The sequence below is a fragment of the Chlorocebus sabaeus genome, chromosome X (assembly GCF_047675955.1).
Source record: "Chlorocebus sabaeus isolate Y175 chromosome X, mChlSab1.0.hap1, whole genome shotgun sequence".
Taxonomy (NCBI): Eukaryota; Metazoa; Chordata; class Mammalia; order Primates; family Cercopithecidae; genus Chlorocebus; species Chlorocebus sabaeus.
This window is the reverse complement of record NC_132933.1, coordinates 69,008,501-69,296,858: the sequence shown is the minus strand read 5'-3', so window position 1 is coordinate 69,296,858 and position 288,358 is coordinate 69,008,501. Positions and strand designations below refer to the sequence as shown.

General features: G+C 36.0%; 2 protein-coding genes across 3 annotated transcripts; one reads left to right on the top strand and one right to left on the bottom strand.

Annotated features, from left to right (window-relative positions):
- Positions 1-83,451: 83,451 nt before the first annotated feature.
- On the bottom strand, positions 83,452-212,944 carry LOC103232276 (uncharacterized). The gene is given in 5 exon segments (XM_073013104.1): positions 83,452-83,636; positions 83,639-83,825; positions 83,872-84,063; positions 211,649-211,891; positions 212,840-212,944. Coding segments are annotated over 5 exon segments (912 nt in total).
- A 17,705-nt stretch (positions 212,945-230,649) lies between these two features.
- Positions 230,650-272,698, top strand: CYLC1 (cylicin 1). Of its 2 annotated transcripts, XM_037989455.2 has the most exons (5): positions 230,650-230,703; positions 256,410-256,450; positions 257,984-258,102; positions 259,427-261,157; positions 272,552-272,698. In XM_037989455.2, exons 1-5 carry the CDS (start codon positions 230,687-230,689, stop codon positions 272,582-272,584), a joined length of 1,941 nt encoding a protein of 646 aa, XP_037845383.2. In that variant the 5' UTR covers positions 230,650-230,686; the 3' UTR covers positions 272,585-272,698. The 2 variants fall into 2 exon arrangements, with proteins under 2 accessions (XP_037845383.2, XP_037845384.1); XM_037989456.2 differs by lacking the exon at positions 259,427-261,157 and having other exon boundaries at positions 230,650-230,700.
- Positions 272,699-288,358: the final 15,660 nt, after the last annotated feature.

The window sequence follows — 288,358 nt, the reverse complement described above, 5'->3', positions numbered from 1 at the left end:
ATGTTGACCACCTTTTCATATGCCTATTTGTCTTTGTATGTCTTTATTTGAAAAATGTCTATTCAGATATTTTGCCCATTTTTAAATTGAATTATTAGAGTTTTTCCTAGAGTTGTTTGAACTCCTTATATGTTCTGGTTATTAATCCTTTGTCAGATAGGTAGTTTGTAAATATTTTGTCCCATTCTGTGGGTTCTCTTTTCACTTTGTTGATTGTTTCCTTTGCTAGGCAGAAGCTTTTTATCTAGATGTGATCCCATTTGTCCATTGTTTGTTTTGTATCTCTCTGCTTGTGGGAAACTACCCGAAAAATCCTGGTTCAGTCTAATGTCCTGGAGAGTTTTCTAAAAGATTTCTCTTAGTAGTTTCATAGCTTGTGGTCTTAGATTTAAGTCTTTAATTCATTTTGATTTGATTTTTGTATATGGCAAAAAATAGTGTAGTTTCATTCTTCTGAGTATGGATATCCAATTTTTCTGGAGACTATCCTTTATTGACGGATAATTATTTAAGAGACTATCCTTTCCCCATTGTATGTTTTTGGCACTTTTGTCAAAAATGAATTTGCTCTATATGAATGGATTTGTTATTTCAAGTTCTCTATTCCGTTCCATTTGTCTATGTGTCTGTTTTTATGCCAGTACCCTGCCATTTTTTTTTTTTTTTTTTTTTTTTTTTGTAGTATAATTTGAAGTCCGGTAATGTGATTCTTTGTATTTTGTTCTTTTACTCAAGAGAGTTTTATCTCTTCTCGGTCTTTTTTGGTATTATGTAAATGTTAGGATCTTTTTCTATTTCTGCGAAGAATGTCATTGGTATTTTAATCAAGATTGCATTAAATCAGTAGATTTCTTTGGGAAATATTGAAATTTTAGCAATACTGATTATTCCAATTCATGAACATAGAATATCTTTTGATTTTCTGTGTCCTCTTTAATTTCTGTCATCAAAGTTTTATAGTTTTCATTGTAGAGATGTTTCACTTCTTTGGTTAATTCTTAGATATTTTATTTTATTTGTAGCTATTGTAAATGTGATTACCCACTTGATTTCTTTTTCAGATCATTTGCTGTTGGAATATAGAAATGTTACTGATTTTTGTATGTTGACTCTGTATCCTTTAATTTTATTGAATTTCTTTATCAGTTCTACTACCTAGTTGGTGGAGCCTTTAGGTTTTTTCATATATAATATCAAAGATCAGATAAGATCATCTGCAAATAAGGATAACTTGACTTCTTTCTTTCCAATTATAATGCCTTTTATTTCTTCCTCTTGTCTGACTGCTCTAGCTAGAAAGTTCAGTAGTATGCAGAATAACAATGGTGAGAGTGGATATCCTTGTCATGTTCCAGATCTTAAAGGAAAGGCTTTCAGTTGTTATCCATTCAGTATAGTATTAGCTGTAGATCTATCAAATATAGCTTTTATTGTGCTGAGGTATGTTTCTTCTATACCCAGGTTTTTAAGTGTTTTCATCATGAAGGGATGCTGAAATCTATCAAATGTTTTTTCATCCTCAAATGTGTAAATACATGGTTATTTCACTTCATTCTGTTGATACGATGTATCACATTGATTAACTTGCACATACTGGACCATGCTTGCATTCCAGGGATAAATCCCACTTGGTCATGATAAACAAGTTTGTAAAAGTATTGTTAAATTTAGTTTGCTAGTATTTAGTTGAAGAATTTTGTATCATTGTTCATCAGATATATTGGCCTGTACATACTCTTTTACTGATGTGTGTTTGCCTGGTTTTGGTATCAGGGTATTACTGGCCTTGTAGAATGGATTTGGCAGTTTCTCTCCTCCCCTGTTTTTTTGTAATAGTTTGAATAGGCTTGGTATTAGTTCTTTAAATGTTTGGTAGAATTCAGCAGTGAAGTCTTGGGGTCCTTGTTTTCTTTGCTGAGATAATTTTTATTAAAGCTTCAATCTCATTATTTGTTATTAATCAGTTAAGATTTTGGATTTCTTCATGATTCAATCTTGGTAGTTTTATGTGTCTAGGAATTTATCCATTTCTTCTACGTTTTCCAATTTATTGGCCCTTAGTAGCCTCTACTGATCCTTTGAATTTCTGCAGTATCAGTTCTAATGTCTTCCTTTTCATTACTGATTCAATTTATTTGGGTCTTCTCTCTGTATTTCTTAGTCTGACTATAGGTTTGTCAATTTTGTTTATATTTTCAAAAATACAACTTTTTATTTTGTTGATCTTTGTTTTGTTTTCTTCATTTCATTTTTATTTATTTCAGGTGTGATCTTCATTCTTTCTTTTCTTCTACTAATTTTGACTTTCGTGTGCCCTTTTCTACTTCTTTAAGATGCATCATTAAGTTTTTTATTTGAAATTTCTTACTTGTTTGATGTAGGCATTTATAGTTATAAACTTTTTTCTTAGTATTGCTTTCACTGTATTCCAAAGGTTTAGGTATGCTGTCTCCAGTGTCATTTGTTTTAGAAAATTTAAAAATTTTATTTTTAATTTCTTCATTGGCCTAGTGGGCATTCAGGAGCATATTATTTAATTCTCATGTTTTTGTATAGTTTTCCAAATTCCCTTTATTATTGATTTCTAGCTCTATTCCTTTGTGTCATAGAAGATACTTGACATAACTTCAATGGTTTTGAATTCTCTGAGAATTGTTTTGTGGCCTAACATGTGGTCTGTTTTTGAGAATAATTCACTTGCTAAGGAGAAGATTGTGTATTCTGCAGTCGTTGAATGAAATGTTCTTTAAATATTTATTAGGTCCATTCTGTCTATAGTGCAGATTAAATGCTATGTTTCTTTGTTAGTTTTTTCTCTGGATGATCTGTCCAATGTTGAAAGTGCAGTATTTGTGTCTCCAGCTATTAGTATATTTGGATTGATCTCTCTCTTTAGCTCTGATAATATTTGCTTTATAAATTTGGGTGCTCAAGTATTGGATGCATATATATTTACAATTGTTATATTTTGTTGCTAAATTAACCCATTTACCATTATTAATGACATTCTTTGTCACTTTTTATCTTTTTTTGTCTTGAATATATGTTCTCTGATATAAGTATAGCTATGCCTGCTCTTTTTTTTTCCATTTACATGGAATACATTTTTTTTATACCTTTAGTTTCAGTCTACACGTGTCTTTATAGGAGAAGTGTGTTTCTTATAGGTAACAGATTGTTAGGGCTTGTTTTTTAGTCTCTTTAGCCACCCTGTATCTTTTGGTTGGGGAGTTTATTCCATTTGCATTCAATATTAATATTGGTAAGGAATTACTCTTGCCATTTTGTGATTTGTTTTCTGTTGGTTTTGTGGTCTTGTATTTCTTCCTTCTTTCCTTTTTAGCTTCTTTGTAGCGAAGGTGATTTTTTCCGGTGCTGTGTTGTAATTTCTGGCTTTTTATTTTTTGTATGTCTGTTGTATGTTTTTAGATTTGAAGTTGCCATGAAGCTTGCAAAGAGTATGTTTTAACCAACTATTTTAAACTGATTACAACTTAACATGGACTGCATAAACAAAGAAATTAACAAACAAGCAAAGAGAAAACTAAAACAAAAACCGCTACACTTCAACTTTGTTTCTGTGCTTTTAAACCTTTTGTTATTTTTACTTATATCTTATTGCACTGTGTCTTGAGGAGATGTTGTAGTTGTTGCTTTTTATCAGCTAATCTTTTAGTTTTTCTACTCAAGATATGAGTAGTTTGCACATGACAATTATAATGTTTTAATACTCCATGTTTTTCTATGTACTTACTATTACTAGTAACTATTATACCTTCAGATGACTCCTTATTGCTCACCGACATCCTTTTTTTTCAGATTGAAAACATCAAGGAGATTTTTTCAATCAAGTGATGACAAAATCCCTCAGCTTTTGTTAGTCTGGGAGTGTCTTTATTTCTCCTCCATGTATTAAAGATATTTCCACCAGATATACTATAATAGAATATATTGGCCTGTACATACTCTTTTATTTTTCCTTCTGCACTTTAAATATGTCATACTCTTCTCTCCTGGCCTGTACGGTTACCACTGAAAAGTCTATTGCCAGATATTTTGGAGTTTCATTGTGTATTATTTGTTCATTTTTTTCTTGCTGCTTTTAGAATCCTTTATCTTTTTAGAGTTTGATCACTAAATATCTTGAGGTAGTCTTCTTTGGATTAAATCAACTTCATGTTCTATAACCTTCTTGTACTTGAATATTAATATCTTTCCCTAGGTTTGGGAATTTCATTGTTATTATCTTTTTGAATAAATTTTCTACACCATGTCCCTCTTTATCTCCTCTTTAAGGCCAATGACTCTTAGATTTGCTCCTTTGAAGTTATTTTCTAGTTCTTGTAGGTGTACTTTATTATTTATTGTTTTTAATTTTTTTTCTGTCTCCTCTGACTGTGTATTTTCAAGTATCTATCTTCAGGCTCACTAATTATTCTGCAAGATAAAGTCTTCTCTTAAGATATTGTGATGCATATTTCGGTATGTTAATTGCCGTTTGAAACTCCAGCATTTCTGCTTGATTATTTTTAATTATTTCAATATCTTAAAATTTATTTGAGAGGATTCTGAATTCCTTTATGTGCTATCTTGAATTTTATTTAGTTTCTTGAAAACAGCTATTTTGAATCTTCTATCTGAAAGGTCACATATCCCTGTTTCTCCAGTTTTGGTCCCTGGTGCCTTATTAGGTTCTTTTGGTGAGGTTGTTTTCTTGGATGGTCTTTTTTTTTTTTTTTTTTTTTTTTTTTTTTTTTTTTTTAAACAAAATATTTCTTGGCTGCTTTATTTTCATATATTAAACCAGAGTTTTCAGCATTTTAAATGAAATGTTCTCTCAACTGTACTTATAAAAACCACTCATTCTCATTTCTAACATCAGCATATTTAAGTTGACTATGTATTCAGATGCAAAGCAGATCCCTCTTTTTATTTTTTTATTTTTATTTTTTTAATTTTAGATTTATTTTATTTAAATTAATTCACCATTAATTAAAACATTTGAGACAGTAGCCCTGTATAATTTTAAATTACAGAATGTATATGTTAAAAACTAAACGGGAGAGAAATATTTTTCTGATTAGAGCAAAAATGGGAACAACTTAAGAGTATAATATAAAAGGCAAATATGCTTTAAAGATGACATCGAATGAGGAATTGGCTGAATAAATTAAACATGTATGGATTTCATGATGCACATGAGATTATTCTTATGCTTTCCCTCATTCTTTATGCTTTATCTTTTTTTTTTTTTGGATGGTCTTAATGCTTGTGGATGTTCACCCTAGTCTGGGTATTGAGGTGTTACATTTTTACTGTAGTTTTCCCAGTCTGGGCTTATTTGTACCTTCCTGGGAAGGCTTTTCAGGTATTCAATGGGACTTGGGTGCTGAGATCAAAGTTTACAGTCACTACAGCCATATCTGCATTAGGGGGCATTTAAAGTTCAGTAACACTGTGGCTCTTGCAAACTCATAGAGGTACCATCTTGGTGGTCTTGCCTAAGTTTCAGAAGAATTATCTGGATTACCACATAGAAACTCTTGTTTACTTCTCTTACTTTCTCCCAAAAAAATGGAGTACCTCTCTCTGTGCTCAATTGTCTGAAGTTGGGGGATGTGTGACCACCACCACTGAGATAACGCTGGGTCAGACCCGATCCCAGCATAGTACTGAGTCTTGCCCAAGTACCACTTTAACCACTACTTGAATGCTGCCTATACTCACTGTAGTCCCTGGCACTCTATAATCAGAAGATGGTGAAGCCAGTCTGGCTTTTGTTCTTCCTTTTAGGGTGGTGAGTTCCTCCTGGCCCTGGGGTTTATCCAGAGATGTCATAAGGGAGGAAGGGCCTGGAGTAAGAAATATGAGCAATCTACCTGGTTTTCTATTATATTGTGGATGAGCTGACACTAAAGCCACAAGACAAAAGCCCTTTCTTCTCTTTCTTTCCCTTTCCACAAGGTTCCACAAGTTATGTTTTTATGACCACCACCACCCCAGGCCCACAGTGATTTCTACCTGGCTACTGCTAATGTTCACTCAATGCCCAAGGCTCTTCATTCAACTTTTGGTGAATATTTCCAGGCCTTGAACTCTCCCTTCATGTTAGTGGTCTCCCCTCTGTCTCACGGCAGGTCCAGGAATGGCATTCAGGAGCCAAGGCCTGAAATCAGGGACCTCAAGATTCCACTTGGTGTTCCACCCCACTGTGGCCAATCTGGTACCTAAGCTGCAAGACGCAGTCTCATTTACTCTTTACTCTTTTTGTTTTTTCAAGTAGATTGTGCCTTTCCCTGTAGCCCCACAGCTAGAAATGTGCTGGATCTCACCTAAAGCCAGCAAATCTTACAATCTCATCAGAAGCCTATGGTGTATATGCTGATTATTCAGGGCCCAGGGCCTCTTTAGTCAGCAGACGTTGAAGCCAGACAGGACTGGGTCCTTCCCTTCAGGGCAGTGGTTTCCCTTCTGGCCCTGGGTATGTCTATAACTGTCATCTGGAAGCTATGGTCTGGAATGGAAGCCTCAGAACTCAGCCCAGTGCCCTATCTTACAGTTGCTGTGCTGGTATTAAAATCACAAGATAAAATTCTCTTTACTTTCTTATCTTCTCTTTTCAAGCAGAATGGAGTTTCTCCCAGAGCTGCAAGCTGTGTTTCTAGGGTTGCGAGAAGGGTGGCACAAGCATTCAGTTGACCCCCCCAGCTCGTGTCCCAGTAGGTGACATGCTCCTCAAGTCCACTGCTTCCAAGCCCAGTGCAACACCAGCACTTGTCCAGACACTGCAGTCCTTGAGGTCTAGACTGCCTTTCAAGTTTATTTAGATCCTTAGGGCACTTTTAGCCCACAGTGGTGAGGCTTGCCTGAACTCAGGTTTTGACCATTTGGATGGGTTATTTTCCTCTGACTAGGGTTCATCTATGTCCTTCCTTGATGGGTGCAAACTGTGTTCTGTCTGTACTACTTTCAGCTGTGACAGGGCAGCACTGAGTTCCAATGCAAAGTCCCATAATCACTGTGCACACTTCCAAATGCACAAATTTCCTCTCTCCATGCCACATAGCCACTGCTGGATGATGGGGGAGGATGGCATTGGGAATTCAAGACTGTTTTTCCTACTCTCTATAATGCCTTATTTTAGTGATATGAAGTTAAAAGTAGGTAACGTCATTGCTCACTTGACTTCTTGTTCTTGTGATGTTTCTAAATAGTTGTTAAATTTGATGTTCTTGTTGTGGAGGATGATCAACAGAGGTCTCTTTTCATCCATCTTGCTCCAATCCTCCTGAGTGAAAATTATAAGCAGATATATCACCAAAGAAAATATGTGAAAGTGAAATTAGTACAATAAAAAATTCAAAACCATTTATTATTGGAGAAATGCAAATTAAAATCACAAAATATATCTTTATCCACCTATTAGAATAGCTAAGATAGTAAACATTAAAAAGAAATAGCTGACAATGCCAAGTACTTGTGAGAATGCAGAGCAAGTGCTAGTGGGAATGCAAAATAATACTGCCACTCCATAAAACAGTTTAGTAATTTCTTATAAAGTTAGACTACTCCTACCATATGACCCATAAACTCTATGCCTGGCTATATACTCTAAAGAATGAAAATTTATGTTCACACAAAAACCTGTACATGAATGCTTACAGCAGCTCTAGTCATACTTGCCCAAAACACTAGAGAAAACTCCAGTGTCCCAGTGGGTAAACAGAAAACCCAATTAAAAGGCATGCACTAATGGGACGATTAGAAGCCAAAACCTTAGCCTCACAAAATATACCCATGTAGCAAGCCTTCACAAGTACCCACTAAATCTAAAATTTTAAAAAAGCATGCACTATGGACACTAAAAAATATGGATAAATTTTGAAGACATTGGGAGAAATGAAAGAAAACAGACTCAAAAAGCTATATTCTCCACTTCCATATTCATGAATAACCATTCCCAATAGCCAAGATGTGACAACCACCTAAATTTCCACTGGTGGATAAATAGAAAATATGGTATATACATGTGATGGAATATTAGTCTTGAAAAAGAATGATATGTTACAAATATATGACAACATGCATTGATGACCCTTCAGAACATCATGTTAAGTAAAATAGGCTAGCCACAGAAAGACAAATACTGCACGATTCCACTTATATGAAGTATCTAAAATAGTCAAACTCGTACAAGCAGAGAGCAGAATTAGAGAGTAAATATTTTAGGTTCTTTGGTCCACACTGTTTTTTTTTATTATTTATTTATTTATTTACCATTAAAATCGGCCACTGTATCACAAAAGCAGACATAAACATGTAAACAAATAAGCATCGTTATGTTTCAGTAAAACTTTATTTATAAAAAGAGGCAGGGTGCTGCATTTGGCCCAAGGAGTATAGTTTGCCAACACCTGTTCCACATAATCAGTGTAATGGTGGTTATGTGACTGTATATATTTTTAAAAATACATCAACTTACACACTCATAATTGGTGAATTGAGTGCATGTAAATTAAACCCAATAAAGCTGATTTTAAATAAAAAATATTAAATCTGAGGGAACATCATGATCGTCCACTTTGCCTGCGCAATACTTTTGTAGTTTATAGAGCACTTTCATGTGCAAGATCTCACTTTGCACTAAGCAAACAAGCTCTGACAAGCATAATATTTAGAAAAAAATGTGAAACTTGTTCAGGGCTTTTGAAATGTTTTGTCATTTTCTTTTTTAATAATTTCAACTTTTATTATAGATTCAGTGAGTACACGTGCAGGTTTGTTACATGGGTATATTGTGTGACACTGAGGTTTCGGGTACAAATGATCTCATCACCCAGGTGGTGAGCATAGTACCCAAGAGGTAGTTTTTCAGCCCTTGTCCCCGCTAGTAGTCCCTGGTGTCTGCTGTTCCCATCTGTACAACCATGTATACTCAGTGTTTAGCTCCCACTTATATGTGAGAACATACACTACTTGTTTTTTTTTTTGTTTGTTTCTGTGTAAATTTGCTTAGGATGATGGCCTATAGCTTCTTTTTTTTTTTTTTTTACTGTGTAGTATTCCATGATGTACATGCACCACATTTTCTTTATCCAATCAACCATGGATGGGCATCTAGGTTGATGCCCTGTCTTTGCTATTGTGAATAGTGCAGCAATGAACAAACATGTGCATGTGTATTTTTTGAACAATGATTTATTTTTCTTTGGGCATATACCAGTGATGGAACCATTGGGTCAAATGGTAGTTCTGCTCTTAGTTCTTTGAGAAATCTCCAAGTTGCTTTCCAGGTAAGCAGAACTATTTATATTCCCACCAACAGTGTATAATCATTCTCTTTTCTCTAAAGCCTCATCGGCATCTCTTATTATTTTTTCCTTCTAATAATAGTCATTTTGATAGGCATGAGATGGTATCTCATTGTGATTTTGATTTTTCATTTCTCGGATTATTAGTGATGTTGAATATTTTCTCAGATGTTTGTGGGCCGCTTATATGTTTTCTTTTGAGAATTGTCTGTTCATGTACATTGCCCACTACTTAATGGAGTTGCTTGTTTACTGTTTGTTAATTTGTTTAAGTTCCTTATAGATTCTGCATATTATACCTTTGTCAGATGCATAGTTTGCAAATACTTTCTTCAGTTCTGTAGGTTTTCTGTTTACTATGTTGATAGTTTCCTTTTCTATGCAGAAGCTCTTTAGTTTAATTAGTTCACACTTGCCAGTTTTTGTTTTTGTTACAATTGTTTTGAGAACCTAGACATAAATTCTTTTCCACAGCCGATGTCCAGAACGCTGTTTTCTAGGTTTCTTCCATAATTTGAATAGTGTGAAGTCTTACATTCAAGGCTTTAACCTACCTTGGATTAATTTTTGTATATGGTAAAAGTAGGGATCCAATTTCATTCATCTGCATATAGTTAACCAGTTATCCCAAAACTATTTATTAAATATGGAGTCCTTTCCCCACTGCTTATTTTTTTCACTTTGTCGATGGTCAGATGATTGTAGATGTGTGGCTTTATCTCCAGGTTCTCTATTCTGTTCCATTGGCTTCTGGTCTGTTTTTGTACCAATACCATGCTGTTTTAGTTATTGCAGTATTATAGTATAGTTTGAAGTCAGATAATGTGATGCCTGTATCTTTATTTTCTTCGTTTAGGATTGCTTCAGCTATTTGGGCTTTTTTTTTTTTTTTTTTTTTTTTTTTGGTCTTATATAAAATTCAGAATATATTTTTTTAATCCTGTGAAAATGACATTGGTAGTTTGACAGGAAGAGGGTTCAATCTGTAGATTGATTTGGGCAGTATGTCCATTTCATAAAAGAAAAAATCTACCAACCAAAGAAAGCCCTGGAATAGAAGAATTAACAGTCAAATTTTACCAGATGTACAGAAAAAAGCTGATAACAATTCTGTTGAAACTATTCCAAAAAATCAAGGAGGGGGGATTCTAACTCATTGTACAAAGCCAGTATCACCCTGATATCAAAACCTGGCAGAAACAGCACCGAAAAGAAAACTACTAGCCAATATGCATAATAGACGTAGATGCAAAATTCCACAACCAAACTAGCAAACCTAATCCAGCAGCACATCAAAAGGCATCTACATAATGATCAAGTAGACTTTATCCCTAGCATGCAAGGTTTGTTCAACATATGCAAATCAATAATTGTGATTTACCACATAAACAGAATTGAAAACAAAACAAAAAAAAATATGATGTCCTCCAGGAAAGGGAGAGATATCTTGAAACAAGATGTAAGAGGATTAAAGAGATGAATTTTGCCTATAACCCACTGCTGCCAAGATCTGAAGCTAGTTGTCCATGAGTGCTGGCCCATGTCCATAAGGATAGGCTGGTTAAGTCCTAGTTAGTTTAATAAAAATACAGAATTTTGCTCATAACCCTCATGCTATTTATGATACACAGCTTTTCTCTATGACATTTTGGAAGAACTGGTGAAATATTTGCATGCCAGATGGAAGGTATTGAAAGTCAAAATCTCACGTCAACGTTCTTGCCTGAAATTTGAAATATTCTGCAGCAGTTTCTAACACACAAGATCTTTTGATTACAAAATAATAAGCAATAATTTGTTGCTCTCCAATGCTTAAGGTAGACTTAAGAACTCTTTCTTTGTGTCTGACACCTTATTACTAACTATCCTGGAGAAAACAGTTTATCCCTTAGCCTAGACTCTGAAGTTCAGTGTGTACTAAGAATGCAATTAATGTTAGGGTAGATGACAAATTATAAATAACTTATAAGACCTTATAAGAATTTATGGCCGGGCGCGGTGGCTCAAGCCTGTAATCCCAGCACTTTGGGAGGCCGAGACGGGTGGATCACGAGGTCAGGAGATCGAGACCATCCTGGCTAACACGGTGAAACCCCGTCTCTACTAAGAAATACAAAAAACTAGCCGGGCGAGGTGGCAGGCGCCTGTAGTCCCAGCTACTCGGGAGGCTGAGGCCGGAGAATGGCGTGAACCCGGGAGGCGGAGCTTGCAGTGAGCTGAGATCTGGCCACTGCACTCCAGCCTGGGCTACAGAGCGAGACTCTGTCTCAACAACAACAACAACAACAACAAAAAAAAAAAAAAAAAAGAATTTATATATATAGCATTATCTTCTCTATCCCTTTAAGCCTATTCTGCAAGCAAATTAAAATACATATTATTCTGTAAATATACCTGATGTTTAGTAATGAACTAGTTGGAATTTTGATTTTGTTTATTTTATCTTGTTGCTTTTGTCTGTTTATTTCCTTATTTATTTAGAAATTACCAGCTGCCCAACGCCATAATGGGTGTTTCAATGGCATGATCAAATTCATTTATATAATGAACTTATAAACCAGCAATTGTTATACTAATTTTAATTATGAGAAAAATAAAGTGTAAACAAGTTAAGTAAGTATCCATGGATTACGTAGCTAGTCACTGCCAAAACCAGGATGTTAATTTATGTTTAATCTGACTCAAGAGTTCCTGAGGGATTAGTTATTATACTATCCCACCTTCTTATTTTCCAATTTTTGTAATTTTCCCAAGACTTTTCTTGTTACTTGGGTTGTCCATTCTTCAACATCTTACTGGAGCTCTGTCTCCAAAACCATGTACATCACCTGAAAACGTAACTCCCTTTTCTAAACAATGCTCAAGGTACACAAAATTGTATAAATTGCATAATTTCCCACAAAAGTGATTATGAACCTGCTTTCTAAGACCCCTTTTTTGTATGCATCCTCCCAAAGATGAACTAACCCACAGATATGTTTATCATTGGTCTTGAGGAGCAGCCAAGATGCGAAATTTTGTAAGTTTTGGTGGGGTCAAGCTTGACTATATGAAGAGGGTGTACACACAGATCTCCAAGAGGCCTTTTTGGTGCAGCACAGAGGAGGAGGATGGAAAGTGAAGGTTGATTAACCGTGTGCTTGAAGTTACCTCCATTTATACTTTCTCTGTACCTGTGATCTTGTTTGGATAATTGTTTCCTCAAAATCTCATGTTTAAATGTGATCTCCAAAAATTGGAAGTAGGGCCTGGTGGGAGGTGTTTGAGTCATGAGGGTAGATGCCTCATGAAATGCCCTCCCCATGGTAATGAGTTCTTGCTCTATTAATACATATGACAGCTGCTTGTTTAAAAGAGTCTGGCATCGCACTTGCTCCCTCTCTCACCATGTGACAGGCCTGCTTCCCCTTTGCCTTTCATCGTGACTGTAAGTATCCTGAGTTCTCACCAGAAGCAAATGCCAGCACCACGCTTCTTGTACAGTCTGCAGACGTATGAGCCCAAATAAACCTTATTTATTTATAAATTACCAGCCTCAGGTATTCTTTTATAGCAATGCAAAATGGACTAACACAGCCTGGAAAATGTTAAAGGTACACCTACATGAACCAGTGTAGTTCAGCTAGCCAATCACAGGACAGAAAATGAAACTGGTTTAACTGCAAAACATTTTTAACCTTGCCATCTTCTCAGGGTACCTTACCTGGGTTCTCTGTGCTCACCCTTGGCTGCCCAGTGCCCAGGGCTTTCTTCCAGGGCTGATGTATATAGGCATTTTCTGGATCTTCAAGTTATATTCCCACCTTCCTTCACCTCTACAAGTCAAATTTTACATTCCCTATGGTTCTTCATTCTGTTGAGTAGGCAAAAAGGATTTAAGTTAGAACAGTATTTGAATCCAGATAAGTAGTTAGTTTTAACCTTGAATAGGACACTTTATCTCTAAATAATAAACTACTATTTGCAAAGTGTTTTCAGATATATTATCATATATGTCATCTGTCAAATGAAAATAATACTACTATCTTCCTTACAAGGATCTTATTAAGCAAAAAATAAAATAACTACATCAGAACTAATATTTACTGAGCCATATACTGTGCAAAATACCTTGGGTTCACAACATTTTTTTTATTCCTTTGAGAAAAATCAACACAATTGATATCATTAGTGTCCCATTTTACAGATGAACAAACTAAGGTATAAAGAGATTTAGTGGAATCTGTCCCAAGTCAGTTAAGAAAGAGATAGTTCCCATACAAGAATTCAGTTTGTCTGATCCTAGAACTCAATCTCTTAGTCATATATGATAATATATATGGGAAGACGTCAGTTAATACAATCATTATATATGGATCTTTACTAAATGCTAATGACCACGTTGAGCCTGATTTGCTGATCCTCTTAAATGAGTCCATATTTTCAAAGAGAACTCCCTTATTTTATTCTGAAATAAAAAAACAAATCTTTGGCAGTTGAAATTCTGAATGTGAGACAGTGAATTAGAGAAGCTAGAACGTCTTATTCACACTGTATAGATTAGTAGTTCTAAATCTGTAGTAATTTTGTCCTCTGAGGGAACATTTGGCAGGTCTGGAAACATTTTTGGTTGTTACAAATAAAGTGCTACAAGCCTCTAGTGGGAAGAGGCTAGGGAGATACTACTAAAGACACTACAGAGGACAGCCCCCTACAATAATGAATTATGCAGCCCAAGATGTTTGTAGTCCTGCAGTTGAGAAACCCTGTTGTAGATGATCTCCTGCTCCTACAACTGCTAGCTGGGAATAATCCATTTAGGCTTTCATCCCCATAATGTTTACTCATAGTTCATCTTTCTGTAGACATTTATCAATATTTATATTTGCATTTAAGTTGCAAATTCATGTGTATTTTTACCAGTGGGTTAGACTTAGGTCGATTTAGGTGACTAACTTAGAGAAGTTTTTTGTTTGTTTGTTTTATTTCTAAAGATTAGTATCATATTTGTTTCAGTAAAAAGCTAAGAAGCCTCACCAGGATTCCCAGACTTTTAAAAAATTTCCCTCTAAGAACTTCAGAACAGCATGAAGCTAGGAGAATTGGGGGCCTCATGATCTTAGTCTCATGACACATTACCGCAACCAAAGCTTCAGCCACAGGTAAGTTATAAGGTTGTTCAAGATAAAATGTTTGGGTTTCAAATACAATGTATCTGTGGCTTGGGTTCCTTCTATTAGCCCATTTAAAAATACTTCACACATAGAACATTCTTAACAATGTAGAGTTTCAGCGCACTTTATAAAAAATGTGCTAACATCCTCAAAATATTCCTGACAAAATAGGTATATAACAATTATTGTCAATTTTGAGAAATAAGAAGCAAGGCTATAATTAAGAAGCAAACTTTGCTCCTACCAATAAGGGCTACAGATTTTAGTTTGAATTGGATTGCTCAGTGAATCCTCTAAGTGTTCAATTAACCTTTTTTGCTTAGCTGAAACTGGCTACTGATTTACAGAGAAATTAGTGTTAAAAAGACCAACATCTAAACCTACAAGCAGAAGTAGTTTAATTAATAGGCCTTGGGACTTTCAAAGGAGATAAATATTAAAGGCAAAATGTTGAGGAGGCTTACCGAGCAGATGGAGAAATAAAGAATCTCACCTTTATATTTCTTTCTCATTAAAATACAATGGTGACAAACCACAAATAACTGCCTTTTGAATTATACTAAACTCATTGCCTAACACATCACAATGCTGAGTGATGAATGAGATCATTAACAATAGTAAGTTTTCAGACTACAGTTTAAAATATGTTATTACTTAAGTCTCTGGGAAGCGGCATGTTATTAATTGAATGTTTAAACAACCAACATTTCAGAAGAAGAGGAAGGCAGGGATGACAGCCCTTGCCACAAATTTCATCACACAAGGATGATTGTGGTTGAGGCCTAGGTATTTTTATATTACATTTTAAAAAACAGTAATTTATCTTAAAAAAGGTACTGCTGTAAAACCTGGCCAGATCATATTAAATTTATCTAGCAACACTGAGCCATTCCAGAGTGCACAAACAGAAGTGTAAAGGCAATTGCTCCTGAGGGAAACAGTCATTACTTAAAAGCTAGGATTCCATTATTCCCTGTTTGTGCTAAAAGTTTGCAGGCCAAGTAAGTATTCAAATTAAAAGCTAATTGCTCCTTCTTTAGAGGATTGAAAGTGCTGAGGAGATGAGTATAACTAAGACATGTTTAGGTTTGCTTTGCAACAAAAGATGAGTCCAGTAATCTTCCTTCCTTCTTCAAGGCTCAGGATGTAGACAAAAGGGAGTGGATTGAATGGGGTGTAGCTAGAGTAGACCAGTGCTCAGGTCAGGCCAAAGGGCTAATTCCCTCCCCACTGTGGAAGGGGTGGTCTAGGCACAGTTTACACTTACAGAAATCTCAGAGCTTTTCAGGGATATTCACAATTTTTTTTTCATTATCTTTTTCTTACAACGTGTTTTGCTGAAAGGGAGAATAGATAGTCCAAAACACGAACTGATGAAAAGAATTTGAACTGTTTCTGTCAATTAGAAAACAACAACAACAACAACAAAAGAATATGAGCTTTTTAAAAACTTTTATTTTAGGTTCAGTGGTACAAGGGCAGGTTTGCTACATAGGTTAATTACATATCATGGGGGTTTGGTGTACAGATTATTTTTTCACCCAGGTAATAAATACAGTACCCCACAGGTAGTTTTTCAGTCCTCATTCTCCTCCCACCCTCCACTCTCAAGTAGCACCTGGTGTCTGTTGTTCCTATTTTTCCTTATGTAATCCATGTTTTACTCCCACTTATAAGTGAGAATATGCAATATTTGGTTCTCTGTTCCTGTGTTTAATGGCCTCCAGCTCCATCCATGTTGCTGCAAATGACAACATCTCATTCACTTTTATGACTGCATAGTATTCCCTGATGTATAAGTACCACATTTTCTTTATCCAGCCTACCATTGATGGGCATTTAGGTTGATCTCATGTCTTTGCTATTATGAATAGTGCTACAATGAACATATGCATGCATGTGTCTTCATAGTAGGTCAATTTATATTCCTTTGGGTATACCCAATAATGGGATTGCTGAGTTAAACGGCAGTTCTGTTTTAAGTTTCTTAAGAAATTCCCAAAATGCTTTTCACAATGGCTGCATTAATTTACATTCCCACCAGCAATGTATAAGCATTTCCTTTTCTCCAAAACCTTGCCAACATCTGTTAGTTTTTGATTTTTTAACAATATCCATTTAAAGGTATGAGTTGTATCTCATTGTGGTCTTGATTTGCATGTCTCCAATGATTACTCATGTTGAGCATTTTTTCATATGCTTATTGGCCATGTTACCAGTGGAAGGTATCTGAGTTACTGGACACAAATCCATATGGGTCTGCAGCAGCCTCAATTATTGCCTTCTGAGAAGAAAGAATTTGACTGAAGTGAATAAGGCAGAAAAGACCTAGGCAGATTTCAGAGCAGGAGTGTAAGTTGATTAAAAAGCTTTAGAGCATGAAAGAAAGGAAAGTACACTTGGAAGAGACCCAAGTGGGCACCGTGAAGGTCAAGTGCAGTGTTTAACCATGATCCTAGGGCTTTGGTGGCTGGCCCACCTCCGGCGACTTGTACCCTTTTCCCATGATTCTTTCCTTAGGGTGGGTTGCCCGCATGTGCAGTGCCCTCTTTACACATGGCAAGTGAGCACACGCAGTGTGCTTAGGAAGTTGTATTCATGTCCGTCTGAGGCTCTCTTCCCTTTTTCAGTGGACTGCTCCCAGAAGGTTATACATCACCATTTTGTCTCTTAATGAGCATGCCCAGGCTTATTCGCCCAATACCTGAGATTTTATTGGAAACCTCTTTTGCTTCTCCCTGGTGCCTGCTGCCAAATTATCATTTTTAAAGAGGCAATGTGATAACTAGTGAAACCATCACCTGATTCCCTGTCATTCCTGATGAGTGGGGAGAGAGCTCTCTTCTACCCTGCCCATTCCTGTCTAACTACCTGTAACAACCACTGTATGTCTCTTTTTGAAAAGTGTCTTTATAGCAGCATGATTTATAATCCTTTGGATATATACCCAGTAAGGGGATGGCTGGAATACTATGTAGCCATAAAAAAAAAGATGAGTTCATGTCCTTTGTAGGGACATGGATGCAGCTGGAAACCATCATTCTCAGCAAACTATCTCAAGAACAGAAAACCAAACACTGAGTGTTCTCACTCATAGGTGGGAATTAACAATGAGATCACTTGGACACAGGAAGGGAAACACCACACACCAGGGCCTGTTGTGGGGTGGATGGAGGGGAGAGGGATAGCATTAGGAGGTATACCTAATGTAAATGATGAGTTGATGGGTGCAGCACACCAACATGGCACGTGTATACATATGTAACAAACCTGCAGGTTGTGCACATGTACCCTACAACTTAAAGTATAATGAAAAAAAGAAAAGTTTCTATGTCTTTTGCCCAGTTTTTAATGGGGTTGTTTGCTTTTCATTGTTAATTTATTTAAGTGTTTTTATGATTTTGGATATTTGATCTTTGTTAGAGAAATAGTTTGAAAATACTCTCTTCCATTCTGTAGGTTGTCTGTTTACTCTGTTAAAAGTTTCTTTCACTGTGAAGAAGTTTTTACATTTAATTATGTACCATTTGTCAATTTTTGTTTTTGTTACAATTGCTTTTGGTGTCTTCATCAGGAGACCTTTGTCATGTCCTGCATTGAGAATGGTATTTCCTAGGTTATCTTTAAGAGTATTTACAGTTTTAGGTTTTATATTTAAGTATTTATCCATCTTGAGTTGATTTTTCTGTATCAGGTAAGAAAGGGGCGGAGTTTCTATTTTGTGTCAGGAAGAGGTGCAGTCTCAATCTTCCACACGGGGCCTCGTCAGTTATCCTGGCACCATATGTTGAATACGGAGTCTTTTCCTCATTGCTTGTTTGATTTTTATCAATGAACAGATGGTTTCATGTGTGTGGCTTTATTTCTGTGCTCTCTATTCTGTTTCACTGGCCTATGTGACTGTTTCTGTAGCAGCATCATCCTGTTGTTACTGTGTAGCCTTGTGGTAGTTTGAAGTCCAGTAACGTGATGCCTCCAGCTTTGTTCTTTTTGCCTAGTATTGTTTGGTTATTCAGGATCTTATATGGTTCCATATAAATTTTAAAATGTTTTTTTTCTAATTCTGTGAAGAATGTCATTGGCAGTTTGTTAGTCATAGCATTGAATCTATAATTACTTTGGGCAGTATGGCCATTTTAACAATATCGATTCCTCCTATCCATGAGCATGAAATATTTTTCTATTTTTTTGTATTATCTCTGATTTCTTTCAGCAGTGTTTTGTAATTTTCATTATAGAGAACTCTAATCTCCCTCATTAGCTGTATTTCTTGGCACTTTATCTTTTTGGTGGCTATTGTGAATGGGAGTGTATTGATGATTTCCTTCTCAGCTTGGATGTTGTTGGTGTATGGAAATGCTACTGACTTTTGTACATTGATTTTGTATCCTGAAACTTTGTTGAAGTTCCTTATTAGATCAAAGAGCTTTTGGGCTGGGTCTATGGGGTTTTCTAGGTATAGAATCATATTGTCTGCAAGCAGGGAAAGTTTGACTTCTTGTTTTACTATGTGGATGTGTTTTATGTCTTTCTCTTGCCTGATTGCTTTGACAAGGGCTTCCAGTACTATGTTAGATTGGAGTGGTGAGAGGGGGTATTCTCGTCTTGTTCTGATTTTCATAAGGAATGCTTTCAGCTTTTGCCCATTGAGTATGATGTTGGCTGTGAGTTTGTCATTGATTGTTCTTATTATTTTGAGGTATATTCCTTCAGTGCCTAGTTTGTTGAGGGTTTTTCACGTGAAGAGACATCGAACTTTATCAATCAGTGCTTGACAAGATGACTGACTAGACACAGCCAAGTGGAATAGCTGCCATCGAGGGAGCTAGATGACTGGCGCATATATATATATATGTGTGTGTGTGTGTGTGTGTGTGTGTGTGTATATGTGTGTGTGTGTATACATATGTATATGTGTGTGTGTATATATATACACACACACACACACAAACATACACACACACACATATACTTTAAGTTCTAGGGTACAAGTGCACAATGTGCAGGTTTGTCACATATGTATACATGTGCCGTGTTGTTGTGCTTCACCCATTAACTCATCATTTACATGAGGTATTTCTCCTAATGGTATCCCTCCCCCCTCCCTCAACCCCATGACAGAACCCAGTGTGTGATGTTCCCCACCCTGTGTCCAAGTGTTTTCAGTGTTCAATTCCCACCTATGAGTGAGAACAAGTAGTGTTTGGTTTTCTGTCCTTGCCATAGTTTACTGAGAATGATGGTTTCCAACTGCATCCATGTCCCCACAAAGGACATGAACTCATCCTTTTTTATGGCTGCATAGTATTCCATGGTGTATATGTGCCACATTTTCTTAATCCAGTCTATCATTGATGGACATTTGGTTTGGTTCCAAGTCTTTGCTATTGTGAATAATGCCACAGTAAACATATGTGTACATGTGTCTTTAGAGCAGCATGATTTATAATGTTTGGGTATATACCCAGTAATGGGATAGCTGGCTCAAATGGCATTTTTACTTCTAGATCCTTGAGGAATCGCCACACTGTTTTCCACAATGGTTGTACTAGTTTACAGTCCCACCAACAATGTAAAAGTGTTCCTATTTCTCCACATCCTCTCCAGCACTTGTTGCTTCCTGACTTTTTAGGGATCGCCATTCTAACTGGTGTGGATGGTATCTCATTGTGGTTTTGATTTACATTTCTCTGATGATCAGTGTTGATGAGCATCTTTTCACGTGTCTGTTGGCTGCATAAATGTCTTCTTTTGAGAAGTGTCTGCTTATATCCTTTTCCCATTTTTTGATGGGGTTGTTTGATTTTTTTCTTGTAAATTTGTTTAAATTCTTTGTAGGTTCTGGATATTAGCCCTTTGTCACATGGGTAGATTGCAAAAATTTTCTTCCATTATGTAGGTTGCCTGTCCACTCTGATAGTAGTTTCTTTTGCTGCAGAAGCTCTTTAGTTTAATTAGATCCCATTTGTCTATTTTGGCTTTTGATGCCACTGCAGTCCTTATCCATGCCTGTGTCCTGAATGATATTGCCTAGGTTTTCATCTAGGGTTTTTTTGTTTTGTTTTGTTTTGTTTTGTTTTGTTTTGTTTTAGGTCTAACATTTAAGTCTTTAATTCATCTTGAATTAATTTTTGTTTAAGGTGTAAGGAAGGAATTCAGTTTCAGCTTTCTACATATGGCTAGCCAGTTTTCCCAGCACCATTTATTAAATAGGGAATACTTTCCCCATTTCTTGTTTTTTTCAGATTTGTCAAAGATCAGATGGCTGTGGATGTGTGGAATCATTTCTGAGGACTCTGTTCTGTTCCATTGGTCTATATCTCTGTTTTGGTACCAGCACCATGCTGTTTTGGTTACTGTAGCCTTGTAGTATAGTTTGAAGTCAGGTAGCGTGATGCCTCCAGCTTTGTTCTTTTTGCTTAGGATTGTCTTGGCAATGTGGGTTCTTTTTTGGTTCCATATGAACTTTAAAGTATCTTTTTCCAGTTCTCTGAAGAAAGTCATTGGCAGCTTGATGGGGATGGCATTGAATCTATAAATTACCTCCGGCAGTATGGTCATTTTCATGATATTGATTCTTCCTATCCACGAGCATGGAATATTCTTCCATTTGTTTGTGTCCTCTTTTGTTTTGTTGAGCAGTGCTTTGTAGTTCTCCTTGAAGAGGTCCTTCACATTCCTTGTAAGTTGGATTCCTAGGTATTTTATTCTATTTGAAGCAATTGTGAATGGGAGTTCACTCATGATTTGGCTCTCTGTTTGTCTGTTATTGATGTATAGGAATGCTTATGATGTTTGCACATCGATTTTGTATCCTGAGACTTTGCTGAAGTTGCTTATCAGCTTAAGGAGATTTTGGGCTGAGATGATGGGATTATCTAAATATACAATCATGTCATTGGCAAACAGGGACAATTTGACTTCATCTTTTCTGAAATTGAATATCCTTTATTTCTTTCTCCTGCCTGATTGCCCTGGTCAGAACTTCCAACACTACTTTGAATAAGAGTGGTGAGAGAGGGCATCCCTGTCTTGTGCCAGTTTTCAAAGAGAATGCTTCCAGTTTTTGCTCATTCAGTATGATATTGGCTGTGGGTTTGTCACAAATAGCTCTTATTATTTTGAGACGTGTCCCATCAATATTTAGTTTATTGAGAGTTTTTAGCATGAAGGCTATTGAATTTTATCGAAGGCCTTTTCTGCATCTCTTGAGATAATCATGTGGCTTTTCTTTTTGGTTCTGTTTATATGATGGATTATGTTTATTGATTTGTGTGTGTTGAACCATCCTTGCATCCCAGGGATGAAGCCAACTTGATTATGGTGGATAAGCTTTTTGATGTGCTGCTGGATTCAGTTTGCCAATATTTTATTGAATATTTTTACAAAGATGTGCTTCTTGGATATTGGTCTAAAATTCTCTTTATTTGGTGTGTCTCTGTCAGGCTTTGGTATCAAGATGATGCTGGCCTCATAAAATGAATTAGGGAGGATTCCCCCTTTTTCTATTGATTGGAATAGTTTCAGAAGTATGGTACCAGCTCCTCTCAGTACTCTGGTAGAATTCAGCTGTGAATCCCTCTGATCAGCTGTGAATCCCTTTTTGATCAGTAGGCTATTAATTATTGCCTCAATTTCATAGTTTGTTATTGGTCTATCCAGGATTCCACTTCTTCCTGGTTTAGTCTTGGGAGGGTGTATGTGTTCAGGAATTTATCCATTTCTTCTAGACTTTCTAGTTTATTTTTGTAGAGGTGTTTATAGTATTCCCTGATGGTAGTTGTATTTCTGTGGGATCAGTGGTGATATCCCCTTTATCATATTTTATTGTGTCTATTTGGTTCTTCTCTCTTTTCTTCTTTATTAGTCTTACTAGCGATCTATCGATTTTGTTGATCTTTTCAAAAAACCAGCTGCTGGATTCATTGATTTTTGAAGGGTTTTTTGTGTCTCTATCTCCTTCAGTTCTGCTCTCATCTTAGTTATTTCTTGCTTTCTGCTAGCTCTTGAATGTGTTTGCTCTTGCTTCTCTAGTTCTTTTAGTTGTGATGTTAGGGTGTTGATTTTAGATCGTTCCTACTTTCTCTTGTGCTATAAATTTAGTGCTATAAATTTAGTTCTATAAATATAGAATTTAGTGCTATAAATTTCCCTCTACACACTGCTTTAAATGTACCCAGTAGTCATTCAGGAGCAGGTAGCTCAGTTTCCATGTAGTTGTGAGGTTTTGAGTGAGTTTCTTCATCCTGAGTTGTAATTTGATTGCAGTATGGTCTGAGAGACAGTTTGTTATAATTTTTGTTCTTATACATTTGCTGAGGAGTGCTTTACTCCCAACTACGTGGTCAATTTTGGAATAAGTGTGATGTGGTGCTGAGAAGAATGCATATTCTGTTGATTTGGGGTGGAGAGTTCTGTAGATGTCTATTAGATCTGCTTGGTGCAGAGCTGATTTCAATTCCTGCATATCCTTGTTAACTTTCTGTCCCGTGGATCTGTCTAATGTTGACAGTGGGGTGTTAAAGTCTCCCATTATTATTGTGTTGGAGTTTAAGTCTCTTTGTAGGTCTCTAAGGACTTGCTTTATGAATCTGGGTGCACCTGTATTGGGTCCATATATATTTAAGATAATTAACTCTTCTCGTTGAATTGATCCCTTTACCATTATGTAATGGCCTTCTTTGTATCTTTTGATCTTTGTTGGTTTAAAGTCTGCTTTAACAGAGATTAGGATTGCAACCACTGCTTTTTTCTTGTTTTGTTTTCCGTTTGCTTGGTAAATGTTCCTCCATCCCTTTATTTTGAGCCTATGTTTGTCTCTGCACCTGAGATGGGTCTCCTGAATACAGCACACTGATGGTTGTTGACTCTTTATCCAATTTTCCAGTCTGTGTCTTTTAAAGGGGGCATTTAGCCCATTTACATTTAAGGTTAATATTATTATGTGTGAATCTGATCCTGTCGTTATGATGTTAGCTGGTTATTTTGCTCATTAGTTGATGCAGTTTCTTCCTAGCATCAATGGTCTTTACAATTTGACATGTTTTTGCAGTGGCTGGTACCAGTTGTTCCCTTTCATGTGTAGTGCTTCCTTCAGGAGCTCTTGTAAGGCAGGCCTAGTGGTGACAAAATTTCTCAGCATTTGCTTGTCTGTAAAGGATTTTAGTTCTCCTTCACTTATGAAGCTCAGTTTGTCTGGATATGAAATTCTGGGTTGAAAATTCTTTTCTTTAAGAATGTTGCATATTGGTCCCCACTCTCTTCTGGCTTGTAGAGTTTCTTCTGAGAGATCAGCTGTTAGTCTGATGGGTTTCCCTTTGTGGGTAACCCGACCTTCCTCTCTGGCTGCCCTTAACATTTTTTCCTTCATTTAAACTTTGGTGAATCTGACAATTATGTGTTTTGGGGTTGCCCTTCTCAAGGAGTATCTTTGTGGCATTCTCTGTATTTCCTGAATTTGAATGTTGGCTTGCCTTGCTATGTTGGGGAAGTTCTCCTGGATAATATCCTGCAGGGTGTTTTCCAACTTGGTTCCATTCTCCCCATGACTTTCAGGTACACCAATCAGTCTTTTCACATAGTTCCATATTTCTTGGAGGCTTTGTTCTTTCTTTTTACTCTTTTTTTCTCTAAACTTCTCTTCTTGCTTCATTTCATTCCTTTGATCTTCAATCACTGATACCCTTTCTTCCACTTGATCGAGTTGGCTACTGAAGCTTGTCACGCATCACATAGTTCTTGCACCATTGTTTTCAGCTTCATCAGTTCATTTAATGTCTTCTCTATGCTGCTTATTCTACTTAGCCATGCCTCTAGTTTTTACCTTCTTTGTGATGGGTTCAAACATCCTCCTTTAGCTCAGCAAAGTTTGTTATTACCGATCTTCTGAAGCTTACTTCTGTCAACTTGTCAAAGTCATTCTCCATCCAGCTTTGTTCCATTGCTGGCGAGGAGCTGCATTCCTTTGGAGGAGAAGAGGAGCTCTGATTTTTAGAATGTTCAGCTTTTCTGATCTGATTTCTCCCTGTCTTTGTGGTTTTATCTACCTTTGGTCTTTGATGATGGTGACCTACAGATGGGGTTTTGGTGTGGATGTCCTTTTTGTTGATGTTGATGCTACTCCTTTCTGTTTGTTAGTTTTCCTTCTAACAGTCAGGACCCTCACCTGCAGATCTGTTGGAGTTTGCTGGAGGTCCACTTCAGACCCTGTTTGCTTGGGTATCACCAACAGAGGCTACAGAACAGCAAATATTGCAGAACGGAAAATGTTGCTGCCTGCCCCTTCCTCTGGAAGCTTCATCTCAGAGGGGCACGGGTTATATGAGGTGTCAGCCGACCCCTACTTGGAGAAGTCTCCCAGTTAGGCTAAACAGGGGTCAGGGGCCCACTTGAGGAGACAGTCTGTCTGTTCTCAGAGCTCAAACATGGTGCTGGGAGAACCACTACTCTCTTCAAAGCTGTCAGATAGGGACATTTAAGTCTATAGAAGTTTCTGCTGCCTTTTGTTCAGCTATGCCCTGGCCCCAGAGGTGGAGTCTATAGAGGCTGGCAGGCCTTGTTGAGTTAATGGGCTCCACCTGGTTCGAGCTTCCCAGCCATTTGTTTACCTACTCAAGCCTCAGCAACGGTGGACTCACCTCCCTGAGCCTTGCTGCTGCCTTGCAGTTCTATCTTGGACTGAGGTGCTAGCAGTGAGCAAGGCTCTGTGGGCATGGGACCTTCTGAGCCAGGTGCGGGATATAATTCCTGGTGTGCCATTTGCTAAGACCATTGGAAAAGCATAGTATTAGGGTGGGAGTGTCCCAATTTTCCATATACCATCTATCACGGCTTCCGTTGGCTAGGATAGGTAATTCCCCAACCCCTTGTGCTTCCCAGGTGAGGTGATGCCCCACCCTGCCTTGGCTCACAGTCCATGGGCTGCACCCACTGTCCAACAAGTCCTAGTGAGATGTAGTTGGTACCTCAGTTGTAAATGCAGAAATCACTCGTCTTCTGTGCCACTCACACTGGGAGCTATAGACTGGAACTGTTCCTATTCCGCCATGTTGAACCCCCTGACTGGTGCACTTCTAACAGATCCTTAGAGAGAAGGCACTGAGAGTGAAGACCAAGAAATGAGGCCAAAGGGAGAGGAAACTGGGAACCCTGCACATGGCTACTGCACACTGGGACTAGTTCATGGCCCCCAACAACTCCAGGAGAATGGGTGAGTTGAACTGGTAAGGAACAACCCATTCTCACCACAGGCCTCTGGAATCCTGGCAAGAGAAGACTCTTCAATCACCATGGCCAATAGAGTTGGCAGGGAGAACTGCTTAGAGAAGTGATGAGGCAGCAAGCCACCTGATGTGGCACCCAGAGGGTTTGGTGTGGAAGCGTCTGTAGTGGAGCATTGGTAGCGATGCCATCCCCTGAGGCTTGACTTACTCCCATAAAAGACTTGAGCCCTAGTGGAACTGTCAGACCTAAACTCTGCAAAGCAATCTTACCCATCAGGCTAGACCATTCAGACTTTAGCACTCATTGGTCTGTTGGCCTCCCCAGGGACCCTAACCTTGCAATGTCTGCCTGCAGGGCAGCCTCAGGTGCCCTGGGGACCCAAATAATGGCTTCTGCTCTTGACCTGCAGGAAGCTCCAGTGTGGCAGCCCCCCATGGACACACACCAACCTGCCTGCTCCCTCCCCTCATTAAAACTTCTCCTGCAAGAAGGACAACCCTCCACATTGCTTTGTCAGCACATATGTGTGCACATTGGTTTTGCCTTCACTGCCCCACCAGCATGTGTGTTGTGAGTACATTCTGCCCCCTCACTGCCTGGCCACTAAAGTGTTGTGAGTACACTCTTCCCCCTCACACTGCCATACAACCATTGCATTTGGAACCTCAGTGGGCACAAAATCAGAAAGCCCCACCATGCTAGCACTCGGCCCCTGTGCCCACAATCCATGGGAGTGAAACTAGGCACAGAGAAGAGCTGACCCTCTGATACCCTGAGTGGCCACCCCTGTCTGCGGAGCACAGAGAGCACACACAGTCCTATGCCTACTAGTGATCAACCCCCGTTCTAACACTACCACCAGCACAACCACATGCACAGTCACCAGGAGTTAGCCCTTGCCTCCTAAGCTGTGCTACTTTTGCCACTGTTGTGAATGTCTGCATGGAGAAAGGCACCCCGGAACCCACTAGCACCCTGCCACTGCAGATGAGTGGGCACCTCACTATGCTGCTGCCACTACTGGCACATGCAAAGGAGAATAGATTCTGTTGTCACCACATTACAAAACACTTTGGCCTATACCACTTATCAAAGGTTAGTGATCAGTGGCCCAGTAGCAACTTTGCTCAGTCCCCAACACAATGGATTCCTAACCTTGAGGAGTCAGAGAACATAGTTGGAACCCAATACCAGTCCCCGAGTTAGGCCACATAATCCAGAAGTTGGGAACTGTGTGTTGGCCCCATAAAATATTCCAGAAATGAAGCCAGTCGGCAGAATACACCTTCCATCATAATCAAAACACCAAGGTCATCAAATAGGATAAAAACTCTCAATAAACTAAGTATCAATGGAATGTACCTCAAAAGAATAAAAGCCATTGATGACAAACCCACAGTCAACATCATATCAGATGGCAAAATGCCACTTTGGACATAGGAATGAAGAAAGATTTCCTGACAAAGATGTCAAAGGCAATTGCAACAAAAGCAAAAATTGACAAAAGGGATCTAACTAAACTAAAGAACTTCTTCATAGGAAAATGAACTATCAACATGGTATAAAGACAACCTACAAAACTGAAGAAATATTCCTCATAAATCATGGATCTGACAAAGGTCTAATATGCAGCATCTATAAAGAACTTAAGCAAATATACGAAGAAGAAAACAACTACATTAAAAAGGGGGCAAAGGTCATGAACAGATACTTTTCAGAAAATACACATGCAGCCAACAAGCATATGAGAAAAAGCTCAACATCACTGATCTTTACAGAAATACAAACCAAAACCATAGTGAGATACCATCTCACACCACTCAGAATGGCTATTATTAAAAAGACAAAAATAACAGATGCTGGCAAGGTTGAGGAGAAAAGAGAAGGCTTACACGGTATTGGTGAGAGTGTAAATTAGTTCAACCATAGTGCAAAACAGTGTGGTGATTCCTCAAAGTCCTAAAAACAAAACTACCATTTGACCCAGCAATTCCATTACTGAGTATGTATTTGAAACTGTTCTACCATAAAGACACATGCACCCATATGTTCATTGCAGCACTGTTCACAGTACTGAAGACATGGAATCAACCTATTATGCCCATCAATCGTAGCATGGATAAAGAAAATGTGGTACCTACACACCATGGAATACTATGCATCCATAAAAATAATGATATTATGTCCTTTGCAGGAACATGGATGGAGCTAGAAGCCATTATCTTTAGCAAAATAACACAAAAAGAGAAAACCAAATTTCACATGTTCTCACTTATAAGTGGGAGCTAAATGGTGAGGACACATGGTCACATAGAGGAGAACGAAACACAGTGAGACTTATCAGAGAGTGGCAATTGGGAGAAGGGACAGGTGTCAGGAAAAATAACTAATGGGTATTAGGCTTAATACCTGGGTGATAACAATCTGTACAGTAAACCCCCATGACACAAGTTTACCTACATAACCAACCTGCCTGTGTACCCCTGAACTTAAAATAAAGTTTAAAAAGATTATTTTTTTTTTTCATCAAAGGCCTTTTCTGCATCTATTGAGATGATGGTGTGATTTTTGTTTTTAGTTCTATTTATGTGATGAATCCCATTTATTGATTTGTGCATGTTGAACCAACCTTGCATCCTAGATATAAAGCCTCCTTGATCACAGTGGATAAGCTTTTGATGTGCTGCTGGGTTCGGTTTGCTAGTATTTTGTTGAGCATTTTTGCACCGAGGTTCATCAAGGATATTGGCCTGAAGTTCACTTTTGTGTGTGACTCTGCCAGATTTTAGTATCAGTATGATTCTGGCCTCATATCATTAGTTAGAAAGGGGTCCCTCCTCTTAAAGTTTTTTGAATAGTTTCTGTAGGAATGGTACTAGTTCTTCCTTATACATCTGGTTAAACTTAACTGTAAATCCATCTGGTTCTGGGAAATCCCTGATTTGTAGGCTTTTTATTACTGATTCAATTTCAGAACTTGTTACTGGTCTAGAACATGAGCTTTGGAGTTAAATAGACCTAACTTTGAAACCTGGTTCTTACATTTTGCTAATTGATTGATAGTAAGCCAGATTTTTATTTGTCTAACCTTTAAATTGGAATATTAGTTTTGCTTCTCTAAAGAAAATGTGCAAAAATTACCTGGCACTTAAAAAAACTGCAAAAAGTACCTGGCATTTAGTGGGCCTTCAAAAAATACACCCTTCAGAAGCAAGGTTCTGCTGTACTTAGCCTTATTATCTACATTTTATAGATAAATACATTGATGTTTAAAGTGGCAGTACATTCCTATACAGTATTGTTTTAAACTTGACAGAAGCCTTGTGTCAGCGAATCATTCATCCGGGACAGAGAGGATATCTGAAATTTTCCAGATATTGCATCTGTAGACCATCCAGTATTTGATAGATTCTTCCTGAAAAAAGGAGGCCACAAAGTTTGCTAGGCTTCACTGTCACAAATAAAAGCCAAAGAAAAAATTCTCATCCAAGTATCACTTAACCTATCAGAAGAAGCAGGTGATTGAGATAATAGCCTCTAGAGTCAGAATTTCTGGGTTCAAATCTGAGTTCTGCCACTTACTAGCTATGTGACCTAGGTTCCGGGTCACATTACTTGACTAATCTGGTTCTTGATTCCTTTATTTGTAAAATAAAAATATTGAAATCTACCTGATATTGTGCTAGAGCTGGATCATAGCAACTCACAAAAAGCTTTTTACTAAATTTTAAAAAAAATTTTGGGATACATAATAGATGTATGTTTTTTGGAGTACATGAGATGTTTTGGTACAAGCAAGCAATGTGAAATAAGCACATCCTGAAGAATGGGATGGGTATTCATTCACTCAAGCATTTATCCATTGAGTTGCAAAAAACCAAATTACAAATTTTAAGTTTTAATAAAAGTGAAGTTATTAACTATAGTCACCCTATTGTGTTATCAAATAGTAGGTCTTATTCACTCTTTCTAACTATTTTTATACCCATTAAACATCTACCCTACCCCCAGATCTCTACTACCCTTTCCAGCCTCTGGTAATCATTCTTCTACTCACTAAGTCCATGAGTTCAATTATTTTGATTTTTAGATCCCACAGACAAGTGGAGAACATGCAATATTTGTCTTTCTGTACCTGGCTTAATGCAATTAACATAGCAATCTCCAATTCCATTTATGTTGTTGCAAATAATTGAATCTATTTTATGGCTGAATACTACTCTTTTGTGTATATGAACCACATTTTCTTTATCCATTTGTCTGTTAATGGACAGTTAGGTTGCTTCCAAATATTAACTATTGTAAACAGTGCTGCAACAAACATAGGAGTGCTGATATCTCTTCAATATACTAATTTCCTTTCTTTGGGGTACATACCATGCAGTGGGATTGCTAGATAAATCCTATGGCATCTAAATTTTTAGTTTTTTTTCTTTTCTTGAGGAACCTCTAAACTGTTATACATAGTGGTAGTACTAATTTACATTCCCACTAACAGTGTGCAAGGGTTCAGTTTTCTCCACATTCTTGCCAGCATTTGTTATTGCCTGTTATTTGGATACAAGCCATTTTAACTGAAGTGAGATGATATATCATTGTTGTTTTGATTTGCATTTCTCTGATGATCAATGACATTGAGCATATTTTTGTGTGATTGTTTGTCATTTCTATGTCTTCTTTTGAGAAATGTCTATGCAGACCGTTGGCTCATTTTTTGATCAGATTATTAGATTTTTTTCTATAGAGTTGTTTGAACTCTTTTTATATTGTGGTTATGAATCCTTTGTCAGATGTGTAGTTTGCAAATATTTTCTCCCATTTAGTGAATTGCCTCTTCACTTAGTTAATTGTATCCTTTGCTGTTAATAAGCTTTTTAACATTATGTGATATCATTTGTCCATCTTTGCTTGGGTTGCTTGCGCTTGTGGGGTATTGGTCAACAATTTCTTTGCCAAGACCAGTGTCCTGGAGATTTTCCCCAATGTTTCCTTACAGTAGTTTCATAGTATGAGGTCTTGGATTTAAGTCTTTTTATTCATTTTGTTTTTATTTTTGTATATTGTGAGAGATAGGGATTTAGTTATTCTTCTTCATATGGATATCTAGTTTTCCCAGGATCATTTATTTATTTATTTATTTATTATTTATTTTTAATTACAATTTCAATCTTTTTTTTATTGTTATACTTTAAGTTCTAGGATACATGTGCACAACTTGAAGGTTTGTTACATACGTATACATATACCATGTTGGTTTGCTGTACCCATCAACTCATCATTTACATTAGGTATTTCTCCTAATGCTACCCCTCCCCCAGACCCCACTCCATGACAGGTCCCAGTGTGTGATGTTCCCCACCCTGTGTCCGAGTGTTCTCATTGTTCAATTCCCACCTATGAGTGAGAACATGCAGTGTTTGGTTTTCTGTCCTTGTGATAGTTTGCTGAGAATGATGGTTTCCAGCTGCATCCATGTCCCCACAAAGGACATGAACTTATCCTTTTTTATGGCTGCACAGTATTCCATGGTGTATATGTGCCACATTTTCTTAATCCAGTCTATCATTGATGAACATTTTGGTTGGTTCTAAGTCTTTGCTATTGTGAATAGTGCCACAATAAAATATGTGTGCATGTGTCTTTATAGCAGCATGATTTATAATCCTTTGGGCATATACACAGTAATGGGATGGCTGGATCAAATGGCATTTCTAGTTCTAGATCCTTGAGGAATCACCACAATGTCTTCCACAATGGTTGAACTAATTTACACTCCCACAAACAGTGTAAAAGTGTTCCTATTTCTCCACATCCTCTCCAGCACCTGTTGTTTCCTGACTTTTTAATGATCACCATTCTAACTGTTGTGGATGACATCTCATCGTGGTTTTGATTTGCATTTATCTGAAGACCAGTGATAATGAGCATTTTTTCATGTGTCTGTTGGCTGCATAAATGTCTTCTTTTGAGATGTGTCTGTTCTTATCCTTTTCCCACTTTTTGATGCAGTTGTTTGTTTTTTTCTTGTAAATTTGTTTAAGTTCTTTGTAGATTCTGGATATTAGCCCTTTGTCACATGGGTAGATTGCAAAAATTTTCTTCCATCCTGTAGTTTGCCTGTTCACTCTGATGGTAGTTTATTTTGCTGTACAGAAGCTCTTTAGTTTAATTAGATCCCATTTGTCTATTTTGGCTTTTGTTGCCATTGCTTTTGGTGTTTTAGACATGAAGTCCTTGCCCATGCCTATGTCCTGAATGGTATTGCCTAGGTTTTTTTTTTTTTTTTTTTTTTTTTTTTTTTTTTTTTTTTTTTAATAGGGTTTTTATGGTATTAGGTCTAACATTTAAGTCTTTAATCCATCTTGAATTAATTTTTGTATAAGGTGTAAGAAAAGGATCTAGTTTCAACTTTCTACATATGGCTAGCCAGTTTTCCCAGCACCATTTATTAAATAGGGAATCCTTTCCCCATTTCTTGCTTTTGTCAAGTTTGTCAAAGATCAGATGGTTGCAGATGTGTGGTGTTATTTCTGAGGCGTCTGTTCTGTTCCATTGATCTATATATCTGTTTTGGTACCAGTGCCACCCAGCATCATGTATTGAGAAGACTGTCTTTTCCTCAACATATGTACTGGCCCCTTCATTGAAAATGAGTTCACTGTAGCTGTGTGGATTTGTTTCTGTGTCTTCTATTCTGTCCCATTTGTCTATGTTTCAGTTTTTGAGAGAGTACCATGCTGTTTTCATTATTATAGCTCTGTAGTGTAATTTGAAGTCAGGTAATGTGCTTCCTCCAGCTTTTTTCTGTTTGTTTAGGATAACTTTGGCTATTTTGAGTCTTTTCTGGTTTCATATAAAATTTAGAATAGTTTTTTTCCTATTTATGTGAAGAATGCCATTGGTGTTTTGATAGGTATTGCACTGAATTTGTAGATTGCTTTGGGGAGTATGGGTGTTTTAATAATATGGATTCTTTCAATACATGAATACAAAATATTTTTCATTTTTTGGTGTATTCCTCCATTTTTTTCCATAAGGATTCTATAGTTTTTATTACAGAGATCTTCCACTTCTTTGGTCAAGTTAATTTCTAGGTATTTAACTTTACATGTGGCTTTTGTAAGTGGGATTACTTTTTTATTTCGTTTGCACATTCCTCACTGTTGCCATATAGAAATGCTACTATTTTTTTTTCTGTGTTGATTTTGTATCCTGCAACATTACTGAATTTGTGTATCAGTTCTAATATTTTTTTTTTTTTTGTGGAATCTTCAGGTTTTTTTAAAATGTAAGATTATATCATCTTTATACAAGGATAACTTGACTTCTTCCTTTCTTATCTGGATGCCCTTTATTTCATTCTCTTGTCTAATTGCTCTAACTAGGACTTGCATTACTATGCTGAATAACAGTGGTGAAAGAGGACATCCTTGTAGTGCTCCAGATCTTAGAGGAAAGTCTTCCTGAATTTTTCCCCATTAAAGATACTAGCTGTGGGTCTGTTACATATGGCCTTTATTTTGTTGAGGTTTATTTCTTTTATACCCAATTTTTTGACAGTTTTGTTTTTATCATAAAGGAATGTCAAATTTTATTAAATGCTTTTCCAACATCAATCGAAATGATCATATGGCCTTTGTCGTTCATTCTCTTGATGAATGTATCACAGTGATTGATTTGTGTATGTAGAACCATTGTTGCATCCCAAGGATAAATCCCATTTCGTCACGATGAAAAATTTTTTTAATATATTGCTGAATAAGATTTGCTAGTACTTTGTTGAAGATTTTTATGTCACTATTCATCAGAGATACTGGCCTGTAGTTTTCTTTTCTTTCTTTTTTTTTTTTTTTTTTTTTTTTTTTTGGTGGTGTGTCTTTTTATTATTTGGGCATGAGGGTAATAGTGGCCTTGCAGATTGAGTTTGGAAGTATTCCCTCCTCCTCTATTTTTCAGAATAGTTTGAGTAGAATCAGTAGTAGTTCTTCTTTAAATGTTTGGTAGTATTCAGCAGTGATTCCAAAGGATCCCAAGCTTTGATATACAGACTTTTTCTTATGGCTTTGATCTCGTTACTTGTTATTAGTCTGTTCAGATTTTCAATTTCTTTCTGATTCAACGTTGGTAGGTTGTATGTGTCTAGGAATTTGCCCAATTTCTTCTAGATTTTCCAATTTATTGGTAGTTTTATAGGAATAGCATTTAATCTATAAATTGCTTTGGGCAGTACAGCAATTTAAAAAATATTTATTCTTTCTAGTAATGAGCAAGATATATTTTCCCATTTGTGTCATCTCTGATTTATTTGAGCAGAGTTTGATAATTCCCATTTTACAGTTATTTCACCTTCCTGGTTAATTGTATTCCTAGGTATTTTATGTTTTGTTGTTGTTGTTGTTTTGGTTGGGGGGTGCAGTTGAGAATGGGATTGCATTCTTGATTTGGCTCTCAGCTTGCCTGTTGTTTGTGTATAGAAATGCTAGTAACTTTTGTACATTGATTTTGTGTCCTGAGACTTTGCTAAAGTTATCACCTCAAGGAGATTTTGGGTAGGGACCATGGAGCTTTCTAAATATAGATTCATGTTGTCTGCAAACAGGGATAAATTGGCTTTCTCTCTTCCTATTTGGATGCCCTTTATTTCTTTCTCTTGCCTGATGGTTCTGGCCAGGACTTCCAGTAATGTATTAAATAGGTGTAGTGACAGAGGATATACCTGTCTTGTGCCAGTTTTCAAGGGCAGTGCTTCCAGCTTTTGCCCATTCAGTATGGTGTTGGCTGTGGGCTTGTCATTGATGATTGTTATTATTTTCAGGTATATTCCTTCAATTCCTATTTTATTGAGAGTTTTTAACATGGGGGAGTGTTGAATTTTATCAAAAGCCTTTCTGCATTTATTAAGATAATCATGTGGTTTTTGTCTTTAGTTCTGTTTATATGATGAATCAGATTTACTGATTTGTGTATGTTGAACCAATCTTGCATTACACGATAAAGTCTGTTTGATTGTGCTAGATAAGTTTCTGAAGTGCTGCTGGATTCAGTTTATCGGTATTTTGTTGAGAATTTTTGCATCATTGTTTATTAAGGATATTGGAATGAAGTTTTTGTTGTTGGGTATCTCTCAGGTTTTGTTAACAGGATGATGCTGGCCTCATATATTAGGGAGGAGTTCCCCCTCCTCAACTGTCTGGTCCTGGGATTTTCTTGGTTAGTAGGCTATTTATTACTGACTCAATTTTAGAGCTCATTATTAGTCTCTTCAGAAATTCAATTTCTTCCTTGTTCAGTCTTGAGAGGGTTTGTGTGTTCAGGAATTCATCCATTTCTTCTAGACTTTTTAGTATATGTGCATAGGTTTTTTTCATAATATTTTCTGATGGTTGTTTGTATTTCTGTGCCATCAGTGATAATGTCTTTTTTGTCATTTCTAGCTGAGTTTATTTGGATTTTTTTCTACTTTATTAGTCTAGCTAGTGGTCTATTTATCATATTAACTTTTTCAAAATACCATCTACTGAAATTGCTGATCTTTGGAATAGTTTTTCATGTCTCAATCTCCTTCAATTCAGGTTTGATTTTGGTCCTTTCTTGTCTTCTGCTAGCTTTTGGGTTAGTTTTCTTTTGGTTCTCTAGATCTTTTAATTATGATGTTAGGTTGTTAAATCACAATCTTTCTAACTTTTTGATGAGGGCATTTAGTGCTATGAATTTTCGTCTTAACACTGACTTAGCTGTGTCCCCCAAATTTTGATAAGCTGTGTTTTTCTTCTTATTAATTTAAAAGAATATCTTAATTTCTGCTTCAATTTCATTATTTATCCTAAAGTCATTCAGGAGCAGGTTATTCAATTTCCATGTAATTTTATGGTTTTGAACTTTCTTTTTTTTTTTTTTTTTTTTGACTTTTTTTATTATTATACTTTAGGTTCTAGGGTACATGTGCACAACGTGCAGGTTTGTTTCATAGGTATACATGTGCCGTGTTGGTTTGCTGCACTCATCAACTTGTCATTTACATTAGATATTTCTCCTAACTCTATCCCTCCCCCAGGTCCCCACCCCCAAACAGGCCCGGTGTGTGATGTTCCCCTCCCTGTGTCCATGTGTTCTCATTGGGTTTTGAACTATTTTCTTAGTCTTGAATTCTTTTTTAATTGTGCTGTGGTTCAAGACAGTGGTTTGTATTATTTCAATTTTTTGCAATTGCTGAGTTGTGCTTTATGTCCGAGTATGTGATTGATTTCACATTACATACCATGACGCCATGAGAAGAATGTATATTCTGTTGTTTTGGGGTGCAGAGTTCTGTAGATGTCTATTAGGACCATTTGATCCCTTGCTGAGCTTAGGTACTGAATATCATTGTTAACTTTTTGCCTCAGTGATCTGTCTAATACTGTCAGTGTGGTGTTGAATTCTCTCTCTATTATTGTGTAGGAGTCTTAAATCTCTTCAATGGTCTCTAATAACTTGCTATATGAATCAGGGTGCTTCCGTGTTGGGTGCACATATATTTAAGATAGTTAGGTTTTCTTGTTGAATTAAACCCTTTATCAATATGTAATGCCCTTCTTTGTCTTTTTCATCTTTGTTGATGTAAGTCTGTTTTGTCTGAAATTAGGATTGCAACTCCTTCTTTTTTCTGTTTTCCATTGCTTGGTAGATTCCCCTCCCCCCCTTTTTTTTTTTTTTTAAATTTTGAGTCTATGTGTGTCACTGCATATGAGATGGGTCTCTTGAAGATAGTGTACCATTGGGTCTTGGTTGTTTACCCAACTTGACACTCTATGCCTTTTAATTGAGTCTTTTATTCCATTCACATTCAAGGTTAGTGTTGAAATGTGTGGACTTGATTCTGTCATCATGTTACCGGTTACTATGCAGACTCGTTTGTGTGTTTTCTTTATAGAATCTGCGTAGTAACCTAAATGTGTACCTAAATGTGTTATTGCATTGGCCAGTCATGGTCTTTTCTTTCCATGTTTAGTGCATCTCTCAGGAACTCTCATAAGGCAGGTCTGCTGGTAGTAAATTCCCTCAGCATTTGCTTGTCTTAAAAGGATCTTATTTTTCTTATTTCTTCCCTTGTGAAGCTTACTTTGGCCATATACGAAATCCTGGGTTGGAATTTCTTTTCTCTAAGAATGCTGAATATTGGTCCCCAATCTCTTCTGGCTTGTAGGGTTTCTGCTGGGATGTCCACTCTTAGTCTGATGGGCTTCCCTTTGTAGGTGATATGACATTCCTTTCTAGTTGCCTTTAACATTTTTTCTTTCATTTCAACCTTGGAGAATCTTATGATTATGTGTATTAGGGATGATCTTTTGGTGAAATATCTTGATGAGGTTCTCTGCATTTTCTGAACATTTAGCTGGCCTCTCCTTTTTATCTTGGTTGGGTAAATTCTCATAAATGATATCCAGAAATATAATTTTTAAGTTATTTACACTCTCCTCATCTGTTTCAGGAACACCAATGAGTCATAGATTTTATGTCTTTACATAATCCCTTATTTCTCAGAGGTTTTGTTTGTTCCTTTTTATTGTTTTACTCTATTCTTATCTGCCTGTCTTATTTCAGAAAGTCAGTCTTCAAACTCAGAGATTCTTCTTTAAGCTTGGTTTATTCTGCTATAACACTTGAGATTGCATTATAAAATTTGCGTAGTATGTTTAGCAGCTCTATCAGGTTTGTTATGTTCTTTTCTATACTGGCTATTTTTGTCTGTCAGCTCCTGTATTATTTCAACATGATTCTTAGCTTCCTGAAATTCCTGCATCTCAATTATCTTTGTGACTATTCATATTTGTGAGTTCTATTTCTATCATTTCTGCCATCTCAACCCTGTTCAGAACTCTCACTAGAAAGGTAGTGCAGTAGTTTGGAGGAAAGTATGCACTCTGGCTTTTTGAGTTGCCAGAGTTTTCGTGCTGTATATGTATATTTTTTCTCATCTTTGTGGGTTGATATCACTTCAACCTTTGAAGTTGCTGACCTTTGGATGGTTGTTTCTTTCTTTTATTCTATTCGAAGATCTTGATGTGTTGACTTTGGTATAAACTGTATTCGGCCGACTGGCTTCATTTCTGGATTGTTTTATGGGGCTAACACTAAACTCCTAACTCCTGGATTGTGTGCTCTAACTCTGAGGGACTTGTATTAGGCCTGACTTTTTTCTCCTGGCTCCTTGTGGTTAGAAACCCACTGTGCTGAGTTAAGGGAAACCAAGTTGCTCCCAGATGCCCTGGCCACTACCCTTTGATGAGTCACGTCAGCCAAAGCATTTCATAGTGCTGTGAACAGTGGGATATATCCTCATTCACACGTGCCAGCAGTATGGTGTGGTGCACACTCACTAATTGCTGCAGGGTGCTAGTGGGTGTTTGGGTGCTTGCTTGCATGCAGACATTCGCCACAGTCGTGGAGGCAATGCATCTCATGGGTGGGAGTATGGGGGAGGGTCCCTGCTGATGACTGTGCAGTCCCGCTGGTGGTGGCCTTTTCTCAGGGGCTTGGTGTTAGCAGGTCCAGGTCTGTGTGCCTTCTCTGTGTGTCACAAAATGGAGTAGTCACTCAGGACAGGGGAGTATCTGCTGTTTTCTGCATCTTATCTCACTTCCAAGGCAGTGTTAGTGCAAGGATGGGGTGCTGGTGTAGGTGGCGCTGGCTGGCTCTTTTCCTGCCAAGTCTCCATTTGCAATGGCAGTTAGCAGGGGTAGAAGAGGTGTCTGCACTCCCACCACAGTAGTAGCAGGGAAGGGTGCATGCACCCTAGTACACTGGTGGGGCAAAAAAAGCAAAATCCACCTATGCAGACATGAACCTGAAAAGTAATGTGAGTAGTTGCCATGGGTCTAGGGGAAGCTGTAGTGTGTGGAAGGGAGCATGCAGGCTGGTGCATGACCATGGAGGCCACCTTGCTGGAGCTCTTCACTGGAGAAGCACAGTCCACCAGTACAGAAGCTATGATGTGACTCCCCAGGGCACCCAAGGCTGCCCTGCAAGCAGGTGTAGCCAGCCAGCAACCCCTGTAGAGGCCAGCAGACCAAGTGGTGCTCAGGTCTGATTGGCCATGTCTGATGGGTAAGACCACCCTGCAGAATTCAGGATTGACAGTTCCCCTAGGGCTAAAGTCTCCTATAGGGACAAGTCAAACCTAAGAGGATGGCCGTCTCTGGATGTGCTCTGCTACAAATGCTCTCACACTAATCTCTCTGCGCTCCACATCAGCTGGCATGCTGCCCCTACCGTTTCTCTAAGCAGCAGTCTCTGCCACCTGAGTGTCCATAGTGGTCGAAGTATCTCCGCCTGTTGGAGTTCCAGAGGCCCATGGTGAGAATGCATTGCTCCTTATTAACTCACCTATTTCCCTGAATCCAATGTGGGGGCAGGAAATCAATCCAACTGCACAATAGTCCCAGGTAGAGTGCCCAGATTCCTGCCCATTCAGCCCAGCTTCTGTGACTTCCCTCCATCCATCTTGGTGCCTTCCCTCTGAAGATTTGTTAGAAGTACGTTAGTAGTCTGCATCCCTTGGTGGCAGCTGTTCCACCTTGCTGAGTCTAGTTAGCCATCTTGGCAAAATCTGAGGCAAGTAGTTTAAGACCAACCGGGGAACCATAGTGAGACTCCATCTCTACAAAAATAAAATAAAGTAAAATAAAATAAAATAAAATAATAAATAGCCAGGGATGGTGACATGCAACTGTAGTTTTAGTTACTCAGGATGCTGAGGTGGGAGTATGACATGAGCCCAGGTGTTTGAAGTTTTAGTGAGCTATGGTTACACTGCCCTCCAGTCTGGGTGAGAGAGTGAGACCTTCAGGAAAAGAGATAGAGAAAGAAAAAAGAAAGAAAGAAAAATAAATGAAGAAAGAAAGAAAGAAAGAAAGAAAGAAAGAAAGAAAGAAAGAAAGAAGAAAGAGAGAGAGAGAAAGAAAGAGAGAGAGAGAGAAAGAAAGAAAGAAAGAAAGAAAGAAAGAAAGAAAGAAAGAAAGAAAGAAAGAAAGAAAGAAAGAAAGAAAGAAAGAAAGAGCCCTTAAACAAGTTGCTGTGTTTATTGTCAAGGTCCTGTTGATACTGCTCACAATGTCTTCTTGAAAAGGTCTCATGAGAGACTAGTTATCTGACGTTAGTAACAATATTTGTTGTTAAGATATTACAGCTCATACAGTTGATAGGTTTTCCCTCTGCACTGACAGCTCAAAAGTTCAGAATCAAAGGTGTGGCTCAGGTTTAGCAAATGTGAAAAAAGCATTGGCATACATTTTACCTCCTAATTTCATTCAGATGCTCTTCACCCAACCACTGCTGTCTCTTCATTTCTAAATCCATAAACACTTTTCTAGTTTTGTAGAGACAGTATGTGTAGTGGTTATGATCATGGCCTCTACATTTAAATTGGCTATATTTAAATCTACTTTTTGTCACTTGCTATGTAACCTTGACCTAGTTACTTATATTCTCCATACCTCAGCTCCTTCATCAGTCCAGTGGATATAATAATGGTACATACCTCCTAGGGTTGTTATAAGTATTATATTGGGGTAGTATATGTAAAGTGTTTAGAACAGTGCCTGACATCCAGTACTACTAATTACCCAATTTCAGGGGATGCCATTTACATAGAATAGAGCGTGAATTATGCTTTTTAGATTTGGACAATGTGATGATTCTGCTGATACATAGTGAGTACTCTATAGATGTTAGCCAATGTTATTGCTGTCACATGTTCATAAAATGTGCAGTTTTAATGGAAGAAATAAATCTATTTCCCTGTCTGTCTCCACAAAAGACGGTGGGCCCACAAAAACCCAGGTTTTAAGATAACTTTCTAACACTTACTTCTAAGGCTACCTCATCTCTAAATTCAGCCAGCTTCAATCCCATTTCGTTACACTTTGTTTTCTACCATGCCGTTGATTTGGAAACAGTATGTGACACCAAGTATTATATTTAAACATAATGCTAAGTAGATCATCCTGTTGAACATACGTGTTCATGTGTTGTTATGGTAGAATGATTTATATTCCTTTAGGTGTATATTCAATAATGGCATTGCCGGGTTGAATGGTAGTTCTGTTTTAGGTTCTTTGAGAAATTGCCAAATTGCTTTTCCCAATGACTGGACTAATTTACATTCCCATCAGCAGTGTATAAACGTTCTCTTTTCTCCAAAACCATGCCAGCATCTGTTATTTTTGACTCTTTAATAATAGCCATTCTTACTGGTGTGAAATGGTGTCTCATTGTGGTTTTGATTTGCATTTCTCTAGTAATTAGTGATGTTGGGCATTTTTTCATATGCTTGTTGGCTGTGTGTGTGTGCCTTCTTTTGGGAAATGTCTGTTAATTTCCTTTGTCCTGTTTTTAATGGGTTTGCGTGGTTTTTGCTTGCTAATCTGTTTAAGTTCCTTATAGATTCTGCATATTAGACTTTTGTCAGAGGAATAGTATGCAAGTATTTTCTCCCATTCTGCATGTTGTCTGTTTACTCTGTTGATGATTTTTTTTTTTTCCTGTGTAGAAGCCATTTAATTTAATTATGTCCCATTTGTCAATTTTTTTTTTTTGCAATTGCTTTTAGCATCTTCATCATGAAATCTTTACCAGGTCCTATGTCCAGAATAGTAAACCATAGATTTTCTTCAAGGGTTTTTATAATTTTAGATTTTGCATTAAAGTATTGCATACATCTTGAGTTAAATTCTTAAATGGTGTAAGAAAGTAGTCCTGTTTCAGTCTTCTGCATATGGCTAGCCGGTTATCCCAGCATTATTTATTTAATAGGAATGTCTTTCTCCATTGCTTGTTTTTGTTGACTTTGTTGAACATCTGATGGTTGCAGTTGTGTGGCTTTATTTCTGGCCTCTCTTTTCTGTTCCATTGGTTTATGTGTTTGTTTGTGTATGAGTATCATGCTATTTTCATTACTGTAGCCTTGTAACATGGTTTGAAGTCAGGTAACATAATGTTTCAGGTCTGTTCTTTTTTCTTAGGAATGCTTTGGCTTTTCAAGCTCTTTTTGGGTTCTGTACGAATTTTAGCATAGGTTTCTCTAGTTCTGTGAAGAAAGTCATTGGGGGTTTGATAGGAATAGCATTGAATCTGTAAATTTCTTTGGGCAGTATGGCAATTTTAACAATATTAATTCTTCCTATCCATGAAGATGGACTATTTTTCCACTTCTTTGTGTCATCTTCAATTTCTTTCAACAATATTCTGTAATTATTTTCATGGAGATCTTTCATCTCCCTGGTTAACTGTATTGAGTAGGAGTGGCTAGAGTGGGTATCCTTGTCTTCTTCCATAAATTCTCAATGTTTTTGTAAAATGAAAATAATAACACCTATCTCATAAAGGTGTTTTGAAGGTTAAATATAAAGTCCCTACAATAGTGCCTAATACACAATGTATGACCATTGTTAATGTTACCGGGAGAGGAAATGATTAACAGTTTACAGCAACCAGGCAAGATACAAATGATTCCATATTCAGATAAACACATCCATAATTATTAAATAAAGTTTCTGGTCTAGAGTAGAGTTTATATGTTGGAAATCTTCTCAGGGGCATTATTACAATGAGTATCTGAAGAATACATTCCAGAAAATTCTAAAAAACTCTAAACCACTTCAACTCTTTACGATTCTCCCAACCGCAAGGATCGAGGCAAACCAACTCCTGGCGACCCAATGTTCATATTGTACTTTCTGCAGGAAGTAACTGAACAGAAGTAAAAAATGTCAGTGTGTTGCAAGATTACCTGGGGCTCACCAAGTTGCTTAGTATTCTCTCACTTATATTATCTCTTTCAGGAATGGTCTTAGATAAAGATGTAACCAATTTTTTCCTATCTTTGTAGCCTGTCTTCAACCTACTCCCAAATGTTGCCTCCCTCATCCCTTCAGCTGAAAGATGCACTACTAATTTGGGTAGTTGCTAATTAAGATCTTAAACTATGATCCCCTCTCCTGGAGTATGTGAGTTTTCACAGTGTGCAAAAGAAGATATATACATACATACACACGTACCCATACACACACCACTCAAAACTTTTAACATGTAACAGAATGACATTATAATGATGAAATGCATACAATATTGCATATAAGCATATATAAGTAAATGTAATTCTGCAAATATGTCTGCTTGCACTGCTGTTATATAAATGTGTCTGACTTTGAACAGAAATAAAATAATTTCTAATTGAATGCTATCTGGAAGAATCTCCCACTGAATAATTGAGAAGTCATTTAATCTACAGTTACTTCAATGTTTCACTGTCAAATGAATCCCCCCTCTTTAGGTGGATACAAAAGTAATTGTGTTTTTTTTTTTTTTTTTTTGCCATTAAAACCACATATGTTCTGTATCAGGTACTATTACAGGCACTTTATATTTAACCTTCAGAACTTATTTATGAGATAGTTGTTATTAAAAGTAATGACAAGAACTGCAATCACTTTTGCACCAACCTAATACGTGTTCCTAAGAAGCTTCTGGGGCTCAAATTGCACACTTGCTGGCACACTGGAATTTTGCTGTCAACGTATTTTATGCCTTCATGCATGGATTACATATGAGCCAAGTAAGAATGTCTAAATATGTTAGGCTATTTCATTGCTCTGCAAACATCACAGAGTTTTACTTCTACAAGCCTAGATGGTATAGCTTAATACATACCTAGGCTAATATGATATAGCTTGTTGCTCCTAGGCTACACACCTGTATAACTTAAAGAGCATGCTACTATACTGAATACCGGAGGCAATTTTAACACAAAGGTATGTATTTGTGTATCTAAATATAAACAAACAAAAAGTACTATAAATATGTGGTATAGAAGATTAAAAATGGCACACCTGTCTAGGGCACTTACCATGAATGGAGCTTACAGGACTGGATGTTGCTATGGGTGAGTCAGTGAGTGAGTGATGAATTAATGTGAAGTTGTAGGACAATACTGTTCACTAATGTAGACTTTATAAACACTGTACACTTGGGCTACACTACACTTACGTTAACAACTTTCTTTATTAATAAATTATCTTTGCTTACTGCAACTTTTTAACTTTATAAACATTTTAACTTTCTGACTCTTTTGCAATAGCATTTACCATAAAACACACATTGTGCAACTGCATAAAAATATTTTCTTTGTTTATATCTTTATTCTATAAGCTTTTTTCTATTTTTAATTTTTAAAATTTTTAAATTTTTTGTTAAATGTTAATACACAAACACACACATGAACCGAGGCCTGCACAATATCAAGATCATAAATAACCAATATCACTGTCCCCTACCTCCACATCTCATCCCACTGGAAGGTCTTTAGGGGTAATAACGCACATGGAGCTATCATCTACTATGATAACAATGACTTTTTCTGGAATATCTCCTGCATGCCATGCCTGAGGCTGCTTTACAGTTAACTTTTCATAATAAATAGAAAAAGTACACTCTAAAATAACAATACAATGTATAGTATAATAAATACAAAACCAGTAACAGTTGTTTATCATTATCAAGTATTACAACTGTACATAATTGTATGTTCTATATTGTACTTTTATAATGCCTGTCAGTGCAGTAGGTTTTTTTTCTGCCAGCATCACTACAAACACATGAGTAATGTGCTACACTGTGGTGTTACAATTGCTACCATGTCACTAGGTGACAAAAATTTTTCAGCTCCATTATAACCTTCTGAAACCACTGTTGTATATGTGGTCCGTCATTGAGTGAAATATCGTTGTACAGAACATAACTGTAATTATGAAATGTTAAATTTATTGTATTAGTTTTCTAGAGTAATCATAATGAAGTATCACAAACTGGATGGCTTAAACAACGAGGAAAAACCTAGGTAGTACCATTCAGGACATAGGCATGGGCAAAGACTTCATGTCTAAAACACCAAAAGCAACGGCAGCAAAAGCCAACATTGACAAATGGGATCTCATTAAACTAAAGAGCTTCTGCACAGCAAAAGAAACTACCATCAGAGTGAACAGGCAACCTACAGAATGGGAGAAAATTTTTGCAATCTACTCATCTGACAAAGGGCTAATATCCAGAACCTACAAAGAACTCAAACAAATTTACAAGAACAAAACAAACAACCCCATCAAAAAGTGGGCAAAGGATATGAACAGACATTTCTCAAAAGAAGACATTCATACAGCCAACAGACACATGAAAAAATGCTCATCATCACTGGCCATCAGAGAAATGCAAATCAAAACCACAATGAGATACCATCTCACACCAGTTAGAATGGCGATCATTAAAACGTCAGGAAACAACAGGTGCTGGAGAGGATGTGGAGAAATAGGAACACTTTTACACTGTTGGTGGGATTGTAAACTAGTTCAACCATTATGGAAAACAGTATGGCGATTCCTCAAGGATCTAGAACTGGATGTACCATATGACCCAGCCATCCCATTACTGGGTATATACCCAAAGGATTATAAATTATGCTGCTATAAAGACACATGCACACGTATGTTTATTGCAGCACTATTCACAATAGCAAAGACTTGGAATCAACCCAAATGTCCATCAGTGACAGATTGGATTAAGAAAATGTGGCACATATACACCATGGAATACTATGCAGCCATAAAAAAGGATGAGTTTGTGTCCTTTGTAGGGACATGGATGCAGCTGGAAACCATCATTCTCAGCAAACTATCACAAGAACAGAAAACCAAACACCGCATGTTCTCACTCATAGGCGGGAACTGAACAATGAGATCACTTGGACTCGGGAAGGGGAACATCACACATCGGGGCCTATCATGGGGAGGGGGTAGGGGGGAGGGATTGCATTGGGAGTTATACCTGATGTAAATGACGAGTTGATGGGTGCAGCACACCAACATGGCACAAGTATACATATGTAGCAAACCTGCACGTTGTGCACATGTACCCTACAACTTGAAGTTTAATAATAATAAATAAATTTAAAAAAAAAAAAAAAAACAGAAATTTATTGTCTCACAGTTTTCTGTCTCACAGGCCAGAAGTCTGAATTCTAAGTGTCTGCAGGTTATTTTGAATTTAGGATCGATTTTTTTTTAATTATTTCTGTTTACTTTTAAAAATTTAAATATTTTCCTTTTATCAGTCTGCATTACAGTAGACTTCACTAACAGTTTTTAAAATAAAGTACAGGAAATGTCAACATAAGTTAGTGTCATTTATTTTGAAAACTCAAGCCTCAGTGGTATCTTTTTTACCTTATCAGCTGTGCAGAGACCCCCTTAGGATTAGCTTTCCACAAAGCTCCCATTCCAGGCCCAGAAGAAACCTTTGATATTAATGCCAGCCCACTGGAAAAGGCTATCAGCATTCCACTAAAAGTTACAAAGCTGAGTAATTCAGGAGAATAACGGGTCAAATCTGTTTGCAAATAGACTACTAAGTCTTCCTTAGTGACAGCTTTGGAGAAGTGCTGGGACAACGTGGTCACCTCTGTTTTTAGGTACCAGTCACTGGAAAAGAACATCTGTGTCTGACTTCAATTTTATCCAACAGCCGGATATCAGCCAGAAGAAGAGATAGCCCACCTGGTTGCAGGAGATAAAAGTCAGTGTCAGGTCTGCCCCTGGAGGGGTCCTTCAGTGGCAAATTAGTCTAACGTTAGGGAAGAATCAAAGTAAATTGGATCAACTAACTCTCCTTTCTCCATGGTAAAATTCCGAAGGACTCAGGTTTCCTTACAGGCAGGCCTTCCTAGCACTCTTCCTTTTATAGTCAGGAAGACCTCCAGGGTTTCTGGGAGAGAAGTTGTCACCTCATATTTTTATGGCAAACTTGGAGCTTGTGACTGATGCCACTCAAAGGCAAGGGACTTGCTTTGCTGAAAGCTTTACTTTCCCTGACATACTCCTTATGCCACAGACAAATAGAAGGCCAATGTACCAAGGCTCCAATGGGCCCAGCAAAACAAACTGACCAGCATTTCCAACCTAGGCCCCAGCCATATTCACATATTCACCTAACCTGGCTCTTTCTGCACAAACTGAGCTTCCCAACTCAACTGGTTTTCTGCCTAATACTCGCTTATATGCTTACCTGATGTCATTCATCAAGAGTGCCCTTCTCAAGAATCAATGTGAGAAAACAGTTGAAACATTCATCAACTTGAGTGAAAAGTACTGTTATATAAATTGTCTAACACTTATAACTTTATGTTATCCTAACTTAGAGATCTATTATTCTTCTTAGGAGGACACAAGAAAATTTTCTAACTCCCAATGAGTAGTATGCTTTCTCTTATTGGATTATGACTTAATACAGTTTATTATTTCATTTTTTGTCTTGGTTGCCAGAAATCTCAGAACTATATCTGATTCTCAATTGCCAAAACTCCCCTTTCTTTTTTATATTTTGCAAGTTTTTAATTTTAATTTTAAATATGTAGTATCCATCATTAATGTAAATCCTTTCAAATCTTTTATGAAATATAAAAGTAGATAAGGATATTAATTACAAATATACAAATATTTATGAAAGAGGCAATGAAATCTTTCTTGAGTATAGACTAATAAGGGTTTGTAACTTGTGCTGACACTATCTCTTCCCAATGCATTTTAAAAATTGAGATATGATTCACATAGCATAAAACCAACCCCTTTACAGTGTACAACTTACAAAGCTGTGCAACAATCACCACTATCTAATTCCAGAACATTTTGATCACTCTTGTACCCATTAGCATTACTCCCAATTTCCCTTTTCCAGTCCACTGGCAGCCACTAATATTTCTGTGTCAATGAATTTGCCTGTTCTGCACATTTTATATAAATGGAATCATAAAATATGTGGCCTTTTGTGTCTGACTTCTTAGCATGATATTTTCAAATTTTATCTATGTTGTAACATGCATCGATACAGAATTTGATACAAATAACTTGATTTGTTAGCACTGAATAAAATTCCATTGTATGAATATATCACAATTTATTTATCCATTTCATCTGTTGATGTACATCTGGGTTGTTTCATTGTCAGCTAATAGAAATAATGATGCTACAAGCATTCATGAACAAGTTTTTTTGTGGATGTATGTTTTCAATTCTTCCATACATATTCCTACAAGTAAAATTACTGAGTAATTTGGTAACTATGTTTAACTATTTGAGGAACCACTAAACTGTTTTACACAGTGACTATATCACTTTATATTCCACCAATGTATGAGGGTTCCTATCTCTCTGTATCCTTTCTGACATTTGTTACTTTCTGTGGTATTTCTGTTGTTGTTACAGACATTCTAGTGGGTTAGAAGTAGTTTTTATTGCAGTTTTACTTTGTATTTCTCTAATGACTACTGATGTTGAGCATTTTTTCATGTGCCTATTGATCATTTGTACATTTTATTTGAAAAAATGTTTATTCTGACCCTTCATTTTTAAGTTATATGATTTGTCTTTTGTTTAGCTTGTTACATATTCCGTATACTAGACCCTTATCAGATATGTGATTTGCAAATATTTTCTTCTGCATTGAGGTTTGTCCTTTCACTTTCATCCTAATGTCTATTTAATGAACACATATTTAAACTTTATTCAGTCCTATTTAACTTTTTCTTTTGTTGCTTGAACTGTTGCTGTCATATCTAAGAAACCATGGCCTAATCCAATGCCACAAATAATTTTGCCACTTTTTTCCTAAGAATTTTATAGTTTTAGCTCTTACCTTTTGGTCTGTACTCAATTTTGAGCTAATTTTTAAAATATGATATGTGGTAAGAGTTTAATTTTATTATTTTGCATATGGATATCTAGTTAACACAGAGCTATTTCTTGAATAAACTATCCTTCCTCCATTAAATTATCTTGATACACTTGTTGAAAATTAAGTGACTATAAATATGACAACTTACTTCTGGACTTTGATCTATGTTTTTCCATTGATCTATGTTTTTCCTTCTGCCGGCACCACACTGTCTCGACTACTGTTATTTGTACTAAGTTTTAAAATCTGGAAATGTAAGTCCTCCAAATTTGTTATTATTACTCAGAATTTTTTGGCTTTTCTGGGTCCCTTGAACTTACATACGAATTTTAGAATCAGTTTGTAAATTTCTATGAAAACGGTGAGCTGGAATTTGTTTAAGAATTGCTGGGGGCGGAGTAAGATGGCCGAATAGGAACAGCTCCAGTCTCCAACTCCCAGTGCGAGCGACACAGAAGACCAGTGATTTCTGCACTTTCAACTGAGGTACTGGGTTCATCTCACTAGGGAGTGCCAGACAATCGGTGCTGGTCAGCTGCTGCAGCCCGACTAGCGACAGCTGAAGCAGGGAGAGGCATTACCTCACCTGGGAAGTGCAAGGGAGAAGGGACTCCCTTTTCCTAGCCAGGGGAACTGAGACACACAACACCTGGAAAATTGGGTAACTCCCACTCCAATACTGCGCTTTAAGCAAACAGGCACACCAGGAGATTATATCCCACACCTGGCCAGGAGGGTCCCACGCCCACGGAGCCTCCCTCATTGCTAGCACAGAAGTCTGTGATTTAACAGCAAGGCAGCAGCCAGGCTGGGGGAGGGGCGCCTGCCATTGCTGAGGCTTAAGTAGGTAAACAGAGCCACTGGGAAGGTCGAACTGGGTGGAGCTCACAGCAGCTCAAGGAAACCTGCCTGTCTCTGTAGACTCTGCCTCTGGGGACAGGGCACAGCTAAACAACTACAAAAGCAGCAGAAACCTCTGCAGATGCAAACGACTCTGTCTGACAGCTTTGAAGAGAGCAGTGGATCTCCCAACACAGAGGTTGAGATCTGAGAACGGACAGACTGCCTGCTCAAGTGGGTCCCTGACCCCTGAGTAGCCTAACTGGGAGACATCCCCCACTAGGGGCAGTCTGACACCCCACACCTCAGCGGGTGGAGTACACCCCAGAGAGGAAACCTCCAAAGCAAGAATCAGACAGGTACACTTGCTGTTCAGCAATATTCTATCTTCTGCAGCCTCTGCTGCTGACACCCAGGCAAACAGGGTCTGGAGTGGACCTCAAGCAATCTCCAACAGACCTACAGCTGAGGGTTCAAAGCAATTATTTTTATTTATTTATTTATTTATTATTATTATTATACTTTAAGTTCTAGGGTACATGTGCATAACGTGCAGGTATGTTACATATGTATACTTGTGCCATGTTGGTGTGCTGCACCCATCAACTCGTCAGCACCCATCAACTCGTCATTTACATCAGGTATAACTCCCAATGCAATCCCTCCCCCCTACCCCCTCCCCATGATAGGCCCTGGTGTGTGATGTTCCCCTTCCTGAGTCTAAGTGGTCTCATTGTTCGGTTCCCACCTATGAATGAGAACATGTGGTGTTTGGTTTTCTGCTCTTGCGATAGTGTGCTGAGAATGATGGTTTCCAGCTGCAACCATGTCCTTACAAAGGACACAAACTCATCCTTTTTTATGGCTGCATAGTATTCCATGGTGTATATGTGCCACATTTTCTTAATCCAGTCTGTCACTGATGGATATTTGGGTTGATTCCAAGTCTTTGCTATTGTGAATAGTGCCACAATAAACATACGTGTGCATGTGTCTTTATAGCAGCATGACTTATAATCCTTTATGTATATATACCCAGTAATGGGATGGCTGGTTCGAATGGTATATCTACTTCTATATCCTTGAGGAATCGCCATACTGTTTTCCATAATGGTTGAACTAGTTTACAATCCCACCAACGTGTAAAAGTGTTCCTATTTCTCCACATCTTCTCCAGCACCTGTTGTTTCCTGACTTTTTAATGATCGCCATTCTAACTGGTGTGAGATGGTATCTCATTGTAGCTTTGACTTGCATTTCTCTGATGGCCAGTGATGATGAGCATTTTTTCATGTGTCTGTTGGCTGTATGAATGTCTTCTTTTGAGAAATGTCTGTTCATACCTTTTGCCCACTTTTCGATGGGGTTGTTTGTTTTTTTCTTGTTAATTAGTTTGAGTTCTTTGTAGGTTCTGGATATTAGCCCTTTGTCAGATGAGTAGATTGCAAAAATTTTCTCCCATTCTGTAGGTTGCCTGTTCACTTTTATGGTAGTTTCTTTTGCTGTGCAGAAACTCTTTAGTTTAATGAGATCCCATTTGTCAATTTTGGCTTTTGTTGCCATTGCTTTTGGTGTTTTAGATATGAAGTCCTTGCCCATGCCTATGTCCTGAATGGTATTCCCTAGGTTTTCTTCTAGGGTTTTTATGGTATTAGGTCTAACATTTAAGTCTCTAATCCATCTTGAATTAATTTTCATATAAGGATTAAGGAAAGGATCCAGTTTCAGCTTTCTACTTATGGCTAGCCAATTTTCCCAGCACCATTTATTAAAGAAGGAATCCTTTCCCTATTTCTTGTTTTTCTCAGGTTTCTCAAAGATCAGATGGCTGTAGATGTGTGGTATTATTTCGGAGGACTCTGTTCTGTTCCATTGGTCTATATCTCTGTTTTGGTACCAGTACCAAGCTGTTTTGGTTACTGTAGCCTTGTAGTATAGTTTGAAGTCAGGTAGCATGATGCCTCCAGCTTTGTTCTTTTGACATAGGATTGTCTTGGAGATGCGGGCTCTTTTTTGGTTCCATATGAACTTTAAAGCAGTTTTTTCCAATTCTGTGAAGAAAATCATTGGTAGCTTGATGGGGATGGCATTGAATCTATAAATTACCTTGGGCAATATGGCCATTTTCACGATATTGATTCTTCCTATCCATGAGCATGGTATGTTCTTCCATTTGTGTGTGTCCTCTTTTATTTCACTGAGCAGTGGTTTGTAGTTCTCCTTGAAGAGGTCCTTTACATCCCTTGTAAGTTGGATTCCTAGGTATTTTATTCTCTTTGAAGCAATTGTGAATGGAAGTTCATTCATGTTTTGGCTCTCTGCTTGTCCGTCACTGGTGTATAAGAATGCTTGTGGTTTTTGCACATTAATTTTGTATCCTGAGACTTTGCTGAAGTTTCTTATCAGCTTAAGGAGACTTTTGGCTGAGATTATGGGGTTTTCTAAATATACAATCATGTCATCTGCAAAGAGGGACAATTTGACTTCTTCTTTTCCTAACTGAATACTCTTGATTTCTTTCTCTTGCCTGATTGCGGTAGCCAGAACTTCCAACACTATGTTGAATAGGAGTGGTGAGAGAGGGCATCCCTGTCTTGTGCCAGTTTTCAAAGGGAATTGTTCCAGGTTTGCCCATTCAGTATGATGTTGGCTGTGGGTTTGTCATAAATAGCTCTTATTATTTTGAGATACGTTCCATCAATTACCGAATTTATTGAGCGTTTTTAGCATGAAGGGCTGTTGAATTTTGTCAGAGGCCTTTTTTGCATCTATTGAGATAATCAGATGGTTTTTGTCTTTGGTTCTGTTTATATGCTGGATTACGTTTATTGATTTGTTTATGTTGAATCAGCCTTGCATCCCAGGGATGAAGCACACTTGATCATGGTGGATAAGCTTTTTGATGTGCTGCTGGATCCGGTTTTCCAGTATTTCACTGAGGATTTTTGCATCGATGTTTATCAGGGATACTGGTCTAAAATTCTCTTTTTTTGTTGTGTCTCTGCCAGGCTTTGATATCAGGATGATGTTGGCCTCATAGAGTTAGGGAGAATTCCCTCTTTTTCTATTGATTGGAATAGTTTCAGAAGTAATGGTACCAGCTCCTCCTTGTACCTCTGGTAGTATTCAGCTGTGAATCCATCTGGTCCTGGACTTTTTTTGGTTGGTAGGCTATTAATTATTGCCTTAATTTCAGAGCCTGCTATTGGTCTATTCAGGGATTCAGCTTCTTCCTTGTTTAGTCTTGGGAGAGCGTATGTGTCCAGGAAATTATCCATTTCTTCTAGATTTTCTAGTTTATTTGCGTAGAGGTGTTTATAGTATTCTCTGATGGTAGTTTGTATTTCTGTGGGGTCAGGGGTGATATCCCCTTTATCATTTTTTATTGTGTTCATTTGATTCTTCTCTCTTTTCTTCTTTATTAGTCTTGCTAGTGGTCTATCAATTTTGTTGATCTTTTCAAAAAACCAACTTCTGGATTCATTGATTTTTTGTAGGGTTTTTTGTGTCTCTATCTCCTTCAGTTCTGCTCTGATCTTAGTTATTTCTTGCCTTCTGCTAGCTTTTGAATGTATTTGTTCTTGCTTCTCTAGTTCTTTTAATTGTGATGTTAGAGTGTCCATTTTAGATCTTTCTAGCTTTCTCTTGTGGGCATTTAGTGCTATAAATTTCCCTCTACACACTGCTTTAAATGTGTCCCAGAGATTCTGGTATGTTGTATCTTTGTTCTCATTGGTTTCAAAGAACATCTTTTTTTCTGCCTTCATTTTGTTATGTAGCCAGTAGTCATTCAGGAGCAGGTTGTTCAGTTTCCGTGTAGTTGAGCAGTTTTGATTGAGTTTCTTAGTCCTGAGTTCTAGTTTGATTGCACTGTGGTCTGAGAGACAGTTTGTTATAATTTCTGTTCTTGTACATTTGCTGAGGAGTGCTTCACTTCCAACTATGTGATCAATTTTGGAATAAGTGTGATGTGGTGCTGAGAAGAATGTATATTCTGTTGATTTGGGGTAGAGAGTTCTATAGATGTCTATTAGGTCTGCTTGCTGCAGAGATGAGTTCAATTCCTGGATATCCTTGTTAACTTTCTGTCTCGTTGATCTGTCTAATGTTGACAGTGGGGTGTTGAAGTCTCCCATTATTATTGTGTGGGAGCCTAAGTCTCTTTGTAAGTCTCTAAGGACTTGCTTTGTGAATCTAGGTGCTCCTGTATTGGGTGCATATATATTTAGGATAGTTATCTCTTCCTGTTGAATTGATCCCTTTACCATTATGTAATGGCCTTCTTTGTCTCTTTTGATCTTTGATGGTTTAAAGTCTGTTTTATCAGAGACTAGTATTGCAACCCCTGCTTTTTTGTTGTTCTCCATTTGCAGGGTAGATCTTTCTCCATCCTTTTATTTTGAGCCTATGTATGTCTCTGCATGTGAGATGGGTCTCCTGAATACAGCACACTGATGCGTCTTCACTCTATCCAGTTTGCCAATCTGTGTCTTTTAATTGGACCATTTAGTCCATTTACATTTAAGATTAATATTGTTATGTATAAACTTGATCCTGCCATTATGATATTAACTGGTTATTTTGCTTGTTAGTTGATGCAGTTTCTTCCTAGCCTTGATGGTCTTTACATTTTCGCATGTTTTTGCAATGGCTGGTACTGGTTGTTCCTTTCCATGTTTAGTGCTTCCTTCAGGGTCTCTTGTAAGGCTGGCCTGATGGAGACAAAATCTCTAAGCATTCGCTTATCTGTAAAGGATTTTATTTCTCCTTCACTTGTGAAACTTAGTTTGGCTGGATATGAAATTCTGGGTTGAAAATTCTTTTCTTTAAGAATGTTGAATACTGGCCCCCACTCTCTTCTGGCTTGTAGAGTTTCTGCCGACAGATCTGCTGTTAGTCTGATGGGATTCCCTTTGTTGGTAACCCGACCTTTCTCTCTGGCTGCCCCTAAGATTTTTTCCTTCATTTCAACTTTGGTGAATCTGGCAATTATGTGTCTTGGAGTTGCTCTTCTCGAGGAATATCTTTGTAGCGTTCTCTGTATTTACTGAATTTGAACATTAGCCTGCCCTACTAGGTTAGGGAAGTTCTCCTGGATGATATCCTGAAGAGTGTTTTCCAACTTGGTTCCATTTTCCCCCTCACTTTCAGGCACCCTAATCAGACGTAGATTTGGTCTTTTTATATAATCCCATACTTCTTGCAGGATTTGTTCATTTCTTTTTCTTCTTTTTTCCTTAGGTTTCTCTTCTCACTTCATTTCATTCATTTGATCCTCGATTGCTGATACTCTTTCTTCCAGTTTATCGAGTCAGTTACCTAAGCTTGCGCATTTGTCACGCATTTCTCATGTCATGGTTTTCATCTCTGTCAGTTCGTTTATGGCATTCTCTGCATTAATTATTCTAGTTTTCAATTCTTCCACTCTTTTTTCAAGATTTTTAGTTTCTTTGCGCTGGGTACGTAATTCCTCCTTTAGCTCTGAGAATTTTGATGGACTGAAGCCTTCTTCTCCCATCTCATCAAAGTCATTCTCCGTCCAGCTTTGATCCATTGCTGACGATGAGCTGCGCTCCTTTGCAGGGGGCGATGCACTCTTATTTTTTGAATTTCCAGCTTTTCTGCCCTGCTTTTTCCCCATCTTTGTGGTTTTATCTGCCTCTGGTCTTTGATGATGGTGATGTACTGATGGGGTTTTGGTGTGGGTGTCCTTCCTGTTTGATAGTTTTCCTTCTAACCGTCAGGACCCTCAGCTGTATGTCTGTTGGAGATTACTTGAGGTCCACTCCAGACCCTGTTTGCCTGGGTATCAGCAGCAGAGGCTGCAGAAGATAGAATATTGCTGAACAGCAAGTGTACCTGTCTGATTCTTGCTTTGGAAGCTTCCTCTCAGGGGTGTACTCCACCGTGTGAGGTGTGGGGTGTCGGTCTGCCCCTAGTGGGGGATGTCTCCCAGTTAGGCTACTCAGGGGTCAGGGACCCACTTGAGCAGGCAGTCTGTTCATTCTCAGATGTCAACCTCCGTGTTTGGAGATCCACTGCTCTCTTCAAACTGTCAGACAGAGTCGTTTGCGTCTGCAGAGGTTTCTGCTGCTTTTTGTTGTTGTTGTTGTTTTTTAGCTGTGCCCTGTCCCCACAGGTGGAGTCTACAGAGACAAGCAGGCCTCCTTGAGCTGCTGTGAGCTCCACCCAGTTGGAGCTTCCCAGTGGCTTTGTTTACCTACTTAAGCCTCAGCAATGGCAGGTGCCCCTCCCCCAGCCTCACTGCTGCCTTGCTGTTAGATCACAGACCGCTGTGTTAGCAATGAGGAAGGCTCCGTGGGCATGGGACCCTCCCATCCAGGTGTAAGATATAATCTCCTGGTGTGCCCATTTGCTAAGACCCTTTGTCAAGCGCAGTATTGGGGTGGGAGTTACCCGATTTTCCCTGTGTTGTGTGTCTCAATTCCCCTGGCTAGGAAAAGGGATTCCCTTCCCCCTTGCACTTATCAGGTGAGGTGATGCCTCGCCCTGCTTCAGCTCTGGCTGGTCAGGCTGCAGCAGCTGACCAGCACCTATTGTCCAGCCCTCCCTAGTGAGATGAACCGAGTACCTCAGTTGAAAATGCAGAAATCACCTGTCTTCTGTGTCCCTCGTGCTGGGTGCTGGAGACTGGAGCTGTTCCTATTCGGCCATCTTGCTCCATCCCTCGTGTTTTCATTTTTATTTATCTCAGAGTATTTTCTAATTTCTTTTGAGTTTTTTCTTAGATATGTTGGTTATTTTTGAGCATGTCATTTTATGTCCGCATATTTTTAAGTATCACTCCAACCTCACCCTGTTGTCCATGCTTCTTTATCATCTTGGATGTGAGACAAAGGACTCTGGGTATTTTCTCAGAACACCAGAGCCTGCTACATCTTGGTGCATTGGTGAGATGACAACAATAGTACCCAATAGGTAGTTAGTTTTTAAGCCCTTGACCCCCTCCTTCTCTCACCTCTCTAGTAGTCCCAGCATCTATGGTTTTCATTTTTATGTTCATATGTACCTAATATTTAGCACCCACTTATAAGTGAGAATATAAATTATTTGGTTAATTTGCTTAGAATAATAGCTGCATCCATGTTGCCACAAAGGACATGGTTTCATTCTTTTGTATGGCTGCATAGTATTCCATGGTGCATATGTACCACATTTACTTTAATGCACCATTGATGGGCATCTAGGTTGATTCCACGTCTTGGTTATAGTAAACAGTGCTGCAGCAAACATACTAGTGCATGTGGCTTTTTTTTTTTTTTTTTTTTTTTTTTTTTTAAGAATGATTAACTTTTGGGGAGTGGCATTTGTACCATAATAGAATTGCTTAGTGGAATGGTAGTTCTGTTTTTAATTCTTTGAGAAATTTCAAAACTGCTTTTCATAGTGGCTGAATTAATTTACATTCCCATTAACAGTGTATAATGGAAATGTTCTCTACAGCCTTGCCAACATCCGTTACTTTTTAACTTATTAATAATAGCGATTCCAACTGGTATAAGGTGTTTTTTATTTACATTTCTCTGATGATTAGTAATGATGAGCATTTTTTCAAATATTTGCGAGCTGTTCCTTAGTCTTCTTTTGAGAAGTGTCTATTCATCTCCTTTGTCCAGTTTTAATAGTTTTATTTAGTTTTGCTTATTTAGATCCTTATAGATTCTGGATGATAGATCTTTGCCAGATGCATAGTTTGCAAATATTTTCTCCCATTCTGTAGGTTGTCTGTTTCATCTGTTGATAGTTTCTTTCACTGTGCAGTAGCTCTTTATTTTAATTAGGTCCCACTTGTCAATTTTTGTCAAAGATCAGTTGGTTGTAGGTATGTAGCTTTGTTGCTGGGTTCTCTATTCTGTTCCATTGATCTATGTTGTCTGTTTATGTACTAGTACCCTGCTCTTTTAGTTACTGTAGTATTGTAGTATAATTTAACATCAAGTAATGTAATACCTCCAAATATATTCTCTAGTAGTAGCCCTTTAGTTTAATTAGGTCTCACTCATAAATTTTTGTTTTTATTGCAATTGCTTTTTGGGTACTTAGCCATAAATTCTTTGCCAAGATCCACATAAAGTTGAGTATTTCCTAGATTTCCTTCTAGGATTTGTGTAGTTTGAGGTCTTACATTTAAGTCTTTCATCCATTTTGAGTTCGTTTTTTGTATATGGTAGTAGGTAGGGGTCAGTTTCATTCTTGTGCATGAAGATAGTCAGTTGTCTCAGCACTATTTTTTGAATAATACTTTTTTTTCCTCAGTGTATATTTTTGTCAACTTGCCATAGATCAGTTGGTTGTAGGTAATGTGGCTTTATTGCTGGGTTCTCTGCTCTGTTCCGTTGGTCTATGTGTCTGTTTTTGTACCAGTACCATGCTGTTTTAATTGCCATAGTCTCCTAGTATAATTTGACATCAGGTAATGTGATGCCTCTGAACATGTTCTTTTTGCTCAAGATTAATTTGCCTTTTAGGACTTTTTATGGTTCCATATTAAGTTTAGGATTATGTTTTTCTAATTCAGTGGAAAACAACTGGTAATTTAATAGAAATTACATTGAACCTGTAGAATGCTTTAGGCAGTACAGTCATTTTAATGATATTAATTATTCCAATCCATGAATTTGGGATATTTTTTCATTTGTTTGGGTCGTGTATAATATTACTTCTGTCATCAGTGTTTTGTGGTTGACCTTGGAGAGATCTTTAATTCTTTTGTTAGATGTATTATTAATTTTTTTTCATGTGGCTATTATAAATGGGATTGAGTTATTGATTTTGTTTTTACATTGAATATTATTGGGGCATAGAAATGTTACTGCTTTTTATGGTGATTTTGTATCCTGAAAGTTTACTGAAGTAATATATTAAATCTAGGAGCCTTTGGAGTCGTCTTTAGGATTATCTATTTATACCAGGTCAAGAGCAAACAGAAATAACTTGGCATTTTTGTTTTTCAGTTTAGATGCCTTTTATTTCTTTCTCGTTGCCTAATTGTTCTGTCTAGGACTTCCAGTACTATACTAAATAGGAGTGATGAAAGTGTACATTCTTGTCTAGTTTGGTTTCTGGGAGAATGCATTTAATTTGTCCTCATTTATTATATTTGCTGTGGTATTGGGCCATTCTTGCATTGGTCTAAAGAAATATCTGAGGCTGAATAACCTATAAAGATAAACATTTAATTGGCTCATTGTTCTGCAGGCTTACAGGAAGCATGATGCTGGCATCTGCTTGGCTTCTGGGGAGGGCTCAGAAAGTTTACAGTCACGGTGAAAGGTGAAGGGAGACCAGGCATGTCAATGGCCAGAGCAGAAGCAAGAAAAAGAGAGTGGTGGGGGAGAGGTGAGTTGCTACACACTTTTAAATGAATAGATCTCACAAGAAGTCACCTATCATGTTGACAGCACCAAGCCATGAGGAATCCATCCTTATGATTTAAACACTTCCCACCGCTCCTCGCCTCCAGCATTGGGGATTAACATTCAACATGAGATTTAGGCAGGTAAAAATATCCAAACTACATTACTGTGAGTTTGTTGTATATGGCTCATATTGTTTTGAGGTATGTTTCTTCAATGCCTAGTTTGTTGTGGGTTTTTATAATGAAGTGATGTTGAATATTATCACATATTTTTTGCATCTAGATGATCATATTATTTCTTGTTTCAATTTTGGCTTTATGGTCAGTCATGCTTATTGATTTGCATATGTTGAACCATCCTTATGTTCCCTGGAATAAAACCCATTCAATTGTGACGAGTTATATATTTGATATGCTGTTGGATTCAGTTTGCTAGTATTTTGTTGAGGGTTTTTCATTAAAAATTCTGTCATGTAGATTTCTTTTTCTGTTGTGCCCTTTTCTAGCTTTGGTATCAGGGTAAAACTGGCTTCACTGAATGACTTTCAGAAGATTCTCTCCTCCTCAATTTTTTGAAACCATTTCAGTAGGATTAATGTCAATTTTTTTCATATGTCTGCTAGAATTCAGTTATAAATCCATGTGGTCCTGAGCTCTTTTTGTTGGGTTATATTTTATTACTGATTCAATCTCACTGCATTTTATTGGTCTGGTAGAAATTTCTATTTCTTCCTGGTTCAATTTTGGGTGGTAGTATGCTTCCAGGAATTTATCCATTCTTCTAGATTTTTTGAATTTGTGACTGTAGAGATATCCACAGTAGTCTGATAATTTTTTGTACTTTTGTGGTATCAATTGGAATATGCTTTTTTTAATTGCTGATTGTGTTTATTTGAATCTTCTCCCTTTTATGGTTAATTTAGCTACCAGTCTGTCAATTTGGTATCTTTTGTTCTACAGTCCAAATTGCATCCAGTATTTTTTGGTTGATTTTCCACCTTGATGATCTGTCTAGTGCTATTGGTGCAGTGTTAAAGTTGCGCACTATAATTATTTTATTGTCTGTCTCTTTTATTAGGTCCAGTAGTATTTGCTTTATGAATCTGGGTGCTTCAGTGTTGGGCACACATATATTTAGGATTGTTACATTTTTTTGTTGCACTGATTCCTTTTTCATTATATAAAGACCTTCTTTTGTCTTTTCGTTACTGTTATTGATTTAAAGTATTTTTTTATTTTTTATTTTTTTTGCTTTTTTTAAATTACACTTTAAATTCTGGGGTACATGTGCATAACGTGCAGGTTTGTTACCTAGGTGCCATGGTGGTTTGCTGCACCCATCAACCTGTAACCTACATTAGGTATTTCTCCTAATGTCTTCCCTCCCCTAGCCCTCCACCCCTGACAGGCCCCGGTGTATGATATTCCCCTCCCTATATCCATGTGTTCTCATTGTTCAACTCCCATTTATGAGTGAGAACATACAGTGTTTGCTTTTCTGTTCTTGTGATAGTTTGCTGAGAATGATGGTTTCCAGCTGCATCCATGTCCCTGCAAAGGACATGAACTCATTCTGTTTTATGACTGCATAGTATTCCATGGTGGATATAAGTCACATTTTTTTTTATATAGTCTATTACTGATGGACATTTGGATTGGTTCCAAGTCTTTGCTATTGTGAATAGTGCCACAATAAACATATGTGTGCATGTGTCTTCATTGTAGAACGATTTATAATCCTTTGGGTATATACCCAGTAATGGGATTGCTAGGTCAAATGGTATTTCTAGCTCTAGATGCTTGAGGAATCCCCACACTGTCTTCCACAATGGTTGAAATAATTTACAGTCCCACCAACAGTGTAAAAGTGTACCTATTTCTCCACATCCTCTCCAGAACCTGTTGTTTCCTGACTTTTTAATGATCGCCATTCTAACTGGTATGAGGTGGTATCTCATTGAGATTTGATTTGCATTCCTCTAATGACCAGTGATGATGAGCATTTTTTTTCATATGTTTGTTAGCTGCATAAATGTCTACTTTTAAGAAGTGTCTGTTCATATCCTTTGCCCACTTTTTGATGGAGCTCTTTGTTTTTTTCTTGTAAATTTCTTTAAATTCTTTGTAGATCCTGGATATTAGCCCTTTGTCAAATGGATAGATTGCAAACATTTTCTCCCATTCTGTATGTTGCCTGTTCACTCTGATGGTAGTTTCTTTTGCTGTGCAGAAGTTTTTTAGTTTAATTAGATCCCATTTGTCAATTTTGCCTTTTGTTGTCATTGTGTTTGATATTTTAGACATGAAATCTTTGCCCATGCCTATGTCCTGAACGGTATTGCCCAAGTTTTCTTCTAGGATGTTTTATATAAGTGCAACTACTCCTGATTTCCATTGTTTTTCATTTACATGGAAGGTCTTTTTCCACTCTTTTGCCATGAGTCTATATCTGTCTTTACTAGTTAAGTTGGTTTCTTGCAGGTAGCATGTAATTGGATCCTGTATTTTTATCCATACTGCCAATCTGTATCTTTCAAATGGGGATTTTTAGTTTATTTATCTTCAAGGTTAATATAGGTGTGTAAGCTTTTGTTGTTGTCATAATCTTTTAGTTGATTTGTGGTATCAATTGTGTAATTGTTTTAGAAGGTCTGTGAATTTTATACTTTTGTGTGTTGATATGATGGTATCAATATCATATCTCATATTTAGATTTTATTTTCATATTTAGATCTTCTTTAAGCATGTCTTGTGGTCAGTCTAATAGTGATAAATCTCCTTGGCATTTGATTTTCTGGGAAAAGACTTTATTTCTTCTTATGCATAAAGCTTAGTATTGAATGACACAAAATTTTTGTCTGACAGTTGTTTTATTTAAGAAGACTGAAAATAGAACCCCAGTCTCTTCTGGCTTTTAAGATATCTGCTGAGAAGTCCATTGTTAGTCTGATGGAATTTCCTTTATAGGTGATTAGACACTTTTGCTGTTCTTATGATTTTTTTTCTTTACATTGACTTTAGATAATCTCATGACCATATGCCTTAGTGAAATTTATCTTGCAATGTGTCTTCCTGGAGTTCTCTGAGCTTCTGTTACAAAAATGTCCATATCTCTGGAAAGACTATAGATGTTTTCCTGTATTATTTCATCCAATGGGCTTTCTAAAGTTTTTACTTTTATTTCTTCTTCTCCCAAAGAATACCTATAACTTGTAGGCTTGGGTGTTTTATATAATTCTATATTTCTGAAAGCCTTTGTTTATTTTTAATTTGTTTTCATTATTTTTTCTTACTGGGTTAATTTGAAAGACCTGTATTTAAGCCCTGATTTTTTTTCTTCTGCTTTGTCTAGTCTATTGTTAAAGCTTTTAATAGTATTTTGTTTCCTTTAATTTTTTGTTTTCAGAAGTTCTGTTAAATATGTGTGTGTGAGGAGGGTATCTTTTCAATGAATTTTACCTCCATATCCTGACCTGTTTTTCTCATTTCTTTGTGTTATTTTCCAACTTTCTCTTGGATATCATAGAGCTTTTTTAAAATCAATATTTTAATTTTGCTCTGATATTTTGAATATTTCATTCTGTTTAAAATATTTTCTAAAAATCTTATGTGATCCATTGTTGGTGTTGCAACACTCTGTGTTTTTTTACTTCCAGAATTGTTTCTGGAGTTCCTTCTCATCAGTCTGATTATCATTTTTGAATTACTTTCATTTTGATGGTATTTTTTTCCACAAGCATGTAAGTTTAATGCATGTCGTGTAGGTCCTTTTGTTTTTGGTTCTGGGTGCTTTCATTGACAAGGGTCTGCATGAGTTTCTTGGTTATAGATAGCTTTTGTGTGGTTTATTTAATAAATGTTGGTTATAGTAGTAATGTACTGGATGTGGGAGCAGGCCCACTGCCTCTGGTGGAGCTAGTACAGTGGAGATCTCAGGAAGCTTATCTCATTCCCCAGTGAATCCACCATTGCACTTGTATCGGGAGTTTGCATTGAATTATGCATTTCAACTTCCATACCAGTAGGTGGTGCTTGTGGGTAAGAACTAGCCAAACACTGCACTAGTGTCAGCAGATGTTGTAATGGGCTTTGCAGCTGGACCTCCTGGCCAGTAAATGACATTTGCTGGAAAGAAGCAGCTGCCGTGGTGGCAGTGAGGTTTTTGGAATGTTTCTAGTTGGGAGAACTCCTCTGGTTTACGAGGTGATGTACAGGACTGTGGAACTCTTAGGGGTCTCTGTCCTAGGTTTTGCCATTGAGACAGGTTGGGGAAGAAAAGGCTGGGTAGGGCTGGGCTGGACAAGCCTGTGCCCAGGCTCCTTAACAGCAGCTGCAAGCACAGACCCTAATGGGTTTCAAGAGCATTTATCAAGCCACTGTAACAAATTTCCAGGGAGGGGTGGAAGCATCTTTTACATGCCAAAGAACCCACACAGGGACAGATGGGTTACCCAGTTTCTACTGTCCAGGAAGTGATATTGAGACTCTCCTAACTTTCATGCTTCTGACCAAGTGAGTTTCCAACCAGTGTCTGGCTACTGGTAGCTGGCCAAAACTTTTCACACAGACCCAAGTGGTCTGCATTAGAGATTATTAAAGGACCCCAGGCTGCAAGACTCTTGCCCTGGGCAGAAATTGCAGCTCCCAGGCCATATCCTTCCTGGTCCAGTTTAGTGAAGAGCATGGTTCTCAGCTCCTATGCCACAGCATAAACCCATGCTATACTCTCCTCTCAGTTCTGACTATGGAGGGTCCTCCTCCACTAGAGATTGGGTAACAAATTTTATTCCTAGGACCCTGGATGGCATGCTCAATTATCGGATGGATGGGATCATGTCAATGAAGTTGTCCACAGGTCTACTGGGTTCAGGAGTTGGCTGTGACAGAAAGGGGCAGACTGGTCCTAGGCCACCTATGGAATATTCAGGTAGGGCAATAATGGTTGCACTCTGGACCTTCCATAAGGAAGAGCAGGCCCCTCTCAGAAGGAACATCTAGGCAAACAACTTTGAGGGAGGAAGATAGGTGTGAGGCATGTGGTTTGTTTGCACGTTGGTCTCTCAGTAGCCTGCAGTGGCAGTATCAGTAATTATCCTTGGGGTGTGTGAAAGTGCTCACTCTCATGTTTCCCTCCCTGGCACCAGTTGCTGTAGCTGGTGGCAGCAGCAGCATCCCCAGGGCAGGATGCAGAGCTTTTGGAGATGGGCTGTCAGAATGATGCCATGCTGCAGCTACCCAGTGCTTGGAAGCCTGTAGAACTCCACGTGAGTTTGAGAAATGCCCCCGCACAATCTCTGGACAGCTTTCTATACCAGTCTGGGAACCTCATGGTTCAAATACCTCTTCTATACCTAGGATTATAAAGGTCTATAAGGCAATGTGGAGCCCCAGAAATCTCTCACTTACTCCTTCCTCAAGTCTGGAAGTTATTCCTGTCTCCCAGCAATTCTGATCAAGCAGGCAGCCTTGCTTCCTTTTCTTTTATCCTTAGATTGTAACTCCTAGCTGTTGAATTCCATTGTTTTATTGTAGACTATTTATTTGAAGTTTCAATATCTACTTGCTATTTCGGTTCTTCCCCATGGAAGAGGTGCACCCTAGCTTCATCTAATTATCCATCTTGAACCTGTATTTGTATATACATATATTTTTAAGTATAAGGTGATCATGAAAAACTCTTAATATTTTGATAGTAACACTTTGATAGTAAAATTTCCAAAAATGCAGACATGACAATTATTTCTAGTCTGTTGCATTGGGACCCTTTAAAAGAGCTGACATGCTGAAAGCATTTCTCCCACAAATTGTAAGGAGCTTATCTGCTAAGGTCTTCCATATTCCATCCTTCTTGTAGGGTTTAATTCCAGTTTCTCTAGAAAAAAATATGGGAGGCCTCTCCTTAGAGAAGCATATGAATGATGAGCATAATATTTCTACTGTAGTTAATAGATCTCCATGTTATGTTTATTTAAATATTATATTATTGAGTCTGGCAGATCCCACTGGATAAAGCCCTGCATGAAGAGTTAGGCAAAATTCTGAAAGAGGAAGAAAAAGCTATTATTAGGGACTCCCCCACCTTTCTTTCAGCCATTTTTAAAAATAGTTTTTTCTCCTAGCTCTGGTCAATTATTCTGTCGGCTGTCATCCAGTGTATATGCAATAAATATTATATGGATTAAACTAAAGCTGAGGATGAAGTGTTCCTCATTTTTGATGAAATAGCACACATTGGTCTAAAAAAAATCCAGAAATATCTAACTTTTTATAAACTACGTATTTTCGATTTTTGTAGAAAATTTTACTATGTATAGTCATTTAATACATAATATTTGTTAAAAACCAAATACAAAATTGTAATTTTGAATAAAAAATGTATAGATTGAGACTTTTGTGTCTGTACTTTTGAAGTTACCTCGAAAACCTCTTATAGAGTGAGTGCAGATTACTCCATGACCTAGGGCATGTCTGCTATTTAGTAGGAAAGCAAGCACACTGGGATGTGAAATATTATGCAAGTTATAGAATGGCAAGTGTGCAGTAGCGCAGAAAAACTTATAAAGTCAATAATTTCAGGAAGATAAAGTATTATACTATATTACCTAGTGAAGCAAAAAACACTAATTTTTTAAAAAATTATTGTGTATACATAAGGTATATGATAAGATTTTATTGGATACATATATACATACAGATAGTTTAAAAGATTACCCTTGTAAAGCAAATTAACATATCCAGCAACTCACTTAGCTACCCATTTTCAAATATTTTTGTGGCAAGGTCAGCTAAAATCTACTAATTTAGTATGAATCTAAAATAAACTATAATTTTGTTAACTATAGTGCTTATATTATGCATTAGATATTTAGACTTGTTTATCCTACATATCTGCTACTTTGTATCTTCTGACAATCTTCCCATTTCCTCCCCCTCCTTTGCCCTTGGTAGCTACAGAATTATTCTCTATTTTTGTATCTTTTTTTAAAATTTCACAAATAAGTGAAATCTTGCAATATTTTTTGCTTCTTTTTCTGACTTGTTTCACTTAGCACAAAGTCCTCCAAGGTTCATCCATGTTTTTATGGACTGAATTATATTCCATTGTGTATATACACCACATTTTATTTATCTATTTATCCATAAATGGGATGGTTTTCTTAAATTCATTATCAGTTTATTTGCATATAAAATGCTACTAATTGTTATGTTGATTTTTGTTTCCTACAACTTTACTGATTTTATTAGTTCTAACAGGTTTGTGTGTGTATGTGGAATCTTAGTTTTTGGTGTGTTTCTTTTTTGTATAAAAGTTAAGTTCATTAGCAAGAATGTGTCAAAGAGTACATTATCAGAGAAAATCAAATTACCAGAGCCCAAGTAAGTATAACTTCTTTAATATCTGAAAAGTTCCTACTCAAATATATTCATTCTTTGAAGATTTTAGCTATTATTGTGAAGCTAAAAGATTGCTTTATTATAAGTAGAAGTTTTCCAATGGTAAGGATGATACATTTTTGGAGGAGAGTTGCAGTTTAAATAGCAAATAAAGAGAGCTCACATGTCAAGGGAAAAATAATAGCCTTGTGTCAGATAAATCTATGGTTGAATCATTGCTTTATTATTAATTTTGCCAATGCAAGTTATTTAATCTCACTGCCTCTGTTTTATCAAGTGTAAAATGATAATATATAATAAGTATAAATTTATTATTAGAATTTGAGATGATATATAGAAAATGCCTATCAGGGTGCATGTCACATACTGAGTACTCAATAAACAGTAGCAGCATACTGTTTGAAATAACGGAATCCAATAAGTCATGGAATCAAAGAATCTCAACAGTTTGAGATACTTTAGCTGCCATCTGGCATAGAAGTTCTAGTCTTCCAGTGTCACAATAAGTAAGACTAAAACATTAACATTTTGGGAACAAACACATGTATACTTTGGAGATAATTTGGGTTTAGTTCCAACACATTGCAATAAAGTGACTATTGCAATAAAACTAGTCACACAATTATTTCAGCTTTCCAGTACATACAAAAGTTATATTTACTCCACAGCATAGTCTATTAAGTATAAAGTAGCACTATGTCTAAAAAGTACATATATTAATTTTTAAAATACTGCTGAAAAAACTAATGATCATCTGAGACTTTAGTGAGTGGTAATCTTTTACTGGAGCTTTGCCTTAATGTTGATGACTGCTGACTGATGAGCCTGGTGATTCCTAAAGATTGAGGTGCCTGTGGCAATTCCTGAAAGGAAGACAATTAAGTTTATCACGTGAATTGAGTCTTACTTGCATTAAATATTTCATTTTTTATGTTTTATAATTTAGCTTTTAAGTTCATAAATACATGTGCAGATTTTTTATATATATAAACTTAAGTCATGAGCGTTTGTTGTACAGATTATTTTGTCACCCAGGTATTAAGCCAAGTAGCCATTACTTATTTTTCCTGATCCTCTCCCTCCTCCCAGTCTCCACTTTCCAGTATGCCCCAGTGTCTGTTGTTTCTCTCTATATCTCCATGTGTTCTTGTCATTTAGCTCCCACTTATAAGTGAAAACATGTAGTACTTGGTTTTCTATTCATGCATTATTTTGCTGAGGATAATGACCTCCAGCTCCATCCATGTTCATGCAGAAGACATGATGTCATTCTTTTTTATGACTGCATAGTATTCTATGGTGTATATGTACCACATTTTCATCAACAATTGATGGCCATATAGGTTGATTCCATGTCTTTGCTATTGTAAATACTGCTGCAACAAACATACTCATGTATGTGCCTTTATGATGAAAGAATTTATATTCCTTTGGGTGCATACCCAGTAATGCAATTGATGGGTCAAATGGTATTTCTGTTTTTAGGTCTTTGAGGAATCACCACACTGTCTTCCACAATAGTTGAACTAATTTATACTCCCACTAACAGTGTATAAGAATATCTTTTTCTCTGCAACTTCTTCAGCATCTGTTTTTGTTTTTGTTTTTGTTTTTGGAGTTTTTAATAGTAGCCATTCGGACAGGTATGAGATGGTATCTCACTGTGGTTTTGGTTTGCATTTTTCTAATGATCAGTCATGTTGATCTCTTTGTTGTGCTTGTTGGATGTATATATGTCTTGTTTTGAAAACTATTTGTTTATATCTTTGCTCACTTTTTAATGGGGTTGTATTTTTTTTTTTTTTTTTGAAACTGGTTTACGTTCCTTATAGATGCTGGATATTAGACTTTTGTCAGATGCTTACTTTGCAAACATTTTCTCCCATTCTGTAGGCTGTCTGTTCACTCTGTTGATAGTTTCCTTTGCTATGCAGGAGTCCTTTTGTTTAATTAGTTCACATTTGTCAATTTTTGCTTTTGTTGCAATTGCTTTTAGTGACTTTATCATTAAATCTTTACCTGTTTCTATGTCCAGAATGGTATTGCCTAGGTGGTCTTCTAGGGATTTTATAGTTTTGGGTTCTACATGTAAGTCTTTAATCTATCTTGAGCAAATTTTTGTATAATGGTGTAAGGAAGGGATCCAGTTTCAATCTTCTGCATATAGTTAGCCAGTTATCACAGCCGCATTTATAGAATAGACCTCCATTGCTTGTTTTTGTCAGGTTTGCCAAAGTTCAGAGAGCGGAAGATGTGTGGCCTTATTTCTTGGCTCTCTATTCTGTTCCATTAGTCTATGTTTCTGTTTTTGTACCAGTACCACGCTGTTTTGGTTAGTGTAGACCTGTGGAATAGTTTAAAATTGGGGAGCATGATTCCTCTGGCATGGTTCTTTTTGTTTATGATTGCCTTGGCTATTTGGGTTATTTTTTAGTTCTATATGAATTTTAAAAGTTTTTTTTTCTAGTTCTGTGAAGAAAGTCAGTGGTTGTTTCATAGGAATAGTATTTAATCTATAAATTGCTTTGGGCAGTATGGCCCTTTGAAGGATATTGATTCTTCCTATACATGAATATGTTATATTTTTCCACTTGTTTGTGTCATGTCTGGTTATTTTGAGCAGTGTTTTGTAGTTCTCCTTGTAGAGATCTTTTACCTCTCTGGTTAGCTGTATTCCTAGGCATTTTGTTCTTTTGATGGCAATTGTGAATGGGATTGCCTTTCTGATTTGGCTGTCAGCTTGACTATTGTTGATGTATAGAAATGTTAGTGATTTTTGCAAGTTTATTTTGAATCTTGATTCTTTGCTGAAGTTGTTTATCAGCTTAAGAAGGTTTTGGGCTAAGACTATGGTATTTTCTAGATATAGGATTATGTCATCTGCAAACAGGGATAGGTTGACTTTTTGTCTTCCTACTTGGATGCCATTAATTAATGTACTTATTCATTTATTTTTCTGTTTCCTGATTGGTCTGGCCAAGACTTCCAATATTATGTTGATTAAGAGTGGTGAGAGAGGGTATCGTTGTCTTGTGCTGGTTTTGAAGGGGAATACTTTTAGTTTTAACCATTCATGATGATGTTGACTGTGAGTTTGTCATCCATGGCTCTTATTATTTTGAGATATGTTCCTTCAATACTTAGTTTGTTCAATGTTTCTAACATGAAACCTGTTGAGTTTTATTGAACGCCTTTTCTGCATCCATTGAGACAATCATGTGATTTTTACCTTTAGTTTTGTTTATATGATGAATCATATTTGTTGATTTGTATATGGTGAATCACCCTTGTGTCCCAGGGATAAAGCCTACGTTATTATAGAGGATGAACTTTTTTGTATGCTACTGAATTCAGTTTGCTAGTATTTGTTGAACATTTTTGCATTGATGTTCATCAAGGACACTGGCCTAAAAGTTTCTGTTTTTTTGTTGTGTCTCTGCCAGGGTTTTGGATCAGGATGATACTGCCTTTATAGAACGAGTTAGGGAGGAGTTCCTTTTCCTCATTTTTTTGGAATCGTTTCAGCATGAATTGTACCAGCTCTTTTTGGTACAGCTGGTAGAATTTATCTTTGAATACGTTTGGCCCTGGGCCTTTTTTGATTGGTAGGCTGTTTGTTACTGATTCAGTTTTACAACTTGTTATTGGTCTGTTCAGGGATTTCTTTCTTCTTTAGTCTTGGGAGACTCTGTCAAGGAATTTATCCATTTCTTCTAGATTTTCTGGTTTATGTGCATGGAGGTTTTCATAATATTCTCTGATGATAATTTTTCATTCTATGGCTATGTTTCTGTGATATCAGTGCTCACATTTGCCTTGTCATTTTTGACTGTGTTTATTTACATTTACTCTTTATTAATTCAATTAGTGGTATATCTATTTAATTATTTTTTAGGCTACTGATTTTGTTGATATTTGAATTGATTTTCATGTCGCAATCTCCTTTAGTTCAGCTCTAAATTTTTTTTCTTTTATTTTTTGAGATGGAGTCTTGCTCTGTTACTCAGGCTGTAGTGCAGTGGCATGATCTTGGCTCACTGCAACCTCCGCCTCCCAGGTTCAAGGAATTCTACCTCAGCCTCCCAAGTAGCTGGAATTACAGGCACCTGTCACCATGCCTGTTTATTTTTTTGTATTTTTGTATCTTTAGTAGAGACAGGGTTTTACCATGTTGGCCAGGCTGGTCTCTAACTCCTCACCTGAAATGATCACCCACCTTAACCTCCCAAAATGCTGGGATTACAGGCATAAGACACCACACCCAGAGCCTAAGCTCTCATTCTGAATATTTCTAGTCTTCTTCTAGATTTAGTATTGATTTTCTCTTGGTTCTCTAGTTCTTTTAGTTGTGATGTTAGGTTGTTAAATTGAAATTTTCCTAACTCTTTGATGTGGGCATTTAGTGCTATAATTTCTCTCTTAGCTGTGTCTCAGAGGTCCTGACATGTGTCTTTGTTGTCATTGTTTATATAACTTTTTGATTTCTGCCTTAATTTTATTATTTATCCAAAAGTGACTCAGGAACAGATTATTTAATTATCATTTAATTGTATAATTTTGAGTGAATTTCCTAGTCTTGATGTCTAATTTAAATGTGCTGATTTCTGAGAGATTGTTATGATTTTAGTTCTTTTGCATTTTCTGCAGTTTTTTTACTTCCAATTATGTGATGGATTTTAGGTAATGTGCCATGTGTCAATGAGAAGAATGTATATTATGTTGATTTTAGGTACAGAGTTCTGTGGATGTCTATAAATTTCATTTGATGCAGTGCTGAGTTCACAACATCAATATGTTAACTTTCTTTATCAATGATCTGTCTAATACTTTCAGAAGGGTGGTAAAGTCTCCCAATGTTATTATTATTATTATTTTTTTTTTGGAGTCTAAATCTCTTTGAAAGTCTCTAAGAACTTGCTTTATAAATCTGGGTGTTTCTGTGTTTAGTGCATATATATTTAGGATAATTAGACCTTCTTGTTGAATCAAATGCTTTGCCATTATGTAATGTCATTCTTTCTTTTATTTTTGTTGGTTTAAAGTCTGTTTTGTATGAAACTAGGATTGAAATCCCTGCTTTTCTCTGTTTTCCATTTGTTTGATATGTTTTTCTTCACCTCTTTATTTTAAGCATATGTGTGTCATTGCCTTTTAGACTGGTCTTCTGAAGACAGCAAACCAATGGTTCTTGGTTCTTTATCAAGCTTGCCACTCTGTTTCTTTCAACTGGGGCATTTAGCCCATTTATATTCAGGGTTAGTATAGATATGTGTGGATTTCATCCTTTCATTATGATGGTAGATGGTTATTTTGCCAACTTGTTTATGTGGATGCTTTATAGGGTCACTGGTATGTGTACTTCAGTGTGTATTTGTAGTTATTGGTAACAGTCTTTTCTTTCCATATTTAATGCTTCCTTCAAGAGCACTTATAATGCAGGACTGCTGGTAAGGAATTCCCTCAACATTTACTTTTCCGAAAAAGATCTTATTTCTCTTTTTCATAGGAAACTTAGTTGTACTGAATGTATTTGGGGTTGGAATTTCTTTACTTAAAAATGTTCTGTATTAGCCCTTAATCTCTTCTGGTTTGTAGGGTTTCTGGTGAGAGGTCTGCTGTTCGTCTGGTGAGCTTCCCTTTGTAGATTACCTGACCATTTTCTCTTTCTGCCTTTAATGTAATTTCTTACATTTCAACCTTGAAGAATCTGATGATTATGTATCTTGTGAATAATCTTCTTATAAAGCATCTATTGGGGTCCTCTGCATTTTCTGAATTTGATTGTTGGATTCTCTTGCTGAGTTTGAGAATTTCCCATGGATGATTTTATGAAATATGTTTTCCAAGTTGATTCCATTCTCCCCTTTGGTTTCAGGGACGCCAGTGAGTCATAGATTTGATTTCTTTGTATAATCCCATATATCTCGGAGGTTTTGTTCATTCCTTTTTATTCTCTTTTTCTCTATTCTAGTCTGCTTTATTTCAGAAAGACAATTGTCTTCAAGATCTGAGATTCTTTCCTCCACTTGATCTATTCTGCTATTGACATTGATTCTTGTGATTTTATTACGTTATTCTTGCAGTTTTGTTGTTGTTGTTGTTGTTGTTGTTGTTCTATTAGGTAGGTTGTTTCCTTTTCTATATTGGCTATTTTGTCTGTTAGCTCCTGCATTGTTTTATCATAATTGTTAGCTTAATTGGATTGGGTTTTAATATAATCCCATAGCACAATAATCTTTGTTCCTATCTATATTCTAAATTCTATTTCTGTCATTTCAGCTATCTCAGCCTGGTTTAGAACCCTTGCTGGAGAGATGATGCAGTCATTTGGAGGAATGAAGACACTCTGACTTTTTGGGTTGTTAGCATTCTTGCACTGATTCTTTCACATCTTTGTGTGCTTATCTTCCTTTCATGTTTCAGGTTGCTGAACTTTGGATGGGATTTTTTTCTTTTATTTCATTTTATTACCTTGAGGGTTTGATTACAGTATAAGGTGGATTCAGCTGACTGGATGCATTTCTGGGAGATTTTAGGCATCCAACGTTATCTCCCCACTCCTGGACTACATGTTCTAACTCTTGATTATTTTTACTGGACCCTGATTTTGTTCCCTTGATCCTTGAGGTTAGAAATCTACTGCTCTGGGGAGGCTGAGGTCATCCTGGACTGTGGTAACTGCACACTGATAGATGGTATTAACCAAAGTGTTTTGTAGTGCAGTGACAATGGATTCTGTTCTCATTTACACATGCTAGAAGCAGCAGTATTGGCAGATGCCTCAGAGTACTAGTGGGTGCTAGGGTGCCTGCCTTCCTGTGAGTGTTCACCACAGTGGCAGAGGCAATGCAGCTGGGTGGGGTGGGAGTTCCCTGCTTTGGACTGTGTGCATGGTTGCACTGGAGGTGGTGTTGGCTAGGGGGCAGGATGCTGGCAGGTGCAGATCTAAGTGGCTTATTTGTGCCCTATAAGCAGGAGTGGTTGTCCAGGGGTGGGGAGGACTTGCTGTTAGTGCCAGGGTCAGGGACTGGTGGGGTGGGGCTGGCTGGCTCTATGCCTACCAAGGTTCTCTCTGTACTCCCCCATGCTGGCAGGGCATGGATGGCAAAGCCTTCCTATGCAATTATACACCAGCAAAACTATATAGGGAGTTGCCATGGGCAGGACAGAAGCTGCAGTGTGTCAGGGAAGCCTGTGGGCTGGTTAGTAGCCATAGAGGTTGCCCTACTGGAGCTGTTTACCATTCAGGAATGGTCCACCAGTACAGAAGCCATGGTGTGGGCCCCTAGGGAACCTGAGGCTGCCCTGCAAGCAGGCACGGCCATGCTGCAGCTCTGGGAGAGGCCAGCAGACCAAGGGGTGCTCAAATCAAATTGGTTCAGTCTGATGGGTAATAGTGCCTTGCAGAATTGAGGACTGGCAATTTCCCTATGACCAAAGTCTCCTAGGGGAGCAAGATGAGCCTAGGGGTATAACCATCCCTAGCCATGCTCTATTACAGGTGTTCCTGCACCAAACCTTCTGGGCTCTCCATCAGCTAGCTTGCTGCTCCTATCACTTATCTAAGCCGCTCTCCCTCCCAACTTGATTGTCCATGGTAGTCAAGTTGTCCCTCCTGCTGGGCTTCCACAGGATCATAGTAAGAGTGGCTTGCTCTTTGCCAGTTCACCTCACACATTTCCCCAGAGTCTTTGGGTGCCAGGAATGAGTCTGGATGCACTGTAACCATTTGTAAGTTCTTGGCCTTCTTTCCATTTAGCTCAGCTTGTTTTCCTTCCCTTGTTCGACTCTTAGTGCCTTCCCCTTGAGGGTCTTGTAGGAGCATGACAGTCATTTCAATTCCTTGATGGGAGCTGTGCCACCTGGCTACATCTAGTCCCTAAATATTTCTATATCACATATGATGCTATTTCATAGCATTTTACACACAGTAGAACTTATTTCAAAACTGCAATCACAGAAGGCTAAGATGGCCAACTAGATGCAGCCAGGAAGAGCTTCTCCCAGTGAAAGTCATCAGAGCATCAAGTAGACCAGCATGCTCCAAACAGATCTTTGGAAACAAGGCATTGAGAGTGGATGCAGGGTGGATGCAGAACCTAGGCTGAAAGAGCTAGAAGATGGGAAAGCTGCACAGAGTTGACAGACACCAGGACTTTTTCCTGGCACTGAGAAACTTCTAGGGAACGAATGAGTTATATAGGCCTGGAATGGCCATTCTCACCATAGGCGTCTGGAATCCTAGCTGTGGAGACCCTATGGACCCCACAGATATCTGAACTGGCAAAGAAATCTTCCCAGACAGTTGGCAAAGAACTACAGAGAATTTGCATGGGAATGGCTGTGGTGGAGCCGTTCTGTGAATCCTTACCATAATCCTTTACGATGCTCTAACCTTTGTCAGCTTAAACCTGAGTTTTCAGAAAAGAAAGCTGCAAGCCTGGTCCCAGACTCCCAAGGTTAGAATACATAGACTAGGAGTGCTGAGCTGAGTCTTGGCTCCCTGAAAGCATCCATAAATGAAGCCAATCAACTAAACCCAACTTTTACAAAAGTTAAATCTTCAAGGACATAAAATAATATTAATATAATAACAAAAACCTCCACCAAAAAGACAGTAACTTCAAAAATTTAATGTCAGCCAACACAGATGTGAAAGAACCAGTGCAAGAACTCTGGTAACTAAAAGCCAGTGTCTTCCCACATTCAAATGACCACACTAGCTTCTCAGCTATTGACCTTACCAGAATGAAATTGCTGGGGTGACAGACCTAGAATTCAGGATCTGGATGAAAAGAAATTTCATAGACATACAGGACAAGGTTGAAACTCAATCCAAGGAATACAGTAAATTTGTCCAAGTGTTGAAAGACTATATAGCTATTTTAAGAAAGAACCAAAATGAATTTCTGAAAATAAAAAGAAATCACTGCAGGAAATTTAGAATATGATTAGAAACATTAATAATAGAAATGACCAATCTCAGGAAATAATCTGAGCATGGAGATCACTCCCTCAACTCAACAAAGTGAGAGAAAATTTACAAAAATTAAAACACGAAGAAAAACTCTGAAAAATATGTTATTATGTAAATGGACCAAAGATACAAATCATTGGCATTCCTGAAAGAGATGGAGACAGAGCAAGAAAATTGGGAAATATATTTGAGGATATCATAAAAATTTGCTCAGCTTCACTAGAGAGGTTGAGATGCAAATATAGAAAATTCAGAGAACTGGTGAGAGATGCTACAAAAGAGGACAATCCCAAAGACACACTGCCATCACATTATCTAAAGTCAACATAAAAGAAAAAATCTCAAAGACAGCTAGAGAGAAGGGACATCAATACAAAGGCAACCCTATCAGGCTGACAGCAAACTTTCAGTAGAAATCCTAAAAGCCAGAAGAAGAGATGGGGGGCTTAATCTCAGCATCCTTAAGGAAAATAAATCCAACCATGAATTTCATATCCAGTCAAAGGAAACTTCATAAGAGAAGAAATAAAATACTTTTCAGACAAGCAAATGCTAACAGCATTCACTGCCACCAGTCCTGCTTTACAAGAGGCCCCAAAAGAAGAGCTAAACATGGAAATGAAATACTGCTACCAGCCACTACAAAAACAGATTTACGTACGTAGCCCACTGACACTATAAAGCAACTATACAATCAAGTCTACATAACAACCAGCTAATAACATGATGGCAGGATCAAATTGTCACATATCAATATTAACTATGTATGTAAATGGGCTCAATGACTCACTTAAAAGACAGTGAGTGGCAAGTTGGAAAAAAAAAGCAAGACACGATTGTATGCTGTCTTTCAGGGACCCATTTCACATGAAATGGCATCCATAGGCTCAAAGTGAAGGGATGGAGAATGTTTTATCAAGCAAGTCAAAAACAAAACAAAACAAAAAGCAGCAGTTGCTATTCTTAATTTAGACAAAACAGACTTTAAACTAACAATGATTAAAAGGGACAAGAAAGGGCATTACATAAGGATAAAGGGTGCAATTAAACAAGATGACTTAACTATCCTAAATATATATGCACCCAGTACTGGAGCACCGAGATTAATGAAACAAGTTTTTAGAGACGTACAAAGGGACTTAACTAACCACACAATAATAGTGGGAGACTTCAATACTCCACTGACAGTATTAGACAGATCATCATGGCAGGCAACTAGCAAAAATATTCAGGAACTAAACTTGATGCTTGACCAAATGGACCTAAAAGACATCCACACAATACTCCATGCAACAACAATAGAATAAAATACATTTTTCTCATCTGCACATAGTACATATTCTAAGATCATGTTCAACCATAAAGCAATTTTTAAAAAATGCAACCCCAAAAATAATACCAACCACACTACCATCTCAGAGCTCAGTGCAATAAAAATAGAAATAGATACCAATAACATCTCCCAAAACCATAAAATTACATGGAAAGTAAACAACCTGCTTCCAAATGACATTTGGGTACACAATGAAATTAAGGAGAAAATGAAAAAAAATTCTTTGGAACTAATGAAACAAAGATACAATATACCAGAATCTCTGGGACACAGGTGTTAAGAGAAAAGTTTGTAGTGCTAAGCACCTACATCAAGGAGTTGGAAATATCTCAAATTAACAACCTAACATCACAACTAGAAGATCAAGAAAAAAAAAGAGAAAATTAACTGATATGGTTTTGTCGTGTCCCCACTCAAATCTCAACTTGAATTTTATCTCCTAGAATTCCCACATGTTGTGGGAGGGACCCAGGTGTAGGCAATTGAATCATGGGACCAGTCATTCCCATGCTCTTCTCGTGATAGTGAATAAATCTCACGAGGTCTGATGGGTTTACCAGGAGTTTCTGCTTTTGCCTCTTTCTCATTTTCTCTTGCCACCACCATGTAAGAAGTGCCTTTCACCTCCCACCATGATTCTGAAGCTTCTCCAGCCATGTGGAACTATAAGTCAAATTAAAACTCTTTTTCTTCCCAGTCTCAGTATGTCTTCATCAGCATCATATAAACAGACTAACATAGTAAATTGGTACCAGTGGAATAAGGCACTGCTGAAAAGATACCTGAAAATGTGGAAGCTACTTTGGAACTGGGTAACAGGCACAGGTTGGAACAGTCTGGAGGGTTCAGAAGAAGACAAGAAAATATGGGAAAGTTTGGAACTTCCTAGAGACTTGTTGAATGGCTTTGACAAAAATGCTGATAGTGATATAAACAATAAGGCGCAGGCTGAGGTGGTCTCAGATGGACATAAGGAACTTGTTGGGAACTGGAGCAAAGGTAAGTCTCATTAGGTTTTAGCAAAGAGACTGGCAGCATTTTGCCCCTGCCCCAGAGATTTGTGGAACTTTGAACTTGAGAGAGATGATTTAAGGTATCTGGTGGAAGAAATTTCTAAGCAGCAAAGCATTCTAAAGGTGACTTGGTTGCTGTGAAAAGCATTCCATTTTAAAAGGGAAACAGAGTATAAAAGTTCAGAAAATTTGCAGCCTGACAATGCAGTAGAAAAGAAAAATCCATTTTTTGAGGAGAAATTCAAGCTGGCTGCAGAAGTTTGCATAAGTGGCAAGGAGACTAAAGTTAATCCCCAAGACTGTGGGGAAAATGTCTCCAGGCCATGTCAGAGACCTTCACAGCAGCCCTCCCATCCCAGGCCCGGAGCCCCAGGAGAAAAAAGTGGTTTTCTGGGCTAGGCCCGGGGTGCCCGTGCCATTTGTAGCTTAGGGACTTGATGCCCTGCATTCCAGCTGCTTCAGCCATGGCTGAAAAGGGACAACCTAGAGTTCAGGCTGTGGCTTCAGAGGGTGATGCCCCTCGCCTTGGTAGCTTCCATGTGGTGTTGAGCCTGTGGGTGCACAGAAGTCAAGAATTGAAGTTTGTGAACCTCCACCTAGATTTCAGAAGATGTATGAAAATGCCTGGATGCCCAGGCAAAAGTTTGCTTCAGGCGCAGGGCTCTCATAGAGAACCTCTGCTAGGGCAGTTTGAAAGGGAAATGTGGGATCAGAGCCACCACACAGAATCTCTACTGGGGCACTGCCTAGTGGAGTTGTGAGAAGACAGTCACCGTCCTCCAGACACCAGAATGGTGGATCCACAGACAGCTTGTGCTGTGTGACTGGAAAAGCTGCAGAGTCTCAATGCCAGACGATGCAAACAGCCAGGAGGGAGGCTGTATCCTACAAAGACACAGGAGCAGAGCTGCCCAAGACCATGGAAATCCACCTCTTGCATCAGCATGACCTGGATGTGGGAACTGTAGTCAAAGGAGATCATTTTGGAACTTTAAAATTTGACAGCCTTGCTGGATTTTGGACTTGCATGGACCCCTTAACCCCTTTGTTTTGGCCAATTTCTCCCTTTTGGAATGCCTGTATTTACCCCATACCTGTACCCCCATTGTATCTAGGAAGTAACTAACTTGCTTTTGAAATACAGGCTTATAGGCAGAAGAGACTTGCCTTGTCTCAAATGAGACTTTGGACTATGGATTTTGGGTTTAGGCTGAAACGAGTTAAGATTTTGGGTACTATTGGGGAGAAATGATTAGTTTTGAAATGTAAAAACATGAGGTTTGGAGGGGTCGGGGTGGAATAATATTGTTTGGCTGTGTTCCCACCCAAATCTCAACTTGAATTATATCTGCCAGAATTCCCACATGTTGTGGGAGGGAGATAATTGAATTGTGGGGCCAATCTTCCCCATGCTACTCTTGTGGTAGTGAATAAGTCTCATGAGATCTGATGGGTTTATCAGGGGTTTCTGCTTTTGCTTCTTTCTCATTTTCACTTGCCACCGCCACGTAAAAAGTGCTGTTCAGCTCCTGCCATGATTCTGAGGCCTCTTCAGCCATGTGGAACTGTAAGTCCAATTAAACCTATTTTTCTTTCCTGTCTCAGGTATGTCTTTATCAGCAGCATGAAAACAGAGTAATACACTAACCTAAAAGATGGCAGAAGAAAAAAAAAAGCAAAACCAGAGCTGTATTAAACAAAATTGAGACAGAAAAACAGATTCAAAATATCAACAAAAGCAAAAGTTTATTTGAAAGAATAAATAAGAATTATAGACAGCTAGCTATATTAATAAAGAATAAGATAGAAGATCCAAATAAATGCAGTCAGAAACAACAAAGGTGATGTTATCAGGAACCTCAAATAAATACAAAAAACTCTCAGAGACTATTATGAACACCTCTGTGCATACAAAATAGAAAATCTGAAAGCAATTGATAAATTCCTGGAGACATAAAACCTCACAAGTTTGAACCAGAAATGAATTAAAATCCTGAACAAATCAATAAGGAGTTCTGAATTGAGTCAATAATAAAACCTTTCAAAACAGGAAAAGCTCTGGAACAGTTAAATTCACAACAAAATACAACCAGATGTATAAAGAACTGATATAAATCATACTGAAACTTTTTCAAAAAATCAAGGAGAATGGAATCCTCCCTAACTCATTCTATGAAGCCAATAGAACAGCAATACAAAAGCCTGGCAAAGACACAACAAATAAATAAAGCTACTGGTCAACATCCCTGATGAACTTAAGCAAAAAGTCCTTAGCAAAGTACTAGCAAATCAAATTCAGCAGCACATCAAAAAGATAATCTACCATAATGAAGTAGGCTTTACTCTAGGGATGCAAGATTGGTTGAATCAATACATGACAATTATTACATAAACATAAGTAAATATAAAAATCTCATGATCATCTGAATAGACATAAAGAAGGTTTTCAATAAAATTCAACATCTCTTTATATTAAAAACCCTCAACAAACTAGGCATTAAAGGAACATACTTTAAAATAATGAGAGCCACCTATGATAAACCCACAGCCAACGTCATACTGAATTAGCAAAGGCTGGACACATTCCTTCTGCCAACTGGCCAAATGCAAAGATGCCCACTCTTACCGCTACAATTCAACATGGTGCTAGAAGACTTAGCCAGAGCAGCTGGGCAAGAGAAATAAAGTCATCCAAACAGGATTAGAGAAATTCAAATGATCTCTCTTCTCAGATGACATGATTGTATACCTAGAAAACCTCATAATCTCTGCGCAAAGGCTTCTAGATCACAAAAAACAACTTTAGTAAAGTTTCAGGATACAAAATCAATATACAAAAATCAGTAGCACTTTTATATACATATAATGTCAAAGCTGAGAGCCAAATCAAGAATTCAATTCCAGTCACCATGGCCACAAAAATAATGAAATATTTAGTAAAACATCTAACCAGGGAGTCGAAAGTTCTCTGCAAAAAGGACTACAAAACACTTCTGAAAGAAATCATGAATGACACAAACAAATGGAAAAACAATCCATAACTATAGATTGGAATAATCAATATTGTAAAAACGGCCATACTTCCCAAAACAATTTACAAGTTCAATGCTATTTCTGTAAAACTACCAATGTCATGTTTCACATGATTAGAAAAAACTATTCTAAAATTCATATCAAGCCAACAAAGAACCCAAATAGGTAAGGTAATCCTAAGCAAAAGGAATAAAGCTCGTGGCCCCAATCTATCTGTCTTCAAACTATAATATAAGGTTACTGTAATCAAAACAGCATGGCACTGATAGAAATCTAGACATGTAGACCAATGAAACAGTTTAGAGAACCCAGAAGTAAAGCTGAGCACCCACAACTATCTGATCTTTGACAAAGCTGGCAATAACAAGCAGTGGAGAGAGAACTCTCTATTCAGTAAGTGGTGCTGGGATAATTGGCTAGCCATGTGCAGAAGATTGAAACTGTACCCCCGTTTTTCAAAATATACAAAAATCAACTCAAGAGCAATTAAAGACTTGACCAGACACAGTAGTTCATGCCTGTAATCCGAGCACTTTGGGAGACCGAGGCTGGAGGATCACTTGAGGTCAGGAGTTCAAGACCAGCCTGGCTAACATGGTGAAACCCCATCTCTACTAAAAATAGAAAAATTATCCAGGCATCATGAGGCATTCCTGTAATCCCAGTTACTCGAGAGGCCAAGGCAGGAGAATTGCTTGAACCTCGGAGGTGGAAGTTGCAGTGAGCTGAGATGGCACCAGTGCACTTCCAGCCTGGGTGACAGAATGAGACCCTTTTTCCGGAAAAAAAAAAAAAAATAGATCAAAGAATTAAAAATTAAATGTAAAACCCGATAGCATTAATTCCCTAGAAGAAAACCTAAGATATATCATTCTGGACATAAGTCTTGGCAAAGATTTCATGACAAAGTCTCCAAAAGCAGTTGCAAAATAATAATAAATAATAAAACTAGATAAATGAGAGCTAATTAAACTAAAGAGCTTCTGCACAGCAAAACATACTATCAAGAGAGTAAGCCAACAACCTACAGAGTGGAAATAAATATTTGCAAACTGTGCATCTAACAAAGGTCTAATATTCAGAATCTATTTAAAAAGTAAATAAACAAGCAAGAAACAAACAGTCCCATTAAAAAGTGGGCAAAAACATGAACAGATACTTCTTAAAAGAAGGTATACTATGTGGCCAACATATGAAGAATACTCAACATTACTAATCATTAGAGAAATACAAATCAAAACCACAGTGAGATACTATCTCATACCATTCAGAATAGAAAAGTAACATAATATCAGATTGGTATGGTTTGGATTTGTGTCCCTCTCAAATCTCATGTTGAATTGTAATCTTCAGTGTTGGAGGAGGGAGTGGTGGGAGGTGATTGGATCATGGGGGTGGCCTTCCTGCATGCCCTTTTAGTAATAGTAAGTGAGTTCTCACCAGATCTGGTTGTTTAAAAATGTGTAGCACCTCCCCCTGCTCTCTCTTCTTCCTGCTCCAGACATGTAATATATGCCTATGCCTGCTTCCCTTTCACCTCTGTTATGACTGTATGTCTCCTGAGGCCTCCCCAGCCATGCTCCCCATACAGCCTGTGGAATCATGAGCCAATTTAACCTCTTTTCTTTATAAATTACCCAGTTTCCCATAGTTCTTTTAGCAATACAAAAATGAACTAATACACACATGCTGGAGAGGTTGTAGAGAAAAGGCAATACTTATACACTGCTTGTGGAAATTTAATTAGTCTAGCCACTGTGGAAAGCAGTTTGAAGATTTCTCAAACAACTTAGAACAGAACTGTCATTCAACCCCACAATCCTATTACTTGTTATATATACAAAGTGATATAAATTGTACTACCAAAAAGACACATGCACTAGTATATTTATCATAACACTATTCACAGGATCAAAGACATGGAACAAAACTCGATGTCCATCATTGATGAACTGGATAAAGAATATGTGGTACATATACACCATGGAATACTATGCAGCCAAAAAAAATGAAATCATGTTTTATTGTAGCAACATGAATAGAGCTCTAGGCCATTATCCTAGCAAATTAACACAGGAACGGAAAATCAAATACTACACGCTCTCACTTCTAAGAGGGAGCTAAACAGTGAGTACACAGGCCTGCGATGAATGGTACAAAAGACACCACTATCTACTTGAGGGTAGAGGTTAGAATAAAAAGAAAAGTAAAAGGAATTAGAGTGTATACTGTCAAACCCTGTCACTGTTTGAACAACTAAGTATATTTAACGTTCTAAATCCTGTGTTGTTATTTTATAAATATTCACAGTATCTTCACCAGGAGTAGATTCCAGCTCAAGAAATCGCTTTGCTCATCTATAAGAAGTAACTCTTTTTTTTTTTTTTTTTTTTTTTTTTTTTTGAAGGAATAAAGCTTTAATCAGAAGAGAGGAACTAGCAAGAAAAACAGACAGAAAGGGAGATGGAAGGTGTCTGGCAGTTCACATTTGTCCAGAATGGTCTGAGCAGGGAAGAAAACATATTTCTTTTTTTTTTTTGTTTATGGCTTTACTTTCAAGTTTTAAATTAGATAAATAGAAGCTTGGTAAGCATCTCTCAGGGATGTGTCCCTTCTCTTGTCCTCCTTATCTCATCTGCCAAGTCTCTTCTGTTTCTTGTTACTGCTTCTCTTTGTGTCTGTCATCTGCTTTGACTTTCTCCCGCCACCTTTCACCTTTCACCTCCATTTTGCTTTCTTCCACTTCTCTGGTCCTACTTCCCTTTCACTCCTTTCCTCCCTCTCTTGGACCCGGCCATTCTGAGAGCACATCTTGCTAGGCCAGCTCTGGCAGCGGCATGGAGGTAGCGTATGCCAAGGTGCAGTGGTGAGGACGTGGTTATGTACAGCTGGAAAGGCTCTGCTGTCACCGTGAGGTGACTATTTTTCCTTAGTTGCAGTTTTCTCCTCCTCTCCATCCCAATAATCCCTCAGAAGCTGAATGCTGCAAAGTGGTATTGATGAGGCTTGCATAGATTCTCCCCATTGTGGAAGGATGGCTCAAATAGAATTTCCTATTGTTGGGGCCAGCTGTGGCCCAGTGGAGGCTGCCAGAGTGCTGAGGAGTGACAGGGGCTGCAGGCCGGAGGGGTTCTCTCTTTCCCACTCTCCGTACGTGAATGAGGCTCTCCAACGTAGGTCACGGGTGCAAGGGATGCTGTCTTCACGGGAATAATCTCTCCCTTTGAATCTCCTGAGGGGCTGCAGCAGTTCTTGGGTACCAGGCAATGAGTGACAAGAATCCTAGGATCTTTGGTGGTGATGGATAGCCCCTTTTGCAGAATTTGAACCAGTCGGATCCAGAAGTGGAAGACAGTCTCAGGATGGTCAGGGTGGAGCTTTAGGTAATAAATCTTCTCGGTGACTGTCCTCAACTGCAGGATGCGTTGATGGTGGTCACATACCTGGAGCTCCACAAACTTCAATGGGAGAATCCTCTTCAGGAAGATGTTCGGGGCTGTGGATGGTCTGTTCCATGTCTGGTTCTGCCCCTGGTGCCATTTGACACTGGCCATGAGTAGGATGTTGGGGAGGGGCAGGCAGGGCACTGAGGAGGTCACCCCCAGGGCTATGGTGTAGGAGGCTTTGTAGATATCTCTCCAATTCCTGCCCCTTTTGACATAATAGTTCAAAGGTCAGCAGTCCAGAGTGGATACAGTATCTCTGCCCTTCTCAACATGTGGCTTTCAGCTCTGGGTCCTAAGGTGGCTGCTCCAGCTCCTGCCATTATGTCTGCATCCTGGCCAGTGAGAAGTGGGAAAAGCAAGAAGTAACTCTTAATTTATTCAGGTTTCAATATGAGATTGCTGCAATTCAGTCAGATATTTAGACTTCACTTCTGATTCTAGTACTCTTGCTATCTCCACCACATTTATGGTGACTTCCTCCACTTATGTCTGAATCCCTCCAAGTTATCCATGAGCCTTGCCATCAACTTTTTCCAAACTCCTGCTAATGCTGATAATTTACCCTCTTCTCATGAATCAAAAATATTCTTATGGATATCTAAAATGTTAAATATTTTCAAAAAGGTTTTCAATTTACTTTGTCCCGATCCATCAGAAGAATCACTATTTACAACATCTATAGCCTATAAAATATATTTCTTAAATAAGACTTGAAAGTCAAATTTTCTCCTTGTTTCATGAGCGGCAAGATTTATATTGAGTTAGAAGACATGAAAGCAACATGAATCTCTTTGTATATCCCCTGCGGAGATTTTGGTCGACCAGGTGCATTGTGAATGAGCAGTAATATTTTGAAAGGAATCTTTTTTCTTCTTGAGCAGTAGGTTTCAACAGTGGGCTTAAAATATTCAGTATACCAAGGTTTTAAACTGCTGTATTGTCACTGAGATTTTTTTGTTCCACTCATAGAGCACAAACATAGTAGATTTATCATATCTCTTAAGGGTCCTATGATTTTCAGAATAGTAAATGAGCATTGTCTTCAACTTAAAGTCACCAAGATTACTAATGCCTAAAGTGAGAATCAGCTTGTCCTTTGAAGTTTTGAAGCCACACATTGATTTCTCCTCTCTGGTTATGAAAGTCTTCGATGGCATCTTCTTCCAGTACAAAGATGTTTTGTCTAAACTTAAAATCGGTTACTTAGTGTAGCTACATTCATCAATAATCTTAGCTATTTGCTCTGGACAACATGCTGTAGCTTTTGCATCAGCACTTGCTTTTTCTCTTCGCACATTTATGTTGAAGAGGTAGCCTTTTGCCTTAAACCTCATGGATTAACATCTATTAGCTTTAAACTTTCCGTCTGTAGCTTCCTCACCTTTCCCAGTCTTCACAGAATTGAAGAGAATTGGGTCCTTACTCTGAATTAGACTTTGGTTTAAGGGGATATTGTTTCTGGTTTAATCTTCTATTCAGACCACTAAAACTTTCCCCATATTAGCAATAAGACTATTTCACTTTCTTATCTTTTATGTGTTCACTAGAGTAATACATCTAATTTCCTTCAAGAACTTTTTTTGCATTCAAAATGTGGCTGTTTGGGGGTTAAAAGCCTATAATTTGGCCTATCTTGTATTTCAATTTGACTTCCTCACTCTCACTATGCTTAAACATTCCTAACTTTTGATATACAGCGAAAGATATGCTACTCTTCCTTATACTCGAACACATGGAGTCCATTATAAGTTTATTATTGGTCTAATTTAAATACTATTATGTGTCATGAAATAAGGTATCCCAAGAAGAGGAAAAGACATAGTGGAAAAGCTAGTCAGCTGCTCACTCAGAACACATATATTTGTTGATTAAGTTCTCCATGTTATATGGGCACAATTGAGCTCCAAAACAATTACTATACCGAGGCGGGCGGATCACAAGGTCAGGAGATCGAGACCATGGTGAAACCCTGTCTCTACTAAAAATAGAAAAAATTAGCCGGGCGCAGTGGTGGGCGCCTGTAGTCCCAGCTACTCGGGAGGCTGAGGCAGGAGAATGGCGTGAACCCGGGAGGCGGAGCTTGCAGTGAGCCGAGATTGCGCCACTGCACCTGGGAAACGAAGCGAGACTCCGTCTCAAAAAAAAAAAAAAAAAAAAAAATCACTGATCAGCCGGGCGCAGTGGCTCACGCCTGTAATCCCAGCACTTTGGGAGGCCGAGGCGGGCGGATCACAAGGTCAGGAGATCGAGACCATGATGAAACCCCGTCTCTACTAAAAATACAAAAAATTAGCCGGGCGCTGTGGCGGGCGCCTGTAGTCCCAGTTACTCGGGAGGCTGAGGCAGGAGAATGACGTGAACCCGGGAGGCGGAGCTTGCAGTGAGCTGAGATCGCGCCACTGCACTCCAGCCTGGGGGACAGAGAGAGACTCTGTCTCAAAAAAAAAAAAAAAAAAAAAAAAAAAAAAAAAATCACTGATCACAGATCACTATAACAGATGTAATAACTGTGAACAGCTTTGATATATTGCAGGAATTACCAAAATGTGACAGAGACAGAAAATGAACACATGCTGTTTAAAATTTATCAATAGACCTACTTGACACAGAATTGCCACAAATCTTCAATTTGTAATTATCACAATATCTGCAAAGTGCAATAATGCAAAGTACAATAAAGAGAGGTGTTCCTGTTATGGTTTCTAATATTTTAGTTGTCATGTATAGTCACAACAACCACAATTATTATAATATATTATAATCATTTCATAAAATAAAGGTCATTTTATTTCTAAAATTAAAGAAAACATATCTAAATAAAAAAGAGCTTTACATTTGGTTAATGTATTTTTATGATAAGACCATAAAATTTTCTTTTCTTTTTTTAAGAAGTTTAAGTTCTAGGGTACATGTGCACAACGTGCAGGTTTGATACATAGGTATACATGTGCCATGTTGGTTTGCTGCACCCATCAACCTATCATTTACATTAGGTATTTCTCCCAGTGCTATCCCTCTCCCAGCCCCCTATGCCTCGATAGGCCCGGTGTGTGTAAAGTTTTTTATTTTAATATATTCTAATTAAAAATTTCTCACAGTTTGAGATCCACTGATCTCTGAATTAAGTATGCTTATCTAATACATTGGTTATTCAGGTTCTTCGAAAACTATTCTAATCATTGAAAAGTCACTTTCTTCTGAAGGAAATGACTCTTATTACTAGGCAGTATATCCTTGGGTTAAAGTGTACTTCTCTATAATTTCACTTATTACCACTGTGTTTGTCCACAGGAGCTACACAACTTAATTTACATTTCTATTCCACATATACTGTACTTTTGCAAAAATAAAACCGTGCCTACTACAATTTTCTGAGAAATTTGGTTTTTCTTTCCTCAGGGTCTATCAAGTTATTTCTCAAAAGAGATTAGTAAAAGAAGAAAATGTCACTGTGGTTAGTATATATGGAGTTACAAATATACACAATATTTAATGCAACTTAAAGTTTCATATGTTTATATAGTCTAGATTAATGGCTGTTACATATTATTTCAAGAGCACAAAGACACCTTTAAAAATCTATCAATAGACACCCGCTGTCTTTCACTGTTCTGTCTTGCATTTTGCAAACCATGTGGTAGTCTAAATAAAGATGTTTGTATCCTAATCCCTGAAACCTACGAATATATAATTTTACATGGTAAAGGAGTATTTGCATATGTGATTAAGCTAAATAATTTGAGATGAGGAGATCATCTGGGCTTATATGGATAGGCCCAATGTAGTGACGCTCCTCATGAGAGGGTGGCTGGAGGATCAGAGTTAATAGTAGAAAACAGGATGATGGAAGCAAGAGTTCGGAGTAATGTGAAGAAGGGGTACAAGCCAAGAAATGCAGGTAGCCTCTAGAAGATGGAAAAAAGAATAACATTCTCCTCTGGTGTCTACAGAGGTAATGCAGCCCTACCAATACCTTGAATTTAAGACTTCTTTCCTTCAGAACTGTAAAATATTACATTTTTATTTCATGCCACTAATTTTGTGGGGTTTTTTTTACAGCAGCGTTAAAAAACTAATATGCTTCCCCAACTTCCACATGATGTTTTCCTCATAAGATGTACTTCAAAATCATTATACCTTCTGTAATACTTTATCAAAACTGAAGTAGCAAACATCAGGCTTTCTGTACTAATATGTACAATGCAAGAAGCTCAATATTCTAGTTAAATAAACAGAAAGATAAGGTTAACTTAAAGCAGATAAAAAGATATGATTGAAAAAACAGAATATTTAGGTTGTAGAATATCTATCACAGCTGCTTTATGTATCACTTTACTTTGTAACCAAATTGCCCATTCTCAGATTTTAAAAGAGGTACATTTAATTTAAAATGGATCCTTCCTTCGACAAGGACTTCAGATTAGACCCCAGTCCTGACCAGTATCTTGACTGCAGTCTTATGAGAGACCACGATGTAGAGAACCTAGATATGCCGTGCCCATATTCTTGACCAGCACAAACTCTGAGATAACAAATGTGGATTATAAGCTGTTAAGTTTTAGGGGATACATTTTATGCAGCAATGGACAGCTAATATACACTCACTTCTAAGAAGGACATACTGGATTGATATGAATTGCCAAGTATTGTTCTGAGTGTTTTCATGCTCTACTCTGTAAGCAAAAGCTTCTGTGCTTCTCCTCTTACAGAATTTAGAGTCCTTGAGTACAGTGTCAAAGCTAGTATCAGCATTAAAATTCAAATCTTTATCTCTGGGACTTTGAAGGGTATACTCTCTTCATCGTATCACCACTCCTCTCTCAGCCTTCATTAATTACTAAAACAAAACTGATCACTTGCTATGAATCCCCACAGCAACCTGTGCATATGTGCATCATAACACTGTCTCATAGATGGTTCTGTATTTGTGTTAATTTCATGTGTTTATAGTCATCTTAGTCAAGAGAGAGACCATCAAATATTTACTTTTCTGTTTCCAGTCTCTGTCATGATGTTTTATATGCATTTATTTAATAAAAAATAATGATTGAGATCCTACTATAAGGGCAGTAAATATGTATTGAATGAGTACATGAATAACATGGTACAAATAATAAACCTGCAACTACTAGGACAAGGAGTAAAAAAATGTGTGTGTATAACAGTTTCTCATATGTAATATATATAATTTGCAAATAGTAATATATAATTTTGTATAATGTGTAAATACATACAATAAAACAGTTTTAGATATTATATATAGTACTATATATTGTTACACATATACTTACTAATATTGTGAATATTATAAACAGAGTAAGAGAATTTTGCTTCTGGTTTGATCTTCTAGTCAGATCACTAAAATTTTCTCCATGTAAGCAATAAGGCTGTTTCATTAATTTTTTACGTTTATTTTAAGTTCAGAAATACCTGTGCAGATTTGTTATATAGGTAAACTTGAGTCATGGGAGTTTGTCATACAGATTATTTTATCAACCAGGTATTAAGCCTAGTGTTGATTAGTTTTTTGTTTTTTTTTTCTGATCCTCTCCCTCCTCCCACCCTCTGCCCTCTGATAGGCCCCAGTGTGTGGTGTTCCCCTCTATGTGTCCATGTGTTCTCATAATTTAGCTCCTTAAGTGAGAACATGTGGTATTTGGATTACTCTGTTCCTACATTGATTTGCTAAGAATAAGTGCCTCTAACTCCATCCTTGCTCTTGCAAAGGACAGGATATGATTCTTTTTCTTGGCTTCATAGTATTCCATGGTGTATATGTACCACACTTTTTTATTATACTTTAAGTTCTGAGATACAAGTGCAGAATGTGCAGGTTTGTTACATAGGTATACATATGACATAGTGGTTTGCTGCACCCATCAATCCGTCATCTACATTAAGTATTTCTCCTAATGTTATGCCTCCCAAACCCTCCCCAACCTCCCAAGAGGCCCCAGTGTGTGATGTTCCCCTCCCTGTCTCCATGTGCTCTCATTGTTCAAATCCCACTTATGAATAGGAATATGTGGTGTTTGGTTTTCTCCTCCTGTGTTAGTTTGCTAAGAATGATGGTTTCCAGCTTCATCCATGTCCCTGCAAAAGACATGAACTCAGCTTTTTATATAGCTGCATAGTATTCCATGGTGTCTGTGTGCCACATTTTCTTTACCCAGTCTATTTTTGATGGACATTTGGGTTGGTTCCGAGTCTTTGTTATTGTGAATAGTGCTGCAATAAACACATGGGTGCATGTGTCTTTATAGTAGAAAGATTTATAATCCTTTGAGTATATACCCAGTAATGGGATTGCTGGGTCAAATGGTATTTCTGGTTCTAGATCCTTGAGGAATCACAACCTTGTCTTTCACAATGGTTGAACTAATTTACATTCCCACCAACTGTGTAAAAGTGTTCCTATTTATCCAAATCCTCTCTAGTTTTTGTTTTCTGACTTTTTAATGATCACCAGTCTAATTGGTGTGAGATTGTGTCTCATTGTGGTTTTGATTTGCATTTCTCTAATGACCAGTGATGATGAGCTTTTTTTCATGTTTGTTGGCCGCATAAATCTCTTCTTTTGAGAAGTGTCTTTTCATATCTTTCACCCACTTTTTTGATGGGGTTGTTTGTTTTTATCTTGTAAATTTGTTAATTTCTTTGTAGTTTCTGAATATTAGCCCTTTGTCATATGCATCGATTGCAAAATTTTCTCCCATTCTATAGGATGCCTCTTCAGTCTGATTACAGTTTCTTATGTTGTGCAGAAGAGCTTTAGTTTAATTAGATCCCATTTGTCTATTTTGGCTTTTGTTGCCATTGCTTTTGGTGTTTCAGTCATGAAGACTTTTCCCATGCCTATGTTCTAAATGGTATTGCCTAGGTTTTTTTTCTAGGGATTTTTATAGTTTTAGATCTCAAGTTTAAGTCTTTAATCCATCTTGAGTTAATTTTTGTATAAGGTGTAAGGAAGGGGTCCAGTTTCAGTTTTCTGCATACGGCTAGCCAGTTTCCCCAACACCATTTATTAAATACGGAATCCTTTACCCATTGCTTGTTTTTGTCAGATTTTTTGAAGATCAGATGGTTGTAGATGTTTGGTGTTATTTCTGAGGTCTCTGTTCTGCTCTATTGGTCTATATGTCTGCTTTGGTACAAGTACCATGCTGTTTTGGTTACTGTAGCCTTGTACTATAGTTTGAAGTCAGTTAGCATGATGCCTCCAGCTTTGTTTTGTTGTTGTTGTTATTTTGGGTTTTTTTTTTTTTTTTTTTTTTTTTTTTTTTTTTTTTTTTTTTTTGCTTAGGATTGTCTTGGATATGCAGCTTTTTTTGGTTCCATATGAAATTTGAAGTAGTTTTTTCTAATTCTGTGAAGAAAGTCAGTGGTAGCTTGATGGGGATAGCATTGAATCTATAAATTACTTTGGGCAGTATGGCCATTTTCACGATATTTATTCTTCTTATCCATGAGCATAGAATGTTTTTCCATTTGTGTCCTCTCTTATTTCCTTGAGCAGTAATTTTTAGTTCTCCTTGGAGAGGTCCTTCACATCCCTTGTAAGTTGGATTCTTAGGTATTTTATTCTCTTTGTAGTAATGTGATTGGGAGCTCACTCATGATTTGGCTCTCTGTTTGTCTGATATTGGTGTATAAGAATGTTTGTGATTTTTGCACATTGATTTTGTATCCTTGGACTTTGCTGAAGTTGCTTATCAGCTTAAGGAGATTTGGGGCTGAGACGATGGGATTTTCTAAATATACAATCATGTCGTCTGCAAACAGGGACAATTTGACTTCTTCCTTTCCTAATTGAATACTCTTTATTTCGTTCTCCTGCCTGATTTCCCTGGCCAGAACTTCCAACACTATGTTGAATAGGAGTGGTGAGAGAGGATATCCCTGTCTTGTGCCAGTTTTCAAAGGGAATGCTTCCAGTTTTTGCCAATCCAGTATGATATTGGCTGTGGGTTTGTCATAAATAGCTCTTATTATTTTAAAATTTGTCCCATCAATACCTAGTTTATTGAGAGTTTGTAGCATGAAAGGCTGTTGAATTTTGTTGAAGGCCTATTCTGCCCCTGCTGAGATAATCATGTGGTTTTTGTCATTGGTTCTGCTCATGTGATGTGTTATGTTTATTCAATTGCATATGTTTAACCAGACTTGCATCACAGAGATGAAGCCTATGTGATCATGGTGGATAAGCTTTTTGATGTGCTGCTGGATTCAGTTTGCCAACATTTCATTGAGGATTTTCGCATCAGTGTTCATCAGGGATATTGGCCTGAAATTCTCTTTTTTTGTTGTGTCTGCCAGGTTTTGATATCAGCATGATGCTGGCCTCATAAAATGAGTTAGGAAGGGATCTCTTTTTTACTATTGTTTGGAATAGTTTCAGAAGGTATGGTACCAGTTCCTCTTTGTACCTCTGGTAGAATTTGGCTGTGAGTCCTTCTGGTTCTGGATTTTTTTGGGTGGTAGGCTATTAATTACTGTCTCAATTTCAGAACTTATTATTGGTCTATTCAGGGATTCGACTTCTTCCTGGTTTAGCCTTGGGAGAGTGTATATATCCAGGAATTCATCTGTTTCTTCTAGATATTCTACTTTATTTGTGTAGAGGTGTTTATAGTACTCTCTGGTGGTAGTTTGTATTTCTGTGGGATCAGTGGTGATATCCCCTTTATCATTTTTTATTGTGTCTATTTGATTCTTCTCTCTTTTCTTCTTTATTAGTCTGGCTAGTGGTTTATCTATTTTGTTAATATTTTCAAAAAAGCAGCTCCTAGATTCATTGATTTTTGGAAGTGTTTTTCATGTCTCTGTCTCCTTCACTTCTACTCTGATCTTAGTTATTTCTTGTCTTCTGGTAGCTTTGGAATTTGTTTGCTCTTGCTTCTCTAGTTCTTTTAATTGTGATGTTATGGTGTTGATGTTAGAGCTTTCCTGCTTTCTCCTGTGGGCATTGAGTGATATAAATTTCCCTCTAAACACTACTTTAGCTGTGTCCCAGAGATTCTGGTACATTGTGCATTTGTTCTCATTGGTTTCAAATAATTATGTATTTCTGCCTTAATTTTGTTATTTATTTTTGCCTTAATTTTGTTAGTCATTCAGGATAAGGTTGTTCAGTTTCCATGTAGTTGTGCAGTTTTGAATACATTTCTAAATCTTGAGTTCTAATTTGATTACCCTGTGATCTGAGAGACTATTTGTTATAATTTTGGTTCTTTTGCATTTGCTGAGGAGTGTTTTACTTCCAAGTATGTGGTCAATTTTAAAATAAGTGCAATGTGCTGCTGAGAAGTATGCACATTCTGTTCATTTAGGGTGGAGAGTTCTGTAGATATCTATTAGGTCCTTTTGGTCCAGAGCTGAGTTCAACTCCTGAATATCCTTGTTAATTTTCCATCTCATTGATCTGTCTAATATTGAAGTGGGGTGTTAAAGTCTCCCACTATTATTGTGTGGGAGTCTAAGTCTTTTTGTAGGTCTCTGAGAACTTGCTTTACGAATCTTGGTGCTCCTGTATTGGGTGTATATATGTTTAGGATAGTTAGCTCTTCTTGTTGCATTGACTGCTTTACCAGTATGTAATGCTTTTCTTTGGCTTTTTAACTCTTTATTGGTTTAAAGTCTGTTTTATCAGAGACTAGGATTGCAACCCCTGTTTTTTTTTCATTTGCTTGGTAAGTATTCCTCCATCCCTTTAATTTGAGTCTATGTACATCTTTGCACATGAGCTGGGTCTTCTGAATACAGCACCCAGATAGGTCTTGACTCTTTAATCAGTTTTCCAGACTGTCTTTTAATTGGGGAATTTAACCCATTTACACTTAAAATTAATATTGTTATGTGTGAATCTGATCCTGTCATTATGATGCTAGCTGGTTATTTTGCCCATGAGTTGATGCAGTTTTTTTCATGGTGTCGATGCACTTTACAATTTGGTATGTTTTTGCAGTGGCTGGAACCAGTTTTCCCTTTCTATATTTAGTGTTTCCTTCAGGAGCTCTTGTAAGGCAGGCCTGGTGGTGAAAAAATCTCTCAGCATTTGCTTGTCTGTAAAGAATTTTCTTTCTCCTTTGCTTATGAAACTTAGTTTGGCTGGATATGAAATTCTGGGTTAAAAATTCTTTCCTTTAAGAATGTTGAGTATTGGCCCCCACTCTCTTCTGGCTTGTAGGGTTTCTGCAGAGAGATTCGCTGTTAGTCTGATGGACTTCCCTTTGTGGGTAACCCGACTTTTCTCTTTGGTTGCCCTTAACATTTCTTCCTTAATTTCTACCTTAGTGAATCTGATGATTATGTGTCTTAGGGTTGCTCTTCTTGAGGAGTATCTCTGTGGTGTTGTCTGTATTTCCTGAATTTGAATGTTGACCTGTCTTGCTAGGTTGGGGAAATTCTCCTGGATAATATGCTGAAAAGAGTTCTCCAACTTGGTTCCATTCTCCCCGTCACTTTCAGGTACACCAACCAAATGTAGGCTTGGGCTTTTCACGTACTCCTATGTTTCTTGAAGTCTTTATTTGTTCCTTTTTCTTTCTTTCTTTTTTTCTCTAATCAAGTCTTCACCGTTTATTTCATTAAGTTATCTTCAATCTCTGATATCCTTTCTTTTGCTTGATCTATTCAGCTATTGATACTTGTGTATGCTTCACAAAGTTCTCGTGCTGTGTTTTATAGCTCGATCGGGTCATTTATCTTCTTCTCAAAGCTGGTTATTCTAGTTAGCAATTCTTATAACCTCTTTTCAAGGTTCTTAGCTTTTTTGCATTGAGTTAGAACATGCTCCTTTAGCTCAGAGGAGTTTGTTATTACCCACTTTCTGAAACCAACTTTTGTCAATTTGTCAAACTCATTCTTCATCCAGTTTTATTCCCTTGCTGGTGAGGAGTTGTGATCCTTTGGAAGAGAAGAGCCATTCTGTGTTTTGGATTTTTTAGCCTTTAGGTTTTTCCTCATCTTCATGGATTTATCTACCTTTGGTCTTAGATGTTGGTGAACTTTGGATGGGGTTTTTGTGTGGATGTCCTTTTTGTTGATGTTGATGCTATTCCTCTCTGTTTGTTAGTTTTTCTTCTAACAGGCTCCACTGCTGCAGGTTTGCTGGAGTTTGCTGGAGGTCTACTCCAGACCCTGTTTGCCTGGGTATCACCAGTAGATGCTACAGAACAAAAAATATTGCTGATTGTTTCTTCCTCTGGAAGTTTCATCTCAGAGGGGCACCTGCCAGACACCAGCTGGAGCTCTCCTGTATAAGGTGTCTTTTGACACATGCTGGGAGGTGTCTCCCTGTCAGGAGGCATGGGGTTCAGGGACCCACTTGAGGAGGCAGTCTGTTTCTTAGCAGAACTCGAGCGCTGTGCTGTGAGATCTGCTGTTCTCTTCAGAGCCAGCAGGCAGGAACTTTTAAATCTCCTGTAACTGCACCTACAGCTGACCCTTTTCCCAGTTTTTCTGTCCCAGGGAAACAGGAGCTTTATTTATAGGCCCCTGACTGGTGCTGCTGCCTTGCTTTCAGAGATGCCCTGCCCAGAAAGGAGGAATCTAGAGATGCAGTCTGGTCACAGCGCCTTTGCTGTGGTGGGTTTCCCCCAGTTAGAACTTCCCGGTGGCTTTATTCACACTGTGAGAAGAAAACTGCCTACTCAAGCCTCAGTAATGGCAGACACCCCTCCCCCTACCAAGCTGGAGTTTCCCAGGTGGACTTCAGACTGCTGTGCTGGCAGCAAGAATTTCAAGCCAGTGAATCTTAGCTTGCTGGACTCTCTGAGGGTGTGATCTGCTGAGCTAGACCACTTGGATCCCTGGCTTCAGCTCTCTTTCCAGGGTAGTTAATGGTTCTGTCTCACTGGCATTCCAGGAGCCACAGGGTATGAAAAAAATAACTCCTGCAGCTAGCTTGGTGTCCACCCAAATGGCTGCCCAGTTTTGTGCTTGAAACCCAGGGCCCTGGTGGCGGAAGCACCCGAGGGAATCTCCTGGTCTGCAGGTTGCAAAGGCCATGGGAAAAGCATAGTATCTGGGTGGGAATGCACCATTCCTCAGGGCACAGCCCCTCATGGCTTCCTTTGGCTAGGGGAGGGAGTTCCCTGACCCTTTGCACTTCCTGGGTGAGGCAATGCCCAACCCTGCTTTGGCTTTCCCTCCGTGGGCTGCACCCACTGCCTAACCAGTCCCAGTGAGATGAGCCAGGTACCTCAGTTTGAAATGCAGAAATCACCCGCCTTCTGTGTTGATCTTGCTGGGAGCTGCAGACCAGAACTGTTCCTATTTGGGCATCTTGCCAGCACTTCCCACATTTTCTTTATCTAATCTACCATTGATGGGCACTTAGGTTGATACCATGTGTTTACTATTGTGCACAGTGCTGCAATGAACTTAACATTTATGTGTTCCCTGGAGTATTATGTTTAATTTTCCTTAAGAACTTTTTTTTGCATTTAAAGCTGGCGTCATTTTTGTGTACAAAAGTTTCTTTTTATGTGCTGAATGTTTTGAAAACAATTCTTTGGAAATTATACTTCTCTGACTTGTGTTATTTCTGTTATTATTTCCTAGGACAGGTTTGTGTACATATAGGCATTTAAGATGATATAGCTCTTCTTCACTCATGAATTATAAAATCCTACTTTCAAAATGCCATCTTATCTATGTGATTTTGGTAAGATGGGTTTTAGAGGATTTCTTGATTTAGTTGCTTAATTTTCTAAGTAATGTGGTCCCATGGCACAATGCCAGTTGCCCAACCATTGCCACACTTACCAGAATTACAAATGGACTGGTTTCTGTTTAACAGTTTATGTACCCTTTAATCATGGATGTGGGTATAATAATAACTCTCTTCTAAGAGGTCCAATAGCTTGCTGATGTAGTCAAGCCAGATACGTCTCTGGGAGAGTCTTTCCTTCCATATTTAATACTCTCATAATAATCAAGGATATAAACAGCAAAAAAAGTAATGAGCAGCTTTCTTAGGTTACAAAAATAGTCTCAGCTGTTCAATCCCTCTGCCATTGCTATGTTACTGTTTATGTTTCCTCTCTTACTAATTTTAAACAATTGTATTTTTCCAGGATAAAAATTTTTTTTCTGAATATAGATTGTAAATTTTAAAATAAAATATGATTTATGGAATTTATTATTTTAATTTTGTTATATTTGTGAAGTTCATGGCATGTTGAATGCTTGTGTTTGATCAAAAGTGAAGGAATTAAATATCACCAGATATTCTACTCTGAAGAATTTTTTTCACTTCTTTCCATGGTTTTAAAATCACATAATGTGGTGATTAAAAAGAACACATTAGACTCTACACTGATATGTATGGACAGAAAAAGACTACCCAAGGCCTTTACTTTAGTTTTAAATTGAATAGTTTTATACAGGACAAAGAGAATTCTAGATGTAGGTTTTAACAAGACCGAGTAAATGAAACCAGAAATTATCAAAGGTACTGCATAAAATGGCAGAAAACTGGAGTATAGTTCTTTTAAATGGTCTTCATACATTTTGTGTTGAAATAAAAATCATCTTTTCAAAATAAATTATATTTAACACTTGTTAGAGGTAGACATAGATTTTCAAAAAAAATTATTTCTTAGAACAGGTAGAAATAAGAAACAAAGAAACAGAGAAGTTGACTAGTTGACCAAACAAACAAGGGTGAAGGGACAGGTAGTAAGTTGCTTCTTCTGCAGAGCAGCTTTAATTATGACAAGTGACAATTAATCCAGACTCACTCCACTTATGAGGTATCTTGAAAATGGCCCATCTTAACGCTCATCATGGATTTCCAAATGGAAACTTAGAAACCCACTCATTAATTCTTCTCCTTTATTTATATAGTATGGCCTATTAAGTCTACCACTTAACTCTAGAATTCCTTCATCTTGGAGATCCAGAGCACCATTGTATTGTATTTCCTCTGGTCACCTGAACTAAATAAAAACAAAAATATGACATAGCAAAATGTATAAGATATGGATAAAGCAGTTGTTAAAAAAATGTAGTAAACACTTACAGTAGAAAATAAGAGAAGTCTTAAATCAATGACCAGAACTTCTACAAACTAGAAAAAACATAAAATAAAAGGCAAAAAATATTGTAAAGATATAACTAAAAATTAATTAAATGGAAAAAAGAGAAGTGAAACCACGAGCTGGTTTACTGAAAAGATGATAGATAAATAGGTGATTAATAGATAGGTAGACAAATAATAAAAATTACCAATATTAGGAATATGACAAGAGATATTACTATAAACTAGGCTGACATTATAAAGATAATAGATTGAAAACTTAATACATTTGGCAACATATACAAAATAAACAATTTTTTTGAAAGAAAGAAAATGCCAAAACTTACACAAGAAAAAAAAAATACATGATGTGAATAGCTCTGTAATCTTTCTTTTAAATGGCAATTTAGCAAAAATTTTTCTCACAAAGAAAATTGTAAGCTCAAATGTTTTTCAAACACTTAGGGAAGAAACAATAATTCCACAAAATATTTTTCCAGAAAATATAAGTTGAGTAGAAACTCCCTAACTCATTCTATTAGCCCAACATTATCCTCATAACAAAACTAGGGAAATACATTACACGAAATTAAAACTATAGACAAATATCTATAATGAATGTGGACATAATCATTCTTAACACAATTTTAGCAAATTAAGACCATCTACATACAACAATGATAACACAGCATGACTATGCAGGGTTTATCTCATGAAAGAAAATGAACTTAACAGTTTTTAAAAATAAAAAATACAGGTTTTAATATTAAGAGACTAAAAGAGAAAAATCATACGACAGATAAAAAAATGATAAAATTAAACATCTATTTATTATAAAATTTCTGAAGAAACTAGGAATAAAAGTGAGCTTCTTGAGCATGAAAATGAGAAAATATGAGAACTTTACAGACAACAGTATATTTTTCTCCCAAAATTAGAGAAAAAGCACAAAAGTCCAGTGTATTTACTTTTATTCTTATTGTACTTGAGGTTATCGGCTGATACAAGAAGGCAGGAAAAATGTAAGGTGTACAAATTAGAAGACAGTACAAATGTGATTATTTATATGTGACGTATTTGTTTATGTAGGAACTCCTAAAGAGTCTTCAGAAAATCTATTAGAGCTAAGATGTGAGTTTTTGCAGTTTTGCAGGGTACATGCTAATTGTTCAAAAATTTAATTGAGTGTATATCTATGTACCAGCAACAAACAAAAGACCAAAACAAAAATACGTCTCTTAATACTCTAAAAATATAAAATCTTCAGGGGTAAAATTTGGTGAGAGACATGCATGATAAATATAATATCTAGAAAATCTTGCTCAGAAAAATTAAAGAAAACCTAATTAATGGAAATACAGCCTGTGGATATGAATCAAAGTTGTTTTTTAGGATGTTTTTTTTTTCCAAATTAATGTATAGAGTCAATGCAGTCTCAACGTACATCCCAGAAGGCCTTTGTTTGGTAGAAATAAAGAAGCTAACTTTACATTTTGTATGGGGTACATGAGATATTTTGATACAGGCATGCAATGTATAATATATACGCCTACTATGTACCCACAAAAATTAAAATTAAAAATTAAAAATTAATTACTTGAAAATGCTAAAATAACCTAAAGAAATTTTAAAAAGAAATAAATTTAGAGCTTTAGACTAAGTACCTATATCAAGACTTATTATAAAGCTACAGTAACCAGGGATGGTGCTTAATGATGTAAAGATAGACATATAGATACATGAAACTGAATAGAGTTCATTCACCGACCAACATAGATATTTGATGAAACGCTTTTTAATAATAGTGCTAAGGCAATTCAAGGGGTAAAGTGTAATCTGTTAAAGAAATTATGCTGGAAGAATTGGATTTTCATATGAAAACAGAAAACAAAACTAAAATAAATGAATATTAAACCTTACCTCAGACCATATGCAAAAATCAAAAGGAATAGTAGATCTAATGTAAGCACCAAAATTACAAAATTTCTGGAAGAAAACCTAGGAAACATAGGAATATATCTTAATTACATTGAATTAGGCAATTTTAAAAAAAAATTTTTTGCGGACATATAGTATATGTATATATTTACGGGGTACATGAGATGATTTGATACAGGCATGCAATGTGTAATAATCACATCATGGAGAATGGGGTGTCCATTCCCACAGGCATTTATCCTATGTGTTACAAACAATCCAAGTATAATCTTTTAATTATTTCAAAATGTACAATTAATTTATTATTGACTACAGTCACGACGTTGTGCTATCAAATAGTAGGTCTTACTCATTCTTTCTAACTATTTTTTTGTACCCATTAACCATCCTCACCTCCCTCACACCCTGCCCCTACTACCCTTCTCAGTCTCTGGTAACCATCCTTCTACTCTCTATTCTCATAAGTTCAATTGTTTTGATTTTTAGATCCCACAAATAAGTGGAAACATGCAATGTTTATGTTTCTGTGCCTGGCTTTGAGATCATTATGTTAAGTGAAATAAAACAGGCACAGAAAGATTTCTTAAATAGGCCACAAAAAGATTATGTTACATAAAATTTTTTTATTGGGGTTTCCAAATTAATAATTTTGAATATTCAAGACGGTACTGCTAAGAAAATGAAAGCCTGGCCCCCGACTGGGAGAGAATACTTACAAAACATGTATCCAACCAAGGACTTATATCTAGAATTTACAAAGAGCACAGAATTCAATAATAAGTACATAACTCAGTTTTTTTGTTTGTTTGTTTGTTTGTTTGTTTTGAGACGGAGTCACACTCTGTCGCCCAGGCTGGAGCACCCTGGCCAGATCTCAGCTCACTGCAAGCTCCACCTCCCGGGTTTATGCCATTCTCCTGCCTCAGCCTCCGGAGTAGCTGGGACTACAGGCGCCCGCCACCTCGCCCGGCTAATTTTTTTGTATTTTTAGTAGAGACGGGGTTTCATCCTGTTAGCCAGGTTGGTCTCGATCCCTTGACCTCGTGATCCGCCCATCTCGGCCTCCCAAAGTGCTGAGATTACAGGCTTGAGCCACCACGCCCGGCCAATAACTCAGTTTTTTAAATGGAAAAAAATGAGATCCCATTTGTCAATTTTGGCTTTTGCTGCCGTTGCTTTTGGTGTTTTAGACATGAAGTCTTTGCCCATGCCTATGTCCTGAATGGTACTACCTAGGTTTTCCTCTAGGGTTTTTATGGTATTAGGTCTAACATTTAAGTCTCTAATCCATCTTGAATTAATTTTCATATAAGGAGTAAGGAAAGGATCCAGTTTCAGCTTTCTACTTATGGCTAGCCAATTTTCCCAGCACCATTTATTAAATAGGGAATCCTTTCCCCATTTCTTGTTTCTCTCAGGTTTGTCAAAGATCAGATGGCTGTAGATGTGTGGTATTATTTCTGAGGACTCTGTTCTGTTCCATTGGTCTATATCTCTGTTTTGGTACCAGTACCATGCTGTTTTGGTTACTGTAGCCTTGTAGTATAGTTTGAAGTCAGGTAGCGTGATGCCTCCAGCTTTGTTCTTTTGACTTAGGATTGTCTTGGAGATGCGCGCTTTTTTGATTCCATATGAACTTATGCACACGTACCCTAGAACTTAAAGTATAATAAAATAAAATAAAATAAAATAAAATAAAATAAAATAAAATAAATAAAAATAAAAAATAAATGGAAAAAAATATTGTAAAAGACACATTACCATAGAGGTATATGGAAGGCAAAGAACTGAATGAAAAGATGCTCAACATCATTAAACATTAGGGAAATGTAAATTAAAACCATGACAAGATACCACTATACACCCACAAGAATAGCTAAAATTAAAAAGTATGACCAGGCCAGTGTGTGAAGCAACTGGATCTCTCATACACGAATAGTGGAAATTTAAAGTGATAAAGCCACCTTGAAAAATATTTTGACACTTCCTTACAAAGTTAGATATGCTCTGCCGTATGATTCAGTCATTTCATTTCTGGGTATTTACCCAAGAAAAATACAAGATGTTCATAAAATGACATGTATAAAAATGTTCATAGAAGCTTTATTTGTAATAATCAAAACTGGATATAATGCAAATGTCTAACAAGTGAATGGATAAACAAATTGTGGTGTATCTATGCAACAAAATGTTACTCAGCAGTAGACAGAGATGGAATACTGATAGCATAACAATATGGATGAATCTTTAAAAATCATTCTGAATTGAGACAAAGTGTTGTACATAATGTATGAAGACCTCTTTTTTTCCTAGCGTTATTGGGGTAAAATTAAGAAATAAAAATTATATATACTTAAGATGCACAACATGATGTTTTGATGTGTGTATACGTTTTGAAATGATTAGCACAATCAAGATAATTAACATATCCAGCACTTTATATAGTTACCTTTTTAATGTGTGTTTATGTGTTTGTATACTTAAGATCTACTGTTTCAGCAAATTTCAAGTTTACTATACATTATTACCTTTTAAAATTTATTACTTTTTTACAGATCATAATCATGTATAATTGTGGGTTATAAAGTGATGTTATGACATATGTATATAGCATGGAATTATTGAATTAAGCCTTTATACCCTTTAATCAGCATCTCCCCATTCTTCCTTTCCACCAGCCTCTGGTAACCACCGTCCTATTCTCTGCCTCTAAAGTTTGATTTTTGTTTGTTTGTTTGTTTGTTTGTTTGTTTCCACATATAGGTGAGCCTATGTGGTATTTGTCTGTCTGTGCCTGGCTTATTTTACTTAGGATAATGTCCTCCAGTTTCATCTATGTAGTCACAAGTGGTAGCATCTTCTTCATTTTTAGGGAGTAATAGTATTTCATTCTGTATATATATCATATTTTTAAAATTCATTCATCCATCAATGAACATTCAGGTTGATTGCATAACTTGGCTATTACAAATAGTTCAGTAACTAACATGGGAGTACAGATATATCTTCGACCTATTGATTTCAAAGCCTTAGAATGTATACACAGAGGTGGAATTCTGGGATCATATGGTAATGATCCTATGATAAAACTGTTTTTAGTTTTTTAAGAAACCATTTTACAGCTTTTTTATAATGGCTATACTAACGTAAACTCCCACCAACAGGGCACAAGTGTCCTATTTTCTCCATATCTTTGCCAACAATTATTATCTTTTGTATTATTTATATGGTGGACACTCAGACAAGTGTGTGGTGATATCTCATTGCAGTTTTAATTTGCATTTTTCTAATGATTAGTGATGTTGAGAAATCTGTTGGACATTTGTACATTTTCTTTTTTTTTTTTTTTCTTTTTTTTTTTTTTTTTTTGAGACGGAGTCTCGCTGTGTCTCCCAGGCTGGAGTGCAGTGGCGCGATCTCAGCTCACTGCAAGCTCCGCCTCCCGAGTTCACACCATTCTCCCGCCTCAGCCTCCCAAGTAGCTGAGACTACAGGCGCCCGCCACCACGCCCAGCTAGTTTTTTGTATTTTTAGTAGAGTCGGGGTTTCACCATGTTAGCCAGGATAGTCTTGATCTCCTGACCTCGTGATCCGCCCGCCTCGGCATCCCAAAGTGCTGGGATTACAGGCTTGAGCCACCGCGCCCGGCCAGTACATTTTCTTTTGAGAAATGTCTATTCAGGTTCTCTGCTCATAATTTATTTGGTTTACTTGGCTTTTTGTTATTTTTTTGGATTCCTTATAGATTTTTGATATTAACTCTATCAAATGTTTTGCTTATGAATATTTTTCCCCAATCTGTAGGTTTTCTCATCACCATGTAAAGTGGTTTTTATTTTTTATTTTATTTATTTATTTTTTTTTGGCTGCACAGAAACTTTTTGGTTTGATATAATACCATTTGATTATTTTCATTTTTGTTACCTGTGCTTATGTGGTCAAATAAAAGAAAAAAAAAATCATTGCCTAGACCAATGTCATGTAGTTTCTCCTACTAGATTTTTTTCTAGTATTTTCATGGTTTAAGACCTTATGTTTAAGTTCTTAATTTATTTTCAGTTCATTTTTGTATATGGTGTGGTAAAAGAAAAATAGCTCAAAGCAGTCTGAGCTATGAGAGGTATACAATATTTAACAGGTCCATAAAAACATGGGAATTCAGCCACAGTGCTGCATTTATGCTTAAGGACAATTGTTTAAAGGCATTTGGTTCCAGACTAGCAACCTCACCTATTATCTATTATATTTATGCTCCTAAAACGTGTGACACAATGTATAGCCAATCAATAGCTTATGTTATCATAATAACATAAACAGCATAGAAACAACCACTTATTTTCTTTTAAAAATCTGCTTGGAACTGTCACTAATTGAAGTGTATATTCAGAGCAACTTGAATCTGTGCTACTGGGATGCAGTCCTCAAACTTGGCCCAAACTCTCTACTTATATTAAGTTTGCAACAGTTTCTTTTTTTCTTTAGACAAAGAGATGTGAAGTAAGGATCCAGCTTCATTCTTCTGAATGTAGATATCTTGTTTTTTCAACATCACTTATTGAAGACCCTGTCATTTTCGTATTGTGTATTCTTGGCATCTTTATCAAATACCAATTGATCATAAATGTGTGAGTTCACTTCTAGGCTCTCTATTCTTTTCCATTGGCCAATGTTTCTATTTTTGTGCCACAACCATGCTGTTTCAAACCCTATGGTACTTCTCCTTTCTCCACTATTTCCCTTTCTGCAGTTTCAGTTAGCTGTGGTCAACTATGGTCCAAAATTATTAAATAAAATTTCAGAAATGAACAATTCATATGTTTAAATTCTATGCCATACTACCCAGTAGCATGATGAAATCTTGTGCTGTTCTGTTCCCTCCTACCTGGGACATGAATCATCCCTTTGTCCAGCATATCTATGCTGTATATACTACCTGTACATTAGTCACTTAGTAATTATCTTGGTTATGAGATTGACTGTCTCAGTATTGCAGCACTTGTTTTCAAGTAATCCTTATTTTAACTTAACCATGCCACCAAAGTGCAAGAGTGGTAATGCTCACAATTTGGATATACCCACAAGAAGACATAAAGCACTTTCTTTAAATAAAAATATAAAAGTTCTCAACCTAGTAAGGAAAGAAAAATAAATAATCACATGCTAAGGTTGCTAAGATCTACAAAAAAAGAAAAAAAAGAAAAGAAAAAAAAAAGAAAAAACCCAACATCTTCTATCCATAACATTGTGAACAGTATATTGTTATAATTATTCTATTTTATTACTAGTTATTGTTGTCAGCCTCTTACTGTGCCTAATTTATAAATTGAACTTTACCTTAGGTATCTATGCATGGGAAAAACACAGTACGGATAGGGTTTCATACTACCTGCTGTCTCAGACATCCACTGAGGGCCTTGGAACTTATTGCCCATAGATAAGAGGAGACTACCATATGGCTTTGTAGTATGGTTTGAAGTCAGGTATTTTGAAGTCTCTAGCTTTGGATTTTTTGCTCATGATTGCCTTGACTAGTTAGGTTTTTTGTGGTTTCATGCAAATTTTAGGGTATCTTTTCTTTTTTCTTTTATTATTATTATACTTTAAGTTCTAGGGTACATGTGCATAACGTGCAGGTTTGTTACATATGTATACTTGTGCCATGTTGCTGTGCTGCACCCATCAACTCGTCAGCACCCATCAACTCGTCATTTACATCAGGTATAACTCCCAATGTAATCCCTCCCCCCTGCCCCCTCCCCCCTCCCCATGATAGGCCCCAGTGTGTGATGTTCCCCTTCCCGAGTCCAAGTGATCTCATTGTTCCGTTCCCACCTATGAGTGAGAACATGCGGTGTTTGGTTTTCTGTTCTTGTGATAGTTTGCTAAGAATGATGGTTTCCAGCTGCATCCATGTCCCTACAAAGGACACAAACTCATTGTTTTTTATGGCTGCATAGTATTCCATGGTGTATATGTGGGTATCTTTTCTATTTATGTAAAAAGAACATTGGGATTTTGGTAGAGATTGCATTGACGCTGTAGATTGCTTTTGGTAGTATGAATATTTTAACAATATTAATTGTTCCTTTTTATACTTACAGGATATATTTTTCATTTATTTCTTCATTAATTTTTTCATCAATATTTTCTATTTTTCTGTATACAGATCTTTTACCTCCTTGGTTAAATTTATTTCTAAATATTTGATTTTTATACCTATGATAAACGTGATGGCCTTCATGATTTTTTTGATAGCTCATTGTTAGCAATTTTTTTAATGTTGCTGATTTTCTTGTGTTGACTACGTATACTGCAACCTTAGTGTACTTGTTTATTGGGATTTCTATATATAAGATAATGTTGGGCAGGGCACGGTGGCTCACGCCTGTAATCCCAGCACTTTGGGAGGCCGAGACGGGCGGATCACGAGGTCAGGAGATTGAGACCATCCTGGCTAACACGGTGAAACCCCGTCTTTACTAAAAAAATACAAAAAACTAGGCGGGCGCCTGTAGTCCCAGTTACTCCGGAGGCACAGGCAACGTAAACCCGGGAGGCGGAGCTTGCAGTGAGCTGAGATCCGGCCACTGCACTCCAGCCCGGGCGACAGAGCGAGTCTCCGTCTCAAAAAAAAAAAAAAAAAAAAAAAAAAAAAAAAAAAAAAAAGATAATCTTGCCAGTAAACAGTCACAATTTTACTACTTCCTTACCTATTTAGATGCCTTTTATTTTATTTTTTTTAATTTATTTATTATTATTATACTTTAAGTTGTAGGGTACATGTGCATAACGTGCAGGTTTGTTACATATGTATACTTGTGCCATGTTGGTGTGCTGCACCCATCAACTCGTCATTTACATCAGGTATAACTCCCAATGCAATCCCTCCCCCGTCCCCCTCCCCATGATAGGCCCCGGTGTGTGATGTTCCCCTTCGTCTTGCCTAATTGCTCTAGAAAGAATCTCCAGTACTGTATTGAATATAATTGGTGAGAGTGGGTATTTTGTCTTGGTCCTGATCTTAGAGAAAAAGCTTTCAGCTTTTCATCATTGAGCATAATGTTACTGTGTTCTTGTCATAGATGGCCTTTGTTATGTGAAGATACACTCCTTCTATGACTAATTTGTCAACAGTTGTCATGAAAGAAAACAGAATTTTCTCACTTTTTTCTGTATCTAATAAAATATATAATTTTATCCTTCATTCTGTTGATGTAGTGTATCAAATTTATAGATTTGTGTATGTTGAACGACCCTTGCATTTCTGGGGTAAATCCTACTTGATGATAGTGAATCATCTTTTTAAGGTGCTCTTGAATTTGGTTTGCTAGTATCTTTTTGAGGATTTTTGTTCCGTGTTCATGAAGGATATTGGCCTGTCATTTTCTTTTCTTGCAATGTGATTGCCAGTCTTTGATATCACAGTAATACTGACCTCATTAAGGGTTTAGAAGTATTCTCTCTTCTGCATTTAAAAAAATTATTTGGAATATTCGTAATACTTCTTTAAATATTTGGTAACATTCAGCAGTGAGGTCATCGGGTCTTGGGCTTTCTTTAACAGGAAACATTTAATTACCTATTCAATTTCTTTACCATTTATTGATCTGTTCAAATTTTCTATTTCTTCTGGGTTAAGTATTGGTATATGTGTCTAGGTATTTACACATTTTTTTAGGTTGTACAATTTGTTGACATTCGTATTATTCTTTTACGATCCTTTATATTTCTGTGATATCAGTTATAATGCCTCCTCTTTAATTTTTCATTTTTTATTTGACAATTTCTCTTTTTTGATATTTTAGAGAGTCCTTCCTTTTGATATAGGTATTTGTTGCTATACATTGTTCTTATATGACTACTTTTGCCTCATCCCGTAGGTTTTGGTGTTTTGTGCTTACATTTTGTTTTTATATAGGTATTGTTTTTGTTTCTCCATTGATTTCTTTTATCCATTGGTTGTTCAATAGCATGTTGTTTAATCCCACATATTTTTGAATTTTCTAAAACTTTTCTTATTATTGATATCTACTCTCATACTATTGTAGTCAGAAATGATATTTGATATTTAAATCCTCTTAAATTTGTTCAGACTTGTATGACCTAACACATGATATATACTGGAGAAACTTTTATGTAAACTTGAGAAGAATGTGTACTCTGTTGCTGCTGGATGGAGTGTTCTGTATCTATTTTTTTTTTTTAATTTATTTATTATTATTAAACTTCAAGTTGTAGGGTACATGTGCACAACGTGCAGGTTTGCTACATATGTATACTTGTGCCATGTTGGTGTGCTGCACCCATCAACTCGTCATTTACATCAGGTATAACTCCCAATGCCATCCCTCCCCCCTCCCCCCTCCCCATGATAGGCCCCGGTGTGTGATGTTCCCCTTCCCGAGTCCAAGTGATCTCATTGTTCAGTTCCCACCTACGAGTGAGAACATGCGGTGTTTGGTTTTCTGTTCTTGTGATAGTTTGCTAAGAATGATGGTTTCCAGCTGCATCCATGTCCCTACAAAGGACACAAACTCATCCTTTTTTATGGCTGCATAGTATTCCATGGTGTATATGTGCCACATTTTCTTAATCCAATCTGTCACTGATGGACATTTGGGTTGATTCCAAGTCTTTGCTATTGTGAATAGTGCTGCAATAAACATACGTGTGCATGTGTCCTTATAGCAGCATAATTTATAATCCTTTGGGTATATACCCAGTAATGGGATGGCTGGGTCATATGGTACATCTAGTTCTAGATCCTTGAGGAATCGCCATACTGTTTTCCATAATGGTTGAACTAGTTTACACTCCCACCAACAGTGTAAAAGTGTTCCTATTTCTCCACATCCTCTCCAGCACCTGTTGTTTCCTGACTTTTTAATGATCGCCATTCTAACTGGTGTGAGATGGTATCTCATTGTGGTTTTGATTTGCATTTCTCTGATGGCCAGTGATGATGAGCATTTTTTCATGTGTCTGTTGGCTGTATGAATGTCTTCTTTTGAGAAGTGTCTGTTCATATCCTTTGCCCACTTTTGGATGGGGTTGTTTGTTTTTTTCTTGTAAATTTGTTTGAGTTCTTTGTAGGTTCTGGATATTAGCCCTTTGTCAGATGAGTAGATTGCAAAAATTTTCTCCCATCCTGTAGGTTGCCTGCTCACTCTGATGGTAGTTTCTTTTGCTGTGCAGAAGCTCTTTAGTTTGATGAGATCCCATTTGTCAATTTTGGCTTTTGCTGCCGTTGCTTTTGGTGTTTTAGACATGAAGTCTTTGCCCATGCCTATGTCCTGAATGGTACTACCTAGGTTTTCCTCTAGGATTTTTATGGTATTAGGTCTAACATTTAAGTCTCTAATCCATCTTGAATTAATTTTCGTATAAGGAGTAAGGAAAGGATCCAGTTTCAGCTTTCTACTTATGGCTAGCCAATTTTCCCAGCACCATTTATTAAATAGGGAATCCTTTCCCCATTTCTTGTTTCTCTCAGGTTTGTCAAAGATCAGATGACTGTAGATGTGTGGTATTATTTCTGAGGACTCTGTTCTGTTCCATTGGTCTATATCTCTGTTTTGGTACCAGTACCATGCTGTTTTGGTTACTGTAGCCTTGTAGTATAGTTTGAAGTCAGGTAGCGTGATGCCTCCAGCTTTGTTCTTTTGACTTAGGATTGTCTTGGAGATGCGGGCTCTTTTTTGGTTCCATATGAACTTTAAAGCAGTTTTTTCCAATTCTGTGAAGAAGCTCATTGGTAGCTTGATGGGGATGGCATTGAATCTATAAATTACCTTGGGCATCTATTTTTTATAACCATTTTTGGTCTAAAGTGCTGTTTGAGAGGTGTTCTAATTGTTTTTAATCTAGAAAAATTGTCCATTGTTGAAAATGGGGTACTCAAGTCCCGTACTGTTGTTGTAGTAGAGTCTATCTCTCCTTTCAGATTCATATATATATATATATATATATATATATAAAATATGTGTGTGTGTTTGTTCCAATGTTGTGTTCATATATTTACAATTGTTATATCCTGTTGATGAATTGACACCTTGATCATTATAAAACGACCTTATTCATCTCATTATGCAAGTTTTGGCTTAAGATCTACTCTGCTCACTTTTGGTTTCCATTTACATGGAATATATTTTTCCACTCCTTCACTTTCTTAAATTTAAGGTATCTTTCAGGAAGCATAAAGTTGTGTCTTGCCTTTTTTATCCGTACAGCTATTCCATATCTTTTCATTGGATAATTTAGTCTATTTATATTCAAAGTAATTATTAATAGGTAAGGACTCACCACTGCCCTTATTTAATTTATTTTTGGTTGTTTTGGTTATACTGTGTTTTGTTCTTTCTCTCTTGGTGTCTTTCTTTGTTATTTGATGATTTTCTGTAGTGATATGCTCTGAAGCTTTTCTTTTCTTTTTTTTTTTAATCAGTCAGATTTTCAATCTTTATTTTCATTTAATTAGAATTTTAGAGTAGCAGTGTTCATGGTCTAAATTTTATATCACTAAACAACTGTATCAAATTGTCAGTGTTTTCTTTATTTTTATTCAATAGGTTTGGGGGAATAGGTGGTGTTTGGTTTCATGGAAAACTTCTTTAGAGATGATTTCTAAGATTTTCGTGCACCCATCACCTGAGGAGTGTATGCTGTACCAATGGGTAGTCTTTTATCCTTCACCCCCTTACGACCCTTCACTTTGAGTTCCCAAAGTCCATTATATCATTCTTATGTGTTATGCATCCTCATAGCTTAGCTCCCAATTAAATGTGAGAACATACGATGCTGGGTTTTTTTATTCCTGAGTTACTTTACTTAGAATAATGGTCTCCAATTCCATCCAGGTTGCTGCAAATGCCACCATTTTGTTCCTTTTTATGACTGAGTAGCGTGTGTGTGTGTGTCTGTGTGTGTGTGTGTGTATATATATATATATATATATATATATATATATATATATAGTGTGTGTGTGTGTTTTCCCTCCTTGGTTAGTGAGCAATGTATTTTAGCAATTACAAATTATGCTCCTACAATCATGCAAGTGCAAGTGTTTTTTCATATAATGACTTAATGACTTCTTTTCCCCTGGGTAGATTTCCAGTAGAGGAATTGCTGGATGAAATGGTAGTTCTACTCTTAGTTCTAAAAGGAATCTCCATACTGTTTTCCATAGTGGTTGTCTAGTTTACATTCCTACCAGCAGTGTACTAGTGTTCTCTTTTCACCACATCTATACCAACATCTGTTATTTTTTGATTTTTTAATTCTAGGCATTCTTGCAAAAATAAGGTAGTATCTAATTGTGGTTTTGATTAGTATTTCACTGGTAGGTAGTGTTGTTGAGCATTTTTTCATATGATTGTTGGCCATTTGTATATCTTCTTTTGATATTTGTGTATTCATGTACTTTGCCCAATTTTTGATGGGATTGCTTTTTCTTGTTGATTTGTTTGAGTTCCTTGTAGATTCTAGACATTTGTCCTTTGTCAGATGCTTAGTTCTTCAATATTTTCTCCCATTCTGTGGAGTGTTTGTCTACTCTGCTGATTATTTCTTTTCCTGTGCAGCAGTTTTTAGTTTAATTAGGTCCCATCTACTTACGTTTGTTTCTGTTCCATTTGTTTTTGGGTTTTTGGTCACGAAGACTTTGCCTAAGCCAATATGTAGAAGAGTTTTGTGGATGTTATCTTTTAGAATTTTTATGTTTTCTGGTCTTAGATTTAAGTCTTTGGTCCATCTTGAGTTGATTTTTGTAAAAGGTGAAAGATGAGGCTCCAACTTCATTCTTCTACATGTGACTTGCCAATTTTCCCAGCAACATTTGTTGAATGGAATGTCCTTTCCCCAATTTATGTTTCTGAAAGGTCAGTTGGCTGTAAGCATTTGGCTTTATTTATTGGTTCTCTATTCTTTTCCATTGGTCTACATGTCTATTTTTATACCAGTACCATGCTGTTTTGGTAACTATAGACTTACAGTATAGTTTGAAGTCGGGTAATGTGATGCCTCTAGGTCTTTTTAATGGAGCTTTTCTACTTATGGTTTATACATCCAGCATAATATTTGTGATGTGATATCATAAGAAATATATACATCATTTTATACTTGTTTTTCCTTTAACCATTGTACTAGAGTAAAATTTGCTTTACATTCCACAATTATCACTGAAGTCTATCCTGAATATGGTTCTGTGGTACTAATATAATTTAGTTTTTAATTTTTATATGTTTTATGTTATTAACTAGTAATCTCTTGTTTCAGCTCAAATAATTCACTTTTTTCATTTCTGTTAGGCAGGCGTAACTCCCTTAGATTTTTTTCTAGCTTTTATCCTAGTTTCTGGGGTACATGTGCAAGTTTGCTATGTAATTATACTGTATGTCACAGGGGTTTGTCTACAAATTATTTCATCAACCAGGTAATAAACATAGTACTCAATAGTGTTGTATTTTGATTTTTACCCTTCTTCTCCCCTCCACCCTACTGGAGACCCAGGTGTCTGTTTTTCCCTTCTTTGTGTTCATATATACTCAGTGTTTACCTTCCACTTATAAGAGAGAACATGTGGTATTTGGTTTTCTGTTTCTGTGTCAGTTTCCTTAGGATAATGGCTTCCAGCTCTACTCCTGTTACTGCAAATTACGTGATCTCATTATTTTTATGGTTGCATCATATTCCATGGTGTTTAAGTACCACATTTTCTTTATCCAGTCTACTATTAATGGGCATTCAGATTGACTCCACATCTTTACTACTGTGAGTAACACTACAATGAACATACATATGCATGTGTCTTTATAGTAGAACAATTTATATTCTTTTTGGTATACACCCAATAACGGGATTGCTACATCAAACAATAATTCTGTTTTAAGTTCTATGAGAAATGGCCAAACTGCTTTCCACAATGACTAAACTGGTTTATATTCCCACTAGCAATGCACAAGGGTTCACTTTTGCCCACAACCTTGCCAGCATCTGTTATTTTTTGACTTTTTAATAATAGGCATTATGACTGGCTTGAGATGGTATCTCACTGTGGTTTTTATTTGTATTTCTCTAATGATTAGTGATGTTGAGCATCTCTTTTATATGCTTTTTGGCTGCATGAATGTCTTTCTTTTGAGAAATGTCTGTTCATATCCTTTGCCCAATTTTTGATGACGTTGTTTTTCTTTCCTTTTTTCTTTTTTCTTTTCTTTCCTTTTTTTCTTTTTTTTTTTTTTTTTTTTTCTTGTAAATTTAAGAGTCTTATAGATCCTGGAAGTTAGACCTTTGTTGGATGCATACTTTGCAAATATTCCTTCCCATTCTGTAAATTGTCTGTTGCCTCTGTTGAGTTTTCTTTGCTTTACAGAAGATATTTAGTGTAATGAGGTCCCATTTGTTAATATTTTTTGAAATTGTTTTTGATGTTTTTGTCATGAAGTGATTGCCAGGCTCTATATCCAGAATAGTGTTTCCTAGGTTATCTTCCAGGGTTTTTTTTCTAATAGTTTTTCATTTTAGATATAAGTCTTTAATCCATCTTGTTAATTTTTGTATATGATTAAGAAAGGGGGGCAGGTTCAATCTTCTGCATATGGCCTAGTCAGATATCCCAGCACAATTTATTAAACAGAAAGTCCTTTTCCCATTGTTTGCTTTCGTAAATGTTGTGCAAGATCAAATGCTTGTAGGTGTGTGGTTTTATTTCAAGGGTCTTTATTTTATTCCACTTGTCTATGTGCCTGTTTATATACCAGTACCATGCTATTTTCATTACTGTAGCCTTGTAGTATAGTTTTAAGTTGAGTAATGAGATGACTCCAGCCGTATTCTTTCTGCTTAGGATTGCCTTGGCTATTCAAGCTTTTATGGTTTCATAGGAACTTTAAAATGTTTTCTTCTAATACTGTGAAAATGTCATTGGGAGTTTGATAAAAATAGCATTGAATCTGTAAATTGCTTTGGGCAATATGGCCATTTTGACAATATGATTCTTTCTCTCCGTGAACATGAGATGGTTTTCCATTTGTTTGTGCCATCTGTGATTTATTTGAGCAATGTTTTGTAATTCTCCCTGTAGACTTCTTTTACCTTTTGGTTAACTGTATTCCTACAGATTTTATTTTTCTTGTGACTATTGTGAATACAATTGCATTCTTGATTTGGCTCTCAGCTTTGATGTTGTTGGCAAATAGGAATGCTGCTGATTTTTGTACCTGGATTTTGTATGCTGAAACTTTGCTAATTTGTGTATCAAATCAATGAGCTTTTGGGCAAAGACTATGAGGTTTCTAGGTATAGAATAATATCATCTGCAAAGAGAGATATTTTGATATCCTCTCTTCCTATTTGGATTCCTTTACTTTCTTTTTCTTGCCCGATTGCTCTGGCTAGGATTTCCAGTAGGGTATTGAATAGATGTGGTGTGAGAGGGCATCTTTTTCTTGTTCCAGTTTCAAGGGGAATACTTCCAGATTTTTCCCATTCAGTATGAGGTTAGCTGTGGGTTTGTCAAAGATGGCTCTTAATATTTTGAAGTATGTTCACTCAATTTCTAGTTTGTTGAGGGTTTTTAACATGCAGCAATGTTGAATTGTATAGAAAGCATTTTCTGCATCTCTATTCAGATAATTGTAGGTTTTATTTTTGTTATGTTTATGTGATGAACACATTAATTGATTTATGTATGTTGAACCAAACCTGCATCATAGGGACAAAGCCTACTTGATCAGAGTGAATTAGCCTTTTTTTTTTTTTTTTTTTTTTTTTTTTGGATGGAGTTTCACACTGTCGACTGTTGCCCAGGCTGGAGTGCAGTAGTGCGATATCCTGCCTCAGCCTCCCGATTAGCTGGGACTACAGGTGCCTGCCACCACGCCCGGCTAATTTTTTATATTTTTAGTAGAGATGGGGTTTCACCATGTTAGCTAGGATGGTCTCAATCTCCTGACCTCGTGATCTGCCAGCCTCGGCCTTCCAAAGTGCTGGGATTACAGGCGTGAGCCACTGTGCCTGGCCGTGAATTAGCTTTTTGATATGCTGCTGTATTCAGTTTGCTAGTATTTGGTTGAGGATATTTGTATCAAAGTTTATCAAAGATATTGGCCTTTTGGTTTTTTTCTTGTGTCTCTGACAAGTTTTACTGTTAAGATGATGTTGGCCTCATAGAATGAGGTGGCTTCAGTAGAAATGGTACCAGCTCTTCTGTATACATCTTGTAGTATTTAGCTGTGAATATTTCTGGTCCTGGGCTTTGTCTGGTTGGTACTTTCTTATTACTGATTAAGTCTTGGAACTTGTTATTGATCTGCTCAGGGTTTTAAAGTATTCCTGGTTTAATCTTGGGAAGTTGTATTTTTTTAGGGATTTATCTAATCTTCTACATTGTGTAGCTCATAGGCATAGAAGTGTTTGTAATAGTCTATGTGTTGTTGTTGTTGTTGTTGTTGTTGTTTGTATATCTGTGGGTTCAACAGTAAGGTCCCCTTTTTCATTTCCCATTGTGTTTATTTGGATCTTCTCTCTTCTTTTTTGCTACTCTATCCAGCACTATATTTATCTCATCAACTCATTCAAGAAACCAATTGCTGGATTCATTAATTGTTTATTTATTTATTTTTTTTTCAATGTGGGAAAGTTTTTCTTTCTTCCTTATTTCTGAAGAACAGCTTTGTTGGGTAAAAGTATTTTTGTTAGGCAGTTTTTTCTCTTTTGATACTTTGAATACACAATCCCAGTATCTGCTGGCCTACAGGGATTTTACTGAGAATTTGACTGATAATCATAAGGGAGCTCTCCTACATGTGATCTCTTTCTTATCTTTTGCTGCTTTCAGCATTTTTTGTCTTTGATTTTTGATAGTTTAATTATAATGTATCTTAGTGCAGTCCTCTTTCAGTTAAATTTGGCTGACAATCCCTAAGATTTTTGTTCCTAGATGTTGACACTTTTGCCCAGATTTAGGAGGTTTTCAGCCACTATTATTATTATCATTATTATTATTATTATATCTACAGCTTTTGGAGAAGAATTGGTTTTTGGTTACGTAGATGGATTATATGGTGGCAAATTCTCCAATTTTATTGCACCCATCACCTGAGTAGTGTACATGGTAGCTATTGTGTAGTTTTTTGTTTTACTTTTTTTTATCCTGGGTCCCTTTGTTACCCTCCCACTTCTGAGTCTCCAAAGTCCTTTATATTACTCTGTATGCCTTTGTGTACTCATAGCTCAGCTCCTGCTTGCAAGTGAGAACATACAGTTTCTGGTTTTCCACTTCTATGTTACTTCACTTCACAAGCTTCATCCAAATTTCCACAAAATACAATGTTTCATTACTTTTAATGACTGAGTAGTTTTTCATGGTGTATGTGTACAACATTTTCTTTATTCACTTATTAGTTGATGGGCACTTAGGTTAGTTCTACATCTTTGTAATTGTGAATGGTGCTGCTATAAACATAAATGTGCAAGTGTCTTTTTTATACAATGACTTCTTTTCCTTTGGGTACATATTCAGTAGTGGAATTGCTGCATTCAATGGCAGATTCACTTGTAGCTCTTTAAGGAACATCCATACTGTTTTCCAAACAGATTTATTAATTTATATTCTCACCAGCAGTGTATGTGTGTTCCTTTTCCCCACATACATGTCAACATGTATTTTTTTTTGACTTTTTAATAATAGCTATTCTTGTGGGAGTATGGTGGTATCTCACTGTAGTTTTAATTCACATTTCCCTTATGATTAGTATTGTTGAACATTTTTTCATATGTTTGTTGGCCATTTGTATATTTTCTTTTGAGAAATGTCTATTCATGTTCTCTGTCAACTTTTTAATGGGATTATTTGATTTTTTTCTTTGTCATTTGTTTGAGTTCCTTATAGATTCTCAATATTAGTTTGTTGTCGAATATGTAGTTTGCAAATATTTTCTCCCGCTCTGTAGGTTGTTCTATTCCTCTGTTGCTTATTTATTTTTACTTGTAGATAATTTTCTGTTTATTTAAGTCTCATTTGTTTATTTTTGTTTTTGCTGCATTTGCTTTTGGGGTCATAGTTACAAATTATTTGCCTAAGCCAATGTCTAGAAGAGGTTTTCCAAAGTTCTCTTCTAGAATTTTTAGGGTCTCCAGCTGTATTAGTTTGTTTTTATAATGCTATAAAGGACTACCTGAAACTGGGTAATTTATAAAGAAAAGAGGTTTAATTGAGTCACAGTTTAGTATGGGTGGGGAGGCCACAGGAAACTTACAATCATGGAAGAAGGTGAAGGGAAAGCAAGGCACTTTCTTCACAAGGCAACAGAAAGGAGAAGTGCTGAGTGAAGAGGGAAGAGGCTCTAATAAAGCCATCAGATCTTATGAGAACTCAGTCAATATCACAGGATAGGGAAACCATCCCCGTGATTAAATTACCTTTACCTGGTCTCTCCCCTGACACATGGGGATTATGGCCATTATGGGAATTACAATTCAAGATGAGAATTGGGTGGGGACACAAAGCCTAAGCACATCACAGGCCCAATATTTAAGTCTTCAAACCATCTTGAGTTGATGTTTATATATGATGAGAGATAATGACCCAGTTTCATTCTTCTACATGTGACTTGCCAGTTTTCCCAGCACCATTTATTGAATATAGTGTCCATTCCTTAATTCATGTTTTTTCATGCTTTGTCAAAAATTAGTTGGCTGTGCTTATTTGGCTTATATTATGTTCCATTAGTCTATGTGCCTACTTTTATACTAGCTCCATGCTGTTTTGGTAACTATAGCCTTGTATTATAGTTTCAAGTTCAATAATGTGATGCTTCCAGGTTTGTTCTTTTAGCTTAGAATTACTTTGGCTATTTGTGCTCTTTTTGGTTCCATTTGAATTTGCTTTTTAAAAACTCTGCGAAAATGACATTGATATTTTGGTGGAGATTTCATTGAATCTGTAGATTGTTTTGGGAAGTATGGTCATTTTCACAAAAGTAATTCTTCCAATTCATGAGCATGAGATGTGTTTCCATTTGTTTAAGTCATTTATGATTTATTTCAGTAGTATTTTGTAGTTCTCCTTGTAGAGATCTGTCGTCTCTTTGATTATCAACTTGGTCATTTTTGGTGGATAGCAGGGCTAACAATGTGTGTACATTGATTTTGTAACCTGAGACTTTACTGAATTTGTTTATTAAATATAAGTGTCTTTTGGAAGAATCTTTAGCATTTTCTAACTATACAATTGTATCATCTGCAAACAGTGATAATTTAACTTCTTTTTTTCAATTTAGATGCTTTTGTTTTTTGTTCTTGTTGTTGTTGTCTAATTTCCCTGAGTAGTGCTTCCATAATTACCTTGAATTGGAATGGTGATAGTGGGCGTTCTTGTCTTGTTTCTATTCTCATTCAGTATGATGTTGGCTTTGGGTTTGTCATATATGACTTTTATTATTTTGAGATAGGTTCCTTCTATGCCTAGCTTGTTGAGAGTTTTCATCATAAAGGGGGCTAGATTTTGTTGAATGTTCTTTCTGCATCTATTGAGATGATCTTATGGTTTGTCCTTTTAATTCTTTCATATCATGTACCACATTTATGCATATGGTAAACCATCCCTGTATCCATGGAGTGAAACCTACTTGATCATGATGAATTATCTTTTTGATGTGCTGTTAGATTCAATTAGTTAATATTTTGTTGCAGATTTTTGCATGTAAGTTCATCAGGGAAATTGGTCTCTTGTTTTCTTCTTTTTGTTGTACCATTTCCTGATTCTGGTAACAGGGTGATAGTAGCTTCATAGAATGATTTACAGAGGAATCCCCTTTTTTCAATCTCTTGGAATAGTTTCAGTAGAATTGGTACCAATTTTTTTTTTTTTTTTTTTTGAATATCTGGTAGAATTCAGTTGTGAATCCATATGGTCATTTTTTGTTGGCAATTTTTAAATTACAGATTCAATCTTGCTGCTTGTTATTGGTCTGTTCAAGGTTTCTATTTCTTCCTGATTTAATCTAGGAGGGCTGTGTGTTTTCTACAATTTGTCAATTTTCTCTAGGTTTTCTAGTTTGTGCACAGAGATCTTCATAGTAGTCTCGAATGATCTTTTGTGTTTCTATGATGTTAGTTGTAACGTTTCTAGTTTAATTTCCAGTTGAGCTTATTTTTGTCTCTTCTCTTTTTTTTTTTTTCTATATAGTGACAACTTTTTTTTATTGTTGTGGCTTTAAAGTCTATTTTGTCTGATATAAGATTTTACACTCCTGGTTGCTTTTGATTTCTATGTGTGTGGAATAGCTTTCCCAACCCTTTTATTTCGAGTTTGTATGAATCATTCTGTGTTAGGTGGGTCTCTTGAAGACAGCAGATATTTATATTGTAATTTTTATCCGTTCTGCCATTCTGTGTCTTTTAAATGGATCATTTAGTCTATTTATATTACGTATTAAGATGTGAGTTACTGTTTTCTTTATCATGTTACTGCGATAGTTTTTTATTGTGTTATTGTTTCACAGGCTCTGTGAATTTTAAAATTTCAAGAGGTTCTATTTTGGCATGTATTGGGCTTTTGTTTCAAGGTTTAGAAGGGGTGTTTGTTTGTTTGTTTGTTTGTTTTGACAGAATCTGGCTCTGTCGCGCAGGCTGGAGTGCAGTGGTGCGATCTCGGCTCACTGCCAGCTACACTTCCGGAGTTCACGCCATTCTCCTGACTCAGCCTCTTGAGTAACTGGGACTACAGGCACCCGCCACCACACCCAGCTAATGTTTTGTATTTTTAGTAAAGACGGGGTTTCACCATGTTAGCCAGGATGATGTCTATCTTCTGACCTTGTGATCTGCCCGCCTTGGCCTCCCAAATTGCTGGGATTACAGGCATGAGCCACCAGTGCCTGGCCTAGAAGGCCTAGTCTAGAAGGCCTGGCCTAGAAGGTTTTTTTTTTTCTTTTTTTTTTTTTTTTGTTGTTGTTGTTTTTTTTAGCATTTCTTGTGGTGCTGGGTTGGTAGTGACAAATTACTTCAGCATTTATTTGTCTGAAAATGACTTTATTTCTCCATCGTTTATAAAAATTTGTTTTGCAGGATAAAAATTTCTTGGCTGACAGCTGTTCTGTTTAAAGAAGTCGAAGATAAGACCCCACTCTTTTCTACCTTGTAAGGTTTCTGCTGAGAAGTCTGCTGTTAGTCTGATAGATTTTCCATTGTAGCTTACCTTCTGCTTTTGTCTTACTGCTCTTAGAATTATTTCCTTCATGTTTACTTTAGATAGCCTGGTGACTGCATGTCTTGGTGAAATTCTTTTTGCAGTGAATTTCCCAGGAGTTCTTTGAGCTTCTTGAATTTAGATATACAGATCTTTAGCCAGGCCAGGGAAGCTCTTCTCAATTATTCCCTCAAATAAGTTTTCTAGACTTATTATTTTATCTTCTCTTTCAGGAACACCAATTACTCTTAGTTTTGGTCATTTGACATAATCTCACATTTCTTGAATTCTTTTGATTTTTTTTTCTTTATTTTTGTCTAATCAACTTAATGAAAAACCCTTGTCTTTGAGCTCTGAAATTACTTCTCCTGGATTTTTTTCTTCTCCTTCACCTGTAGCTCCTGCATTTGCAGCCCACTTTATACTCCACTCTGCTCTGTTCCTGGCCAAAGGAGTTTGTCTCCTCTCAAGGTGAGTGAGTGTGACTTTCTAAATTCCACATATAAGTGAGATTATAAAGTATTTTTGTTTTTTGTCTGAATAATTTCACCTTGCATAATGTCCAGATTCATTAATGTTGTCACAAATCAGCCATTATTTTTTAAATACGCTTTCTATCACCTTACTTTCTGTTATTTTAATAAGGAAAAGGTTAGTGCTCTTGTTGGTGTCGCATAAATCCCACAGGCTTTTGTCACTTTTAATTTTTTTTTCTTTATTCTCCTCTGATAATTTGCCTGTGAGTTTGCAGATTTTTTTCCTTTGATCAAGTCTGTTGTTGGCACTCTCTATTGAATTTATTATTTCGCTCGTATTTTACACATGCAAAATTTCTTTCTTATGATTTCTGTTTCATTATTAAACTTCTAATTTTTTGCATATATTGTGTTTTTTCTGATTTTATTGAGTTGTCCATCTGTATTATCTCATAGCTTGCTGAGCTTTTTGAAATCATTTTTATGAATTCTCCCTGAAGCAACATGTAGATATCCATTTCTTTGGGGTTAGTTACTGGAATATTTTGTGTCACTTTGTTGATGTAAAGTTCCCTTGACTATTCATGTTTCTTGAAGTATTGTGTTACTGCCTTCACATGTAAAGAAGCAGTCTGACCGGCTTGGAAAGAGAAACACCTTCACCAATCCTGAAGAAAAGGTTAAGGAATTGACTAGAATTTCTGAGTCTTCCTTAGATTATTCTCTACAGATGTACCTGCTTCATATCTCTTCATTCTATTTATGGGAGATTTCTTAAGATTGTATACATTTTCTCAATTCCACAGACCCAGACTGGGTGATAAGTTCCTTTTTTTTTTTTAACTGGAATAGTTTCCTAAAATGTTCAAGTTTGCATGCTTTCTCTTAATAACACAGAATTTAGCCAGCTGGATACAAGTGCTCATGAGTCATCTGCAAGGGCTTACATTTAAAGTGTGAGGGAAAAGCAGGGTAGTGCATGTGGTGAGCCAGTCCTGGCAACGAAGGTAGTGAGGCACATCAAGTATTTGGAGTACCCATAGGCAAATTGGGAGGCATCTGCAGGCAAAGCATTCCAAATGGCTTGTGGGGAGCTTACTGATGGAATCTTGCTGTGATTATTTTGGGCTTAGGTCTCTATTTTTGTTTTCAGCTTCTCCCAACCACTCAGCTCTGCTGATTACTTCAATAATCTGAGTGAGGCAAGAAAGAAATGGGCCTCGTAAGTTGTAACCCACTGTTTGTGGCAGCCAGGCACTCACTACATTATTGCTTTCCCTTGTAGGAAAAAAAAAAAAAAAAAATCGGCCGGGCACGGTGGCTCACGCCTGTAATCCCAGCACTTTGGGAGGCCAAGGTGGGTGGATCACGAGATCAGGAGATAGAAACCATCCTGGCTAACATGGTGAAACTCCGTCTCTACTAAAAATACAAAAACTTAGCCGGGTGTGGTGACAGGCGCCTGTAGTCCCAGCTAATCAGGAGGCAGAGGAAGGAGAATGGTGTCGTCTCAAAAAAAAAAAAACAAAACAAAACAAAAAAAAATCACAGGCTGCAGAGGTCTTGGTAATGTGCTGTGCCTCCGTGGGTAAGGAATAGCATGGATACATTAAAACTGTTCTACTTACTTTTTAAATGAGTGTATTCTCAGATTTTTGCTCCAACAGTGTAGTAAAATATTTCTTCTGGACTCCTGGACTCACACAAAAGTACTCTTCATCTGTAGGTAATTGTCAAAATGAATACCTGTGCAGGAAGATGATGGTAGAAATCTTCCGTTCTGCCATATTGCTGATATCTCCGCCTGACCACATTTATATAAAATCCTATGATATATAAACTAATTTGCAGTAACAGTAAACAGATTATTTAGCTGCCTGGGGAGTGAAGGAGCAGTTTAGGGATGAATCACAAAGTGACAAAAGAAAACTTTTGAGTAATCAATCTGTTCAGTATCTTGATTGAGATATTTTAACATCTATATATGTGTGTGTGTGTATATTTATATATTTATGTTTTTAAAATATATTTATATGTATATATGTATATATATTTATTTGTATATGTATTTATATGTATGTGTGTGTATATATATCTATGTTGGCATTCTATCGCATTTTTTATTTCACTCATTGTATTTTCCACCTGCAAAATTTCTTTTTTATGATTTTTATGATTTCTGTCTTGTTACTAAAATTCTTGTTACTTGTACTTTGCACCTGCAAAATTTCTCTTTTATGATTTTTTAATGATTTCTGTCTTGTTACTAAAATTTTAATTTTGTGTATATATATGCACATACATACATTTATATATGTGTATGTGTACATTCTCTTCAGAATTCATCAAATTATACAACTTACATATATACAGTTTATAGCATGACAATTAAACCTAAAAAAATCATTAAAGATTCACGTTACTATTTTAGACCTCTTCAGAATGGCCTTTACTGTCCATATTTCTACAAACATTTTGATTATGACCACTTAAGTAATCTCTAAAACGTTTCAGAATTGTTCTACAGTTATTCTCTTCTTCTGCGCTCTCATTATAATTTCTCATAATGTTCCAATCATGGCTTCTTATATCTTGCATTTCAAAAATCTTACTGATCTTTTCCAGTTGCCCAGTTCCAAAACTGCTTATACATTTTTCAAACAATCGTACAACACATTCCACTCTTCGGTACCAATTTCTGTCTTTTTTTCTTTTATTTTTTTTTATTATACTTTAAGTTCTAGGGTACCTGTGCATAACGTGCAGGTTTATTACATATGTATACTTGTGCCATGTTGGTGTGCTGCACCCATCAACTCGTCAGCACCCGTCAACTCGTCATTTACATCAGGTATAACTCCCAATGCAATCCCTCCCCCATCCCCCTCCCCATGATAGGCCCTGGTGTGTGATGTCACCCTTCCCGAGTCCAAGTGATCTCATTGTTCAGTTCCCACCTATGAGTGAGAACATGCGGTATTTGGTTTTCTGTTCTTGCAATAGTTTGCTGAGAATGAAGGTTTCCAGCTGCATCCATGTCCCTACAAAGGACACAAACTCATCCTTTTTATGGCTGCATAGTATTCCATGGTGTATATGTACCACATTTTCTTAATCCAGTCTCTGATTGATGGACATTTGGGTTGATTCCAAGTCTTTGCTATTGTGAATAGTGCTGCAATAAACATACATGTGCATATGTCTTTATAGCAGCATGATTTATCATCCTTTGGGTATATACCCAGTAATGGGATGGCTGGGTCATATGGTATTTCTAGTTCTAGATCCTTGAGGAATCGCCATACTGTTTTCCATAATGGTTGAACTAGTTTACAATCCCACCAACAGTATAAAAGTGTTCCTATTTCTCCACATCCTCTCCAGCACCTGTTGTTTCCTGACTTTTTAATGATTGCCATTCTAACTGGTGTGAGATGGTATCTCATTGTGGTTTTGATTTGCATTTCTCTAATGGCCAGTGATGATGAGCATTTTTTCATGTGTCTGTTGGTTGTATGCATCTCTTCTTTTGAGAAATGTCTGTTCATATCCTTTGCCCACTTTTTGATGGGGTTGTTTGTTTTTTTCTTATAAATTTGTTTGAGTTCTTTGTAGGTTCTGGATATTAGCCCTTTGTCAGATGACTAGTCAGCAAAAATTTTCTCTCATTATTTAGGTTGCCTGTTCACACTGATGGTAGTTTCTTTTGCTGTGCAGAAGCTCTTTAGTTTAATGAGATCCCATTTGTCAATTTGGGCTTTTGCTGCCGTTGCTTTTGGTGTTTTGGACATGAAGTCCTTGCCCATGCCTATGTCCTGAATGGTATTACCTAGGTTTGCTTTTAGAGGTTTTATGGTATTAGGCCTAACATTTAAGTCTCTAATCCATCTTGAATTAATTTTCGTATAAGGAGTAAGGAAAGGATCCAGTTTCAGCTTTCTGGTTATGGGTAGCCCATTTTCCCAGCACCATTTATTAAATAGGGAATCCTTTCCCCATTTCTTGTTTCTCTCAGGTTTGTCAAAGATCAGATGGCTGTAGATGTGTGGTATTATTTCTGAGGACTCTGTTCTGTTCCATTGGTCTATATCTCTGTTTTGGTACCAGTACCATGCTGTTTTGGTTACTGTAGCCTTGTAGTGTAGTTTGAAGTCAGGTAGCATGATGCCTCCAGCTTTGTTCTTTTGACTTAGGATTGTCTTGCCGATGTGGGCTCTTTTTTGCTTCCATATGAACTTTAAAGCAGTTTTTTCCAATTCTGTGAAGAAAATCATTGGTAGCTTGATGGGGATGGCATTTAATCGATAAATTACCTTGGGCAGTATGACCATTTTCACGATATTGATTCTTCCTATCCATGAGCATGGTATGTTCTTCCATTTGTTTGTGTCCTCTTTTATTTCACTGAGCAGTGGTTTTCAGTTCTCCTTGAAGAGGTCCTTTACATCCCTTGTAAGTTGGATTCCTAGGTATTTTATTCTCTTTGAAGCAATTGTGAATGGAAGTTCATTCATGATTTGGCTCTCTGTTTGTCTGTTACTGGTGTATAAGAATGCTTGTGACTTTTGCACATTAATTTTTCTATCCTGAGACTTTGCTGAAGTTTCTTATCAGCTTAAGGAGATTTTGGGCTGAGACAGTGGGGTTTTCTAAATATATAATCATGTCATCTGAAAACAGGGACAATTTGACTTTTTCTTTTACTAACTGAATCCCCTTTATTTCTTTCTCTTGCCTGATTTCCCTAGTCAGAACTTCCAACACTATGTTGAATGGGAGTGGTGAGAGAGAGCATCCCTGTCTCGTGCCAGTTTTCAAAGGGAATTTTTCCAGTTTTTGCCCATTCAGTATGATATTGGCTGTGGGTTTGTCATAAATAGCTCTTATGATTTTGAAATACGTTCCATCAATACCAAATTTATTGAGTGTTTTTAGCATGAAGGGCTGTTGAATTTTGTCAAGGGCCTTTTCTGCATCTATTGAGATAATCATGTGGTTTTTGTCTTTGGTTCTGTTTATATGCTGGATTGCATTGATTGATTTGGGTATGTTGAACCAGCCTTGCATCCCAGGGATGAAGCCCACTTGATCATGGTGGATAAGCTTTTTGATGTGCTGCTGGATCCGGTTTGCCAGTATTTTATTGAGGATTTTTGCATCGATGTTCATCAGGGATATTGATCTAAAATTCTCTTTTTTTGTTGTGTCTCTGCCAGGTTTTGGTATCAGGATGATGTTGGCCTCATAAAATGAGTTAGGGAGGATTCCCTCTTTTTCTATTGATTGGAATAGTTTCAGAAGGAATGGTACCAGCTCCTCCTTGTACCTCTGGTAGAACTCAGCTGTGAATCCATCTGGTCCTGGACTTATTTTGATTGGTAGGCTATTAATTATTGCCTCAATTTCAGAGCTTGCTATTGGTCTATTCAGGGATTCAGCTTCTTCCTTGTTTAGTCTTGGGAGAGTGTAAGTGTCCAGGAAATTATCCATTTCTTCTAGATTTTCCAGTTTATTTGCGTAGAGGTGTTTATAGTGTTCTCTGATGGTAGTTTGTATTTTTTTTTTTTTAAATATACTTTAAGTTCGAGGGTACATGCGGATAACATGCAGGTTTGTTACATATGTACACTTGTGCCATATTGGGGTGCTGCACCCATCAACTCGTCATTTACATCAGGTATAACTCCCAATGCAATCTCTCCCCCCTCCCCCTCCCCATGATAGGCCCCGGTGTATGATGTTCCCCTTCCCGAGTCCAAGTAATCTCATTGTTCAGTTCCCACGTTTGAGTGAGAACATGCAGTGTTGGTTTTCTGTTCTAGAGATAGTTTGCTGAGAATGATGTAGTTTGTATTTATGTGGGGTCGGTGGTGATATCCCTTTTATCATTTTTTATTGTGTCCATTTGATTCTTCTCTCTTTTCTTCTTTATTAATCTTGCTAGCGGTCTATCAATTTTGTTGATCTTTTAAAAAAACCAACTCCTGGATTCATTGATGTTTTGAAGCGTTTTTTGTGTCTCTATCTCCTTCAGTTCTGCTCTGATCTTAGTTATTTCTTGCCTTCTGCTAGCTTTTGAATGTGTTTGCTCTTGCTTCTCTAGTTCTTTTAATTGTGATGTTAGAGTGTCAATTTTAGATCTTTCCTGCTTTCTCTTGTGGGCATTTAGTGCTATAAATTTCCCTCTACACACTGCTTTAAATGTGTCCCAGAGATTCTGGTATGTTGTATCTTTGTTCTCATTGGTTTCAAAGAACATCTTTATTTCTGCCTTCATTTCATTATGTACCCAGTAGTCATTCAGGAGCAGGTTATTCAGTTTCCATGTAGTTGAGCGGTTTTGATTGAGTTTCTTAGTCCTGAGTTCTAGTTTGATTGCACTGTGGTCTGAGAGACAGTTTGTTATAATTTCTGTTCTTGTACTTTTGCTGAGGAGTGCTTTACTTCCAATTATGTGGTCAATTTTGGAGTAAGTGCGATGTGGTGCTGAGAAGAATGTATATTCTGTTGATTTGGGGTGGAGAGTTCTGTAGATGTCCATTAAGTCTACTTGCTGCAGAGATGACTTCAATTCCTGGATATCCTTGTTAAATTTCTGTCTTGTTGATCTATCTAATGTTGACAGTGGGGTGCTGAAATCTCCCATTATTATTGTATGGGAGTCTAAGTCTCTTTGTAAGTCTCTAAGGACTTGCTTTATGAATCTGGGTGTTCCTGTATTGGGTGCATATATATTTAGGATAGTTAGCTCTTCCTGTTGAATTGATCCCTTTACCATTATGTAATGGTCTTCTTTGTCTCTTTTGATCTTTGATGGTTTAAAGTGTGTTTTATCAGAGACTAGGATTACAACTCCTGCTTTTTTTTGTTCTCCATTTGCTTGGTAGATCTTCCTCCATCCCTTTATTTTGAGCCTATGTATGTCTCTGCATGTGAAATGGGTCTCCTGAATACAGCAGACTGATGGGTCTTGACTCTTTATCCAGTTTGCCAGTCTGTATCTTTTAATTGGAGCATTTAGTCCATTTACATTTAAGGTTAATATTGTCATGTGTGAACTTGATCCTGTCATTATAATATTAACTGGTTATTTTGCTCGTTAGTTGATGCAGTTTCTTCCTAGCCTCGATGGTCTTTACATTTTGGCATGTTTTTGCAATGGCTGGTACCAGTTGTTCTTTTTCATGTTTAGTGCTTCCTTCAGGGTCTCTTGTAAGGCAGGCCTAGTGGTGACAAAATCTCTAAGCATTTGCTTATCTGTAAAGGATTTTATTTCTCCTTCACTTATGAAACTTAGTTTGGCTGGATATGAAATTCTGGGTTGAAAATTCTTTTCTTTAAGAATGTTGAATATTGGCCCCCACTCTCTTCTGGCTTGTAGAGTTTCTGCCGAGAGATCTGCTGTTAGTCTGATGGGCTTCCCTTTGTGGGTGACCCGACCTTTCTCTCTGGCTGCCCTTAAGATTTTTTCCTTCATTTCAACTTTGGTGAATCTGGCAATTATGTGTCTTGGAGTTGCTCTTCTCGAGGAATATCTTTGTGGCATTCTCAATATTTCCTGAATTTGAATGTTGACCTGCCCTACTAGTTTGGGGAAGTTCTCCTGGATGATATCCTGAAGAGTGTTTTCCAACTTGGTTCCATTTTCCTCTTCACTTTCAGGCACCCCAATCAGACGTAGATTTGGTCTTTTTACATAATCCCATACTTCTTGCAGGATTTGTTCATTTCTTTTTCTTCTTTTTTCTTTAGATTTCTCTTCTCACTTCATTTCATTCATTTCATCCTCAATCGCTGATACTCTTTCTTCCAGTTGATCGAGTCGGTTACTGAAGCTTGAGCATTTGTCACGTATCTCTCGTGTCATGGTTTTCATCTCCGTCCATTCGTTTATGGCCTTCTCTGCATTAATTATTCTAGTTATCAATTCTTCCACTTTTTTTCAAGATTTTTAGTTTCTTTGTTCTGGGTACGTAATTCCTCCTTTAACTTTGAGAAGTTTGATGGACTGAAGCCTTCTTCTCTCGTCTCGTCAAAGTCATTCTCCGTCCAGCTTTGATCCGTTGCTGACGATGAGCTGCGTTCCTTTGTAGGCGGAGATGCACTCTTATTTTTTGAATTTCCAGCTTTTCTGCCCTGCTTTTTCCCCATCTTTGTGGTTTTATCTGCCTCTGGTCTTTGATGATGGTGACGTACTGATGGGGTTTTGGTGTGGGTGTCCTTCCTGTTTGTTAGTTTTCCTTCTAACAGTCAGGACCCTCAGCTGTAGGTCTGTTGGAGATTGCTTGAGGTCCACTCCAGACCTTGTTTGCCTGGGTATCAGCAGCAGAGGCTGCAGAAGATAGAATATTGCTGAACAGCGAGTGTACCTGTCTGATTCTTGCTTTGGAAGCTTCCTCTCTGGGGTGTACTCCACCGTGTGAGGTGTGGGGTGTCAGTCTGCCCCTAGTGGGGGATGTCTCCCAGTTAGGCTACTCAGGGGTCAGGGACCCACTTGAGCAGGCAGTCTGTCTGTTCTCAGATCTCAACCTCCATGTTGGGAGATCCACTGCTCTCTTCAAAGCTGTCAGACAGAGTCGTTTGCGTCTGCAGAGGTTTCTGCTGCTTTTTGTTGTTGTTGTTGTTGTTGTTTAGCTGTGCCCTGTCCCCAGAGGTGGAGTCTACAGAGACAGGCAGGCCTCCTTGAGCTGCTGTGAGCTCCACCCAGTTGGAGCTTCCCAGTGGCTTTGTTTAAGTACTTAAGCCTCAGCAATGGCAGGTGCCCCTCCCCCAGCCTCGCTGCTGCCTTGCCAGTAGATTGCAGACTGCTGTGTTAGCAATGAGCGAGGCTCCTTGGGCGTGGGACTCTCCAGGCCAAGTGTGGGATATAATCTCCTGGTGTGCCCGTTTGCTAAGACCCTTGATAAAGCATAGTATTGGGGTGGGAGTTATCCGATTTTCCAGGTGTTGTGTGTCTCAGTTCCCCTGGCTAGGAAAAGGGATTCCCTACCCCCTTGTGCTTCCCAGGTGAGGCGATGCCTCGCCTTGCTTCAGCTCTCGCTGGTGGGGCTGCAGCAGCTGACCAGCACAGATTGTCCGGCACTCCCTAGTGAGATGAACACAGTACTTCAGTTTAAAATGCGGAAATCACCTGTCTTCTGTATTGCTCGCTCTGGGAGCTAGAGACTGGAGCTGTTCCTATTCGACCATCTTGCTCTGCCCCCCCCCCCCCCCATTTCTGTCTTCATTTATTTGTGCTCCTATTACAAAATACCTAAAAAAACATAATTTATAATGAACAGAAATTTATTTTCCCACATAACTGGAGACTAGCAAGTCCAATATCAAGGTGTTGGTATCTTTTCCAGGCTTTCTTGCTGCATTATCACACAGTGAAAATTGGAAGGACAAAAAGGGAAAAGGGGGCTGAACTCCTCCTCATGATATTGCTAATCCCATCCGTTAAGGTAGAGCCCTTATGGCCTTATCACCTCCCAAAGTCTAACCTCTTAACACCACTACATTACAATTAAATTTTGACAAGAGTTTTGGAAAGGACGAACATTTGAACCATAGGGGTCTACTAGTCCTCTCATGGCTTCATATGCTTTCCTATCTTTCCCTGATATCAAGATCTTCTCTTTCAAATATGCATTCTTCACTCACTAGTACTCCAGGTAACCTCATTTCAATGACTTTCTAGCATGTTTATTGCATTGCTAGTTCCCAGTACCTGGTAATTTCAACCAAGTTGCATTTTATGACCTTATTCCCAAATTGCAAAGCAATACAAAGGAAATTACATAGTCATGAATATGGACTATACCACGAAATTTAAAGTACCCCCTCTCAACTGAGGGCTGAGTGTACTTTACAGGTACTTTGCTAAATATGTAATTCTCCACTTCATTCCCCACAATAGTTGTACTGCTCACCTTCTTTTCTCAGTACTCTAATTCTACATCATTTCCTCTTCTCAGATGATATCACTGAGAAGGTTAAGATGATCAGATGTGTATCACAACTTCTCATCTCTGACAGACTGGTAGAATATTGGCAAAATTCTTATGAATAATTATGTATTACACTTTTTCTTCTGCATCTAAAGCAAAAATTGCTTTCTCTCTTGACAAAGTCAATTATTCTACCAGTAACTTATGCATCTGGGCCCTTGCTAAATACAAATTCTGATTTAAAAGGTATGGTGTAGTCTCACGACCCTATATTTCTAACATATTACTTGGTGAAGTGAAAGTGCTATTTGTCCACAGAGCAGTTTAAATAGGAAGGCTTTATAATACCTTGCTTTGTCAGTTAACCTCATTTTTTGAATACATCTTCAATTTATTCCGCTTCATTGAAGTTTCCTTGTAAGCATTCTAAAATTGTCTCATTTCTCTTTTTCACTTGAAAAATTTTGAGATAGTGTAGTCTACAACATTTAATCTACATATCTACCAGTCCAACCTTGAATCCCATGTTATCTGAGTGCTTTTCCCACCACATATTTATATTTACTTTCAAAAATTACACCAACTGACTATGAAGAGCCAAATATAATAACTATTTCTAAATTCTTAGCCTAATTTCTTTCACAGATACATAGGCTGGAAAGCTAGCTACTGAGAAATTACACGGGATGACACTGCTCTGGTAAAGTCAACATGATTCATATGAACCAAGACTTCAGCTTTGCCAATCCAGAATCTGGATTTACTAAACATAAGAACAGGAAAAAAAATGAAAAGTGTGTCAATAATTGATATATATAATAAGTTCCAGTATTTCCTTTTAAATGCATGATCACCCATTTCAGGCTTAGAAATTTTTGAGAGGGTACACTTATTTCCCATATTAAGGTAATTAGAAAGCCAAATTAGTAATCAGAAGGCTGCTTTATGAAAACAGAGTTAAAGTAAAGAAGATGATATCTATCAATATTTTATTCTCATCATGATAATGTCAGGTGTAATGTCCCGGCTATGACCCATAATACTTTAGTGAATACAACGCTAAGTATACCATATGCCATACTTGGATAATACACCAGGCAGCATGCAAATTTTTGATTCTCTAATCACTCTTTTCAATGCCATTTACTTCTTTTTTATTCATAAAGTCTCACTCTAGATATTATTGGCCAAGTGGCAAGATTTGAAGAAGGCAGTGGATCATATAAGCAATCCAAGAGACGGTGTAATCTCCAGCAAGAAAAGTCAAGGAATCAACAGTCCTTTCCTAAGCCAAGTTATTTTTCTCTCCACACATACACATACATCAAAGGTAATTCTATAATATTTTTATGACTTTGATTACTGTTTACATACTAAATATCCCAAATTTGCATTTCAACCTCAAATATTTTTTCTCATATTTATGCCCATTTTTTCAACTGCTTTCTTTACGTCTTTACTAACCTCTCATATACACTACAATCTTAATAGTTCAAAAATTAAATTTATCACCTCCTTCATCTCTCTTATTCCAAAAAAATAAACAAAAACTCAAATGATGATTGATACAAGGTGTGAGAAAGGGAAGACTCAGTAATCTTAATAATGATCCTTGGGTTTCTTTATTTTTTTTTTTTGAGACAGAGTCACGCTCTGTCACCCCAGCTGGAGTGCAGTGGCGTGATCTCGGTCCACTGCAACCTCCACCTCCCAGGTTCAAGCTATTCTCTGGCCCCAGTCTCCCAAGTAGCTGGTATTACAGGCATGCACCACCACACCCATCTAATTTTTGTTATTTTCGGTAGATATGGGGTTTCACCATGTTGGCCAGGCTGGCCTCGAACTCCTGACCTCAGGTCATCCACCAGCCTCGGCCTCCCAAAATTCTTGAATTACAGGAGTGAGATGCCACGACCAGCCAGATTGTTTTGATTGAAACATTGTGCATATTTATAGGGTAAAATTTGATGTTTAAATGCCTGTATATATTGTACAAGTATCAAATCAAGACAGTTAGCATATGCATCATTTCATGCGTTTATCATTTGTTTGTGTTGAGAACATTAAAAAAAAAACTTTTCTTCTAGCCATATATTTATTTATGTTTATTTTAAGTTCCGGGATACATGTGCAGAATGTGCAGGTTTTTCGCATAGTAAACATGTGCCATGGTGGTTCGCTACACCTATAAACCCATCACTGAGGTATTAAGCCCAGCTTGCATTAGCTGTTTTTGCTGATGCTCTCCCTTCCCTTACCCCCCTGAAAGGACCCAGTATGTGTTGTTCCCCTCCCTGTGTCCATGTGTCCTCTTTCTTCAGCTTCCCCTTATAAGTGGGAACATGCAATGTTTGGTTTTCTGTTCCTGCATTAGTCATTTTTAATATACAATGCCTTACTATTAACCATAGTCACTTTGCTGTGAAACATGGCTTATTCCTTTTATATAATTATAATTATAATTACAATTCCTCTTATAATCCTTCTTGTATCATTCCTCTTATATAATTTCCTGTGCATATAACTTATTCTTCTTATATAATTGTAACTTTGTACCCTTCATTCAACCTCTCCCAATGCTTCCCTTCTTTATCTTTTTCTCAGTCTCTGGTAACGACTATTCTACTCTCTATTTCCATGATGTCAACTTTTTCTCTAGATATAACATATTGGTGAGACTATGTGGTATTTTTCCTTCTGCATATGTTTTATTTCACGTAATACTATGTTCTTCAGTTGCATCCATGTTGCCACAAATAACAGAATTTTATTCCTGTTTATGATGGGGTAGTATTTCATTGTGTACATATACCACATTTTCTTTACCCATTCATCCATTTCTTGACACTTGGCTGGATTCCATATATTGGTTGTTGTTAATAGTGCTGCAATAAACATGGGGTAGCAGATACCTCTTCTACATACTAATTTAATATTTTTTTGGATATAAACTCAATAATAACATTATATCTTATGGTATAGTTAGATGTTATGGGTAATTCTACTTTCAATTATTAGGAAACCTCTATACAATTCTTCAAAATAGCTGTATTAATTTACAGTCCCACAAATAGTGCTTAGGTGTTCTTTCTGTCCACATTGTTCCCAGCACATTTTTTTTTTCTTTTAGATAATAGCCATTATAAATGGAGTGAGGTAGTAGCTTGATTTGCATTTCCCTGATTAGTGATATTGAATATTTATTTCTATAACTGTTAGCCATTTATACATCTTTTTTTCAGAAACAGTAATTTATTTGATTGGTTTTACAAAAGTTACCAATATCTTGGAATTTTATTCTGTTTCTTTTTTAAAAAATTAAAAATGTTCTATTGATACATAATAATTGTAGATATTTATGGGATATATGTGATTTTTTTTCCTTGGATAGGCAATAGATTATCATGTTATTATCTGACACAAATAAATAATAGGAAGTAGGGTGTGGGAAATGGAGTGAATTGACTTCATTGCTTTCTGGAAATCTGATTTTAGGACTTTTATAATAACCAAAAATAATGCTGTTACCACACGGTACACTCAGACTGGTAAACTCTTCTGTCAGATGTATGAGCAAGTCTGTGTGTTCAGATCTAATTAGATACCACTTGATACTTTTAACACTATGCAGAGGTTCTAAAAATAAAAATAACATAGAAATCCTATGTTAATCATTAGATCATTTTTAAATATTTAATTTAATTTAATAGTAAACATGTGCCATGGTGGTTTGCTGCACTTATCAACCCATCACCCAGGTATTAAGACCAGCATGTATTAGCTACTTTTTTTCTGATGCTCTACTTCTCCTAACCCCTAGAGAAGCCCCAGTGTGTGTTGTTCCCCTCACTGTGTCCATGTGTTCTCATTGTTCAGCTTCCACATATAAGTGAGAACATGCTGTGTTTGGTTTTCTGTTCCTGTGTTAGTTTGCTGAAGATAATGGCTTCCAGCTCCATCCATGTCCCTGCAAATGACATGATCTTATTCCTTTTTATGGCTGCATTGTATTTGATGGCATATATGTACCATATTTTCTTTATCCAGTCTATAATTGATAGACACTTGGGTTGATTACACATCTCTACTATTATGAATAGTGCTGCACTAAACATATGTGTGCATGCATCTCTATAATAGAATGATTTATATTCTTTTGGGTACATACCCACATATAAGATTGTTGGGTCAAATGCTATTTCTAGTTCTAGGTCTTTGAGGAATCATCACATTGTCTTCTACAGTGGTTGAACTAATTTAATTGCCCGACTTCAAACTGTACTACAGGGCTAAAGTAACCAAAACATCAGAGTGCTGCTGGTACAAAAACATACACATAGACCAATGGAAAAGACAACCCTGACAAAAACAAGTAATGGGGAAATTATTCCTTATTTAATAAATGGTGCTGGAAGAACTGGCTAGTCATATGCAGAAAATGGAAACGACCGCTTCATTACACCTTATACAAAAATTAACTAAAGAAGGATTAAAGACTTAAATGTAAACCCCAAAACTATAAAAACCATAGAAGAAAATCTAGGCAATACCATTCACAACATAGCCATGGGCAAAGATTTTATGTTGAAAACATCAAAAGCAATTGCAACAGAAGCAAAAATTGAAAAACGGGACCTAATTAAACTAACCAGCTTCTGCACAATGAAAGATACTATAATCAGAGTGAACAGAAAACCTACAAAATGAGGTAAAAGTTTTTGCAATCTGTCTGACAAAGGTCTAATATCTAGAATCTACAAGGAACTTAAACAATTTTACAAGAAAAAGAAAACCCATTAAAAAGTAGGCAAAAGACATGAACAGACATTTCTCAAAATAAGACATTTATGTGACCAGCAAACATATGAAAAAATGCTTAATATCACTGATCATTAGAGAAATGCAAATCAAAACCATAATTAAATATCATCTTACACCTGTCAGATGGCAATTAGTAAAAAGTCAAGAAATAGTAGTTGTTGGCAAGGCTGTGGCTAAATAAGAACACTTTTACACTGTTGATAGGAATGTACATATTTTGATACATGCAGAAATGTGTAATGATCACATCAGGGTATTTATGATATGAGTCATCTCAATCATTTATTATTTCTTTGTGTAGTGAATATTTTAATTCTCGTGCAGTAATTTTTAAATATACAATAAATAATTATCATAGTCAAACTACTGTCGTATCAAACACAAAATGTCCTTCTATCTAACTGCATGTTTATACCTGTTAACCAGTCTCTTTATTCTCACTACCCTCCAAATCTTCTCATTCTGTTAATAACCATTATTATCTCTACTACCATAAAATCAAATTTCTAAGTTCCCACATATCAATGCAAACATGCAATATTTTTCTTTCTGTGTCTGATTTACTTCACTTAACATAATGACCTACAATTTACATCTATGTTGCTGTAGGGTTTCATACTTTTTAATGTCATATAGTATTTCATTGTGTATACATATCGTATTTTCATTATCAGTTCATCCTTCAACAGACAGCTTGATTCCAGATCTTGGCTATTGGGACTAGTGTTGTACTAAAATAGGGATAAAGGTGTCGTTTTGATATGCTGATTTCCTTTTCTTTGGATAAAAACCCAATAATGGGATTACCAGTTCATATGGTAGTGGTAGTTCTATTTTTAGTTATTTTGTGAGACCTGCATACTGTTTTTCACAATGGCTGTACTAACTAAATCCCTACTAACAGTGTGTAAGAGTTCCCCTTTCTCCACATCTTGCCAACATTTGTTATTTTTTTAATGAGGATGAGATGATTCATTTTGGTTTTGATTTGCATTTCCCTAATGATAAATGATGTTGAGTATTTGTTTAATATGCTTGTTGGCCATTTGTATGTCTTCTTCTGAGAAATGTCTATTCAAATACTTTGTGAACTTTTTAATAGGAATTATTTTATTTATTATGTATTTATGTATTTATTTATTTGCTGTTGAGTTGTGTCAGTTCCTTGTATATTCTAGATATTGTTCCATTGTTAGAACAGTAAGTTGCAAATATTTTCCCCCATTATGTAGTTTGTCTTTCACTCTTAATTATTTACTCTGTTCTAATTTCTTCTAAAACTAGAAGATTTTTAGTTTAATGTCATCACATTTCTCTATTTTTTGGTTGCCTGAGCTTTGGAAGACTCAGTCACAAAATCTTTGTCTAGACCAATGTCCTGAAGGTTTCCCCTATTTTCTTTCAGTAGTTTTAGAGGTTCAAGCCTTAGATTTAAGTTTTCATTCATTTTGTGTTGATTCTGTATAGGATGAAAGAAAGGATCTAGTTTACCTTTTCTGCATGTAAATAGGTAGTTTTTTCAGAACCACTAATAGAAAAGGATGTCCTATTTCCAATGTATATTTTTGGTACTTTTGTCAAAAATCGGTTGGCTGTAAATATGTGGATTTAGTTCTGAGTACTTTATTCTGTTATATTGGTCTATGTGTCTGTATTTATATCAATACCATGCTGTTTTGGTTTCTATACTTTCTATATAGCTATAGCATACATACCACAATAGCTTTGTAATATATTTTAAAGTCAGGTAATCTGATGTTCAGTTTTATTTTTGTTTTTTCTCTAGATTTCATTTGTTATTTGGGGTTTTCGGTGGTTTCACATAAATCTTAGAATTCTTTTCACATTACTGTAAATAATTGCATTCATATTTTTTTTTTTTTTTTTTTTTTTTTTTTTGAGACGGAGTCTCGCTCTGTCGCCCAGGCTGGAGTGCAGTGGCGCAATCTCGGCTCACTGCAAGCTCCGCCTCCCGGGTTCACGCCATTCTCCTACCTCAGCCTCCCCAGTAGCTGGGACTACAGGCGCCCGCCACTGCACCCGGCTAATTTTTTTTTTCTATTTTTTAGTAGAGACGGGGTTTCACCATGGTCTCGATCTCCTGACCTTGTGATCCGCCCGCCTCGGCCTCCCAAAGTGCTGGGATTACAGGCATGAGCCACCGCGCCCGGCCTGCATTCATATTTTTGAAAGTGATTGCATTCAATCTGTAGATTGCTTGTGTAGTATGGTTATTTTTATAATATTAATTCTGACCTGTGAACATGGAATACCTTTCAATTTGTTTGTATCTTCTTCACTGTCTTTTATCAGTGTTTTGTAGTTTTCATTTTACGTGTCTTTCATCTCCTTTATTAAATGTATTAATAGGTATAATTATTTTTGTAGATTTTGTAAATGGAATTTTCTTGATTTTTCAGTTAGTTCGTTTTCAGTTAGTTTATTAATAATGTATAAAAAAGACAGATTTTTGTTACTGGTGTGTAGAAATGGTACCAATTTTATACATTGATTTAGTATGCTTGTTGTATAGGAATGCTACTGATTTTGTATATTAATGTTGCATACTGCAACATTGCTGATTTTTTTATCAGTTATATAACATATTTTTGGTGGAGTCTTTAGGTTTTACTTAATATTTAATCTCTTTTTTTTTTTTTTTTTGCAAAAAGAGACAGTTTGTTTTTATTTCCAATATAAATGCCTTTGATTTCTTTCTCTTCCCTCATTACTTTGCATAAGACTTCCAGTACTATGTTGTATAAAAGTGGTGAAAGTAGTCATTCCTTTCTTGCTTCAGCTCTTAGAGCAAAGGCTTTCAGTTTGTCTCTATTCCGTATGATGTTACCGGTGAGTTTATTATTTGTGGACTTTATTATGTTGAGTTTTGCTTTTTCTATGCCTAATTTGTTAGGAGTTTTTTTTTTTCTTATCATGAAGTGATGTTGAATTGTATCAAATGCTTTCTTCGCATCTACTGAGATAATCATATGTTTATCTCCTTTATTCTGTTCATATGAGTATCACATTTATTTGTCTATGTTGAACTCTCCTTGAATCACTAAGATAAATCCCACTTGATAATGGTGTATTATCTTTTTGATGTGTTACTATACTTGATTCATGAGTATTTTTGAGAATTTTTTCATCTGCAATCATTAGATGTATGAAACTGTAGTTTTGTTGTTGTTGTTGTGTGTATGATTTTGGTTTCAGAATAGTGCTGGCCGCATAGAATGAGTTAAAAGAATTCTCTTCTTTTTAATGTATTGAAACGATTTGGGAAGAATTGGTATTATATCTTGTTTGTAACTTTTATGGATTTCATCAGTAAAGCCATCTAATTCTGGGATTTTCTTTGTTGGGAAAATTTTTATAGCTAATTCAATTTTTTATTCACCATTGGTCTGTTTAGGTTTTCTATTTCTTCTTAGCAGAATCTTGCTGGGTTTTATGTGGTCAGGAATTCATCCATTTTTTCTAGGTGTTCTACTTTGTTAGCGTATATTTCTCTTTTATGTAATTTCAGTTTTTATTACAGATTAAAGGGTTCCTGTGGCAGGTTTGGTAAATGGGTATATTACATGATGCTGACGTTTTGAGTCTCAATTATTCCCTAACTCAGGCAGTAAGCATAGTATCCAATAGATCGTTCTTCAACCCATGACCACCTTTCTCTCTTCTTCATATAGTTTTCCTCAGTGTCTCTTGTTCTTAATTTTACATTCATGTGCATTCAGTGTTAACTCCCACTTATAAGTTAGAACATTCTGTATTTGCTTTTCTGGTGTTGTTTAGTTTGCTTAGAGTATTGATCTCCAGCTCCCATGTTATGGCAAAGAATATGTTTTTGTTCTATTTTATGGTTACATAGTATTCTGTGATATATATGCAAGTTATTTTATTTATCGAATCCACTATTCATGGGCTCTTAAATTGGTTCAATGTATTTGCTATTGTGAATAGCATTGTGGTGAACATATGATGCATGTGTCTTCTTGATAGAATGAATTACTTTACTTCGGGTATATACCCAGTTGAGGGAGCTGGGTCAAATGGTAGTTCTAATTTAAGTTCTTTGAGAAACCTCCAAATAGCTTTCCACAGTGCCTGAACTAGTTTGAAATAACAGTTTCTGATCTTTCCTTAGGTTTCTGTGGTATTAGTTGTATGTTTTCTTTTCCATTTCTGATTTTATTTATTTGGTTCTTTCCTATTTTTTTTCTTGGTTAGGTCAGGTAGAAGTTTATTAATTTTATTTATCTTCTCTAATAACCAACTTTCACTTTGATTATTCTGCTGTATTGTGTTTTTAGTTTTTGTTTAGTTTTGGTCTGATGTTTTTTTTTTTTTTTTTTTTCCCTACTAATTTGGGGTTTCATTTGGTGTTACATTTCTATTTCCTTGAGATACGTTATTAGGTTATTTAAAATCTTTTTACTACTCCATTTAGAAAATTTTTTTGACATAAACTTTACTCTTAGCATTGATTATTCTGTATCTCATAGTTTTGGTATTTTGTGTCTTCATTTTTACTTGTTTCAAAAATTTTTTAATTTCCTTCTTAACTTTTTAATTGACTCAATAATTGTTTAGGAGTGCATTTAATTTCCATGTATTTGTATGCTTTCCTAATTTTCATCCTGTTATTTATTTTTAGTTTTATTCTACTGTGGACTAAAAATATAGTTGATATAATTTTCACTTAAAAATTGTTGAAAATTGTTTTGTGGCATACGATATGGTTTATTTTGGAGACTGATTCACATGCTGATAAGACAAATGTGTATTCTGTGGCTGTTGGGTGAAATATTCTGTTAATGTCTGTTAAGACAACTTGGTCCATAGTACAGATCAAGTCTAATGTTTCTCTATTGAATATTTGTCTACATATTCTGTTCAATATTGAGAGTGGGGTGTTGAAGTTCCCAACTATTATTGGGTTGGAATCTTTCTCTCATTCTCTCATTTTATTTTATTTTAAAACTTTGTTTAAGTAAAAAGAAACTTCATTCAAAAGGTTTATTTTAAAAAGGGGAGACGGGCTATTGCATTACAGTGATGTGTAACTAAAGGTAGGTGTACATTCTGAGAAATGCATCATTAGGTGATCTTTTCAGGCAAACATCATAGAATGTACTTACATAACCCTAGATGGTATAGACTACTACATACCTAGGCTGTATGATATAGCCTATGGCTCCTAGGTTGTTAACCTGTACAGAGTGTTATGGTACTGAATACTGTGGGCAATTTTAACACAATGTTATGTCTGCGTCTAAACAAATAGAAACACAAAAATTGATATAGTAGTTAGAAAAAAATATGGAAGATAAGAGGCAGGACTAACTTGCAGCTCCAACTTGGATGAACAGAGCAGCATGGGGTGACTCACATCATGAACTTTTGCTCCAGTAACCACTGCAGGAACATAACAGAAAAGCCAAGAGAATCCACAGACACTTTGAAGGAAGTGGATTGCTGCTGCAGGCTCTGGGAGATAGCCAAAAATCTGTGAGTGCCCAAAGTGTGAAAACGTGAAAGAAGCATTGTTCACCCCCAAATAAACACCCTCACTGGGGAACCTGAAGGTCCAGATTACGGGAAAAGGATGTGTCCTTACCTGGATATGAGATAAATTTAGAGATCTTAGCAAAATATGGGGGTAGAAGAAGCAGTGGGAAGAGCCCTGTGGGCACTCTCAGTCCCCAGGAAAGTTATTTCTGACTTTGTCTCACAGAGGTCCTTGGGGAGGGCTGCCAGAGAAATTGGAAAAACAACACAATGGAAAAAAAATAAAGCAATGTATTCAGGCAACAAATAGTGCAGTGAATAGAACAGTACTTCACATCTCAGTGCTAACATTGAATGTAAATTGCCTAAATGCTCCACTAAGAAGATACAAGATGGCAGAATGAATAAGAATTCACCAACCAAGTATCTGTTGTTCTCAAGAGACTAACCTAACACATAAGGACTCACATAAACTTAAGGTAAGGGAGTGGAAAAATATATTCTATATAAATGGACACCAAAAGCAAGCAGGAGTAGCTATTCTTATATCAGACAAAACTAAAGGCCATAGTTACCAAAACAGCCTGGTACTGGTATAAAAATAAGCACATAAACCAACGGAACAGGATAGAGAACTCAGAAATAAAGCAAATTACTTACAGCCAACATATCTTAGACAAAACGAACAAAAACATAAAGTGGGGAAAGGACATCCTATTCAACAAATGGTACTGAGATAATTGGAAAGACACATCCACGAGCATGAAGCTGGACCCTTGTCTCTCACTTTATACAAAAATCAACTCAAGATAGATGAAAGACTTAAATCTAGGACCTGAAACCATAAAAATTCTAGACAATAACATTGGAAAAATTTCTTCTAAATACTGGCTTAGGCAAAGACTTCGTGACCAAGAACGTGAAAGCAAATGCAACAAAAACAAACATAAATAGATGAGACTTAATTTTAAAAACTTCCTCACTGCAAAATAAACAATCAACAGAGTAAACAGACAACACACAGAGTGGGAGAAAATGGCAATGTATACATCCAACAAAGGACTAATATCCATAATCTATAAGGAGCCCAAACAAATCAGCAAGAAAAAAATAAAACAATCCCATCAAAAAGTGAGCTAACACTGTACACTGCTTGGGTGATAGGTGCACCAAAATTTCAGAAATCACCACTAAAGAACATATTCATGTAACCAAACACAATCTGTTCCCCCAAAACTTATTGAAATAAATAAAAGAAAAAAATGATAGAGTAAATTTTGTTATATTATAGAATCACATTGTATACATGGTCTGTTTTTCACTAAAAGGTCATACATAATTGTTGATACTTAACTGATAATCAATTAACATGTGTTTTGTTTTGTTTTTTACTTTCCTTGTTTTAAACTTTTTTTTTTTTTTTAGGTTCAGGGATACATGTGCAGATTTGTTATGTAGGTAAATTGCTTGTCATAGGAGTATGGTTTACAGATTATTTCATCATCCAGATAATAAGCATAGTACATGATAGGTAGTTTTTCATCCTTTTCTTATCCTCCACCCTCAAGTAGGGTCCATTGTCTATTGTTCTCCTCTTGGTGGCCACATGTACTCAAAGTTTATCTTCCACTTATACGTGAGAACATGTGGTATTTTGTTTTCTGCTGCTGCATTAGTTCACTTAGAATATTGCTGCAAATGACATGATCTTGTTGTTTTTTTATGGTTGCATATTATTTCATTGTGTATGTGTACCACATTTCCTTTATCCAGTCTACCTTTGATAAGCATTTAGGGAGATTCCATGTCTTTGATATTGCGAATAGTGCTGCAGTGAACATAGGTTTGCATGTGTCTATATAGTAGAATAATTTATATTCTTTTGGGTATATATACAATAATGGTATTGCTAGGTTGAATGGTAGTTCTGTTTTATGTTCTTTGAAAAATCACCAAACTGCTTTCTACAGTGGCTGAACCAACTTACATTTCCAGAAACACTGTATTAGCAATCTCTTTTCTCTGCAGTTTACCAGCATCTGTCTTTTTTTTTTTTTTTTTTTTTTTACTTTTTAATAATAGTCATTCAGATTTTTGTAAGATGGTATTTATTGTGGTTTAGATTTGTATTTATCTGAAGATTAGTGATGTTGAGTATTTTTTTCACATGCTCATTGGCCATGCGTATGAATTTTTTTGAGAAGTATCTCCTCATCTTTTTCCCACATTTTAATGGAGTTGTTGTTGTTTTCTTGCCTGTTAATTTGTTTAAATGTCTTATGCATAGTGAACATTAGATCTATATCAGAGGCATAGTTTGCAAACATTTTCTTCCTTTCTGTAGGTTGTCTGTTTACTATGTTGACAGCTTATTTAGTTTAATCAGGTCCCATTTGTCCATTTTTAGTTTCGGTTTACTTGCTTTTGTCATCTTCAACACGAAATATTTGCCAGGGAGTCTGTTCAGAATATCTACTAGGTTTTCACATATACATTTTATACTTTCAGATTTTATATTCAAGTATTTAATCCATCTTGAGTTGACTTTTGTATATGGTGAAAAGAAGAGTTCTAGTTTTAGTCTTCTGCATATGGTTTCTATATGGTTTTAGTTTCCTATTTTAAATATAATAATTTTTACTTTGAATATCCGAGTGCTGTGGTATTGGGATCATAAAAATTTACTATTGTTATATCTGCTTGCTGAATCGATTGTTTGTCATTATATAATATTCTTATCTCCCTTTATATCATTATATATATTCTTGTCTCTTTTTACAGCGTTTGACTTGTAGTCAATTTTTTTTTTCTGGTATAAGTATAACTACTCTTGCATGCTTTCTGTTTCCATTTGCAAGGAATACTTTTTCTATTGCTTCAGAACTTTCATTCTATGTGTGTCTTTACAGGCAAATAAAGTAAATTCCCTGTAGGGAGCATAAAGGTGGATCATATTTGTTTAATCCAGTCAGTCAATATATTTTAATTGGGAAATTCGAACTGTTTACATTCAAGATTATTATTGATAGGTGAGAATTTCTGTCATCTTCTTAATTATTTTCTGATTGATTCTTTTGCTTATCCTTTGTTCCTTAATTCAACTTTATTGTTTATATTTACAATTTTGTGCTATTTATTGATAATGTTTGACTTCTTTCCCTTTTTTCATTGTGAATGTGCTCTACTAATGAATTTTATACTTTTGCATATTTTCATTATGCTATATATTATACTTTGATTTTCAGTTATATGACTCCCTTAAGTATTTCTTGCAGGGCCAGTCAAGTGTTAATGAATTCCCTGTTTTCCTTATCTGGGAAAGACTTTAATTCTTCTTCATTTTTAAATAATAAGATTTGAATGGTATAGTATTTTAGGTTGACCATTTTTGTGTTTTCTTTCAGCACTTCTAATCTATCATCTCATTCTCTTTTGGCCCATACAATTTCTGCTGAGAAAAATTTATTAGTCTGACTGGCGTTTCCTTCTTTATAACTAGATATTTTACTTTTGTTGTTTTTAAGTTTTTTCTTTGTTTTTGACTTTTCACAATTAGGTTATAATATGCCTTGAAGAAGACCTTTTTGGCTTGAATCCAATTAATAATCTTTGATTTTTTTTTTTTTTTTTTTTTTTTTTTTTGTATCTGGATGTCTATATCTCTTGCAAGATGATTTTTCTTATCTCTTCTGGAACTGTAAAAAATTTAAAATTTTGTTGCTTTTTGATATCCCATATGCCATGTATGCTTTCTTCTTTATTTGTTGGTTTATTTATTTATTTATTTATTTTCTGTCTGGGTTATTTCAAAGAACTTGTCTTCACCTTCAGAAATTCTTTCTTTCTTTTGCTCTATTTAGTCCATTATTTAAGCTCTTACTTGCATTTTTTATTTTATTAGTGGAATTGCTGAGTTTTAAGATTTCTGTCTGGGTTTTATAATAATATCTATATATATTTTTTAAAAATCATTCAGATCATGAATTGTTTTCCTGATTTTTTGTATGGACATCTTTTTATGTCACTGAGTTTCTTCAATATCATTATTTTGAATGCTTTTAAGGGAATTTATGATTTTTTTCTTTGACATCTGTTACTAGAGAATTATTGTGTTTCCTTTAAAGTGACATGCTTTTTTGCTTTTTCATGTTTCTTGTGTCTTTACCTTGATATCTGCACATATGGTGCAACAATTGCTTCTTCAATTTTTATGAATTTGCTTTTGTAAAGGATGACACTTTCCTATAGATGTATCTGTAGTGTTGTTTGGGTAAGGTGCTTTGGCTTTGATTCTAAGTGGGCATAGTAATTTAGTCTCTGTATGATGTATTCCTGTGTGGTCAACATCTCTGGTGTCTAAGAGTTCTGAGTAGCTTAGGCTATGCTTGCTTATTAGTGGAGGCTGTGTGAAGGTTTAGGTGAGTATGAGACCACCAATTTGGCCAGTTCTCAGGCAACAGTAGTGATGGCAGTGTTCCAAGTATGTCAACCCTTTGGGCTTGACTATTGTGCATGGCATAAGTGGTCACAGTAGTAGTTCCAAGCCAACCTTCAAGTCTCTTAGTGGCACATACAGACACTAGCAGACATGGTGGACTGACCTCTAGGCCCTGCTGAGATACACAGTGAAGGTGGCTTCAGTCAAGGTGAGCTTGTCATTTTGTCCTTGAATGATGAGCACATGAACTGGTGGTGGTTGAGTGAGTGAGGTCATTTAATGGAGAAAGGACTTCACTAGATAGCACGCATAGGAAGCAGCAGTGGGTAGAGTGGGCACATCCTCAATCTCCCAGAGGCTTTAATGTGTGCCAGCAGTTGTAGGTGAGATGAGTCAATCACTAAGCCTCAGGAAACGTGCACAGGTTTGTCAGTGGTGGCAGTGGGTGGGATAGGCCTGTGTTAAAGCCCCTGGATGTTGTGCATGGCTTAAAAGTAGGTTAGGTAGGGTAAGTCAATCCCCAGTATCCTGGACAAGGTGTCCACGTTGTTGTTTTTTTCTAGGAGAAGTAGAAGTATGTGGCCTAAAATATAGATTTAGGGATGACAATATTTATGTATTAAACACACAAATGTCTCATCCACTTTATTTTACTTTCTTAAATAAGTACCCTTTTAACATTGTTTATCATTACCTGATTTTAGGCTATTTAAAGCTCTCCACACCTGTATCAATATATCTACCTTTCATCATATATGTATATATTTTCTGACCCCTAGACAATACAGTATTTTAATTCTGAAAGAGCAACTCTGTTTTACACGTGATAAAGATAGCACAACTTTTCAACTTATTTCACTATTGCAGAATTCAAACATACACACGTGCGCGCGCGCACACACACACACACACACACACACACAGTAAGTTGCTAAATTTCTGTATGCCCAAAACAGCATTTTGCAAGATCTTGGACTTCCATTTCAATCTCTAGTGAAACAAGAAATGATAAAAGAATACACTTGATGAACATTGGCCACCAGATAACACAGTCCCAACTGGAAACCTGTTTGGCTGTCCTCCTCAGATAGTCATATAACTTATTCCTATTAGAATCTTAAATAGCATCAGCTAACACTGTTTAGTGTTGAGAAAAGGTAAAAATTTTAATGCACTTCACATATAGGTAGTGAGAAATAAGGTAGCACAAATAGAGGGTTGAAAAGTATACAGAAGTTATATTATGAAAAACTTTATTGAATAGTTAGGAAGTTGGTATTACAGCTTATTGGCAGAAGAAGAGTCTTCAGATATTCAAACATATTTTTATATAAAAAAGAGGGCAATGACTATATCCTTATGTTCAATGTTTTATATTCAATATTTAGTATAGTGCCTGGTACGTGGTAGAGTCTCATAAATGCTTGCTGAATAAATGAAAATATGAATGAATGAGTTTAAAAGTGAGTGAGGTCAGAGATTTATGGCTGTTAGCCATGGTAAGAGAAGATAATTTTTTTCTTCAGAGACAGAAAGAAACACAGAGGGAGACATAAAGTCAAGATATAAATATAATTTAGGGCAAGAGGAATTTGAATGGTGATATTTTTAGTAAGGTAAGACACAAAAGGCACCAATAACTAAAGAATATTCAAATATTTTCTTTGTCATGAAAATTGGCTAGACTCTGTATTAAGAACAGCACTAAGTCTTATGAAGCTTTATAATTATTTAAGAGTAATGTTTTCCCAGCACCATTTATTGATGAGACTGTATTACCACAGTTTATGTTCTTGGCAACTTTGTCACAAATGAGTTCACTGTAGGTGTGTGGATTTGTTTCTGGGTTGTCTGTGCTGTTTCATTGGTCTATGTGTCTGATTTTTGCCAGTACCATGCTGTTTTGGTTACTATAGCCCTGTAGTGTAATTTGAAGTTAGGTAATATTATTCTTACATTTTTTGTTTGTTTCTTTTTTCCTTAGGATAGCTTTGGGTATTCAGGGTCTTTTGTGGTTCCACATAAATATTAGGATAGTTATTATTTTCTTACTTCTGTGAAGAATGTCATTGGTATTTTGAAAAAGATTGGATTGAATTTGTAGATTGCATTAGGAGGTATGGACATTTAAACAATATTGATTCTTCCAATCCATGAACACAAGATATCTTTCCATTTTTTGGTATCCTCTTTAATTTCTTTCATCAGTGTTTTATAGTTTTCATTATATAGTTATTTTACTCCTTTGGTTAATTCTTAGGTATTTAATTTTATTTGTACCTATTTTAAATAGGATTACTTAAAATTTTTCTTTATCAAATTGTACACTATTTGCATATAGAAATGTTAGTGATCTTTATAATTTGATTTTGGATTCTGCAACTTTACTGATAGTTTTTCTAATAGTTTTTTTGTGTGTGGAATCTTTAGGTTTTTCCAAGTATAAGATCGTATTATATGTAAACAAGGAAAATTTGGCTTCCTTTTTTTCACTTTGGATGCCCTTTGTCTCTTTCTCTTGTCTGATTGTTCTAGCTGAGGCTTCCAGTATTATGTTGAATAACAGTGATGAAAGTGGCCATCCTTGTGTTTTAGATCTTAGGGAAAAGGCTTTCAAATTTTCCCCATTCAGTATATGATAATAGCTGTGAGCCTGTCATATATGGATTTTATTATGTTGATATATGTTCTTTCTATCCCCAGTATTTTGAGGGCTTTTATCCTAAAGAGGTGTTGAATTTTATTGAATGTTTTTTTAATATCAATTGAAATAATCATATGCTTTTTTATCCTTCATTATATTAATATAATACATCACATTGATTGATTTGCACATGGTGAGTCATCCTTACATAGTACCTAGTGTTAACTTCATATCACTGAAAGAGGCACTGAAGAGATAAAAAATACCATCTAGAATTGCCAATGCCACTCCTGCCTCAACCCATAGCCATGTGGTGATGCAGAGAGATTCTCTAGGCACTGGAGGAAGAAGAACACAGAAATTATGAGATATTGAATTCAGTGATGTAGTGTTATAGCAGAAAGAAAAACCAGACCAAACTTATATGACACCCTCTCACAAAGGGAGAATTTAAACCAGCCCTAACCAGAGGGGAATTCCCGAGCTCAGCATCAGAAATTGAGAGCCTGCAAACCTTGACACGAAGAGATACAACATTCTGTGTCTCCAAGTAAACTTGAAAGGCAGTCTAGGCCATAAGAATTGCAACTCTTAGGCTAGTCCTAGAGTTGAACTAGGCCCAGAGATAGTGGACTGTGTGGGCATGTGACACACAGAGACATCAGCTGGGTCAGCCAGGGGAATGCTGGCATCAGCCCTCACCTAATCCCAGACTGCACAGCTCACTGCTCCCAAAGAGACTCCTTTTGATGTGGTTTGGATCTGTGTCCCCATCCAAATTTCACATTGATTTGTAATTTTCAGTGCTGGAGGTGGGGCCTGGTGGGAGGGGATAGGAGCATGGGGGCGTTTTCTCATGGTTTAGCACCGTCCCCACAGTGCTGTTCTCATGATGGAGTTCTCACAATATCTAGTTGTTTAAAAGTGTGTGACACCTTCCTCCTCTCTCTCTCAGTTAGTCCTGATCTTGCCATGTAAGACACCTGCTTTCACTTTGCTTTCCACTACGAGTAATAGCTCCCTAAGGACTCCCCAGAAGCAGATGCTGCCATGCCTTCTGTATAGCCTATGGAAACATAAGCCAATTAAAACTTCTTAAAAAAAATAAATCACCCAGTGTCTGTTATTTCTTTATAGTAATACAAGAACTGACTAACATGCCTTCCTTCTGTTTGAAGAGAAGAGAAGGAATAATGGGGAGGGCCTTTCCTTGCATGCTGAATACCAGCTCAGCTACAGCAGAATAAGGCACCAGTCAGAGTCCTGAGGCCCTTGTTCCAGGACCTAGCTCCAAGACCATATTTCTAAACACACCCTGGGTTAGAAAGGCATCTACTGCTTTGAAAGAAATAACCCAGTTTTTCTGGCATCCATCACCTGCTAATTGAAGAGTCCTTGGGCCTTTAATAATCATCAGTGATACTCAGGTACTACATGAAAGGCCTTGCTGAGCCTCTGAGACTTGCTGACTTTAGGTATCAACACTGCCACAGAGGGATAGAGCACCAAGTGGCCTCTTCGGGCTCCTGATTCCAAAACTTCACCCTTAGCATTTCTGGACCTGTGCTGGGCCAGAGCTATTCTAATGGATGAGTCCCAGTCCATGTAGCATTTAACACAAGCTGACTTAAGAGACCTTGGACTTTAAGGGAACATTGGTGGTAGCCTGAAAGTACTCCTCATGGCCAGAGATGGCAGTGGATATGGGGTGAGGTTCCTCTGCCTTTAGAAAGAAGGAGAAAATGTGAAAATAATTACATCTTGTTGTTTCAGTGCCACTTAGCCACAATACAATAGAATACCAAACAGGCTTTTAAGGGTTTTGACTCTAGTACCTGACTCCTGGATGGTATTTCTGGAGCCAACCAGGGCCTGGGGGTCCTTGTCACCCTGAAAAAAAAAAGGGCTAAGACTTTGAGCAAACATAGGCAGTAGCTAGGTAGTGGCTATAGCAGACTTTGGAAGAGACCCAGTGCTGTGCTTGCCTCAGGTCTAACCCAGTACAATCATAACAGTCATAGCCTCATGGTTGCTTATGTAACTCTATCCCCAGATTTAGGTGGGAGAGAGAGAGAGAGAGAGAGAGAGAGAGAGAGAGAGAGAGAGAGAAAGACTCTGTATGTTTAGGATAAAGTAAAAGAAGAGAACAAGAGTCTGCCTGGTAATCCAAAGAATATTCACAGATCTTGATCAAGACCATTAAGATAGTACCTCTATGAGACTGCAAGAACCATAGTGTTACTGAGCTTGGGGTGGCCCCAAAAGCAGATACAGCTTAGATAACAACATCCCAAGTTAATTCAAAATCTGGAAAACCTTCCAAAGAAGGATGACTACAAAGAAGCCCAGCCAGTGAAGACAACAATAAATATCGAATTCTTCAATATGCAGACACCAAAGAACATCTGCTAGCATCACCACCATCATGGAAAACATTACTTCAACAAATGAAATAAATAAGGCATCAGAGACCAATCCTGGAGAAACAGAGATATGTGACCTTTTGGACAGAGAAGTCTACACAGCTGCTTAGGAAACTCAAAGAGATCAAGATAACACATAGAAGAATTTCAGAATCCTATCAGATAAATTTAACAAAGAGACTGAAATAATTAAAAAGAATCAGGCAGAAATTGTGGACCTGGAAAATGCATTTAGCATATGGAAGAATGCATCAGAGCCATTTAATAGGAGAATAAATCAAGGAGAAGAAAGAGTTAGTGAGCTTGAAGACAGGCTATTTGAAAATACACAGTCAGAGGAGACAAAATAAAAAAATATACAAATAATAAAGCATGCGCATAGAATCTAAAAAAATAGTTTCAAAAGGGCAAATCTCAGAGTTATTGGCCTCTAAAAAGGAGACAGAGAAAGAGATAGGGGTGGGAAGTGTATTCAAAGGGATAATAACAGAAAACTTTCAAAATCTAGCGAAAGATCTCATTATCTAAGTACATGAAGATTATATAACACCAAGCAGATTTAACCCGAAGAAAATTAACTCAAGGCATTTAATAATCAAACTCCCAAAGGTATAAAATAAGGAATTGTAAAAGCATCAAAAAGGAATAAACAAAGAACATACAATGGAGCTCCAATATTTCTGGCAACAGACTTTTCAGTAGAAACTTTACAGGCCAGGAGAGAGAGACATGAAATATTTAAAGTGCTGAAGGAAAACCTTTTACCCTAGCATAGTATATCTGGTGAAAATATCTGAAAATATCTTTCAAATGTGAAGGATAAAGACTTCACAGACAAGTAAAAGTTAAGAGATTTCATTAGTACCAGACCCATTCTACAAAAAATGCTAAAGAAAATACTTCAATCATGAAAAAGAATATTAATGAGCAAAAAATGATCATGTGAATATACAAAACTTACTGGTAATAGTACAAACACAGAAAACCACAGAATATTATAACACCATAACTGTAGTGTGTAAACTATCCTTATTTTAAATAAAAAACTAAATGATGAACCAATCAAAGATAATAAGTACAACAAATTTTGGAAACATAGTAGGTACAATAAAATATAAACAGAAACAGCCAAATGTTAAAAAAAAAACAAACAAAAAAAAAACCAGGAAGACAAAGTTAAGGTGAGTTTTTTAAATAGATTTTTGTTTGCTTATGTAAATAACATTAGTTTGTTATCAGGTTATATCAGGTTAAAACAAAAGGTTATATTTGCCAGCCTCATGGTACCCACAAATTAAAAAGCATATACCGGATACACAAAAAATAAGAAGCAAGAAACTAAATCATACCACAAGAGAGAATTAACTTTAGTAGAGGAAGACAGGAACAGAGAGAGAAGGAAAAGAAGACCACAAAACATCCCCCAAACAAATAACACAATAACAGGAGTAAATCCTTACCTATCAATAATAATGTAGAATGTAAATGTACTACAAACTCCATCAAGAGATATAGACTGGCTGGATGAAGAAAGAAGACCCATTTATCTGTCACCTATGAGAAACACACTTCATATATAGAGAGACACATAGACTGAAAATAAAGAGATGGAAAAAGTTATTTCATGCAAATAGAAACCAAAAAAGAGCAGAAGTCGCTATACTTATATCAGATAAAATGGATTTCAAGATAAAAACTGTAAGAGACAAAGAAGGTCACTACATAATGATAAAGAGGTCAATTCAGCAAGAGGATATAACAATTTTAAACATCCATGTTCCCAACACTGGAGCACCCAGATATATAAAGCAAATATTATTAGAGCTAAAGAGAGAGACAGGCCCCAATAAACAATAGCTGAAGATTTCAACACATCACTTTCAGTATTGGACAGATCTTTCAGACAGAAAATCAACAAAGACCTAATGTAAATGATGAGTTGATGGGTGCAGCACACCAACATGGCACAAGTATACATATGTAACAAACCTACACGTTATGCACATGTACCCTACAACTTAAAGTATAATAATAATAAATAAATTTAAAAAAAAAGAAACAGTAAACTTAATCTGTATCATAAACCAAATAAATCTAACAAATATTAACAGATCATTTCATCCAAGAACTGCAGAATACACATTCTTTTCCTCAGCACATGGATCATTCTCAAGCATAGACACTATGTTAAGTCACAAAAGAAGTCTTAAAACATTACAAACATGGAAATAATATCAAGCATCTTCTTGGAATAAAATAAAATTTAAAAATATGGAATCAAACTAGAAATGAATACCAAGAGGCATTTTTGGAAACTATAAAGATACATGAAAAATAAATATTATACTCCAGAATGACCAGTGGGTCAATGAAGAAATTAAGGAAAAAATTGAAAAAATTCTTGAAACAAATGATGATGAAACACAGCATACCACAACCAATGGAATACAGCAAAAGCAGCACAAACAAGGAATTTTACAGATGTGAGGACATACATCACATAAGATGAAAATCTTCAAATAAAGAATCACGCATCTTAAAGAACTAGAAAAACAAGAGCAAACCCAAAATTAGTAGAAGAAAATAAATATTAAAGAATAGAGCATAAATAAATAAAGTTAAAACAAAGAGAACAATACAAAGGATCAACAAAATGAAAAGTCGGTTTGTAAAATAGTTAAACAAAATTGACAAACCTTTTGCCAGACTAAGAAAACCAGAGAAGATCCAAATAAATAAAGTCAGAAATGAAAATGGTGACATTGCAACTGATACCACAGAAATTCAAAGAATCATTAGTTTCTACAATGAGCAACTACACACCAAAGTATTGGAAAATCTAGAGGAAATGGAAAAATTCCTAGATGCGTACAACTTACCAAGATTGAACCATGTAGAAATATAAAACCTGAACAGATCAATAACAAGTAGCAAGATCAAAGCTGCAGTAAAAATTCTCTCACTAAAGAGAAGCCCGGGACCTGATGGTTTCACCGTTGAAGTCTACCAAACATTTAAAGAAAAACTAATACCAGTCCTACTCAAACTACTCCAAAAAAATAGAAGAGGAAGTAATACTTCCAAACTCATTCTATTAGGCCTATATTATCCTGATACTCACGGCAGAGAAGGACACATTAAAAAAGAAAACTGCAGGCCAATATCTCTGATGAATATTGATACAAAAATTTCAACAAAACACTAGCAAACCGAATTTGAAAATACATTGGAAAGATTACTCATTATGACCAAGTGGGATTTATCTTTGTGATGTAAAAATGATTTAACATATGCAAATCAATCAATGTGATACATCATATCAAGAGAACAAAGGATAAAAACCAAATAATCATTTCAATTGATGCTGAAAAAGCACTTGATAAAATTCAACATCCTTTCAAGATAAAAGCCTTCAAAAAACTGGATATAGAAGAAATAATACCTTAGCCTAATAAAAGCCATATAAGACAGACCCACAGCTGGTATTTACCGAATGGAAAAAACTTGAAACCCTTTTCTCTAAGATCTGGAACACCACAAGGATGCCCAGTTTCACCACTGTTATTCAACATAGTACTGGAAGTCCTAGCTAGAGCAATTAGACAAGAGAAATATATAAATGACATCCAAATTGGAAAGGAAGAAGCCAGATTATCCTTGTTTACAGATAATATAATCTTATATTTGGAAAAACATAAAGATTCTACAAGAAAACTATTAGAACTGATAAATGAAGTTTCAGGATACAAAATCAATAAGCCAATATCAACATACAAAAATCAGTAGAATTTCTATATGCCAACAGTGTACAATGTGGAACATAAATTTTTTAAAAAATTTATTTATAATAGCCACACATAAAACTACATAGGAGTTAACCTAACCAAAGAAGTAAAGATCTCTATAATGAAAACTATAAAACACAGAAGAGAACACTGAAAAATGAAAAGATGTTTCATGTTCATGAAGTGGAAAAAAATCAATATTGTTAAAATGTCCATAATACCCAAAGAAATCTATAAACTCAAAGCAATCCCTATCAATATACCAATGACATTATTCACAGAAATAGAAAAAACAATTCTAAATTTACACGGAACCACAAAAAACAGACTAGACAAAGCTATCCTAAGCAAAAAGAACAAAATTGGAGGAATTACATTGCCTGACTTCAAATTATACTATGAAGGTATAGTAACCAAAACAGCAAGGTACTGGCATGGAAACAGACACATAGAAAAATGTATCAGAATAGAGAACACAGAAACAAATCCACACACCTGCAGAAAACCTATTTGTGACAAAGATTCTAAGAAAGTACCTGGGGAAAAGACAGTCTCTTCAAGAAATGGTGCTGAAAAAACTGGATATCCATATGCTTAAGAATAAAACTAGACCCCTATCTCTCACCATATACAAAAATTAAATCAAAATGAATTAAAAACTGAAATCCAAGACTTCAAACTCTAAAACTGCTACAAGAAAACTTTGGGGAAAATCTCAAGGACATTGATTTGGGCAAAAATTTCTTGAGCAATATCTCACAAGCACAGGCAACAAAAGCAAAAATGGAAAAAATGGGATCACATCAAGTTAAAAACCTTCTGCACAGCAAAGAATACAATCAACAATGTGAAGTTGCAACCTACAAAATGGGAGAAAATATTTTCAAACTACTTGTCTGACAAGGGATTAATAACTAAGACATATAAGGTGCTTACACAACTCTACAGAAAAACATCTAATAATCCTATCAAAAGAGGGTTAAAAAATCTGAATAGACATTTCTCAAAAGGGAGTATACAAATGGCAGACAATATTAAAAGGTGCTCAACACCATTGATCATCAGAGAAAAGCAAATCAAAACTACAATGAGATACCTTCTTACCTCATTTAATTGGTTTGTAGTGCTGTTCAAGTGCTCTGTTTTCTTATTGAACTTCCGGTTAATTATCTCATCCGTTATTGAAGGTAGAATAATGACATATCTACCATGACTGTAGAGCAACCTGTTTTTTCCTTCATTTATGTCAGTGCATGCTTCATATATTTGGGAGTTCTTATGTTTGATGCACATCTGCTTATACTGTTATATATTCTTGGAAAGTTGACATTTTTTATTAATATATAATGCCCTTCTCTCTTGTAGTATATTGTTACTTAAAGTCCATTATTTTCTGTTATGAGTATCTACATTTAACCTATTTTTTTTAATATTTGCATAGAATATCTACTTCTTTCCTTTTACTTTCAACTTATTTGTGTCCTTAAATCTAAAGTGAGTCACTTGTGGGTAGCACACATTTGAATTCCATACAATCAATTTATGCATTTTATTTGGGAAGTTTAATCTATTTACATAGAGAGTAATTAATGATAGAAAATGACTTATTTTTGTCATTTCAAAACTTGTTTGCTGTGAGTTCATAGCTTATTCATTTATCATTTCCTGAATTACTACCTTCTTTCTTGTTTTGTTAATTTAAAAAATATTTCTTATAGTGTTTGTTTTCATGTGTTTTTCCACCTTTATTGAGGTATATTTAGAAACAAAAAATTTATATATCTAAGATGTACACCTGATGTTTTGATATACATATCCATGGTAAAATAATAATTACAATCAAGTTGATTAACATATCAATCAACTCATATAGTTACCTTTTTAAAAGATTGTTATCTTCAAATGGAGATACTTTTTTACTCCTTCATTTCCAATATAAATGCCTTTCATTTATTTTTTTCTTGCCTTACTGCTCTAGATAGGACCTCAAGAACTCTGTTGAAAAAAGAAGTGGAGACAGTGGGAATTTTTATTTTGCTCCTAGTCTTAGAGAAAAATGTTTAAAGCTTTTCAACATTAAGCATAATGTTAGCTGTGAGCTTGTCATATTTGGTCTTTGTTATGGTAAAGTGCATTACTTCTATATCTAATTTGTTGAGAGGTTCCTTTTTTATTATTATTATTATACCTTAAGTTCTAGGGTACATGTGCATAACGTGCAGGTTTGTTACATATGTATACTTGTGCCATGTTGCTGTGCTGCACCCATCAACTCGTCAGCACCCATCAATTCGTGATTTACATCAGGTATAACTCCCAATGCAGTCCCTCCCCCCTCCCCGCTCCCCATGATAGGCCCCGATGTGTGATGTTCCCCTTCCCGAGTCCAAGTGATCTCATTGTTCAGTTCCCACCTATGAGTGAGAACATGCGGTGTTTGGTTTTCTGTTCTTGTGATAGTTTGCTAAGAATGATGGTTTCCAGCTGCATCCATGTCCCTACAAAGGACACAAACTCATCCTTTTTTATGGCTGCATAGTATTCCATGGTGTATATGTGCCACATTTTCTTAATCCAGTCTGTCACTGATGGACATTTGGGTTGATTCCAAGTCTTTGCTATTATGAATAGTGCCGCAATAAACATACGTGTGCATGTGTCTTTATAGCAGCATGATTTATAATCCTTTGGGTATATACCCAGTAATGGGATGGCTGGGTCATATGGTACATCTAGTTCTAGATCCTTGAGGAATCGCCATACTGTTTTCCATAATGGTTGAACTAGTTTACAATCCCACCAACAGTGTAAAAGTGTTCCTATTTCTCCACATCCTCTCCAGCACCTGTTGTTTCCTGACTTTTTAATGATTACCATTCTAACTGGTGTGAGATGGTATCTCATTGTGGTTTTGATTTGCATTTCTCTGATGGCCAGTGATGATGAGCATTTTTTCATGTGTCTGTTGGCTGTATGAATATCTTCTTTTGAGAAATGTCTGTTCATATCCTTTGCCTACTTTTTGATGGGGTTGTTTTTTTCTTGTAAATTAGTTTGAGTTCTTTGTAGGTTCTGGATATTAGCCATTTGTCAGATGAGTAGATTGCAAAAATTTTCTCCCATTCTGTAGATTGCCTGTTCACTCTGATGGTAGTTTCTTTTGCTGTGCAGAAGCTCTTTAGTTTAATGAGATCCCATTTGTCAATTTTGGCTTTTACTGCCATTGCTTTTGGTGTTTTAGACATGAAGTCTTTGCCCATGCCTATGTCCTGAATGGTACTACCTAGGTTTTCCTCTAGGGTTTTTATGGTATTAGGTCTAACATTTAAGTCTCTAATCCATCTTGAATTAATTTTCTTATAAGGACTAAGGAAAGGATCCAGTTTCAGCTTTCTACTTATGGCTAGCCAATTTTCCCAGCACCATTTATTAAATAGGGAATCCTTTCCCCATTTCTTGTTTCTCTCAGGTTTGTCAAAGATCAGATGGCTGTTGATGTGTGGTATTATTTCTGAGGACTCTGTTCTGTTCCATTGGTCTATATCTCTGTTTTGGTACCAGGACCATGCTGTTTTGGTTACTGTAGCCTTGTAGTATAGTTTGAAGTCAGGTAGCGTGATGCCTCCAGCTTTGTTCTTTTGACATAGGATTGTCTTGGAGATGCAGGCTCTTTTTTGCTTCCATATGAACTTTAAAGCAGTTTTTTCCAATTCTGTGAAGAAACTCATTGGTAGCTTGATGGGGATGGCATTGAATCTATAAATTACCTTGGGCAGTATGACCATTTTCACGATATTGATTCTTCCTATCCATGAGCATGGTATGTTCTTCCATTTGTTTTTGTCCTCTTTTATTTCACTGAACAGTGGTTTTTAGTTCTCCTTGAAGAGGTCCTTTACATCCCTTATAAGTTGGATTCCTAGGTATTTTATTCTCTTTGAAGCAATTGTGAGTGGAAGTTCATTCATGATTTGGCTCTCTGTTTGTCTGTTACTGGTGTATAAGAATGCTTGTGATTTTTGCACATTAATTTTGTATCCTGAGACTTTGCTGAAGTTGCTTATCAGCTTAAGGAGATTTTGGGCTGAGACAATGGGGTTTTCTAAATATACAATCATGTCATCTGCAAACAGGGACAATTTGACTTCTTCTTTTCCTAACTGAATACCCTTGATTTCTTTCTCTTGCCTGATTTTCCTAGCCAGAACTTCCAACACTATGTTGAATAGGAGTGGTGAGAGAGGGCATCCCTGTCTTGTGCCAGTTTTCAAAGGGAATTTTTCCAGTTTTTGCCCATTCAGTATGATATTGGCTGTGGGTTTGCCATAAATAGCTCTTATTATTTTGAGGTACGTTCCGTCAATACCGAATTTATTGAGCGTTTTTAGCATGAAGGGCTGTTGAATTTTGTCAAAAGCCTTTTCTGCATCTATTGAGATAATCATGTGGTTCTTGTCTTTGGTTCTGTTTATATGCTGGATTATGTTTATTGATTTGCGAATGTTAAACCAGCCTTGCATCCCAGGGATGAAGCCCACTTGTTCATGGTGGATAAGCTTTTTGATGTGTTGCTGAATCTGGTTTGCTAGTATTTTATTGAGGATTTTTGCATCGATGTTCATCAGGGATATTGGTCAAAATTCTCTTTTTTTTGTTGTGTCTCTGCCAGGCTTTGGTATCAGGACGATATTGACCTCATAAAATGAGTTAGGGAGGATTCCCTCTTTTTCTATTGTTTGGAATAGTTTCAGAAGGAATGGTACCAGCTCCTCCTTGTACCTCTGGTAGAATTCGGCTGTGAATCCATCTGGTCCTGGACTTTTTTTGGTTGGTAGGCTATTAATTATTGCCTCAATTTCAGAGCCTGCTATTGGTCTATTCAGGGATTCAATTTCTTCCTGGTTTAGTCTTGGAAGAGTGTAAGTGTCCAGGAAATTATCCATTTCTTCTAGATTTTCCAGTTTATTTGCATAGAGGTGTTTATAGTATTCTCCGATGGTAGTTTGTATTTCTGTGGGGTCGGTGGTGATATCCCCTTTATCATTTTTTATTGTGTCAATTTGATTCTTCTCTATTTTCTTCTTTATTAGTCTTGCTAGCGGTCTGTCAATTTTGTTGATCTTTTCAAAAAACCAACTCCTGGATTCATTGATTTTTTGGAGGGTTTTTTGTGTCTCTATCTCCTTCAGTTCTGCTCTGATCTTAGTTATTTCTTGTCTTCTGCTAGCTTTCGAATGTGTTTGCTCTATAAATAAAGGGATGGAGGAAGATTTACCAAGCAAATGGAGAACAAAAAAAGGCAGGGGTTGCAATACTAGTCTGTGAGAGGTTCCTTTTTAATCATAAAAAAGTTGAATTTCATCAAATGCTTTTTCTACATCTATTAAGAGGTACGTATACTTTTTCCTTCATTCTGTTAATGTAGTACATCACATTTGTTGATTTATTTAGATTGAACCATCCTTGTATCATAGGGATAAATCCCACTTGGTCATGGTTGTGATCTTTTTAATGTGTCACAACCTTTAGTTTGCTAGTATTTTGTCTAAAGTTTTTGCAACTATGTTAATCAGGGGTATTGAACAATAATTTTTTTTTTTTTCTTGTAGTTAGTGACAACACTTTTCTCTCTTCACCTCTGAGTTATGCAAAACAGATGTCAGTTCTTTAGGCAGCCCCAGGCAGGGTTAGAACTTTGAAAATAAGTTCTTCTGTGATCTTTCAGGATCATGTGAGTAAATGTGGAACTGGTCTCCTGTCTCCTCCAAACCAAGACTATGCTGTAGTGGTGGGGGATAGGGCAAGTGCAAATAAAACTACAATGAAAATTTTACAGTTTTGAATGTCACTGTTTCATGACTGAGCATTCATTTGTTAGCTCTAGATGTGTGACTTTCTTCCTGACATTCTATAATACTATTTTAACAAGTCTCTAGTTGCTTTTTGGTGTTTCTGTTGAGAGTTAAGGACCTGGAACTTTTAGATATTTTTCTGATGTCCTACCTAATTTTTAAAGGAGGTTTATCTTTTGCTCAAACATTGAGGACCGCTAAGTCTTAAGTCTTATAGTAATTTCTTTAAAAATCTCACACCAGTTTTCATAATAATATAAGACTAAATTTTAAAAACTACTGTCTCACACAAGAAACGTGTGCCTTCTCTCAGATGAGACTTTGGACTGTAGACTTTTGAGTTAATGCTGAAATGAGTTAAGTCTTTGAGGGACTGTTGGGAAGACATAACTAATTGTGAAATATGAGGACATGAGATTTGGGAAGGGCCAGACGTGGAATGATATGGGTTGTTTGGCGTGTTCCCACCCAAATCTCATCTTGAATTGTAGCTCCCACAATTCCCATGTGTCAATCAAAGGACCTGGTGGGAAGTAACTGAATCATAGGGGTGAGCTTTCCCCATGCTGTTCTCCTGATAGTGAATAAATCTCAAGATATTGGATGGTTTTATAAAAAGGAGTTCCCCTGCATACAGTCTTTTTTACCTGCCACCATGTAAGATGTAGCTTTGCTTTTCTTTTGACTTCCACCATGATTGTGACGCCTCCCCAGTCATGTGGGACTGTGAATTCATTAAACCTCTTTGCTTTATCCATTACCCAGTCTCAGGTATGTCTTTATTAGCAACATGAACACAAACAAATAACAGACTAATCTTGCTTGTGTCCTGGCACTCTCTTACTAGAAAGTGACTTGACAGTTACTTAACATCATTTTTGGTACCTAAACTTCCTCATATGCAAAATGATATAATAATAATTTAGTTCTCACTCCACAGAATTTATAGAGGGATTAAATTAGATAATATATTTTAAAATGCTGAGCACACAGCCTGGTACATAATGACTGCATAAACCATCACTAATATTTCTAAAAATCAGATTGTATTTGTCACTGGTCAATCTATTATTACCTTATTTTTGGAACAAATGTATGGGTCAAATTGTACAACCTCAAAATAGTTTAGAGGCTATTGCTCTTCAGAACTGTTTTTACAATACTGTGACTATAGTATGCTTAGATAGAAGGAGAATTCCAGTGTTAACCAAGGTTGCATCTTAGCATACTTTATTTTCATTCTTTTTTTTTTTTTTTTGTACAGAAAACAGGTTATTTTCCTCTATTAGAAACAGTCTTAAGTATTTTTGAAACTGTTGACCAGTTAATACTAGAAAGAGGAATCTACTTAAAATAATTTTTTTAAAACTTGGTAGGTGTTTATTACCATTTATGTAATCATTCTTAAATAACTCAATCCATTATTTCAAAACATTTAACTACTTGAGCTATATTTTGAAATTTTCTTTTCTTTTTGAAATATAACAAACATGTATTATAGAAAAGTGTGCAGTTATAAGCATATATTTGAATAAATTATCATCAAACATAGCCATGCACTTCTCTCCTCCCCAAAGGTACCACTATTCTAACTTCTTTTTTTTTCTTTTTTTTTTTTAATTATACTTTAAGTTCTAGGGTACATGTGCACAACGTGCAGATTTGTTACATATGTATACATGTGCCATGTTGGTGTGCTGCACCTGTTAACTCATCATTTACATTAAGTATATCTCCTAATGCTATCCTTCCCCACTCCCTCCACTCCACGGCAGGCCCTGGTGTGTGATGTTCTCCACCCTATGGTAGGTAGTTTTCTCATAGAAATCTTTGCATTTCTTATAAGATACTCTAACAAGAATTATCTCTTCAGAGAACTTTTTCTTTTTTTTTTTTTTTTTTTTTTTTTTTGCTGGGATGGTTTAAATGTATACCCCAAAATCATGTGTTGACAATTTAACTCCCAAAGCCACAGTATCGAGAGGTGAAAGCTTTAAGAGGTGATTAAGTCATGAGGGCTCTATGCTCATATATACATTGATGCTATTATTGATGGAGCAGGCTCCTGATTAAAAACATGTGTTTGTACCACTTTTCTCCTCTTTTGTGTGTGTGTGCTCCCCTGCCCTTCTTCCTTCTATCACAGAATGAATTAGCAAGAAGGCCCTCACACAATACGGGCCACCCAGCGTTCAGAACCATAAAAAATAGATCTCTGTTCTTTATAAATTACTCAGTCTCAGGTATTCTGCTACAGCAACTCAAAATGGACTAAGACACTTGCTTACTGAAGATCTAATTGAAAGTAGTCTCCACTATGCTATGGAATGTCTCATATATGTGTCCTATAATTAGTCATATAATTTAACACAATGTAATTGAACATGTTTTCTTTTTGCTTTGGAGTTTTGGAGACTGACCTACTGCCAGAGTTAGTTTTCAGATGAAGAAATTAGTCCATCTTATGCAAGAAAAGAGAGTGAAGGCTTGCTAAAGATATAGACTACCAGTATAGTTATAAGTAATAACAGATCAGCCACACTATTATGTCAAGCATTTTCTTAAGATTTATCTTAAAGTTAATAATTATTCACTCATTTATCATTTTTTGTATCACATGCTCAGTGTTTTATTTTTAAGAATTGTTTTTCTTTCTCTCAAATGTTCACTTATAATATGAAGTTATGTCCACAGAAATTTTCAGAAGCAGAAAATTATTGTGGAACTCTGGGATCGTGAGAATTTCGCTAAAATCAACATTTCTAAATTCAGTTCTAGCTCCCTAAGGGGAAAAAGTCAGTAATCCAGTCAATTCTGGGAGAAACAGGGGATTTTGCTTGACTAGCTATATTCCTTCTATGCCAGTGAGATATTATTATTGATAAATTGTGAAGAGTTCTGACCAGTGTACTTACTTTAGTAGGTAAGACAATCTTTTGAACACCATGAGGAAAGAAATACGAGTAAATAACGTAGGCAGTAGAAGAAGATCCGCGTTTCTCTTTACTTTTTGCTCTGAATAGAAATTTTTAAAACCCACTTTTCCACTACAAGCTATACATTCATGTTTAAATTAAGCTTCTTTAGAAAAGTGAAGCTCATCCCCCAACCACTCAAAATCTATTAATGAGAACTTTTCAAGTTATAAATGGGACATAATCATTTCAATTACTTCACTTAAAATAGGATGGACGAGAAAACGGTTTTGTTTTTCCCTTTTCCCAAGACATTAAATTGTTTGCCTAATAAAAATAACAAGTTTAAACTTACAAATGAGAATCTTAATGAAAAGGACATTGTGAATGCTTGTTATTTGGAGGTTAGGAGTAAGTATGCCCCCTTCTTTGTGAACACTAGCCAATATTTTAAAAATTACATGTTGGGAATAATCTCTAAGACACGGTTTCACAATGTTTTGCATTCATTTAAAAGTGAAGTGTATTTTATTTGTCTCCTTGCCAACTTTTTGAAGTCTTCCTCCCAGGCTCCTGTCCTTTTTTAAAGAAACCCTTAGGACTGCTTTGATGCTCCTCAAATGAAAAAATCTACACCCAAGAACACATGAGATTGTCATAATTGGACTCTTTCCCAGAATAAAGAAGACTGTTGGAGGGAGAGTAATTTAAATAGAAATGTGTCTGTCTTATCCTGAGCTGGCATTTCCTATTGTCAATATTTTAAAAAAGTGCTGGCAAGGACAATATTTGAAGTACCAAGGTTGAATTACTAAAGTAAGCATCATAACTTCCAACAATAAAAATATCATTCTTTCTTAACAACTTTTATTTCATAGTGACACATTTTGTTACAATAATTTGTGGGTAAATGTGCAGTTTTCTATATGACCCAGGGCTACAACTAAAATGTCATCTTTATTTATCCAGCCCATTAGTTCTGTTAATACCAATAACAAAAATACTTATGACCCTTTATTCATGTACAATTTTCTCCCTAATTTCAGAGAACACTCAGATCAGTGACCAAAATTATCAAAACATAATTTATGTTTTTGTTTTTCATTGAATGTGACTTGCTGTCTCTCTCTCAGTGAGGGTTTGTACAGTGACAAATACTTGTAAGCTACTTTTTCGGACTATCTCAAACTGCTGAAAAGTGTTAAATTTCATGAAACTAAGGTAGGCAGTAGGTATAGTACATATAGTAATGGACTAGACAGTGACAATATTAGGTTCTAATTTAGTCCTGGTTTTGTTACTTACTGGTTTCATAATTTTAGACAGCCAACTAATCCATTTGAGTTTCAGTTAGCAGTCTTTAAAATAAGAATACTAATATGCTCAGTGTCTATTATATGAGTTTTTATGAAGATTAAGCAAGGTAATATATGTGAACGCACTTAATGTGTGCAAGTAGTTATTCTTATTTATAGCCAAACAAATTGTATTATTTACAAGGATTTTTTGTTGTGTTTAAATGCAATGGCAAAAGCACCTGATATGGGAGAAGTGTATTCAATCTCCTTGAAACTAATGATAGTTTTCTCCAAAGTTAGTTGTTTCAGCGTCCTCCTTTGACTTACTATATAAATATTATTGATCTATTGTCTCACTCTATATTTATTTATTCACCTATAAAATAGGACTGATACTTACCACCCTAGTCACTATAAAACAGTTTTTACAATGAGATCTCAGTAAAGAGAATATTATATCTCTTCAGATACTATCTTTAGACAATACCTCTTTTAAATACTAAAGGATTTGCCTGAAAAGTGAAAATTTTAAGTCAACCAACTATAGTTTTTGTCAATATGACACCAGTAACAACAAGTTTTGTTAATGATTTGACAAAATTGATTAGTTGTTTTGGTTATCTGTAGAAAAACTCCATTAATATCTACAAAGTGTTAATAATATTGAGAAGGAAAAAATTTGTGTTTTAGCTTCTAATCCTTAGTAGGAAGTGCCAGGCTGCCCTCTAGAGTTCTGAGAGCAGAATCACATTTACTTAGGTTGAAGCAAGTGGAAGCGCTACGGTTTTTAAAAAACTAATTACGACTTGGGATACTGGGAACTTGCCTTTTAATTCACACTTTTAGCTTTATTTCTCACTAATATTCCCCTAGCACTCTTGACACTCCCTGTTATTTCCAAGCCTTTTCTATTGTATGTTCATTGTATTCTCTCTGCCTTGCCTGCAGTTCATTTCTCACTGACTGATCCTAACCCTACCCCAAGACAGAGCTGATCAAATTTCTATCTATTCTTCAAGAACCAGTTCAAATTTCACAGTCTCAGCCATGCCTCCTCCCAGATCTTTCTAGTCATTAGTCTTTTTTTTTTTTCTTATAACCCTATAGAACTTTTCAATTCTGGCTTACCCTTATTCTAGTACGACTTGCATTATTAATATGCATAAATGTCTGCCTGCTCCAACTAAACCGTAAGTACCTAGATTGAAAGGATAATGAAATATTCCTTTCTGAAACTTGCACAGTACCTCACATAAAAGTGGTTTAATAAATATGTGTCGAATTAAACTAGGTTGATTCAATAGGCTAAGAGGGTAGGTTTCCTTATTATAATATTTTTATTTAAATGAGTCTAGGTTTATTTTATGTAATCTATCATGAAATATTTATTATGGCCTCGATATTATTTTCCTTCTTTCCACTTCTTAGCCCATATAATGACCAGAAGCTTTGATGAGATTTCCCCTGCTAGTGCTTAAATTCATCAGGTTGCTTTCTTTGCTTAATTGATATTATTTTAAACTGATATTTTGACAGTATTCTTTACAGTCTGATATCAATGTCCCATTAGCCACAATTACTTAGAATAATTACTCTTCCAAATGGAATAAAATTTGAAAGTCTAATTCATTCTAGTCTCTGCCCTCAAGGATACAAGATTTTATTATCTTAGTTTAACAGAAAAGGCAATTGATGCCCAGAGATGTTAAGTTACTATAAATGACACTGCTAGTCAATAGCAGATATAATCTCAAAATTCACAATCAAAAGTTCTTTTCCTTATAACCCTTTGCATCTTTGTTGGATTACCTCTTTTGGGACAACAGAAAAACCTTAACATTTACATTTCAGCGTACCAAATGGGTAGATTGGTGATCTGATAGAATGATTGAGGTGCATTAAATAGTACAATGACTCATTGGAACAAAGAGTTACTCAGGTTTAGGGTATACTTTCTAAAAAAAATAATATTTACCACACAGTTGAATACTAAAAAGGAAACTTAGTTGTTAGGTTTCTATGATTTTATTACAAAGGCAAAGTAAAATACAATAAATCCTTAAAGTGTCATATTATGAATGTTAAGCAATAAGTAAAAGGAATAAATTTCATTAATTTATCCAATATTCAACATATATCCTCAACAAGCCACAAAATTGAATAAGGCAGTATGAGGAAGTGTGACCAAAGGGACTCATACATCACATGCAATTGGACTAGATTACATGTTAAGGTATTTTTTAAACTCTGAAATTCATGCATTTGTAGATCTATGAATTCACATAAGCCTTTCTTCTGTCTCTCTCTTTTGATCTCTCTTGCTTAATTTTACCTGTTCAAATCTAGATTCTTGCATTTGTTAGCTTACCATTTTCTATAATATTCATAAACTCCTGATTATTCAGGTTTTGACATTTATATAACAAGCGCAGTTAAGTCCAACTTCATGGAGTCTCAGATAATAACTCATACATGCTGAGCTATTATCCTGACTCAAATGTCCCAAGTTATTTCGAAAGGACATTATCTCTTCTCTCAAAAAGCATATAATTTAAATGGATGGGATTCAATATATAGATAAATAATTATGGGTGACTATTAGATATCACTTAAAGTGTGTGAGCTAAATGTTAAAGGAATTTAGAGAATATAATGGATGCCTTAGAGTTGAAGATCTCAAAGGTGATATTAGACTGGTCATTAAGATCAGGGTAAGGAGTATTCTGGCCACAGGTGTAGTGATGAAAATGTATGTGTGATATGTCCTTTAGGAAAGGACTATAGGAAACATTTAGAAGATAAGAAAGAGAGAAAGCTATGTAAAGGTAGGCTGAGGTCTGAATGTGAATACTTTTAAGTGACTGGCAAGAATTTTGACTGAATTTTGTAGGGGGCAGGAAACCACTACAGATTATTGAAAAGAGAAATTATTTAGTCAAAGTTGTATTTTACCAAGGATATCATGTTGCTGTTGAGGATAGATTGTAGAAAAGGAGAATACTGCATGAATTTTGGAAGTGAATGAAGTGATTTAGGGGAGAGGGATTGAATCTCTAGTCTAAGATGATGGCAGTGGAAATGAAAAGGAAGAAATTGACTTGATGGATATAGACTATCTCCACAAATAATTTACTAATTCTAAGAATGTTGCCTTGGTGAGGAGCAGTTAAAGAAAATATGTCCTTCTTGCAAATTAAGAAACAATTTTGAGCATTTGTATGCCTAAATGGCAAACTTGAACAGTAGGTGGAACAGAAACTCATTAGAGGTGACCATTAACTGTAGTGTCTTAGAAAGACTCCTCACTGAAAGTTTCTCCCCCATTTAAGTCCCACAATATAAGCAGTTCTACCATTAGAGATTGAACTCTTTTAGTTAAACCTTGTTATTTCCGTGCCTCCTTTTGAAAATAAAATTAAATTGTATCACATCTATTTTCTAGCACTTTAATTGAAATGAATGTATTGGATGCTTTCTCCCTGCTTGGAGAGACAGGTCTGGCTGATAAAAAGTTGAAAACTGTCTATGGGCCGTGAGCTCTGCTCTATACATTACACACATTACACACATATTTTACATAATTCTTATAACAACATTATGAGGTAGATATTATTATATACACGTTTACAGATGAGAAAACTGAAGTACAGAGAAATTAAGTAACTGCTCAAGGTACTTCAGCCAGTAAATAGTAAAGCAGAGTTTTGAACTGTGTTTAAAATTCTGCTAACCAACTAATTATACTGTGCAATAGTTTAATTTTGAAATTATACTGGATTTGATCCTTGTTGGTAGGTAATGGAGGGTAAGCAGCAAATGGGGAAAATGTGGGGCAAATTTTAAAATCAGATTATTCACTTGAGAAGTTGACCATACAGACCTCATTAAGAATAGCAGGCACCCACATGTCATTGGAAATCTGCAGTATCTCTTGTCCTATTTACTCTAGGTTAAGATAGTTCCTTCTTACTGTAGCATGGATAGTGTTCAAGGTTAGCCCACAGTGAAACAAAATCCCAGCATGTGAAAGACAGAATAATGGACCCCCAAAAATGTCTACATTCCAATCCTTGAAACCTGTGAATATGCTGCTTTACATGGCAAAATGAAAAAATGGACTTTTGCAGGTGTGATTAAAGCCCTTGAGATTCGATACTTATTCTGAGTTATCCAGGTGAACTTCATCTAATTTCATGAATCCATAAAGGTTGAGAGCTTTTCCCTGCTGTAGTCAGTCAGAGATATGACTGTGGAAGAATGATTGGAGAGGTGCAAAATTACTTGGTTTGATGGTGAAGGAAGGGGCCGTAAGCCACATAATATGAGCAGACTCTAAAAGTTGAAAATGGCAAGGACATGGATTATCTCCTAGAGCATCCAGAAAAGAATGCATCCCGGCTGACACGTTAATTATAGCTCAGTAAGACAGACTCTAGACTTCTGATCTGCAGAACTGTAAGATAATAAACATGTGTTGCTTTAAACTACTGAGTTTTTGGTAATTGGTTACAGCAGCAATGGAAAACTAATATATTACTCGAAGAGCTGGTGGCTACTATCAGCTGAGGGGGTGGGAATGAACTATACATTCTTTATAAAAATAATTTATAGAGATGAAATTAATATATGATAAATTAACCATTTTAAAGTAAACAATTCAGTGGCATTTAGTACATTCACAATGCTGCTCAACCACTACCTCTATCTAGTTCAAAATATTTCCATCACTCCAAAGTAAAACCCCTTACCGATTAAGCAGTTTCTCCCCACATTTTTTCCCTCCTATCTGCCCCTGGCAATAATCACTTTGCATTCTGTCTCTATGTATTTATCTATTATGAATATTTTATATAAATGGAATCATGTAATATATCACTATTTTTGTCTTTTTCCCCTTAATATTATGTTTTGGAGGTTCCTCAACGTTGTAACATGTATCAGTATTCAATTATATTTTATAGCTGAATGTACAATTTGTTATACATTCATCTATTGATGAGCATTTGATCTGTTTCCACCTTTTGGCAATTCTGAATAGTGAACACATAAACACATGTATTTTTGAGTACCTGTTTTCAAACCGTTTGGGCATGTACTGAGAATTAGGATTATGGAGTCATACAGAAAATCTATTAAACCTAAAATTTAAGTAATTTTTGAGGAACTGGCAACCTGTTTCCAATAATTTGAAATATTTAGCATTCCTACCAGCAATGCACAAGGGTTTCAATTTCTCCACATCCTTGCAAACAGTTTTAATTTTCAATTTTTTTTTCTTTTATTATAGCCATCGTAGTAGGTACAAAGTAAAACCACATTGTGGTTTATATTGGTATTTCCTTAATGCCTAATGATGTTGAGCATCCTTTCCTGTATTTGGTGGCCATTTGACTGTCTTCTTTGGAGAAATGTCTATGGAGTTTTTTTATTGTTTTGTATAAAACAATAAAAAAGACAAACAACCCAATTAAAAAGTTTCTATGTTGTAAAAGTTCTTTGTATAGCTTATATACTACACCTTTATTAAACATGTGATTTGAAAATATTTTCTAGCATGCTTTAAATTGCCTTTTTACTCTCTTAATAATGTGCTTTTAAAACAAATAGCTTGAGGTATAATTAATATACAAAAATGCATTTATTCTTTCCAACTTTTAGTTTAAGTTTAGTGGGTACATGTGCAGGTTTGTTATATAGGTAAACTGCATGTCATAGGGGTTTGGTGTACAGATTATTTTATAACACAGGTAATGAGCATAGTGGCTAACAGGTAGTTTTTTTTTTTTTTTTTTATACTTTAAGTTCTAGGGTACATGTGCGCAACGTGGAGGTTTGTTACATATGTGTACATGTACCATGTTGGTGTGCTGCATCCATTAACTCGTCATTTACATTAGGTATATCTCCTAATGCTATCCCTCCCCTCTACCTGCTCCCCACAATAGGACCCAGTGTGTGATGCTCCCCTTCCCGAGTCCAAGTGATCTCATTGTTCAATTCCCACCTATGAGTGAGAACATGCGGTATTTGGTTTTCTGTTCTTGCGATAATTTGCTGAGAATGATCGTTTCCAGCTGCATCCATGTCCCTACAAAGGACATGAACTCATCCTTTTTTATGACTGCATAGTATTCCATGTTGTGTATGTGCCACATTCTCTTAATCCAGTCTGTCACTGATGGACATTTGGGTTGATTCCAAGTCTTTGCTATTGTGAATAGTGCCACAATAAACATACGTGTGCATGTGTCTTTATAGCAGCATGACTTATAATCCTTTGGGTATATGCCCAGTACGGGATGGCTGGGTCGAATGGTATTTCTAGTTCTAGATCCTTGAGGAATCGCCATACTGTTTTCCACAACGGTTGAACTAGTTTACAGTCCCACCAACAGTGTAAAAGTGTTCCTATTTATCCACATCCTCTCCAGCACCTGTTGTTTCCTGATTTTTTAATGATTGCCATTCTAACTGCTGTGAGATGGTATCTCATTGTGGTCTGATGACCAGTGATGATGAGCATTTTTTCATGTGTGTTGGTTGTATGAATGTGTTCTTTTGAGAAGTGTCTGTTCATATCCTTTGTCCATTTTTTGATGGGGTTGTTTGTTTTTTTCTTGTAAATTTGATTGAGTTCTTTATAGGTTCTGGATATTAGCCCTTTGTCAGATGAGTAGATTGCAAAAATTTTCTCCCATAACAGGTAGTTTTTTTATCCTCACCTTCCTTCCACCCTCCCCCCCCCAGTAAGTACTAGCGTCTATTGTTCTCTTTTCTGTGTCTATGTGTATTCAGTGTTTCGATTCCACTTATAAGTGAGAACATGTGACATTTGGTTTTCTGTGCCTGTGAACTCACTTAGGATAATGGCCTCCAGTTCCATCCATGTTGCTGCAAAGAACATGACCTCATTCTTTTTATGGGTGCATAGTATTCCATAGTGTATATGTAACATATTTTCTTTATCCAGTTCACCACTGATGGGCACCTGGGTTGAGTCCATGTGTTTGCTATTGAGAATAGTACTGCCATGAACATACACATTATACACACGCATGTGTCCTTATGATAGAATAATTTATATTCTTTTGAATATATACCCAGTAATGGAATTGCTGGGTTGAAAGGTAGTTCTAAGTTGTTTGAGAAGTCTACAAATTGGTTTCAACATTGGTTGAACTAATTTATATTCTCACCATCAGTGTATCAGTGTTCCTTTTTCTCTGTAACCTCATCAGCGCCTGTTGTTTTTTGATTCTTTAATAACAGCCATTCTGACTGATGTGAAATGGTATCTCATTGTGCTTTTGATTTGGATTTCTCTAATCATTAGTGATGTTGAGTATTTTTTTCATATAGTTATTGGCCACGTGTATGTCTTCTTTTGAGAAGTATCTGTTCATGTCCTTTGTCCATTTTTTAATGGGGTTGGCGGTATATGCATGGGTTTATTTTTAGCCTCCATTATGTTCCATTAGCCCGTATGTCAGTTTTCCTGCCAGTACCATACTCTTTTGATTACAACAGCATTGTAATATGTTTCAAAACCAATAAGAATGTGATACCACCAAGTTTGCTCTTGGTAGAAATTGCTTTGGCTATTTGGAAACATTTTCTTTATTTAAATACATTTTATACTTTTTTTTCTAATTCTGTAAAAACTGCCATTGGGATTTTGGTAGAGATTGCATTGAATCTGTAGATTAATTAAGAAGTGTAGACATTTTAACAATGTTAATTCTTCCTATCTATGAACAAAGGATGTCCTTCTACTTTTGTCTTTAAAATTTGTTTCTGTCAATGTTTGGTTTTCAATGTACAATACTTTCACCTTTTTCGTTGTTTATTCTTAAGTATTTTATTAATTTTTATGTTGTTGTAAATAAAATTGTTTCCTTAATTTACTTTTTGGATACTTTGTTGTTAGTATTTAGAAACACAATTGATTTTGTATGTTGATTTTGTATTCTTCAAAGTTACTGAATTCACTCATATATCTAACTGTTATTTTATGGAGTCTTTAGGGTTTTTTTACATATAAAATCATGTCATCTTTAAACAGAGATAATTTTACTTCTTTCTTTCTGATTTATACACCTTTTATTAATTTTTCTTGCCTAATTGCTCTGGATAGGACATTCAATATTATGTTTAATAGGAGAGGTGAAAGTGGGCATTCTTAACCTTATTCTGGATTTAGAGGGAAACCTTTCAGCTTTGAAATTATTGAGTATGATGTTAGCTGTGGGCTAGTCATATGTGGCTTTTATTGTGTTGAGATACATTCTTTGTAGATCTAATTTGTTGAGAGTTTTTGTGAAACAGTATTAATATTTTTCAAAAGCTTTTTCTGTATCTAAGGAGATAATCGTATAATTTTATTCTTCTTTCTTTTGATGTTGTATATAACATTTATAGATTTGTGTATATTAAACCATTTGTGTATATTAAACCATCATATCATCCCTGAAATGAATCCAACTTGGTCGTGTTGTTTGGTTCTTTTAAAATGTTGCTGCTTTTGGTTTGCTAGTATTTTATTGGGGATTTTGGGCTCTAACTTCATTAAAAAATTCTGACCTATAGTTTTTTATTATGGTGTCTTTATCTGGCTTTGAAATCATGCTAATGCTGGGCTCATAAAAAAGTTTGGAAGTGTTATCTCATTTTTTGGAAGAGTTTAAAAGAATTGGTATTCATTTTTTCTTTTAATATTTGGTAAAATTCACCCATAATGCCATCTGGCCCTGTATTTTCATTTGCTAAGAGGTATTTTTACTACTCCTTTAGTCTCCTTTTTGTTATTGGTCTGCTCAGGCTTTGTATCTCTTCTTGATTCAGTCTTGATAGGTTGTATTTTTCTAAGAATTTCTTAACTTCTTCTAAGTTGTCCAGTTTGTTGTTATGCAATTGTTCACAATAGTCCTTTATGATCCTTTTTATCATCATCAGTTTTCCTGTCTTCTCTTTCATTTCTGATTTTATTTGTTTGAATCCCTCCTTTTATTTATTAGTTTAGATAAGAGATTGTTGAGCAAGTTTACCTTCTCAAAAAACAAACTTTGAGTTTTCTTTCTTTCCTTTCATTTATTTTTGCTTTAATTTCATTTTTTTTTCTTTATTTTGTTAATTTTGTACTCAGTTTTTTTAGTTTCTTCAGATGTAACGTTAAGTTGTTTACTTGATACATTTAGTTTTTAAATGTAGTTGTTTATTGCTATGAACTTTTCTCTTAGTTCTGTTTTAATCACGTTCCATACATTTTATGTTGTATTTTCATTTTTATTTGTCTCAAAGTATTTTCGAATTTTCTTTTACAAGTCTTCTTTAACCCAATAGTTGTTTAACAGTGTATGATTTAATTTCCATGTATTTGTGAATGTTCTCATTTTTTTATGTGTTATTTTGTTTTGACAAATAATAACTATACATATTTATGGGGTACAGTGGTATACATACACACATTGTGTAAATGATCAATTCAGGATAATTACCATACTGATCACCTCAAACACTTGACATTTCTTTGTGGTTAAAACATCCAAAATCTTCTCATGTAGCTATTTTGAATTATATAATATCTTATTGTCATCCATAATCACTGCATTGTGTAATAGAGTACCAAGACTTATTTCTTCTATTTAACTATAACTTTGTACCTGTTGACCAACCACTCTCATTTTCTCCACTGCCTACTCTTCCCAGCTTCTGGTAACCATTATTCTAATCTCTACTTCTATGATAGCAGCTTTACTAGATTCTACATATGAGTGACATCATGTGGTATTTATATTTATGTCACTTGTTACAAGATCATATCATCTGCAAACAAGGACAGTTTGACTCCTTTTTCTATTTGAATGTCCTTTATTTCTTTCTCTTGTCTAATCACTCTGGCTATGACTTTTCATACTATAATAAATGGAAATTGGGTAAGTTGGCATTCTTGTCTTCTAGATTTTTGAGAAAAACTTTTAAACTATGGATTCATCATTTATTCCTTTATTGCGTTAAGGTATATTTTTTCTGTACATATTTTAGGGTTTTTATTATAATACAATTTTCAGTTTTATTGAATGCTTTCTCTGCATCTATTGAAATTATCATATAATTACTTTCTTTTATTCTGATAAGTGGTGTATTACATTTATTGATTTGCATATGCTGAATCATATTTACATTCCTGTGATGAATCCCATTTGATCATGTTAAATGATACTTTTGATATGCTGTTGAATTCAGTTTGCTAGTATTTTGTTGAGAGTATTTTCACCTACATTTGTCGGAGATATTACCTTCTAGCTTTTTCTTTTTCTGTTGTGTTTTTGTCTGGTGTTTGTATTAAGGTAATACTGTCCTTGTAGAATAAGTTTGGAAGAGTTCTCTGAACTTCAAATTTTTAAACTAGTTTAAGAATAATTGCTATTAATTCTTTTTTAAATATTTGATATAACTCAGTGGTAAAACCATCAGGTACTGGGCTTTTCTTTAATGGTAGACTTTTCATTAGTGATTCAATCGCACTGATAGCTGTTGGTCTGTTCAGGTTTCCTATTGCTTCAAGATTCAATGTTGGTATGTTGGATGTGTCCAGAAATTTATCATTTATTCTAAGTTTTCTAATTTTTTTAACATATACTTGTTCATAGTAGGCTGTCATAATCCTTTGCATTTGTGGGAAATAAATTCTGATATCTCCTTTTTCATCTCTGCTTTTATTTGAGTCATCTGTCTTTTTTCCTCAGTCTAGCTTAAAGTTTGTCAATTTTCTTTATCTTTTCAAACAATCAAGTCTTTGTTTTATGTTTTTTAGTCCCTGTTTCTGTACTGATCTTTATTTTTTATTTCTTTCTATTTATTTTGTGTTTAGTTTGTGTGTGTGTGTGTGTGTGTGTGTTTTTTATTTCCTCCAGGTGTGATGTTAGATTGTTTATTTGAAGTTTCTCTACTTCTTTGATGTAAGCATTTATTGCTATGAACTTCCCTTGTAGTACTGCTTTTGCTGATTTCCATAGGTTTTGGTATGGTCTGTTTCTATTTTCATTTGTCTCAAAAATGTTTAATTTTCTTTTTAATATCTTCATTGACCCACTGGTCATTCAGCATAATGTCTAATTTTCCTGTATTTGTGCATTTTCTAGTGTTGCTTTTTTTGTTGATATCTAGCCTTATTCCATTGTTTTCAAAAAATAATTCATACAATTACAATGTAAAAATATGCAAAACTTTTTTTTGGCTTAACATATAATCTAACCTGGAGAATGTTTCATGTGCTGCTGAGAAGAATGTGTGTTCTGTGGCTATGTATGAAATGTTCTATAAATGCTGTTAGGTGCATTTTGGCTAGAGTGCAGTTTAATTTTGGTATTTCTGTATTGAGTTTTTGTCTGAATATGTCCATTGCTGAAATTCGGATGCTGAAGTCCCCTACTAATATTATATTGCAATCTATCTCTCACTTTATATCTGTTAGTATTTGTTTATAAATTTAGGTGCTCCTATGTTGAGTGCATATGTATTTATAATTGTATCTGCTTGCTGTATTGACCCCTTTGTCATTATGTAATTGTCTTCTTTCTTTTTACATTGTTTGATTAACATCTGTTTTATTTGATGTAAGTAGTTACTCCTGTTCTCTTTTGGCTTTCATTTGCATGGAATGTCTTTTTCCATTTTTTTTCATTTTCATTATATGCATGTTCTAACTGTGGAAGTCTCTTGTAGGACAGAAATAGTTAGGTCTAGTTTTTTAATCCATTCAGCAACTCTATGTCTTTTAATTAGGCAATTAAATCTATTTATATTCAAGGTAGCTATTTTTGGGTAAGGGTTTAGTGCTGCCATGTTGTAACTTGTTTTCTATTTGATTTATAGATCTTTTCCTTCTTTCTTCTTCTCCGACAGTCTTCCTTTGTGGTTAACTTATTTTCTCTAGTTGTATGTTTTGATTCACTGCTATTCATTTTCAGTGTATCTATTGGAGGAATTTGCTTTTGATTACTGTGAAGTTTACAAAAAAATACAACTTTAATAAAAAAGTTATTTTCTCCTTATAGCAACTTAATTTGATTGCAAATAAAAAAGAAACAAAAAACAACTGTGTGTTTTACATTCTCTCTTCACATTTTGAATTTTTGGTGTCACAATTTACATTTGCTATATTGATTATCTCTTAACAAATTATTGTAGTTATTATTTTTAATATTTTTGTGTTTTAGTGTCCATACTAAAGATATAAGTAGTTTACATATCATGAATACAGTATTAGAATAACAGTCATGTTGATGTCCTTTTCTATTGGTCTGTAGAACTTTTAACATTTCTTGTAGAATAGATCTGGTAAGGATCAATTATCTCGGCTTTCATTTTTCTGGGAGTGTTTTATCTCTCCACAATTTCTGAAGTATAGCTTTGTGGAATACAGTCCTCTTGTGTGGCAATATTTTAGCGCACTGAATTTATCATTTTATTCCCTCCTGGTATGTAAGGTTTCTGCTGAGGAGTTAAATATCAGGTATATTCGATCTCCCTTATATGTGATTTGCTTCCTTCTCACTGATTTCAAACTCTTGTCTTTGTTGAACTTTGAGAGTTGGATTATAATATATCTTTAGGTATTCATATTTAGGTTTAATCTGACTTGTGACATTCGATCTTCTACTGGGATATTTGTATCTTTCTCTAAGTTTAGAAAGTTATCTTATTTCTTTAAATAGCCTCTCTATCACATCTGTCTTTCTCAATTCCCTTTTCAGTTTCAATAACCAAAATTTCTGATCCTTTTGTGTTGTCCTATAGATCCTGTAAACTTTCTTTATTTTGTTTTATTTTTTTCTCCTCTATTTGCAAATAGCCTGTCTTCAAATTTACTAATTATTTTATCTACTTGATGACGTCTGTTGTTGATGCTCTCTATTGCATTTTGATTTCATTTGTTATATTTCTCAGCTTAGAGATAGAGAGTAAAAGGATGGTTACCAGAGGCTAGGAAAGGTAGTGAGGAAGTGGGAGACAGGTGGAGATGATTAATGGGTATAAAATTAGCTCTCGATTGTTTTTAATTGTTATTTCAACTTCTCTGTCAACTTTCTTTCATAAATTTTTTAATTATTTGCGTTTCCTTGCATTTTATTAAGCTTTCATAAAACAGCTGCTTTGGGGCCGGGCGCGGGGGCTCACGCCTGTAATCGCAGCACTTTGGGAGACCGAGGCGGGTAGATCACGAGGGCAGGAGATCCAGACCATCCTGGCTAACAAGGTGAAACCCCGTCTCTACCAAAAATACAAAAAAAAAAAAAAAAAAAAAAAAAAGCCGGGAATGGTGGCGGGATTCTGCATTCCCAGCTACTCGGGAAGCTGAGGCAGGAGAATGGCGTGCACCTGGGAGTCGGAGCTTGCAGTGAGCCCAGATTGCACCACTGCACTCCAGCCTGGGCAACAGAGCGAGACTCCGTCTCAAAAAAAAAAGGAAAAAAAAAAAAAAGCTACTTTGAATCCTCTGTCTGAGAGTTCACACATCTCTAACACTTTAAGGTTTAAGGTTAGTATCTGTTATATTTTCTTCATTTTGTGAGGCTTTGTTTCCCTGAATGTTCTTGATGCTTGTAGAAGTGCAATGATAGCTGTGTTTTGAGAAATTGGATATTTATTCCGGTTTATGCAGTCTGGCTTTGTTTGTGTTTCCCTATTTTAAGAAAGTCTTCCAGAGATTCTCAGCATACCGTTGCGTTTTCTGAGTCAGTCATCACAGCAACTGTCCCAGCACTAGGAGGCAATCTAAGCTCAGATCAGCCATGAGTGTCACAAGGGCTGCAAGGTTGATGTAACTCTGCAATCCAGATGGACCTGGGCAAGATTCAAGGAGGCTACTGAGGCTGTGTGGTAAAGCTGACCCGGGGCTCAAGCTCAGAAGACTCCCACTGGCCCAGATGGATATGTCTTCCAGCAGGTCCCTGCACAGATGGAATACTTATCCAACTGTAATACAAGGGGCTTGAGACCGCTCCCCGCTCAGGATATGCTGTGTCAGGTGAAGGCTGGTGAGTTCATCTTATTGGATCAGATGGTTGTCCAATACAATTAGGATTGCTCCTTGACTGCTACAGAAGGGGCCAGAACCGAGACTGGGTCCCCTTAGTATCTGCTGTGGGACAGAGGCTGGAGAACTTTGCCTTGTTGGTTCAAAGGGGTGCACAAACCCAAGCAGGTTTCCCCCGCGAGACAGAGTCTTGCTCTATTGCTCAGGCTGGAGTGCGGTGACTCGATCTCAGCTCACTGCAACCTCTGCCTTCCGGGTACCAGCAATTCTCCTGGCTCAGCCTCCCGAGTAGGTGGGATTACAGGCGCATATCACCACGCCTGGCTAATTTTTTGTATTTTTAGTAGAGACAGGGTTTCACCATGTTGGTCAGGCTGGTCTCGAACTCCTGTCTGCCTCAGCCTCCCAAAGTGCTGGAATTACAGGTATAAGCCACTGCAACCGGCCCCAAGCAGATCTTTAAACAGCCAGGATAAGTTTCCCACTGTAGCAGGAAAGGCTGGAGCAGAGACGGAACCTGCTTACGATCTGCTGTGAAATAGAGGCTAGCAGACAAGTTTTGTTGGCTTGGATAGGCCTGCATTTTCCAGCAGGTTTCCACACAAATGAGATAGTTCATGAATGGCAGCAAGAGGGCCAAGAGCTGAGACTGGGCACCTTCAAGATTTTCTGTGGAATGGGTGTTGACAAACCTATCACAGAGGCTCAGACATGCTAACCGAATATGAGTGAGTCTACCTCTGAGTCCTTGTGTGAGCAGTTTTGCACTGGGATGTCACCTGAGAAGAGCTGAAATTGAGCCATGGGACAACTTTTAGATGAACTTCCAGACTTACATCAGCAGGCAGACAAAATTGCCAAGGCACTAGTGTGTATGATTCTTCTTGGATCCTTTAGCAAATAGTTTCGGTTGTAGGTTCAAGAACAAACGGCTGTAACCAAGCTCCTTGGGGAATGGGGCAATTTCTAGGCTTTAATCCAGAAGCATGATAGGTGGATTAACCACCTGGTTGCTGGTCTCCAATTTCAAAACCACCCTCCTAGGTCTTGTGCTTCATTAGGATTTCACAACCTCCTACCTGAATTCCTTGGCTCCCATACACACAAACAAAACGTTAGTCTTTGGATGAGCACAGAGTTCTTGTTCTTGTAAGATATGTATAAGTTTCCCTCTATTCGGTCATGTTTGCTAATATCACTCTCTGTTTCTATTTATGATTTTTTGTCTCATTACATTGTGATCAAAAAAGATACTTGCAATGATTTAATCTTCTTAAATTTGTTGAGACTTGTAATGTGGCATATAATCTATCCTTGAGAATGTTTCATGTGCATGTGAGAATAAATATTCCACTGTTGTTAGATGGAATGTTCTTTTTATGCTTGTTAGGTGCATTTGATCTATAATGTTGTTCAGAGTTGATATTTCCTAATTGATTTTCTACGTGGATGAACTTTTCATTATAAAAAGTGGGGTATTGAAATATAATAGTATTATTGTATTGCTATGTATTTCTGCCATCACATCTGTGAATGTTTTCTTTATATATTTTGATGCTTCATTGTTGGTTGTTTATATATTTATAATTTTTATATCTTCTCTTTGAAACAATCTGTTTATCATTATGTAAAGACCGTCTTTGTCTCTTCTGATGGTTTTTGACTTAAAGTCTCTTTAGTTGGATATAATTATAGCAACCTCTTTTTAAAAATTTCTCTTGTTGTCTCTCTTAGTGACTTGATAATTTTTTGACAGTAGTATGCTTTGATCCTTTTCTCTCTTTGTTTTTTTTTTAATCCAGTGTATGCTTTTTATGATTATCATGGTATAGAACCTGTTGTACCAGATAATTTATTTATAGTTGCAGAAATCTGTTTCTAGCTGTTAGCAACTTAACTTCAATCACAGTGTAGAAACTCTACACTTTGCTTTCCACTTCACATTTTATGAATTTATGTCAGAGGGATTTTTCTACATTTTGGTTCCTTTAACAAATTTCTGTGGTTGTTATCACTATTACTATTTTTTAGCTATTTGTATACTAGTGTTAAAAGTGATTTATGTGCCACTATTAAGTATTACATTTTGTATGTGTCTTTCATATTTACCTTAAAGCAGTGAGATTTAGACTTTCACATGCTCTTGTGTTGCTGTTTAGATTCTTTTAGTTTTTATATGAAGATTTCTTATTTGTTACTTCTTGTAGCAGGCCTAGTTTTGAGCTACTACCTCAGATTTTGTCTTGGAAAGTTTTCATTTTGTCTGTGTTCTTAAACACCAATTTTGCCAAGTAAAGTAATTTTAGTTGACGGGCATTTTTTTTTTTTTTTCAGTATTTTGAGTATAGAATTTCACTCTTTCTTGGCCTGTTATCATGGTCACAGGCAGGTGTAGTTCCTACAGGTTCTGTGAGTCACTGGATGTGGTGGCAGAAACACAGATGAGTGAGGCTGGAGCCAAGTCCGCAGTTGGTGGGCCTGCTATTAAGGCATGAGCTTTCCTTCCTCAAATGGCTTTACTCTATCTTGGGCTCAACTGGGGTGTTGCAATCTCCTACCAGGTTCTCTAATCTTCAATAAAGGCACTTCTGTGCATAGATAATTGCCAAATTGGTGTTTCTCTGGGGATGCTAAAGGTCTGGGGATATACTATTAAACCATCTTACATCACTCTCTGTTAATTCTTCTTTAAATGTTTAGTAAAATTCAGTAATGAAGCCATCTGGTAGTGGCACTTTTGTTGTTAGTTTTTTTATATACTGATTTAATTCCTTTACTTTTTAAAGGTCTTTTTAGAATTTGTACTTATCCTTGAGCTAGATGTTGTTATTTGTGTGTTTTCAGAACTTCGTCAGTTTTATCTAGGTTATCTAATTTGTTGGCTTACAATTGTTTTTAGTTTACTCTTACAATTATTTATTTTCTGTACATTTGGTAATAATTTACTGTATTTTATTTATATATATTCTTTAAATATAAAGTAGGAAAAGAGAAGAGACTAGCACTTATGACTACATGGAGTGCTTTTGCATGAATAGGTGTCTAGTCATAGAAGCCATTTGACATTATTTGGATTTCCAAGGGAGAAAAAATACTTGTTTACCCAACTCCCATCTTCTAAAAGACACTTCACTGCAAATGCATACACTATGTAGATATGGTCTCATTTGGTGAAAAATCATGAATTAGAAAGGGAAAAATAACTTTGTGGGACTTTTTTCTTTACCTCTTGTTCCTTGGATCATTTTCATATATCAGTATTGAATCTGAGTAATAAATAAACTTTTATAAATCTAAAAAAATCATTATTACAATATACTGAAATGAGTGGCTTTTTACCTTTTTAAAATGTATATTAACATTTAATGTCTAAATATCAGAATACTCTGAATAGTCATGTGTCTATTTCATAGGCAAATGACACTTCAATCTATGTTTTATATATTTTTGTTTTATTGAACTTTAAATCCTGTAGATGAAGAGGATAAGGATAAATTAAGTATACTTTTGAAAGACACAAACGAAAAATATCCAGGATACTACATAGACATGTATTATGAAACCAAGAAGACAATATTACTTCACCTCAGAAAGGATGGTTAGTTGTACAATCCAATAAAATTAAAAGAAATATTATTTCAAAATTTGAAGAGTTCTAACAGCAATATTTTTGCTGCTCACCATATTGTTACACTCTTTTTCATAAATGGACATTCTTTTTCTTGTTGATAAGCATACATGTGTCAAGATTACTTAGTGCGAGGTGGGGAAAATTCTGTAAGTTGTCTTTTCTGTTCCAAGTTTGTAGTGCTCTATTAAATTTAGCTGGCAAATATTCCATGGTTATATTTGATGAAAGGTATATTAGTTTTGTTGACTTCTCCTCCGATAGATCAATTTTCATTGTAGGACGACTAATCAATTTAATTTTGGGGGAAAATTTAAACAGTGAGGTTTCTCTGAGCTCTTTACTATGTAGTAACAAATTATACCAGAAATATGTCCTCTAGTGAACCTACAGGATCACAGGAGAAAACATCCCTGTATGCCAGACCTAACACTATGGATATATTTAAATCATCATATAATGAAGTTTACATGAACTTCAAGTAAATTTTTATCTATTGTTTAATAGTTGTTCTTTGAAAATAGTATAGAACTCTATCATGTCATTTCTAGTTGCATGAAATAAATTATACCATTAAAATCTTAAGGTTACTTCTGGTTTCAGGTACAGCATGTAAAAAGTTTAAAGTCACTAATGCATTCTAACAAAAAGTAAAAAAAAAAAAAAAAAAAAAAAAAAATTGAACAATAAACAACTCACAAGATTTATACAAAAATAAGTCAAACTGCTCTCCCAAAAATTGAGACGCAGACAGGCAAACACAGGGAATCACAACTTGCCAGAACAGGAACCTATAAGCAGGAACTTCCGTGGAAACCAGTGCCAGATAAATAAATATGAACTGTAATTGACAAATTGATGGAGACACTGTGGATAAATCTGAAAGATAAAAGCTTTAATGGTACCTAGTTATACATTGACCATCAAATGTTTGTGAATGCTGGGTTCTCAGAGTAGATATCAAAGAAAATTCCCCTTGTGCTTCCAACATAAGGAAGGAAAAAGAAACTATTTTAAAAATAAATCATATAATCCAGTTATTTATTATTATTATTATTATTATTATTATTATTATTATACTTGAAGTTCTAGGGTACATGTGCATAACGTACAGGTTTGTTACATATGTATACTTGTGCCATGTTGGTGTGCTGCACCCATCAACTCGTCAGTACCCATCAACTCGTCATTTACATCAGGTATAACTCCCAATGCCATCCCTCCCCCCTCCCCCCTCCCCATGATAGGCCCCGGTATGTGATGTTCCCCTTCCCGAGTCCAAGTGATCTCATTGTTCAGTTCCCACCTATGAGTGAGAACATGCGGTGTTTGGTTTTCTGTTCTTGTGATAGTTTGCTAAGAATGATGGTTTCCAGCTGCATCCATGTCCCTACAAAGGACACAAACTCATCCTTTTTTATGGCTGCATAGTATTCCATGGTGTATATGTGCCACATTCTCTTAATCCAGTCTGTCACTGATGGACATTTGGGTTGATTCCAAGTCTTTGCTATTGTGAATAGTGCCGCAATAAACATACGTGTGCATGTGTCTTTATAGCAGCATGATTTATAATCCTTTGGGTATATACCCAGTAATGGGATGGCTGGGTCATATGGTACATCTAGTTCTAGATCCTTGAGGAATCGCCATACTGTTTTCCGTAATGGTTGAACTAGTTTACAGTCCCACCAACAGTGTAAAAGTGTTCCTATTTCTCCACATCCTCTCCAGCACCTGTTGTTTCCTGACTTTTGAATGATCGCCATTCTAACTGGTGTGAGATGGTATCTCATTGTGGTTTTGATTTGCATTTCTCTGATGGCCAGTGATGATGAGCATTTTTTCATGTGTCTGTTGGCTGTATGAATGTCTTCTTTTGAGAAATGTCTGTTCATATCCTTTGCCCACTTTTTGATGGGGTTGTTTGTTTTTTTCTTGTAAATTTGTTTGAGTTCTTTGTAGGTTTTGGATATTAGCCCTTTGTCAGATGAGTAGTCTGCAAAAATTTTCTCCCATTCTGTAGGTTGCCTGTTCACTCTGATGGTAGTTTCTTTTGCTGTGCAGAATAAAACAATTTTTCTACCAAAAAAGATCAAGAAAGACAAAGAAGAGCATGACGTATTGATAAAGGATTAAATTCAATTAGATTTAACTATTCTAAATATATATGCACCAAACACAAATGCACTCAGACTCATAAAGCATGTTTTTAGAGACCATCAAAAAACCTTAGACTCCCACACAAAAATAGTGAGAGATTCTACCATCCCACTGACAATATTAGATAGATCATCAAGATAGAATATTAACAAAGATATTTAGAACCTGAACTCAGCACTAGAACAAATGGACCAGATAACATAGCTAGAGAACTCTCTCTCTCAAAACAAGTGAATGTGCATTCTTCTCATCACCATATGGCATATACTCTAAAATCAATAGAAAATGGGAAGTAAAACACCTCTTGGCAAACGTAGAAAAGCTAAAATCATAACATCCAATCTCTCAGACCACAACACAATCAAATTAGAAGTCAAGACTAAGAAATCCACTCAAAACCATACAATTACATGCAAATTGAATAACTTGCTGCCAAATGGCTTTTAGGTAAATAATGAAATTAAAGCAGAAACCAAGAAGTTATTTGGAACTAATCAGAACAAAGATACAACACATCAGAATCTTTAAGACACAGCTAAGGCAGTGTTAAAAAGAAATTTGTAGCACCAAATGCCCACATCAAAAAGTTAGAAAGATCTCAATTTAACAATCTAACATCACAACTGAAAGAACTCAAGAACAAAGAGAAAACCTACCCCAGAGCTAGCATAAGAAATCAAATAACAAAATCAGAGCCGAACTGAAGGAGACTGAGAAACACACACACACACACACACACACAATTCAAAAAATCAACAAATCCAGGAGCTGTTTATTTTTTGAAAATACAATAAAATAGATAAACTCCTAGCTAAATTAATAAAGAAGAAATGAGAGAAGATCCAAATAAACACAATCAGAAATGACAAGAGGGTCATTACCACTGACCCCACCGAAATACAAAAACCATCAGAGAACATTATGAACACCACTAGACATAAAGTAGAAAATAAAAAAGAAGTGGATACATTTTTGGACTCATACATCCTCACAGTATTGAACCAGGAAGAAACTGAATGACTGAATAGACCAATAACAAGGTCTGAATTTGAATCAGGAATAAATAGCCTCCCAACCAGAGAAAGCCAAGAACGAGACAAATTTAAAGCTGAATTCTACCAGATGTACAAAAAAGAGCTGGAAACTCTTCCTACTGAAACTATTCCAAAATATTGAGGAGGAGGACTTCCTCTGTAACTCATTCCATGAGACAAACATCATCCTCATACCAAAAACTTGGGAGAGACCAAACAACAACAAAAAAATCTTCAGGCCAATACCCTTAATAAACATCAAAGCAAAAATCCTCAAAAAAATACTTGCTAACTGAATCCAGGAGCATATCAAATATTTATTTTCTACAGTCAAATAGGCTTTATCCTTGGGATGCAAAATGAGTTAAACATATGCAAATCAATAAATGTGATTCATCACATAAATAGAACTCAACACACACACACACAAAAACACGTAATTACCTCAATAGATACAGAAAAAACTTTCGATAAAATTCAGCACTGCTTCATATTAAATACTCTAAGAAAACTAGATATTAAAGGAACATACCTCAAAAGAATAAGAGCCATCTATGACAAAACCACAGATAATATCCTATTCAATGGGCAAAAGCTGGAAGGATTCCTCTTAAAAATTGGCACAAGAAAAGAATGTGCTCTCACACCACCCTTATTCAACACAGAATTAGAAGTTCTGGCCAGAGCAATTAGAGAAGAGAGAGAAATAAAGGGTGTCAAATAAGAAAAGAGGGAGTCAAACTATTCCTGTTTGCAGATGACATAAACCTATATCTAGAAAACCTCATAGTCTCAACCCAAAAGCTTCTTAAGCTAATAAACAACTTCAGCAAAGTCTCAGAATTCAAAATCATGTACAAAAATTACTAGCCTCCCTATAGATCAATAACAGTTAAGCCAAGAGCCAAATTAGAAATGCAATCTCGTTCATGACTGCCACACACAAAAGATTACCTGGAAATACAGCTAACAAGGGAGGCAAAAAATATCTACAGGAAGACCCACAAAACACTGCTCAAAGAAATCAGAGATGACATAAACAAATAAAAATATTCCATGCTCAGGGATAGGAAGAATCAATACCATTAAAAAGGCCAAATTGTCCAAAGAAATTTATAGATTTGACCCTATTCCAACTAAACTACCAATGGCATTTTTTAAAGAACTAGAAAAACCTACTTTAAAATTATTAAATATGAAACCAAAATGGAGCATGAATAGACAAGAAAATTCTAAGCAAAAAGAACAAAGCTGAAGGCATCACCCTACCTGACTTCAAACTATGCTACACAGTTACAGTAACAAAAAAGACATGGTACTGGTACAAAAACGGAAACATATACACAAGGAACTGAATAGAGATCACAGAGATAAGGATGCACACTTACAACTATCTGATCTTCAACAAAGCTGACAAATATAAGCAATAAAGAGAAGACTTTCTATTCAATAAATTGTGCTGGAATAACTGGCTACCCATATGCAGAAGATAAAACTGGTCCCATTTCTTACACCATAGACAAAAATCAATTCAGGATGGATTAAAGATTTAAATGTAAAACCCAAAACTATAAAACCCCATAAGACAACCTAGGCGATATCCTTATGGTCATAGAAATGAAAAAAATATTCCATGACAAAGATGCCAAAAGCAATTGCAACAAAAGCAAAACTCGACAAATGGGATCTAATTAAACTAAAGACATTCTGCACAGCAAAGGAAACAAGCAACAGACTGAACAATCTACTACAGAATAGGAGAAAATTTTTGCAAACTATGCTTCTGACAATGGTCTAATAGCCAACATCTATAAGGAATGTAAACAAATTTACAAGGAAAAAAAACCATTAAAGAGTGGATAAGGAATATGAACAAACACTTTTCTTTTCTTTTCTTTTCTTTTTCTTTATTATTATACTGTAAGTTCTAGGGTACACGTGCATAACGTGAAGGTTTGTTACATATGTATACTTGTGTCATGTTGGTGTGCTGCACCCATCAACTCGTCAGCACCCATCAACTCGTCGTTTACATCAAGTATAACTCCCAGTGCAATCTCTCCCCCTTCCCCATCCCCATGATAGGCCCCGGTGTGTGATGTTCCCCTTCCCAAGTCCAAGTGACCTCATTGTTCAGCTCCCACCTATGAGTGAGAACATACGGTGTTTGGTTTTCTGTTCTTGCGATAGTTTGCTGAGAATGATGGTTTCCAGCTGCATCCATGTCCCTACAAAGGACACAAATTCATCCTTTTTTATGGCTACATAGTATTCCATGGTGTATATGTGCCACATTTTCTTAATCCAGTCTGTCACTGATGGACATTTGGGTCGATTCCAAGTCTTTGCTATTGGGAATAGTGCCGCAATAAACAAACGTGTGCATGTGTCTTTATAGCAGCATGATTTATAATCCTTTGGGTAAATACCCAGTAATGGGATGGCTGGGTCATATGGTACTTCTAGTTCTAGATCCTTGAGGAATCACCATACTGTTTTCCATAATGGTTGAACTAGTTTACAATCCCACCAACAGTGTAAAAGTGTTTCTATTTCTCCACATCCTCTCCAGCACCTGTTGTTTCCTCACTTTTTGATGATTGTCATTCTAACTGGTGTGAGATGGTATCTCATTGTGGTTTTGATTTGCATTTCTCTGATGGCCAGTGATGATGAGCATTTTTTCATGTGTCTGTTGGCTGTATGAATGTCTTCTTTTGAGAAATGTCTGTTCATATCCTTTGCCCACTTTTTCATGGGATCATTTGTTTTTTTTCTTGTAAATTTGTTTGAGTTATTTGTAGGTTCTGGATATTAGCCCTTTGTCAGATGAGTAGTCTGCAAAAATTTTCTCCCATTCTGTAGGTTGCCTGTTCACTCTGATGGTAGTTTCTTTTGCTGTGCAGAAACTCGTTAGTTTAATTAGATCCCATTTGTCAATTGTGGCTTTTGCTGCCGTTGCTTTTGGTGTTTTAGACATGAAGTCTTTGCCCATGCCTACGTCCTGGGTGGTATTACCTAGGTTTTCTTGTAGAGTTTTTATGGTATTAGGTCTAACATTTAAGTCTCTAATCTATCTCAAATTAATGTTCAAATAAGGAGTAAGGAAAGGATATAGTTCCAGCTTTCAACTTATGGCTAGCCAATTTTCCCAGCACCATTTATTAAATAGGGGATCCTTTCCCCATTTCTTGTTTTTCTCAGGGTTGTCAAAGATCAGATGACTGTAGATGTGTGGTATTATTTCTGAGGACTCTGTTCTGTTCCATTGGTCTATATCTCTGTTTTGGTACCAGTACCATGCTGTTTTGGTTACTGTAGCCTTGTAGTATAGTTTGAAGTCAGGTAGCATGATGCCTCCAGCTTTGTTCTTTTGACTTAGGATTGTCTTGGCAATACGGGCTCTTTTTTGCTTCCATGTGAACTTTAAAGCAGTTTTTTCCAATTCTGTGAAGAAACTCATTGGTAGCTTGATAGGGATGGCATTGAATCTATAAATTACCTTGAGCAGTATGGCCATTTTCACGATATTGATTCTTCCTATCCATGAGCATGGCATGTTCTTCCATTTGTTTGTGTCGTCTTTGATTTCACTGAGCAGTGGTTTGTAGTTCTCCTTGAAGAGGTCCTTTACATCCCTTGTAAGTTGGATTCCTAGGTATTTTATTCTCTTTGAAGCAATTGTGAATGGAAGTTCATTCATGATTTGGCTCTCTGCTTGTCTGTTACTGGTGTATAAGAATGCTTGTGATTTTTGCACATTAATTTTGTATCCTGAGACTTTGCTGAAGTTTCTTATCAGCTTAAGGAGATTTGGGGCTGAGACAATGGGGTTTTCTAAATATACAATCGTGTCATCTGCAAAGAGGGACAATTTGACTTCCTCTTTTCCTAACTGAATACCCTTGATTTCTTTCTCTTGCCTGATTGCCCTAGCCAGAACTTCCAACACTATGTTGAATAAGAGTGGTGAGAGAGGGCATCCCTGTCTTGTGCCAGTTTTCAATGGGAATGCTTCCAGTTTTTGCCCATTCAGTATGATATTTGCTGTGGGTTTGTCATAAATAGCTCTTATGATTTTGAGATACGTTCCATCAATGCTGAATTTATTGAGAGTACTTAGCATGAAGGGCTGTTGAATTTTGTCAAAAGACTTTTCTGCATCTATTGAGATAATCATGTGCTTTTTGTCTTTGGTTCTGTTTATATGCTGGATTACGTTTATTGATTTGCATATGTTGAACCAGCTTTGCATCCCAGGGATGAAGCCCACTTAATCATGGTGGATAAGCTTTTTGATGTGCTGCTGGATTAGGTTTGCTAGTATTTTATTGAGGATTTTTGCATCGATGTTCATCAGGGATATTGATCTAAAATTCTCTTTTTTGTGTGTGTCTCTGCCAGGCTTTGGTATCAGGATGATGTTGGCCTCATAAAATGAGTTAGAGAGGATTCCCTCTTTTTCTATTGATTGGAATAGCTTCAGAAGGAATGGTACCAGCTCCTCCTTGTACCTCTGGTAGAATTCAGCTGTGAATCCATCTAGTCCTGGACTTTTTTTGGTTGGTAGGCTATTAATTATTGCCTCAATTTCAGAGCCTGCTATTTGTCTATTCAGAGATTCAACTTCTTCCTGGTTTAGTCTTGAGAGAGTGTAAGTGTCCAGGAAATTATCCATTTCTTCTAGATTTTCTTTTCAAAAGAAAAAAAAAGACACGCATGTGGCCTATATCATATAAAAAAGCATAACATCACTAGTAATTATATAAATGAAAATGAAAATTATGAGATATCATCTCACACCAGTCAGAATGACTACTATTAAAAAGATAAAAAACAAAACAAAACAGAACTTCATGAGGCTTTAGAGAATGAGAAATACTTACACACTCTTGGTGAAAGTGTAAATTTAGTTCAATTGTTGTGGAAGACAGCATGGCAATCCCCCAAAAACCTAAAAGCAGAAATACCATTTGTGCCAGCAACCACATTACTTGCTATAAACCCAAAGGAATATAAATCATTCTTTCATAAAGACACATGCATATGTATGATCACTGCAGGACTATTTACAATATCAAATACATGGAAACAACCTAAATGACCATCGCTGGTAGAATGGATAAAAATTTTTGGTACATATACACGATAGAGTAGTATGCAGCTATAAAAACTGAGATCATGTCCTTTGCGAAAACATGGTTGGAGCTGGAGGCCATTATCCTTAGCAAACTAATGCGGAAAAAGAAAACCAGATACAGCTTGTTCTCACTTATAAGTAGGAGCTAAATGAAGAGAACACATGAAAACATGGAGAGAAGCAACCCACACTGGGGCCTATCAGAAAGTAAAGGGCGGAAGGGGAGAGAGGATCAGAAAAAAATAATTAATGGATACTAGGCTTAATAACAGGGTGATGAAATAGTCTGTACAACAAACCTCCATGACACAAGTTTACCTATATAACAAACCTGCACATGCACCTCTGCAATGAAAGAAAAAAAGTTAAATAAAAACAAAAAGTACAAAAGAAAAACTTTTGAAACAAATGTTAATGGAAATCAAACATACCAAAATCTATGGTATACCACAAAAGTAGTACAAACAGGGAAGTTTCCAGGTGTAAGTGCCTACATTTAAAAAGGAAGAAAAACCTCAAAATAAACAATCTGACAATGTATCTTAAAGTACTATAAAAGCAAGGGCCAACCAAACCCAAAATTAGTAGAAAAGAAATAATAAAAATCAGAGCAGAAGTAAATGAAATTGAAATAAAATCAATACAAAAGATCAATGAAACAAAAAGGTTGTTTTTTGAAAAGTTTAAAAAAGTTGACAAACTAGCCAGACTAAACAAGAAAAAAAGAGAGAAGATCCAAATAAATAAAATCAGAAATGAAAAATTAGGCATTACAACTGATACTGCAGAAATTCAAAGGACCATTAGTGACTACTGCGTGAAACTATATGACAATAAACTAGAAAATCTAGAAGACATGGACAAATTCCTAGATATATAAAACCTGCCAATATTGAACTAGAAAGAAATCCAAAACCTGAACAGACCCAATAACAAGTAATGAGATCAAAGCCATAACAAAAATATTCAAGTAAATAAAAGCCCAGGACCTGATGGTTTCATTGCTAAATTCTACTAAACATTTAAAAAATAACTAATACCAATCCTTCAAATGCTATTCTAAAAAATAAAGAAGGGAATACTTTCAAACTAATTCTCTGAGTCTAGTGTTACTATGATACAAAAGCCAGAAAAACACACCAAGAAGAAAATGCTGCAGGTCAAAATCTCATGAATATTCATGGAAAAATCCTCAAGAAAATACCAGAAAACTGAATTAAACAATACACTAGAAAGATTCTTGATCATAATCAAGTGGGATTTATCCCTTGGATGCAAGGATTGTTTAATATACACAGATCAAATAGTGTGGTAGAGAATATCAACAGAATACATGATAAGAACCATATGATCATTTCAATTGACGCTGGAGAAGCATTCAATAAATTTCAACATCCGTTCATAATAAAAACCATAAAAGAACTGGGTATAGAAGGAACATACTTCAATATAAAATCCATATAAGACAGACCCACTTCTAGTATCATACTGAATGGGGAAAAACTAGAAGCCTTTGCTCTAAGATCCTGAACGCAAAAAGGATGTCAACTGTTACTATTGTTATTTCAATATAGTATTGAAAATCTTAGCTAGAACAATAAAAAAACAGATATTACATCCATCAAAATTGGAATGGAAGAAGTCAAATTATCATTGTTTGCAAATTATATAATCTATATTAGAAAAAAACCTAAAGTCTCCACAAACACACAAAAAACCTGTTAGAAATGACAAGCTAAGTAAAGTTGAAGGATAAATTAGCATACAAAAATCAGTAGCATTTCTATGTGCCAACAGTGAAAAATGTGAAAAAAAAATAATGTTTAAAAAGTAATTCTATTTATAATGGCCACACATAAAAATAAGTGTCTAGTAATTAATCAAGTAAGTGAAATATCTCTATAATAAAAAACATAAACCAGTGATAAAAATATTGAATGGGACACCTAAAAATGGAAAAATATGTTATGATTGTGAATTGGAAGAATAAATACTGTTAAAATGTTTATATTACCCAAAACAATCTACAGATTCAATGCAATCCTTATAAAAATACCAATGACAAAAATCCCATTGTAAGGGGTGCCCAAGATGGCTGAATAGGAACAGCTGCAGCCTCCAGCTCCCAGTGTGAGTGACACAGAAGACGGGTGATTTCTGCATTTTCAACTGAGGTACTGGGTTCATCTCACTGGGCTGTGTCAGACAGTTGGTGGTGGTCAGTGGGTGCAGCCCAACCAGCGAGAGCTGAAGCAGGGCAAGGCGTTGCCTTACCTGGAAAGTGCAAGGGGGAAGGGAATCGCTTTTCCTAGCCAAGGGAAACTGAGACACACAACACCTGGAAAATCAGTAACTCCCACCCTTTACCAATGGTCTTAGCAAACGGAATACTAGGAGATTATATCCCACACCTGGCCTGGAGGGTCCCATGCCCACAGAGCCTCCCTCATTGCTAGCACAGCAGGCGGAGATCTAACTGCAAGGCGGCAGCAAGGCTGAGGTAGGGGCGCCTGCCATTGCTGAAACTTAAGTAGGTAAACAAAGCCACCAGGAAGCTTGAACTGGGTGGAGCCCACCGCAGCTCAAGGAAGCCTGCCTGACTCTGTAGACTCCACCTCTGGGGACAGGGCATAGCTAAACAAAAAGCAGCAGAAACCTCGGTGGATATAAATGTCCCTGTATGACAGCTTTGAAGAGAGCAGTGGTTCTCTCAGCAAGGAGGTTGAGATCTGAGAACTGACAGACTGCATGCTCAAGTGGTTCCCTGACCCTTGAGTAGCCTAACTGGGAGACTTCCCCCACTAGGTGCAGACTGACACCTTACACCTCACATGGCTGGGTACACCTCTGAGATGAAGCTTCCAGAGCAAGAATCAGACAGCAACACTTTCTGTTCAGCAATATTCTATCTTCTGCAGCCTCCACTGCTCATCCCCAGGCAAACAGGGTCTGGATTGGACCTCAAGCAAACTCCAACAGACCTGCAACTGAGGGTCCTGACTGTTAGAAGGAAAACTAACAAACAGAAAGGACACCCACACCAAAACCCCATCAGTACATCACCATCACCAAAATCCAAAGGCAGATGAAACCACAAAAATGGGAGAAAAGCAGGGCAGAAAAGCTGGAAATTCAAAAAATCAGAGTGCATCTCCCCATCCAAATGAACACAGCTCATCGCCAGCAATGGAACAAAGCTGGATGGAGAATGACTTTGATGAGTTTGAGAGAAGAAGTCTTCAGTCGATCAAACTTCTCAGAGCTAAACGAGGAATTACGTACCCAGGGAAAAGAAACTAAAAACTTTGAAAAAAGAATGGAAGAATGAATAACTAGAATAATCAATGCAGACAAGTACATAAACGAACTGATAGAGATGAAAACCATGACATGAGAACTGCATGACAAATGCACAAGCTTCAGTAACTGACTCAATCAACTAGAAGAAAGAGTATCAGTGATTGAAGATCAAATGATTGAAATGAAGCGAGAAGAGAAGTTTAGAGAAAAAAGAGTAAAAAGAAATGAAGAAAGCCTCTAAGAAATATGGGACTATGTGAAAAGACAAAATCTACATCTGATTGGTGTGCCTGAAAGTGACGGGGAAAATGGAACCAAGTTGGAAAACACTCTTCAGGATATCATCCAGGAGAACTTCCCCAACCTAGTAAGGCAGGCCAACATTCAAATTCAGGAAATACAGAGAATGCCACGGAGATACACCTCAAGAAGAGCAACTCCAGGGCACATAATTGTCAGATTCACCAAAGTTGAAATGAAGGAAAAACTGTTAAGAGCAGCCAGAAAGAAAGGTTAGGTTACCCACAAAGGGAACCCCATCAGACTAACAGCAGATCTCTCGGCAGAAACCCTAAAAGCCAGAAGAGAGTGGGGGCCAATATTGAACATTCCTAAAGAAAGAATTTTCAACCCAGAATTTTACATCCAGCCAAACTAAGTTTCATAAGTGAGGAAGAAATAAAATCCTTTACAGGTAAGCAAATGCTTAGAGATTTTGTCACCACCAGGCCTGCCCTACAAGAGATCTTGAAGGAAGCACTAAACATGGAAAGGAATAACAGGTACCAGTCATTGCAAAAACATGCCAAAATGTAAAGACCATCGATGCTAGGAAGAAACTGCATCAACTAATGAGCAAAATAGCCAGCTAATATCATAATGACAGGATCAAGTTCACACATAACAATATTGACCTTAAATGTAAATGGACTAAATGGTCCAATTAAAAGACACAGACTGGCAAATTGGACAAAGAGTCATGACCCATCAGTTTGCTGTATTCAGGAGACCCATCTCACATGCAGAGATATACATAGGCTCAAAATAAAGGGATGGAGGAAGATCTACCAAGCAAATGGAAAACAAAAAAAGGTGGCAGTTGCAACACTAATCTCTGATAAAACAGACATTAAACTATCAAAGATAAAAAGAGACAAAGAAGGCCATTACATAATGGTAAAGGGATCAATTCAACAGGAGGAGCTAACTATCCTATATATGCACCCAATACAGGAGCACCCAGATTCATAAAGCAAGTCCTTAGAGACTTACAAAGAGACTGAGACTCCCATAAAATAGTAATGGGAGACTTTAACACCCCACTGTCAACATTAGACAGATCAACGAGACAGAAAGTTAACAAGGATATCCAGGAATTGAACTCATCTCTGCACCAAACGGACCTAATAGACATTTACAGAACTCTCCACCCCAAATCAACAGAATATACATTCTTCTCAGCACCACATCACACTTATTCCAAAATTGACCACATAGTTGGAAGTAAAGCACTCCTCAGCAAATGTAAAAGAACAGAAAGTATAACAAACTGTCTCTCAGACCACAGTGCAATCAAACTAGAACTCAGGACTAAGAAACTCAATCAAAACCGCTCAACTACATGGAAACTGAATAACCTGATCCTGAATGAATACTGGGTACATAACGAAATGAAGGCGGAAATAAAGATGTTCTTTGAAACCAATGAGAACAAAGATACAACATACCAGAATCTCTGGAACACAGTTAAAGTAGTGTGTAGAGGGAAATTTATAGCACTAAATGCCCACAAGAGAAAGCAGGAAAGATCTAAAATTGACACCCTAACATCACAATTAAAAGAACTAGAGAAGCAAGAGCAAACACATTTGAAAGCTAGCAGAAGGCAAGAAATAACTAAGATCAGAGCAGAACTGAAGGAGATAGAGACACAAAAAACCCTCCAAAAAATCAATGAATCCAGGAGTTGGTTTTTTGAAAAGATCAACAAAATTGATAGACCACTAGCAAGACTAATAAAGAAGAAAAGGGAGAAGAATCAAATGGACACAATAAAAAATGATAAAGTGGATATCACCACCGACCCCACAGAAATACAAACTACCATCAGAGAATACTATAAACACCTTTACGCAAATAAACTAGAAAACCTAGAAGAAATGGATAAATTCCTGGACACATACACTATCCCAAGACTAAACTAGGAAGAAGTTGAATCCCTGAATAGACCAATAGCAGGTTCTGAAATTGAGGCAATAATTAATAGCCTACCAAACAAAAAAAGTCCAGGACCAGTCGGATTCACAGTCGAATTCTACCAGAGGTTCAAGGAGGTTCTGGTTACATTTCTTCTGAAACCATTCCAATCAATAGAGAAAGAGGGAATCCTCCCTAACTCATTTTATGAGGCCAACATCATCTTGATACCAAAGCCTGGCAGAGACACAACAAAAAAAGAGAACTTTAGACCAATATCCCTGATGAACAGTGTTGCAAAAATCCTCAATAAAATACTGGCAAACTGAATCCAGCAGCACATCAAAATGCTTATCGATTGTGATCAAGTGGGCTTCATCCCTGGGATGCAAGGCTGGTTCAACATACACAAATCAATAAACGTAATCCAGCATATAAACAGAACCAAAGACAAAAACCACATGATTATCTCAATAGATGCAGAAAAGGCCTTTGACAAAATTCAACAGTCACTCATGCTAAAAACTCTCAATAAATTCAGTATTGATGGAACGTATCTCAAAATCATAAGAGCTATTGATGACAAACCCACAGCCAATATCATACTGAATGTGCAAAAACTGGAAAAATTCCCTTTAAAAACTGGCACAAGACAGGGATGCCCTCTCTTACCACTCCTATTCAACATAGTGTTGGAAATTCTGGCTAGCACAATCAGGCAAGAGGAAGAAATAAAGGGTATTCAATTAAGAAAAGAAGTCAAATTTTCCTTGTTTGCAGATGACATGATTGTATATTTAGAAAACCCCATTGTCTCAGCCCCAAATCTCCTTAAGCTGATAAGCAAATTCAGCAAAGTCTCACGATGCAAAATCAATGTGCAAAAATCTCAAACATTCTTATACACCAATAACAGACAAACAGAGAGCCAAATCATGAATGAACTCCCATTCACAATTGCTTCAAAGAGAATAAAATACCTAGGAATCCAACTTACAAGGGATGTGAAGGAACTCTTTAAGGAGAACTACAAACCACTGCTCAGTGAAATCAAAGAGGACACAAACAAATGGAAGAACATGCCATGCTCATGGATAGGAACAATCGATATCGTGAAAATGGCCTTAATGCCCAAGGTAATTTACAGATTCAATGCCGTCCCCATTAAGCTACCAATGATTTTCTTCACAGAATTGGAAAAAACTGCTTTAAAGTTCATATGGAACCAAAAAAGAGCCCGTATTGCCAAGACAATCCTAAGTCAAAAGAACAAAGCTGGAGGCATCACGCTATCTGACTTCAAACTATACTACAAGGCTACAGTAACCAAAACAGCATGTTACTGGTACCAAAACAGAGATATAGACCAATGGAACAGAACAGAGTCCTCAGAAATAATACCACACATCTACAGCCTTCTGATCTTTGACAAACCTGAGAAACACAAGAAATGGGGAAAGGATTCCCTATTTAATAAATGGTGCTGGGAAAATGGGCTAGCCATAAGTAGAAAGCTGAAACTGGATCCTTTCCTTACTCCTTATATGAACATTAATTCAAGATGGATTAGAGACTTAAATGTTAGACCTAACACCATAAAAAACCTAGAAGAAAACCTAGGTGATACCATTCAGGACATAGGCATGGGCAAGGACTTCATGTTTAAAACACCAAAAGCAATGGCAACAAAAGCCAAAATTGACAAATGGGATCTAATTAAACTAAAGAGTTTCTGCACAGCAAAAGAAACTACCATCAGAGTGAACAGGCAACCTACAGAATGGGAGAACATTTTTGCAGACTACTGATCTGACAAAGGACTAATATCCATAACCTATAAAGAACTCAATCGAATTTACAAGAAAAAAACAAATGATCCCATGAAAAAGTGGGCAAAGTATATGAACAGACATTTCTCAAAAGAAGACATTCATACAGCCAACAGACACATGAAAAAATGCTCATCATCACTGGCCATCAGAGAAATGCAAATCAAAACCACAATGAGATACCATCTCACACCAGTTAGAATGACAATCATTAAAAAGTCAGGAAACAACAGGTGCTGGAGAGGATGTGGAGAAATAGGAACACCTTTACACTGTTGGTGGGATTGTAAACTAGTTCAACCATTTTGGAAAACAATGTGGTGATTCCTCAAGGATCTAGAACTAGAAATACCATATGACCCAGCCATCCCATTATTGGGTATATACCCAAAGGATTATAAATCATGCTGCTATAAATACCCATGCACACCTACGTTTATTGCGGCACTATTCCCAATAGCAAAGACTTGGAATCAACCCAAATGTCCATCAGTGACAGACTGGATTAAGAAAATGTGGCACATATACACCATGGAATACTATGCAGCCATTAAAAATGATGAGTTTATATCCTTTGTAGGGACATGGATGCAGCTGGAAACCATCATTCTCAGCAAACTATCGCAAGAACAGAAAACCAAACACTGCATGTTCTCACTCATAGGTGGGAATTGAACAATGAGATCACTTGGACACAGGCAGGGGAACATCACACACTGAGGCCTATTTTGAGGAGTGGGGACGGAGGAGGGATAGCATTAGGAGAAATACCTAATGTAAATGACGAGTTAATGGGTGCAGCACACCAACATGGCACATGTATACATATGTAACAAACCTGCATGTTGTACACATGTACCTTAGAACTTAAAGTATAATAATAATAAAAAATACCAATGACAATCTTCACAAAAACAAAGAAAGCTATCCTAAAATTTATAGGGAAACACAAAAGACCTAGATCAGACAGAGTTATCTGATGCAAAAATAACAAAACTAGAGAAATCAAATTACCCGATTTCAAATTATACTACGGAGATATAGTAACCAAAACAGCATGGTTCTGGCATTAAAAAAAAAAGAAAAAAAAAAGACACATAGACTAATGGAACAGAATAGAGAACCGAGAAAGGGATCCACATACGAAGGACATACACTGCAGAAAGGAGGGTCTCTTCAATATAGGTTGCTAGAAAAAACCGTATATCCTCTTACAGAAGAAGAATAAAACTAGTCCTCCATCTCTCACCATACACAAAAATAAAACAAAATAGACTGAAACCTTAAATATGAGACATCAAATCATGAAACTACTACAGGGAAACTTAGGGAAAAATCTTAAGGACATTGGTTGGGTCAAAAATTTCTTGAGCCATAACCCACAAGCTCCGGTACCCAAAGCAAAAAAGGAAAGGTGGGATCACATTAAGTTAAAAAGCTTGTGTACAGCAAAGGATACAATCAACAAAGTGAAGAAACAACCCACAGAATAGGAGAAAATATTTGGCAAAGGTTTAATGACCAGAATATATGAAGAACTCCCACAACTATATAGGAAAAAAAGTCAAATAATATGATCAAAATTGGGCAAATAATTTGCACAGACATTTCTCCAAAGAAGACATACAAACAGCATCCAGGCATATGAAAATGTGCTTAACATTATTGTTCATCAAAGAAATGCAAATAAAAACTATAAAGAGATATCATCTTACCCCAATTAAAATGGTTTTTATACAAAAGGCAGTCTATAACAAATGCTGGCAAGGATGTGGAGAAATGGGTACTCTTGTACGCTATTGGTGGGAATGTAAATTAGTACAACTACTATGCAGAACATCTTGGAAGTTCCACAGAAAACTAAAAATCCATATAATCTGGGTACCAATGGACTACCATATAATCAAGCATAGTGCTACCCAGCACTCCCACTGCTGGGTATATACCCCAAACAATGGAAATCAGTATATTGAAAAGATATCGGACCTTCTGTGTTTGTTGCAACACTGTTTACAATAGCTAATATTTGGAAACAATCTAAGTGCCCATCAACAGATGAATGGATAAAGAAAATATGGTACATATGTACAACGGAGTACTATTCAGTCATAAAAATCATAAAATCCAGTTATTTACAATAACATGGATGAAATTGAAAATTATAATGTTAAGTAAAATAAGACAGGCACAGAAAGACAAACATTGCATGCTCTCAATTATTTGTAGAACTTAAAAATTGAAATAATTAAACACTTGGACATAGTTGAAGGATGGTTACTAGAGACTGGGAAAGGTAGTGTGGTTCTGAGGGAAAGGTGGGGGTGGTTAATTGGTACAAAAAAATAGAAAGAATGTATAAGACCTGCTATTTGATAACACAACTGGATGATAATAGTCAATAATAACAGTACACTTTGAAATAATGTAAAGAGTGTAATTGGATTGTTCGTAATTCAAAAAATAAATACTTGAGGAGATGGATATCACATTCTCCATAATGTGCTTATTTCACATTGCATACCTGTATCAAAACATCTCACGTACTACATAAACACACCTACTATGTACCCATAACAACTGAATATGAAAATAAATAATAAAATAAAAAGAATATGAAGAGACACCATGGACACCTCTGTTTCTCCATGCACACACAAAAGAAAAGACATGTGAGGACACAGTAAGGAGGCAGCCATTCACAAGCCAGGAATAGAAGCCTCAGCAGAAACCAATACTGCTGACACCTTAATCTTGAACTTGTAGCCTCCATAACTCTGAGAAAATAAATTTCTGTTGTTTATGTCACACAATCTGTGGTATGTTGTTATAGCATGGCCAAGCTCATTAATACACAATCTCAAGTTGTTTTTATGCAGATGACTTGGACTACACTTTAAGAAACACTTCACTAGATAAAGGGATTATAGCTGATTACTAATTTCAGACTCCATAAAGAGCTTTCTAAATATAGTTCTGAGATTATTGAAGGTTGTTTCAACATGAAATAAATCCAAACCTACAATTAGAAGTTATTAATTCTCTGCTTCTAAATAGGGCTGATGTGCTGGATGCTGGTGATACAACTAAGAATGAAATTCATAACATTTAATAAGCATTGTATACCAACAACTCATAACAGATTTCTGACCAGTCAGAAGATATCTCAGATACCATGTTGAACTGGCGCATTTAAACCTAATGTTAGGGCATGAAACATACAGGCACAATACCTGTTCTCCAAGAATTTAACTCTAGAGAGGCATATAGAAAAGAAAGTAAGGAAATAGGTGATAACTATAGAAAGTAATGAGTACTATCACAAGTAAAGACAGAATGCTATGGCAACACATAAGAATGCCCTATGAAAAATTAGGGGGGAGATATGAAGGACATTCTGGGTTAAGTAACTTCTAAATTAAGAGCTATAAATCCACAAGTAAGATTTAGGTAACAACGTATGTATGAGTATGTTGAACATAGAGTTTGAGGAGTGTTTCTACAAAGAAAGGGAAACAGATGTGGAAAAGTCAGGAGGTAAAAGGTTCAGGAAACATGTGGGCTTTTGAAAACAGCTAAATATGCCTGAAGTATTCAGTATGAGTAGATTAGTGGAAGAAGTTGAGGCTGGATTTTTTAAAGGGATCATTCATTGTCTTAGTCCGTTATTACACTGCTATAAAGAACTTCCCTGGGACCGGGCCATTTATAAAGGAAAGAGGTTTAGTTAGTTGACTCACAGTTCCGCATGGCTGGGGAGGCCTCAGGAAACTGACAATCATGGCAGAAGGCGAAGCAGGCACTTTCTTCACAAGTTGACAGGAAAGAGAAGAGTGAAGAAGGAACTTTCGAACTCTTAAAAAATTATCAGATATCATGAGAACTCACCCACTATTATGAGAAAAGCATGGGCAAAACACCCACCCTGATCCAATCACCTCCCTCTTTGGACACATGGGAATTGTAGGTCCCTCCCTTGACATACAGGGAGAACAATTCGAGATGAGACTTGACTGAGGACACAGGGCCAAACCATATCAATCATGTAAGGTCATATTGTAGGTCATATTGGGTAGTTTTGTTTGTATTATAAGTGCAACAGGAAATAACCAGTGAATGAGTGGCATAATCACATTTTGTTTTGGGAAGATAATTGTGCTGCAGTGTGGATTAGAGTGGATCAGGACAAGGAAAATCTAGAGACTACATTATCAGTTAGGAAACTGTTAAAAATCTAAGGATTTTATATTAGTCTGAACTAGAATAGTGGCAGTAAGGATAGAGAAAATTGATAGGTTCAGAAGATATTTAAGAAGGATAAGCTTTAGGAAGTAATTATTGGTATCAGAGTGGGTTGATAAGAGATAAGAAATTAGCGAGTGCTTGCTTTTCTGACTTGAACAACAGAATGGGTGATACAGCCATTGTCTGAGACAGAAACCCCAAGATAAAAAGATGTGAACAAGAGCAAAAGGGAAAGATAATGAATTTAGTTTGAGATATATGAGCTTTAAGTGACTGTGATTTATAAAAATAAATATATTCATCAGAAAGTTAAATATAGGAGCCTAGAACTTAAGAGAAAGAATCGAACTGAAAATACAGACATAGATAGCATCAGTATATTGGGTAAATAAAACCTGTGGAAGTGGCAGAAATTACCATCCTAAAACAATATTTAGAAAAGTGGTTCTTAATAATATGGGGGTTATGAATCCTTTTTATGAAAACAATGGAATTCTCTCCCCAAAAATACATCTATGCAAATACATATATTTCAACTTGCTAACACCTGTATGGAATTTCTAAAACTCTGTATGTGTTGGGAATTTGTGGAAACAAGCTTAAGACCTCCTGATGTCAAGAGAAAAGAGAGGAAGTCCTAGAATACAATTACAAAGCACAACATTTGGTGTTTAGAATTTTTTTATAAAAATGTTAAGAATTAGCTAGTAATATTCAATGTGGAATGCATGGGATCTTACATTTGAGAAAAATGCCACTATTATCCTATTTAAACATTTTTAATTTATTTGACTGTCACAATCAAAGTTCAGAGAAAAACAATGGAAAGATTTATGTTTATGTCCAGTTTATTTTAAGGCCAAAATATAAATATTATTTTTAACATGTATAGTAGAATTAAAATTTTTATTTTAATTTCCATGAGAACTACCTACTTGTTAATCTCTGACCTCAACCTGCTCTGTTCCAGCCTGTTGGATATTTTCTTTGAGATGTTTCCTTCTATCCAACCAACTCCCCAAATTCAGGTGTAAGCTTCATAAACGTGGAAATATGCAGGTGGCCTTTGAATTCTTGGCCCAAGAATACTAAATAAACTAAAAGTCTCAGACAGTACCCATTATCAAATTAATTAAGCTAACTTATATGCAATGGCCTTGACCTTTGGATAAACATGAAAAATGAAAATTCTGAATACAAAAAATATAATATGTGAGAAAAAGCATACATTATAAATATGTCTTGGTGGATATAACTTTCTAAATTATAACTCTGATCGTTTGCAGGTGCAGTTAAATTTTTATGTGAAAATATTTTACTAGTATTACCAGGATGATTAAAAATGGCAAATTTTTGCATAAAGTTAATACCAATTGCCAAAAGACTAGAAAAGCTTAGATGGCACAAAAGTATAATAGGAATGGAAACCCCACACATTTAAAACCTAGTGTTAATTTTGTAACATATATTGACTATTCTCGTATATTAAGTGGGCTGGGAAATCCATAGCAAGTTAACTCAGCCTATTAGAGGTCAATACAAATAAGGTAATAGTCCAGGACTCCCTTATCACATAATTAGCTATCTTTCAACCCATGTTCACAGAAATATCTCCAATAGTGGCTAGCTAACATATAGACACTCACAAAGGAAAATGGAATAATGATCTGAGTCAAACTTGCCACTGGTACTCCAAAAACTACAATGCTCTAATGAAAATTGGTTAGTAGTGAGATAATTTATATACAAGTAGTCAGCAAGAATGACTTTCTGTGGTCTATTTATGTGCTCTTAAATGAGCAATCTAGTTATTACGGGACTGTAAGTTTTTTATCAATAGATCCAAAAGCCTTTTCCTCTAGAGTTTGTCATTTACCATATTTCCCTTGTATTTTCTCAGACTGTATGTTAGTTATAATATCATCACCTTCAAGTATCTGAAAATCTTGACTCAAATAGCCTCATTCAATAAGGGAATTTGTTATGCTACACAACAAGGGGTTTTGAGGTAAAGTATGTTTTAGAGTTAGTTAATTGAGCAGATCACCAATTTCATCAAAAACCTAGTTTCTGTCTCTATATTCTGTTACTTTACTTGTTTTTCTTTGCCTTTAGTCTGGTTTTATTTATGGTTGCAAGATGGTCACTGCGTGAGTGTCAAGGATTGTAAACAGATATAAAGATTTCTACTAGATGAAAATAAACTGCCTTTTCTGAAATGAGAAAAATTTTCCTGGAAACCATCCCTCACATTTTATTTATATTAACTGAATGATATACTTACCCCTAAATTAATTAACAGCAAAATAGCCTGAACAAGGACTTAATGAAACAATGATTTAGACTTAGATCTCCAGATACAGTTTGATTCTCCTATCTTATATGGAGGAAAGATGAGTGATAAAGTTTGAATGTTTGTCCCTTCTCAAACCTCATGTTGGATTGTAATTCCCAATATTGGGTGTGTGGGGCCTGGTGGGAGATGTTTTGGTCACGGTTGCAGATCCCTCAGGAAAGGCACGGTCCTTCTCCTTGGTGATAAGTGAGCTCTTGCTCTGAGTTTTCACAGGATGTCATCATTTAAAAGTGTGTGGCACCTTGTTCCACACTCTCTCTCTTGGTTTTGCTTTTTCCATATGAAGCTCCTGCTCCCGCTTCACCTTCTTCCCTGGTTGTAAGTTTCCTGAAGCCTCACTCAGAAGGAGATTCTGTTATGACTTCTGTGCGCCTACAGAACCATGAACCAATTAAATCTATTTTCTTATAAATTACTTAGTCTCAGATATTTCTTTATAGCAATGCAAGAATGCTATAAATATGGAAATATGGAAAATTTGGAAATATTATATGGAAAATTGGAATATGGAAAATTGATACCAAATAGTGGGTCATTGCTATAAAGATACATGAGAATGTGGGTGTGACATTAGAACTGGGTAACAAGCAGAAGTTAGAAGAATTTGGAGGGCTCAGAGGAAGACAGGAAGATGAGGGAAAATGGAATTTCTTATAGACTGGTTAAACAGTTGTAACAAAAATGCTCATAGTGATATGAACAACAAAGTCCAGGCCCTGAGGTCTCAGGTGGAAATGAGGAACTTATTGGGAACTAGAGCAAAGGTCACATGTGTTATGCCTTATCGAATAACTTAGTTGTATTGTTTCCATGCCCTAGAGATCTGTGCAAGTTTATACTTGAGATGGATGACCCAGGGTATCTGGTGGAAAAAAATTCTAAGCAGCAAAGCATTCAAGATGTGGTTTGGCTGCTTCTAACAACCTATTCTCAGATGTGAGAGTAAAGAACTATCTTAAAGCTGGAACTCATATTTAAAATAGAAGTACAGCATGTAAGTTTTGTTTGTTTGTTTTTGAAACAGAGTTAGTTTCATTCTTGTTGCCCAGACTGGAGTGAAATGGCACGATCTTGGCTCACTGTAACCTCCACTTCCTGGGTTCAAATAATTCTCCTGCCTCAGCCTACCAAGTAGTTTGGATTACAGGTATGTGCCACCATGCCCAGCTAATTTTGTATTTTTAGTAGAGACGGGGTTTCTCCATGTTGGTCAGGCTGGCCTCAAACTCCCGACCTCAGGTGATACACTCACCTCAGTCTCCCAAAGTACTGAGATTACAGACATGAGCCACACCTGGCCCAGCATATAAGCTTGAAAAATATGCACCATGGCCCCTGGCCATGTGGGAAAAGAAATCTCATTTTCAGGAAAAGAGTCCAAACAGGCTATGCAGCAACCACTTGCTAGAAAAATTTGTGTGATTAAAAGGGAGTCAAGTGTTGATAGCTAACACAATGGGGAAAGGGTCTAGAAAGCATCTCAGAGACCTTCAGGGCAGCCCCTCTCATCACTGGCACAGAGACCTATGAGGAAAGAATGGTTTTGTTGTCCAGGTCCAGGCTCCTGCTCATTTGTGCAGCCTCATAACACTGCTTCCCACATCTCAGCTGCTCTAGCCATAGCTCAAAGGGGCCCATGTACAGCTCAGGCTGCCACTTTAAATAATGCTTGTTTGTGGTGTTAAGTCTGTACACGTGCAGAATGCAAAAGTGAAGAATGCATGCTAGCCTCTATCTAGATTTCACAGGATGTTTAGAAAATCCTGGGTGCCCATGCAGAAGCTTGCTGCAGGGGTGGAGCCCCCAGAAAGAACCTCTATTAGGGCAGTGTGAAAAGGAAATGTTTTGTTGGAGCCCCCGCACAAAGTCCCCACTGGGACAGTGCCTTGTGTAGCTGTGAGAAGGGGGCCACTGCTCTCCAGACCCAAGAATGATAGAGTCATTGGCAGCTTGCATTGTGTCGGGAAAACCTGTAGGCACTCAACAATTGCAAAGCCACAGGGGGAGAGTTGCCCAACGCCTTGGGAGCCCACCTCTCAATTGTGTGGGGCCTGTAGCACCTTTCCTTTGGCTGATTTCTCGCTTTTGGATGACAATGTTTTTCCAATGCCTATACCACCATTGTATCTCAGAAGTGACTAGATTGTTTTTGCTTTTACAGGATCATAGATAGAAGGTATTTGCTTTGTCTCAGATGAGACTTAGTAATTTTGAGTTAATGCTTGAAGGAGTTAAGACTATCAAGGACTACTGGCAAACCGGATTCAGCAGCATATCAAAAAGCTTGTCCACCATGATCAAGTGGGCTTCATCACTGGGATGCAAGGCTGGTTCAACATTCGCAAATCAATAAACATAATCCAGCATATAAACAGAACCAAAGACAAGAACCACATGATTATCTCAATAGATGCAGAAAAGGCTTTTGACAAAATTCAACAGCCCTTCATGCTAAAAACACTCAATAAATTCGGCATTGATGGAACATACCTCAAAATAATAAGAGATATTTATGACAAACCCACAGCCAATATCATACTGAATGGGCAAAAACTGGAAAAATTTCCTTTGAAAACTGGCACAAGACAGGGATGCCCTCTCTCACCATTCCTATTCAACATAGTGTTGGAAGTTCTGGCTAGGGCAATCAGGCAAGAGAAAGAAATCAAGGGTATTCAGTTAGGAAAAGAAGAAGTCAAATTGTCCCTCTTTGCAGATGACATGATTGTATATTTAGAAAACCCCATTGTCTCAGCCAAAAATCTCCTTCAGCTGATAAGCAACTTCAGCAAAGTCTCTGGATACAAAATTAATGTGCAAATATCACAAGCATTCTTATACACCAGTAACAGACAAACAGTGAGCCAAATCATGAATGAACTTCCATTCACAATTGCTTCAAAGAGAATAAAATATCTAGGAATCCAACTTACAAGGGATATAAAGGACCTCTTCAAGGAGAACTACAAACCACTGCTCAGTGAAATAAAAGAGGACACACACAAATGGAAGAACATGCCATGCTCATGGATAGGAAGAATCAATATCATGAAAATGGCCATACTGCCCAAAGTTATTTATAGATTCAATGCCATCCTCATCAAGCTACCAATGAGTTTCTTCACAGAATTGGAAAAAACTGCTTTAAAGTTCACATGGAACCAAAAAAGACCCCGCATCTCCAAGACAATCCTAAGTCAAAAGAACAAAGCTGGAGGCATCACGCTACCTGACTTCAAACTATACTACAAGGCTACAGTAACCAAAACAGCATGGTACTGGTACCAAAACAGAGATACAGACCAATGGAACAGAACAGAGTCCTCAGAAATAATACCACACATCTACAGCCATCTGATCTTTGACAAACCTGAGAGAAACAAGAAATGGGGAAAGGATTCCCTATTTAATAAATGGTGCTGGGAAAATTGGCTAGCCATAAGTAGAAAGCTGAAACTGGATCCTTTCCTTAGTCCTTATAAGAAAATTAATTCAAGATGGATTAGAGACTTAAATGTTAGACCTAATACCATAAAAACCCTAGAAGAAAACCTAGGTAATACAATTCAGGACATAGGCATGGGCAAAGACTTCATGTCTAAAACACCAAAAGCAACGGCAGCAAAAGCCAAAATTGATGAATGGGATCTCATTAAACTAAAGAGCTTCTGCACAGCAAAAGAAACTACCATCAGAGTGAACAGGCAACCTACAGAATGGGAGAAAATTTTTGCAATCTACTCATCTGACAAAGGACTAATATCCAGAACCTACAAAGAACTCAAACAAATTTACAAGAACAAAACAAACAACCCCATCAAAAAGTGGGCAAAGGATATGAACAGACATTTCTCAAAAGAAGACATTCATACAGCCAACAGACACATGAAAAAATGGTCATCATCACTGGCCATCAGAAATGCAAATCAAAACCACAATGAGATACCATCTCACACCAGTTAGAATAGCAATCATTAAAAAGTCAGGAAACAACAGGTGCTGGAGAGGATGTGGAGAAATAGGAACACTTTTACACTGTTGGTGGGATTGTAAACTAGTTCAACCATTATGGAAAACAGTATGGTGATTCCTCATAGATCTAGAACTAGATGTACCATATGACCCAGCCATCCCATTACTGGGTATATACCCAAAGGATTATAAATCATGCTGCTATAAAGACACATGCACACGTATGTTTATTGCAGCACTATTCACAATAGCAAAGACTTGGAATCAACCCAAATGTCCATCAGTGACAGATTGGATTAAGAAAATGTGGCACATATACACCATGGAATACTATGCAGCCATAAAAAAGGATGAGTTTGTGTCCTTTGTAGGGTCATGGATGCAGCTGGAAACCATCATTCTTAGCAATCTATCACAAGAACAGAAAACCAAACACTACATGTTCTCACTCATAGGTGGGAACTGAGCGATGAGATCACTTGGACTCGGGAAGAAGAACATCACACACCGGGGCCTATCACGGGGAGGGGGGAGGGGGGAGGGATTGCATTGGGAGTTATACCTGATGTAAATGACGAGTTGATGGGTGCTGACGAGTTGATGGGTGCAGCACACCAACATGGCACAAGTATACATATGTAACAAACCTGCATGTTATGCACATGTACCCTAGAACTTAAAGTATAATAATAATAATAATAATAATAATAATAATAATAAAAGACTATCAAGGACTGTTGGAAATGTAAAATTTTATATTGCAATATGAGAAAGACATGATATTTTGGAGGAACCAGAAGCAAAATGATATAATTTGGATATTTGTCCCCACTCAAATATCATGTGGAATTGTAATCCTTATTGTTGAAGATAGGGTCTTTTAGGAGGTGTTTGGATCATGGAGGTGGATCTCTCAGGAATGGCTTGGGCCATCTCTTTGGTGATAAGTGAGCTCTCACTTTGAGTTCAAACGTGATCTGGTCATTTAACAGTGTGTGACACCTCTCTCTCTCTCTCTCTCTCTCTCTCTCTCTCTCTCTCTCACACACACACACACACACACACTCGCGCACGCGCGCACACACACACACACACACTCTTGCTTTTGCCATGGAAAGTGCCTTTTCCTGCTTTGCTTTCCACCATGATTGGCAGCTTCATGAAACCTTTCCAAAAGCAGATGCCACTATTCTTGCTGTACAGCCTGCAGAACCAGGAGCCAATTAACTATTTTTTCTTATAAATTATGTAGTTTCAGGTATTTATTTATAGCAATGTACAAATGGCCTAATACAATGGACAACAGAACAAAATGATGGCCCTTCCAGTAGAAATGAATAGAGAAATGGATACTAGTAAGAAACCAATTATATCTACTATGAACTTTAAGCTCCATAAAGGTAATTTTTAATGTTAAATTATTAGCATATAGTATAATATCTGTCATAAAGTGGGTTCTCAATAAGTACTTTTGAATCAATGACCAAATATACCTGAGGAGCAACTAACTCTGAATGATGAAGAAAGAAAAGCCTTAAAAAAGAAAGACATCTTGATGCAGTTCTGATAAAAAAAAAAAAAATGGTATAAAAATGGAAAGAGAAGAAGGTTATTTTATATGAAATGAAAGACACTGGAAAAAAAAAACAGTCATAAGCTGGCTTAGACAGTTGAAACAGTTACTGCTACTTTCTTTAAAATGTAACAGAAAACCCCATTAACAATGGCTTAAATTATAGGAACATTATTGTTTTATTAATGAGATTTCTGGAAGGAAAATTTTATGATTGATTCAGTGGATTAGCAATACCATCCAGTTCTTTTAGTTCTTCTCAGGGGGTTGTCTTAATATTGGCAATAGACGCCCTGATTTGGCCACAGTGGCTGCTGCACTTTCAAGTATCATGTCTTCATATTAAAACACACAATGCAGAAAGAAAGCCCATTTTCTTTGTGGTAAAAGCCCATTCATGGACTTTCGATGTCCATTTAAAGAAAAACACTAGACACCACCCAGAAATATTGTTCTTATTATCATTTGCCCAAACTAGGTTGAGTGGCCACACTTATCTTTTCAAGGAGGACTTAGAAAGCATGTACATGGCATTCTTAGCTTCTACAGTGATGACAGGCAAGGAATCAACAGGCAGAAATAAAATGTTGAGTAGATAATTGTATTAGTCTATTTGGTGCTGCTATAAAGGAATACCCGAGGCTGGGTAATTTACAGAGAAAATAAATTTATTTGGTTCATGGTTCTGCAAGCTGTTCAAAAAGAATGGCACCAGCATCTGCTTTTGGTGAGGGCTTCTGGAAGCTTGTAATTACACTGGAAAGCATGTATGCATGTCACATGATGAGACAGGGAGCAAGAGGGAAGAGGAAGGGTGCCAGACTCTTCTTAAAAACCAACTCTTGTATTAACTAATGTAGTGAGAACTCACTGATTACGATGCAGAAGGCACCAGAGCATTCATGAAAGATATGTTTACATGACCTAAATATCTCCCACTAGACCACACCTCTAACATCGAGGGGAAATTCAATCTTAAAGCTCCAAAATAATTCTTGACACTGTTTCCTATATGCTGGGCACACTGTTGTGAGGAGTGTTCTCCAAAGACCCTGGGCAGCCTTGCCCTCATGGCTCTGTTGGGTGCAGCCCACGTGGTTGCTCTCAAGCATTGGACTACAATGCTTGCAGCTTTTCCTGGCTGAGGGTGCATGCTGCCGATTGCTCTACAATTCTGAGAATTGAAAGGTGGTATAGCCCCATTCCCTCATCTCTACTGGGCAGTGCTTTATTGGGAACTCTGTGTTGGGGCTCAAATCCCACATTTTTCCTTAGCACTGTCCTAGTAGAGCTTCTCTCTAAAGGCTTTTTTTTTTTTCATGTGGCAGGCTTCTGCTTGGGCACCCAGGCTTTCCAATACATCCTCTAAAATCTAAGTGGAAGCCACCAAATCTTCTTTACTATCACATTCTGTGTGCCTGCAAACTTAACACCAAGTGAGTCACAAAGCCTACAGTCTGCACTCTCAGGAGTGGCAGCCCAGGATATACCTGCAGTCCTTCAAGCCTTGGCTGGAGCTGGAGTAGCTGGGATGCAGAGAGCAGAATCCTGAGGTGGCATAGGTTAACAGCATCCTGTTTATGATCCACTCTGGGCCTTCATGGGAGGAAAATCCTGGAAGGTTTTGGAAAAGATTTCAAGGCCTTCTCCCTATTGTATTCAATATTAGCACCTGGCTCACTTTTAGTCATGCTAATCTCTCTCATAAGAGGTTACCCTGCCTCTCCCTTGTATTTGAAAAGACTATTTTCTTCCCTACTACACAGCCAGACTGGAAAATTTTTGAACTTTTATGTCCTGCTTTACTTTTAAATATAAATTCCACCTTTAAGTCATTCTTTTGCTCACCTTTCTATTCCTAGGCCGTCAAAAGCAGCCAAACCACTTCTTGAATGCTTTGCTGCTTAGAAATTTGTTCCTCCATATACCCACATCATCCTTCTTAAGTTCAGCCATCCAAAAAGTCTAGGACATGCACACAATTCAGCTAAATTTCTGCTAAGACATAACAAAGGTAATCTTCACTCTAGTTCCCAACAAGTTTCTTTTTTTCTACCTGATACATCACCAACCTGATTTTTACCACCCATATTTTTATCAGCATTTCTGTCAAAATCACTTAAATAGTCTCTAATAAGTACAAACCTTTCTCTAAACTTTATATCTTCTACTTCTCCAAATTTTGCTAACTTCTGTACATTACCCAGATTTGAATCTGCTTCCACAGGTTCAAGTGTCTTTTTAGCAACAGCCCATTCCTGGTACAAATTTCCTTTATTACTCCATTTTGTACTTCTATAAAGGAATGCCTGATGCTGAGTAATTTGTATATAAAACAAACTTACAGTTCTACAAGTTTTTCAAGAAGCATGGCACTAGCATGTGCATCTGGTGAGAACCTCAGAGAGTTTAAAATTACAGCAGAAGGTATAGAGGGAGCAGATATGTCACATGATGAGAGAAGGAATAAGAGAGAGAGGAAGTTATATCAGATTCTTTTTAATAACCAGCTCTCATATGAACTAATAGAGCAAGAACTCACATATTACCATGGAGATGTTACCAAGCAATTCATGAAGGATTTGCTTCCGTGACAAAATCACCTTCCGGCAGAACCCAACTCCAACATTGTGGGACACATTTAAAATGAGATTTGGAGGAGACAGATATTCAAACAACATTAGCAACCAAGAGTACCTATCAAGACATGTTTCAGTTGTCAAGAGGAATAAGGACCTGGGGAAAATGGCAAAGAGTGCAAGAGTGGTCGAAAAATTTTTTTGGATTCACATGCTTACCTACTAAAATATGGGAGTTAAATGTGTAGTATTGATCTTCAGAGAGATAAATAAAAGAAGCCAACACTGCCTCTCTAGAACTCTGATTTATTTAGCTTTTTAAATGTCTCCATTTGAGTCATTAAAACATATATCTAATTAACTTTGTCACTGATCTTCAGTTATTTCCTCAAATTTTAGGCACTATTTACTTGTTATGGGTTTTACATATAAACACAAAAGTTAGTAAAGTCTTAGAGTTCTCTGATAAGCTTTAGAAAGTTGCTCTTGTTTTCAAATTACAAGATCTTATGATTCTCTGATTTACAATTATATCTGTGCATGTGCTCATAGCACATATTTTACCATAACAAGTTCTGAGAACATGTTTTAAATAAAAGATTCTAAGAAATACTACACAAAATCAAACTAACTGCCGCACAGTAACTACTACCTCTAGGCAGACATGCCCAGTTTGCTTCCAACCACATTGGTCCCCAGACCACCAGGGTTAATCAGGGAGCACAGACTAGTGTGCAATTCACAGATCAGCCTATTGTCTAAACAACGATCAAGAACACATTCAGCCATGTTTGGTGCAGCAGCCTCTTACCTATTAGCACCATCTACTGGTTGGTAGGTCAAATGGCATAGCCCAATATAAAACACACTGACAGAAGTGCACAGGAAGCAAAGCCGATGGGAACCCTAGTCAGCATTCTATAAAGTCATATCCCCTAGGTACAGGAGGAAAAGGAAAAGGAAAGAAAAAAAAAAAACTAACTATATTACAAGAAAAGAAAGAAAAAGAAAAATTCTACTTGCACAAAAATAATTACAAAAATTAGAAGTTTTAGAATGTCCAGATAAAAAGAAAACAACACAAGAACTCAGGAATCATGAAAAATCTGAGTATACTGACACCACCAAAGGATTGCACTAGCTCTCTAGAAACAGCCCTGAACTGAAATAAATATGTCATTCCTTGTACTTTTTTTTACTGTTGTTGGTTTAAAGTCAATGCTAAAGAAAAAAAAAATCTCAAGAAGAAGCTAGAGAAAAAGGTTATATCATGTACAAAGAGAACCCAATCATCCTAACAGCAGACTTTTCAGCAGAAATTTTATGAGCCAGGAGAGATTAAGGGCTTATTTTAAGCATTTTTAAAGGAAAGAAATTCAAAACAATACTTTTATAGCAGGCCAGAGTAAACTTTATAAGCAAAGGGGGGATAAAATGCTTTCCAGACAAACAAGTGCTAAGGGAATTTGTTAGCACTAGACAATCATCTGGAGATATTTTTAAGGGAGTTCTAAACATGAAAACAAATGAATAATACCTGCTCTCACAAAAAAAGCTCACATAAGTACATATAGCCGCACAGACTATATAAAGCAATGACACAAAAGAAATGACAAAGCAACGAGCTAGCCACCTCATGATAGAATTAAAATCTCACAAATTAAAATTAAACTTGAATGTAAATGGTCTAAACGCCACACATAAGAAGCACACAGTGGAAAGCTGAATAAAGACAACAACAACAACAATAAAAAAAATCTGCCTGCTGTCTTGAAGAGACCATCTTACATGTAAAGACACCCATAAACTGAACAGAAAGGGATGGAGAAAGATTTATCACACAAATGAAAAACCAAAAGAAGCAGGAATTATTACTCTTATATAAGATAAAACAAATTTTAAGCCAACAACAGCAAAAAAGAGACAAAGAATGGCATTACATAATTACATAGGGTTCAATTAAACAAGAAGACATAACTATCTTAAATAAATATGCAGTCATCATTGGAAAATCCAGATTAACAAAAAAGTACTTCTAGATCTACAGAAACATTTGTACAGACACACAATAGTGGGAGACTTCAACACCCCCACTGACAACAATAAACAAATCATCAAGGGAGAAAACTAACAAAGAAATTCTGAAATTGAATTTGACACTTGAACAATTATACCTCATAGGCATCTACAAAATGCTCTACCCGTCAACCACAAAATATGCATTTTTCTTATCTATCTGGAGTATGTATTCCAAGACGGATCACATACTCAGGTATAAAGCAAGTCTTAATAAATATAATACAAATCAAAATTAAAACAACCATACTCTTTGACAGCAATTAAATAAAAATAAAAATCAATACAAAAAAGATCTGTCAAAACTGCAGAAATAAATAAAAATTAAACAATTTGATACTGAATGACTTGAGGGTAACCCATAAAATTAAGGAAGAAATTAAAAACACTGGGCTGGGCATGGTGGCTCACACCTGTAATCCCAGCACTTTGATTGGCCAAGGTGCGCAGATCACTTGAGTTCAGGAGTTCGAAACCAGCGTGGCCAATATGGTGAAACCCCATCTCTACTAAAAACATGAAAATTAGCCGGGCATGGTGGGAAGTACTTTTAATTTCAGCTACTCGAGAGGCTGAGGCAGGAGAATCACTTGAACCTGGGAGGTGGATGTTGCGGTAAGCCGAGATTGTGCCACTGCACTTCAACCTGAGCAACAGAGCAAGATTCTATCTCTAAATAAATAAATAAATAAATAAATAAATAAATAAATGGGATTGAGTGAAAAGAGATGGGACCCACAAAATCTCTGAGCTGCAGCAAAAGCAGTGTTAAAAATAAATTTTATAGTGCTAAATTATGACCTAAAAAAATCAGAATTATTTCAAATTAATGAGCTAACATCATACCTAGAGGAACTAGAAAAAGAGCAACAAAATAAGCCCAATGCTAGCAGAAAAAAATGAATAAAATCAGAGCAGACATGAATAAAATTGACATCCCCAAATCCATACAATCTCAGTCAAATCAAAAGGTGATTTGTTGAAAGAATAAAAAATATTGATAGATTGGTAGTTAGATTAGCGGAGAAAAGACAGAAGTCACAAAAATCATAATCAGAAATTACAAAGGTGACATTACAATTAATACCACATAAAAGAAAAAAGATCCTCTGAGACTATTATGAGTCATCTCTATGCCCATAAACTGGAAAAGCTAGAGGTAATGGAAAAATTTCCAGAAAAACACTATCTCCCAAGATTGAATAAAGAGCAAATTGAAACCCTGAAACGACCAATATTTAGTTCCAAAGTTGAATGAGTAATATGCAACTTACCCATCAAAAGAAAGCCCCAGACCAGATAAATTCACAGGTGAAATCTAACAGATGTATGAAAAACTTGCACCAGTTCTACTGACATTATACCAAAAATTTGAGGAAAGACTTCTTTCTAACTCATTCTATGAAGCACCACTCTTATAGAAAAAAAAACCTAGAAAAGGCACAACAATAAAATAAAATTACAGTCAAATATGCCTGAAAAACATAGACACAAAAATGCTCAACAGTGAACTACCAAGCCAAATTCAAAAGCATATCAAAAAGTTAATTCACCCCAAGGTTGTTTTAGCATATGTAAATCAATATATGAAATTCATCACATAAACTGAATTATATATTTCAATATATATTTCTATATAGAGAATATATATTCAATATATATAAAAGATATATATTTATATATAAATACAAATATGTATAAAATCTCAATAGATGAAGAAAGAGCCTTCAATAAAATACAACATGACTTTATGATAAAATTCATCAAAAAAATAGGCATCAAATGGACATACCTCCAAATAAGAGCCATCTATGATAAACATGCAGCCAACACTATATTGAATGGACAATTACCGAAAGAATTCATTCCCTTTGAGAGCTATGACAAAACAAGGGTGCTCACTCTCATCATTCTTCTTCAACATAGTACTAGATGTACTAGCTGCAGCAATCAGGTAAGATAAAAAAAATAAAATGCATACAAATAGGAGAAAAAGAAGTTAAACTGTCTCTTCTCCCTGATGATATAAATCTGTATCTAGAAAAACTTAAGATTTCATCAAAAGTCTATTGTAGTTGATAAACTATTTCAGTAAAGTTTCAAGATACAAAATTTATATAAAAGGAAAGAGCATCATTATACAGCAATAAGATACAAGCTGAGAGCCAAATCAAGAATACAATCTTATTCACAATTGCCACAAAAAGAATAAAATATGTGAGAATGCCGCTACCCAGTGAGGTGAAAGTTAACTACAAGAAGAACTAAAAGACGCTGCTGAAAAAAAATACATATTACATAAACGAATGGAAAAACATTCGTGCTAATGGATTGGAAGAATCAATATTAGTAAAGTGATCACACTTCTCAAAGCAAATTGCAGATTCAACACTATTCCTATCAAACAACCAATGTCATTTTTTCACAGACCTAGAAAAGGCTATTCTAAGATTTGAATGGAATTTAAAAGAATCCCAATTTTTCAAAGCAATTATAAGCAAAAGGAACACAGACAGAAAGATTACATTACCAGATTTTAAACCATGCTATAAGGCTACAATAAGCAAAACAGCATGGTACTGGTACAGGAACAGAGAGATAGACAAATGGAATGAAGTAGAGAATCCAGAAATAAAGCCATGCACCTACAGCCATTTGATCTTAGACAAAGTCAACAAAAATAAGCAATGAGGCAAAGATCCCCTATTCAACAAATGTCACTGGAATCCTGGCCATCCATATGCAGAAGAATAAAACTGTACCACTACCTTTCACTGTAAACTAAAATTCACTCAAGATAGATTAAAAATTTAGATGTAAGACCTCAAACTATAAGAATGCTAGAAGAAAACCTAGGAAGCACAATTTTGGACACCAGCTTTGAGAAACAATTCATTACTAAGTCTTCAACAAAAAATAAAATTGACTGATGGAACCTAATTAAAGACCTCCTGAAGAGCAAAAGAAACTATCAATAAGCATTCTTATACACCACTAACAGACAAACAGAGAGCCAAATCATGAATGAACTTCCATTCACAATTGCTTCAAAGAGAATAAAATACCTAGGAATCCAACTTACAAGGGATGTAAAGGACCTCTTCAAGGAGAACTACAAACCACTGCTCAGTGAAATAAAAGAGGACACAAACAAATGGAAGAACATACCATGCTCATGGATAGGAAGAATCAATATCGTGAAAATGGCCATACTGCCCAAGGTAATTTATAGATTCAATGCCATCCCTATCAAGCTACCAATGAGTTTCTTCACAGAATTGGAAAAAACTGCTTTAAAGTTCATATGGAACCAAAAAAGAGCCTGCATTGCCAAGACAATCCTAAGTCAAAAGAACAAAGCTGGAGGCATCACGCTACCTGACTTCAAACTATACTACAAGGCTACAGTAACCAAAACAGCATGGTACTGGTACCAAAACAGAGATATAGACCAATGAAACGAACAGAGTCCTCAGAAATAATACCACACATCTACAGCTATCTGATCTTTGACAAACCTGAGAGAAACAAGAAATGGGGAAAGGATTCCCTATTTAATAAATGGTGCTGGGAAAATTGGCTAGCCATTAGTAGAAAGCTGAAACTGGATCCTTTCCTTACTCCTTATACGAAAATTAATTCAAGATGGATTAGAGATTTAAATGTTAGACCTAACACCATAAAAACCGTAGAGGAAAACCTAGGTAGTACCATTGAGGACATAGGCATGGGCAAAGACTTCATGTCTAAAACACCAAAAGCAACGGCAGCAAAAGCCAAAATTGAAGAATGGGATCTCATTAAACTAAAGAGCTTCTGCACAGCAAAAGAAACTATCATCAGAGTGAACAGGCAACCTACAGAATGGGAGAAAATTTTTGCAATCTACTCATCTGACAAAGGGCTAATATCCAGAACCTACAAAGAACTCAAACAAATTTACAAGAAAAAAACAAACAACCCCATCGAAAAGTGGGCAAAGGATATGAACAGACATTTCTCAAAAGAAGACATTCATACAGCCAAGGGACACATGAAAAAATTCTCATCATCACTGGCCATCAGAGAAATGCAAATCAAAACCACAATGAGATACCATCTCACACCAGTTAGAATGGCAATCATTAAAAAGTCAGGAAACAACAGATGCTGGAGAGGATGTGGAGAAATAGGAACACTTTTATACTGTTGGTGGGATTGTAAACTAGTTCAACCATTATGGAAAACAGTATGGCGATTCCTCAAGGATCTAGAACTAGAAGTACCATATGACCCAGCCATCCCATTACTGGGTATATACCCAAAGGATTATAAATCATGCTGCTATAAAGACACATGCACACGTATGTTTATTGTGGCACTATTCACAATAGCAAAGACTTGGAATCAACCCAAATGTCCATCAGTGACAGATTGGATTAAGAAAATGTGGCACATATACACCATGGAATACTATGCAGCCATAAAAAAGGATGAGTTTGTGTCCTTTGTAGGGACATGGATGCAGCTGGAATCCATCATTCTTAGCAAACTATCACAAGAACAGAAAACCAAACACTGCATGTTCTCACTCATAGGTGGAAACTGAACAATGAGATAACTTGGACTCGGGAAGGGGAACATCACACACCGGGGCCTATCATGGGGAGGGGGGAGGGGGGAGGGATTGCATTGGGAGTTATACCTGCTGTAAATGACGAGTTGATGGGTGCTGACGAGTTGATGGGTGCAGCACACCAACAAGGCACAAGTATACATATGTAACAAACCTGCACGTTATGCACATGTACCCTAGAACTTAAAGTATAATAATAATAATAAAAAAAGAAACTATCAATAAAGAGACAACCTACAGAATAATAGAATATATTTGTAATCTACACACCTGACAAGTGTCTAATATCCAAAATCTCTAAGAAACTTCACTGAGGCAGCCAAAGCAGAGTTTACAGTAATAGACAAATACATGTAAAAAATTGAAAGATATAAATTTAAAAAAACATAAACTCACTAGGAACTACAAAAAAATAACAAACTAATCCCAAAATTCACAGAAGAAAAGTATAATAAAGATTAAATTGATCAGATTCAAGATGGCCATTTAGAAGCAGCTGCAGTCTGTGGCCCTCACCAGAGAGGAATGAAAAGGGGTGAGTAATTTCAGCACCTTCGACTGAAATATCCAGATTCTCACATTGGGACTGACTAGGCGAAAATTTAGGCCCAATTAGAATGTAGAAACATAGGAGGGGGAGCAACGGCTCACCCAAGAGCATTATGGAACCAAAGGAACCCCCATCCCAAACCAAGGGCACCAATGAGTGATTTTGCAACTCCACCCAGAAAAACCACATTTCTTCCATGGATTTTTGCCACCCATGGATCAGGAGATTCCCTAGTGAGGCAACACCACCAGGCTTTGGGTCTGATACACAGAGCTGTGTCAATTCTTGGCAGAACAGACACTCAGGACACACAGAGACCCAGGAGTTTTACATACTCCAGCCCCCGGATCCCTGGCTAGGAGGGAAATCCATTCCTATATATCTGTAGGAAGAGGACTGAATCCAGTGAGACAAAAAATGGAAAATGGACCCTTTCTTATAACATAGACAAAAATTTACTCAAATTGGATCAAAAACTTAAATGTAAACCCTAAAACTATAAAAGCCCTGGAAGAAAATCTAGGCAATACCATTCAGAACATAGGCATGAGCAAAGATTTTATGACAAAAACCCAAAAGCAATTGCAACAAAAGCAATAATAGACTGATGATATCTGATTAAACTACAAAAACCTCTGCACAACAAAAGAAACTATCATCAGAGTGAACAGATAACCTACAGAAAGGGAGAAAATTTCTTCAATTTATCAATTTGACAAAGGTCTAATATCCAGAGTCTACAGGGCACTTACAGGAATTTACAATAAATAAACTAACAACCCTATTAAAAAGTGGGCAAAAAACATGAATAGACACTTCCCAAAGGAAGACATACATGTGCCAGCAAACATGAAAAAAAGATCAACATCACTGATCATTAGAAAAATGCAAGTCAAAACCATGATGAGATACCGTCTCATGCCAGTCAGAATGGCAATTATTAAAAAGTCAAAACACAACAGATGCTGGCAGGGTTGCCGAGAAAAAAAAATAGAAAAACATTTTAGTTTGTTCGTGAAAGTGTAAATTAGTTCATCCATTGTAGAAGTCAGTGTGACGACTTCTCAAAGACCTAGAGGCAGAAATACCATTTGACCCAGCAATCCCATTACTGAGTATATCCCCAAAGGAATATAATTCATTCTATTACAAAGATACATGCATTTGTATATTAATTGCAGCAGTATTCACAATAGCAAAGATATGGAAACAATCTAAATGTCCATGTAGTCTATCATTGGATAGACTACATGTAGAAAATTTAGTACATGTACATATATACGGAATACTCTGCAGCCATAAAAGAAATTAGATTATGTCTTTTGCAGGGCCAAGGGTGGAGTTAGAAGCCATTGCCTTCAGCAAACTAATGCATGAAGAGAAAATTAAACACTATGTGTTCTTACTTGTAAGTAGGAACTGAATGATGAGAATACGTGGACACATGGAGAGGCACAACACACACTGGGGCCTGTCAAAAGGGATAGTGGTGTGAGGGAGAACATCAGGAAGAATAGCTAATGGATGCTGTGCTTAATATATGGGTGATGGAATGGTCTATGCAGCAAACCACCATGGCACATGTTTAGCTATGTAACAAACCTGTGCATCCCATTCATGTATTACTGAACTAAAAATAAAAATTGAAAACAAATGAAAAAAGCAAAAATAAATAAAATTCAAAAATAGAAAAGCAACAGGAAATAGGAAAAAAAAACAGTTGTTTTTAAAAGATTAAATTTACAAAGTTTCAGCTAGACTAAAAATTGAAGGGAGAAGAGTGAAAAAGGAGACATTACAACTAAAAACGCATAAATTCAAAAAATTATGAGAAAACTACAAACAATTATATGCCAACAAATGGATAATCTAGAAGAAGCAGATAAAATTCTAGAAACCCAGAGCGTAACAAGACTGAGTCATTAAAACATAGAAAATTTGAACAGTATAATAATGATTAAGGAGATGTGATTACTAATCATAAACCCCTCAGCAATGAAAAGCTCAACAACAGATGGCTTCATTGGTGAATTCTACCAAACATTTAAAGAGAAGTTAACAAACTTTCATAAACTCTTCTAAAAAATTGAAGAGGACATATTTTCAAACCCATTTTATTAAGTCAGAGTTACCATTATGCGAAAGTCAGACAAAGACAGTATAAGAAAACATAATTACAAGTCAATATTTCTGATGAATATTGATCCAAAAATCTTAAACAAAATACTAGCAAACTAATGCAACAGCATATTAGAAGAGCAATGCATCATGAGCAAGTGCTATTTATCCTTAGGCTGAAAGGATGCTTTAACATATGTAAGTCAATAAGGGTAATGCACCACATTAACAGAAAGAAGGATAAAGATTACAAGATTATTTCAAAACATTCAGAAAAGAACATTTCAAAAATTTAATGCACTTTCATAATAAAATCTCTCAACAGTCTAAGTTTTGAAAGAATTTACCTCAACACAATAAAAGCAATATATGAAAAACCTGCAGTTTTCACATTATATTCGGTGAAAACCTCAAAGCTTTTCCTCCAAGAAAAAGAACAAGGCAATAAAACCTACTCCCTCCACTTCTACTGAACATAGTTTTGGAAGTCTCAGCCAGAGAAATTAGGCAATAAAAAAAATTACAAGCCATCCAAATTAGAAAGAAAGAAGTGCAACTGTCTCAATTTGCAAATGACATGGTATTATTAATATATATATTTATAGAAAACCCTAAAGGCTCCACCAAAATCATCTGTTAGAATTCATAAACACATTCAGTAATATTGTAGGATACAAAATCAATGTTCAAAAATCAGTTGCTTTTTTCTGCATAAATAATGAACTATACAAAAATAAAACGATGAAAAAATCACAATCACTATAGCATCAAATTAGTTATTTCAGCAAGATGGTGGAGTAGAAAGTTTCAGTTTCTATTTCATGCCACAGAAAGTTCACCTAGCAAATACCCACAGATCAGAATAAGAATATCTTTTTGCAAACCCCAATACTTGAAAACAAACCTGAGGCTCTTTATGGTCCATAGAACTAAATGAAAACCAAATTATGAGGGTTAGAGTAGCCTCATTTTTATTATGCCTCCTCTCCCCCTCCCCCAAATTGAGACAATTCAAGATAAAGAGGATTCCCCTAAGGCTATCTACCCAGAGAAAGAAGTAGAAGTACATACATGCCTTCCCTAGAATTCCAGCACACTTCCCTGGAAGCCCACTCTGGCTTCACTTCACTAGGGACACTGGGGTTAATGACACTGCTAAATCACACAACATTGGATAAAATCTAAGACGATGGAGCTCACAGTAACCAGTATGCAGATCTTGGTGGTATTTTCGTGTTCCTGCCCTTTGTGGTGCCTGATTGGCTACACCAACCAACTGCAAAGCTCACCCATAAAGCTGAGCTGGTTGTTTCCCGAAGCACAGTGGGAAGTTCAATTTTGTTTAATTCCGCAGGTGACTAGGCTCCACATCCAGCCTCAGAGCCCACCACAATGACCCTGTTAAGGCAGAAAAATGCTCATGTCCATGCATTTTGGAGAAACACGGTAGGTGTACATGCTTTCCCAGGAGTCTAAAAATGTCTCAAATCAACTAAAAACTTATCTCAATGACCCAACCCAGGCAGGAAGATCTTCACCTCTTTGCATTTTGGAGAAGCATAGAAGCTACACTAGCTCAACAAAAGAGGTCAAATAGCAGCTCAACTCAGCCAAAATCACACCCCACACTCTGGGGTGCCCACTTAGGGAGGCAATCTTCAATTGTGAATTTCTGAGGAGCATAGGCCAGGTCTCACTTGTTCTGAGTGGTGACTCTGACTAACCTCGGAGCCCAGCCTGAAGCCCAGTCCAACTGGAGATCCCAAATAGCAGAGTTACTTAGGCAGGTATACTAGTCAGGGTTCTCTAGAGGGACAGAACTAATTCATTCTCTCTCTCTCTCTCTCTCTCTCTCTCAGAGGGACAGAACTCATACTCTATCTATATATATACACAGACACTATATATATATTATATGTATATATATTAATTCTTTATCAGATGCATGGCTTGCAAGTATTTGTTTCCAATCTGTAGGTATTATATTTCAATCTGTTCATTGTCCCTTTTGTTGTGCAGAAGCTTTTAATTTGATGTAATCCCATTTGTTTATTTTTCCTTTTGTTATTGCCCTATTGAGGTCAAATCCAAAAACAAAAAAACGGTGCCCAGACCAATATCATGTAGCTTGCCTCCCTCTCTGTTTTCTTCTAGTGGTTTTAAAGATTCAGTTATTATGTTTACATCCTTAATCCATTTTGAATTGATTTTTGAATATGTTGTGAAACAAGAGTTCAATTTAATTATCTTGCATATGGATATCCAGTTTTCTCAATGCCATTTATTGAAAAGATCGTTTTTTAACATTGCATATTCTCGACATGTTTGTTAAATATCAATTGATCATACATGAGGGAGTTTATTTACAGGATCTCTATTCTGTTTCCTTGTTTGATGTATCTGTTTATGACAGTACCATGCTGTTTTAATTGCTGTTACTGTGCAGCATAGTTGGAAATCAGGAATGTGAAGCCCACAGCTTTTGCATTTTGCTCATAATTGCCTTGGCTATTCTGGGGTTTGTGTAGTTTTATACGCATTTTAGAATATTTTAATATGTCTGTGAAAATAGTATTGTAATTTAATAAGGATTGCATTGAATCTGTAGATAGCTTTGGGTAGCATGGACATTTAAACAATAGCAATCCTTCAAATTCATGTACACAGAATAACTTTACATTCATTTGCATCCTTTATCATTTTGATTAATGTTCTATAGTTTTTAGTGTACAGGTCATTCCCTTCCTTTGTTAAATTTATTTATAAGTGTTTTGCTTTTTTTCTGTAACTATTGTAAATGTAATTGTTCTCCATATTTCTTTTTTATTAATAAAAAGTTTATGGTTAATGTAAAGAAATGCTACTGATTTTTGCATATTGATTTTGATTTTGTATCCTGAAACTGTACTGAATGTGTTCATTGGTTTTAACAGTATTTTTGGTAGAATCTTCAGAGTTTTCCACATGCAAGACCATGTCATCAGTGAATAGCAATATTTTTATTTCTTTGTCAATTTGGATGCCTTTTACTTCTTTCTCTTACCTTATTGCTCTGTCAAGGATTTCCAATTCTATATTGAGCAGATACAGTAAGTGAGCATACTTATCTCGCTCTAGGTCTTAGGGTGAAAAATTCCAATGGTTAACCAGTAAGTAAAATATTAGCTTTGGCATTATTAATTATGAACTTTATTGTACTGAAGTACATTTGATCTATATCTAATTTTTAAGTCGCTTTACACAAAAAATAAATTTCATCAAATGCTTTCTCTTCCTGTCTTGGGATGATCATATGATTTTTGTTTTTCATTCTCTTAATGTGGTGTAGCAGATTGATTTGTGAATGTTGAGTCATCCGTGCATTCCAGGGATAAATCCTACTAGATCATTGTAAATGATCATTTTAGTGCACTGTTGAATTCAGTTTGCTAGTATTTTGTTGAGGATTTTTCCATTTGTGTATATTAAAAGTATTTATCTGTAGTTTTCTTTCCATTTGGCTTTGGTATCACAGTAATGTTGGCTTTATAAAAACAGTTTGAAAGGATTCCCTTTTCTTTATATTTTTATCTGGATAATATGATTACAATCTGTGTATTACTTCTTCTTCAATGTTTGGTAGAATTCAACAATAAAGCCATTCATTGTTGGACTTTTCTTTGATGGGAGACTTTTTATTATGTATTTGATCTCATTACTAGTTTTTGGTGTGTTCTGGCTTTATATTTCTGTGGTATCAGTTTTAATGTCTCCTTCTCCATTTTTGCATTTACTTATTCGCGTCTTTCATATTTGTTCTTTGTTAGTCTACCTGAAGGTTTGTTTATTTGGTTTATCTTTTCAGCAAACTAACTCACAGTTTTCTTGACATTTTGCATTGTTTTTCAAGTCTTTATATCTTCTGTGTGTGCTCTGATCATTATTACATATTTTATTCTGCTCACAGTGAGCTCAATTTATTTTCCTTCTTTCTCTATAACTTTCAGAAATGACATTGTTTATATATTTCTCCTTTTTGATGTAGGCATTTTTTTACTATAAACTTTTCTCTTAAAACTGCATTCGTGACATTCGTAAGTTTTATTGTGTTGTGTTACCATTTTTGTTTGTCTCAAGACTTTTTTCGTTTACCTTTTAATTTGTTCATTGACTTATTGGCTAATTGAAAGTATATTGTTTAATTTTCATGTATTTGTGAATACTCCAAAATTCCACCTGTTACTAGTTTCTGGATTCATACAATTGTGGTTCAAAGAGATTAACTTGCTAAGACTTGGCTTGTAGGCTAACATAAGATCTATCCTGGTAAATGTTCTCTATGTGCTTGAGAAGAATGGGTATTCTAAGATGTTAGCTGAAATATTCTGTATATGTCTGTTAAGCTCATTTGGTCTAGAGTGTTGTTCAAATCCAGTGTTTCCTTACTAATTTTCTGTTTGGATGATAGTTCCATAATTGAAAATGGTGTATTGAAGTCCCCTATTATTATTGTTTCACAATATGTATGTCCCTTCATATCCTTTAATATTCACTTTATATATGTAGATGTTCCACTGTTGGATGTTTTATATATATATAAAACATATCTATATAGACACATATATATACACACATGTATATATATACACACACACACAAATATATAATTTGTATTATGTTGACGAATTGACCTTTTTATCATGATGTAATGCCTTTCTTTGTCATACTTTTTGACTTAAATTTTATTTTGTCTGACATAAGTATTACTATCTCTACTCTCTTTTGGTTCCCATTTGTGTGGAATATCTTCCACCCTTCACTTCCCTTTACACCCTTCACTTACACCCTTCACTTCCAGTTTTTTGGTGTCTTTAAAAGCAAAGTAAGTCTCTTGTAGACAAAATATAATTTATTCTTGTTATTGTTTATTCATTCAATAACTCTACATATTTTATTGGATAATTTAATCTATTTACACTCAAGGAAATTATTAATAGGTAAAAACAACAACTATGTGTTGTTTTCTGGTTATTTTTAAATGCTTTCTTTCTTCCTCTTTTGCTGTCTTTTGTGGTTTGACGCTTTCCTGTAGTAGGAATATAATCCTTTCTATTTTTCTTTTGTACATCTAGTATATATTTTTGGGGTTTGGTCACCATGAAGTATATAGAGAATACTTTACACTAATATTGGTTTATTTCAAGCTGATAGCCACTTAATTTTAATGTATACAACTCTACACTTTAACTTTCCTTCTCATTTTATATGTTTAATGCTAGAATTAACATTATTTGTATCATTTACATCATTTTGTAGTATGTTTTGACAAATTATTTTAACTATAGTTTTTATTAATAATTTTGTTCTTTAATAACCAAACAAGGAATTATTCTATAAATATCCATTACAGTCCTAGAATATTAGAAATATGGTGCTGTATTACTTACACCATTGAGTTTTGTGCTTTTGTAAGTTTTATGTTATTAGTTAGCAGCCTTTTCTTTCCATTTCAAAAATGTTTTTAGCAATTTCTGTATGGCAGGCATAGTGGTGATTAATTCTCTGACATTTTGTTTGCCTGGGAAATATTTTATTTCTCTCTCATTTCTGCAATATAGATTTGCTAGGTAGTGTATACTTGGCTGGCGTTTTTTTGTTTTTTTTTTTTTAGCATTTTAAATACATAATCCCACTCATTCATTATTTTAAAACATATCTTTTCTGACACTTTTTTCTCTTTTTTTTAACTTCTTAAATGCTTACTAGGCATAGGTTTGTCTTTTGATGGTGTCCAATAATTTCCATAATCTTTCTCTATACTTTTTTATTGTTTTTTGTTTTTTGCTCTTCTGACTAATTTCAAATCATCTTTATGATGATTGATTATTTATTCAGCTTATTTGAGGTGAGTTTTGAAGCTTTCTCTTTAAATTTTCAATTTTGTCATTTTATATTTTCCCTCTAGGGTTTTTTGTTTGTTCTTTATTGTTTCCAATGTTTCTCAAAGTTTTTATTTTTATGTATTATTTGATTTTTTAAAAAAATATTTATATATTCTGAAGCTCAATGAACCTTTTTTAAACTGGATTATTCTGAATTTTTTCTGATATTTCATAGACTTTTCCTTTTTGTTGTTTATTTTTGTCACTTTGCTAGTTTCCTTTGGAGGTGTCATGATCTCCTGAGGCTTTGTAATCCTCATGTCCCTCTGTCGTTGTTGTTTGTGTATTTGTGGAGACAGCTACCTCTTCTGACTTTTGCAGGTGTTATTTGGCAAGGATAGGCCTTCACTATTTAGCTAGCTTATGATTCTGGATGGGACAGCTAGTAATTACCCTGAAAAGACAGAGTTTTCTTTTGGGTTTTCTAGATTTTTAGCCTGCTGCCTTTGGTCTGAATTCTGATAGTGTAGGTGGCTAGGCTCCACTATCCAGCAAAACCACTGGTTAAACTCTGCAATTAGCTTAACCTGCTGGATGGGCGATGTAATTACTTCTAATTTGCCTGGGCCACAGGATATATTCTCTGGCTAGAAAGCATTGCTTTTTTAGTTCAGCAGTTGATCAGGGTTGCAGAAATGAACCTGAGGTTAAGTAGATAAAAACAAATAGAATAGCCATTAAGCTCAGTAGAAATGCATGCTTGAGATTTTCTTCCATTTCTGGGTAACATTTGTGGGTGTGCTTTGAGGCCACTTGGAGCACGAATTAAATCTTCAGCTATGGCACAACTAGTGCATCACTTTTGTAAAAATTTGCTGTGGTGGTTGTCTGCCTTTCTGGGTGGGGTCCCAGGAGAGGGTTTGAGGATGGACCTAGAGGCTGGCCATCTAGAGATTCAAGCCAGGTAGTACTTTTCACTTCTTTAGTGGGTGGGGTATGTTGCTAGCTGGTACCGTTATTTAAAAAAGAATCCTTTCTGACACTATTTTTTTTTTTTTTTTTTTTTTTTTTTTTTTTACTTCTTAAATTCCTACTAGACACTGACTGTGTCTTAATGGTGTCCCATAATTCCCATAGACTTTCTCCATTTTTTAAAATTCTTTTATTTATTTATTTTTTTATATATTTTTTATTATTATTATACTTTAAGTTCTAGGGTACATGTGCATAACGTGCAGGTTTGTTACATATGTATACTTGTTTTTTCTTTTTGTTCTTCTGATTTAGTAATTTCAAATGTTGTCATTGTGCTGATTAATTCTTACTTCAGCTTGATTGAGCACCACTGCTAGCTGGTACACTGAGCTACCACCCAAATCTGTTCACTGGCTTCCTTGGGCTCTGTCTCCTTGCTTGATTTCTACCTGACCCCAAGTGTTCTACTTACGCATTTTCCCTCTATATTCCCTGTTTCCCATAAGGTGAAAACTGAGTAGGCCTCCTGAGAAGTGTCTCACAATGCCAGGGAAGCTGGATGTCAACCTCCCTGGTCATTTTTTCCCACTGCAGATACCATAAACCCTGTGGAATCCTCTCTGTGTGGTGCTGTGCCAACCTGGAGCTGTTTGAGGAGTGATATGCTCAGAGTTAAACTGTTTCTGCTACCATTTCAATGCAGATTTTTATTCTGTTCCATTGATCATGCAGTTGACTCAGGATAATTCCCATATTTTGAGGTTTTAACCAAGTTATTCTTTTAAATTTCATTTTCTTTAGTTGCTAATTGATATTTCTGTGGTGGAGTGAAGCCTACGACCACCTATTTTGGCATCTTGCTGATGTCATTCCACTTGTAGAAATTTTTAAATGCAAAACATTATATGTGGAAAATTGCCTATAATCTAATTATTACCATTTTTATGTATTTACATCAATGTTTACAACAAGTTTATTTGCTTTATATGATATATATCAAACTGCACGAATAGTTTCACGTTCCATTTTTTCAAGTAAATGTTAAGTATATGATGATGAGCAAAATGAATATGATTCCTACTGTCATGAAAATGTAGTGATTTACTGAAACCATTCCCTAGTTTCGAACATTTACAGTATTTCTAGATTTTAATATTTATGTAGAACTGTAATGAATGACTTTGTGCTAAATATTAATTTACTTAGGAATGAATTTACTCTGCCAAAGGAGTGAAATTACATTTTTATGGCCTTTAACTCATAGTTAATATTGCTTTCAAATACATAATAGTGGTGCATTTTTACTTATAAATTAAATGGCTTTATATTACTTTCCTTAAGACAATGCTATTTCACTAGCTTGTGAAATTAGTTTGGTCAATGAAAAAGTTATGAGATATACTGCTTTGTACTGCTCAGGTAAAAATTATCTTGGTGTCTTGGATCACATTTTTTCATTAAAAAATAAAATATCATTATTATATAAGAGATATAAACTTTCAAAAATGAAATGAAGATTCAATGACAAAAAGTGGTGAAAAATAAGAACTAGTGAATTGCTTTTTCTCCTGTGGCTAGAAATATGGTCACTGTTAACTAAAATACATATGGACGATTTTACCTGTATACAATTCCTACCTGCCTTGAAAGGTTTCTTATCTATAATGAATGATTCAAATTTATGAGTTTTATATACCAAGTAGCTGTTTATAACTTGTTCTAACACATCTCTGTACATAATAAGAGTTGTTTTAAGCTTTGGGTGAAAAGTGTTTTTCAGATTTGTCAATAGTAGTTTAATAGAGAGTTTACTTTTGCTGAATTTACATATCTAAGAATAAGATATCTTCAAGTTCTTTTGTGGAAATACCACTATAAATGTATGAAAATGTTGTAGGGGAGAAAAGCCTAAAAGTGAAGAAAATGTAGTAAGCTACCACTGCTCTTTTTAGAGGAAAATTTACATTCTTCTATTTTCCTTTCAGCACATATATCTCTTTTCCACACACAAATACACATGCATAAACACATCTTTATCCACCCATGCACATTCAAAGCTAGTGTTAAAATAGGCTGATAAGAAATAATTATTCAATAAACCAAACAGGTAGATTCAATTAATGAATACTGACTAATTCAGTTCAAGCTTTAAAAAGTTGAGTGTGAACACTCCCACAATTTAAGAATAGGTTTCAAAAGCACCTGTGCACTTTAAAATATGACTGCTCTGTCCCCTTTAAATTTATTTTAGTCACAATCCCTTTATGATGTCATCACTCAACATCACCAGTTTCAACTTACTATGCTCAAGTCCAGGCAACATACAGGCAGGGGAAATGTCTCTTCCAAGGTTGTAAGTCCTCTTTTTAATTCTTTTTAGTATTTCAAATAATCAATATGTCAATTTGGTTACAGATGTATATGTTTAACTGTAAAGAATGTTTCTTTCATAGTCGTTTTATTTATAAATTAGAAATTGTATTCTAAACAGAGATACGAAATTTTCAGTAATATCTTAGATGTTTTGCTTTGAAATTTCACGTGTGCAGTCTTTTTTACAAAATAACTGTGAATCTTGACTGCTTTATCTCTCTGAGTCTCAGTTTCTTATTACTACATCTTGTTTTAGGAATCATGGAAAGAATAAACTAATGTGAAAGCACTTTAAAATGTAAAGCAGGATACAATGTAGTAAGACTATGTATGCTAGTTTGGTAAACTTAAATGTATGTGTAGGTAAAATTAGACCATTCTATTTTTCTGATAAATACATTATTATGTCCAAGAAAGTATAGTAAGTTTATTTTTTAAAGACATCATTAAGTAGAAGATAAAGTATTATTCATATGGAATTAAACAGTTTTTCTGAAGCCTTTAGTTGCTGTAGTGTTGTTTTTTATTTTAAAAGGCAATCTCCTCTTAAAGAATATTTCTGAAAGTAATTTAAAAATTAAGATAATGTAAACCATGCTAACTTACAACTACCAGATAATATCCCATGTGTATTAAATTGAAATATATGAGATTGCTTGTATTAAACTATTGTGACCTAAAAAAATGGAAATTTCTTATGGTACAACCTAATATAAAACACTTGTAAAGTCTATGAAAAAAATACAATTAATGTGGAATAAAAATATGGGGTATATGACCAGGCAATTTATAGGAAAAAATCTTAATTGCCAGTAAACATTAAAAAGTGCACAAATTCAATAGCAAAAAGCTAATTCAGAAAATATTTCACTCAGAAATTCAAACTTTGGAGAATTATTCCATAGAAAGGAATTGCAGACATTTTCCCTCTTTAAATGATACATGTCTGTAACGTTTATATTTTTTTCTATTAGTGTGTATTACTTTTAGAAAATGAAAATTCAGTAAGTTTGAAAGAAAGAAAAAGAGTGGGTCAGGCGCGGTGGCTCTCTCCTGTAATCCCAGCACTTTGCGGATCACGATGTCAGAAGATCGAGACCATCCTGGCTAACACGGTGAAACCCCGTCTCTACTAAAAATACAAAAAAATTAGCCAGGTGTGGTGGCGGGTGCCTGTAGTCCCAGCTACTCGGGAGGCTGAGGCAGGAGAATGGCATGAACCCAGGGGGCGGAGCTTGCAGTGAATGGAGATCGCGCCACTGCACTCCAGCCTGGGCGACAGAGAGAGAGAGAGAGAGAGAGAGAGAGAGAGAGAGAGAGAGACAGAAAGACAGACAGACAGACAGACAGACAGACAGACAGACAGAAAGAAAGAAAGAAAGAGAGAGAGAGAGAGAAATGAAGGAGATTTGATCCAGAGATTAAAATTGAGCTCCCCAAAGTGAGCTTCTCAAATCACTAGCACTTTTACAAAGACATTTCTAGCTTGATGCTGCCTATATATGATCTTCCCTCTTAGATCACCAAAGACCTCAGGTTTATGTCACCATTAGGCATTATCTCTTTGAAAATCACTGTCATCAGCAACACCCTGTATGTCCTCCTCTGCCTCCTATCTGAATGATAACTCTGTCCTCTTGCTGTATCTGAAACCCAGCTCTCTCTCAAATTCATTGCTTTTCCTGCAGCCTTCAAGAGCAGTTGATGTTTTCCTTCCTACATCCTCTCCTACCACTGAACCCAAAAACTCAATAGATGTCGGCTTTATTCCTCAGTGCTATTTCCAGGTGATTCTCCTTTCTTCCAAAAATAGCCAACTTTGAATCTCGTGTCATCAACTTATATCACCTGTGACCTTTCCTTGTGGTATTCATGACCTAACTCCTAGTAGTCTGCTTCATTTTGTGATGATTTTCAGTCTGGCTATCACTTTCTCCAAAAGTACCTTTGTCTTAATTTCTAGTAATTTTACTGTTAGATGATCAATCTCATATCTAACATTTTAATTATTTAACTTTCTCTTCTCCAGTTATTTTGTCTTACATCCTAATTTAGTGGTTTACTACTGCACATATCCATCCAAAATCTCAAATTCAAACATTCCACTCTCCAACTGATACGTCAGGTACCTCTAATAATCTCATTTCAGCAATTCTACCTCTAAGACTGATCATTGATTCTACTACCTTTTCCCTGTTCCTTGCTAATGACCTTTCTGTGGCTTTTCTTCTGTTGCCTGTAATAAATCTTTTCCTATCTTAGATTTTTGCAGGCTCATGGTGAATTAGCACAAATATTTCCTTGAGTACATCCTCAGCTCCCTTTACCCCACTCTCTTTTTGGACATCTTTGCTGAAAAAAAGCTTAATTTTTAACAAATTTAAACCTCTAATTATGCCCCACACCTTTGCAAGATAAATGTGCATGAGAAAAAAAAAAACTGTGTAACCATAATAATTATCTTCAATTTAAATATAAAATGTCAAATTTCAAGTGGTCCATTAATGCTACCTGGCAGTATTCTGCGTTCATCTTTACCCCAGTACCCCACCTTCAGTCCTGTTAGAGCAGATGCTTTCTTCTTGTTACATTTAACTCCTCTAACTAGGCATATTAATTTCCAAAGGCTACTGTAAGAAACTACCAGAAACTGATTGGCTTAAACCATTATATATTGTCTCACAGTTCTGGAGACTACAAGTCCAAAATCAAGGTATCAGCAGGATTGGTTTACTCTAGAGGTTCTAAGGGAGACTCTGTTCCGTGCCTCTCTCTCCTAGTTTCTGGCAGTTCCTGGTATTGTGTGGCTTGTAGATGCATTGCACCAATATCTGCCTTCATCATCACATGGCATCCACTTTTTGTCTATGTCTCTTTCTCCCTTTGTTCTGATAAGAAAAAGATTTTCTTTTCTTGTAAGAACACTAGTCACTAGATTAGGGCACAACTTAATTCAGTATGATCTCATCTTTATTTGATTACTCCTGCAAAGATCCAATTCCAAATAAAGTAATATTCACAAGTACCAGATGTTAGAACTTGAATATAAATTTGGGGGACGTAATTCAACTCATAACACAGGATTGAATTTTCTTCACTATTTATGCGTATAGTTTTTTTGTTAACTCATATTCTTCTATAACATCATTTTTTCTTAACTCTTTGTAGATTTTGTCCCATCAGTGTTCAAAAAAAAAAATTAGCAACTCCTACCATTTAAAAAATCCCGTTTCCACTTAAAAAATCCCTTTTCCTTCACAGCCTCTTCCAGCCCCCACCCCATTTTCCATCATCTTTGTATAGAAAATCTCTTGGAAAGAATTATTCATATTAGTTACCTTCACTTCCTTTTCTCCAACTAACAATCTCTTTTTAAACTATATTTTAATTGAAAAATTGAATGCATATATATGGTGGATAATTCAAAAAGAACGAAAGGAGAGTTGGCAAAATTCACTCTCCTATACTAGATTCCCAGATCCATTAATGGAGATAATCACTATTACTACTTTCTTTTCTCTCCCAGGCTTATTTCAAATTTTGTCCTTACCATTCCATGGAATGGCTTTCACATCTACAGTTCCACTAGCAGCACTTGATACAACTGACCCCTTTCATGAAATATTCTTCTCTAGGTTATCATGTCACTCTGCTTTCTTGGTTTCCCTTCTATTATATTACTATTCCTTATCAGCCTCTGTTGCTGGTTTCTCTTCACCTCTTCAATCTATAAATGTTGAATAGCCCCAAAACTTAGACCTCGGACTTCTTTTTTTCTTATCTACAAGCATTTAGTATACAATATCATCCAGTCCAATGATTTTATATCCCATCTAAATGCTGATGAATTCTAAATTTATATCTCAGTTCCAGACAATACCTCTAATTTTCAGATTTATATGTACAACCAATTTATTGACAATTCCACTTAGATGTCTAATATATATGTCAAACTTAATATGAGCAAAACGAAAATATTATTTTGTACCCCTTCTAAACCTGCTCATCCATAAGTATTCTGCATCTCAGAAATTGGCACTACTATTCACTCAGTTGTTTAAGCAAACAAACACATGCATACACACACACACACACACACACACACACACCCCAACATACCTTCGACGTCATCCTCAATTGCCCTCTTTCTCTAGCAGTGAACATCCAGTACATCACCAAATCCTATAGGGATTACCTTTAAAATATATCTAGAATTTAGTCCCAACATCAGTTCTGCCATCGACTCTAAACCATTTTGATCTCTCATTTAGATTATTGCTAAAACCTCTGTGCGTGTTACCTTGATTAGTTTCATATTGTCTCTGTAACAAATTACCATATACTTTGTGGATTAAAATGATAGAAATTTAATCCCTTACATTTCTGGAAGATGTAAGTACAAAATGAGTCATTCAGAGCTAAAATCAAGTTATTGGAAGGGCTGATTCTTTCTGAAGGCATCAGTAGTGATTTTATTCCTTGCCTTTTTTTGCTTTTCGTGGCTGCTAGCATTTCTTGGTTTTTGACTGCATCTCTGCAATGTCATCATATTGCATTTCTTCTGTAATCAAATCTTCTTTTACCTATTTCTTATATACACAATTGTAATAATACTTAGAACCCACCGGGATAATCTAAGATTTTAATCGCACCTGCAAATTGTCATTTGCCATGTAAGATAACTTTCACAACTTCCAGGATTGTTGCGGGAAGTCAGGGACCCTGAAGGGAGGAATCAACTGAAAGCACGACAGAAGAACATAAATTGTGAAGATTCATGGACATTTATTAGTTCCCCAAATTAATACTTTTATAATTTCTTACGCCTGTCTTTACTTTAATCTCTTAATCCCGTCATCTTTGTAAGTGGAGGATGAATGTCGCTTCAGGATCCTGTGATGACTGTGTTAACTGCACAAATTGTTTGTAGAGCATGTGTATTCGAATATGAAATCTAGCAATTTAAGCACATGATAACAGCGATTTTCAGGGAACAACGGGATAACTTTAAAGTCTGACTGTCTGTGGGCCTGGTGGAACAGAGCCATATTTCTCTTATTACCAAAAACGGGTAAGATAAATATCGCTGGATATTAATAATTAACAGCCCTGGGAAAAGAATGTATTCCCAGGGCAGGGCCTCTAAAATGGCCGGCCTGGCAGTGTCTGCCTTATGCTGATGTAAATAGGGTTGAAACACACCCTAGTCTCCTGCAGCACCCCCAGGCTTGCTAGGATTCGGAAATTCCAGCCTGACAAATTGTAGTCAGACCAGTTCTCTGCACTTGAACCTTGTTTATCAGTGACAATGCGTGCACAGCTGGACATGGAAGTTCATTAGTGATTCTAGTTTCGCCCTGACCTTGTGATCTCGCCCTGACCTCCTGCCTTGTGATCTTTTGTCGTCCCTGAAGCATATGATCTCTGTGACCCACACCCTATTCGTACACTCCCTCCCTTTTGAAAATTGCTAATAAAAACTTGCTGGTTTTACAGCTCAGGGGGCATCATGGAACCTGCCGACATGTGATGTCTCCCCTGGACACCCAGCTTTAAAATTTCTCTCTTTTGTACTCTTTCCCTTTATTTCTCAGACCAGTCAACACTTAGGGAAAATAGAAAAGGACCCACGTTGAATATCGGGGGTGGGTTTCCCCGATAAGGGATTAGAAAATTGATATCTTTAGAGTATATTATTCAGCCTACTACAGTCTGTCCTGAACCCCAAATATTCATTTCTATCCCACATGCAAATACAGTCACTCAAAACTATCACCTCATTTCAGTATTAACTCAAGTCCAATATCATATGCAAATATCATCAGCTCTAAAGTCCCAGTTGCTATAGTGTAAATCATCTAAATCAGGTATAGTGAGATTCTGTATGTGTTCCATCCTGGGGTGAAATTACCCTATATCTGTAGAACTGTAAAATTAAAAAACACATTTTCTGCTCCAAAAATACAATGATTGAACATGGACAGAATAATAATCATAGACATTTTAACTCCATAAAACGGGAAAATAAAACAAACAAACAAAAAATGGAATCATTGGCCTCAAGCGATTTCTAAGTCAAACTGAGTAAACTCTGTTAGATATCAATGTCTGTGAATAATCTACTGCGGCTTGAGATTCCACTACCTTGGCCCATGGCTCCACCCCTGGGCTTTTAGCTGTATCTTCAGAGTTAGCCATCGTTTTTTTTAAAGGATAGCACATTTTGCAACTGAGTCGCTCTGCCTGCCTGATTCCTGCCTGTATAGATTTATCAGTTTAATTCTTTCATCCTTCCTCTCTCGTCCCTTTTCATCCCAAACTCTCAGTGTTTCTGCTGGTATAACATTCTCAGAAATTTGTGCTTCTCTTGTGTATATTATGAGGATACCAGCCATTAAAAAAAAGGTTCCTCCACAGATGTTTATAAAGAAAATATTTTTATACATTTAGTCTATATACCTGACTTTTGCTGAGATGGTTGATCAGATCCTTAAGTAACATGTTTTATCTTCCAGCACTAGTAAAATATTGTCCAGCCCCACTCAGCACTCTCTCTGGAGAACACTTCCCTGACAGTGAACCTTAATTTATCATCTTTTAAAATCTGCGTAAAGTGAGAATTTCCCAAATAATTAAGTCCTGGGTCCTGGTGATTGTTTGCATAGCAATTCTTTCCTTAATTATATTTATTTTCCTTCTCATTTTACTACAGGCAGCAAGAAGAAACTGCATTATACATTCAATGCTTTCCTTGAAAATCTCCTCAACTGAATATCCTAGTTCATTACTTATGTTCTTCACATAACTGTAGAACACAGTTCAGCTGTTTCTGCCACTATACAGATGGAATTATCTTTCCCCCAGTCTTCAATAACATGTTTTTCACTACCTCCTGAGTTCTCACCAGCAACATCTTTAAAATCCATATTTCATCAAGTCTTTTTATGATGATTTATGTATTCTCAAAGATGATGTAGGCTTTCTTCTACAATGTTCCTCACTTTCTCTGAGTTTTCACCAACAAAGTCTTCAACATCCATATTTTCTAGCAGTTTTATTCAAGGCAATCAAGGCTTTTTCTATCACGCTCCTTAAAATTATTTTAACCTCTTTCCAATGCCCAGTTCCAAAACTACTTCTACATCTTTAAATATATATTACAGCAACAACCACTCCTGGTACCAACATTTGCATTAATTTTCTATTGTTGTTGTGGAAAATTGTCACAAACATAGTAGCTGAAACAACATAGTTTTACAGTTGTGGAGATCTGAAATCTAAAATCTATTTCACTGGGCTAAAATCAAGGTGTTAGCAAGACTGATTTCTTCTAAACTCTGAGGGCAAAATCTATTTCCTTGCTTTTTTTACCTTTCAGTGGCTACTCATAATTTTTGGCTAGCCCCCATTCTTCCTCCTTCAAAGTGCACCACTCCAATCTCTGCTTTCATAATCACTTGGCTTTCTCCTCCTCTGACCCTCTTTTCTTCCTTTTATAATAGTTTTGGTGATTACATTTTGTGCCCTCTTGAACAATCCAGATAACCTCCCAGTCTCAAGACTCTCAATTTAACCGCTTATGCAAAGTCCTGTTTGCCACATACGATAACATGCACAGGTCCTAGAAATTAAAGTTTGGATTTTTTTTATTGTTCAGCCTTCAACAATACTTAATATTCAATTGTTGAATGAATAATTTAGTGAAAACTACAGCATAATTTCTTGTCTAAGTTTGAGGATTAAATTCATTTGATTATCAGGAAATAAACTTTAAAGAAAAGTGATGAATTAAACATAAATGGTGCAAAAACAATAGGACAAGAAGAAAGTTATCTTTATAAAGAGTAAATTTGAAATAGAGAGTGCATAAACTGAAAAGGAATACAAGATTTTAAGAGCAGGATTTCACCCCAGATCAAATCAAGCAAATATAATTATTCAACTATATTAAAACATTACATATTTGAAAGTTTATTATGAACACTGAAATTCTATAAAAGCACAATGATAATATTACCTGTTATTCATATTGTTGTCATAACCATACTATTTCTCTAAAGAATCTTTGCCATGATGTTCAAAGAAATGTGTATTTTATTTATTTATTTATCTATCTATTTTCTCTTTCTTCTACAATTATTAGAGAAGGAAAAACTTGTACAGTTTGTAATAACTGGATAATGGGAGTTCAATATATCGCTATATTTCATTATGGTTATAGATTTTATGCCCAGTTTAATAAATATTTGTCTACTCTACTGTCATTAAGATATCCTCCTTTGTTACCTCATAGAACTTTTATTATTTTACAATTCAGCTTTAGGTCTTCAGTCTATCTGAGATTGATTCTAGTACTTATTGTGAAATGGTGGTCAAGAATCATACTTTTCCCCTTGTAGATACTTAATTGATTAAAATCATTATTGAAAACACCATTTTTCTCCAGTGCATGAAAACTTTGGTATAATTTGTGTGACTGTATCTATATAGGTCTCTTATTTTGCTTTCCATTCAATTTCATTAGTTATTTGTCTCTGTATCTATGTTCCATTATCTTAATTACTGTCACTTTAAAATAACTTGGTATATTAATATGTGGCATTATATATCTTTCATGTTATTTTACTTCCAAATTGTCTTGTATATTCTTGAATCTTTTATTTCCATATAAATGATAGAATCACTAGACAGTAATCACAAAAACATTTAAAAAATTATTGGGATTACACTGAATTAATACTTGAATTTGAAAATAATTGCTATATTTTGTATTACTGAGCCTTTCATACTCTAACATGTTATATATTTCTATTTGTGTATTTTTTTTAAATGTATCTTAATATTAGTTTCTACTATTCAGTATAAAGCTATTGTACATATATATTTTTATATTTATTTCTAGGCATTTGCTATTTTTTATTTGATTGCATAAATGGTATTACTAAAATATTTTCTAAATGTTTTTTCATGGTATATAGAAAGGTAATTATAGTTTATCTTTTTGTTAACTTTCAAAGCTCAGGAGTACATGTGCACATTTGGTATATAGGTAAACTTGTGTCATGGAGGTTCACTGTACAGATTATTTAATCACTCAGGTATTAAGTCTGGTACCCATTAGTTATTTTTTATGATCCTCTCCCTCCTCCTACCCTCCATCTTCTGATAGACCCTAGTGTGTGTTCCTCCACTCTATGTGTCCATGTGTTCTCATCATTCAGCTCCCATTTATAAGTAAGAACATGTGGTGTTTGGTTTTCTGTTCCTGCTCTAGTATGCTGAGGATAATAGCTCCCAACTCCATCCATAGCCCTGCAAAGAACATGATCTCATTCATTTTTATAGCTACATAGTATTCCATAGTGGATATGTACCACATTTTTTAAATCCAGTTCACCGTTGATGGGCATTTGTGTTCATTTCATGTCTTTGCTATTGTGAGTAGTGTTGCAATGAACATAAGCATGCATTTATCTTTATAATAGAATGATTTCTATTCCTTTAGGTATATACCCAGTAATGGGATTGCTGGGTCAATTTGTATTTCTTCCTCTAAGTCTTTAAGGAATTGTCACATTTCTTTCACAATGGTTGAACTAATTTATACTCCTGCCAACAGTGTATAAGCATTCCTTTTTCTCCACAACCTTGCCAACATCTATTTTCTGAATTTTTAAAAATAGCTAAAAGCTCAACATCACTGATCAATACAGAAATGCAAATCAAAACCACAATGAGATACAGTCTCACACCAGTCAGAATGACTATTATTACATTTTATCTTTGTCTCTAACAATCTTACTAAATTCACTCATTAATTTTAATAGTGCCCCTATAGATATTTTGAAGGTTCTATGTAAACAGTCATGCTCCCTTTAAATAGTGACAGTTTTATTTCTTCTTTTTTCTCTTCTTATGATTTTAACTTATTTTTACTTGCCTCATCTTTCCTCTTATCGCACTAAAATTTCCATCACCATGTTAAATTAAAATTATACTAGTGAACATCTTTTTCTTGTTTCTGAGGTCAGAGAAAACTTTCCAACTTTTCACTATAGAGTAATACATTTGTTGTAGGTTTTCTATAGGTTCCCATTATTAGATTAAGGTAGTTCTTGTCTATTCCTTGTTTGTTAAAGATTTACATAAATAAGTGTAAGATATTATCAAATATTTTTCTCAACGTTGAGATGATAATATAATTTTTTTCTTCTTTATGCTAAAAATTTATTATAAATAATGTTAGATATTATCATCAAATTTTGTTTCCTACATGATGAAATGATCATATAGTTTTTTTCTTCTTTACTGTCTTAATGTAGTCAATTTCATATGTTAAACCAACCTGAAATAATCTCCATTTGGTCGTGATATAATATCCTTTCTATGTATTAAATTTTCCAAAAATGTTTAATGATTTTGGCATCAGCTTGACACGGTGTCTCATGCTAGTAATTCCAGTGCCATGGGAGGACAAGGTAGGAGGATTGCTTGAGGCCAAGAATTTGAGACCAGTCTAGACAACATAATCAGATCCTGTCTCTACAAAAAAAAAATAAATAAATAAAAATCAGCCAGGTATTGAAGTGTGCACCTGTACTCCTAGCAACTTGGGAGAGTAAAGCAGGAGGATCACTTGAGCCCACGAGTTAAAAGAGTTGCAATGAGCAATGATCATGCCACTGTACTCCAGTCTGGGTGACAGAAAGATACCCTGTATCCAAAAAAATAAGAAAAAAGAACTTTGGCATAAACGTTTCTAAAAGATGTAGGCCTATAATTCTACTTTGTATTAAAGAATTTGTTAGGTGTTGGTATCTAGGTTATGCTCCCTTCATAAAAAAATTTATAAATATTTCCTCCTTTTCTATTCTCTGAATGAGTTTGTAAACAATCTTTTTTTTAGGAATTTGGAAGAAAGGATCAATGAAGACATTTGGACCTGGCATTCACTGTGTCGGTAAGTTATTAATTATTAAGACTTTTAATTATTAAGACTAAGCCTGGCACTGAGCAGGTCTTAAGCCTGGGTATTGGGGCCAACCTGGAGGTTGGGTCCATGGGTGCCCACCAGGGGCCTGAGGGCATGGGGGTTGGTGTGGAGCCTGGATTTGCAAGGGCCAGCCCATATTTTAGGACTGTGGGGGCCAATCAGAGGACTGCGGCAGGCTTGAAATTTTGGTCTATGTTGGTAGTCTCCTGTGGACAGTCTGATGCTTAAGGCTGTGGGTGGCTGCCTGGACTTGGGGTTTTCAAGTGCCAGCCTGGTGACTAGAGGTGTGGCAGCCAGCCTGGCAGTAGGGCAGGACTGGAGCTTTGAGCAGGCCTAAAATCTGAGTCTATAGAACAAGCCAGAGCTCCGGGGGCTAGTCTGGCACTGAGATAGGCCTGGACGCTCCTATGGGTGTTGGTCTTGAGTCTGCAGGTTTCAGCCTCATCTGCAGTGGGGGCAAACCTGGAGACTGAGTCTGCCACGCAGTCTGGAGCCTAGGGCCATGAGGTCCTGCATGGTACCCAGTTTTACTGGGGCAGGTCTGCAATTACATGCCATATAAAGTCAATACATTGATACTTGTTGTGACTTGCTTCATGGCCCAGTATGCGGTCACTTTTGTTAAATGTTCTATGTGAATTTGAAAAAAATAATGTATAATGCAATTGTTTGATGTAGTGTTTTTATAGGATATCAAACTTCGTTATTCAAGTTTCCTATATCTCCTTTGATATACATTTTATTTTTGTTTGATTAGTTATTAAGATAGGTATGCTAAAGCTCCAACTAATTGTGAGTTTATACAGTACTACTTTTAGTTTTATATTTTTTCATTACATTTTCCTCTGTATTATCATTTATACATTATTTTATTATTAATTTGTTGTTATTCCAGGGATTAATCTTTGACATCTTATAGTTTAGTATGAATTAATATTTCCATTAGTTCTCAAAAAATGTAAGCACCTTGCACTTTAATTCAATTTATTCCACCCACATTGTTACACTATTATTATTATACACTTATGTATTCCAAACTTAGTAGATTATAATTACTATTATTTGTAAATAATATTTATATTCTATACTTGCTCTTTTGATGGTCTTTATTTTATCTTGTGTTAAATGAGGATCATCTCAGGTCATATTTTCCTGCCTAGAGAAATCTCATTAATATTTCCTTTAGTGCTTTCTGCTTGCAATGAAATTATCATGGTTTTTATTTGTTTAAAAACATCTTTCTTTAAGAATGTTAAAGATAGCTAGAGAGAAAGGGCAGGTAACCTACTAAGAAAACCCCATCAGGCTAACAGTGGAACTCTCAGTATAAACCCTAAAACCCAGAAGAGATTGTGACACTATATTTGACATTTTTAAAGAAAAAAAAAAAAAACTTCAACCAAGAATTTCACATCCAGCCAAATGAAGCTTCTGAAGCAAAGGAGAAATAAGATCCTTCTCAGATAAGCAAATGCTGATGAAGTACATTACCGTCTGACATGCCTTACAAGATATCTTGAAAACAACTCTAAATGTGAAAAGAAGAAAACATTACCAATGAACACAAAAACACACTTAAATACATATATCAGTGACACCATAAAATAACCACATAAGCAAGTCAACATAATGACCAACTAACAACACCATGTCAGGATCAAATCCACATATATCAATATTAACTTTAAATGTAAATGACTAAATGCCCAATTTAAAAGACAGAGAGTAGAAAGCTATATGAAAAAGCAAGACCCTTGGCCGGGTGCGGTGGCTCAAGCCTGTAATCCCAGCACTTTGGGAGGCCGAGACGGGCGGATCACGAGGTCAGGAGATCGAGACCATCCTGGCTAACACGGTGAAACCTTGTCTCTACTAAAAATACAAAAAACTAACTGGGCAAGGTGGCGGGAGCCTGTAGTCCCAGCTACTCAGGAGGCTGAGGCAGGAGAATGGCTTAAACCCGGGAGGCAGAGCTTGCAGTGAGCTGAGATCCAGCCACTGCACTCCAGCCTGGGCAACAGAGCGAGACTCTGTTTCAAAAAAAAAAAAAAAAAAAGCAAGACCCAATGGTATGATGTTTCTAAGAGATGCTTCTTACATGCAATGACATCCATAGGCTCAAAATTAAGGGATGAAGGAAAATAAACTAAGCAAATGGAAATCAGACAAAAAGCTGGGGTTGTAACCCTAATTTCAGATAAAACAGACTTTAAACTAACAAAGATAAAAAATAAGAGCATTACATCAGGGAGGAGCTAAGTAGCCACCTAGAAATAGCTACGGTCGAAGGCTCCCACCAAGAACAAAAATGGAGACTGAATCCTGCACCAGCAACTAAGGTATCCAGGTTCTCTCTCACTGGGACTGATTAGGCAGTTGGCAGGACCCATGGAGAGTGTATAAAAGCAGGGTGGAGTGATAACCCACCTGGGAGCTGCATGGGGCAAGGGGAGTTCCCACCCACCCAAGGGAGGTAGTGAGTGTGCAGCCCCACTAAGGAAACCACACTTCTTCCACAGATCTATGCAACCCAAATATCAGGAGATTCCCTCATGATCCCATGCCACCAGGGCCTTGGATCCCAAGCACAGAGCTGTGCAGATTCTCGGAGGCCACATGGCTGCAGACTGCCTAAGATGACTGAGCTCCTGGAAGGGTGGGTGACAGCCATCGCTGTGGCTGCCTGCTGCCTAAGATGACTGAGCTCCTTGCCAGAGGGGTGGCAGCCATCACTGCAGCTCCAGTCCCCTGGTTGGTGCCAGGGAGACTGAGTGGTTTAGACCAGGAGAAATTTCCCACAGCACAGCACAGTGGCTGTGACAGATCACGGCCAGACTGCCTCTTTTGGCTGGACGCAGACCCACTCCTCTTCACTGGGTAAGCCCTCCCTGCAGGAATTTCAGCAACTCCAGACAGGGGGTTATGGACAAAACTCTGATCCCCCTGGGGCAGATCCCCTGAGGGGAGCAGTGGCCACAGTCTCTAGGGATCAGTGGACTTGGTTTTTCCCCTGCTGGCTCTGAGAAATTCAGACAGTCCAGAAGAGTGGGATTCTCCCCAATACAGGGCACCCTCTCTGCCAAGTGGCAGTCAGAGTGCTGTGTTAAGTGGGTCTGTGATCCCATGCTTCCTGACTGTGTGAGACTCCCACAATAGGTTGTTAGACACCTTTTCAGGAGCATTCCCTCTGGTGTCAGGCTGGTTACCCTGTGGGATGCAGCTCCCAGAAGAAGTAGCAGACCAGCCATCTTTGCTGTTCTACTGCCTCCAGTGGTAACACCTCCAGGGGCGGGAGAGGCCCAGGCCAATAGGACTGGAGTGGACCCCCAGCAGCCCTACAGAAAAGAGGCCTGACTGTTAAAAGAAAAATAACAGTAATTAACAACAACAGAATGAACAAAAAAGTCCCTACAAAAATCCTATCCAAATATCAGCATCCTCAAAGATTGAAACTAGATAAACTCAAGAAGATAAGAAAAGAATAAATAAAAACCTGAAACCTCAAAAATCCAGAGTGCCTTTTCTCCTCCAAATGATTACAACACCTTGTCAGCAAAGTCATAGAACTGGACTGAGGCTGAGATGGATTAACTAACAGAAATACGCTTCAGAATGTGGATAACAGCAAACTTCACTGAGCTGAAGGAGCATGTTCTATCTCAATGCAAAGAAGCTAAGAACCACGATAAAACATTACAAGAGCTGTTAACCAGAATAACTGTTTAGAGAGAAATATAAATGACCTAATAAATCTGAAAAACACAACGTAAGAACTTCACAATGCAATCACAAGTATCAGTAGCCAGACAGACAAAGTGGAGGAAAGAATTTTAGAAATTCAAGGCTATCTTGCTGAAATGAGAAAGACAGACAAGATTAAAGAAAAAAGAATGAAAGGAACAAACAAAGCCTCTGGGAATTGTGGGATTATGTAAAAAGATGAAACCTGAGACTGATTGGGGTACCTAAAGAAGACAGGGAGATTGAAACCAAGCTGGATAAAATACTTCAGGATCTCATCCAGGAAAACTTCCCCAGCTTAACAAAGCATGCCAACATTCAAATTCGGGAAATCCAGAGAACCCCAGTAAGATACTCTATGAAAGATCAACCTCAAGACACAATCATCAGATTCTCCAAGGTTAAAATAAAGAAAAAAAAATGTTAAGGGCAGCCAGAGAGAAAGGTCAGGTCACCTACAAAGGGAAGCCCATCAGAATCACAGCAGAGCTCTCAGCAGAAATGCCACAAGCCAGAAAAGATTGGGGCCAATATTCACCATTCTTAAAGAAAAAATTTTAAACCCTGAATACAATATCTGGCCAAATGAAGTTTCATGAGCAAAAGAGAAATAAAATCTTTTACAGACAAGCAAATACTGAGGGAATTCATCACCACCAGGCCTGCCTTGCAAGAGCTCCTGAGGGAAGCACTAAATATGGGAAGGAAAAATTGTTACCAGCCACTACAAAAACACACTGAAGTACACAGACCAATAACACTATGAAGCAACTACCACAACAAGTCTGCAAAGTAACCAGCTAGCATTATGGTGATAGGATATAATACACACATGACAATATTAACCTTAAATGTAAATGGGCTAAATGTCCCAATGAAGAAACACAAAATAGCAAGTTGGATAAAGTCAAGAATCATTGGTGTTCCATTTTCAAGAGAACCAGCTCCTGTGCAAAGACACACATATGCTCAATAAAAGGCATGGAGGAAAATCTACCAAGCAAATGGAAAGCAGAAAAATAGTAGATGTTGCTGTCTTAGTTTCTGACATAATAGACTTTAACTCAACAAAGATCAAAAAAGACAAACAAGACATTACATAATGACAAAGGATCCAAAAGAGCTAACTATTCTAAATATATGTATATACCCAATACAGGAGCACCCAAATTAAAAAAAAAAAAAAAAAAAGTGTTTAGAGACCTAAAAAGAAACTTAGACTCCCAAACAATAAAAGTGGGAGACATTAACAGTCACTGTTAATATTAGACAGATCGTCAAGACTGAAAATTAACAAAGCTATTCAGGACTTGAACTCAGCTCTGGATCAAGTTGACCTGGTAGATACCTACAGAACTCTGCATTCCAAAACCAACAGAATATGCATTTATCTCTGTTCCACATGGCACTTACTCTAAAATCTATCACATATTTGGAAATGAAATACTCCTCAGCAAATGCAAAATAACTGAAAACATAACAAACAGTCTCTCAGACCACAGCGTAATCAAATTGGAACTAAAGATTAAGAAACTCACCAAAACCACACAACTACATGGAAATTGAACCTGCTCCTGAATGAATACTGGGTAAATAATAAAATTAAGGCAAAAAGCAAGAAGTTCTTTGAAACCAATGAGATCAGAGACAATGTACTAGAATCTCTGGTACACAGGTAAAGCAGGGTTAAGAGAGAAACTTATAGCACTTAATGCCCACATCAAAAGCTGGAAAGATCTCAAATAAACACCCTAACATCACAACTAAAATAACTAGAGAACCAAGTGCAAACAAACCCCAAAGCTAGCAGAAGACGAGAAATAACTAAGATCAGAGTAGAACTGAAGGAGATAGAGACACAAAAAAAGCCCTTCAAAAAATCAAGGAATCCAGGAGCTCTTTATTTATTTATTTATTTATTTAATAATAAAATAATATTAATAATAATTTTAAAAAGATATTTTAATAATATAATAAAATAGATCAACTGCTAACTAGACTAATAAAGAAGAATATAGAGAAGAATCAAATAGACACAATCAGAAATGATAAGGGGCATATCACCACTGACTTCACAGAAACACAAACGACTATTAGAGAATACTTAAACACTTCTATGCAAAATGAGTTGGAAAATCTAGGAGAAATGGATAAATTCCTGGACATATACACTCCCAATACTGAAAAAAAAAAGAAATTGAATCCCTGAATAGACCAACAATGATTTCTGAAATTGAGGCAGTAATAAATAGCCTATCAGTAAAACAAAACAAAAACAAAACAAAAAAAAACCCCAGGATCAGATGGATTCACAACTGAATTCTACCAGAGGTACAAAGAGGAGTCGATAACATTTCTACTGAAAGTATTACAAACAATTGAAAAAGAGGGAGTCCTCCCTGAATCACTTCATGAAACCAGCATCATCCTGATACCAAAACCTGGCAGAGATACAAAAAAAAAGAGAAAGAAAGAAAAGAAAGAAAGAAGGAGAGAAAGAAAAAAAAGAAAGAAGAAAGAAGGAAGGAAGGAAGGAAGGAAGGAAGGAAGGAAGGAAGGAAGGAAGGAAGGAAGGAAGGAAGGAAGGAGAGAGAGAAAGAAAGAAAGAAACAAAGAAAAGAAAGAAAGAAAAAGAAAGAAAGAAAGAAAGAAAGAAAGAAAGAAAGAAAGAAAGAAAGAAAGAAAGAAAGAAAGAAAGAAAGAAAGAAAGGAAGAAAGGAAGGAAGGAAGGAAGGAAGGAAGGAAGGAAGGAAGGAAGGAAGGAAGGAAGGAAGGAAGGAAGGAAAGAAAGGAAAGACAGGAAAAACAGGAAAGAAAACAAAGAAAACAAAGAAAAAAGGAGAAAACTTAAGGCCAATATCCCTGAGGAACATCACTGCAAAAATTCTCAATAACAGACTGTCAAATCAAATCCAGCAGCACATCAAAAAGCTTATCCACCATGATCAATGTCCATCAATGACAGACTGGATAAAGACAATGTGGTACATATACACCATGGAATACTATGCAGCCATAAAAATAATTGAGATGATGTCCTTCCTTTGCAGGACATGATGGAGCTAGAAGCCATTATTCTCACCAAACTAATGCAGGAACAGAAAACTAAACATTGCTTGTTCTCACTTGTAAGTGGGAGATGAACAATGAGAACACATTCACACAGGGAGGGGGAGAACACATACTGGGGTCTATCTGGAGGGGGCGGAGGGAAGGAGAGCATCACGTGCATGTTGGGCTTAACACCTAGTTGATGGGTTGGTAGGTACAGCAAACCACCATAGGACATGTTCACTTGTGTAACGAATCTGCACATCCTGCACATGTATCCTGGAACTAAAATAAAATAAACATTTTAAAAGAGCATTACATAATGGTAAGGGGTTCCATTCAACAAGAAGACCTAAATATCATATATAGTCTGGTAGCATAATGCCTCCAGTTTTGTTCTTTTTGCTTAGGATCGTCTTGACTATTCGGATTTTTTTTTGTTCCATATGGATCTTAAAATAATTTATAAATTCTGTGAAGAATGTCAGTGGTAATTTAATGGGAATATATATATATATACACCCAACACAGGAGTACTCAGATTCATAAAGCAACCTTTTAGAGACCTACAAAGAGACTTAGACTCCCATAATATAATTGAGGAAGACTTCAACACTCCACTGACAGTATTAGACAGATCTCTGAGTCAGGAAATGAACAAAGATATTTAGGACACGAAGTCAGCATTGGACCTAATGGATCTCACAGACCTCAACGGAACTCTCCAACCAAAGACAACAGAATATACATGCTTCTAATTGCAACATGGCATATTTTGTAAAATTGGCCACACGATTAGACATAAAATAATCTTCAGCAATGCAAAAGAACCAAAATTATACCAAAAACACTCTCAGACCACAGCATAATAAAATATAGACGTCAAGACTGAAAAATAGCTCAAAGCCATGCAATTACATTGAAATAAAACTACATGCTCCTGAATGAATTTTGGGTAAATAACGAAATTAAGACAGAAATAAATAAATGTTAGAGACAGAGCTAAAGCAATGTTATGAGGCAAATTTATAGCACTAAACACCCACATTAAAAAGTGAAAAAAGGGCCGGACGTGGTGGCTCACGCCTGTAATCCCAGCACTTTGGGAGGCCAAGGTGGATGGATCACGAGGTCAGGAGATCAGGCTCATCCTGGCTAACATGGTGAAACCCCGTCTCTACTAAAAAAAAATACAAAAAAATTAGCTGGGCGTGGTGGTGGGCGCCTGTAGTCCCAGCTACTCGGGAGGCTGAGGCAGGAGAATGGCGTGAACCTGGGAGGCGGAACTTGCCGTGAACCGAGATCGCACCACTGCACTCCAGCCCGGGCAACAGAGTGAGACTCCATTTCAAAAACAAGTGAAAAAAGGTATCAAATTAATAGTCTATTATCACAAGTGAAAGAATTGGAGAAGCAAGAGCAAACAAAACCCAAAGCTAGCAGAAGACAAGAAATAGCCAAACTCATGGCTGAACTGAAGGAAACTGAGACGTGAAAAAACATTGAAAAGATCAATAAATCCAAAAGTTTTTTCAAAAAATTAATAAGATAGGCTGCTATCTAGACTAATAAAGAAGAAAAAAGATGAGATCCAAGTAAACACAACTAAAATGACAAAGGAGATAGTACCACTAACTCCACAGAGAAAAAAGTAAAAATCAGAAACTAGTATGAACACCTCTATGCATACAAACTAGAAAACGTGAAAGAGATGGATAAATTCCTGGACACATACATCCTCCCAAGACTACCTAAACCAGAAAAATATTGATTCCTATAACAGTCCAATAACAAGTTCTGAAATTGAGTCTGTAATAAATAGCCTATCAACCAAAAAAACAAAAACAAAAACAAAAACATAAAAGCTCAGGACCCGATGTATTCACAGCCATATTTGACCAGATATACAAAGAATAGCTGGAACCATTCCTACTGAAAGTATTCTAAAAAAATTGAGGAGGAGGGACTTTTCCTCAACTCATTCTGTAAGGCCAGGATCATCCTGATACCAAAACCTGAAAGAGACACAACAGAAAGAGAAAACTTCAGGCCAATGTTCTTGATGAGCATTGATGCAAACATTAAAAAACAAAACAAAACAAAAAAAAACTTGCAAACTAAATCTAGCAGCATGTCAAAAAATCTAGTCCATCATGATTAAGTAGACTTCATCCCTGGTATGTAAGGTTGGTTCAATATATGCAAATTAACAAATGTGACTCATCACATAAACAGAACTAAAGACAAAAACCACATGATTATCTCAATAGATGAACAAAAGGCTATCAATAAAATTTAACACCCCTTCATGTTAAAAGCTCTCAATAAACTAGGTATTGAAGGAACATACCTCAAAATAATAAGAGTCGTCTATGACAAACACATAGCCAACATCATACTGAATAGGGAATAGCTGGAAGCTTTCTCTTTGAAAGCCAGCATAAGACGAGGATTCCTTCTCTCAATGCTCATATTCAACATAGTATTGGATGTCCTGGCCAGGGAAATCAGACAAGAGAAATAAATGAAAGCAACAAATTGAAATAGAGGAAGTAAACTATTCCTATTTGCAGCTGACATGATTCTATACCTAGAAAACTCTGTAGTCTCAGCCCAAAAGATCCTTAAGCTGATAAACAACTTCAGAAAAATTTCAGGACACAAAATCAATATGCAAAAATGACTAGCATTTCTATCAACCAATAACAGTCAAGCTAAGAGCCAAATCAGAAAAGTAATACAATTCACAATTGCCAGAAAAAGAATAAAATACATAGGCCTACAACTAATCAGGGAGGTTAAAAAGCTCTACCATGAGAATTACAAACACTGATCAAAGAAATCAGAGATAACACAAACAAGTGGAAAACACTCTATACTCATGAATAAGAAGAATCAATATTATTAAAACAGCCATACTGTCCATAGCAATTTACAAATTCAATGCTATTTCTATCAAACTACCAATGACATTCTTCATAAAACCAGAAAAAAACTATTTAAATTTTATATAAAACCAAATATAAAGCCCAAATACCCAAGGCAATCCTAAGCAAAAAACACAAACAAAAAACGCTCCCCCCCCCACACGTGTGTGTGTGTGCGCGCACATGCACGTGCATACACATACACACACACCCACACACACAAACCCAAAGCTGGAGACATAATGTTAGCCAACTTTAAACTATACTACAGGACTACAGTAACCAAAATACAAAACAGTATGGTACTAATACAAAACAGATACACAGATATATGGAACAGATAGAGAGTTCAGCAATAAGGCCACACACATGCAACCATCTGAGCTTCCGTAAAGCTAACAAAAACCAGCAATTGAGAAAGGACGCCCTATTCAATAAATAGTTCTGAGATAACTGACTAGACATATACAGAAAATTGGAACTACACCTCTTTCTTACACCATATAAAAAATCAACTCAAGATGAATTAAAGCTTTCAATGTGAAACTCAAAATTATAAAAACCCTGAAATGCAACCTAGGCGATATCATTTTGGTTTTAGTAACTGGCAAAGATTTCATGACAAACACGCCAAAAGCAATCACAACAAAAGCAAAAACTGATGAATGAGAACTATTAGGTTGGTGCAGAAGTAATTGTGGTTTTTGCCCTTTAAAGTAATGACAAAAATCACAATTACTTTTGTAATAATTAAACTAAATAGCTTCTGCATAGCAAAATAGACTACCAACAGGGTAAACAGACAACCTTAAGAATAGGAGAAAATGTTTGCAATGTATGGACAAAAGTCTAATATGCGGCATCTAAAAGGAACTTCAACAAATGTACAAGAAAAAAAAACTAATAACCCCATTTAAAATTGGGCAAAGGACATAAACAGACAGTTCTTAAAAGAAGACATACAGACGGCCAACAAGCATATGAAAAACTCAACATCATTGATCATTAGAGAAAGGCAAACCAAAATCAAAGTAAGATACCATCTCACACTGGTGAGAATGGCTATTATTAAAAAGCCAAAAAATAACAGATGCTGATGAGGTTGTGAAGAAAAGGAAAAGGTTATATACACTGTTGGTGGGAGTGTAAATTACTTCAACCATTGTGGAAAGCAGTGTGGCAATTCCTTAAAAAGCTAAAAACAGAACTAGCATTCAACCCAGCAATGGTTTTATACCCATTACTGGATATATAAATCATTCTATCACAGGAATATAAATCATTCTATCACAAATACATGTGCAGCACTATTCACATTGGCAAAAACATGGAATCAATCTAGATGTCCATCAATGGTAGACTGCATAAAGAAAATATTGTACATATACAGCATGGAATACTACGCAACCATAAAAATGGAATCAGATCATGTCTTTTGTGGGAACACGAATGGAGCTGCAGGCCATTATCCTTAGCAAACTAACAAAGAAACAGAAAACCAAATACTGCATGTTATCTCTTATAAATGGGAACTAAATGATAACATGAAAACAGAGGGGATCAAAGACTCTGGGGCCTATTAGCGTGTGGAGGGTGGGAAGAGAGAGAGGATTAAAAAAAAAATAACTATTGGGTACTACACTTAGTATCTGGGTGATAAAATAATCTGTATAGCATACCCCTGTGACACGAGTTTACCTGTGTAGCAAACCTGTGTGTGTACCCATGAACCTAAGATGAAAGTAAACAAACAAACAAACATGTGTTTATTTTATCTTAATTTTTAAAGGATATTTGTGCTGAAAATCTTGAGTTGGGAGTTATTTTCTTTTATAACTTTAACTATGTAGTTACACTGTTGGCTTATATCACTAATTTTCTCCTTTATATCAAGAGATAGGTTACCATCACCTACATATATAAGGAGCATGTACACATCCACTTATAAAACAAATAATAACTAAGATTACACTTAGAAAATGAAGAAAACTGCTCAGAAGTTTAACTATGTTTCAATTTCCAATAATTTGAGACAAATATTTTCTATATAAAGCAGGCATTTCATAATATTTGGCTAAATTATCCCTTTTCTCACTGGTTGTTTGTTGCCTTTTCTAGTGATATCCCAAGTGAGATGTATGTGCAAGACAACTGAAGTGTAGAAATAATATATTAAAACTTGAATTTACATGTTTCACTTCATATTTTGAAATGTCTTATTTTAATATATAATATATAATAAATAATTTATAATATATACCATTACAATAGACTATGAACTATTCACACACATATTAAGTTGATGTGTTTAAAATTGTTTACTAATAAAATGTTTGAAAAATGAAGTTTAGAAAATGCTACTTTAGACTGTGGGAAGAAAGTAAAAATCAATGCAGGTATAGTCTTTTTCTTAGAGTATAAAAGCAGTGATCAAGTCAGCATGGCCGACTACTAAACTGCTAAATTTCTAGGGATACATGTCGTAACATCTTCTAGCTACTCTATTGAATGAAGGGGTTTCACTACAGACAAATAGGGGGTCATTGATCAGTTACCTTTGGAAAAACCAAAAGCACAAACTTGAACTATTTCAGAAATCTATAAAGTTTTCTTTTTCAAAACAATTCAGAGCAGTAGTTCTTAAACAGAGCTGAGTATCAAAATCATCTAAGACAGTTTTAAATACAGACTTTATTGACTCAACCCAGAAATTTTGATTCATGGTTGTGAGAGCAGTTCTCAGATGTGTTTATGTTTTTAAAACTTCTGAATTAATTTTGATGTTTACCTCCAGTTACGAATTACTGGACTAGATATTTTATTGCTCAGTGTCTCCAAAGTTCTTTCTAAATAAGTATGTCAGTTGTTATTTAATGATGAGTGTGTGTCAGGTTTTGTGCTGGGCACTAGAGCTTTACTTTAGAAAATGAAAATAGATTTGCATCATATATAAATACATTTTATCGACAAAGGGCTAATATCCAGAACCTACAAAGAACTCAAACAAATTTACAACAAAAAAAAACAAACAACCCCATCAAAAAGTGCGCAAAGGATATGAACAGACATTTCTCAACAGAAGACATTCATACAGCCAACAGACACATGAAAAAATGCTCATCATCACTGACCATCAGAGAAATGCAAATCAAAACCACAATGAGATACCATCTCACACCAGTTAGAATGGCAATCATTAAAAAGTCAGGAAACAACAGGTGCTGGAGAGGATGTGGAAAAATAGGAACACTTTTACACTGTTGGTGGGATTGTAAACTAGTTCAACCACTGTGGAAAACAATGTGGTGATTCCTCAAGGATCTAGAACTAGAAATACCATATGACCCAGCGTTAAGGATTATAAATCATGCTGCTATAAAGACACATGCACACATATGTTTATTGTGACACTATTCACAATAGCAAAGACTTGGAATCAACCCAAATGTCCACCAGTGACAGACTGGATTAAGAAAATGTGTCACATACACACCATGGAATACTATGCAGCCATAAGAAAGATGAGTTCGTGTCCTTTGTAGGGACATGGATGCAGCTGGAAACCATCATTCTCAGCAAACTATCGCAAGAACAGAAAACCAAACACCGCATGTTCTCACTCATAGGTAGGAACTAAACAATGAGATCACTTGGACATGGGAAGGGGAACATCACACACTGGGGCCTATTATGGGAGGGGGGAGGGGAAAGGGATGGCATTGGGAGTTATACCTGATGTAAATGACGAGTTGATGGGTGCTGACAACTTGATGGGTGCAGCACACCAACATGGCACATGTATACGTATGTAACAAACCTGCACATTGTGCACATGTACCCTAGAACTTAAAGTATAATAATGAAAAAATAAGTAAATAAAAATATAGAACACTAAAAAGAAAATAAATAAAATAAAAAAATACATTTTATCATTTTGACTTATTTTTGTTTTGTGTTTTAATATCTGATGATTTAGGTAAGTCAAAAAAGTAAAGCCCTAAGGCAGGGGTGTGCAATCATTCAGCTTCCCTGGACCATATTAGAAGAAGAATTCTCTTGGGCCACACATATAATACACTAACACTAATGATAGCTGATCAGCTAAAAAAACAAATAGCAAAAAAAAAAAAAAAAAAAAAAAAAAAAAAAAAAAAAAAAACTCATAATGTTTTAAGAAAGTTTACAAATTTGTGCTGAGTTTCATTCAAACCCCTTCTGGGCCACATGTGGCCTGCGGGCCATGGGTTGGACAAGCTTACTGGGACATGCGTTTATATAAGCACAACCTCAGCTGTAGAAATGGTTGAATTCACCATTCTAGCTAATAAGGAAGTAACACTTTCAAAACACACTATGCCATTTTTATTTTTGGTAGACAATACTGATTAGTACCAAATCAAATGGGCACCTTCCAAATGGAGAATATCGTGGATCAATTATCCCTGTGTGGAGAGACAATTCAAAATCCAGGTCAACACTTATATGTGCCCCCATAACACATGATTAGTGATTTGATGTAATTTGTGAAAACATTAAAATGTGAGTTTACTTCAGAACTTTTTCAGTGAACTAAGAAAATTCTGACTTAGAATTTTTTACCAGAGAGTATTTTGAGGCTGAACTCGTTCAATTTACTTATTTGTTATTAAGTAACAGATTACTTAATTAAGTTAGTATTTTTATTTCAAGTTTTTAAGTGTCTGGTAAAAATACAATTGATTTTGAATAGAGAGACTAATATGGATTAAAAGTAGACATTGTTAAATAATGGAGATAAGAGAATGAATACAAGTTTTTGAAGTGTTGTGATTGAAGAATTTGTTATAATAATGAGTGGCAATAAGACAGTTCCAAATCACTGCTTAAACATAGCATTGGGCTTTGTTTCTTAGAAATAAAGGATAGTTTACTTAAAAATGTATTATTTATTGTCCATAATACAGATTTAATTAAAGCATTTTCTTCTTTTAATAGACTAGAAGTAAACATCAGAACATATGACAATTCCATTCCAAGTAAGAATTTAGTTAATGAAGTTTAATTTTTCTTAGATTGGAAAATAATTTTAGGAACTAATGACTAGTGTATTCCAGTAAATGTGATAAAGCAGAAACTGCTATGAATTTTTGTAAAAATTTTATAAAAGCATGTATGTGTGATATTTGTATGTGTATGTTAGTTGGTGTATACATGTGTGTATATTTCTGGCCTTGATGTAGATTTGCACTCACTGGTTTTGAAGAAAGATTTATTTAGTTTGCTCTCCTTCATAATACAAACCAACTTTACTTGTGTAAGATTCCCTTGTTTTTAGAATTCATAATTACAGTAAAGAGGGCAAATATAGTCAGAGAGATGTAAATAGTTAATTAACAGCCCATTTGTTAAACAGCTGCAACTTTAGGAACGTTTACTTTAATATACTGAGCTGAAATCTGCCTGCACTGCTACAACTATTACCTATTGGTTCTAGCCCACTCCTCAGGATACGTATAAAAGAAGTCTATAACATTGTGATTAAGAGCATGGGCTCTGGGCCCAAAGCACCTAGGTTCAAATCAACTCTGCTACTTACTAGCTTTACTATTTGGAGCAATTAATTTAACCTCTCCCCATCTCTGTGCTTTATTTTTCCACATCTGTAAAATGGAGACAATTATATTATCTAATTCAAAGCATTGTTTAAAGATTAAACAAGTTTACTAAAATGCTTAGAACACAGTCTGGCACATAGTAAACACTACACGAGTGTTAGTGGTTGCAGTTATGCTATTATTACTATGACGACTTTTCACCAATATAGCAGCTCTTTAAAACTCTAAATATAGTAACCATATCTCTGATTAGTCTCTCCGTCCCCAAGAGAGCTATGTTGAGTTTCGTTACCAGTTCCACTTTTGACATAGTTTTCAGATAGTTTGATCTTCCTGATCACACTATTCTGGTTGTCCTCAAGTATGTATGTCCTTCTTTAAATAGAATCTCCAGAATGGAATGCAGTATTTCCACCTAGGGCCCTAATTCCTGCAGTTTGGGATGCCATTGAGGTCAAAGACGTGCTAAAAGAAACACTCAGATGTAACCAATCAAGACTTTTACTGACTGTTGTCAACATCGTGCTAGTTATTATGAAGACTATAGAAGAAGTTTTATTGTCTGCAATCTAACTAAAGTGACATAAAGAAAAAAAAGCCAGGACAGAGGAGATGATGTAGATATTTTCAAGGAAACAGTAAATCTCTATTTTCTATTCCTACTGTCTGATTCTATTATTTTACCATCATGATTTCAGTATCTGTGAAAATTAGTTTAATGTAGAAAATAAAATTACAAATTTCATTTTTAATAAAATTCAATGATAAATAAGAAAAATAGTTTTTATTTTCTCTGATTGCTATGCAAATAAACTAGGAACTCTGAGAAAAAAATCTATATTTTAATTAATAACTTAGTTTAATTTAAATAATATATTTCTTATTCAAGAATATTTCAGGTCTGTGGAACATCTGACATTAACTCCAAGTTGTTTATTATCCTTTCTCATTTAGTCAGTGAATCAAGCAGAAAATCATGGAATCAAAAACACTTTGCTTTGACATTTCCCAAACCACCCCAGAGAGGTACAAATGATAAATCAAGACCTTTGAAATCACAAATAACAGTTACTGTAAGTATAGAAAAAGTCATTTTTAAAAACAAAATCTAAGTTGGTAAAGCATATATAAATATAAGACCTTTGTAACTTGACTTTTACTACCTGTTGGAAGATTTTTTTTTAATTTGTAATTTTCTGTACAACAGACTGCCCCTACTGCTTTAGATTAAGCTCATATTTCTACATAATTATCCACATCAAAGACATTATCTAAGCAAGCTGGAGAACCTAATACTGCACCTGGCAAGTTCTATCAGGCATGTTTACCAACTGCAAAAAGCAGTTAAAATTTATATATTAGAGCAGAAACTGATCTTGATGAGGTTTCAAGGTCTCCTTATTTTACAAAATATGAAATTCAGGAGACTCGATATTAAGAGATTCAAGTTTTCTACTGTTTCTCTAAAGTGGAGTTAATCCTATCAATTAGCAAAAGGAAAAACAAGCATGTATAGATCACCTATTATGATATCAAACAATTTTAAAGCATCTCCCAGAGCGAAGTTACAGTCAATGCATTTATTCGAGGGTAATTTATTATATCTGTAGTGATCCAACTTTCATGCTTCTCTTCAGGTTATCTTTTAATTCCATATTACCATTTGCTTGTTGGCACCTCTACTGAACAGTTGAGGGAAAATAAGAAGCAATTCTAAAATCAGTCTTTACGGTTATTTATGACAACTAACTAGATTTGGCAAATATTTGGGTGAGAGTTGAAAATAAATTACACCACTGCTGCACAAGTTAATGTGAATCAAGCATCTGTTTATTTCATTCAGTTTATGTCTTTGTTTCTTTTTTTTTGTGCAGTGCAGTTGGGGTCACAGAATCTCAATTTTACAAGGCACTTTAAAAGCAGGAGTAGAAATTAAGCTAGGGTTTTACAACTATTACAGGAACTGTCATGACAAACTTCAAGTGGATCAGTTTATTTCTGATTTAACTTGGGAATAGACAGTGTTCAGTTTTTTCCAAAAGATTCTCCCCATATAGAATTCCCAAAAGTCTACTGTTGGTTTTTGAGGACAAGTCCTGGAATGTCATAGATCACTATGGGCCTGCTCTAATATCAATAAGAATCATTAATGGAATCATAAAGTTCCCACTAAAGTCATTTTATTTCCAAAGCGGAGTTATCTCTCTCTTTCTGTCTCTCTCTTTCACACACACGCGCGCACACACACACACACACACATACACAACCTTGAAAGAGAGAAAAAAAAAACCTAAGTTTAAATAGATGGTTAGTAAAAATATAAACTTTTTATGTTTCAATATAGAAAGATATAACTCATTCACAAATGTGTATTATTATTCTAACCAGTCTTTTCAGAGGCATGACCAAAGAAAACTAGAGGAAGGCCAGAAACCAGCTCATGTATGGATAAGGCATTCTTTAAGAAAAATTTTGCAACGACCACCTATTTACACAGCTGCCAGGGAACAGACTCCATTCAGACATCTTTATATTTCCAAAACCCATCTTAAAAAAGCAGAATATAAGAACTCCAAACATGATAAAAGAGGAGCACCTTTGAAGAAAGATTCCAAGAAAAAAGGAGGCTCATATGCAACAAATCCAGAATCCAAGCAAACAGCAGAAGATGAGAAAACTAAAAGACAAAACAAGGCAGATAAAACTCCCTTAAAATCATCACATGAAAATGAACCATCTAAGAAGTCAAAACCCAATTCAGAAACAAATCCAGAATCCCAAAATTCTAAGACAGTCTCAAAAAATTATTCACAAAAAGATAAGAAAGATTCAAAGAATTCCAAGAAGACGATCACTAAATTCATGTATACAAAGAACAATCCAAAGAAAGATTTGAAGAGGTCAAGGACTAGTAATGATGCCATATCAGAGATTTGCTCAGAAAATAGTTTAAATGCTGATTTCCTCATGTTAGTGAGAGAGTCTGATTATGAATTCATAAATTTTGATACATGCTTAAGGAATTATTCACAGAATAATTCAAAGAAGCCTGCAAAGAAGGACACAAAAAAGAGTGCAAAGAAAAGCTCTGATGCTGAATCTGAAGACTCAAAGGATGCTAAGAAAGATTCAAAGAAAGAAAAGAAAAATGCCAAGAAAGATGACAAGAAAAAGGATGTAAAGAAGGACACAGAGTCTACTGATGCTGAATCTGGAGACTCAAAGGATGCAAGGAAAGATACAAAGAAGGATAAGAAAAATTTAAAGAAAGATGACAAGAAAAAGGACACAAAGAATTACCCAGAGTCTACTGATACTGAATCAGGAGACTCAAAGGATGCAAACGAAGATTCAAGAAAGTCGAAGAAGGCTTCAAAGAAAGATGACAAGAAAAAGGATGCGAAGAAAAGTACAGTCTCTACTGATTCTGAATCTGAATTGGAGTCTAAGAAAAGTCAGAAAGATGAAAAAAAGGATAAAAAAGGTTCAAAGACAGATAATAAAAAGTCTGTCAAGAGTGATGAAGAATCTACTGATGCTGACTCTGAACCAAAAAGAGATTCAAAAAAGGGTAAAAAGGATGAAAAGAAGGGGAGAAAAGATTCAAAGAAAGATGACAGAAAGAAGGATGCAAAGAAAAATGCGGAATCTACTGAAACTGAATCTGATTTGGAGTTAAAGAAAGAAAAGAAAGACTCAAAGAAGGAAAGGAAAGGTTCAAAGAAAGATGTCAAGAAGGATGCAAGGAAGGACACAGAATCTTCTGATGCTGAATTTGATGAATCTTCCAAGACAGGCTTTAAAACATCTACACAAATCAAAAGTTCAGATACTGAATCTGAAGAGGCACTATATAAACCTGGGGCTAAGAAGAAAATTGATGAATTGTATGGCATATCTGCAAATTCAAAGCTGGAAGGACTGGAATTAAGGAGAGGATTCAGAATGTCATCCAAAAAGACTACATTCAAGGAAAAAGGGGAAAAGGCAAGTATAGGTAGAGTTCCTCCATCAAGAGAAAGACCACCACTCCCTGCTTGTGAGCCTTCTCTACCATCACCAAAAGTCAAACGTCTTTGTCGGTGCAAGATGCCTCCTCCACCTCCAAAACCAAGATATGCTCCTTTGGTAAGTTTACTATTGTTTTATTTTTAGGCTAAAATGGATATAAAATGAAAGACATTTTTAAAGTCTGAATTTCTGTTTTCTCCAAATAATAGTTATCTTTTACTAGAATATTGACAACTTTTTAACTCAAAGGTAAGAAAAATAAAGAGTACCTCACAAGGATGCAGAATATCGCAAAAAAGTTATAAATTTAAGAGAATAGAAATTATTTTGACTAGAGAAGAGAGAAATGACTTGTGATTTAAGAAAACATGTGAAGTTATGTATAAAAAAGGTCATTTTGCAAAAAAAAGAAAGTGGTTAAGTTTTATGCTTGGAAAAGAACAAAAATGAAAATTGACTAAAACTTCTACAGGGGCAGATTTAAGCGAGATATAAAGACATTTCCTGAGAAGTTGATGAATACAGTAAAAGCTAGATTAACCAAAATGCATACGTAGCAGGTAGAATACATGCCAAGATTCACCTGTGCAAAAAAAAAAAATAAATTATTTAATCCATATCTCAAGTGCAGTTTTTATGAGCCCTCGTTATTACTGATATCAGGAAACAAAAGTTAACTTTTCAGAAATAAATTTATCTTCTCTAATTTATAAGTCTCATGTTAACTTTGTCTATTTGGAGGTAAATACTCTGCCAACTTAAAGCTAATACTTCTCTCATCCAGGAGACTTTCCCTTCAATCCCTTCCCCGAATAGTCTGATTGTAAGGGAAAGTTTAAATAGACATCTTACATTAGACAGAGGAGTTCTGGATTAGTGCTCACACTGCTGATAAAGATATACCTGAGACTGAGCAATTTACAAAAGAAAAAGGTTTAATTGGACTCACAGTTCCATGTGTCTGGGGAGGCCTCACAATCATGGCAGAAGGCACGGAGGAGCAAGTCACATCTTACTTGGATGACAGCAGGCAAAGAGAGCTTGTGCAGAGAAGCTCATGTTTTTAAAACCATCAGATCTTTTGAGAATCTTCACTATCACAAGAACAGTATAGGAAAGACCCACCTCCATAATTCAATCACTTTCCACTGGGCTCCTCCCACAACATGTGTGAATTGTGGAGGTTACAATTCAAGATGAGATTTGGGTGGAGACACAGCCAAACCATATCAAGTCCCTATTCCACATGTTTCCTCCCTTTCTGTCTCTACAATTTTTGGTTGGGAGTAACTAATTTACATGATTTCTGGGCATCAACCTTTGTTTCTTATGCTTGCATGGTATTCATTGTTTATTCTAAGCATGGTAGGGCTGCTGCCCTCTGACCTGTTAAACTCAGGGCATCTGTAGATATGGCTAGTTCTTGACCCTAAGCTTCTCATTTTCATTAATTTCCTCCTGCGTTTCTTCTCATTTCTCCTCCTTGTCACCTTCTTGTTCTTCTAACTCAGGAAATTTATATTTCCTCTTTTAGGCTCAGAGAGATCTATTTTATCTTATATTCCAAATATTTTCTATCTTTGGTTTATAATAAAACTTTACATACATACATCAATTTACTCCTTATATATTAATATTTTTTGGAAGATAAAAACACCTTGTATCACTCTCAGAAAGCCTGGGTTTCAAGTCTAGCTTTCTCCTAGAAGACCCCAAAACTCTGCTTTGAGACTCAGAGTTGATTAATGACCCCCTTGCTCTAGGTGATATCTTCTCTCTCTACCAGATTGAGTTAATGAATGGCTAGCCGCTAGTGTGACATTACTTACAAGAAATAAAAGTACACTGGGGAATAATTTTTAAGATAAATAAGAAGAAAGACTCTCAAATAGCTAGGCTCTTTTCCACAGGCAGTTTTTAGGAAAAGTAAGTAACATATAAGAAAAAAATTGAGTACAAGGATTAATTTTAATTTTAAAAAACATCTTTCAGGATATGTTCTAGGCTTGTACAATTCATGCCAAGTCTCTTTAATAAACTTCCATATGCATTCTCACCATTCAGTTAGGCTTTTCTATCTCTACTACTCCACTGAAACTTTTCCTTTAAAGATTACCAAATACCTTCTTGTGGCCATGTCTACAGGCTTTTCCTCCCTCTTCAGGTTTTTTCCTAATTCAACAGCATTTAAACTAACCTCTCTGTCTGGAAATACTTGCATTACTTCACTTCTATGACTCTGTGCTCTCCTGTTTTTATTTCTACATGTGGTAGCTTTTAACCACCTTTATTGTATCCTTCTCTGCCTCATTATTAAAAATTGGAATGATCCTTTCTTTGTTCTGGACACTCTCTATTTACAATACTCCCTTTGTGAGTTTATAGTGTTGAATGGTTTTAAATATTATCTATGTATTGATGATTACAAAATTAATATCTCCAGTTATGACCTTCCCATTGAGCTCCAAAATCTCTCCAGCCACTTACTTGAAATCTCCACTATAGTATCTACTGGGCATCTCAAACTGAAAATGTTTAAATAATACTTTTAACCCCACACTAAGTTCTATTCCTCCCTTAGCCTTTTTCATCTTATCAGATGGCACCATCATCCAGCCAGTTGATTTTTTAAGCCTGGACATAATATCTTTCTCACTTCTTTTTCTCACTCTCCACAGGTAATCAATCAGCAAGACTTGTTTACTCTACCTCCAAAATATATCCTGAATGAGTCCACTTTCCTTATCTCCATTACTACCACCTTCATTGCTCCAATCATCACCATCATTAGCATCTAGCTATCCATTAACTGATTATGTTGCCCAGGTTGGTCTTGAACTCCTGTGCTCAAGCAATCTTCCAGCCTTGTCTTCCCAAAGTGCTGAGATTGTAGGTGTAAGCCACCATGTCTGGCAGAATAAAATTTCTTACTCTAGCTTTCAGTGTCTACAATCTTTAGCCCCTACCCATTTTTCTCCATAATCATGTAGCACTTTTTGTTTTTTCTCTTGTCATCTAACCAAACTGGAATTCTTTTTGTTTCTTATAAACACCAAGATTGTTTTCTTGCTAAGCCTTTTCATGTGCTGTTTCCATTGATTGGAATGTTCCTCCCACAGATCTTTGCATGTCTATTCTTTTTCATTATTTAATTTTTCAGCTTAAGTGTTCTCTTTAGAGAAGCCTTCCCTGACTACATTACTTTATGTTACCCTCTCCTCCACCACTATCCAGTCACCCTCCAAACACTGCGTCATATATTATTTGGCTTCATTGAATTTATCTTTATATAAAATTATATTTTATTCTTTTGTTTGTTAATTATATTGGTCATCAGAATTCAGGTTCTATGCAGGCAGTGAATCTTGCCTGTTTTTTCATATAGCCTGCATAGAACCTGAATTCTGATATATAATATATATTTGGTATATATGTAAATATAATATATATAATAATTATAATTATTATAATACTATATATATATATACACACACACACACAGATTCAAAAACAGCACCTATGTTATATTTAGTTGGTTGAGAATTTAGTCCCTCTAAAGAGCTACATATCACAGTAGTCGAGATTCGGATATCCCTTTTTCCAAGCATTTTTGCTCTAGATATGTCATTAAAACAAGTAGTTTTTTAAGTTGGGGGAGTCACAAAAATGCACTTTACATTCTAATTGGATGTCTGGAAGAGAATACCTATGTATCCTGCTCAATTGTGTATGGGGAACTTATGAACAAACTTTGTTACTGAATCTTATGGAGTTTTCTCCTTTGTTTGTTTGTTTGTTTTCTAATATGGGCTTGAAGAATGATGGCTTTTCTCCTTTTCTCCTCTCCTGGAGTCCTAGTGATTCTCACAGCAGCACATAAGCACATAAGAACCACATAAGTAGTGCTGTGTTTCAGGGTCAGCACTGTTTACACTCCTGGATTAAGATTATTTACATTTTATATTATGTTTATAAATCTTAGCAATATTCTCAAACATAAGTGAAGAATTCTTTATATTCCAGCTGCAAAGGTAGAAAAGTAGGGTGTTATGTTTAGGGTGTTTTGATTTCCATTCTGTATGTGTATATATAATCTTTAACAAAAATACAAATACAAAAACAGAAACAATATAAAATATGTAAAGAAAAGCTAATCATTTAGATCCTTATGTCCACTTTCTGATGCCATATCTCCCTACTTTCTCATCTTCTTAAGGTGAACAATGTTAGCAGCCTGGGATCCATTTTTCTCTCTTACACCATTTCCTTGTATAAGCAAATGTAAGGAGGGAGAGAGAGAGAGAGAGAGACAATTACGTAATTTGTTTTGACCAAAATACAATCATGCACATGTAGTAAAGTACAACTTATTTTCTCACTTGACAATACCATGGTCATCCATATAAGTCATTAGACATACATCTAATGTTATTGTTCTTATTTCCAACTTGCTTATGAAAACACACACAGAATTTTATCTGTCAATTCCACACATTCTGATTTTGTTTTCTGTCCATCTTTTAAGTTTTTTATTTTTGCTTATCTCTCTACTCATTCCCACTTTCACCCCTCACTTTTTTCTCCTTTCTAGGTACCACTTACCAACAACTTACTATGTTTCATTCCATACTTCTCTCTAAGGTTCACTTTACCATATCAAACATTCAAACACACACAGACACATACACACACACAAACAAACACACACAGACACATACACACACACACAAACACACACACACAGTGGTGGCATCTGGGAGCAGGAGAGAAAGTGTCTGGCAGCTGGGAGAGGAGGAAGTGAGGTTTTCTTATTGTTTTATTTAAAAATAAAGAAATAATACATACTTCTTTGCATCTTGGTCAGCAATAGTTGTTACAGCTCCTCCTAACTTTTGCCATTTTAATGGATGTATAATGATATCTCCTTGGTACTTTAATTTGGATTATCCTGAATGTTAGTTAGTTTAAATATCTTTTGAATGTTTATCGTACCATAAGTTTGATCTTTTGAGAATTATTTCTTTGTATTCTTTGTCCATTTTTCACATGGGTTATTTATGTTTCCTGCATTTATTAAAGTATCTCTGCATATTATAGGTATTACTCCTTCATCTGTCTTCCTTGTTGTATTTTCCCTAACTTTCATGTCTAGTAATTATTTTGCAGTGTATTTTGCTGTGCACAAATGCTAAATTTTTACATAGTCAAATACATCTATAATTTCTTTGGTTGTTTCTTGGCTGTCTGTATTAGGGAAAATTATCTTCTCCACAGAGTAGTTTTTAACAGGGACTAAAACAAACAAAAACTAGTCCTTAGTAAATAATAAACTGTCATCAGTGTCCAAATTGAGCATTGTGACAATCAAGGTTTTATTGTACTGAAATGAGTTAACAAAGGAGATGTCCTAATGTCTTTCCCAAAAGAATTAAATACATTATTTGAAAAATCGAAAGTCCCATGCAGGTTGTATAATCTAGTGGCTACTGCATACAGCTTTGGAGTCAAACAGTTTGGATTTAAATCCTTGCTCTATCACTTACTAGCAGGATACTTTTCCCCAAAAGTATCTTTCTTAATCACTTGGAATATTATTTTTTTCTCAAGTATAAAATGGGATATTAATAAGACCTTACCTATAGGACAATGAAACATGTAATGTGTTCAGTATCTTATCTGCTATTTTATTATGCATATTCAGGGAGCACCACTCCTATCAACATCCCTCAAATAACAATGCATGTGGCTTTTAATTTCATCCAGGTTATATGAGCACAATGTAAAAGAAACCAATGTATTAGAACATGTTTAATTCAACAAATCAACCAATCAATATTTTTAACTGCCACTCTCTCCTCAATAAAATTAATTAATTGATAGCATATTTCATTTTCCAGGAGGAATTATCATTTTCTGAGCATGCAGAGGTTACATGATATTATGCTCAATACTTGGCAATTGATTAAAAAGCTTATCTTTCAGTTTCTATAGTTAATTAGGAGTCAAAAGAAGACAGACTAAATAATCAGAAAACCCAAACTAAGGAGGCTGCAAGTTGATTCATTGTTCTTATTCAAGGAAAGTGGGTGTTGTTGTTGTTGTTGTTGTTGTTTTGTATTAAACTGGAAAGCACTTCAAGGAAGTAGTTATTTCAGGTGAAATCAGTCAAAACGCAAATTGAAGCAAAACGCATAAGAACTGTCGAACTTGGTTCACTTTATGCTTTTTATTTTTTTTCTGGGATACATGTTGCTTCATAATAAAATAAAGCAAGTAAATCCCTCTTTTATTCTGGGCCTGATTTCTCATCTCTAAAATGAAAAATTGAACTAGATGAGCTGTAATTTCAAATTGTATGGCTAGCATAGTGGGACGAATTTGGCATTTCTTAGTTGTACCTGCCTGAAAGATATAGGTCATATGTCTGCCCGTAACACTGATGGACTACGGATAGGATATGAGGCTAACCAGATAGTAGAAGTGACTGACACACTAGAGCACAAAAATATAATGGTAACATTGAATGGAAATTATTACCACAAGAAATTATTCTTAGAAAGATTCATGAATAATTGGCTACCAATGATTTCTAAAGGTTTTTGAAACATGTTAGATATCTTTGCACAATATATAATCATGACTGGGGAGGTCATTTCTTTATGAAACTGTTATTACCTGATTTTTTTTTTTTTTTTTTTTTTTTGAGATGGAGTCTCGCGCGATCTCGGCTCACTGCAACCTCCACTTTCCGGGTTCAAGCGATTTTCCTGCCTCGGCCTCCGGTGTAGCTGGGACTATAGGTGCCCGCCACCACGCGCAGCTAATTTTTTTGTATTTTTAGTAGAGATGGGATTTCTCCGTGTTAGCCAGGATGGTTTCAATCTCCTGACTTTGTGATCCGACCACCTCGGCCTCCCAAAGTGCTGGGATTACAGGTGTCAGCCACCTCGCCCGGCCACCTGATTTTATCTATTAAAAAGAATACTGGCATTGTTTTAATTTGAAGCAATCTCACTGTATTTGATAAAGTGACAGTCAAGTACCAGTGTAACTGAATGTCCCAGATAGACAGAAAGACATAAGTGCCTACTAATATGTTTCTGTTTTTATTTCCTTGGCTGGTTATTTCCATATCTCTGAATAATATATTTATGTGACTACTTCTCAATTTTACACATTTTCCTTTGGTTTTCTCCCACAACAGATAAAGATATAGGTTGTGAACATCATCCTCTCTTATTCTCTCTTTCTAATTGGGTCCTATATTTGGTTTTTAATATATTTGCCAATTACCTTTGTAACATTAAATATTATATTTGTAGCCTTTTTCCTACTCTTTTTCCTTACTTTTCAGTTCTTCATTTCTGTACCTTTTCTTTAGTTCTTTTTAAAAAAGTGCTCTTTTAATAGTTCCCTGCAATGACCTCTCACTGAATATTACAGTCTTGTCTGTACCTACATTAACTTGTGATCTCTTGCCTTTGTAAAATCTATGTCCCTTCCCTTAACTTCCCTGAGTTTCTACTATTGTGGTTTTCTTTCTTGCTCCTACTTTTCTTTTTCCTCTCCTACTACTGTTTCTTTATGTTCAATTCTTGAACTTCTTCCTCTTCCTACATCCAACTCAAAGTTGTTTTCTATGACTCAGTTATTAGACCTCGACTCTTCTCTATATACTCTGGAAGCATTAATCTATTACTATGGTTTAAATTTTCACTTCTTTGTAGACATTTCAAACTGTATATCCCAAGACTATTTTCTCATCCTAACTCTTGTCTATTATCTCCTACATTCAAATAATTTCTAAGCTCCATGAGATCAGAAAAAATGAAAATTTTTAAATTCATTATTAATTTAAATTTAATCCACCATTAGAGCCTTTTCTGTTATTCTGGTAGAGTCATCTGCAAATGAGAAATATAGTACCTAACCTACCCATTATAACAAATTGTTCTTAGATTCAAATACTAAAAAATGGTGTGAAAGGGTTTTATAAATGGCAAATCATTATACAAATGTAAGACTTTATTACTACTATTACTGCCTTATGCCTTCATTTATATTACTCCTCTTTTTTCTTGCAATGGGTTTCTCCTTCTTCTCCAGTTGTCTTCTTCAAAGCTCAGTTTTCCCTCAAAACGCTGTAACACTTACTTTGCTCTCTATTTGTTGGGTTGATATTACTAGTGTGTTCTAATTCTTTCTAACCACTGTAACACTTAGAATATTGTTCTGCATGTAGAAGATGATTAACAACTAATTTGTTGACTGATTAACTTAAAAGTTTGGTAATAAGTTGAGAGTTTATGTTTGGAATTTTATCATATTTAGGAGAATTATCTATCTTTATTTCTATGTTTCATCTATCAATAAATATTCCTTGAGCAAATATTCTGTGTCAGGCACTGTTAAAATCAATGAAGATATAAAAATGCTTGCCTGTTACTTTCAAAGAAGTTAAAATTTTCACCTAGGGAATAAAAATTCTAGCAGCTTTTGTTTTAGTTGTCCTCTCTAAAGAAAGTAGCCTTCTCTGAAAATAGGAACACTCAAAATATTATACAAAACCAAGAAGATTTACATTACTTTCTCATCTATGTAATTCGCTCAGTTATTATTATGATTGTACATTGTATCTATCTTCTCCTAAAAAGTAAACTGCATGATGATAAAACTCTTTAATTTGTTTACTAATGTATTTGAAGTTCCCAAGAAAGTGGGCATTCAATATTTGTTGAAAAAGTGAGTGTGGCATTTGTTAGAGGACTACCAAAAAATGAATGAAAGAATTTCTCGGCAGTTGTATGAACACAGTTGGAGCTAGATAATATCAAATTTAAGTATGTTCGGTTCATAAATTTTTCATACCACAAAGGTGAAGTAATATTTCAGCTTGATTATAAAAGATAAGCAAGATTTTGACAGAGACAATGGAGAAGTTTATATTCAAAAATTAGCAACTAGTTAAAAGCAGAACCAGGCTGTGAAATTATATTATGAGATGCAATATTACAGCATGATGCCTAAGGATGAAACTAACTGAAGGAGAAAAGAGTTTACAGCCAAGAAGCCAGTCAAAGTGGATGGTGGGAGAAAGAGTTGGCAAGTGGCATGATAAGCATGATGGCAGGCTAAGGGAAATAAAAGCAACAGAAAATATTGTGATGCCTCTTCACAACAAGTTTTTTTTTAGAGAAATATTATTCATGTTCTTAGCCCACTTTTTAATGAGACTGTTTGTTTTTTTCCTTGTTGATTTGTTTGAATTTGTTGTAGATTCTGGATATTGTTCCTTTGTCAGATATATAGATTATCAAGAATCTTTCCCACTCTGTGGATCGTTTGTTTACTCTGCTAACTGTTCCTTTTGTCATGCAAAAGCTCTGTAGTTTAATTAAGTCCCAGCTATTTGTCTTTGTTTTTATTTCATTTGCTTTTGGGATCTTGTTCATGAAATCCTTGCCTAAGCCCAATGTCTAGAAGGGTATTTCCAATGTTGTCTTCTGGAATGTTTATAGTCTCACAAATAACCACTAAAAAACTTACTCATGTAACCAAACATCACCTGCTCCCCAATAACATACAGAAATAAAAAATAAAATAAAATAAAAAACAAACACTAAATTATAAAATAGGTGGGAGGAAGTTCTAGTTTGTCCTATGATATGATAACCTTTTGATGCGTTTTTAAATTGTATGCACTTTGCAAATAATTTTTTTCCTATTTTTTGACTGTGTTACTGTGTTGCTACTTTGCTGTGGACAAGCATAGAAACTCTTTCATCACCAACTGTGAGATTTGGTGTTTTCTTGTTGACCTCAAACTGTCAATAATGAATTCTAATCCCAAACTCTGTCTTTCATAGAAAATGTCTTATTTTCTAGACGTTACTCAAACTCTTTCCTATATGGAAAAAAATTCTACCACCCACTACCATTCTCTGAGCTATCAATCTGATTCCTCACTAAGGCGTTAAGTTTAATTTTGGTTACTCTTTCCATAATAACTATGGTTTAATCAAGGCTTCTAAAGATCTTGAACTCAAAATCTAAATGAATGAATTTTTAATGTTTGAATTTGGGGTGATGTGAAATGCTCTAGAATGTGACATTTCTAGTGCCTTTCCGAAATCGTAATACACAGAAGTTATTCCACATATATTTAAGGATAAAACAAGCCAACATTTTCTTTCAATTGTTTGGGATTCATAATGATACAGAAAAAATGACTGAACTGTGAATCAAGAGTGCTTTGAAAAGACATATTTCTGAGAGTGAAAACAAGATCTGTATAATAAAAAAAATCAAGAAATAGAAATAGATAATTTATACAGGAGTAAATAAATATAAAGGCAAAATCATGAAAAAATATTGACCATGGTTAGTAATCAGAGCAACCCCAAGATATCATTTTGCACCTAGTAATGTGACTATATATATATATAAATCTTATGTATATAAACTATATCAATACATAAAATACAATTTTTATATGTATTGTATATGTAAGATATATCTTACAACTGCTGAAGCTTCAGTGACAGCAGTACATTTATTCACTGCTGACTTCAGAAGGGGACCAATATAAACCAACTTGACCTTTCCCTGGGCCTATATGGGAATATGTAGGAAGAGTCATAAATGATAAAATAACATTTGACTCAACAATCCCACTCCTATAAATATAATAAAAAATTTTCAGAAGAAAATAAAAAGAAAAAACAAATTCCATGCATAAAGAACATGATTGCAATACTGTCTATAAGAGAAAATCTTTGGTATATATGTATAATGTATAAAATTATGTATACTTATAAATTAATGTATATATTTGTATAATGTATAAAACTAGAGGGGGGTTAGTAAGATCTGAAACAGATTAGTATGCATTCATTGAAATAATAATGATGGAGGCTAGGAAACTAGAGGGAAAGGTTTATACTATAAGGCTAAGAGAAATAAACAAGAAAAAATACTACAGGATTGCAACTAAACAGAAATCTTCATGTTTGTGGATAAAGAGTATGCGTTAAAATGCAAATTCAAAAATAATTGTGTTAGTGGGTGGAATTTGGGGTGACTACAAGATATTTTAAATGTATTTTCATTTTGTACATTGTATTTTTATTTTTAAAAGTTCTAATCCATTAATGTAGTTGTGAAAGTTTAGACTAATGGTGTAACATTGAGGGGCCTTGGCTCTTGTACAAACATTGATGATTGGACTACCATTCGGTACTTCTCACCCTTCAATGTCCATTAAGATTGTTCAGGGAGCTCGTTGAATGTGCATAGTGCTAGACTATATCTTCAGAGATTTTGACTTGGTAGGTCTGGGGTGGAGACCAGGGATCTGCATTTTTAATAAGAAATAATAAAAATTATATCCAAGTTCCCTTTCAACTATGACATTCTGTGCTTTCATGTGATTCTTAACACACCATAGATGTCTTGATTAATAGACAAATAAAGCCTTCTTTTTGATTTGCATTTTTCTACTTTGTTCCTCAGCCTGAAGCACCATGGATTCATAAGCTGCTTTAAAGAACAACTGAGCACTTGGTTTCACAGAATGGCCTTGCCACAGTAAGCACCAGCTACTCTCAAATGAGCATTTCTACCTCTGTGGAATTGAAATAAAAACAAGTCTTCCATGAGTATCAAGAGCTGCTTTTTTTGCATATAATTTACAGAAGTGATTTATAGACATGTTTTTTATTATTTATCAATGTCTCAATTATTCAGACCAAAATAATTTAGTGTTTTCCCTCATGTTCTGAAGCTTCAGTCTGGACACTATTTCTGAGTCTGAGTTCAAATGTACTCCCCTTCAAAACTCTTACCATATTTCATTAAATTTCTCCTTTACTTAGCATTCAAAATAAAAGTAAATAAAGAATGAAAGGGAGGAAGTAGATCTTCCACACCCTTAAGAGAAACAGAGAACTATACGTAGATATTAACCCCTGACAAAAATTTATTGTTTGGCCAAACTTTCATCATACTCCTGAACCATCTCCTAGGCTTATCTAGGCATTCCCTCTTGTAAAATCAGTTTTAGCAAAAAAGGTGCTAAATCAGTTTAGCAAGAGTCTTACACCCTTAATAACTGATCCTTCAATATATGATCAGGTTTCTTATCCTCCACCATCTTCCAGGTGATTTCTCATCACCCTGGAATCCTGTTAAGTCAGTATAGCCAGAATCCCCCCTTATCCCCGATGTCACTTCTCAGTAACTTTCCATCCACTGACTGGCACCCTCCTCTTTGGCTATAAATTACTATTTGCTCATGCTATATTCAGAGTTGAGCCCAGTCTCTCTCCTCCAGTGAAATACCCCATTCCCATGGTCCCTATACCTATCATGATAGCTCCCCTTTGAAGAAAGTCTGCTTACCATCTTCAATGAGTGTCAGTGAATATTTTTTCTTTAATACCTTACCTCCTCTACACACATACACATATAGAATTCTAAACTTAATTATTTACTTTTATTTCTTTTCTCCTTATTTTATTTACTTATTTACTGATAAACAGAAAATGTTCATGAGATAATAACACACATATCTCAATCATTTTACATATTTCTGTGAATATACTTGTCATATTATTTCCTGAGAGCAGGATACCGGTATGGAAGGAAAGAGAGAGAGAAATAGACAGAGAAAAGTATGGAGGTCTCCTTCACTTCACCCAGTCTGCTTTCTGCCTTTTGGTTATAATCTTGACTTCAGTTTTCTCTCAGAAATGACAACATTTCAGATCCAATTCTCAAAGAGGTGTTATTTTTCTAAGCCATTTAATAACTTTACATATGTCTATATGACATATACTTTAAAAAGTTATAAGAAAAGTTTAGAAACCATCTAATTAGCACTCAATACATGATTAAATGATTTGCTGAATATATGACAGTTCTTCAACACAATGGAATGCCTTGTGAATGTGAAAAAGAATAAGAAATCTATGTGGTGACCTGGAAAGTGCTTCAATATAAATTTAAGAGAAAAAAAAAATCAATGTGCAAAAGAGAGGATATCCTGTGTTATTTATAGTGTTTTTAAAAGAAGGGAAGAGATGACATATAATTGCATTTGCCTATATTTGCATAAAGAGACTCTGGTAGGATAAAAAATAAAAAATTAAAAGTGGTTACCCATAACGGAGGAGTGGTATTTGGAGCAATGACAGGTTAGAGAAACAGATGAAGTTTAGGACTAATACTAATATTCAGCCAGTACACATTAAATGAGCCATAATGGTTGATAAAATACTACAATATTTCTAAATCAGTTGCTAAACGGCAGCTACACTGTTCACCACCCCTTCCCCTCGACACCTTGAATGCTGCCCAGTCTTCTCTCTTGGAACATCAGGAATCCTCCAGGAATCAAAAGCAAGGACATAATTACAAGTATAAAAGACTTATTCAGTGAAACACTTGTGAAAGGTAAAAGGAGAGAGAGCCGAAGTAGGTAAGAAGAGACTGTAGACTGCCATGCAAGCTGGCATCCATGAAAGGAGAAAGGAAACAAAAGAGCCTCAGCTGTATTGCAGCTTGGGGAAAATCTCAGCCAGGCCAATGGGGAGCCCAGAGCAAAGACTGCCCTTTAGAGGAATCTGTGTTGGGCAGAAATACCCAGACCTTAGTACTCTCACAGTGTTTATCATTGTCTGGGAGAAGCCCAGTGGGAGTGTAGCTGCAGCTTGAATATTGGTGAATCTCAAATGAGCAGAGGTTGTCAGCTGACGCTACTCCTCAGAAAAAATCTCCCCTGAAGTGAGATCTGAGCGGCAATTTCCCTTGACCATCACAGCACAAATCCATTTCCTTATCCATATTCATTCCTCAAAAGTTCTATGGGCTTCTCCTTATTAGGGAAAACTTAAAAGAGGAAGGGTAGAGGAAAAACTACAGTCCTTATCCTTCCAGTTGATGTTAGGGCCACAAATGGTCCCGTCTGGTCTCCTACATTGTTCATCTTAAGTTCCTCTCATTCTCCTATGTGTCTTATCTGGTGTTATAATCTGAAATTTCATTTCTGAAGGGTCTGAACCCTTAGTAATTGTAATCTTCTCAGGCTCCATTCACAGTTAAAATTGGGCAAGGGATTCAAAGAGAAGCCCAAATGGATCATGTAGCTTCCACCAATATCTTTTCCTTTCCACATTGCAAAAAGCAACTGTACCTCCCCTCTGCTTATCAGATTGAATTACCCTTCTCAAAATGGTGATTCTTTTCAACATCTGATTTCTGGGTATAAGGAGTCCAAAGGTCCCTAGCAACAACTGTAACTTGTCCTTCAATGGGACGCTTGTATGTCCCTTGGCAAGCTTTATGTCCCCCTTTTGGGATAAGGACTTATAACTCTGTGGAGCCCAGAGCTGCTGTGACAAGAAGCACATGGGCTCCCAGTGAGTCATTTTGAGAGTCGTGGCAAGTAGATCCACTCTTGATTCTATCCCTGTTGGCATATGTGTTTTTCCTATTGAGGATAAAACATCATATGGAAATATCTGTTTTAATTCTTATACTGCATCTTACGAACAGCACTCCATCTTGCAGAGCATTGCATCTGACCTAATACTTCACCACTGTGACTTCAGTAGGCCATTCAAGCTCTCGATGAAGTCGGCTGCTTCTGAATGGTGTAGTATGTAGTACGACCATGTACTTCAAGGTCATGGGCCCACTGCCATACCTCCTTTACAGTTTAATACCCTGGTCAGATGCTATGCTTCCTCAAGGCTACCCCTGAGTTTGGCTGTAATGCAAGTGCTGTTCATTTTCAGCTAGAACCCACATACTCAGGTGAAATATTTATAAACCAAGCTCAGGCATTTTTTCCTCCTTCGGATGGCCATAGGTGCAAGCTGAAGAAAGATGCTGGAGCCAGCACAGTAGATGATATGGAGGTCTGTGGTACCTTCTCATGAAGCTTACTTATACCCTCTGGTCCTACTCAGACATGATCCCAGAGTGACCGTATTCCACTTTTGGGTATTTTTACAGCAGCACTGCACTCCTGGTACCAATTTACTGTATTAGTCTGTTCTCACATTGCTAATAAAGACATATCTGAGACTGGGTAATTTATATTAAGGAAAGAGGTTTAATGGACTCACAGTTTCACATGTCCAGGGAAACCTCACAATCATGGCCAAAGACTAAGGAAGAACAAATACAGGTCTTACATGGTGACAAGCAAGAGAGCTTGTGCAGGGGAACTCCCATTTATAAAACCAGCAGATCTCATGAGACTTATTCACTATCACAAGAACAGCATGAGAAGGACCTGCCCCATAATTCAATCACCTTCCACCGGGTCCTTCACATGACATGTGGGAATTATGGGAGCTACAATTCAAGATGAGATTTGGGTGGGGACACAACCAAACCATATCAACAAATAATGAGCACAGTGTCTGATAGGTAGTTTTTCAATCCTCATTCTCCCCCCACCCTCCACTCTCAAGTAGTCCCCAATGTCTGTTGTTGCCTTCTTTGGGTCCAAATATACTTGATGTTTATCTCCCACTCATAAGTGAGAACATGCAGGATTTAGTTTTGCATTTTCGTTTAACTCACTTATAATAATGGCCTCCAGCACTACCATCTTGCTGCAAAGAACATGATCTCTTTCTTTTGTATGGCTGTGTAGTGTTCCATGGTGTATATTACCACATATTTTATATCCAACCTACAGCTGATGGACATTTAGGTTAATTTCATATCTTTGCTAGTGTGAATAGTGCTGTGATTAATATAGGCATGCATGTGTATTTATGGTAGAATGTTTTATATTCCTATGGGTATATACCCAATAATTGGAATGCTGATTTGAAAGGTAGTTCTGTTTTGAGTTATTTGAGAAATCACAATACTTTCCACAAAGGCTGAACAAATTTACACTCCCACAAGTAGTGTAAAATGATTCCTTTTCTCTGCAACCTCGCCAGCATCTGTTATTTATTGACTTTTTAATGATGGCTATTCTGGCTGGTGTGAGATGTTATCTCTTTGTGGTTGTAATTTGCATTACTCTAATGATTAGTGCTATCGATCATTTATTCATATTTTTGTCAGCTGCATGTATGTCTTCTTTAAAGAAATGTCTGCTCAAGTCTTTTGCCCACTTTTTAATGGGACTGTTTGTTTTTGCTTGTAAATTTAAGTTCCTTATAGATTCTGGATGTTAGACTTTTGTTGGATGCATAGTTTGCAAATATTTTTTCCGGTTCTGCAGGTTGTGTGTTTACTCTGTTGACAATGTCTTTTGCTGTGCAAAAGCTCCTTAATTAGGTTACATCTGTCAATTTCTGTTTTGGTTGCAATTGCTCTGATATCTTCATCGGTGAAATCTTTGACCGTTCCTATATTCAAAATTGCATTTACTCGGTTTTCTTTCAGAATTTTTGTACTTTTACATTTTACATGTAAATCTTTAATACATCTTGACTTGATTTTTGTATATGGCGTAGGAAGGAGTTCAGTTTCAATCTTCTACTTGTGGCTAGCCAGTTATCTGAGAACAATTTATTGAATAGGGAGTCCTTTTCCCGCTGCTTGTTCTCGTCAACTTTGACAAAGATCAAATGATTGTGGGTGTGTAGGATTATTTCTGGACTCTCAGTTCTGTTCATTGGTCTATTCTTCTGTTTTTATACCAGTACCATGCTGTTTTGGTTACTTAGCCTTGCATGATAGTTTCAAGTCAGGTAATATGATACCTCCAGATTTGTTCTTTTTGTTCAGGATTCCCTTGGCTATTTGAGCTGTTTTTTGGTTCCACATGAATTTTAAAATAGTTCTTTTTTTAATTCTCTGAAGAATGTAATAGGTACTTTGATAGGAATAGCATTAAATCTGTAAATGGCTTTGAGCACTATGGACATTTTAACAATATTGATTCTTCTTATTCATGAATATGAAAAGTTTCTCCATTTGTTTGTGTAATCTCTGATTTCTTTGAGTTGTATTTTGTAATTCTCATTTTACAGATCTTTTCCCTACCTGGTCAGTTGTATTCCTAGGTGTTTTATTCTTTTTATGCCTATTGTGAATGAGAATGCATTCTTGATTTGGTTCTTAGTTTGGATGTTGTTTGCATGTAGGAATGCTACCGATGTTTCTACACTGATTTTTTTCTCTTCAAATATCTTCTTTTTAATGACTTAAACACCAGCGTGGAGACTTACGATTTAAACAGTCTTGTTTCTTTTCTCTGTGCTTTGGAAGGGGTAGGGACTACATTTCCCACCTTGTCTGAGTGAAGTTAAAACCTTGTCTTGTAAATAAATAAATAATTCCCTAACTAACACCACAAAATCCAAACGAGACCTAATTTCCCTCAAGGGGCAGGACGTTTCCAGGTACCCACTGTGGCTGCTCCTCTTGAGGGCCTGGCCATGCCTGCCGTGAAGAGGATGCCGCTAGAACGGCTTCCCTTCCCCTACTTGCTGCTCTCCAGAGGGGCCGAGAATCTGCTTCCGCCTGGCGGGGCTGATAGCGTCTCGCTCTTGAGAAAAATCTTGCTGGGGCAGGTCCTCTGGCAGCACCAGCACTTTACCCTGAGTGATGGGAAACTCAGACTTTGTACAAAACTGCGCTGGCACTCACCGTCTTAGGTAGCGGATTTATAGAGTGAATACTATGCTTGGGCCTTTTTCATGAAGACTTGGATCCCAGTTCTTGGAGAAGCTGAAGAAAACGGCTTGGGCCACCAGTGGATATGCTCACAATGAAATGAGAGGCCGTGTAAGGTTTGCAAGGCGGAGTGGCCTGTAGTTTTAACTCGGAAACTGTGGCGATGCAAACCCAAACCAACTGTGCTACTTCTTGCTGGGTGGCAAACTGTTGTCAGGCTTTATTGTCACTCCTTTGGTGCTTGACCTGATTATTTTGAATCCTGAAACGTTGCTGAGTTATTTATCCAATCAAAAAGGCTTTGGACAGAGACTATGGGGATTTCTAGTTATAAAATCATATCTTCTGCAAACATAAATAATTTATTCTTCTTTTTCTTTTTGGATGCCTTTTATTTATTGTCCTTGGCTGGCTGCTCTTACCAGGACTTCTAGTATTATGTTGAGCTTCTTATATATTCTGGTTATTAATCCCTTGTCAGATGAGTAGTTTGCAAGTATTTTCTCCCATTCTGTAGGTTTTCCCATTACTATGTTGTTTGCTTCCTTTGCTGTGCAGGAGCTTTTTAATATGATGTGATTCTCTTCAATTTCCTTCATCAGTGTCCTAGAGTTTTCATTATAGAGATCTTTTACTTTCTGGTTAATTCCTAGGTATTTAATTTTATGTGTGGCTATTGCAAGTGGGGTTACATTTTTATTTCTTTTTCAGCTTGTTGTTTGTTGGCATATAGAACTGCTAGTGATTTATGTATGTTGATTTTGTATCCTGCAATTTTAGTGAACGTATCACTTTCTAGTAATTTTTTTTTTTGTGAAGTCTTTTTAGGTTTCTCCACATTAAAAAAATATATCATCTGCAAACAAGGATGATTTGACTTTTTCCTTTCCAATTTGGATATCCTTTATTTCTTACTCATGTCTAATTGTTCTGGCAATGACTTACAGTACTATGTTAAATAACAGTAGTAAAAGTGGGTGTCCTTGTGGTTTTCCAGATCTTAGAGGAAATCCTTCCACTTGTTTTCCATTCATGACACTAGATGTGGGTCTGTCATACATGGCCTTTATTATGTTGAGATATATTCCTTCTATATCCAGTTTTTTGATGGTTTTTGTCATGAAGGGATGTTGAATTTGATTAAATGCTTTATTCAATATCCATTTAAATGATCATATGTTTTTGTTCTTTATTCTCCTGGTGTGATTTATCACATTGATTGATTTGCATATGTGAAACCATCCTTGCATCCCAGTGATAAATCCTATTTCTTCATGATGAATGAACTTGTTAACATATTATTGAATTTGGTTTGCTGGTATTGTGTTCAAGATATTTACAACAGTATTCGTTAGACATATTGCCCTCTAGATTTGTGTGTGTGCGTGCGTGTCTTTGTATGGCTTTGGTTTCAGATTAATAGTGGCCTCATAGAATGAATTTGGGAGTATCCCTTTGTCCTCTGCTTTTTTGTAATAGGTTGAGTGGGGTCAGTATTAATTCTTTGTTTGGTAGAATTCAGCAGTGAAGCCATTGGGCCCCAGGCTTTTCTTTACAGAGAGACTTTTTGTTATGGTTTCTATTTCATTACCTGTTATTGGTATATTCAGGTTTTGAATTTCTTTCCGGTTCAATCTTGGTAGGTTGTGTGTGTCTAGGAATTTTTCCAATTTCTTCAGATTTTCCAATTTATTGGCATATTGTTGCACATAGTGGCCACTAATGCTTCATTGAATTTCTGCAGTGGCAGTTGAAATGTCTCCTTTTTCATCTCTGGTTTTATTTATTTGACTCTTCTCTCTTTTTTCTTAGTTAGCTTAAAGTTTTTTAAATTTTGTTTAACTTTAAAAAAAAAACCTTTTAGTTTCATTGATGTTTTGTATTTTTTTATTTCAAATTCATTTATTTTTTCTCTAATCTTTTTTATTTCTTTTCTTCTATTTTAGTTTTGATTTGCTCTTGCTTTCCTAGTTCTTTAAGATGCACCATTAAATATTTTTATTTGAAAATTTTCTTCTTTTTTCATGTAGGCAATTATAGCTATACCCTTATGTCTTGTACTGCTTTTGCAGTATCCCCTAGGTTTTGGTATGTGGTGTTTCCATTATCATTTTTTTTTTCGAGCAATTTTTCTTCTTAAGTTTTTTCTTGTCTTCTTAAGTTTTTTCATTGACCTACTAGTCTTTCAGGATCATATTGTTTAATTTTCATATGTTTGTTTACTTTCCAAAATTCCTCTTGTAATTGATTTTTAGCTTTCTTCCACTGTGGTCAGCAAAGATCAGAGAAGATGCTTGATGTTATTGTAATGTGTTTTAATATTTTAAGACTTGCTCTGTAGCTTAACATATTGTATACCTTTGATAATAATCTATATGCTAAGAAAAAAATGTGTATTCTGCAGCTGTTGGTTAAAATGCTCTTTAAATATTTATTTGATCCATTTGGTCAAGAGGACAGATCAACTCTGATGTTTCTTGTTGATTTTCTGTCTGGAATATGTGTCCAGTGCTAAAAGTGGGGTGTTGAAGTCTCCAGTTATTATTGTATTGGGGCCTATATCTTTAGCTTTAATAATATTTGCTCCATATTTCTGATTGCTGTAGTGTTGGGTGCATATATATTTAAAATTGTTATACCCTCTTCCTGAATTGACCCCTTTATCATTAGTGACATTTTTGTCTATCCTTATAGTTTCTGTCTTGAAATCTATTTTCTCTGATATTAATATAGCTATTCCTGTTCTTTTCTGTTTTCCATTGGCATAAAATAGCTTTTTCAATTCCTTTATTTTTAGTTTATGTGTGTCTTTATAGGTAAAGTGTTCTTGTGGGCAACAGATTAATGAGTTTTGTATTTTTATCCATTCAGCACTCTATATCTTTTGATTGGAGAGTTCAGACAATTACATTAAATGTTATTATTGACAAGTAAGGACTTACTGTTGACTTTTTTTTCTTTGTTTTCTGGTTGTTTTGTGGTCCTGTCTTCCATCTTTTTATTTCTTTTTTTATTTCCTTTAGTGAAGGTGATTTTCTCTGGTGATATGATTTAGTTTCTTGCTTTTTATTATTTCTGTATTTATTGTATGTTTTCTGGTTTTAGGGTACCTTGAAGTTTGTAAATACTATCTTAAAATCCATTATTTTAACCTGTTAACAGCTTAACACTGTTTGCATAAACAAACCAACAAACAACCACAAAGAAAACTAATTAAAACACTGCACCTTAAAATCATCCTCCTGCTTTTCATCTTTTTGTTGTTTCTATTTGTATCTTATTGTACTATGTCTTGAAAAGCTGTAGTTATTATTTTTGATTGGTTAATTATTTAGTGTTTCTACTTTGGACAAAAGTAATTAACACACCACAATTACAGTGTTATAATGTCCTGTGATATTTTGTGTACGTACTATTACCAGTGAGATTTGTATCTTCAGGTAATTACTTATTGCTCATTAATGTCCTGTTCTTTCTACTTAAAGTTCTCACATTACAAGTAGGACAGCTCTGGTGTTTAAGAAATCTCTCAGCTTTTGTTTGCCTGAAAAAGTCTTTATTTCACCTTCAGGTTTGAAGAATAGTTTTGCCAGATGTACTATTCTAGGGTCTTTTTTTTTCTTCAGCAATTTAAATATGTCATGCCACTCTCTCCTGACCTGTAAGGCTTCCACTGAAAAGTCTTCCACTAGACATTTTGGAGATCCATTGGATGCTATTTGTCTCTTTTCTCTTGCTGATTTTATGATTTTTTTCTTCATTCCTGATCTCTGTAAGTTTGATTATTAAATGCCTTGAAGTAGTCTTTGGTTAAATTGGCTTAGTGTTCTATAACTTTCTTGTAGTTGGATATCAATATTTTCCTCTAGATTTTGGAAGTTCTGTGTTCTTATCTCTTGGAATACACTTTCTACACCTATCTTTTTCTCTACCTCCCCTTCAAAGCCAATAATTTTTAACTTTGCTCTTTCAAGGATGTTTTCTAGATTCTATATGTGTGCCTCAATGTTTTTTTTTTTTCTCTTTTGTCTCCTCTGGCTGTGTATTTTCAAATAGCCTTTCTTCCAGCTCACTGTTTCTTTCTTCTACTTGATCAATTATGTTATTAAGAGACTCTGATGCATTTTTCATTATGTCGATTTCAATTTTCAGCTCCAGCATTTCTGCTTGATTCTCTTTAATTATTTCAATCTTTGTTAAATTCATCTGATAGAATTATTAATTCTTTTGTTATCTTGAATTTCTTTGCATTTCCTTAAAACAGCTATTTTAAATTCCCTTCATAAGTGAAGGAGAAATAAAATCCTTTACAGACAAGCAAATGCTGAGAGATTTTGCTACCACTAAACTTTTTGTTTCATTGATTTGTTGTATTCTTTTTCAGTCTCTGTTTCATTTAGTTCTGCTCTGATTTGGTTATTTCTCATCTTCTACTAATTTGGGGTTTGGTTTCTTCTCACTTCTCTAGTTCTTTGAGGTGTGCCATTAGATTGTTAATTTGTAATCTTTCTACTTTTTTGATGTAGGCATTTAATGCTATAAACTTCCCTTTTAGCACTGCATCTGCTTTATCCCAAAGGTTTTGGTATGTTGTGTTTTCATTTTTATATTTTACCTTTTTTTACTTTTCTTCTTATTTTCTTGAATGACTCAGTGGTCATTCAGGAGCTTGTTGTTTACTTTTCATGTATTTGTATATTTTCCAATGTTTCTCTTGAAACTAACTTCTGGTTTTATTCAACTTTGATCTGAGAAGACACATGATTTGATTTCATTTTTAAAAACTTTGTTGATGCTCTTTTGTGTCCTAGCTTATGGTCTATCTTGGAGAATGTTCCAAGCATGGGTCTTCATAAAAGGCCAATAACACAATAAACTATAAGCATAAGACATGAAAAGATCACCTACAAAAATAAAATGTAAACATCCCTATAATGAGTAAGCATGTTACCTATGGGAAGAACAAATTAAAATAACAGCAAGACGCAATTTTAAAAATTATTATTTTAATAAAAATCTTAAGTTTGGCAACAGAACCCATTGGTAAGGCTGTGGAAAAGTAGGCACTCTCATACATTGCTGGTGGGCATATAAATTGGCATAACCCCCAAAAAGGGCAATTTGTCATCATACGTTCAAATTACACATGCATTTTTTTTTCTTTGGTCCAGCAAAGCTACTTCTGAGATTTTTTCTACAGATATATTCACAGGAAAAATAATAATAGGGACCATTTATTCGTTAAAATGTTATCAGAAGAGGTCATAAGCAATTCAAATAACCACCAATAGCCTATTTGCTTAATATTTATGGTACACTAAAGTCAATGGAATGCAATGCACTTATAAATAAGAATGAGAAAACTGTTAACATGAAAAAATTAAAGTGCATAGCAATGTGTATAATTTGATAGTTTTATATCATAAATATAAGGGATCTAGGAATTTGTATTTACAGGTACCTCTATTTGTAAACCAAACTCTAGAAAGAATATACAGGAATCTAATTAGTGTGATTCTATTAATACAAGCTCTGCAGCGAAACATAAACAATAGGCTGAATATATCATATGTATGTGTACATTATTTATATGAATATAATATATGTGATTTATGTATAATTTATATTTATGATTGCTATATATGATATATGAGATTTATATAGAGAGAAACAGAGAGATATTCAGAGAAATTATGATGAGAAATTGGTACACCTGATTATGGAGGCTAAAAATTCCATGATCTGCTGTTTACAAACTACAGACCAAGTCTAAAATCCTCAGAACTAGGGAAGCTAATGATGAAAATCTCAGTTCAAAGTCAGGAGAAGATGAGATGTCCCCGCTCAAAAGGTAAGGCAGAAAGCAAATGGACCAATTCCTTTTTCCTTTGCGCTTTGTACTATTTAATTTCTAAACTGATTGGTTGATGCCCATCCACATTTGGGAGAAAACATTACTGAATTCACCCATTTAAATGCTAATCTCATCCAGAAAAACCCTCAGAAGCACACTCAGAACCACATCCTGGAACGCACTCAAGTTGATACATATAACTATCACAAGTCTACTTTTTGTCATCTTGGCACCCCTACCCATATTCATGAACCATAATCTCCAAATAAATGTCGTAATTCTTCCTAATATAAAACAACCATCTTGTGTACAACCAAAAATACGCTAACTCGTTCTCCAGAAAGGCGATTTTTACTCTTCCTCTTCATGTAAAATTAATAATACTTGAACCCTATGATATAAAATGAATACCTCTTAATGTTATATGGTGAGACAATAAGAGTGTAAGGAAATAAGAATACATAGATATATACACATGCAAATGTATTCATAGTAAAATAAGCAGGAAAGATTTGTTACAATTAAAGTTTCCTTTTAAGTAACTGGTTGTGTGGTCATTGTTGATATTCATATTTTTTTTAAACTACCCATTCTGTATTTGCTTTCCCTTCATCAAACACCTCAGATAATTAATCAAGTAGCATATCAAAAAGCTTATCCACCACGATCAAGTTGGCTTCATCCCTGGGATGCAAGGCTGGATCAACATATGCAAATCAATAAACATAATCCAGCATATAAACAGAACCAAAGACAAAAACCACATGATTATCTCAATAGATGCAGAAAAGACCTTTGACAAATTCAACAGCCCTTCATGCTAAAAACTCTCAATAAATTCAGTATTGATGGAATGTATCTCAAAATAATAAGAGCTATTTATGACAAATCCACAGCCAATATCATACTGAATGGGCAAAAATTGGAAGCATTCCCTTTGAAAACTGGCACAAGAGAGAGATGCCCTCTCTACCACGTCTATTCAACATAGTGTTGGAAGTTCTGGCCAGGGCAATCAGGCAAGAGAAAGAAATCAAGAGTATTCAATTAGGGAAAGAGGGAGTCAAATTGTCCCTGTTTGCAGATGACATGATTGTATATTTAGAAAACCCCATCATCTCAGCCCAAAATGTCCTTAAGCTGATAAGCAACTTCAGCAAAGTCTCAGGATACAAAATTAATGTGCAAAAATCACAAGCATTCTTATACACCAATATCAGACAGAAAGCCAAATCATGAATGAACTCCCATTCACAATTGCTTCAAAGAGAATAAAATACCTAGGAATCCAACTTACAAGGGATATAAAGGACCTCTTCAAGGAGAACTACAAACCACTGCTCAGTGAAATAAAAGAGGACACAAACAAATGGAAGAACATACTATCATGAAAATGACCATACTGCCCAAGATAATTTATAGATTCACTGCCATCCACATTAAGTTACCAATGACTTTTTCACATAATTGGAAAAAAACTGCTTTAAAGTTCATATGGAACCAAAAAAGAACCCGCATTGCCAAGACAATCCTAAGTCAAAAGAACAAAGCTGGAGGCATCACGCTACCTGACTTCAAACTATACTACAAGGCTACAGTAACCAAAACAGCATGGTACTGGTACCAAAACAGAGATATAGACCAATGGAACAGAACAGAGCCCTCAGAAATAATACCACACATCTACAGCCATCTGATCTTTGACAAACCTCAGAAAAACAAGAAATGGGGAAAGGATTCCCTATTTAATAAATGGTGTTGGGAAAATTGGCTAGCCATAAGTAGAAAGCTGAAACTGGATCCTTTCCTTACTCCTTATACGAAAATTAATTCAAAATGGATTAGAGACTTAAATGTTAGACCTAATACCATAAAAACCCTAGAGGAATACCTAGGTAATACCATTCAGGACATAGGCATGGACAAGGACTTCATGTCTAAAACACCAAAAGCAATGGTAACAAAAGCCAAAATTGACAAATGGGATCTCATTAAACTAAAGAGTTTCTGCACAGCAAATGAACCTACCATCAGAGTGAACAGGCAACCTACAGAATGGGAGAAAATTTTTGCAATCTACTCATCTGACAAAGGGCTAATATCCAGAACCTACAAAGAACTCAAACTAATTTACAAGAAAAAAACAACCCCATCAAAAAGTGGGCAAAGGATATGAACAGACACTTCTCAAAAGAAGACATTTGAAACAGAGACATGAAAAAATGAAAAAATGAAACAACAGACACATGAAAAAATGCTCATCATCACTCGTCATCAGAGAAATGCAAATCAAAACCACAATGAGATACCATCTCACACCAGTTAGAATGGCAATCATTAAAAAGGCAGGAAACAACAGGTGCTGGAGAGGATGTGGAGAAATAGGAACACTTTTACACTGTTGGTGGGATTGTAAACTAGTTCAACCATTGTGGAAAGAAGTTTGGCGATTCCTCAAGGCTCTAGAACTAGAAATACCATTTGACCCAGCCATCCCACTACTGGGTATATACCCAAGGGATTATAAGTCCTGCTGCTGTAAAGACACATGCACACGTATGTTTACTGCGGCACTATTCACAATAGCAAAGACTTGGAATCAACCCAAATGTCCATCAGTGACAGACTGGATTAAGAAAATGTGGCACATATACAACCATGGAATAGTATACAGCCATAAAAAAGGATGAGTTCATGTCCTTTGCAGAGACATGGATGCAGCTGGAAACCATCATTCTCAGCAAATTATTGCAAGAACAGAAAATCAAACACCACATGTTCTCACTCATAGGTGGGAATTGAACAATGAGATCACTTGGACACAGGAAGGAGAATATCACACACCGGGTCCTATTGTGGGGAGGGGATAGTGGGGAGGAATAGCATTAGGATACATACCTAATGTAAATGATGAGTTAATGGGTGCAGCACAGCAACGTGGCACATGTGTACATATGTAACAAACCTGCACGTTTTCACTTGTACTCTAGAACTTAAAGTGTAACAAAAAAAAAAAAGAAAGAAAAAAATTGACAAATGGGATCTTATTAAACTAAAGAGCTTCTGCACAGCAAAAGAAACACTTTTACACTGTTGGTGGGACTATAAACTAGTTCTACCATTGTTCAACAGTGTGGCAATTCCTCAAGGATCTAGAACTAGAAATGCCATTTGACCCAGCCATCCCATTACTGGGTATATACCCAAAGGATTATAAATTGTGCTGCTATTAAGACCCATGCACATGTATGTTACTTGTGGCACTATTCACAATAACAAAGACTTGGAACTAACCCAAATGTCAATCAATGATAGACTGGATTAAGAAAATGTGGCATATATACACCATGGAATACTATGCAGTCATAAAAAGGATGAGTTCATGTCCTTTGTAGGGACATGGATGCAGCTGGAAACCATCATTCTCAGCAAACTATCACAAGAACCGAAAGCAAAACACCGCATGTTCTCACTCATAGGTGGCAATTGAACAATGAGATCACTTAGACACAGGAAGGGGAATATGGCACATTGGTGCCTGTCGTGGGGTGGGGGGAGTGGGGAGGGATAGCATTAGGAGATATACCTAATATAAATGATGAGTTAATGGGTGCAGCACACCAACATGGCACATGTATACATATGTAGCAAAGAATACATGTATCCTAGAACTTAAAGTATATATTTAAAAAAAGCACATTCAGATAGGAAGAGAGGTAGTCAAACTATCCCTCTTGGCAGATGACATGATTCTGTATCTAGAAAACATTGTAGTCTCAGCCCAAAAGCTCCTTAAGTTGACAAATAACTTCAGT

Bases quoted from the DNA above. Each gene is read 5' to 3' on its own strand.
- CYLC1 (XM_037989455.2), top strand. The intron at 258,103-259,426 runs GTAAGTATAGAA...CAGTCTTTTCAG, and splicing joins AATCACAAATAACAGTTACT to AGGCATGACCAAAGAAAACT. The intron at 261,158-272,551 runs GTAAGTTTACTA...TTTGTTCCTCAG, and splicing joins AACCAAGATATGCTCCTTTG to CCTGAAGCACCATGGATTCA.